Below are 243,758 nucleotides of genomic sequence, written 5' to 3' on the forward strand. Positions count from 1 at the left end.
TAGAAGGCAAAATTCTAAAATGTTAACGCTGTATGGAAAATTGGGAATAATATTTTTTTTAATTTTTTTAACATTTACTCATTTTTTGAGAGAGAGAGAGACAGAGCACAAGTGGGAGAGGGGAGAAAGAGAGGGAGACACAGAATCCGCAGCAAGCTTCAGGCTCTGAGATGTCAGCACAGAGCTCAACATGGGGCTGGAACTCAGGGACTGTGAGATCATGACCTGAGCCAAAGTCCGACACTTACTGGACTGAGCCACCTAGGAGCACCAGGAATAATTTTTGTTTACTTTACTCATCTATATTTCTGAAGTCTCTAAAAACTATTCGTTTTGGGTTTTTTTCCAGTTGTTTTTTAAGTCTTATATTATTATGCACTATACACAAAATGAACATTTTAAAATTCTGTTTGATTTGTTTTACCCTGAATACTTAGGTCTAAGTCAATGCAAATAGGAATTTTCATTGGCCCTGAAGTGGGACCGTTGAAACTCTTGGTTCAAAACATGTTACAAGTTCTGATACGTTTAAAACACACGACACGCAAGCATACATAGTATTTCTATTCTTGCTGTGGAAAGTTATTTTAATTGGCCACATAAGTTCAGCCTAAACCCCCCAAATTGACTCAGAAATTTGAGTTATAACTAGAATTGCATTAATACTGTATAAAACCTTTAAAACAAAGGTAGACTTCTATTATTAATTGACATTCTCTAGCAAACAATAATTGATGTCCCATCATAAATATGTAACATAATAATGGAAATTTTTTGCAAAGGTCTATAGAAGTTATGTGCTATGGGAGACTAATTTTTTTGACATTTTTTTTTTCGAAAAAATTTTTTTAATTTAACTTTTATTTTTGAGAGAGAGAGAGAGAGAGCAAGCATGAACGGAGGAAGGGCGGGGGGCGGGGGCGGACACGAAATCCAAAGCAGACTCCAGGACTCAGAGCTGTCAGCACAGAGCCTGATGCGGGGCTGGAACTCACCAACCATGAGATCATGACCTGAGCAGAAGTCTGACGCCCAACCGACTGAGCCACCCAGGTGGCCCAAGACATCTGTTCGTATTCTGATTAATCTTTCCTTTGTGCATCGTTACTCTTCTAGAGACTGAATAAATTTATAATTTATTATTCAGTTTAACTATTTTACTTGTAAGTTGATGAAATTCAAAAAAAAAATAAAGGAAAAAACTGTACTTACTTGATAATTAGTCAACATGACAAAATGTAAACATATGGTGATTTAAAATAATATTTTTTGACCTGTAATAAAATGCTTGGTAAGACTCTAAATAAAATAGAATTTCAGCTTTTAAAGGTCTTTGAACCAAATTATTAAAGTTAAAAAACTAATACTTATAAAAATGGAAAATAGAATATCTTAGATGTACAGAAATCAGGTACCCTCATCAGCTCATATTTGGAGTAAAAGCCTTTCTGGAGTAAATAAATAAATGAGAGCATTTTTTGCAATGTAATGCTATGATTCATTGACACAGAATATAATTTTGATTTACTATTTAGTCGCAGATGCAAAATGATCATATGATCAAGTTTTGCAAAATTTTTGTGTATATATGGGTGTGGGTATAAATATAGTCATCAGATCATTCTGCATAATGATATCAATGGTGAGTTTTATTTTATCCTCTTTATTAATTGTTTTTGAAGTAATTTTGCTATAATAAAAGTGATTTTTTATGTAAACATTTAGTCTAATTACATGGCAGTTTCATGCTGGAATCCTAGAACTCCTGATTCTCTCTTATATGCACCATAAGATTAACTCCCTAAGCAAACAGGGACAGTGAAATATTTATGGCCAATAATAATTTCCTATTATCAAATATCTTACTTAAAATAAGTTTATGCCTACAAGTGTCACCTGGTATTTATCTCTTTTATTTAGAGAGATCCTGAAAAAGCATGTATTATTTAGTAATATTTGGGTAAAATAGTCAATACAGAAGGCAAAAAAAATTTAAAAAATGTGTAAGTATTAGAAAGGAAGAGATAAGTATCAGTATTGCAGATATGTTTGCCTACCTTGAAAGCATACAAAAATAAACTGAAAAACTCTTGGAACTTATAATAGAGCTCAATAGATGGCTATCTACACATACTATAAAAATAGCTTTTTAAGTAGCCAGTCAGAAAGAGCCATAGCATCAAAACCTTGTATTCCACCATTTCCAATGAGTCTATAAGCTCTCTGATATCCTAAAATAAATAAATTTTCATTTGAAATAATGATATTTGACACATTGTTGACCAGTAAAATCTTTATTTAAATTGAAATCCTTTGACAAATATAAGGGAGAAATATTGATAGATAGATGATAGATCTAAAAGGACATCCATACAATCAGGCAGATATTAAGAGTGGATGTACTCTGGATCATGACATTGGGCATGATTTTTCACCTCACTGATTTTTAAACTTTTATTATGCTAGTAATGTGCCTTTCCTGCAAAGAAGTTATGTGATATAAAGTAGAAAATATTAGTCCACCCAGAGATTTTCTTTAGTATCGCCAAAATTAAATAGTAAATGGTACTAAAGGTAGAATAATCTCTATGGCAGGTAGCTAGCTGTACATCTAAGAAAGGCATAAGTAAATCAACACATACTTGTTGCCTTTTCTGAGATTGCAGTCCTTAATCTCCTATTCAACTGGGTGTGGATACATGATTGTGTTAATAACCACACTCGAAGGAGAAATGATGTGTACCACTTCCAAGACTGGCCCATACAAACCTCCGATGAATAATCTTCCCTCTCAACCCCACACTTCTGGATACGTTAATGACCCTGGTGACTTGGAACCCATGTGTTAAAAATGGTGGAGTAGCCATCAGTCAGATAGTTGTCTGTATAGAGAATGGTCAGCTATCATTATGAGTAATAGCACAGGACTATTTTATTTTATTTTATTTTATTTTATTTTATTTTATCCAGGACTATTAAATGAGAGAAAAAAAAAACTCTTTTTAAGGCAATCAAATTTTACTATTTATTCACAGTTAGCCTACTCAACCTTAACCCAACAAACTCTATCTCTCCCATCACCTACCTTTTCCTCTGGTCTTCTTTTTTTTCAAATTAAGACTACCTGTGGTATTATTCTACACTTTTTATTTATTTTTCAAAAAAAAAATACCTTCCTTCAGTACCTGGAGACTTATTCTAAAAGGTCTCAGCTGTAACATAGCTAACAGAAATTGTTCAGTTTATCGAGTAGCATTGTCCCTTCCCCCAGCTTCAAAGCTAGTAAACTATTTTTTCTATTCTTACTTTTTTATGCCTTTATTGCTTAACAAAAGAAGACTGAATGCTTGTTCTTAAGTTGACATATTTTGCTAAAACCTTCATTTGTAAATATTTCTTCTTTTTTCCCATTAGTATTTAGTTTTCCTGTAGAAAACATAAATCACTTATGTAATTTTTAATGAAAAACCGGGGGAAAGCTTTAAGTTAGGTTAGATATTTATCCTGCTGTTCACTATGAATTCAACCAAACTAAAGTTCAGGTACAGACAATTTTTGTCGTTCCAAATATGGCTTTAATTTCTCATCAAAATGGTGTGCACATGCCTGTCACAGTCACAAACATTGGCAGGACAGCATGCAGCCAGAGGATGCTCTCTTGCTTTCTAATTTCATTTTCAATTCTCTAGCATCGTCCAGAATTAGGAACTGAAAAGCTACGCCCTACTTCAAAACTTTCGATGTGTAACTACTGACACAGTGTCCCTGCCCATCGGGGCCAGATGCCCAGCTCTGATTTTCTAGTCCTTAAATTATTCAAGGTCCGTCTTTACTGTTACTTGCTCTATGGATGTTCTGATTCCTCTAACAGTGTACTCAATATCTTCGCTCATACAATTTCATTATCACTTGTATATGGTGCTTTCTAGACCAGATCTTTTAACAGAGGAATCTTAATCTCTTCTGTGCTCCTTAAACTCTAAGGTCCTTAAAGGCCAGGGACTGTGTCTCATTTGTCTTTATACTTGCTATACCTCTTAGCACAGTGGAATATATATATATATATATATATATATATATATATATATATATATATAATGTTCTCTGAATGTAATCAATTAATTTCCTTAAATTAGATTGAGTAAATATCCAACTTTAGTCATGATTTCTCCATCTAGCCTACCAGGGAAACTGTTTCTATGACATTTCCAGGTGATAGATGGCTTCCTTCCAAGAATAAGATACGGATGCTCGTGGCAAGTGTAGTGACCTCCTGGATGGAACAAATGGAAAGAAAGTTGTGTATAAATCACTAATAGGAACACCTTTAGAAAACAAAACAAGGGGAGCCTGGGTGACTCAGTTGGTGGAGCTTCCGACTTTGGCTCAGGTCATGATCTAGCAGCTTGTGAGTTCCAGCCCTGCGTCGGGCTCTGTGCTGATAGCTCAGAACCTGGAGCCTGTGTCTCCCTCTCTTTCTGCCCCTACCCCACTTGCATTCTGTCTGTCTCTCTCTCTCTCAAAAATAAATAAACATCAAAAAAAATTTAAAAAAATAAAGCAAAACAAAGCAAAAAACGAAAACCAAAAAACTTGAACAAAAGTTTTGGTGGCATAAAACCTGGGGTTTTTGGATTTAGCTATATTATTGATCAGTAGGATTGTTAAGAAGCCTAAATAGTTTTTTCAAACATTATGTCATTGGGAAATATATTCCAAGCTTCAAACACCTGTCTGAAACTGTATTTTTGAAATAAAATACACTGTTAGTAACCAACTTACCAAAGTAAAAAAAACAACTGGCACTGTCAATAGCATAATCCATGATCAATCCTAGAAGTGTATTCTCTGCAGTTCTCTTAATTTAGTTGATATACTGAGCTGTGTACAATGATAGATCTTTTTGAGATTTTATGATCCATCTTGAGTAGAAATTTTGTAGTGTTGTCAGATATAAGAGTTATGTATAGTCCACAAATATTTGTCATATCGTAGAAAGTTTAAGTTTAGGGACGAGGTGGTATATAACTTTCCTTGCTCTCTTTAATCTCACTGAGTTACTGTGGTTTGTTCTATGTTTCAAAAGCAACTATAACTGAAAAGGTAGTGCAATATTAGAATAACAGTGAAAATCCAGACAGAGTATTTTATAATCTGGATTTTGTTAGTCTATAATTTCCACCATAGACCTTTTTAAAAACAAAACCCAGCTTACAATATATTTTTATTTATAACTAACTTTCACTCCAACAAAAAGAATTTCTACATTTCACAAATTTAGAAGGATTTTCTTTTAAAAATTGCAATTAAATGTGTTATGTACATACAATGGAATACTTTTCATCCATAAAATGGAATGACGTTCTGATATGTGCTACAACATGGATGAAACTTGAAAACAATATGCTGAATGCAATAAGCCATACAACTATGTAAATATTCCATTTACATGAACTATCCAAAAGAGGCAAGTTAATAGAAACAGAAATATTAGAGGTGACCAGGAGCCAGGGAGGAGTCATGGGGAGTTAGTTACCGTGTAATGGTTACAGAATTTCTATTTAAATTGATGGAAGCATTTTGAAAATGGATAGTGATCATGGTTGTATAACCCTGTGAATCATTAATGCCACTGAATTGTACATTTAAAAAATGGTAAAATAGGGCTACCGGGGTGGTTCAGTTGGTTGAGAGTCTGTCTTCAGCTCAGGTCACGATCTCCCAGTTAGTGACTTGAGCCCCATTCGGGCTTACTGCTGTCAACCTGTCAGTGCAGAGCCCACTCCTGATCCTCTGTTCCCCTCTCTTTGCCCCTTCCCCACTTGAGCTCTCTCAAAAATAAACATTAACAAAAATGGTTGAAACTCTCTGCCCCTCCCTGGCTTGCACTCTGTCAAAAATAACCATTAATGGACACCTGGGTGGCTCAGTCGGCTCAGGTCATGACCTGGCAGTTCATGAGTTTGAGCTCTGTGTCGTTCCGTGCTGACAACTGGGAGCCTGTAGCCTGTTTCAGATTCTGTGTCTCCCTCTCTCTGCCCCTCCCCCCACTTGTGCTCTGTGTCTCTCAAAAATAGAAAAACGTTAAAATTTTTTTTAAAACACTAAGTAAAACAAACATTAAAAAATGGTTAAAACTCTGTCCCTCCTTCGCTTGTGTTCTCTCAAAAATAAACATTAAAAAAATGATCAAAATATAAAATTTTATGTGATATTTTTTACCACAATTTTTAAAAATCGCAATTTATGAACAGTGTCATGGCCAAAAAAAATCATAGCATTGACTTTTAGATCTGCGGCAACCCTGATATTTTTCACTTATTAAAATTTGTATTCCTGTTTGTGAATATAATCAAGAGTTGAGAATACTTCAAGGAGCCATATTACTAATTATTCTGGGGGAAAAAAAAACAAAAACCTCTAGACTTTGTGGAAATAAATGACTATGTCTTTGAAATCTACACTATAATTTTAAAAGTTCTTCCCAAATCTCAGATTTTGGAAACTGATGGAAGAATTATTAATTAAATAAATTAAGACTTTATTTGTAGGGAGTGGAATATGAATAACTTTGTTAAACTGTTAAAATATATTTTAAATATACACTGATATAAAAATAATAAGGACAGAACACTAATTTACAAAATAGAAAATATAAAAAGTAAAAAACCAAGGCAAGATACTAAATAAACAATCAGTAACATTCTACTTCTCTTAAATTAGTTTAGTGACATTTATCCAATACGTTTGTTTTGATTCCAAGAGAATTCTTTGAAATTATGCTGATAGATTTTTCATGACCATCAAGTAATGGAGATCACCAAGCAGAGTAGAGGTTGAAAAAAAGCAGTGCTTTCACTGTTATTTCTGTGGAGAAGGATGGATACATTTAGAATTGTTAAAATTGAATTGTGGAATTTAATTGTTTAGTTATCTGTTTGAAGCTTCAGCAAGGTTCACAGCCCTTGATCAACCAGTTTATTAGTGTGAGGGAAGGACTGAAGGTTTTGCATCACTTTTTATTTTTGAAAAAAGTATGATGCCCATGCACAGAGGTCATTCTTTTTCTCTTTGCAGGCTGCTTTGCAGCACTCATATGTATGTAGAAAATATTTCAAGTCCTATTTAGAGGTCAATTTTTTTCCATGAATCACATCACTCTGTTAGATAAGTTTAAACTATAATGTAAAAAATCAATGATTTTATAGTTTTTCCCACTAGTCCCAAAACTCCTTTCTCTCTTATCACTTAATATAATCAAATCTTTAACATTTTCTTGAATGGATTCAGATTTTAGCAATTGGCACAATCATTTGATTGAATGTCACCAATTTTTCCTTAAAAATCTATATATATATATATATATATATATATATATATATATATATATACACACACACACATACATATATATATATACACATACATATATACATATATATGTATGTGTGTACATTATAATATATATACATTATAATATATATATATCTCTACAGTGATATTTTCTTTTCTTTTTTTCACCAGAGAAAACTGCAAAATCATTTGAAAACTCCCACCATTTTGCATGAAGGACAGACTATTAGGCTTCTTTCATCACCTCCATTATTCTCTAAAGTATAAGAAATGGAATAGGGGTGCCTGGGTAGCTCAATCAGTTAGACATCTGACTCTTGGTTTCAGCTCAGGTCATGATCTCACAGTTTTTGAGTTCAAACCCCATGTTGGGCTCTGTGCTGGCAGCAAGGAGCCTGCTTGGCATTCTTTCTCCCTCTCCCTTTCTCTCTCTCTGCCCCTCCCCTGTTCATGCTCGCTCTCTCTCTCTCTCTCTCTCTCTCTCTCTTAAAATAAACAAACAAACAAACAAAAAGAAATAGAATAAACATCTCACTCTTTGGATAGAAATTGTGTGTTGATTTTGATAAGTTATATGATTCAGCAGGTATCTGGTATATGCTTTCTTTAATCTTTTTCATCTAAGACCTGGCTTCGTCATTGGAGAAGAATTGTTTCTGCCCATGTTTTTCTGCCAATCCCAACTAGGTCTAGCAGAGTTACGCACTCTTCATTATCCTTCATCTCTTCTTTTGACTTTTCATCCTTAATGTTAGCATCCCTTATATCCCACCTATACCAACAGCATTTCTTTGAAGAGTTAAGGTAAAAAGGGAAGAGAATTTGAAGGAGATAAGGTAACACAAAAGTTGACAAAAATATTTGATTTTAGAAGGTGAGAGAAAATTTAAAAACTATCTCCACTAAAACAGTTTTAAATTTTCACGCAAAAAACCTGAGAAGATAGTGCAGATTTCCAATACACAAAACACCCAGTTTCTACCATAATTAGTATGGTACATTTGTTATAATTAATGAGTCAATATTGATATATTACTATCAACTGAAGTCCATTGTTTATTCATATTTTCTTAGTTTTTACTTAATATCCTATGTTCCAGAATCTTATCCACAATACTACTGTCATATTTCCATAGTTTCTTTTTGTGACTATGACAATTTATATGAATTTTTCTGTTTTCAGTGACAGTGACTGTTTTGAATAATACTGGCCAGGTATTTTGTAAGATGCTTCTTTACTGGAATTTGTCTTATGTTTTTCTCATGGTTAGACTTGAGTATAGGTTTGAGATAGAAAGGTCACAGAGATAAAGTGTCATTTCCATCACATCATATCAAAGGTACAAACAATCAATATGATTTTTCTGTCAATGTTGACCTTGATCACCTGGCTGAAGTAGTGATTGCCAGATTTCTCCACTGTAAAGTTACTTTATTTTTTGCTTTTTTGTACTATTTATTGGAAGGCAGTCAAAAATCAGTCTACATAGGAATAAAGAGTTATTCCTCTCTGTGTTTGAGGGCAGAATGTCACATAAATTATTTGGAATTCTTCTGCATGAGTGATTTGTTTATATCCCCCATCTATTCAGTTATACATGTATATGTTTATACATATGTAAATGTGTATGTATATATGTAAATGTGGAATTAGTAGACACTATCTTAAGTAGGAAAATAAAACAAAAACAAAAACAAAAAAACTTCCTCTTCACTCTAGTAGAATAGACTGCAAAAGTGTCAGCCACTCACAGGTTTTCCAGATACTGTCAATGCTGTGTAAACAATTCTTTTGTTTTTAATGTTTGTTTATTTATTTTGATAGAGGGAGAGAGAGTGCAAGCAAGGGGAGGGGCAGAGAAAGAGGGAGAGGGAGAATGGCAAGCAGGCTGTGCATCTTCAGCGCAAAGCCCAATGCCTTCAGTGCAGAGCCCCATGCAGGGATTGGTCTCATGAACTGTGAGATCATGATTTGAGCCGAAATCAAGAGTCAGACCCTTGACCGACTGAGCCACCCAGGTGCCCTATCAACTCTTTTGAAGTGTTCCAAGTTTTTGGATGCATACCTGGCAGCTAATTCACTACTTCCCCCACCTCTTACCAAATATTTGTAAAGCCATTCTCATGGGAATTTTATAAAAAGTTAGAATAAGAGGGTGGTGGAGCCCTTTCCTGGACCACAGCGGCATTTGCAATTTCCCTGTAGTTTCCCTCCTGTATGACTCCCCAGGGGAAGATAAAAGTGTGAGGGGACAACATGCTTCATCTTGCTGTCCCTTTGATTATAAATTTCCCCAATAGCATCTGTTTTTGTGCTTACACTGGGTGGCATGCTAACATCTGCCTTTGTCTACTGCTTCACAAGAGTCTACAAGAGAAATTCATAATGTTGTTCTCCTTAAAATATTTATACCCCTTTTAAGCGCTACAGTTCTATTGGTGGCACATAACAACTAATTAGGTCATAAATTCACTAGTTACATTTTAGTGTACTCAATAAGATTTCAGAGAAACAAAATTCTCACCAGCAATACAATCACAAATCATATTTCAGAATGTTATTTTAAAGGAAGTGATTTTAATTTTTTACTGGTTATAATTGCATGCAATTTGAAAGGCACGCTCTTTGGACACTGGCACCAAGCTCTGGAGGTACACCAAATCTAGCCCTCAATATCTCATATACTGTGTGGGAAAGTGATCAATAATCCACCATTGAAAATCATCTATAAGATTCACAAAGTTAAGAAAAAGTAGAACTATATAAGCTATAGAAGGTTAGCGTTCTTTAAACACTAGTATAAAAATAAGTTGTCTAAAATTTGAATATAGGGGCGCCTGGGTGGCTCAGTCGGTTAAGCGTCCGACTTCAGCTCAGGTCACGATCTTACGGTCCGTGAGTTTGAGCCCCGCGTCGGGCTCTGGGCTGATGATGGCCCAGAGCCTGGAGCCTGCTTCCGATTCTGTGTCTCCCTCTCTCTCTGACCCTCCCCCGTTCATGCTCTGCCTCTCTCTGTCTCAAAAATAAATAAACGTTAAAAAAAAATTTTTTTTTAAATAAAAAATAAAAAAATAAAATTTGAATATTTACTGCAATAAATAATAATTATGTATTAGGTAATGTACAGTCTGTGCTACTTTAACTACGAGACCTGACAATACAGTTCGTCAAGCAAAATTGGAAGCTTAGTACTCTCTGTCATGTAACAGCCTCAGGTAGAAGTCGTATCAGAGTAGATCTGACGTATGATGTCATTCAGCTATACAGATTCCATCCTGGTGCTTCACCATGTCTTTGGTTAGTGTTTTTACCTACACAATTGCAGCAAAGTCATACCATAACTTCTGTGTGTTAGTCTGAACCAAGAGCAGAAAAAAGAAATGGATGGGTAGCAACTCCCTTTCTAAAGGTTGTAACCATTTGTAAGGTTGCGCACATCATTTCCCTTCACATTCCATGAGCCATAAGGTAGTCATATAGTTATATTTGGCTTGAAGAGAGGTTGTGAAGTAGTCTGTAGCTGGATGGACATAAGCTGAACCTAAATTTGGACATTTTTGTTACTGCAAAGAAGCAAAGTATTTAGCAATTGCAGATTGTTATCCTACTTTCTGTACCTAGAGAAGTAGTACAAAGGTCTTTTACATACATGCCTTCTTTTCTAAAAACATTTTAAATGTTTATTTGTTTTTGAGAGAGAGAGAGGAAGAGAGAGTGTGAATGGAGAAAGGGGCAGAGAGAGAGGGAGACACAGTATCTGAAGCAGGGTCCAGGCTCTGAGCTGTCAGCACAGAGCCCAACGTGCGGCCTGAACTCACGGACCACGAGATCATGAGCTGAGCCAAAGTTAGATTGAGCTCAGTCTTAACTGATTGAGCCACTTAGGCACCCCTAAAAGCCTCAACTCTTCTAACTAACCATTTTAAACAATAATTATATCTCACATAGTTACAATATACATGCTTCTACATTATGCAAGGAAATAGTGGTCAAAGTGAGCCTGAATAGATGAAACAGAATTTGAAGCAGGATCCAGGCTCTGCATAGTCAGCACAGAGCCTGACGCTGGGTTCAAACGCAGAGCTCAAACTCACGGACTGTGAGATCATGACCTGAGCTGAAGTCGGATGCTTAACGGACTGTGCCACGTAGGTGTCCCATACATACATGCCTTCTTTAAGTAAGAGGCCAATGACCAACTTTGCAAGAATGCAGGATATTAAACATTTAACCATGTTTTCCTTGTCTAATCCCAATAGCTTTCTTTAAGACATCTTTTCTTATTTCAAGATTTCCTTCCTAGTCCATGCTTCCTGAAGAAAAGTCAGCAAAAAGCTGGAAGCGTTTACCCTTCAGCCCAAATTGACCTTGAAGAAATGAAACCTACTAGTGTCTCACTCCCCAACTAACCTTCTCAGAGGTATTCCTAAGTCTAGTAAGCTGTTATGACCCAATGACGCTAACATTGTATTAACTCAACTACCACCTGGCATTCTGAATCCCACCATTTCTTACTCTCCACTGTTACAGTGCTATATCAGACTGTGATTGTCAATTACCAGGACCCCTGCAACTAGTTTCCCTGTTTCCATCTTTCCCCCTAAAATATCATTTTCCACATAGTAGCCAAATGATTATACATCAGATAATATTGCCATTCCATTTAAATTCTCCAGTGATATCCCATTCCAATTAAAATAACCCCCAAATTCTTTATCATGACCTACAAGATTCTCCATGTATTGGCCCCCAGCCTACCTCTTTAACCCCATCTCCTACACTCTGCTGAACAATTAGACTTCTTGTGTTAACTCTTTCCTTGGAAAGAAAATGATACAGATTACATTATGTCCTCTTCTCACGATGAAGATCCTCATTTATGTGTTGAAGATTGTGGTAACCCCAAGTTTAAACCTTGTAATAGACCTGTTTTTCACAATTGGAGCATTATTTAGCTATCCTCTGAAAAGAAATAGCATGAGGACACCAGCCTGGGTTTGAACTTTTAACTCTATAGTGACCAAGGAGTCATGTCTAGGTCCTTTCAGATAACCATGTCATAGAAAGTTACTTTGTTTTGTAGTTTTCCCCTCATATCTCTCTCCATCACTGGACTCCATTGACATTTGAATTATTTTTTAGTAAAGAAGTCAAACTGATATGCCAATATGGTGCAGAGGGGACGGATAGGAATTTGTGGTCTAATGTAATGAACTCAATCTCTTATGTCTCCAAAGGCAAAGTAAAACCTCAGTATGTAGACAATGGAGGATGTTCCAGTACAATGTGCCCTTTGTTACTAATGTAATAGCAATGAGTTGTTCCATAATGGTTGGTATTTTTTAAATGTCACATTGCTTTATTATTTTTATAAATAATTCCATGCCCCACTTACCAAGATTGACTTTAAAAATTCTGTATCAGTAATATTGTTGGGTTTGTCCCCCAGTTGTTTTGACTTGGGGCATGCAAGATCCCAGAAAATAGTACAGTGAGAAATTGGTGGTGGCAAGAAAGAAGTCACCTCCCACCTCAATCTCTGAAATCACTTTCCTCCACTCAGAACTTTCTTTGTACAATTCAATGGTACAAAGTTCCAAATGAAAAGACATGTATTTTCTCCCAGTGATTTATTTTTCCTGGGAAGGAAGTATATAATGGTTAATAATAATAGTATTTGGAATCAGACTGTCCCAAGATTTGAATTCTAGCACCAGAAAACTTATTAGCCAAGTGACCTAGGACCAGTTATTTAACTTTTTTTTTTTTTAATTTCAGTTTCCTCCTGTATAAACTGGAAAATAATAGTATTTATCTCCAGGTCAAATAGGATAAAATATTCAAAGACTGACTCAGAATTTTGCACAATTTAGGTACAGTTTAAGTGTTGTGATGAATATATCTGAAACCCAGAACAGAAAACCAACATTATCATGTTCCCCTCCCATATCCAAGGCAAAGGGGCTTTGCTAATTCCCTGGCTAGGTAGAAAACAAGTGTGGGAAGTAGGCTGCCATATTTGTAATGATTATATAAGTAGAAAAAAATAATGAAACTAGACTTTACTAAGTTATTCTGTATTATTTATTTACTATTAAGTAACCTTGCTGTACTAATCCCTCCCTCTGTTCTAATACTCTTTTTGCTGCCCCATTCCCAACTTTGTCCTCATCATCGAACATTTTTGCCCCTTTCTTCGGGTCAGACACACACTACCCCTCCCTAAAGGATATCGGTTCTAGTTCCTTCTTATATCTTACAAACTGTAATATTTGCTGCCTTGCACCATGTCTAGATGACATCTAGATGCAGTTCTTGCAGACTCTGCAGTGGAGACAAATCAAGTTGACTCGTATAAAAGGACTGACGGCTGCAATTCCAGATAAGTCTCTCTTCAGACACTGGGAAGAGCTGCAGCTAAATTACTTTAATGTAAATATGACTCAACGCTATTAAATCCATTTTATTTCTTGAAAATCAGACTATCTACTCTACACATGGTATATGTAGTTATGCCTTCATTATGTGACATAATGGGCCACTCAAATTGACTAAACTCTTACCTGTTCATCTGGACTAAAGGCACTGTGTTCATATAATTCTTTTCTAATCCAGTCACTTTTTTTTTTTTTTTACAATAGTTACAGTTTTATGGCAACACATCCTGAAAATAGCAATTTTACAAATAAAGTGTATGTGGGAAGGGACACCCGGGTGGCTCAGTTGGTTAAGCGTCCAACTTCGGCTCAGGTTGTGATCTCGCGGTCTGTGAGTTTGAGCCCTGTGTGGAGCTCTGTGCTGACAGCTCAAAGCCTGGAGCCTGTTTGGGATTGTGTGTCTCTCCCTCTGTTTCTGCCCCTCCCCCTCTCCTGCTCTGTCTCTCTTGCTCTCAAAAAGAAATAAAACATAAAAAAAATTTTTTTTAAAAGTGTATACAGGCACATATTGCACAGTCAAATTCCCCAAGTTTCTCTCCACTGAGATTGGCCTGAGGGTAAGGAGTGAGGGATTACAAATAATATATGAAAGCAAGAAGTTCAGAGAGATCTGTATTTTAAACCCCAACTCACCATTTACAAGTTATATGGCCTTAAGCATGGTTTAGTCTCTGTGAAACTCAGTTTCCCAACTCCAAAATCTGGCTACTAATATTTATTACTTAAGTTTAGATCCAAATAAAATATATACTCAGAGTAAGTTAGACTTCAAAATACCATTTTAATTTTGGTAATCCAGATCAGACAACACTGATTAAATTCTAAAGTCAATATTAGATACCTTATTACTCCCTCTCCATCCAGGCAAAGAAGTTGGGCACTTTTAGCATTTTCCATACAGAAGAGAGAAAGGACATGTGTCATGCGTAGGGCTTGAGAAGAGACTATATGCTATATGTGCTGGGCTCTTCTAGTTTTGCTACTCAGAAACACCTTTTTTTTTTTTAATGTTTTATTTATTTTTGAGAGAGACAGAGTGCAAGAGGGGGAGGGGCAGAGAGAGAGGGAGACACAGAATCTGAAGCAGATTCCCAGTTTGAGCTGTCAGCACAGAGCCTGAGGCAGGGTTTGAATTCAGCCATAAGATCATGACATGAGCCAAAGTTGGAGGCTTACTAGACTTAGCCATCCAGGTGCCCCAACTTTTTCTTTTTCCATGTGGAGAGATGAGTGAAAGGATAGGATGGAAGTGAGACCAGCAACATTCCCTCCAATGCTGTTCTCTCCGAGAAAGAGTAGATACTCAAGGGTAAAGAAAATTGTAAAGTGAAAGACAAGAATTACTCTCCAATGGCAACTTCATAGGATACTGGTAAAGATTAGAGAAGATAGTAAAAGTTAATCAGAGCACCAATAATATAAAAGAAGTTCAGTAAATTATAAATTGTTGTTACTATATTGTTGTGTTGTTGTTATAATACAGTCTGACCATGGGGCGTCTGGGTGGCTCAGTCGGTTGAGTTTCTGCTTGGACTCCCGTCATGATCTCCAGGTGTGGGACTTGAGCCATGAGGCTCTGTGCTGATAGCTCAGAGCCTGGAGCTTGCTTCGGATTCTATGTCTCCCTCTCTCTCTGTACCTCCCCTGTTCACACTCTCTCTCAAAAATAAATAAACATTAAATTTTTTTAATAAATAAATAAATAAAGTCTGACAAGACTGAAATGAAGTTGGCCAAGCATTTGCCTTAATGGGCATCTATTATTTCCCTAATGTAGGAAATCCAACCCTGACAATCTTTCCAAACGTATTATAATTCCTCCACTCCACTGTCATCCCTAGCTTCACATAACTTTAAAAGTTCATTGTCAAATTAGTCAATTTCTCATCTTCTAGAAGTGACATAATTCATTCTTCCAGGGTCCTCTTTTCCCATATTCTACAGAACTCAGCTACTCAAACACAGATTTAAATTAGACTTAGCCTTCATTTAATATAGAAGACATAAAATAAATATTCATAATTTATGAGGGGCCTTGGAGATAATATAATTTTATTGTATGATCTTTAATTTATGTACGCACTTTTCTTTTACAATAATAATATTTCTCAGACTCTAAAGGTAAACATTTATTGAAAACTATTTTCCCTGTGAATTTCTCATTTTACCTTGTCAAAAGCTTTTTTGGCTATTAATTTGAAATTATAATTAACATAAGGTCATTTTTATCTCCACCTGTCACTTCAACCCTCACCCCCACAAATATATGTTTATAAATGACAGTGTTTTTCTATAGCATTACTGTCAAGGATGTAGAGAAAGTAGATAATGCACAGAAAAAAAATGATTTATAATTTCAAGCACTAGTTTCAGAGCTGTAAAATGGTCTTTAAACTGCTCATTTTTTTGGCAGAATTATGTGATTAACTCTATCAACTACATGTGCATTGATTGTTTCATTCTGCAAATATTACAAGAGTATTTCCTCTGCTATTTATTAGAGATGAAGGCATTAAAATATGGCTAAAATTTGGTTTTTCCTCTGCAGCCTTCACAATCTCATAAGAGAAATGGCAACTTATTTATACTCCAAGGAAGGCAGTGGTTAGTAGTAAGAGTTGGGAACAAGTAGAATTGTTAGTTCTACCTTTGAAGACTGGGTAATATTTAAAGAGATGCTGTTGGAATTGGTAATTTCTATGGCTGCTAGTTCACTGTCTACTTTTGATTTCAGCATATTGGAACTTTGCCTTACTTATCTTTTCTGTGTTCCCATATTTACACCTATGGCTATGTGTTCGCTTTGAGCAATTCACAAAATAAATAAATAACCTCAGGACTCACAGTTTGGTTTTTTGAAAGCCTGAGATTTTATGAAGATTTTCAACAGTTCTACAAATGTTTCATTCAAACATATGTAAATGTATGTGTGTGTGTGCGTGTGTGTATAAAAAACTATAATAAGAAAAAACTTATCTCAATGTATTATATTAAATAAACACATTAACTTTTCAGGGAGGTTATTTTACATTTTTTTTTCAAACAGAAACTCTTTTGCTATCTCCATGTATCTATGTTTCAATTGGTTAGGAAAATTACATCACTGCCTGTTTTTTAATTAAGAACTGCTTTCAACAGTAAATAAGTAACTGCACTATTAGAATACAAACACCCCATTCTCTATAATATCAGACAAGATTCAGACTTAAATGTTTGTGATGGTATAAGAATTGCATAACTAACGTAAGCAAATTGGTATAATAGGTTATTTTAATGTTTATGGCCTAATTTTAATATGATAGCTAAGTATACATAAAAATACCCTTAAAAGTAGAGATGTTTGCTGGCTATTGGTTAGAAACTACAAATTGAGGGGGCCTGGGTGGCTCAGTCGATTAAAGGTCCCACTTCAGCTCAGGTCATGATTTCATGGTTCATGAATTGGGACTCTCTCTCCCTCTCTGCCCCACCTCCACTTGCTCACACACATTCTTTCTCTCTCAAAATAAATAAATATAACTTAAAAAAAGAAGCTACATATTGTTTTCTGATTAGAAACAGGATATTTCTAAACAACTGTGACTGTATGATAATTGTATTGATAGGGGTCAGCATAACAAAGTAATTTGAAATATATTAGACCCAACTAATTTTTTAAGTAATGGCTAACACACTCACTGTAGTGGCTTGTATTTATTAGAGCCATTCACCAAATAAAGTCAGCTGTCCTTTTGGAAAATGGTCATATGAAGCTTCTTTGTGCACTTGTCATTAGGTATAAGCATAGGATTTGGTTCAGCCAAACTACGTAAAAAGAAAGAATCTATGGGTCAGGGAGTTGGGAGCAGTACAGTAATGCAGAACAAAGACCACTCAAAATTTCCTCCTCCAAAAAAACAAAGAAAGCACAGTAAAAATTGCAAAAATCAACTTTTTTTTAGAACTTTAGAAATTAACTAAAGGCTTGCAACCATCAGGAGGAGCAGTCATTAAAGAACAAAAACGGTCTAACGTCTCTAAGAACAGTTTTGCCACATTTGAATACCTCCTATTCCAATTCTCTTCTCTCCAGCTTTGCGGTGGCCTTAAAACCAATACGTTGTAGCCATACTAGCTGCAAAAAGCAATAGCCTAGCAGCCACTGCAGGAGGTAAACTAGATATGAGCTCCACAAAGAATCCCATGCCCAGAAAATTTTTAATGATTGCATCCGTCTGACAGCTAGCTCAAAAAGTTCCAGTCAACAGAGATATTCTTTATTTGACCTGACTTGCACTCACACTAGCACAGTAGGAAGAATCTTCTCCCCCTAGTATTTGTCGAAAACAATCAGTGGTAACTGTTCAACATCAAGTCTGTCTGAGGCAATGATAAAATTTGGGGCAAGCAAGAAGTTGGATTAAAAAAGTTAAATGGAGATTAGGTGAATGAGATGTACAACAGAAATATTGTATAGTTTTTATATATTCATGGAGATCAAGAAGGATCTAAATGAACATAAATTAACATGAATTATATGATCTCTTGTAAAACATAATGCAAAAAAAAACAGAAAAAAAGAGGAAAATTTGTATGAATAAGAAATATAAATATTAAAGAAAATACAGACATAAGCAGGGGCCAATTTTACCCAACTCTTCTGGTGGCTGGGATATCACAGAATGCATGGTATTGGTGTCCAACGCCATTCAAACCTGGGAGATGGAACCACAATTTCCTCCTCCTGTTTCCTCCCCACTTCCCCCTTCCAAAGCCAGGTGTGAAACAGTGCAACACTATGTAGCTAGGAATTGCATGGTAATAAGGTTATCACCTCTCTTCCTGCCAATTACTTATTATACCATAGATAGATAGATAGATAGATATAGATACATACATACATACATACATACTTACATACAGCTATTTTTTTTTAGCAAAAGACAATGGCACAGCCACCAGAGAATGACCAACAGATGAAACAAAAAGAACTTATTCTTGTGAAAATGGTAATATCACCAACTGAAAAAAATATTTAATTCTCGTATGTACTGTCTACACCAAGATAAAGTATGCAATAATATCTGTGAAGCCAGAATAGTAGGTTATGTAACAAAAAAAAGTGGCTATGAATCAAGAAGAGGCAATTGTGCAAAAAAACTCAGAAATTTTGCAAGAACCAAATCGACTTGTAAATTAAAAATGGAATTATTAAAATAAATAACAATAACAAAAACCCCTCAATAGATAAGATAAATATAAAGACCATATTTATTTACATGGACAATTAATAAACTAGAAAATTAAGAAATAATTTCACATTTTTTAATGTTTTGTTTATTTTTGAGAGAGAGAGAGACAGAGCATGAGTGGGGGAGGGGCAGAGAGAGAGAGACACACAGAATCTGAAGCAGGCTCCAGGTTCTGAGCTGTTAGCACAGAACCCCACACAGGGTTTGAACCATCTAACCACAAGATCATGACCTGAGCTGAAGCTGGACGTTCAACCAACTGAACCACCCAAACACCCCAAGAAATCATTTCAAACGACAGCAAGGAAAAAAGAGAAAATACTTGAAAAGAAAAAAAAAATTTTTTAAAGTTCATTCATATGGTTCAAGATTTGTTGTTTTGGGATCTCACTACTATACAAGTTTGATTCACAGGATTTCGAAAAAGTTTTAATTCTGGATACAGAGTAGAAGCAGTAAGAAGAATATGTGCATTGGACGGAATCCAGAGAGATCAGGTGCAGTCTTCTGAGTCCTTCTATGTCTCAGTACAGGATGTGCTTTCTCCCTAACAGTGAACCATAGAAACCTATATGAAATATCTCTGCTCAAGAAAATCCTCTCAAATGTTCAGAGTCTGAGGCTTTTATGGGTCTTGTCTCACAGGCATATCCTGCTGATGAAATTTTGGGCTGATAGAGGGTTCACGGGGTCTGGAGCTGAAGTCCAAGAAAGAATTCTTGAGGACGTCTTTGGTGCAGAAAGGTGATTTTATTTAAGCAAGGGGACAGGACCCATGGGTAAGAAGAGCATTGGGGTCCTCATTATATACCCTCAGGTTGGGAGGGTGTCAGGGATAGAGTAAGTCTCTAAGGTATTTTGGAAGCAAGGTTTACAGGACCTTGAGGGGCTAGCTGTTGCTGGGGAAACACCATTTATCACCATTTAATCAAACCTCAGTCCGGAGGCCCCTCAGATGCATATCATGGGGCCAAAATCTTGGACCTTGATTGCCAGCATATATCCTGGGGGCAGTTGAGATAAAGGAAGTAGATTTACAGGATCCTCATGTTGGAGCAATGCTAAACCAAGGTTCTCTTTTGCCCCTAGCAAAGTGTCACCGTGGAGGCAGCTGAGCTCCTAGAAGGAGGTCACTCTGCCAGTTTCAAGGTCTTGTCAATGGGCTATAGGCAGTAAGGGAATTTAATTTTTCATTTGCCTTAGTTTCCCACATTACCATGGCAAGCACTTAAACCCCTTTCCTTTGTTATTGGGTAGCTGGGAGTGTTTGAAGAATATCACACATATTCCACTGGGATGGGGGTGAGGAGGGGTGTGTCAGCCTGTTTTTTGCCCTCAGCTTGCCTCATGCTCCCTCATCACTGCTAGTCAAACAATCATGGTAATGGAAACTCAGGACCTCAACAATGAAACTGGTGCACATTATCAATCTTGATTTTTGTGCCAAGCAATCCTGACAAGTTAGAATTGCACAATCCATTACTCTAGGTATGTAAAGAATATCTTTAATCATTAACATAAAGGACTTTCTGAGGGCCACATTCAAAGGAATTGTGAGTCAATCATGAAATCAGGCTCCAGGTTCCATGCTCCAGGATTGTGCAACCAAATATGCTATGTTAAGATTATGCTTTAGTTCTTCATATTTGTTTAATGGTTCAGAAGAATAAAATAGAAAAAATAAGAAACTATTTTAAACAAATTACTGGCAAGAATTCCCTAGACCCAGTTTTTAGATGGAAAAAGCCTACCTAAATGTCAAACAGTATAAAATACACAAATTACATTTCTGAGAACGACAAATATAAATAAATAAATTCTTAAAAGTAAAGAGTGAGAAAAAAAGACTGCTTAAAGATGAAGAAATAATAACATTAGACTTCCTACCAACAATATTGGAGAGAAAAAACCTATACACCAATGTCATTAACATTCTGAGGAAATGTAACAGTGAACCTGGAATTATAAATTATAAAAACTTGTTGAGTACCTGGGGGGCTCAGTCAGTTAAGCGTCTGACTCTTCAGCTCTGGTCATGATCCCAGGGTTGTGGGATCAAGCCCTGAATTCTGTTTAAGATTTTCTCTTTCCCTCCCTCTGCCCCTTCTGCTCCTGCTCTCTCTCTCTCTTTCTAAAATAAAATAGGTAAATAAATAAATAAATTATAATAACTTCTTTTTTCATAATTCAATAGCAAAAACAAAATAGATTTCTATTTTATCTTTGCTCTTGAATATATATATTTATATATTTAGAAAAAATATGTACTTAGAAAGTAGTACCAAAAGACTCTCTCAGTAAAGACTGAAAACAGTAATATGGTAAATAAAAAAATTTAAATGAATAAAGCTTACTGAAATTTGATAAATCATGATTAAAATATTTAGTATTGACTCAGAACTAAATTCCAAGACAGAAACATGAATGGAAGTGTTCTGGGCAGAAGTGAGATGGATTAATATGAGATGTCGAGCTAAGTAAGAGGATAGTCACATTTTTCTCTTTCTCAGGGGTAAGATATTGCCAATGATCAATTTTTGTGTTTGATATAACAATTAAATCTAAGATATTAATGTCAAAAATTCAAGATAACTACTAGAATGAAAATGAATTTTGGAATGAAAAGAAATATAAAACAAAAAGGAAAATAAATGTCAAACCAGTAAAAAATGGAATAAAAGTCAAATAATACAACAAGAAAAAATAGAAAAAGTCAATAACAAAAACAAAATATGATGGTCCAAAGAGAATATATCTAATCAGAGTAGAGTTAAAGTGATCTAATAAAAAGAATTTCCATACTATCTTACAAAAGATAGTTTTCATATATGTATGTGTGTGTGTATATGTCACTTATAAGATACCTGTGCAGCAAAAACTCTGAAAATTTGATATACACTGATTCAATAAGATATACTAGCCCAAAGCTAGCAAAAACAAAGCCTGTAACGATCTTAATGTTTTAAAGAGTAAAATTCAATAGGGAGAAAGAAGCTATAAAAAGACATAGAGGAACCATTTTGTTGCTGTTCCATGTTCATGAGAGACATTTCCCTGTATTTCTCTTTCCTGATGACCTCCTCTTTGACACTGGCAGCAGTGTTACAGGCTTTTAACATGAGTTTGGAAATATTTGTTCCTTCTCTATTGGCTGAAAAAGAATATGCAGCTGTGGTATTATTTTGTCCTTAAATAATAGGATTGACAAGGTAGCATCTGCTTTTGGTCTTTGAGTCTTTGTATAAATGTCTTAATTCTTAATTAAAAAATTATTAAATAAAAATTATTGAAGTATAATTAACATACAATGCTGTATTTCTTTCATTATTTATTAGTTTTATTACTAGTTTACTCTTAATTTTATTATTACTTATTATGTACAACACAATGATTCAACAATTCTATACATTACTCAGTGCTAACCATGAGCAGTGTACTCACCATCTGTAACCAAACAACATTATTCCAATTGTACTATGTTCCCTATGCAGTACTTTTCATCTCTGTGACTTCTTTATTTTGTAACTGGAAGTTTGCACCTGTTAATTCCCTTTGTCTATTTCGTTCATCCTCCCATCTACCTTCACTCTTGTCAATCAACAGTATCTTCTCTGTATTTAAGAGTATGATTTTTGCCTCTTTGTTATTTTTTCTTAAATTTGTATATGAGGTGAAATCATATGGTATTTTTTTTTTCTGTCTGACTTAACTTAGCATTATACCCCCTAGGTCCATCCATGTTGTTATAAACAGATCTCATTTTTTATGGCTAATATTTCATTATATATATATTTTTTCTTTATCCATTAATCTACTGAGGGGTACTTTGCTTCCTTCCATATCTTGGTTAGTATACATAACGCTGCAATAAACATAGGGGTGCATATATCTTTTCAAATTAATGTTTTTGATTTTTTTGGGTAAATACCTAATAGTGGAATTACTGGGTCATATGGTATTTCTGTTTTTAAGTTTTTGAAGAAACTCGATACTGTTTTTCACAGTGGCTGCACCAATTTACATTCCTACCAACAGTGCACAAGGGTTCCTTTTTCTCCACATCCTTGCTAACACTTGTTGTTTCTTGTCTTTTTTATTCTAGCCATTCTGATATGCGTAACGTGGTATCTTGTGGTTTTGATTTGCATTTCCTTGAGTATTAGTGATGCTGAGTATCTTTTTATGTGTCTGTTGGTCATCTGTATGTCTTTTTCAAAAAAAATGTTTATTCAGGCCCTCTGTCCAATTTTAATTGGATTATTTGTTTTCCTGGTAGTAGGTTGTATAAGTTCTTTATATATTTTGGATATTAACCCATTATCAGATATATCATTTGCAAATATTGTCTCCCATTCCATAAGTTGCCTTTTGTTTTTGTCAGTGGTTTCCTTCACTGTGCAAAAAGTGTGTGTATGTGTTTTAAAGTTTATTTATTTATTTTGAGAGAGAAAGCATGCAAACAGGGGAGGGGCAGAGAGAAAGGGAGAGAGAAAATCCCAAGCAGGCTCTGCACTGTCACCATGGAGTGGAATGCGGGGATCAAACTCGGGAACCGTGAGATCATTACCTGAACCAAAATCAAGAGTCGGACACTTAAACGACTGAGCCACCCAGGCTACCCCAAAAGCTTTTTATCTTGGTATAGTCCCAGTAGTTTATTTTTGCTTTTGTTACCTTGGCCTGAGGAGGTAGAACTAGAAAAATGTTTCTGTGACTGATGTCAAAGAAATTACTGCCCGTGTTTCATTCCAGGACTTTTATGGTTTCAGGTCTCACATTTAGATCTTTAATCCATTTTGAGTTTATTTCTGTGAATGGTGTAAGAAAGTGGCCCAGTTTCATTCTTTTGCATGTAGCTGTCCAGTTTTCCCAGCACCATTTGTTGAAGAGACTGGCTTTTCTCCATTGTATATTCTTGCCTCCTTTGTCATAGATTAATTGACCATATAAGCATAGATTTATTTCTATGTTCTCTAGTCTGTCCCATTGATCGATGTGTCTGGTTTTTTTGTTTTTTTGTTTGTTTGTGCCAGCACCATACCTTTTTGATTACTACAGCTTTGCAGTGTATCTTGAAATCTGGGATTGTGATACTTCCAGCTTTGTTCTTCTTTCTCAAGATTGCTTTGAGTAGTCAGAATCTTTTACAATTTTACACAAATTTTAGTATTATTTTGTCTAGTTCTATGAAAAATTCTGTGAGTATTTTGATAGGGATTGCATTAAATCTGTGGATTGCTTTGGGTAGTGTGGAGATTTTAACAATATTGGTTATTCCAATCCATATCTTTTCATTTATTTATTTAAAAAAATGTTTTAAATGTTTATTTATTTGTGCGTGTGTGAGAGAGAGATGGAGCATGAGCAGGGGAGGGACAGAGAGAGATGGAGACACAGAATCCAAAGACAGATCCAGGCTCTGAGCTGTCAGCACAGAACCCAAAGCAGGGCTCAAATTTACAAATGGTGAGATCATGACCTGAGCTGAAGTCAGAGGCTTCACTGACCAAGCCACCCAGGCGCCCCTTTTTTCATTGATTTAATCATCTTTAACTCCTTTACCAATGTTTTACAGGTTTCAGAATACAGGTCTTTCACCTCTTTGATTAAGTTTCTTCCTAGATATTTTATTCTTTTTGGTGCAACTATAAGACATGGAAGAATTTTAAATGCATATTACCAAGTGAAAGAAGCCAATCAAAAAAAGGCTACATAGGGGCGCCTGGGTGGCGCAGTCGGTTAAGCGTCCGACTTCAGCCAGGTCACGATCTCGCGGTCCGTGAGTTCGAGCCCCGCGTCAGGCTCTGGGCTGATGGCTCAGAGCCTGGAGCCTGTTTCCGCTTCTGTGTCTCCCTCTCTCTCTGCCCCTCCCCCGTTCATGCTCTGTCTCTCTCGGTCCCAAAAATAAATAAACGTTGAAAAAAAAAAAAAAAAAAAAGGCTACATATTGTGTGATTCCAACTATGAGCCATTCCAGAAAAGGCAAAACTATGAAGACAGTGAAAAAAAATCAGTGGTTGTCAAGGGCTAGCGGACGAGAAGGAATAAATAGATGGAGCAGAGAGGATTTTTAGGGCAGTGGAACTATTCTGTGTGATACTCTAATGGTGGGCATATGTCATGATACATTTGTCAAAACCCATAGAATACACAACACTGAGAGTGAACCCTAATGTAAACTACAGACTTTGGGTGATAATGAAGTATTCATGGGAAGTTCCTCTATTGGAACAAATGAACCATTCTGGTGCAGAATGTAGATAGTGGGGGAGATTGCATGTAAAGGGGACAAGGAATATAGGAAAATTCTCTGTACCTTCTGCTTAGTTTTGCTATGAATTGAAAACTGCTCTAAGAAATAAAGTCTACTAAAAGAGAGAAAATATACTCATATATTACTATATATTCAAATTTATTTTTAAATAGATAGTTTGCAGTGTGCTCAGAATTTGTAAATTGATTTTAATGTTTACCAGGATTTTAATAATTATGCAAAAAAAAAAAAGAATAGAGGCCCTAAATTAATTATGAAAACCTTGGAGAGAAGGGACAAAGATGAGAATACAACATTAATAAATTCACACAGAAATTGATTATTTAAGAAATGAAAATAAGAGCTATATTATTCTCACAAGCATAGTCATTTTTTAATATCTTATGAAAGCTGATAAACACAACAGATAACATTTATGAAGGGCTCACTGTACTCTAGCTTTTCTTGCTAAAGATTTTATATGCAGTAACTCTTTAAATCATTTGAAAAATTTCCACAAAGTGGCTACTGATGTTTTACGTCCATTGATAGGTGAGGAAAATGAGGTATGTTAGTAACTTTTCTAAAATAGAAAATTGCATACATTGTCTTCTTTTCATGTATTGCTAAGGTTTATTTGTTAATATTCTAACTAGGATTTTCCATCAATGCCTAAGTAAGATTAGCCTGTAAAAAGTATATGGTACAGGGGTGCCTGGGTGTCTCATTCTGTTGAGTATCCTTCAGCTCAGGTCATGATCTCGCAGTTAGTGACTTTGAGCCCCTCGTTGGGCTCTGTGCTGATAGCTCAGAGCCTGGGGCCTGCTTCTGATTCTGTGTCTCCCTCTATCTCTCTGCTCCTCCCCCACTCATGCTCTGTCTCTCCCTCTTTCAAAAAAATGAATAAAGATTAAAAAAAAATTTTAAAGGAGTATATGATACTTAATCTTTAATATCTTTATGCATTGCCTATACTTGTAAACTCTCATGAATTAAAAGTATTAAGATTCCTACTAATAGCAGGCTTCATGCTATCTTTTTGCCTGTATCATAATACCTGATGTAGTGAGATGTAGATGCTACCTGATGTAGATGCTATACTATTTGTACATGATAATCATAATTGTTTTGCATGCATAGGAAGGTGCCTGTTAATATAATCTTAAAATATCCTTCTTCATCTTGTTTAACATGTTTTGGTTCATAAGATACTTTGTCTCCAATTATGATTTCATTTCCTGCTTACTTTTTATATGCATTTGCCAGGTATATGTTTGTCTACCCTTTCAGTTTTCAAACATTCTGAGTTTTCTTGTTATGGATAGAAAACACAAAATTCTATTTTATTTTTGATCAAATCTAAAAGTCCCATTTTAGGGGCGCCTGGGTGGCGCAGTCGGTTAAGCGTCCGACTTCAGCCAGGTCACGATCTCGCGGCCCGTGAGTTCGAGCCCCGCGTCAGGCTCTGGGCTGATGGCTCAGAGCCTGGAGCCTGTTTCCGCTTCTGTGTCTCCCTCTCTCTCTGCCCCTCCCCCGTTCATGCTCTGTCTCTCTCTGTCCCAAAAATAAATAAACGTTGAAAAAAAAATAAAAAATAAAATAAAAGTCCCATTTTATCAAAAAGGAGAGAACTGTTTTTACTTTTATTATATGAAGTATATGATTCCTCTTGGTTCTGCCATACTGTTTTGTGTTGTGTTTTTATTTTTTAACTTTGTAAAATTTCTTCACTCTGGAGTCTATTTTACATATTCCTGTATGTGTATATTCTCAATATTTATGATTTTTATTTCATTCTTTATTACTTTTATAGTTATTCCTTTATAAATTAACTGCATTTCTTTATTTTTATAGAGTATATTTTTTAGTTTACTAAAATAAATAATAAAATTACTATTTCTTGTTCCTGTCTCCCTCCTCCACTATGTAATTTATTTATTATTATTTTGATTATAGTTTATCTTTGTGTTGTTAAATACGTTAGAGGACATGTTTAAGTGATTTCCTTTGACTCCTGGCCATTTAACAATCAATGCCTTCAAATATCATTTTCTTTTGCTCTTCTCACTTACACTTTGTTTAGATATATCATTTCTATATTGTCAGGGTCTATGAGATTTATATTCTATTATTTTGCTCTCATTCGCATATTCCACATTTCTGGTCAGTGATTAAATTCATTTAGTGCCCACAGTCAGTATCTGATCTAGGACATCTCTTCCATTTATCTCTTAGAAAGTTAAATTCCATTCTCTGTTCTGCAGACAGATTCATATGAACAATATTCCCTTAGTCCTTACATGTTCAAAACTGTGTGTACCTGTAATATTTGAAGGACTTCTTGGCTAAATAGAAAAAAACCCTTAGCTCTCACTTTATTTTCTTTGGTATCTGATGGGCTTTCCTCCACAGATATTGATCGACTCTATTCTGCTATGAATGTTGCAGTGAAGAATTCTGAAGCCACTCTCAATATTCTCCTTTATAAGTTACTGATTGTTTTTGCCTGTATGCCTGAAGGATTCTTTATTATATTTAAATTCTATATATTGTAGTAGGATATGTCTTGGTGGTAACAATTCTGGAGAAATTTTCTTAGTAATCATTGTGTCCTTTAAAAGTGAAATTGCATTTTTTTTAAGTAAGCTCCAGGCCCACATGGGGCTGGAACTCATGACTTGGAGATCAAGAGTCATATGTTCTACTGACTGAGCCAGCCAGGTACCCCTTAAAAAGAGAGAGAGAGAAGGAGAGAGAGAGACAGAGAGAGAGAGACAGAGAGAGAGAGAGAGAAAGAGACAAACCAGAAACCAGACTCTTAGCTATAGAGGACAAACTGAGGGTTGCCAGAGGGAAGATGGGTGGGGGGATGGGCCAAATGGGCGATGGACATTATGGAGGTCACTCGTGATAAACACTGGGTGTTATATGTAAGTGATTAATCACTAAATTCTACACCTGAAACTAGTATTACGCTGTATGTTAACTAGCTGGAATTTAAATAAGAAGTTGAAAAAGTAAAAAACTAACGAAATCACAAATCGTCTTTCATTTCGAGGATGTTGCTTTCTTTAATAATATATTTAAATATTTGTTCTGTTCTGTTACTTATTTTTCTTCTTCAGGATCTCTAACTATGTATGTGTTGCATTGTTTGCTAATCTGCTCCATCTTTCATATTCTCTCTAACCCTATTCATCTATTTCCAGTTCATCTTGCTAGCCTTTCTCGTTTCTGCACTCTTTCCCTTGCTGTATTTACCTCAGTGTGTATTTTACCTTGTAATTCTCCCATACTCACTCTTAATTTGTCATAAGATTTGCCAGCTTTGGGTCATCTGCTCCTATTATCTCCTCAACTATCCCCAGGTTCTCAAATTTGTGTCTTGTAGTTTTCATTCATAGAAGCAACTCCTTCATTGCGCCCTTATGAAAATTCATGGCAAAATGTTAGGACAGATTTTTCAACTTCTCCATGGCAACACTGTTATGGTATGTGTTCCTCAACAATTATTACATTTTGATGCTCCTCTGTAAGGTTTTTCCTATATTATTTTTGTACTGATAGTATGCCCATTCTTTTTTTTTATTACTCATCATTAACTGAGTTAAATTTTTCTCCTCTAATTTCCTTGGAAGAAAAGAGGTGAAAACAGCCATTTGAGATTTACAAATGTTCTGCTTCTTTGCTGATGAAGGGATAGAAGGCTTTTTGCAAACATTACTCCTCTGTTTAATCTGTGTGTAGCCCTACATTTCATTCCACAAGACATGCCCAAGAGGGTTCTTATCATCAGTCCCACTCACTCCAGTCCCCACACTGATTTCTGTAAATAAGATGCATACGTTTGGCAAGTCAAGATGAGCAATTTACGTTCAGAAAGCATACATTTCTTGAGCCTGTCTACACTTGACATGCTTCTTCCTTCCCTCCTTTTGCAGCTTATACTCAAGTTTTGGCTTCTCAATCCATTGTTGTCACCAGGGGAAAGAGCTTTTGCACTTCAGAGTGAAACTCTCACTTTCAGGAACAATATTTTTATCAATACTTTCTAAGATTATATAACACTGGGCCCACTGTCTGCTCTTCCTCTCCTTACTTCCTCTTCTCAAGTTCTGGTTGATCTCAGCAGTTTGGGCATCTTGTACAAACTCTTTGGAAACTGCAGATTATCTATCTCCTGATTTTGCTGAAATTAGAATTTTCAGATTTCTCTTTTTTTGTTTTAATTCTCCTTGTTGTTTTGGTATATTTTGCAGGAAGAGAACGGGAAAAATTGCTGATTATTGTCATCATCATCATTGTAAAATCTGTCCATGTATTCAGCAGTACTAACCACATGTATTACGTGGTACATATATGATTTTTCAGAAGTCTCCACAACCTCAAAGACATTTTTTTTCTTTTTTTCAACGTTTATTTATTTATTTTTTGGGACAGAGAGAGACAGAGCATGAACGGGGGAGGGGCAGAGAGAGAGGGAGACACAGAATCAGAAACAGGCTCCAGGCTCTGAGCCATCAGCCCAGAGCCCGACGCGGGGCTCGAACTCACGGACCGCGAGATCGTGACCTGGCTGAAGTCGGACGCTTAACCGACTGCGCCACCCAGGCGCCCCTCAAAGACATTTATTACTCTCCATTTCCCCCCACCAATAATAGCAAATGTTTATTTTTAAAAGTTACGGCTCATCAAAACTTTCACTGGCCTGAAAAAATTCTACTGTTGCCTTTTACTACAACAAATATTATTTTTTTCCGCTAATGCTTCTTTCTCTTTTTTCAACAACTGATGTAAGAACTGGCTACAAACAAAGCCAAATAATCTGTATTGCTTTATCCCCAATCTTGTTAATGCCTACAATTTAACTAATAAATATTTCTTCTTTGGGCTTGAAATTTATCATCATTATCATCATCATCATTATCATCATCACCAAAAACATCTTTCCTGGTGAAAAAGCACTTTTATTGGATCATTAGACTCTAAGCTTCAAAAGGCCATGGTTACCATCTTTCTTCATTGTGATATCCCCAGGGCCTAACATGGTGCCTGCCTACCAGGGGTGCTTACTAAATATATGTATTCAATAAATAGATTAATGATATTTCTTTTGCTAACCAGCATCTGGTAGTATATTGCAATAATTGCTCAAAGATAGGGTTTTCAATAGATCTGACTTCAGAAAATTGCAATGTAAGAATTTGTTGTCAACTAAGTAAATGCAAAGCATCAGTGTTTAAAGTGAAGCTTTTTATTTCATTTATTTATTTATTTGGCTTCCTTTGTTGTAAAGAAGAACACAGTGCAACAGTAATGCAAATGTAGAAGAGGAAAGACATATAAAAGGGGGAGAATGACATGATAGGGGTGAAAAGCAAGTTTTTACCCAGCGTGAGAATCTAAATTGAAATCCAAGTCCTCCAGCAGAAGAACTGGAAGACCATTCCATCTTTTATCACCTATTCTTGTCTCTGGTGGGCCAAGTGGTTAGGGATGAAGAGTTAAAAATTTGTCTTGCTGTGCTCTAAATGTCATCCCTTCTTTTTGCTTGGCTTTAAGGCATTTTTGTTTCCATGTTTTGTTTGTTTGTTTTTGTCTTTTTCCAACGTTAAAACAAGACTATACAGACACTGCTATTACAGTTTCATAATCAAGTATAGGAGGAAAATAACAAAAATTCTCAAAGATGAATTACCTTAGTGAAGGAAGGGTAAGGGATATCTTAAACAGGGATGAGAAAATGGAGATTAAATGTTTGGTAACCACTTCCTGCCCAAGTAGCCATGAGGATTTGAAAAATTTACTGCTTATGTCTGCAGTCTAGACACTACTGAGAAATGTTAAAGTCAAATGAGGTGCAGGCCCTCACCCACTATATTCTTCCTATGGTCTTCTTCAAAGAAGAATAGCATATGGTGAATTTGCATGGTGCAGTGCTGAACATCAGGAGACAGTAACACATGCCTTTCAAAGCTAAGGTATATCAGAAAAGTTTGATGTCTGCCGTTCCCTCAATGAGGAAGTGCTTCTCTCATTTGGATTATTAGGTAGATGTGAAACAAAATATTTTCACTAACAGATGTGTCTCACAGGAAAGATTCTAGAAAGTTGACAATATCCAAACCATCCAGCAATATGTTTCATACGGACATTGTTTTTTCTCATGTGAATGTATATGGGAAACGCTAGAGGTTTTTCATCATTTTAGGGTATGCCTTATTGCATTAAAAATGTGCCTTTGTACTCCATATACAATTGAGAGTATTGTAATATGGGTACATTTGTTATATAAGACACATTTATGTAAAATAAAGTGCCTGGTTTTCTTATACTACAGGGTAAGATGCTTTAGGCTTGTAAAAAATGACTCAACTAACCGAAAGACTACTAAAATTACACACACACACACACACACACACACACATTCTAAAACTCTCTTCAGTGTGCTCACGGGGAGTAATTCTATCACGTCAAATGTTATTTGAGGAGAGTTGTACTAGACTTTTCTCTAGTCATACCTTTTACACACATGATTTACTTTGCTCTCTGCCTACCCTCAACTATCACGTGAAGATTATGAAACAGAATTATGGTTCATGGAAATCAAGTCAACAATGTCCCAATTGTTTCATATTTACTAAATGTGTGGATTCACCCCTCTGAGCTTGTGAATATAAAAGGCGCTAAACACAGTATCTATTTTCATGCGAGTCTTTGTAGTTTGCGAATAAACAAGAATGATTCAGTCTAACAGAGCAAAGAAAATCTACAACAGGAAAGCGAGACCAACACGAGGAGAATTTGGGTAAAAACGAAAAGCTCTGCAGTAGAAAGATTGAGAAATATTTCCACTAAACATGCTAAGTCGTGTCCCGGTTTTTTAGGACACGTTTTTTTTAGGGGAAAGGGAGGAAAACCAAGACAGAAGATAATGGACTGCCCCCGTACCCCTTAACATTTACAACCTCCCTAAAAATGGAAAACATGATCCCAGGCAATCAGGTCATAAGACTTCTTTTCTTTCTTTCTTTCTTTCTTTCTTTCTTTCTTTCTTTCTTTCTTTCTTTCTTTCTTTCTTTCTTTCTTTCTTTCTTTCTTTCTTTCTTCTTTTTTAACCTCTTTAACGAGTCAACCCGGGCGGCAAACAAACACAGCCACCCTTAACCAGCCACAGCTCTAAGGAGCTGGCGACCGCTGCCTGCATTGAGCTCCCTGCCGGCACCTTCTGGTCGGACACCCTGTGCCAAGAAGCTCCCAGGAAGCGAACCGCAGTAGGGGCATGACACACATGTCATGGATGCACATGCGAGATCATAATCTGACCAGAACGGGGAGACAGCGAGAGCAAAGGCCCGCAGATCCCGGCGGGAGAGCCGCCGCAATGGAGCCGGCGGCGGTGTGTGCGCTCACAGGTGCTTCAGGCCGGTGGCGCGGGGAGCTGTCGCGGCCGCCTCTGGGGCTCAGCACTCTCACCAGCGCTCAGAAACCCCGGCTCCAGCCCAGCCTGGGTAACCCCCAGTCTGAGCTACTCGAGGAAGAGCCCAAGGAAAGGGCGCGAAGGGGGAAGGAGGGGAGGGGAGGTGGGGGCGGGGGAGGGAACCATCTCCTCATCTCGCATTTCTCTCCCCCGAGCTCTTCTGGTGGGAACCTTTGCTGAGCTCGTGCGCGCCTCCCGCCCCTCCTCCTCTCCACTCTGGGAGATCATCTCCTCTTCTCCCCTCGCTCGCCCCCCTCTCCCCTCTTTCCCTCCCTCCTTCTCTACCGCGTGCCTCCTCCCCTCCCCCTCGACTCCCTCCCCTCCGGCGGCAGCAGCAGTAGCCGCCGCTTCAGCGGAGCAGGAGATGGGCAGAGAGCGCGCGCCGCGCAGCAGCTCCGGATCCACAGCCCTCCCCGCCGGCAGCTCCCTGCGCCCCCGCCGCCGCTGTCGCCGCCCCGGCGTCCCCAGGCTCCAGTCCCGCGCCTAGGACAGCGCCGCCACCGCCACCCGGCCCTGCCTGCCGCCTGCGCTGCGCAGTCCTCGCGCGCGCCCGGATGGCGCTTCCCTCCCTGGACCGGTGAGTAGCCTGGAGAGCGCGGGGGTCGGGCGCCCGGGCTGGACGCCCAGAGAACACCCCTTGCTTTAGGAGGTACCACAAAACCACCTGCTGTGATTCCTCAACCTCGAGGCAGGGAGTCCAGGGAGGGCGCTGCTCCGCGGTCTCCGAGGGGCTGTTTGATTTCAACTCTACCTGCTGGCAACCTGAACCCCCTCTCCCTGCCGGGGACCGCTGCCGGCAGCTCGCGGTCCCGCCTCACCTTCCAGCTGCCGACCCCCCACACTAAGCCTTAGCGTTGGATGGCCCTGACCCTCCCCGTCACCCGACGCGGGGTCTTCTCTGCACTCAGGGTCCCCGCGTTTCCCTCTTCTGATTTCCCGCTTCTGTCAGCTGCTAAACGCCCCCGTCTGCCACCCTTCACCGGGTCTCGCGCCTGACAAAGCCTTCTCCTCAAAGTCCGCCTCTGACCCACCTTCTCTCCTTTTACAAAGCCTGCCTGGCTCGCGAGCCCCACTGTCCCGCCGTATTCCTTCGCAGAGCGAATGGTCCACCGGGTGATTTCTGACCTCATTCCCTCGACACGATGGTGCCTCTTTTCTGTCTGCTTTTCTGACAGTCACCTCCGGGAAACTGGCACAGTGCTGATCCTGGCTTGTGTACAGTTACTTTGTTTCTTAGCACCTGGGCTGTTTAGGGTCTGATCTGATCAAGCCTGAAAACAGAAAGACAAAAACCAAAATAAAACACACACACACACACACACACACACACACACAACCTTTTGCGACTAAACTTTTTTGTTATTGTTGTTTAAAAGAACACACCTATTTACGCTGCTCAAATTTGTTCTGTTCATTTTTAGAGGCTTCTTAGCTGACACGGGGAACGCCTCTATTGTACCTGTTCTCCCGGAACTGGTCTTAGTTCCAGGTTGAGAACCATGCACCTGACTGGGTGATGAATCTTCTTCAGCAACGACACTATCAGCAACTCTTGAGGATAAGGAGCTTTTCCTTGAAGGAGAGGAGAGTGGCACAAAACTCACCCTTTAAAACCTTTGACTTTGCAATAAGACAGAGCCCTTATTTTTCTTTAGGTTTAATGGCTGAGAGTGGGATATAGTGAGATCAGAAAACGTGTGCTGAAAAGCTCCTGCAGGATCTGAGCGCAGGTGTTGTGTACTATCTTCGAATCCAGTCTTTCTGTAGAAGTTTTCTTAGGGCAGCTGCCCTTTCTTCTGGAACCATGTTTAACGTTTTAGTATCTCTAGTTGGCTTGAAGGAAAACAGAGAGTTGTGTTCAATGAATGAGTATGAGGGAGATGAAGGATTTAAATACTAAAGTTCCCCATGTTTTGAAATCTTAAAAACAAAACTACTCGCACACAATTTATGATTCAGTTTTGCAAAGAAGTGATGAAAACATATTAACTTCAGCATATTTTACTCTATAGAACTGATGGTCATAGACCTTTGCGCCCTAATTCATGCAGACAAGAGTATTCAGAAATAAATGTCAGAAACTTTAAAAGGTGCCCCATTTGAGTGTGTGGTGTGTGAATATGAATTTCCTGGTAACGTGATCATTATTATTTTAACTGATTTTGGAGAAATAAAAATTAAATTGGCTTTCTTGCTCTTGTAGTTGATGCAGAGAGATGTTTCCTCACTTTAAACTAGCAAATCTCTGCCTACACAAGAAATAGAAGGGAAAAGTTGAGCAATTATTTAGAGAATTTGTCTAGTGAGGATTGCCTTAAAAGCTTCCCTTACCCAGTGTCAACATTTAAAAAAAAATTTGTTTTAACTCAAACTGTATCTGAGCCTTTATTTCTCTTTTTCTGTGACATGGGCAGAAATGCAGTGAGCAAGTCACTAACAAGCAATGCTTTTAAGTAATTGTGGAGAGCTGCATCTAAAGTCAGGAGGAGCTATGAGTAATGACTTTATTGTTGGTTTTCTAAATTTAGAAGTTTTGGTTGTTTAAACTTAATGCTCGACTAAGAAGAATATTCAAAAACAAGTTTTAAAACTTACAATTACTACAAATATGCACATGTGGTCATATGAAGTGGACAGATGGTAGATAAGTTATGAGCTGAATCAAAAGGTCATTTTTTTTTCCTTTTAATGCTTTTACCGTTTTATAACAGTGGATGCTTACTGTATGCAACGTGTCCAACAACATTGAATCTGTATTGGAAAAGATACACCCAATTGAATGAAAAGGAAAGCAAGGAGCAATGATGACTTTGATCAGTTATTGTCCAAAATTGTATAAATGATAAGTTCAAGTGATATATGCTAACATAATTCTAATTAATGTCAAATTCTAAACAATATCAGAAATGTCTCCACACACCTTTTGCGTGGATAAATGCTTATTTATATACATGCAATATTAAAATGGTCTCAGAATTGGCTATGAAAATGCAAGTAATTAATCTGCCATACATTCTGGCAGGAATTTCAGGAACTCTTGATTAACTGGAACTCAGGATCTGCCTAAATTTCAAGTCATTGTCATTTTTAATATTTTGCAAAACATCTAAATCTAACACTTGGGGAAACAAGGCATACCAATATTTGAATGGCACACCTTTCAATATTATTAAGTGTATCTTCTAGTGCTCACAATTATGTGCCACCTAGAGGATGGGATAGGTCTATAGTAAATGTTTACAATGGTAAAGAGAAATTTAAAAATTGGTATTAATAAATTTAAAACTGTGGAAATGATAGAGATTATTTCACCAATAGATTGTATTATTTGAATGCTCTATGTGAAACCATTTTTTGGCACATTTGTGTAGTGTGTGTGGGGTTGTGTTGAGGAAGAGAAAGCATGCAAGAAGGGAGAGAGAAAGGATAAAAATCTAAGGATACTTGTTTAAATTCTTTACTCAAGTAAAGGTAAGTAAATATAGGTTCTGTTATTTTGGTATTTGGGATAATAGCTTTATTCCAACTTGGATTTTAAGAAATGTTTCCTTAATTACAGCAATAACAATTCCTTTTTTTTTTTTTTTTTAATGAAGTGGCTCATCTATTTTATTCAGTAAAACCTGGGGATTATAGCCAAACTGTTTTATGTCAACTAATTGACCTAAATAATATTTTAGACAAATTTAAAAATAAAACCTTGAAATAAGGAAAACACAAATGTTCACACACCTAAAATTATATTAAATAAAGAGCCAAGTGCTTTCTTTAGTGTTCTATGAAGGATAGAAGATTCCATTGACGGATAACTACATAAAATATTTTTATAGCTTAATATATATCTCTTATATTTTTCTGTTTATATACCCATATATATTCAATTTTTATGGATTTTTGCATTTTTATTTATAATTCACAAGGATCTGCATATCACTAATGCCTCAAATTTTATGAATTCAAAATAATCCTCATATTTTACTTGTACATATCAAATTATTACATCAGTGTTTACATATGGCTGTTTTCCGTCTTTATTCCATAGGGGAAGGAATATTTAACCAAAAATTCTCAAACAACAAATAAGCAAAATGACTATTTCGAAACTAGCATGATGATTTAACCAGAGTTTAATAATGCTTTCAAAGTGACTCTCATAAGATCAATGAAACAATTGAAATTCTTGCAGAAAAGAAACATTTAGATTCTGTGATTTAACATGTGACTGTGTGAAATTCATTTTTATTCATGTAGCTGCAAAGAGAATGTTTGGTATTTTTAAGGGAAGGAAACACAGACTTTAGATATCAATTGGAGGATGTAGAGGGCACTCCATTCTCATCATTTTAGTATACCTTACCCAAGGTTTTTAAATAGTTAATAGGAACAGAATTAGAATCCAGGTCTCCTGACCCCATGCTGTAAATCTTTCTATAAAATAAAAATCAATTTTCCCTCTGATTTTATTTTAAGGTTATCAGGGAAAAATCAGTTTGAGTATTAAAGAACACTGAAAGTTGTGAAATGAAAGTCTGTGCTTCTTCAGGGAATGCCCAGTCCTGTGACCATCACAGTTGAAAGTAATATTTTTCTGCTCAGTCTTTTCCACCTTCAGGTTAAAGCTTGGGAAGTGTTTTGAAAATTTAACTGTTATTGGTTCACATAAAAACATTTTAACATTTTTGCTTAATTTTCATCATAAATTCTACACCCATAAGATTTCTTTAATTTCCTGGATACTTCCCTTTTAACTTTTAATACATAGTTCATTGAAAAATATTCCTAAAAACAGATTTTGGTTTCCCTAAGTAAAACAGGTGAAATAAACATGTAGTTTCATCTCTCCATATATTCAGTCTTTTTGTGATCACAGAGAAGGTTTATGTATCCGCACACAAACTTTTTGTGTTTGTTTTGTTATGTTTTGTTTTGTTTTGTTTTGTCACTCTAGCCTGTGAATAGTTCAGATGGTCAGGGAAGATAAATTTGTTTCACAAAGTTCCAAGCCTGCAACTGAAAATCCTAGCACTTTTATCTTTCTCGCCACTGATCAGACAGATGAGTGAAAATAAATGACTAAATCAATGGGAAACCATCATCATTACTGGGTAAAAGATAAACTTTCAAATGTATTCTTGGTGATGGTGCCTTATCGGTGCTGTCTCACCTAGGAAGAGCAACATGGTAATATAGATTGATTTCTCAATGACATTATATGGAAGAATACTGTGTTGTCTACGTGTGCCTGGGTTAATTGAAGTTCCAAGAATCTGTGATTTCGGACTGCTGTGTGTCTGGTTCAAAAGCTGAGGGGAGGGGCACCTGGGTTGCTCAGTCGGTTAAGCCTGCTCCAACTCTTGGTTCCAGCTCTGGTCATGATTTCAGGGTTCATGGGTTCGAGCCCCACACTGGGTTCTGTGCTGACAGTGTGGAGCCTGTTGGGGATTCTCTCTGTCTGTCTCTCACTCTCTCTCTCTGCCCCTCCTCAGCTCATGTGCACGTGCATTCTCTCTCTCTCAAAATAAACAAACTTAAAAAAAAAAGCTGAGGGGAAAGCCTTGTCTTAGAAAATGGCCTTCTTTAAACCAACTAAGACATGGATTTAACTGAAAAGAATGACTACATTTCTAAGGCTCCCATAACCTAATTTCTTTGGAATATAGTTCAGCCTCCACTTATTGAGGGCCTACTGCATGGGAAGAACTGAAGTCATAACTACAGACACAGGACGAATGTGATATAGGTCCTGCCCTCAATCAACTTACAGTATAACTGGAGAGACAGATAAGAACAAACAGAAAAAAGAGCGATAGGACACCAGCTAGCCTTAATCTACGATAGCCACCATGTTACTGAACAAGGATGTCCAAAGAAAAAAATCAAAAAGATTATACTTAGTCTTAATATGCCTTGCCAAAGTTGATGGAGGTTTGCCATGACTAAGTCTTGGCAAAAAAATAATCTATGTGTTTAAAAAAGCATATGTTTTCATTGCTTCCCATATTAATGTTAACTCTGACAAAGATGTTTGATACTTGCATATTATTAAGAACAAATATAGATGGTCCCATACTAATGAAGTCAATGGTTGATTCAGTCTTCATAGGTCAATGGGTAAGTTTTTAAAGGAAATGTAACTGAATATACACTTTTAACATAAGTCTGAAATGCCAAGTTTGTCTTTTAAGAAACCTAAATCTTCAAGGAAAATTCTATGGGAAATGTACAAAAGAGGAAAGAACTGGAGATAGTGATCAATATATGTAATATCTGTGCAACAATGAACATTTACAAACTGCTTTAGCAAAATATATTTAAATTTAAAGAGGTAATTTTAAGTTTCTGTATCCTATTTACTGTAATAATGAACATTTATTGAGCAGGTATGGCTGTGTGATAGAAAGGGACACAGGGCTGTTAGTGATAATGATGGCTTTGTGCTTTGACCTGTAGGAGACAACTGGCTGTTTCAATAGCTAATTCCTGCTGACTTTAGAGACCCATAAAAGGTCTGAGATTTTACTCTCTAAATTAAGCATGAATAATTGATACTAGAACTTGTTTTGGAGGGACTACATGAGGGCAGTCAATTTAACTTGTCCTATTTGTCCACATCAATAGCTGGCATTTGTCTGACCCACTGAATGGCTAAGCAATACTTACAGAAATAGGAATGGAAAAAACATCCAGAGGTGTTGACAGGTATTTACATGGAAAATTCAGAAACTGGGGCCATCCCTTGCTGTTTCTAATACATTTTTTTGCCAAGATTAAGGGGAATAGATCAAATCATAGATCAAATCATGGTCAGAGCTGTCTGGCGGGGGATGGCAGATTCAGCAGTGTTAAATTTAGGACCCTTGTAACAGTTTGGGAGAGCCATTTTTTCATGTAAAACAGAGATGCCACAGGAGCCAGGCAAGCTGGGAGCTTGAATATACTATTACCATTTCCATTTGATAAATGAGGTCTACAGAACCCTGTCTCACATTGTTAGTCATTGAGTGTGAGTTGACTCACCCCAAAATGATATGTTCCCTGCATGATAGGGAGGTGACCAGTCCAAAGCGCCGAGGGACACTTGCAAGTAGAGGCTGTCTGCCTTTTCCAGAGGCTTTTGTCAGCAGTATTGTTAGTCACAGAGGCCTGTATTTCACAGATTTATTAGGAATGTGGGACACCAAATGTAGAGACTATGCCACAGCTTACTTGACAACTTCCAACACAGAGTATGGGCTAGGACCTCAGTCAAAGGATGCCAATTTTTGGATTAGCTGATATGAAAGTCCAAGTAAAATATCCAAGTGAGTTACATACTGTCTCCAGTATCCACAGATTCTAGTAAGATGCTGGGCACCTTTTTTGTTGGTTGGAGTTGAATAGACTAGCGTTTTTTCTTTAACTGCCAGATGGATTAAATAATACAAATCCGCCCATATAGTCCCAAGAAACCTTATTTGATAAGCAGAGTCCTGAATTCTGTCAGGGTTTATCAGTCACTTTAATTTGTGTGTGTGTGTGTGTGTGTGTGTGTGTGTGTGTGTGTATGTGTGTGTGTATGAAAAAACCACAGTCAAGACATTGCTGATGGAAGCTTCTGACTTTGTCATAAACAGGATATCATTATGTAGTTAAAGTTTTGTGCAGCGGAGGGTAGAGGCATTCATACTGCCAACCTACTGATGGCAAATGGCTGAGGAATTCAGCTACCCCTGGAGATAACCTGTTGTAACTTGGGGAGTTACTGCCAATGTATATCCATGGTCATGACACATGAATATGAGTTTATTATTGTCCTTGGGGGCCAACAGGATACAAAAGAAGGCATTGACGCAGTCCAGTGTAGTATAGAAATTGTTTAGTCTGTGCAATGAATTCAGTTACATGAACAGTTAGGGATAATCCATTCTGAGCTTCCAGTTCTGTCTTTTTCATTATTCATATTGAGCTGTTCTGTTAAGATACTGCATCTTGTACTACCCATGTGGTCTTCAGGTGTGTAATCAGAGCTGTGATTTCCTTTTCTTGTCCTGGGATTTTATACTGGTTTTGTTGGTGGACCATCTGGGAAGAAACAGAAAGAAGACTAGAAAGTGATTTGCATGTTCTATTAACACTTCTCTACATGTGGCCTTACCCAACTGTAGTAATCTTCTCAGGCACTTTAATGGGCGATGAAATATAAGCATTTAACACATTAATTTTTACCATACAGTCAAAGGTAAAAACAACAAAATAGCACATTAAGTTGGCCCCAAAGTTTCTATTCACAAGGTCATGTTAGCTTTCCTTTTCCATTGAACTCTGCTTTAATGCCATTATCTAGATCTGACTATTCTATAGATCCAGGTAAGAAAGTGACTTGAGTATTCACATCCAACACATCTGTAAAAGTTTGATTCCCCCTTCTACTTGAAATTTCTAGCATACTCTGTTGGATATATATGTATCAGGTAGGGATAAGGATACCTTGACTTCTAATTATGTCTCACTTTATTTATTTATTTATTTATTTATTTATTTATTTATTTGTTTGTTTATTTAATTTTTGTTTGATTTATTTTTTTTTAATTTACATCCAAGTTAGTTAGCATATAGTGCAACAATGATTTCAGGAGTAGATTCCTTAATGCCCCTTACCCATTTAGCCCATCCCCCCTCCTGCAACCCCTCCAACAACCCCCTGTTTGTTCTCCATATTTGAGACTCTTTAATGTTTTTGTCTTCCTCCCTGTTTTTATATTATTTTTGCTTCTCCTCCTTTATGTTCATCTGTTTTGTATCCTAATACTCATATAAGTGAAGTCATATGATATTTGTATTTCTTTGACTCACTAATTTCACTTAGCATAAAACCCTCCAGTTCCATCCACATAGTTGCAAATGGCAAGATTTCATTCTTTTTGATTGTCGAGTAATACTGCATTGTATATATATATACCGCATTTTCTTTATCCATTCATCCATCGATGGACATTTGGGCTCTTTCCATACTTTGGCTATTGTTGATAGTGCTGCTATAAACACTGGGATGCATGTGTCCCTTTGAAACAGCACTCCTGTATCCCTTGGATAAATACCTAGTAGTGCAATTGCTGGGTCATAGGGTAGTTCTATTTTTAATTTATGTCTCACTCTAAATCATAGGTCAAAGTAGAGGGGCAGAGAGGAATCAGGGAACAGGAAAGGAGAGAGACTTCATGTGTATTTTCAGTTTCAAATGATGTGGCAATAGCTTATGGCATAACCAAATGAACTTTGAATATTTTTGGTCCATTCAATACTCTGTATGTGGGGGAGTAAGGCCCTTACAGCTGATATGAGGCCCTCAAGGCTGTGTGGCTGACCAACATCATCCATTTCAGCCTTGGAAATCCCTGGATTCAGAAACCATAACCACACAGAATTTTTTTGCTAGTCAATCTCTGACTCAGTCTTGGCTCACAGACTAGTGACCCTCTTTAAGGACTCCATATTAATTGGGGGAATTAGCTGCCCCATTGTCTAGAAAGCATCTCTAAACTTTTAATGGTTTTAACATTGGGGCTGGGTTTTAACATAAGGGAATGGCTTTCCTTAACAGTGGTGGAGACTTCAAGAATTTATCTTGATTTCTTTGGATCTCTTTCTAATTCTCTTTCTAATTCTTCATCAGAATTCTAAACTCAATCCAGGACAGTAAGAATTCAGATACTGGTCAAAGCCTCATTTATGGTTTCCCAAAGGAGTTTTTCTATCTTTGCAAAATCTCCCCAAGAAAGTTAAAACTCCCTTATAGCAACCAGCACTCCCTGTAAAACAAACAAACAAATAAACAACAACAACAAATAACTGAGTGATTTTACTGTTACTCCAAATGAATCTATTTAGCCTGATAGAATGAAGGAGAGGTATAGCCATAAGAGGTATAGCCATAAGAAGCCATGCCTTCTTCTTTCTCATGTGAACCAATGTTCTAATGATTCACTTGGGTTCTGTTATGGCATTCTCCCTTTCATACTTAATGTATGTGTTCATCCCTGAAATAGGAGGCAACTCTCTGCCTATCCAGTACAAATCTTAATCTTAATGTTAGTTGTAACTTGTGCCACAGATCAGAGGCTGGCCACCAGATTGGCAAGAAAGTCCTTCCACCTGGAGGAGAATTAACAACAGAACAGCATTTGGAATCTGTATTTTAACCTATTTCCTGTTACTTAGCTTACCCGACCTCCCTTATTCTTCTTGATTAACAAGCAAAAAAAGTGGAGGACCATTATTGCCCAGTTGATTATATAATTTACTACTGATTCCCACAGTCTTCCTTCAAATCCCATTAACGGACCTGCAAGGCCCTCATCCTTCCTTTTCAAGGAAAAAAAAGCCTTGTCTCTGTCAACATCCCATCCTTACTACCAAAATTATCAAAAACCCTGAAGAGTTTGAGATACTACTCTGCATTTAAACTGACCTGACAACCTGCCACAGATTCATGGATGCTGGCAGAAGACATTAGGGTCAGAGATAAAGGACAATTTATTATTCACAGCAATAGCAGTAGCAAGGGTTTCAGCATTTTTGCAATAGTTCCCTAAGCTCTAGTTTCCACAAGGCAACACCAAGGAGACCAGAGTTAAATATTTCAAGAAAGGGATCCTGAACTTAAGGAATGCAAAACCTTCATAATGGATAATAAGTATGTCTCTTTTTACTCTAGAAAGAGATACCAGTACTATCTTCTGAGGTTATTTGTTCTACAAACATCTTTTAAAAGAAGTTCGGGGTGGGGGCGCCTGGGTGGCGCAGTCGGTTAAGCGTCCGACTTCAGCCAGGTCACGATCTCGCGGTCTGTGAGTTCGAGCCCCGCGTCAGGCTCTGGGGTGATGGCTCAGAGCCTGGAGCCTGTTTCCGATTCTGTGTCTCCCTCTCTCTCTGCCCCTCCCCCGTTCATGCTCTGTCTCTCTCTGTCCCAAAAATAAATAAACGTTGAAAAAAAAAAAAAAAAAGAAGTTCAGGGGGTGCCTGTGTGGCTCATGAACAGCAGACTCTGGATTTTGGCTCAGGTCATGATCTCATGGTTTGTGAGATCGAGCCCCGTGTCAGACTCTGTGCTGAGCATGGAGCCTGCTTGGGATTCACTCTCTCCCTCTCTTTCTGCCCCACCCTCGCTCATGCTCTTTCTCTCTCTCAAAGATAAATAAATAAACATTAAAAAAAGTTCAGAACAAAAAGGAACCAGTGCTTCTTTCATAAGATGTGCAGAAATGTGATAGACCCATGGGAAATTGTCTCCTAACAATGACAGAAGATTTCAATAAGTGCTTGTTTTGATATGCTCTTTATCTATGGTATGATATATATTCATCCTTGCTACTTCCTAATGATCTAATGCTTTAAACATGTACAATCTGAGACTGGTGAATCTCTCACTAAGACAGAAATTAAGAAGGAAAATTTAAAGCAATATATTGTATTTCAAGTGCAACATTAGACTTCAATTAGTTGCTACTGAATATTTGGGTTATGGTCTATAGACTGTAGTTATATAATGGAGGACAGATTTAAAGATTGAGCATTTCTATGTAGGAATTTAAAACTTGAGTCCAAACCACAGGATATAAGAAATGTCTATTTTATGTAATTATAGTAGATTATAAATAAAAACCATTAAACAAAAATGGGGTATATGCATGTTTCCCACAGCCTTAATGTTCCTCCATTATTTTACAGTTTGAAGGGAGCTTAAACTTTTTCAAATAATCAGCAGAAAAAGGCTTATAGCTATTTTATTTTCCTTAATTGTAGACTGTTTCTTCAAGACTGAGCATAGCTATTATCTTCTCTAATATGCATCTCCCACAACCCACGCTGAGACACATGCCTTTCTCTGTGTTGGTGTAATGCCCAGGCTCATCTGTACCATATTATGACTTTACAACATCACACTGGCATGATATGTTTATATGTGTTTCCCCCCACTGATTTACTCTGAAGCTGCTTTCTTACTAATCTTCAAAAGCCTAGTGCCTTGTTCTCTGATTGATGCATGGTGGGCCAATATTTATGCAGGTGAACAAAAGGTAGCAATGCCGATTAACACTGAACTTATCTTTGGATTTTTTAGAAAATTGCCTCCCATAAGGAATAACCGAACCAAAGATATGCAGAATATTTGAGCTGGAATAATCTTTTAGAGTTCTGAATGGCCATTGGTTTGCTGATAGCCATGTTAAATATCCAAATTCTGATGCTTCTTCCTGTTTTGTGACATCCTGAAGCATTTACAATTATTTCATATTTAATGTGAAATCTTAAAATTTTATAGCTTGTATACTTTTAAAAATTGATGAGAGAATCATAAAAATACAATCCAAGCCCTTGTTCAATTATCAAAAGTTTTATCAAAAATTGATCAATTATCAAAAGTTTCAATTATCAAAATTATCAATATTATTGATTATATTATCTAGGACAGCTTTCTCTTTTAACCCTCAGTTAGAAATTTCAAAGCCTTTGACTTTTCCCCTTTATCAAAGTGTTAGACTAAGGATGAGCATACCTCCCTTTCACCTTTTGCCCTGATGCACAGGTGCTGTTTTCTTCATTTCTTTGTCATAGTGTTTTTTTTCCCCCTGGTGTTCAGACATCTGCTGCCCATGCATGCCAACCTTTGCGTTTTGTATCCCTGCCCCACATCGGCCACTATTGTTATAACCAGTGCTGCCAACTCTGAAATCTGGTGCATTTCTCCCCTGCCTTTTTCTCCAATTTTTCAATTTATTCTGCATCCTATTGCTTACTCATGTTCTAAAAACAAAACACATGAACAAAAGTCTTTCTCCAAGGGTCAGCCACCTTCTGTGCCATGAACTTGAAGAATCAGATGAAATGACGGGCTCTCTGGTTCTTGTTGTGTTTGCTGGTTGTTCATGGGCTAGCTGCAATTTCATTTCAATTCAAGGGCTGTGGTTTTCTGGTTTTGTTACCAGAGCCAATTTGAAAATTTAAGAATTCTAAATTCTGAATTTTGATTAACCAGATTTTTACTATTTTCTTCATACTAAACAGGTCTTTGGTGACCATTTTGTCTCTACAAATGTGCCATGCTACGTTAATGAGTACTTCAGAACCAATGAAATATATGTTATTTAGGAAGATAAAACGTTTGGACTGAAATAGATACAAGACAGATAAGGTTTTATGGGAAGATGGAAGGAAATGACTTTGGGTTGTTTGGAGCATGAGAGTGGCAAGCTTGAACAAACAAAGGAAAATGCAAATATATTGAACAATAGAAGAATTTGAAAACAATGTAGGGACAAAGCAGCAACGTATAGACTGATAAAAACAAATAATTGTCTATGTTATAATTAGGCTTCTATGGAAACAGTGCACTATATAGAGGAAAAGCATATATCTGTCTGTAATCAGACATAACTGGGTTTATATCTCCATCTGACTGTTTACTAGCTGAGACTGAAGTCAAATTTCTTAGTATCTCTACGAATCTTTTTCCCATTATGTAAAAATTTTGCATAATTATTGTGAATGTAGAATTAGATAATATGTAGAAATCCCTAAAACACTGGCACCATAAATTTTCATTCAGAAAGTAGTATGTTTTCTCCATACTTAATAATTTGAAAAGACATAATCATTTTAGTTTGTAACAGATGAAGTAAGTGTGCTTTCCAATTGTATAATTAACAAGTGACATTCATTCTTCCAGGCCACTAGGAGAATTTTGGATTTTTCAAAATAGTATATACTAATGCAAGAAGCAAGCAGCAGATAATGAGCACTGAAGAACTAATTAAAATCATACTTTTCATGACAATATTAAGTAGACACTTGAAAATAAATTTTGTACTATTATTAGGTTAGTATAGTGTAAAACTTTCCCCCAAGAATTAAAACTCAGGAAGTGAAAGATTCTTTTTCTACTTTGGCTGAACAAAGAAAGCTGAAAAGAGCATATATCCCGCCTGAACAATAAGAAAGACCCAGGTGAACTACAAACTCATAACTTTTCTTGAACCCATCAGAAAGCTGAGTTTATAATGCAAACAAATATCCAGAATTGCTAACCCATGGGTAAATTCCTCTATGTAGAAATGGGTCATGGGGACGGTGTCATATGTGGAAGAGAACAAAAGAATACCTGATCACCATACAAGTAGCTAAAAAGAAAGCAGCTACAATTTTAACAAACTGCTAAAGACTACATGGGGGTCGAATGACAATGTAGAACCTCTGTAATCCCTGACCCAAGGGAACTTTGAACTCACAAGTGCCTTCACATGGACCTCCATCAGGTGCTGCTAAGAAATACTAGAAGCGGGTAGAACATAAGATGGAGCTTCCCTCAGTAAAGTAGGTGCAGAGTAGAGGATTCATCACCACTGTAGGTAAGGCACAACATCCTACCCTCTCCAAACCCCCAGCTTCCATCCTAAGCAGTTCTAGAGGACGTTGAAGTCTTTAGTTCACCAAACAAGATAAGTTCAATGACCCGCAAACTAATGGGCTTAGCATAGAAGGGGCATTACCCATGTCCAGATATAAATAATTTTCATCAGTTTCGGTTGTTTTACACTTGATGTTTGGCATTGAATAAAAAATGACAGGCTATACAAAAATGCAAGGAAATAAGAACCCATGGTCAAAAGTCAAAACAATGGAGAAAGCCAGATTTAAAGATGACCCAGAGTTGGAATGATCAAATAGGGATTTTAATATGACTATAGTTAATGTGTGAAAGGGCCTAATGGAACAGATGAACAATACACATTAATAGAGAATTTCAGCAGAAAAGTGGAAACTATAGGAAAGATTCAAATGAAGATGCTGGAAATAAAAGGAAATGTTATCACAGATCACAGATTCCTTCAATGTGTTTATTAGTTGACTCAGTTTATCTCACAGAAAAAAAATCTGTAAACTTGAAGACAGGTCATTAAATATTAGACAAACTGAAAATAAAGTAAAAAAAAAAAAACAAAAACAGAAAAACAAAAACAGAGTCAAAAAGAGTAAAAGGAAAACAAAAATAAAAATATCAGAATAGAGAATCCAAGATTTCTGGGATAATATCCAAAATTCTACTATACATACAATTCTAGAAAAAGAGAGAGAGAGAGAGAGAGAGAACAAGCAAAAGAAATATTTGAAGACATAGAAGAAACTCTCTTTATAAACACAGGCAATGAACTAGATTTTTCCTGACATTTTTTTAAGAATAATGAAAGTCATGGAGCCCCTGGGTGGCTCAGTCAGTTGGGCGTCCGACTTTGGCTCAGGTCATGACCTCACGGTTCGTGGGTTTGAACCCCACATCAGGCTCTGTGCTGACAGCTTGGAGCCTGGAGCCTGCTTTGGATTCTGTCTCCCTCTTTCTCTCCCTCCCCTGCTCACACTATCTCTCTCTGTCTCTCAAAAATAAATAAATATAAGAATAATCAAAGTCATGAAATCACATATCCAAGAAGTCAAGAGAACTCCAAACAAGATAACTATACAAAGTCCACATATGTTAAAAAAAAAAAAAAAAAAAGGAAAGAAAGAAAAAAAAATGGTTTTTCATGTGGTACAAATAAAATACCAGACAGAGAGGTACCTGGGCGGCTCAGTCAGTTAAGCATCCAACTCTTGATTTCAGCTCAGGTCATGATTTCAAGGTCACAATATCGAGCCCTGAGAAATCAGATCATGACCTAAAGTTCGTGAGATCAAGCTCTCTGCTGGGTGTGGAGCTTGCTTAAGATTCTCTCTCTCTTTCTCTCTCTCCCCTCTCTCTCTGTCTCTCACTTTGCCTCTGCCTCTCTCCCTGACTCATGCTATCTCTCTCTAAAACAAACAAAAAAATACAAGACAAAAACATGGATCTACTTAAAAACATGAAAAACATCAGTAACGGTAAAAATAAAATTAAATATCAAGGATTTTAAAAAGTTTTAATTGCTCTAAAAGATAATTGACTATCTAAAACACAATAGAAACAATATATTTGGGGCTTTGTAACCCATCTAAAAGTAGAATATATGTTAATGATACCTCCAGAATTATACACAGTGTAATAATGTTTATTTCACTTATTTTGAATTCCTTGCCATTTGAACATTTGTACATGTATGTGAACAAATAACGTAGTTTGTGCAAATAGCATTTTACATCATTCCAAAGTGTTGATGCACATTATTTCCTTTGATCTTCATAATAAACTTACCTCCATGCAGAGTTAGGGTGACTGCCTTCTATGAATAAATTTAACAAATGGTGTATCCTTAGGTGGTACTACAGAGTATTTAAACCCTTATAACTTGAAAGGAAGTATAACTTTGGCCCCACTTCATCTAGTCTTCATTAAAAGCTTATTTATGTGAACTAGCATTTTTTGGAGAATTGACTGTTGCCTCAAGGTCCAAAATTTAGCTAATCCCAGTTGCCAAGCCCACAATGTAAATGAGTAATGTGGGTTTGGGTAAGACACAAGGTCATGGGGGAAGGTAGAGTAATGGAAGTGATGGGCATCCATGGATACAAAGGTGCTACTCAAAGCACGTTTTGTAGGCCAGATTGTTTTTCAAAGTGTTTCATACTGGACCCTGAGAAATGTAGAAAGTGAGAGGAAGCATTTAGAGAGTTTTATCACAAACTGGAAGTAATTTACGTCTGTTAAATTGAATAAAAGAAAATACAGGCTTGTATTTTTAAGTCTTTTTTAAGTTTCTTTTTTTCTAATAATTTATTTATAATTATATTTTTAAAAACTGATTAATGAAGAGGAGGATTTATAAAAAAAACAAAAACTGGTGCTTCACTGAAATTAGTTTGAGAAGCACTGTTCCCTAATGGAATAAAAAAGAATAGATAAATGCGATAGATCTGTGGCCAAACTTTGCCTGTCTTCCCAATTTCCAACCGTGACTTTAGATGTTGTAAATTTGAAACCTATACATCAGGAACGCATTGTTCTCACCTCTTGCAGACTTGATCTGACAGAACTATACTTTACCATTATGTTCTCAGTCTACATTGACCCTTATGGAACATATCAAATTTTTAAAAAGGATATTATTTTTTAAAATCCCATCATTAAGAAAAGAGGGGGGCACCTAGGTGGCTCAGTCAGTTGAGACTCCGACTTTGGCTCAGGTTACGTAATGATCTCACGGTCCCTGAGTTTGAGCCCCAAGTCCAGCTCACTGCTGTCTGAGCTTTGGATCCTCTGTCTCTCTCTCTCTGTTCCTCCCCCACCCTCAAAAATAAATAAAAAATATTAAAAAAATACAATACAATACAATACAATTCAGTTCGCTATATCATACAGGGTCATCTATGATGATCTGCAAGAGAAATATTTCTCACACTTTTTCAGAGAAGTCATGCTGATTTTATTACTGACCATATTGAATGAATAATTCTGTCTTTCAATGGTTTCTAGGAAGCTCAGAGTTAGATGTATATCCCTAATAACTGTAAAGAAGCTTCTGGTATATATTACTTAATTTATAAATGATCTTGCTTTACTTCATGTCTCTTACACTATTCTGTCAGTCATTTTTGTTCTCATAATGCACTTAAATTTGTAGCAAAGTAAGGTACAACTAGAAAGATGGTAAATAGTACAGAAAGACGGAAGAAGAATAAATTAATATACCCAGATATGCTTATATATTGTATATTAATATCTGAATAAATCTAAAATTCATTAGCTCTTCATTCTGTGAAAACTGTGTTGGAAATTTCAATGTTAAAAATAAACATAGTAAGAAGAAATGTACTCTAACTTTCTATATGTAAAAGCAGGCAATAAAATGTATCCATATTTCCTTCACTCCCAAGTGCCTGTTCTGAAACAGGTATGAAAACTGGGAGTCATTTCATTATTATCTCCATGTGCATGTGGCTTCACAATATTTCAGGTTCCTGGGTTAAGCTGGGCCTTGTCTGCAGGCAGGCTGTGTAACTGGAGAGATAACAGAATCCTACTGAGATAATATGCTTTTATTCCTAATGACAACCTGAGGAGTAGATGAACAGTACATATTTTTATAGTCATTGTAAGAAAACTTCAGGCCAGATTTGCATCCTGTTCAACTCAGCACGACAATGTTGTGATTCCAGAAAGAAGTTTCTATGCTGCTAACCAGGAAAAGAATCCAACTATTAAGAACAATTACCATGTGGTTTTTAGCTCTTCACATGGGGATTTGAAATTCTGTATAATTAATTATACCTTATGCAGATAAAAAGAAGTTTATAAAGCAAGCCACTCTGTCAGTGAGTGTATGAAAAATATTGAAAGTCCATTTATTATTAGAGGTTTCATAACCATTGCTAAACTTTGTTCTATATTTTTTAATATATTATGCTGAATTTCATGGAAGAAAGTGTAATCATAATACTTTTTAGCTTACCTGACCTCACCTTTCAGACTCATTGAAAACTTCTTGATCATTAATTAAAGCTGCTAAACAGTGAACTTCTATTGAAAAGAAGCATTTTTTCCGGCTGGTGAGACAGAGCCATCTCTAAAATGGAGTATAGCAATCCACAGATAGAATAAAAATTGCTTATAAAAGAAAATGACTCCTTATTCAATTGCTACGGCAGGATCCAGAAAACATACAAGTCACAATTAATAACCTAGCCTGGAAATTGTCCAAATCCCTGGAATACTATCCAAGGTCACCTTCTCTTCATCCTAAAATTTATTCTCTTGAAGCACACAAAAAGTTTATTGACATAAACCAGCCAGAATATATTAGAAAGTTTATTTTTTTAAACCAAACAATTTTATAGATGAGCTATCTACTTTCTCAAATTTATTTTTCTTCTGATATACCAAATATAAACACATATGTAGATACTCGAATACACAACATATATATGTACTTATATGAATACAAACTCAAATTACCAAACGTGTAAGTATATGTGCAAATATACTCACATGCAAATGCAATACACATGCATACACTTCTAAATATATTTACATACAAACGCACACTTGTGTAAATATATGCACAGATGCATAGACACGTATGCATGTCTGACTTACTTAAAAATTCTAAGTTCAGAAATGTCAAGTCCTAAATTTGCTTTAAAGACAAACACAAAGACTTTCAACTAGAGAGAGGAATGTTGAGGGCAAACGAGAATATGGAGCTCAATGAGCAGGGTAAATCTGATTTGTTTCTAGTATTTTTCCCGTATCTTCTTATTTCCATCCTAGTTCTTGATTCTTGTGTATTCTTCTTGTCCTTTAGCTCCTTCCTCAAGCACATCAGCCCTCACAATGGAACAGGACAAGGAGTAGAAGCAATCTCTACATCTACATGGGTATAGGTAGAAATATATCATTGTAACTGTTAAAAGTAATAGTAGAGTACATCATTATTATAACTCTTATTAAAAGATAATTGTATGCAATACTATGGTTAGGCACTATAAAACCCTATTACCCACTTACATAGTCTATGCTTTGCTTAGGAAATGATATCCAATATAAAATTAAATCTGCAGGGCAAAAAAAGTAGAAAAGATAAATAATAAATCAATTCCTAAATGGACTATAAAGTATAAGAACAGTGCATATTTTCTATCATTCACTTGAATTATTGTCTTTATTCAACAAACATCTATTAAATTAGCATGTGAATGTTTCAGTGCAAAATAAATGCCCTATACTAGCAAATGAATAAACTGACATAAATCAATTTGAGATGCAACAGAACAGATTGGCTCTTTATCGGACTCTTACTACTCACTGAGGCAATTGAGTTCTGTGGTTGGGAAACCATTATCTACACACTTTCACCATTGCCGCTCTCAACCCAAATTCTGTCTTGCACTGAACCCAGAATGCTTGTCTAATGGGTGCAAAGAAAGTTACCTAAACTCTTAAATAGAGATGAAAAAAAGAGAAATTAGCCTTCTTTTTCTTGCTTTTTCAACTTTTAAGAAAAATCTGTTTTGGCAGTGACTGCTCATTACTCAAGTAGCTTAGATAAAAGGAGATAAACAAATGACTTAAGTAAGAGGGCATAGACAATTGAACCACAGTTTTCTAAAAGTTCTGATAGGAGAGGAATGAATAATCATTGATGCAATTAGCTCACATGAGGTCATGGAGCTACTAAAAGAATCTTTATTGGAAATACAATGGTGAACCATCTTTTTAAATATATTATACACTTTCTGGAATACCAAGAGGCACTACTACTATAACACATTCAAGAGAGAGGGAGAGAGTGATATTGATTTAACTATGGAGCACGAATGAGTGACTATTATGGCATGACAAAAGATGCACGAACAATTTTAAAAACATCCTACGTTGTCCGCTGTTCTTTTTTTGCTCAGTAAATGTCATTCTGCATTTATGCATGAGATTCTTACTCTGTTCATCCATAGCTATCTCTTTTGTCACCCATAACCTTATTTTCTCTTTATTTGATTACTTCTTATCCCTTAATCCCTACATCTTCCATGCTTCTAATACATTTAGTTATTCCATTTTAAGAAATCATTTTGGAAATACGGGAGTTCAGAGTTTTGAAGACTAATATGGCATCTACCCAGGAGGACTTCAAAAATTATCTTAATTTTAGGTATATTAAATACAAAAGTTCAAGTCTGACATCTGCAAATGAATACTTATGGTTTTAAATTTCTTTCATATGTTTTGAACCAGAACATTTACACTTCAGAATAGAGATCCTATATTAGCACTAAATAGCTTAATATAAAACACTAATTTTCATCTTTAACATGTCCTTTTTAACTAATATGTGCTTTGGTTGTGAAAAATTTTGAGCAGATTCCCATGCTGTAAGAGTAACAAGTTATGGAGACTAAATGTATCTCTGCACTTTACTACTGTAATTAAATAAAACCTACAGCAATGTTAATCTGATACCTGAGTCTATCCATGGATTGTGTAATAATTATTATACTGCATATTATTAAGCATAAATGCTAAGTGGTTCACATAAGTGACTGCCATTAGAAATACTTTGACATCGGGGTGCCTGGGTGGCTCAGTCGGTTAAGCGCCCGACTTCAGCCAGGTCACGATCTCGCGGTCCGTGAGTTTGAGCCCCGCGTCGGGCTCTGGGCTGATGGCTCAGAGCCTGGAGCCTGTTTCCGATTCTGTGCCTCCCTCTCTCTCTGCCCCTCCCCCGTTCATGCTCTGTCTCTCTCTGTCCCAAAAATAAATAAACGTTGAAAAAAAAATTAAAAAAAAAAAAAAAGAAAGAAAAAAGAAATACTTTGACATAGCCAAACTAAGTTTTTGGTTTTTCTCTTCCCATTTTGTCAATGGGGCCATTAGTAGTGATAACTTCCCCAAATACCACGTATATTTAATCATGATTATCATTAACACAAACATCATAATGTAAAGAAATATTTCTTCCATGAATAAAACAAAATCCAGAGACTTAAGTTTCTTTTATTGAAAGACTCTTCAATTCATTCATGGATCTGAGTCCATGATTAAAACTCTTGGTGTGGTTTGTCTGTATTTGGAGACATCATGACAGAGACAAAAGAAAGCACCATTCTAATAATCATTTTTACCTTCCTTTCTGCTTTTATGTGAAATTTATTTATGTAATAAATAAACTTAATAGTTGTGCTTCTCAAACTTTAGTGTCCATATGAATCACCTAAAATGCAAATTCTTATGCAGTAGGTCTGGGCCAAGATCTGGGATTTTGTTTTTTAATTTATTTTTTTTTTTGAGGGAGAGAGAGCAAGAGAGAGGGAGAGGGAGCTAGCAAGGGAGGGAGGGGAAGAGAGAGAGGGAGACACAGGATCTGAGGCAGTGCTCCAGGCTCTGAGCTGTCAGCACAGAGCCCGACGCGGGACTCAAACCCGTGAACTGAAGGATCATGACCTGAGCTGAAGTTAGACGCTTAACCAACTGAGCCACCCAGGTGCCCCCAGGGTCTGGGATTTTTAACAAACTACCAGGTGAATTGCTACTCTCTGAACCACACTTTGAACAGCAAGGCTCTATGGAACACTAAAGGTAGAGACCATTTACTTCAATGTTTCATAACCAGGAGCCTATGAATCTCCTAAGCATTCATATACAGGTTTTAGGATTCCATAGGTTCCCAAGAAATCAAATGCAAGATTTTTTGTATATGTGGATAATTCATAATTATCCAATTATCCAATTCTTGGATTCTGCAAGAGGCTTATGACCTAATTAAGATAAGTTACCACTGATTTAATCTGCTCCATTTTTAAATGAATAAACTGAGTTCTAAGGAGCCTACATTATCTGGCTCACACAATTAGTTACAAATTTAGGACTTGCATCCAGGTCTCTGATGCCTACTCTGGGTCTTTTAATGGTACTAGATTTGTCTTTCAAGCTTTGATTACAGAGAAAGGAGGTTTAATAATTTCATTAAATGCATGAAATAACAAAGAACTAAAAAAATGAATATGAACATACTCTTGCAAATGAAGTGTTGGGTTTTTTTTAAATTCTTTTTCTAGGGAAAAGCATCTTGTCCTTCATCGGTGGAGAAACTGATAGTATCAATGATATTTAATGGCTTTGATATGGAAGAAGTTGGGGAATAGCAAATGCTGGCAGAAGGAGAGTAGAGACAACAAGGACAGAATTTAAAGATTAACTCCTCAAATTATCTCAATCTGGTTAAAAAACTATGAAAATGCTCAGTAATTAGCCTCTAGTGTGAAAATAGTCAATTATTGCATTTTCAAAAAGAAAACAAAAACTTTGAATCTTCTTTCCAAAGAAAGGTACTCACAAATGGTATTGTTTTCATTAGCCACTTGTGCCAAATTGTGAATACAGAGTGCAGAAGTACAGACTCTTAAAAGAATTGCCCCATGGGCGCCTGGGCAGCTCAGTTGGTTTAAGCCTCTGACGTGATTTCAGCTCATGTGTTGATCTCAGTTAATGGGATTGAGCCCTGTGTCAGGCATTGCACTGAAAGCATGGAGCCTGCTTAGGATTCTTCTCTCCCTCTGTCTCTTTGACCCTCCTCCATATGCTTTCTATCTAAATAAATAAATAAATAATAAATAAATAAATAAATAAATAAATAAATAAATAAAAGAATTACTCCAGTAATAGGTGAGGTGGATGAGACAGTAGTTTAATAATGTATTTACAATACCAGGGAAACCTGCATATCAATATTGGCCAAGACTTTAAGCTGGGATATGGTTTCAAGGGTATTAGAAGTTTCCAGATAGGATAGCTAATTAGAGTTTAATACAGACACTTGAAACACACAGATGAAACCTGCATCCACCCTAAGTGTGTGCTTCCTTGAACAGAGACCTGTGCTTCAGTGTCCAAAGGTCAAAAAGATATACAACATGACAATAGACACCCTCTGGTGAAAGCAGTGCAATATTTATAATCATGATGTTTTTAAGAAGGTATGGATTTCTACTTAATTTCCAATTATGGAATCAAATTAGAGGAGTAAAGATTTTCAGAGGAAAGATGCAAAAAGGTTGCAAATATTCTTCAGAGAGGATCCCCTGTCACATTTGAGTCAGATGAATTCACTGCTCTATTGAGATCTAAGACATGAGTAATATTAGAAAACCAAGGGCAACTCAGTCTTCTGTTAGCAGAATGTCTGGCTAATAAGTCAAACCACAAACCGCTTTTTATTCTACCTCTTTGCCATTGTGCACTTAAACTACAAAGTTAATTTGAAACAAAAAATTATTATAAGGTAAATATTAAGCAACTCCCTTTAAAACTGTTCTAAACAGTTAGTTTAAAGGTGTTTAAAAAATTCAGAAGAGGTTTGGCATTTCTGGAAAAGCAATTTTCTTCCAGAATAGTAGCTGGATAAAAATATGTCCAAGATGTTCCCCACCAGCTGCCAGAGATCTATTTAAAATGCAAATCTGACTAGGTCCAGTCTACTGTTCAACATTCATCAATGGCTTTTAATTGACCTCGGGATAGTGTTTGAACATCTTGAAATGACTTTGAAGCCATTCTTGATGTGTTGCTTGTTTGTGTCCCAAATCTTATTTTCTATTCAGTTCTTATTTTTAGCGTTAGTAATACTAACTTGAACGACCTCTTTTGCACCCATCTATATGAAAACCATCTCTTCTTTAGCTTATTCTTTCTTTGTGCATGGAGCACCCTTTTGGCTTGGTTAATTAACTCAAAATCCAGGTGTTACCTGTTTCAGGAAAACTTCCCCCATCACCAGTTTGGGATAATTGATCCTTACACCAATCTTCCCGTATCTCTACCTTCACAATTAGTGTATTACTCTAAAATTATGTTAGTGTGTTTCTTTGTACATTGTATAATCTCTAAGACAAGAAGTATGTTTTTCACCTTGCATCCCATCACTAAGCTTGGTGATGGGCACATGGTAGGTGCTCAAGACATGTCAGGTGTTTTTGTTTGTTCAGCTTTATTGAAGTGCAATTGACAATTAACATTGTAAGATATTTAAAGTGTACGTTGTGATGATTTGACAGACCTATACATTGTGAAAGAATTCTCTCAATCTAGTTAACACATCCATCGCCTCACATATTTATCCTTGTTGTTGTTGTTGTTGAGGACATTTAAGTTCTATTCTTTTAGCAATTTAAATTATATAATACAATGTTGTCAACTATAGTCACCATGTTTTAAATTGGGTCCTCAGACCTCATTTATCCTATAGCTAAATGTTTGTGCCCTTTAACTAACCTCTCCCTATTTCCCATACCCCTCTTACCCTGGCAACCACTTTGCTACTCTGTTTCTATGAGTTTTAGGGTTTTTTTTTCCTTTCAATTCACATGTAAGTAATACCGTGCAATATTTGTCTCTATGTTGATTATTTCACTAACCAGAATGCCCTTAAGGTCAATATATGTTGACTCAAATGCTGTGGTTTCCTTCCACTGTGTGTGTGCGATATGCATATAATATATATGAATATCGCATTTTCTTTTTCTGTTAATCCATTGATGGACACTTAAGTTATTTCCATATTTTGGCTATTGTGAATAATGCCTCAATGAACTTGGGAATGCAAATATCCTTTCAATATCCTGTTTTCATTTCATGTGGATAGATAGAGAAGTGGAATTGCTGGATAATATGGTAGCTTTTCATGCATTCAGTTTCTTGACCTTGACAAGTTTGTTGCCACTAAAGGGCCTGTGCATGTGATATTTTCTCTGTCTGGGTTCATCTTCATTTATCCAGGTCTTACTTCAAAATTACCCTCTCCTCACAGAGGCTCTCTCAATAACCATATCAAAAGGAGCCAAACTTCCTGCGCATCATTCTCAATCACAATATCCTGTTTAGTCATTTTCATATTACTTACACCATTTGAAAATTTCTCCATTGTTATCTGTCTACACTGCTAGAAGTAAAGCTCCAAGAAGACAGAGATCTTGTACTTTGCTATGTCTCTAATACAATCCAAACATGTAGCCAGTGATCAGTATTTGCAGACCTAAGGGAATGAATAATATATTTCCTTTACATATTGGGTTTTCTAATAAAATAGTCTGTACAAAGGTTTCTTGGATTAAAATAATGTGAGGATTTTTGTATAAAAAATCCAAAATACTTCTTGGATTTTTAAATTCAAATAATTTTTCTCTCACTTTCTCTTTCTTTTTGGTTGGTTGCTTTTCTTTTTAAATTTTTTTTTAATGTTTATTTATTTTTGAGACAGAGAGAGACAGAGCATGAACGGGGGAGGGTCAGAGAGAGGGAGACACAGAATCTGAAACAGGCTCCAGGCTCTGAGCTGTCAGCACAAAGCCCAAAGCGGGGCTCGAACTCACAGACCGCGAGATCATGACTTGAGCCGAAGTCGGCTGCTTAACCGACTGAGCCACCCAGGCACCCCGGTTGGTTGCTTTTTTGTTTTGTTTCCTTAGTTTCAAATATTTATCAAATTCCTATTACATGCCAGATACCAATAACTAATGCATCATACTATGTACTATGGTCTTAAATAAAATATTTTTAATTTCCAACTTGTGAATATTGTATGCGGTGTTGCTAGGCAGAGATTATAAATGCTTTGTCCTTTTACTCAAGTGTGTAACATAGTGTGAGTACATAATTGCTTAAATGGTCCATCTATTTAAGGTCCATTTAGGAGAACAAAACACAAAGTATTTGAGGCTCTGAAAAATTTCAACCAAGAAGGACAACAATAAATTCATTTATTTATCCATCAGCTCACTAGTGCAGTCATGTGGTCTAAATAGAGCATGGCCTGGCAGCTGGATTTCCACAAGTGAAAAGGCACAGCAGTGCAAAACATGGTGTGTCCCTGGAACTACAAGTGTTCAATATTCTTGGAGAATAAAGTTGGTAGTAAAAAGGAAAGGAAGTGGTAGGAGGTAAGGTGATACAGATAAAGGTCAGATCACAAAATACCTTTACTGACAGACAATTGAGCTTAAATTTTACTTTGTAAGTGATGGCCCCTACTATGTAGGATCCTGGGAAACAGCGAAGAGGTTTGGAGAGGGTAAGTCGAGATTCTGTAGTCTAAATTAATGAGATGAGGAGGGCAAAAATGGTGCAGTGAAGATGCAGGGGAGTCCATGTAAGAGTACCCATTTTGGAGGTAGTATTATTGGAAGCTGAAAGATACACAATGTGGAGATTGAGAGTCAGGGAGCAATCCAGGATGATTTCCTGTTTTGGGCATGGTGGTGACATTCAAAATGGTATTGGAAGGGGGTCAGGTTTGTTGGGGTTGATGTTACAGTATTTTTTTTCTTGAACTCTATCATTTTTTGTTTGTTTTTGTTACTGTATAAAAGTTGTAGTGGGAGAGTGAGAGAGGAAGAGAAATCAATCTATCAGAATTCTCAGATTTTGAACTAAAGTTCTTCTTCTTTGCCTGCCACTCACTGCCCCCTCTCCCACCATCAACTTCCAGTCCCTTAGCCTTTTGCTTCTGTCCTATATTTGGCCAGTCAGCCTCCTAATATATGCCTACACCTGTCTCCAGTTTTCAGTTCTCTGATCAATCTTGCAAAACACAGCTTTGTGAATGCTATTTATGTACTGGTATCTTCCTCGTCTAGTTGACGAGGGCATCAACTCCTTGAGAGCAGGGTTTATGTATACCATAAAGCAGGCCACCGAAGTGTCCTACATAAAATAGATATTTGATATATTGAATTCTTATTTAAGTGTACTCAAGCCACAAAAACCAGGGTGAAGAATTCTCTATCGCTCTTAGTTCTTCCCTACTGTGCTTTGTAGAATATATGATTTGTAATCTGTATGTAAATTGCATAAATCTTGTGTAAATAATTCAGACTTAAATATAATCTTGTTATTAGTCCCTCAATATAAACAGACATCTACTTATGTTAAGATAAATCTTTTCCATATGGTTTTACTTCCAAAGTCCTGTTTCTACATAGCAAAAGAATAGTAACCTGCAGAGGTATTGGCAATGTGGGGTGGGGAAAAAAGGACTGGACCAACTAACCCAGCAACTTGGCTGGCTCCATGATGGACTTCAGAGGTACATCTTTTAACTGCCTTGGACACTAGTTTTTTTCATTCACAAAAGCACATTTCTAAGGACATCTCTAGCTTCAAATTTCTCTTACTTATGTTTGTTTGTTTTTGAAACTCTATTTGGGGCAGAAAGAATCTATTGACACATTATAGTTACCGCTTCTACTTCTTACGAATCATCCTGGCAAGTCTCTTCTTGTCATGGCCTAACCCCATTGTGAAAAAATATTATTGAAGAATGGTATTTTCTCTGATATTATGTTTATATAGAAATAAAAAAATAGTGGCAATTACTATCTGGATAACTCAGAAAAAGAAAGGTTTACTAGAAACATCTATGTGATTAAAGCATAATTAATTTTGCTTGAAATTTTGCTTTACTTAGTTATCTTTGCCTAGGGACTACAGATTTATTTCATATTTTGATATCCTACCCCCAAAACAAAAAATAGTTGGCATTCAGAAGAAGACATGACAAATAGAATGACAAATATTTCTTAGGATGACAAATATTTACATGGTTGACGTCAGTTTTTTCTTTTTGTAATTGATTTTTTAAAAATATATTAAATATATTTCCTTAATTTCTAAAATAAAATAATAATTCTTAGAATGACAAATATTTACATGGTTGACGTCAGTTTGTAATTGGATTTTTTTGTAATTGGATTTCTAAAAAATATATTAAATATATTTCCTTAATTTCTAAAATAAAATAATAAAATAATAAAATAATACCTGGTGACATTACAGTCATTTCTACCATGACTGACTCTGCCTTCACACTGAGTTATTCTTTAAGTGTTAATCACCACAAATGTTTCAAACAGTTGAAAAATAAACAAAAACCAAAAATTTAACACTGAAATTATAAAGAGAACATAAGAATTATGAAAACTAGCAACATTTTATAAAAACACTTTATAGCTGAAAATCATTTTATAGTTCCACAGAGGATATAAATATATACATATATGTATTTGTATTTATATGTATGTGTGTGTATATACACACACACATATACTTTTTTAATACAGGAATAAAACTGTATGATATCAAGTGTTTTGTTTATTGTGTGTGTGCTTTTTTTTAAAGTTTATTCATTTAGAGAGAGAGAAAAAGAGAGAGAGAGAGAAAATATGCACACAAAGAGGGGAGGGGCAGAGAGACAAGGGAGAGAGAGAATCCTAAGCAGGCTGTACACTGTCAGCCTGATGAGGGGCCTGATCCCATGAACTGTGAGATCATGACCTCAGCCAATATCAAGAGCTGGACACTCAATTGACTAAGCCACACAGGCACCCCAAATACCAAGTGTTTTGTGGCAAGTTACGTGGTCAGCACATTTTTTTTCATGTTTTTGCATGAAATGCTCTGTTTGTCCTGAACATTATCATCAAATTATATCATTGCTGCTTTTCAAAAACCTGACTGCAGACTAGAGACCAATTTACAACTTAGTCATTCCCAGAGTCTGCTCACACTTGCCCTCACATGTCCCCAGGTTTGGCCTGATCAGGTAAGTCAAAACCATATGCAAGGTTGGGCCTGGAGGCACCAGGGCCTCCCACAGCCTCAGATGTGTGGCTGAAGTGGGAGCCAGGGAAAACATGCCTAGAGAGGCACTATCACAACTAGTAATTTTGGACCTGGAGCCAAGACAGCAGAAAACCTACCCTTAGATAGAACTATGGAACTCCCGGGCAGGTGTTAGGAACAATGTTGGCATCTGATAGCTTCTTATTTTAATTTATAGGTGGTAACAATTTTAAGACGGTTTCTTTAAAATTTTGCACTTTTTAATTTTTTCTTATTTCATTATGAAAAACATAGAAAATATGAAAGATTTTTACATATGTCCACTACCTAGGTTCTATAACTAGCGTTTATTACATTTGCTTTGTACTTAATATTCATCTACTTACCCTTCTATCCATCTATAAATTCATCTTCTTTTTGATGCAAAGTAAATTACAGACATCAGTACACCTCACTTGTACAATTTAGCATACATATTATAGACCCGAGTTTAATATCTGTTTATGTTTTTTTTTTCCCTTTGAGATATTTAATACGGATTTGAGAGATGGGTATTTTAGAGATGAATCAAATTTCAGTATAACAAGACCTTAAGCACTACTGTCAGTAAGAATAACAGTTGACATTTATTGAGTGCATATGTATGTGACAGATTCTGTACTAAAGACTTCAGACATGGGATACCTGGGTAGCTCAGTTGGTTAAATGTCTGACTTTGGCTCAGGTCATGATCTTGTGATCTGTGAGCTCGAGTTCTGCATTGGGCTGTGTGCTGACAGTGCAGAAAACCTGCTTGGAATTCTCTCTCTCGCCCTCTCTCTCTGCCCCCCCCACCCCCCCACCCCTGTGCACTGCTTGTGCTCTCTACCTCAAAATAAATTAATAAACTTGCAAAGAAGAGATTTCAGGTGTATTAACCCATTGAATTCTCCCATTTCATATTATGCCCATTTCATACATAAGGAAATGAGAGCCTGGAGCAGGTAATAATTAAAGCTTAATTTATTTAAGCTTCCTTCATGCAAATAAAATATGTACTCAGCATTTTAGAAGTCTCTATAATAGCAGTTATCAGACATCAGTCTCTGGACAAATGTGTTTCTTGACTAAGTTTTATGGGTATAGCAAAAAAAATACATTTAAAAAGTAATGACCTTTCATAAACCTAATTTGGAATAATTCATAGGATTGTCCTTTATTCTAAGATTATAATTCATGCTTGTTTGATGTCAAATGACATTGCTTTTAATAAATTATAATAACAACAGATGGCAGGTTTATTTCGGTTGGTTGGTTCTTTTTTTTAATTGTTTTATTATTCTTATTGGGGAGAAAATATCACTATTATTTTGTTTCAATATTTTCTGGGTCCACACAATTTCCAAGTCTGGGAACCCCTGATTTTTAGCACACCCAGATTAATAATGAAATCTTACAACATTAAACTTTTTGATTTAAGAAAATTAATAAAATTATAATTATTAGTTATTCCAGAGTAGAGTTGCTCTGAAGAGTAATGTTGCTTGACTAGCATATTGTCTTTTGGCATAACACGTGGAAAGAATACTCCCAGCATGCCTTTTTATAATCTCAGGTCTCTCAGGTTCCTATTCTGACACTTGGCTCTGTTATATCCAAGTGATTTTATTTTAAGATAATAAAATAATGAAGTTGCAAGAACATTTTTAAATGAAAAAGAGACTGGGGTGCCTGGGTAGCTCAGTCGGTTGAGCGTCCGACTTCGGCTTAGGTCATGATCTCATGGTTCATGAGTTTGAGCACCGCGTCAGGCTCTGTGCTGACAGCTCAGAGCCTGGAGCCTGCTTCAGATTCTGTGTCTCCATCTCTCTGCCCCTCCCCTGCTCACGCTTTATCTGTTTCTCTCTCAGAAATAAATAACCATTAAAAAAATTTTTTAAAAGAAAGAATATAATATTAAAAATAATATTAAGGGGCACCTGGGTGGCTCAGTCGGTTGAGCATCCGACTTCAGCTCAGGTCATGATCTCATGGTTTGTGAGTGCGAGACCCCCGTCAGGCTCTGTGCTGACAGCTTGGAGCCTAGAGCCTGCTTCGGATTCTATGTCTTTTCCTCTCTCTGCCCCTCCCCTGCTCATGCTCTGTCTTTCAATAATAAATAAATGTCAAAAAAACATTTTTTTAAAATAGTATTAAAAAAAGCCACTCTTGCTAATCTGATCAAGAATCACTAGTCTGTGTAGATTGAGGTTTCAATCACCTTGAGATAAATCTTATCTGCGACTCCATTTGGTTTTGTCTGCTTTAATGGCACTGTAGCTCAGGCTTGCACCTTTCAAAAGTAATGTTTGAATAATAATAATAATAATAATAATAATAATAATAATAAGGCAGTAATTTTATTTATATGAGTATATGGGGAAGAAGGAGGAACAAAAGTGCCATAGATGTCATAATTTAGATAATTTTTGTGCATGTCCCACATTCAACAGAGAATGAATCCATATGTGTACAAACAAAAGCCTTTGTTCTTGGTAATTTTTCCATTATCTACAATTTGCTCTAAATTGAAGGAATGATTTCTTGAGCAAAGACCAAGTTAAGGCAGCATGACCTAAATAATTGTTTGTAAAGCTGACTCTGATCCCTCATTGAATTTTCTGAATTTAGTCATTTAACTTTCCTTGGCACAAAGAGACAGACCTTTTTTAACAGGCCCATTTGCATTTACAATTACTCAGATTTGAATGGAGGTATTCCAAAAATCCATATCTTTTGAAAAGCTCAATCATGCCTGATAAACTAAAGTAAAAAACAAACAAAAATAAACAAACTTTATTTTCCAGCAATAAAGCTGAATGAAATATGTGATTTATTTCTTCTTATATTGTTTGACATTTGCATGTTTGACACAGAACCTCTCAACTAGCAAGTAAGTATTAATTGAAACTCTTGGAATTGGCCCTGGAATCTTGGTCAGTAATTTGTTCAGTTTACTTGCCCGACTTAAACACAGCTAAAACCACCTTATTTAGAACCACAATCTGTGCTAAGTCTTCATGATAAAAATTATTTATTTAGAAATAGTCTTTACAGTTCTCTAATTACTGTGTTAATGATTCATATGAATTTTAAGTAATACATTTACTATGCTAGGTATGAACGTACTATATCAATTAGGTATTTTAATTGAATAATAATGGTAATTTTAGTATAAGTAAATTTACCCTGTTTATTTTTAACATCAATTACTGCTGATAAGCACAGTCTTATATGTTCTGCCTGCATATGAATATTTCAAAATGCTTGATATGCCAGGTAACTAATTTCATTCGATAAATGAAGGCACAGTATGGGAAGCCCATGGAGGCACGAAGGGGTGAAATGGGCCAGGCTCACTGTGGGGGAGGATGTCAGGACTCAGGGACTTACACATGTGGCAGATAAGAGTCTTCAGTGCTATGAGATTGGCCAAACCACTTGACTGATCATAGGGGCAAACCAAGACGTGAAAATTGGAAAGCAAAGGCAATTCATGCTAGAACACAGTGGCTTGTGGACATGTCAGAGCAGGGGCTCAGTAGCCAGCAACAGTCACACCAAAAGAAAGAAAATGGGCACTAAGAAAAAGTAATAGCAAATGTCAAAAAGAGTAAGTTGAAGCTAAAAGGAATGTTTGGTGTGTGAGATAGAACTTGGCCTGACCCTCAGAGGCCCTTCAAGTTGTCTTTATTTTAGGTTGTTCCATGTGCAACCTATGTGTGGTTTCTGACATCATCATCCAATATATTCACTTTGTTGATTCCTAGATAGTTACATCTCCAATTACTTCAGTTTTGAGCATAATTGAGTTTTGAACCAGACACTGTACTGGGTATGGATATTGCCTAAAAATAAGTTGGGGCGGCTGGGTGGCTCAGTCGGCTGAGTGTCCGACTTCGGCTCAGGTCATGATCTCACGGTTCGTGAGTTCAAGCCCCATATTGGGCTCTGTGCAGACAGCTCAGAGCCTGGAGCCTGCTTTGGATTCTGTGTCTCCCTCTTTCTTTGCCCCTCCCCTGCTCATGCTCTGTCTCTCTCTCTCTGTTGGAATTTGACTGCTGGGACACAAAGCACCGGAGTTTTGGGGTATATCCAGGAATCCCGCATATGGTTGTAGTACTCCCTACAAGGTAATAGCTACTTAGCTGTGGGAAAAGTCGGACAGGGAGTGAAACCCAACCCGAAACTCACCTGTTAAGCTGTGTGGCCTGGTTACCCTGGCAAGGTTATTGCCATGCCACTGTCCTTCAGAAGAGACATCTTCTTTTGTAATCTGTCCATCCCACAGGGGCACCTTTCTTATAGTTTGCCCAAGATAGTTCAATGTGGGATAAGTGTCTCTAAAAGGAGAATGGCTACCTGAACCTCTCAAAGGCCACCTCTGATTTAAAATGCACCATGACCTGGAGTCTGATTTTCAGCTTTCTAAATACAAAAATCTAATCTTGCCAAAGAAATGAGAGTGGATCAGTGGGTCCAGCTTTTGCTTTTGTGCAGCTCACTCTTTCTTTGTATATATATATGTGGTTTCAGTATTCCAGCCCTGCCTCTCATTACATGTGTAACAGTATTCAGATGACTTGATAAGCTGTACAGCAGTGTCTTTTAAACTCTTCATCAAGACTATAGGATGGGGCGCGTGGGTGGCGCAGTCGGTTAAGTGTGCGACTTCAGCCAGGTCACGATCTCGGGGTCCGTGAGTTCGAGCCCCGCGTCAGGCTCTGGGCTGATGGCTCAGAGCCTGGAGCCTGTTTCCGATTCTGTGTCTCCCTCTCTCTCTGACCCTCCCCCGTTCATGCTCTGTCTCTCTCTGTCTCAAAAATAAATAAAAACGTTAAAAAAAAAAGACTATAGGAAAAAAATACATTTTACATCATGACCCATATATGCACATACGTGCACGTTCACGTATGCACATGTACCCATGCATGCACACACATAAATATCAGTTTATGAAAAATGTATTTTGAAATATGCCATGCACTCTGATTTTCTGTTTTGTTCTTTTCTGTTCTATTTCATTTTTAAAAAAGTGTTACAACTCGTCAAATTGATTTCAAGACCCACAAATTGGTCACAGACTATAGTCTGAAAAACGTTGATCTATAACTCCAAAAAGTTCAACTCTGTCTAAGGATTTTGCACTTGATGTTCCCTCTGCCTTAAATTCCTCAAGCAGAGATCTCTGCAGGAATGGCTTCTTTTTTTAAGTTTCTACTCAAATGTCACTGTTTCAAAGGAGCCTGTGTTTTTCACCAATGCAAAGATTTTTGATGCTGTGGACAATGATTCATTTATTTGTTAACTTGTTTATTTTATGCCCCTTACCTAACTCTCCATAAGAGAAGAGAGCACATTTTCTTCACTGCTATATCCTTACGAATCCTGGCATGGTGGCAAGTGATTAATGAATATATATGTTTTGTTTATTATACATGTACATCTGTCCCCAAGTTCCCAGGGATTATTTTGCAATAAGAATGCCATTTGGGGTCACCCTGGAAAGCATTACCCAAAGATCATTGCGTCCTCCTGTAAGGGCATGCTACATTATAAAAATTATCAAAATGAGGGAAATTAATAATGCATTTGACTTAAGTGGCATCAAAAAGAACGTATCTTTAACAATGCTTTACTTTCTCCAATGACTAGAAAATCTTTTATCTGAAACAGGAAGGACGCTCTTCCTCTTACTGTGCTTTAATGGCAAAGCCAAACTCTATTTGGTCTTTACTTTTCACAGAGAGAAGGATCCAGGTTTTTCATGGCCTGAATCTTGTATAGTTTGGGGGCCTTCTTTAAGAATAGAAAATGACAAATACAACATGTCCTTCCAATGCCACCCAGTAGAAAGAAAAATGCGTTGGAGAAATGGCAAGAATAGTAGTCTTAACGGATTGCAGTGGGAATATCTCACTTATGCAAATTTTACTGGAATGTATGATCCTCTCTCAGAGCTTTAGAAAGGGCATGTAAGTGAGGAGCCCAATGATGTTTAAGCGTCATTCACATCACACTATATCTACCTCTGCTTCTAGGTGTACGTTTAGTCACAAAATATATTTTCTACAGTAAAGTAAATTTTTTTACAATTTCCATTCACTGAATTGGTGATCACATCATGTTTTTTTTTTCCTGCATGAGACTATGAACATATTATTTTCATGAGAATTGTGGGTATTTCCCAAATGTCCCTTCATAGTCTTAAACCCCAAAATTTTGGTTTAGGCCCTGAGATAGCTATGGATTTTGTGATATTTAACTTCAGAAAGGAAATGTATTTTTCACTTAACAGGTGAGCAGCAGCCCTTTCTTCTCCTTCCCTGAAACCTCCACATCAATATGAAAGTAGAACAGGTCTATGATAGAAAATCACCATGGGTACTCTGTGAGTGGACTCAAGCCACACGCTAGGCATTAAGAAAGGAATCCTGAAATCTCTTAAGAGTCACTGGATAATTACGGAGGGTGCATTTGTTTTCTATTTGCATTTGCTGTAACAAATTGCCACAAATTTAGTGGCTTGAAGCAACAAAAATTTATTATATTAAAATTCTGTAAGTCAGAAGCCCAATGTCAGGCCTCCATGAGCTAAAATCAATGTGACAGCAGGGCTGTTTTCCTCTCTGGGATCTCCAGGGGAGATTCTGTTTGCTTGCCTTTTCCATCTTCCAGAGGCTGATTGCATCCCCTGACTCATGGTTTCCTTCCTCTATCTTCAGAATCAGCAACTTCGCATTTCTCTGTAGTAATATCTTCCTCTGACCACCACTGGGAAAAGTTTCTCCTTTTATAGACCCATATGAATACATTGGATCCACCCAATAACCCAAGATATCACTGATGTTATGGTCCTTACCATAATTGTATCTGAAAAGTCTCTTCTGCCAACCAGGTAACATATTCACAGGTTTTGAGAATTAGCAACTAGACATCTTTGCACATCTGCCTACCATAGTGGGTAAGTGGAATGACCAAAGTTTTCAAAAGATAAATACTACAAAAATGTGGCCATAAGCTTGGAAACCATTAAACAGCTGCCATCATTATTCAAAAAAGAAAAGACAAAGTCCTCAATGGAAGTGTTGGTAGTTTGAAAAGAAAGTTTTGCTGTATATATAGTTAGGAAGGATTGACAAAGGAGAGCCAGGGATAGAAAGGAGAAAAAAAGCTGCTCCAAGTATCTGACTTGGGTACAGGGATAAATGGTAGTTCCATTGGTGAAGATGGGGACTAGAAGAGAGAAGATTGTATGGTAAGTTCATATTGACAAACTGACCTAAGGTTGCTGTGATACTTGTGCTAAATACGGGTGAAGATGTGTATATTCCCATGGAACTAAAACTAAAAAAAAGATCTGTCCTGAGTATTCTAATAGCATATATTTTATTCATTCAATAAATATTTATGAACACTTCCGGAGTGCCTGACATGGGAAATAGGAAGAAGAATGAACAAATACAATTCAGTATTTGAATTGTATCAGTACTGATACAATTGAATCAGTATACCTGATTCAGTGTCCAGTTTTCCAGTGGGAATGATGCAGAAGCAGTAAAGCCGAGTGATGAAGAGCAGGGACCCTGAGTCAGATTGGCTGCGATTGAGCCCTGATACAGCTTCTTCCTGCTAGGGTCACCTTCAGCAAATTACTTAGTCTTAACTGTACTTCATCTTCCTTTCCTCTAAGATGGACATATTAATAAAAGTATCTTTTTTATAGTTTTGTTGTGAGTTAGTACATGTAAAATTCCTAGAACAGTGCTTGACATGTAGTAGCTTTCAAATAGGTATTGATTATAATTATGTAAAAGCAAGAAAGCAACTGTGGAAAGGATACTCTTGAAGTGAGAGTTTGGTCTAAACCATAAAGTAATGGACAATAAATTGAGTGGAGCATAAAGAGTCTCAGAAAATAATCTCTTCTTCACAAGTGTGTAGCCTTCTTGGTACTGTTCTCTAAAATCCTTAGTTCCCAGGCTTCTCTATTCTGAAGCATCTAAGAATTATACAAGCTAGTACTAACATTCAGTCTCCTGAGATGCCAGTTACCTATATACAAAACACATGCTACTCACTGATAAAATTCAGTATTTAAATTGTATAATAAAAACATTTATGCAAAATTTATATACCTCAGTCTAATAAAAGAGTTACATTTTAGTTCTTTCAGTAAGTCAGTAAACAGTTCCTTCTTATTTCTTTTACGTCTTATATGAGGTCATTCTGTTTCAAAGTCAACACCCAAGGGAAACTATCAGAAATGAATTTCAAAAGAAAGGGATTTTTAATATTTATCCATTTGTGACACAGTGGAAATAAACAGGAGATCTACCAGACTGTTGGCCCCAACTTTTTCAAGTTCTAGAGTGAGAAACATGAATTAGAAAATAGTTTTGAATTTTTTCTTTAATCTCTGCTACACTCACTTTTATTATTTCCTTTGGGTTATGAATTCCTTGAGTATCTCTCCTTTTTCAATTACAGTAAGGAGGGAACCATAGACTGGGATTATAATAAAATCTTGGGGAAAGGATGAAATTCTCAACATATTGATATAGCTAATGTAGACCGAACAGTTATTATGTATCAGGTACTGTATGGAAATACTATATGTCATTTACTCTTCATAATAATTCCACAAGGCAAATGTGATCTTTTATTTTTAAAATGAAGAAAGTGAGAAATAAAGTAATCTGCCTTGTGGAAGAAGCCAAGATATGAATCCAGGCTATACTTGAGATACTTTTTATTTTGTTTTATGATTATTTTATTTATTCATTTCTATCATGTTTATTAAGCACTTAATATATGCCAGGAAGTTTTGGATAATGATCTCTATTCTTATGAAATATTCAGTGATTTCCTTTGGTTCCTCTATGGTGAACAACAAAATTTCCAAAAATTTTTAGAAAAGGATTCGTGGTGCAATATTAACTTCATTGCTCCCACAGAACAATGACAGACTTGGGAAAATGCAGTGATAAAATTAAGTACCTACTAGGTATTCGGCACCTGTTAGAAGATTTTATCTTTATAACAAATATTGTTAGGCATTCCATTTACAGGAGAAACTGACACTCAAAGAGGTTAAGTAACTTATAGAACTAAAGAGTTGTAGAGGCAGAATTACCCAATATGTACAAAGACATATTTATCTCTGAAAATACTGAGAAAATGACCCTGGACTCAAATAAGGAAGGATATACAGCATACTCTATGCCTTCCTTAGTTCTTCTCAGTGTACATCAGCCTGGTAAAGGTTTTAGGAAACTACTGTAGTAATGAAACCTGTTTAATATTGTTGAAGTTATCCTGCCTAAACTAATATTGCCATCTAAGCTGGATAACAGCAAATGACACCATTTAATCCAAGCACTTCACATCCTGTTTAATCAGGGCCATCTACATAATTTGTGGGATCCAGTGCAAAATAAAAATGTGGAGGCTCTTGCTCTGAAAACAGGAAAAAAGTACCATTAAAAGCATTAAATATATTTTGCCCTTTTTCTGCATCCCTCTGTCAACATGTCATGTTTATTATTTGCTGTTCAATGTTGTTCTAAGTAAAGAAAATTAAAATTTTTAGTTATTAACATAAGTTTTACTATTCATCTTTATATTATGCAATGTCAGTCCTGATACAAGTTATCAGAACATTTAATTTGCATATAAAATCACGCAAAATTACAATTAATATTTCATAGCTCATACATTCATATATATTCCATTGTTAATAGAACAATGGAAGTTCTGTGAAAAACTATTTCAAGTGTTTTTATTTTACTTCTTGATATGTACACATTTGATCAACACTCTGCTTTCAGTTTACTCATGAATAAGAAAGAACTGAAAATGAAAGAAGCTATTAGATGCCCTATCTGTACCTTTTCTTTCATGTGTGGTATAAATGGTTGGCTGATACAGAAGAAAATATGATAGGGTTCCCTGGTTGTTTGTGTTTCTTATAATAACACTGGCTTCTGTCTGCATTCAAAGCATGGCCTTTTGGTGTTGTCAGTGCACTCTCTTCCCTTAGTCACACACATAACACTTTTACCTAGAATTCACTTGAGTTCGTTGTGCATTGTGGGCCCACCAGAATCCTGTGCTCATAACTTAGTAGGAACGTATATATGTAAACAGAACTACAAAGAATGTTGACCACACATGTTGCATGTATCACCTCTGCTTATATGCACTCTACCTTGTCACAATTAAAATTTAATTTCACTTAAAACACACAAGTTCAAAATCAAGTTATTACTAATTTCAAAGCAGCCACCACAAAGCATTAAACCAAGTATGGGGCCCTCTGAGCACAGAGTCCTGTGTAACCACACAGGTCAAAAGCCCATGCAGCTCTTCCAGTGTTTAACCCAACCCAATATGAGGTAAAATTCAATTTTTTTTAGATCATCAAAACACCATTTTCTATTTCTTATAGAGACAATGCTCTTTTTACCACCATTTCTCTCAATTAAAAGTGCAACCCGGGGGCACCTGGGTGGCTCAGTCGGTTGGGCATCCAACTTCAGCTCAGGTCATGATCTCACATCTCATGAGTTCAAGCCCTGTGTCAGGCTCTGTGCTGATAGCTCAGAGCCTGCTTTGGATTCTGTGCCTCCCTCTCTTTCTGCCCCTCCCCTGCTCGCACTCTCTCTCTTTCTCTCTCAGAAATAAATAAACATTAACAAAAACTTTTAAAAAATGCAACCATGTTCAGATTTGTGGTTTAGTGTTCTTAGTCATGAGCAACTACACTCTTCATTATCTAACCTGTGCTTTCAAGCTATCTTAATACGAAGAGTTCATCTTTCCCATCCATCACCAACTGATATTTTTGCAAAACACGAAACACTTACTTGAATATCCTAGTCATGTTAAGTTGCTCTAAAAGTATGTAAATGCCGGGGCCCCTGGGTGGCTCAGTCGGTTGGGTGCTCCACTTTGGCTCAGGTCAGGCTAGCATGGTTTGTGAGTTCGAGGCCCGTGTCGGGCTCTGTGCTGACAGCTCCGAGCCTGGAGCCTGCTTAGGATCTTGTGTCTCCTTCTCTGTCTGCCCCTCCTCCACTTGTGCTCTGTCTCTCTGTGTCTCTCAAAAATAAACATAAAAAAAAATTTTTAAGTATGTAAATGCCTATTCTCCCTCAACTTATCTCAATGGTGGTCTGTAACAAATAGTTTGTATACTGTACTACACTTTATGTAGTACTGATCTAAAGGAACTCATAATTGTATTTCAATTATGAAGATGATTGTTTCAGTAAGGAACTGATTCGAAATATTACCTCAGAGTCTTTTAATTCAATTATGAATGATAGAGAGACATATAACTGCCATGCTCTTTGATATTTCTAACCTGTGAAAGAGTAGTAAAGAATTTTTGAAGAATTTGACAGTCTAGAGACTTTTATGTGACTTATGTGAAATTCTCTTTTATAAACAATAAAATAATAGTAGAACTAATTAAATTTGCAAATAAGTATTATATATAAAACACATGATTTTTCCTTAGATTAGGAGTCTGACAGGGGAAAGGAAGCAGCCAGACCCACTCAATGTCTTTTAAAAAGTACTGTTGGCTTTCTTGAATCTTTTGAGAAGTGCAGTTGAGTTGGAAAGAGTTGCTGAAAAGAACTGGGAAGTCTGGCCACCTTTGTCATTCTTTTTCCCAACGATATTTATTCTCTGCAGACTTCCCGCTGGCTACTCCCTCCCTCTTTCACCTCTGAGCATTTTGGAAAACTTATCAAGGTTTGGCAATTACTGCTACTAAGCACAATTCCTTTTCCTCAACCCCCAATTGGTTAAATCAAGAAAGAAGCAAAAAGAAAGCTGGACAGCCGTATCTCTCGTGCTTCCCAACATGGCGAGGTCACTGCAGAAAGCAAAAGGGAACAGGAAGGAGAGAATCAGAGGATTTTCCAAATGGAACCAACATGACTTCATTATGACTACTTTAGCTGGCAAGTATCTAAAAGATGCTAGAGAGGTGATGGATTACTATTCCTAGCACTATACTTAAAATGAAAGGCTTTTGCCTTTTTAATACTTAAGATATTTTCTGAAACATCAAGAAAAAATCTCTAAAGAGGAAAATACTTATCAACTTTTCTTCATGAAGGTGGTGTGCAGAGAGGGATACATGGAGAAAAATTAGAAAGCAAGTTAATATTTAATAAGCTCAAAAAATAAAACTATAAAAATAGAGTCTTGAAAATAAACCTGTGTCTTTACTCAATCACCATCTAGGAAAGCACATCCCAAAGCTCAGCCTTCACCAAAAATTTACGAACAGTAATTTTTTCATTCTTTTGAAACCAGGCACCAAGTCAGATTAATTAGCAAGACTTTTTCTTGGTCTGTGGAAGATTAATTTCTACATGGATATAAAAGATATCAGAATGACTCAGAAGTTTATATCTCCATAAAATTAATTTATTTCATACTGTCTTCAGAATTCTAGATTTTGGAGATTTTACATGTCTAAGAAGCATTAAGACAGTGCATTTTTCCCCCAACCATTTGCTCATTTCAGTACTTCGGTAGTTTAGAAATTTTAAAGCTAAGTTGGACCTTGAACAACATTGTTTGAACTTTACATGTCCACTTGTGCACATACTTTTTTTGATAAATACAGTACAAGACTGTAAATGTATCTTCTCTTCTTTATGATTTTCTAATAGCATTTTCTTTTCTTTAGCTTTCTTCATTGTAAGAATGCAGTATATAACACATATACAAAACAATTTTTTGAGAGAGACAGAGAGAGAGAGAGAGAGAGAGAGCGCTCAAGTGCAGGGGAGAGAGGCAGAGGGAGAGAGGAAGAGAATCTAAGCAGGCTCATGGAGCTCAATCTCATGACCCTGAGATTATGACCTGAGCCAAAATTGAGAGAGTTAACTGACTGAGCCACTCAGGTTTCCCAAAATATCAAATATTTTTGATTGACTGTTTATGTTATTAATAAGGCTTCTAGTCAACACTAGGCTAGTAGTCTTTAAGTTTTTGGGGAGCCAAAAGTTAAAAACATAGATTTTTGACTACATGGAAGTCAGAGCCCCCAACCCACACATTGTTCATGAATCAACTGTATATCTAAATGTTGACTTGTGATTACATTAAATTTAAAAGAAAAAGTTTTTCTGTTCACTAATAAGAATGGAAACAGAAGAAATCCTGAACCACTTAAACTGAGGAATATAAATTTATTAATAGACACATTTAAGTAAATAGTCACTTCAGCACTAGCTAAAATATCACATGTTGCATATTTATTATCAATTTTGCAAGATTCTCTTGGAAAACCATTTAATATTTCATTGTATACCCCAATAGCAAAAAGTATACATGATATTTATTTATACCTAATAATAAATTATGCCTCCAGGGAAAGTGTCAAACTGTATTATTTGTGAACATACTATGATGTAAGATAGAGAATTAATAAATCAGATGAATCAGGTTTATTTCTAATTTTTAGATATGCCTAATACTGCTACCTAAAGCACAGGCTATCATAAGGGGTCACAATATAATGTTGTGGTGAGTGCAGTAGCCAGAAGATCAAATTGGGCTGTTTCAGGGTCCACTTCACCAAGTAATTATAGCTGTGAAGGCATTTTGGTCTAGAGGTCTTGTCCTTATTTTGAAGGAGGAGTGAACAAACTAATCCACTCATTTAGTCAACCAGTTCTTTACTAAGCTCTTACTCTGGGCTGAGTGTTATAACGCTCAGTGCTAGAGTTATAACAAATATGGAAGAGATGGATATGGGTCTTGGCCTTTATGAACCATACAGCCTAACAGCTACTTATAGTTTATCACATACTACATCAAGACCACATCTACATGCTAGTGTACAACTTGAGATGTGCCCTACAGAATTCACTCACTCATTCATTTATTTATTCAGTCAACAATCTTTGAGTAATATAATCTAAGCATCCTGCTAAATCTTCAGACTACAGAGATTTTTAAAAAATCCTTCTGCTCTTGAAGGACTTACAATCTAATGAAAACGAAGTAATAAAAAAACCCACAACTATCAACATTTAAAATAAAGGACGTATATAGCAATACAGTGAACAATGTAAAAAAATTAACAGGTGAATAAATTCACAAGTGAAGTACCTGGTGTACCTGAAGAAATTTACACTGGAATAGTGATATCGGTACATGGAAAATCACACCCACATGTTGCCTTTGGATCTTCTGCATGTTCCTATGTCTGAAAGAAGGAAAGGATAGTTTCTGTCTCGTAGGGCTTAAAAGTGAAGATTTCACGAGATAACAGAAAATGTGCTGGGAAGAGTACCTGACACATAGTAAATACTAAGTAAATATTAGTTATTATTTTAATTTTTATCTCTCTTGATTTTGTGTTTGTTTTCCTTTCCTTCATTAGATTTCAAGAGTTCTTTAAATTCTTTATACTTTGTCAAAAATTATGCTCCTTGTCTTATGGATTTAATTGATTGCTCTACGAATTGTGAGTGGTCTGCTTAGTGCAGTAATTAACTTATGTTCAATCTTATTTAATACTGAAAAGATGTAATGTTGCAAATTTACTTTGAATGTAGCCTTAGTCCTATCATAATTTTTATGTGTAGTATACTTACGCTCATTAATTTAAAAATAGATGTGATGATATTTTTCATTGTTTCTTTGACCCAGTAATTAAAGATAATGATTTAAATTTCTAGTAATGTCTGTTAAGAGTTTTACTTTTCTTTACTTTTTTCTGATTAAGGAAATATCCAATTCTAGGATACCTTAGTCAAAAATTATAGCATGTGCAATTTCTGTTTTTATAATTTATTTAGATTTTCCTTGTGTTGTGCCTGTTTTTGACTACATAGACAATAGATATTTAGAAAAAAAAAACCCTTATAGATCTATGGCACAAAGTTTTATATACAATGTTTATGTTTCTTTATACTTTTATTTGTCAACTTCAGATCAAAATATCAAAATGATAGTTGAAGTAAATATGTTGAGATCTTAAAAAATATGTTGAAATCTTGCATTTTAGTTCTGTTTATATTTGGTTTAAGTTCTATTTTTTAAAAGAATTTCTCTTTTCAATATGTGGGTCTCTGAGAGTTCTTGAAGTTTCATGTCTGTTATACCTTTATTATGTGTTGTTAGATAAAATAATTTGTGTATTCTTTAATGCTTTTTTGCCTTGGAACCTGTCTTGCCTGAGACTAAAACAATAATCAATCTGCTTTAAAATTCTCAAATATGGGGCGCCTAGGTGGCTTGGTCGGTTAAGCGTCCGACTTCGGCTCAGGTCATGATCTCACGGTCCGTGAGTTCGAGCCCCGTGTCGGGCTCTGTACTGACAGCTCAGAGCCTGGAGCCTGTTTCAGATTCTGTGTCTCCCTCTCTCTCTGCCCCTCCCCTGTTCATGCTCTGTCTCTCTCTGTCTCAAAAATAAATAAACATTTAAAAAAATAAAATAAAGTAAAATTCTCAAATACCTGCATATCCTTGCTTCCTATCGGAGGCAAGTGGGAAAGGATAAACAGAATTTAGTTAACCTCCAGGTCAAAGCCATATGTGTGAGATTTAGAAACTTTGCTTTTCTTTGTTAGGGGCATTAGAATAGCAGATAGAGAATCAGACCTGCAAACATGCATATCAGCTTTTAGTTTTCTTTTATTAATTGTTCATTTAACTTAGATGAATAGTTCTTAATCAATAAGAAGTGTGATTATAAGACCTCTTTTGCATGACTATCACTGATTGAATTCTGAGGGTATTAATACTAGAGAAGAAAACACAACCTAATGTAAGCAAATATAATTGATATCTGAAAACCTAAACTTTTCTTTTTTAAAATTTTTCTTAATCTTTATTTATTTTTGAGATACAGACAGAGTGAGAGCTGGGGAGGGGCAGAAAGAGAGGGAGACACAAAATCCAAAGCAGGCTCCAGGCTCTGAGCTGTCATCACAGAGCCCAAAGTGGGGCTTGAACTCACGAACCGTGAGATCATGACCTGAGCCAGAGTTGGACTGAGCTCGGTCTTACCCAAATAAGCCACCCAGGTGCCCCTAAAAACCTAAACTTTTCTAATTAACTATTTAATATAATAATTATATCTCACACAGTTACAATATACTTACTTCTAGATTATGTATGGAAATAGTGATAAAAGAGAGCTTGGATAAATGAGAAGAGCTGCATTTTAGCTTTTATTATCAGTCTCTTCTTTTTCTAATGTTTAAAAAGTTAGAAAAGTGGTAAACTATTTTAGTTTGTGTCCACCTCTTTCATCCATGTCTAATATTAGGAAGTGCTAAAGAGCAGTGAACCAGACCATTTTGGAAGACCGAGAAAGAAGCCTCAGTAAACCACATGTTCCACACCCAGTCTCTGAATAATAAAGAAGCAGAAAAAAAAATAAAAACTAAATTGCTAAAGCACTTATATTGCCACTCACTTCCAAGAAACTCGTCAACAGTAATACAGGGCAAAAGTTACATTTGTCGATTTTATAAAAATAGATTTGAAAAGGTCTACATCGTTCTTTTTCAAGTTCCTAAAGCTGGGTTGAAATTTCTTCCTTCCAAAGGCTAAATTGGGGACTTCTTTGCTACAGATTTTGCCATAGAAAGTTAACAGAAGTACAGGATGAAGAGTAGCATATACATGGACCACTGCTGTTGGACAAGGCTAAATATAAGCTGTCAAAAGATACAGCACCACTCTGGGTGTGTTCAGAAATCTATGAAGACTCCCTGGACCCGGCCTCCCATACCTCTCATGCTGTCTGTAAGAAAACTGTAATTACTGTGCATGCCATTAGACTCCAGGGGAGGATGTCTTTGGGAGAGAGAAGGAGAGAAATCAAAAGCTGCTTCTACAAATACTTATAATTAAATGCAAAAAAAAAAGTACGGGAAAGAATCTAAAGTAAAGGTTTCTACTTTCTATATAAGGGACCGCGTATAAGATAATTAGATAGGTTTCTTCTTTTCAATGAATAGAATTAACTGAAACGTAACTTCTTTTGGTTCATGTGCAGAGAAAATAATGTATTCCTTTGTGCAGTGGGGGTCTGTTCAAGATATGTCCAAGAAATTTAATGTGTTTATGCTCTAATAGAACATAACCTCGACATTTCCTAGTCCTAACTTTACCACTTACCAACAGTGGGGTCCAGGGTCAGACAGGACCAGAAGGAATTTAAGGTCCCAACTTATTCTAAAATCTCCCATGTCTCTTCTCTGAAAGCTTGTTTGTCTCTCCACATCCTCACTCCTACTCTTGTCTCCTGTCTGCTGCCACCTTCCTCCCCTGCATTCCCTCCCTCAATCCCCCTTCCTTTGTAAATCCAATTTAAGGTCTCCGTAGCAACCACTGCAGCCCCACCTGTGTGGCACCAGAGAGGGACAGAAATGGGAAGGGACAAAAGGGGGAGAAGCAGACAGGAGAACCCGAAGAGTGAAAACATACCACCCCTGTCAACCTCCCCATTCCCTGTCCCCTTTTCCACCTATAGAATCAAGAATAGGATGAAGAAATTGAAATGTTTCTCATCTGGACACAAACCAGCAGTCATGATGGCTCAAACTCTTAGTGAGAAAGATAAAGCAAAACATTTTTTTTTTTTTTTTTTACTTCTTTCTAATAGGTTCATGTCCTTCCTAGGATGAGACGGGCTAATAAATAGTGAGAGAGATGACACAAAAAATATTCATGAGGTCTGTATTTCTTTCAGGAACCTTTGAAAGTCTTACAATCTAGATGATATAAAACTAAATTTTGAAGTGACTGTTCAGGCTGTTTATATATACTAGATACATATACAGGATTTATTCTTTTTTGTTTCTCAGACTCACTAGAGTTCAGTCATCGAGTTCTATTCCACGCATGCGGATAAGCCTCCAACCTCTCCAAACATTTGAAGAATCTGTAAATTAAAGACATTTCAAAGGAATTCACATGATCTCATCTGGACTGCCGCTTGATCTTGTTGGCTATTCTCTAGCGTTCTTTTTAGAATGGATCAGTAGCCGAGGGGCTGTAACCGATCATCTTATTTCAGCACTGGAAACGTGAGGCACTTTGCACTGGGTTCAGTTCTATTCTGTTATGCTATTCCCGTTTGTCAGTAGGTAGAAACTTTTCCCATTCCCCAGAAGGCAGTACCTTCTGTGAATAGTTGCTTTAGACAAGCATTCATTGTTCAGAGGGTTTGAGTCCTCAACTGAGCAAAAGCTACGGCATTATAAAGATGCCAGTTTAAATTTTTTTTTTAAGCTTGAATTTTTGAAAGCTAGAAAGGAACCCTCACTGTTGAGGCAGCCGTGAAAGAAAACCTCTTTTCACAGCCCCTGAAACAAGTGGATGAAGAGAGTAAGAGTGAAAGTGCAAAGACTGGGAACCTGGCTTTTTTCCAAGAAAAAGAAAAAGCCACAGTTAGAAGAAGTAATTGAACACTTTGGAAATCCCTTTGAAGACCTAATGCAGTGGAACTTTTTTAAATGAATAAAAGCTAAATGCATAATAATTCCATGTAAGAAAATATAAATGAATGTTTGAAGTACTAAGTAATGAATTTATAAATGTTTAATGTAGTGAGACCAAGAAGCAGCACCCCTCGGTAATGTGTGTTTAGCATTAGCAATGTTGTTACTTGGAAGAGACAAATGAAAAACCTGGCAAAGTTTTACCTCTTGTTATTTTGTGTCTTGAATGCTTTGCCTGGTTCCCAGTGATATTAGCTGTATTGATCACTCTTATTCAGTAGAATTTTGTGCACTTTGCAAACTGAATTTTGAACATGGAGGGAAAAAGCAAAATAATTAGACTCAACTCTAAAAACGTTCCACTTCTTCATATTGTGGCTAATGATACATTAAACAATCTTATATGTTACTTACAATAACAGTAGCAGTAGTTACATTTACGTGGAAAGTGTAAGAATAGATTTTAGCTCTGTTAATAGAACACATACTATGAAATTTTGATATCTTGCAATATGCACTATTTCTTAATAAAAAGGTGTGGAAATCATCGACATTTGAAGAACTTTGATGCAAAAACACATGTGTGTCAGAAAACAGTAGAGGATGAGATCTAAAATGGCAAAAGCCTCAAATGTTTATCCTGCTGAAGGAGAATGTGTTTTCTGCTAAATGGGGTATAATATGTTGTGTTTGTAGTAGATAGATCAGGTGCAGGCAATCTTCTCTAAATATTCCGATGGTTTTGTGTGTGTGTGTGTGTGTGTGTGTGTGTGTGCCAACTTTCTCTAGACTCATTTCTCTACCTCCATCAGAAATGGCTCAATTTGCTGAAAGTCAGAGAATACTGTTAAACCCACCACCTGCACACATGCACACCTGTGCACGCACATACCCACAGGCTAACATCTTTCTACTTTGGAGCAATGTTTTCACTTTGGACCAGATGCTGCAGAGGAGTAACAGTCACTTAACAACATAGGTGTCTAAAGAGGAGGAATAATGGATATAGTGAAGTGTGACAAAATTCTGAATCAGAAAAAAATAACAGTGATAACAGAATCCTAGGATTGGAAGGGAGTTTAAAAACCATCTAAATCAACTATCCATCACATTACATTACCCTTCATTCACTCTGAGGCTCATTTCTAACTGGTGTTACCTTGGAAAACCACTGATTTTTGGTTCTTATTTTGCATTTTGTATGTGGATTGATTTCTTAGCCTGCCCCACAAGATCTCCTCTGTATGGAAAAATGTTACCTCTTTTTATTTTTTTTTCCAAAGTGTGAAAATAAAGCAACGAGACTGATTTTCTTTTGTGAGTCATATCCGATCTCTAAAAACAGTTCCTAAAATGGAGTTGCCAAAATATCCCACATCATGGCAGCATGGCTGGAGTAAGCTTATGAGGTAACTCTTCTAAAAGATATTTCAGTACTCATTTTATAATCTCATAGATCTCTGTAATCACATGATAAGCTTTAATACTAAACTTTAATACTCAAAGACATATGTGAAAACACATTGTGCTTATTGTTTGCGCAGAACAATAACATAATCTCTTTGTTAGGGATCTCATTTGGTGAAAGCAGGGTCTGACAAAATTTTATCTTGTTCTCACTCAGTTATCCAAACACAAGGAATGGTCCTGATCTGAATTAAAACTCTGTCTAGTGTCAAACTGAACAGATGCAAACCCACTTATGGAGGGCCTTTTCTTGGAAATGAACTCTTTAATTCAATAACTATCTAATCCAAAAATACTCCACAGAATATGAATACCTAGTTCAATTCATTTTACGTATTAAAGAATATTTTCATCAATAACATTTACATGCTCATTTACATTTAATTATACAACGTAAAACACTTACAACCATTAAATACACAAAGATTGTTTTGAATTAAGTGCTTCTAACATCATTAACGTTAGTATAATATTCAAAAAATTAGTTACATATTTAAGGAAACCCTTATTGTCTGTTCTTATTAAAGGTTATTTGGAACTTGTAGTATTATCTACAGTTATATATATTATATACAACTATATATATATATATATATCTACAGAAATATTACTAGATGGGCATTTATTACACCTAAATAACAGAATTCAATTAATAAAAAAAAAAGACCTTTATATCACTGAAACAGAGTTTAAAGTAAGTAAGTGTTGTCATTTTGTTTTGTTTTGCTTTGTTTTGGCAAATTTGTTATAAAAGTCCACAAATGTAGGCATGTAAGGACATATTCCAATGTATCTTATCTCTAACTGTTAGTAAACTTACAGTTCACTAGTAATCCTGTAGAATTTTGTCACAGAGCTATAGACATGGAGAAGACATGTGCTTTCGGTCTCATTTTAGAATTTACCTATTACGGTACGTGGATATTAATCTACTTTGTAATGGTGTTGTTGAAGTAGATGCTACAATATATTTTAGTAGATCATTCTAGTACTTAACCACATTTCCTGGTAAGAATGAATTTATCATCCATTGTTCTTAAAAGTCTCATGACACTTGGTAAAATCTATTCTCTCTGGGGATGAGTAAATCATGCCATATATTATATTAAAGATCATTAAGCCTTCGCTGCTCTAGATATTTTTAACTAGATATTCCTAGTTTCTTGTAGATCTAGTTTTACAAACTCTTCCACTGTTTATATTGTTTTTCATTTCATATTTGCCTTTACCAAAGAAGCATTGGCTTCTTATCTGATTAGAATCAACTTCTTCTTATCACCTTAGAATTATTCAAAGTCTCATGGAAATTCTTGATGCTTTATATATATGACTCTCTTATAATTTTATTTTGTAAAACTATCTTAAAATATGTGGTTCTGAGATCTTTTTCTCTCATGCTATGTAACTGCCAACCTATGCCTTGTGTTTCTGTTCCTCATTCTTATAGTATCTAGCCACTCTGCATGATTAGTGTTATTTATATTGTAATCCTCTCCTCTCAGATGCTTATGACTTAATCATATTTAATTATCAGCAAATTCAGGAAGCTCTCAGCTTCCCTTGTTTCATTAGAAGAACTTTCCCAGGATACTTCTTCTCAGGCAAATAAAAAGAAAAATGAACCAATCCCACTGTCGAGTTACAGAAAACAGAGGCACTATGGATTATCTAGTAAGCCGCAGATCATATTCTGTCTTACTTGATCTATACTCTGGAAGTTAAATTGATCTTAATCATCCCCATGGAAAGGCTGAGTTAATTTAATAATTTAACTTATAACTGTGCCACAATTATAATAGTGTTATGATAGTGTTCAAAGTGCCTTCAGTTAATTTATCTCTCTTAATACTGGGGAGGAAGGAATTAAAGTAGCTGCCCTATGATCCAATCACTCTCTGTGAAAGAGCAGAAATGAGGATACTGAGGGCAGGGATAGGGAGCAGGTAATTTGGTATAATCTTTTTAGAAAAATCTGAAAACTGGATATCTTAAATGAACCAATACTACTTACCAGGAAAAAATACCTGATGTGTGGAATGCTCTTAGCAAAGATATTCCTGGGATAGGATTATGACAATAAATCTGGAATTTGTGGATTTATGGAGAATGAGAAATACAGAGATTTGCTGGCTCTCTGTGGTATCAAATATAGATATTTCATAATTCAAATGCCCCACTACTGGGTGAGTCAAGGAAAGGTGATGAAGCATCACAGGGTTGCACACAGATGAAGTTATGGATCCAATGGGTCTACCAGGTGGGGAGCAATCAGTTTTACCTTTAGAAAGAGTGTTTGGATCACTTCTCAGCCTTTTGGCTAAGACCAAGTGAAGAAAGGGTATTTGGAGAAGGATCCTGCAAATGTCACCAATAATCTATGCACAAGATAGGCGCACTAAACTCCCTCAGCCAATTTCATTGAGGGTTAGACATGGAAAAAGTTAATGTAGATTCTGACTGGCAAATAACTCATGGGGAAAAACAATCTACATAATTAGGCCCAATTAAGAAATTATTTTCATTATTTCAGCTCACCAGAAAAGCCTCAGAATGAGACAGTGGTGTGACTTGAATGTTTAAGCTAGCAAACGTTTGGTTATGCTATCAAAGTTGCAGCATATCTGGATCCATTTACAATTTATAATGGCACAATTGTTGCCAAAGTTCACAGGAGATTTGGGTATAGAGATCCAGAAATACTGGATTTGAAGTGGAGCAGTCACTTCTCATTTTTGTTATTTCAGGTTATGCACTACTGGAGAAGTTGCTTGTCTGTACTGGCTGTTGATGACAGGGAACTCATCCTGCACCAAACTATTAATGTGATTGCCATGGCATTCAACCTCAAGTCTCATAGGTCTCTGGGAAGAGCTGACCACTGCCTCACCACCTGTCTGCTAGGGATGAGTGCTGAATGGAAGTCACAGAGAGCTTAGTACAGGGTCCTGTGGAAAGTGATGAATGTTTCCTTTGAGGATTGATCATCCTGTACTGACAATGTTCAAATAGGATGTGACATGCAAGTGCATGGGAAGGACAGCAATGATAAAATGAGAAGGCGGACGGCACCATTACAGCAAGGATCTTTTAGCAGTCATTTCACCTCCTATTGGAGAAGTCTCCCCCTTTGAGTCATTTTCTTTGGCTCCCAGCACACCCACTTATCTACATTCCAAAAAATACATATGTAAAAATAGTTCTTATGTATAAAAATATCTGGGTCTTGAATCACTTTGATTTATTTTCTATGATGCTTTCAGCTTATTTGTGACCAAGTTCCTACCAAAGCCATTCTTCATCTAGTTTTCACCTTAACACACACACACACACACACACACACACACACACACACACCTCTGTCCCCTGTTTTCTTCAGTCTGCATTAGATATTTCTGAAGCTGAATGGCTAGAATTTATGAAGAAATGTGGGTATAGAACAATATTTCTCAAAATATGTTCTTCGATTGGCTACATCACAATGCTCTAGATGTCAGAATCTCTTAGACTATAAAAATGTAGATTCTTTGGCCTCACCCCAGGTTTGGAGTAAGGATCAGGAAACCGGTATTTTTAGCAAGTGTCCCATGTAACTTCTAAGAAAAATGATCATTGACAGAACATTGGGTTCGGTGTTTATAAAAAATATTGCTATCACATGAGTATTTTTCCTTTCTTTTTATCTAAGTAGACTTGGGAAAGTTATAAAAATGTTCTGGGCTTTAGTTTCCTCATCTAAAAATAGAGCAATTAAGTTGGATAGTCATAGAGGACTAGTCCAGGTGTTCGTAGTACAATTCATCATCTAGTTGTTCAGAATAAATGTTTTAAAATGAACTATTGAGACAAAAAAAACTTACTCTTTTAGACAATTTGCCTTGCAATTATGTCATTTCTAGTGTCCTCTGGGAAGCTTCCTATAGCCACAAGAGCAGCAAAACATGGGGAAGGAAAAAATATGTTTAGTGAGGGGAATGCCAATGGTTACACATTCCTGGCAACTTGCTCAGTTCTCTAAGGAATTGGCAATGGTGGCTATTCCATCTAATAAAATAGGATGTGATCAGTATGTTAATGAGCAAAATATTGTTGTGCCTCATTGAGCTCCAAGTCTAAAAACTTTCTCAAAAATGTATATGCAATTAACAAAATTTTATTTAAAAAAATGTTGGTATTTGCTTTGCTTTCCATAACATTTCCCTGTGTGTATATGTTTATGTATGTAAATAATAGTAAAAAAAACTGCTATAGGTCTATTGTTCTTAATTTTAGTTATAAGCCACATGCCTAAAATAATTTATTTGAAAATTTGACCCTGTATGTCATAAATTACAAAATTGATGGAAAATCTTCAGTGAGAAGACTTAACAATTATGAGTTGCAAGATAACAGAAAGAAATAGAATGTTGTCATAAGATAATGGCCACTCACTGTGAGATAAATGTCAAGGCAAAGTCATGGCAAAGTCTGGCCATTTATCAAAAGTAAACATTGAAGAAAAGTAGGATACATTTATCAAGAAACTGTTCTAGTCCAAAAATTTTATTTTTCTCATCCTAGCTGATGTATGATTTAGATGCTGTCATTTCACCTGCCAGATGTTTGTGCAGCTAAATGACTTGGGTCACTGCTGCCTTATTTAGAGTTATATAACCTTGATTTTTGAGTGATGATTTTGTGTAGTCCAATAAATATCTTATAGTAAGAAAATAATTAAGAAAGTTGATTGATTTGGCTTAGTTTTAGCTTCTTTTTTCTTTCTACTTAGAATTTTTTATGTCTTCATCTATTACTTAAAAGTGATTTAGTAAGGTTCACATTAAAATGCATGTTCAGTAGATCAGTAGCCTAGAAATTCAAATGAAAGGCTAGAACTGAGGAGAATTATACTCAAAATTATTTGGATATAGGTATAAATTCTAACAAGTATAGTGATTGCTTCTACACCTCTTATCCTTGACATGTGTGGCCTATTGAACCACAGTATCATTTGATACTGACAGCTTTATTGTCAACCGTAACCATAGTCATCTGTACCCATCACCACTCCTAAATTACTGTAAAAAGAGGCCACCATTTTTCTAATTTAACATGTTCTTCTACATTCCAGCCATGATGGTGAATTTGGAATCTCCTTAACTTCTTTAAACAATAAGACCCATAGACCAGCTTCATCAAATGGAAAGCAAGTGCCCACTAATTAGTAAGCTGAGAAAATATGGAGAAATCTTTGTATAACTAATACAAGTTTAAGTATATATCGGGCACCAAGGTAGCTCAGTCGGTTAAGTGTCTGACTCTTGGTTTCAGCTCAGGTCATGATTTCATGGTTTGTGAGTTCAAGCCCCACCTTGGGCTCTGCACTGACCATGCAGAGCCTGCTTGATATTCTCTCTCTGACCTTCCCTGCTCACACCCTCTTGTCTCTCAAAATAAATGAATATACCTTAAATAATTTAGAAAAAGCAAGTATAGCATAAGTATATATACTTTATTTCCAGAACTACTTTATTATGGCATTACTTAGAGTATAGACATGGTAAAGATATTCCTCTTCTACCCTGTAAGTATTCAAGGCAGCTGAGTATAAGTTTCAGAATCTTGCCAATTCCTGCGTCTTGCACACTCATCCTCTTTCAGTTGTATGAGAGGCTGATCTGGTTAATGAACATCATGGACCTTAAAATATAGGTACCTAAGGCTTTTAAGTCCTTCCTTCATTGCATCCTTCCTTCATTCATCTGTTCAACCAAACTTACTGAAGAATGACCATATGTGGTCACTGTATAGAATGCACATGTATGTGTGCACACACACATATGCACATGTATGTATACATTTAGGCAAGGACAAGTAATTCAGTACAATTGTGAGCATATGTTTGGGGTAGGTTGAGGAGAAAGTGGGAAATGTCTTGAAATAGAAAACAACTTTAGAATTTAAAAGACCTCTGTACTTCGCCAAGATGTTTGAATTTTATCCTGCAGTAAACAAAAAGTTATGGAAAGACTTTAAACATAAGAATGATGGGATCATGCCTGACCATATTAAAGGCATCATGGAAGGAATAAAATATTAGAGATGGTAAGTCTTTGGCACACTTTAAGAGTTGGTGGTTGCTTGAAAAAACAAAGGAATAGTAGAGGTGATGAGAAGGGGATTGACTAAATATATATAAGAGACCAAATTGACAGGTCTTGGTAAGTTATTTAGTGATAAAATAGGAAGGAATGATTCAGGGGAAACTCGGATGTTTTTAGCTTGGAAGCATAGAATTGTGATTAAAAACAAAACAAAAACAAACAAAAAAATTAAAAAACACACTTTGTAGTGAGAGTTTAAAACTGGTTTTACTCCTTTTTATTTTATTGATGTGACCTTGGGTAATGTGCTCAAACTCTTTGTGCCTAATTTTTTTTTTCACTTGTAAAACAGGTATACTATTTTTACCTCATCAGATTATTGTGAGGATTAATGAATGAAGGCATATTATTATTATTATCATTTTAATTATATCACTAGTATTACGTGTTACATCATTATTATCACTACCATGATACCATAACCCAAAATAAAGAATTCCAAACAGATATGATTTTGAAGAAAAGATAATGTATCCCATTTTGGATGATCAAACCTTTTATTTAAAGATCTAAGTTAGAAAAGACAAATAGGCCATTAGAAACGCATTTCTAGAAAGAGGTGATAGCTGGCATATAAATTTGGAAGTCAGCCACATACAGGTCACATTTGAGATTATGAAATAGCTTGGATTGCCCAAAGGGAAAATATTTTAAAAATAAGGGAAGGGGAGAATCATGAAAAACAAATCAACCTTCATGGAAATACTACATTTGAGCAATGGGTAGTTGACCCATCATTGTAGCCTGAAGATCAGAGATACAGTGGAAGAATGTGGAAAGATGAGTGAGATAATCAAATATATAGGACCTCCCCCCCACAAAAAAAGATGAAGAAACCTGAAGTATGCTCATTGGAATTCAACAAATGATTTTTGTGAATGAAGTGATTCACTAGTTTGAGAAGTCACTGGTGGCATAGCAAGCTATTTCCATCTGTTCCTATCACATTGCTTGGCATGTGAATACTCAAAATAAATATTAGAGTAAAAAAAGTAATTTAGGCAATATTAAGTATGCAGTTTATATTTTAGTAGGCTAAGTTATTAGGAGAGAAATGAAGAAAGTTATGCTTTGGTAAAATTATAATTGTAGACAGATTTTTCTATTAAAGTGAATTATGTGCTATGTAAATTTGCCCCATATTATTATTCACTATTATTGTAAGAGTATATGAGTTAGCAAATTTTGTTCATGGGCTGAGGAAAGAAGACACTCATATTATGAAGAACCTATGGAGGAAAAAAAATGTAAATTTTTTGTGTCAAATAAACTATGTGGATACAAGCATGTTAAAAAACCAACTGTACACAAGTAATAATCAATTAGAAATTACAGTAAAAAAGTGACTTCATTTACAGGAACAAATGTGAAGTACAGGATCACTAAGAATGACTTTAACAAGGAATAAACGATACCTACAATATTTTGCTTGGCTTAGTGGAATAAGTGAATAAACAAATTCTTGAATGGGAAGATTGGAAAAAATTATTTACTATAAGATTTGTTTATATATTTAACTTAATTTCAATCAAAATCTCAATAGGATACCTTTAGGCAATTGAAAAATCTCTCCTAAAATTTGTATATGCAAACAACCTTTGGTAAAGTAATTTGGAGAAAGATGAGTAAATAGCTAGACAGAACAAAGTATTAAAGCACATTAAAAATAATTGAAACTCAGTATTCAATTAAATAAAATAAATCTCAATGAGCACAATTCATAATAAATTATAAATTATTCATTAATTTAGAATCATAATAGCTAATGAAATAAAGAATATTTAACTTCATTAATGTTGAAAGATATACAAATAAAGAGTACAATGAGAAATATTCTTTTCCTTTTTTGATTAACTGATATATGAGGAGCACTTATCTTATTATATTTGACAAAAATAATAATATGCTTTATTGTTTATATTCTTTGTCCTTGTAATTATATTTCTATGAAGCTATTTAAGGAATTTTAAAATATTTATTTATTTTTTTTTTTAATTTTTTTTTCAACGTTTATTTATTTTTGGGACAGAGAGAGACAGAGCATGAACGGGGGAGGGGCAGAGAGAGAGGGAGACACAGAATCGGAAACAGGCTCCAGGCTCTGAGCCATCAGCCCAGAGCCTGACGCGGGGCTCGAACTCACGGACCGCGAGATCGTGACCTGGCTGAAGTCGGACGCTTAACCGACTGCGCCACCCAGGCGCCCCATGGAATTTTAAAATATTTAAAAAAGACATTTCTTTAAATATACAGTACCTATTGAAACATTATTTGTAATAGCAAAACACTGGAAGAAATCTAAACGCCCTACTTAACAAGAAAAGTTAATTATGGCAATCCATGTCATCTAATATTATACAGGCATTAAAATTCTAATTAACATGGGAAATAATTATTATAAAATTTTGAGTAAAAAGCTAGATTCAAAAATATATAAGCAATTTTATTTAAAAGGATATATGTAATATATAATGGATATTCTTTCATCCATTTTGGGGGGGACAGGGGGCCTGATTTATGCATTGCTTTGCTAAGGATACAGTAATCCAAATAGAAAAATTGAAGTGTATGTATTTAGAGGCTTATCAGAAATCTATTAGCCTGCACTCTTAAATTCAGTACATCTGTTTAATACTATTCTCCAGACTAAAATAAATATATTGACAAAATTAATTGACAAAAATGATATTAAAAATGTCAGCCAATTAAAGTAAATAGAACAAAAATTCTTTGAAATATGATTGCATTTTATGAACCAATTTAAAGTAAATAAGATTTTTGAAAGGTTGTAGAGGAGTTTCCAGAATCAGAGCAAGGGGTCATATTCTGACAGTTGATGAGTCTGCAGTAGGAACTGCAGGTTAGAGGTGTTAGTCTAGAACAGGTACTAGAACAGCATCTTTAAATGAGGATGTATGTGGACCTGTGTCTGGGAGCAAATTACCTCAGGTGGGATATGTTCTAGTGGTCTGGCAAGAGATCAGGTGCTTTGGGAGATGGGAATTATGGGGACAATGAGGATGAAAAACATGAAGTGAATTTAAGCATTCCAGGCAATTCTCACACATTTGCCCAAATATCGTGATTATTAATTTTCTACCACTTTTCTTCAATCAAATGAAAGATCACAGGAAAATAATCTGGAAGGGAAAAAAAAGGTTTGGTGTGTGGAAATCAAGTTATGGAGAAAATGAAGTGTAGTAGTCATTTTACTGAAGAGTAAGAATAAAGAGCAATGAGCTATAATTTCAGACACATGGAAAGCTTTAGCAGTTTAACCACTGCTACACAAACAAACTTGAGCAAGACTCACAGTTGTTCTAAACTTTAGTTTCCTCAACTGTAAAATAAGCAATTTGTTTTCAAATTATCACTAAGGTCCTTCCCATTCTTAAATTTCTGTGATCATAATTCCAATAACAGCCACTTCACAGTTACAGCAATAATAACAATTTCAAGTACAAAATACTCTCTATGCATTATTCTCTTTAATCATTGTAATGACTTTAGAAAGCAGCTTCTATTAGCTTCATTTTTAATGAGAAACTAGGGTTTTGGAGAGGTTAATTAATTTGCCCAAGGTCACATAGCTGAAATTGGCAGAGTAAAGATTCAAACCCAGCTGACTTCAAATTCCAAACTCAGACATATTACACAACACTTCCTCTTTATTTTCAATATATCTTTTCTAAGAAACCAGAGCTATTTGCAAGCATGTGAGATGTGCATTAAATTCACTTGACAATATAGAAAGTTGTGTCTTATGGCTGTTAGATGTGCAGCATCTAGTGGATAGTCTTATAGATATATCTTTGTTGAATATATTAAAAGATAAGAACTTTTTCTTCATGTACCCTAATATTGGTGTCTTTAGATAAATGAAGATGATGTTGAAAATCAGTGATCCATTTGCAATTTGCTCTAAGCTTGGAACACACTTCAACATGGTATTAACATAGTCATTTCTAGAATGTCTTTGCCATAATTTGTCATAAAAGGACCACAGTTTTTTCTCTGAGTAATGAAATTCATTGGTTAATTCATTAGTGGGGAAGCTAAGGTTTTTCTGAAACTCTTATTTCGCACTATATTTTAATTAAAATATTTGACTATAAGTATGAAATGCACAAATGTAGCTACATAAAGTACTACAAAAAAGTTACTCTGAATTTGACTAAACCTGGAAAACAGATACTTGTAGTATGTTGAGCAGAACATACTTATACACCACACATGAACCTCTGTTTGGCAGGCACATTGACCAGACATAGGTAGGCACTGGGATTACAAAGGCAAATCATAGGTAGGCTCTTCCTACTCTTAAAAGTCCATCAGTCTAGTTGGAGAGACACAAAATTCAACAGTTAGAAAAGACAAATGCTATAACTTGTAACATAAACACAGGGAACAGCACATCATTTCTACCTAGACATGGTGGAAGGACAGAAATCGGGAGGCATTTCACGGATGAAATTTGTATTGCTCCTTGAAGAAGCATGGGGCAGAGGGAGGACAGTATTAATGATGTACATACAAGTCAAATAAAAACCTAATGGCCTGTGCATGTGTGGTATTCGATGTAAGAAATGAAGGTCTGAATATAAAGAGTGAGGTTGGGTTAGAGAAATGGGTTGAGCTTCATCAATTAATCTAGCTATTAGTTAAAATTTTTGCACACTATAAGAAACAGATACTGGAAAGGACAGTGGAACCACAAATATTAAAGTGGGCATGCTGAGGAAGAAGTGCTAATTGGGGATCAGAGCTGATGCTTTCCGGAATCGATCCTCCTTATATTAATTATCTCTCCAGTGTTACTCTCTTTGTGACCTTGAACAATTCTAATGCAGTGCTGGCACAACTCCTATCATCTGTAGGGGCAGACAATGAAACTAACTCATTCATTCCCAACCTGGGCCCTCAAAGGTAGTGACAGAGTTCTTCAAACTAAAGTAAAATTCCTTGATTTTTAGTATTAAAAAAAAAAGTATACATTGCAACCTGCTCACTGCTTTTTAATTATTTTTTAATGTTTATTTATTTTTGTGAGAGGGAGAGAGACAGACACAGAGACAGAGCATGAGCGGGGGAGGGGCAAAGAGAGAAGGAGACACAGGATCCAAAGCAGGCTCCAGGCTCCAAGCTGGCAGCACAGAGCCCGACGCAGGTCTCAAATTCAGGAACTGTGAGATCATGATCTCAGCTGCATCGGACTTTCAACCGACAGAGCCACCCAGTCACTGCTTTTAAATCCTACAAAATTTAGGATCTGCAATTAAAACAATGAAAGAATCCTTACTTGTGTAAACACTGCAAAACATTTGCCCAGATGGTTTCTAGAGTCCCTTTCAGCTTTGAAAAGTTACTATTCTATTATCTCAGTGAATATTTGCAGTAGTTGTTTTTTTACACAAAATTTATAATGCATCAAACAATATTCACACTGTCCCCAGCCCTGGCAGCTGCACAGGGGCCATTAGCATTGCAGTTTGCATAAAATGTGATGATATCTGTTTTCTTTAGTATGTTAAAATACAAACAGCGATTAAAATCAGCCATTTCTTGGAAGGAAGGCAAATGATATAATGAAAAACTGAGTTGTGAACATGGATTTCTTGAAAATGCTTAGCTTATTGATATCTAATTTGAGTCAGATTTTTGTTCAATTATAAGTCTCTTGGAAGAAACTAAAATTAGCCTTCTGACCTGTCACTTTTCTTCTATGTAAAAGGGATTGGATCATAATTGCTCTCACCTCGTATTTCATGGAGATTTCCTTAAAAAAAATTTCAGGAAGAACCTCCTCTTCTTTTGATATTGGAGGTCAAAACCGAGGTATTGGAAAAAAATGTGGTCATTGGCGCCTGGGTGGCTCAGTCGATTGGGCATCTGACTTCGGCTCAGGTCATGAACTCTGGCTCATGACTTCGAGCCTGGCATCCGGCTCTGTGCTGACAGCTCATAGCCCAAAGCCTGCTTCGTATTCTGTGTTCCCTCTGTCTCTGTTCCAACCCCGCTTGCACACTGTCTCTGTCTCTCTCTGTGTCTCTAAAAAATAAATAAAGATTAAAAAAAATTGGGGCTTCTGGGTGGCTCAGTCGGTAAGCGTCAGACTTCAGCCCAGGTCATGATCTCATGGTTGGTGAGTTCAAGCCCTGCATCAGGCTCTGTGCTGACAGCTCAGAGCCTGGAGCCTGCTTCTGATTCTGTGTCTCCCTCTCTCTCTGCTTCTCCCCCACTCACACTCTGTCTCTCTCTCAAAAATAAATAAATATTAAAAAAAAACAAATTTGGTCACCATCATAACCATATTTTTTAGAAGCAAATTATTATTTACTACTAAAAATTTGCTCATGTAATTAGATCAAATATTGCAACTGTATAAGATATGATCAATGTAATTAGATTTTTGTTTTAGACAGTGTATATATATATATAAAATATGTATGTATAAAATATGTTTATATAATATATATGTATATATATAATTTGCCTTATTAAGAAGCTTCAGCTACTAGCAAAAAGCTACTACACCACATAAATCAAAAATACAAGAAAAACATTGGACTGTATCAGGAGCCAGGTTTGAAACTAATGATGGTGAAAATTTTAAACAGTGGGGAAATAATCAAGAATGCGTATTCTTACATACACAAGTAACAAATAACAAAGTCATTGACCAGGAATTGATGCAAAGAACTTGAGAAAGCATAGAATCCTCAAATTTTAACTTATTCTTTCATATCTAGCATTTAGGAGGAAAATGATGGAAATTCTGTGCTTCAGAAATGAATCCTGCTCTTCTGATAAATAAATATGTGAGTTTTAGTTCTTGCAGAAGAAGGTTTGGCAAATATGAAAACTCAAGTCACATATAATTTTCATTTTCTTAACTTTTAGTAATTTATTCATTTCATTATATTTTGAAAGAATTAATGGGTCACATATTGTCAAGAATAGAATATTCTTGTAATATGAACATATAAATGAATCTAATGGAAATTGAAACACATTTTAAACCTGTAGACTGTTCAAACTGCCAATCGTATCGTCTGTTGCTTCATCAGTTGAATATTAATGTCAGTTAGCTGATTCCTTGAATTTCATTTTAATGTAAGTCCACTGACTGATTTGACAGTAGCTTAATGAAAGATCCCTATAGGATTCTGGCATTTAATTTGTACATTAAGTTCATTAAAAGAATGACATTCCTTTTCTCCTCCTACATGTTTTGCAGTAGGCATTAACAAATATTTATGGCCCCAAATACCCTGTTGTTAGAGCGACCTTTGTTCTTCCACCTCTTAAAACATAACAGAAAAGGATACTTACACAAGCTATGCTATCCACACTGCGTCACTGGCCGGTTATTTAGTGTAAATAATGAAATGTCTGGGCAAGTGGTCTGAATTGAGCTGTGACTCAGGACAGCCAGTTTTGTGGAAGATAACACTTCCATGGAATTCAGAAACAGCCCAGACTTTCGGTGACTTTCATCAGGAGCAGATATCAAATAAAGAATGCTTGCGCTTTCTACACCAAGTGGTATTGTTTTTAAATCGATGATGAGATTCCAGTAAATATGGGGGACTATTTTGGGGGGAGGTGTGGCCCAAAGGAGGAAAAATTAACAACAGTTATTAAAATATCTTTACAAAATGTCAAGGATGGCAGTTTCACTTAATACAGTGTATTACTGGTAATCTGGAAATTACCTGAGGGCTTTCAAGTGACTGCTGAATTAATTTATTCCTACCCTGTGAATATAAATTAGGCTTTCTTCATCCAAGGAGGCAAATATGGACATACTTTTTGAATTTTCACCTAAAATTGTTTTTTTTTTTTTAGTTAGGCCCATTAAAAGGATGAACAGTAGAGCGTTATGAAAGCAGAGCGTTACTATGAAAGCTTTCCTAAACCGAAATGGTGTAAATCAAAGAAGCAATTACTCTTCCATAAAAGCAAAAATCCAGGGTGCCTCGTTCATGCTGTCTCTCTCTCAAAAATAAACATTTTTAAAAAACTTAAAAAAATAAAAAATAAAAATAAATACATAAAACAAAAATCCTCTTTAGATTCCTTTCGGTTAGTGAAAACAGATACTAATATAGGTCTTTCATAAAAGCAAAGTGGCATAAAAGCGAACTTTTGGATAGTGGCGGGGGAGGGGGGGAGGGGAGACCTTAATTTAACATTTCTTTATTTGAGATAGAACTAGCAAACTGATCTTAGGTCTTTTATTCAAATATTTAACTCTTGAGACTGACATACGTACTTGACATTGGCCTCATAAGTATAAAATAAGTGCCTTAAACTACTGACAACATATTATACTGTTTGACATGTAAAAATATAAACACTTAACTCCCAATAACATGAAAATTTAGAATGGGCATGTTATAATGTTGTTTTGTGTTTGTGTTATTATTTCCCCTGGGAAAGCTGAAGTGCCTCTAATAGTAATTTTTAGTTCTCAAAGCTACCACATGAAGTGCTCAGCAGCAAATATTGTTGACCTTGCTTCACAAATTGGAACACCTTGTGAGGCTTATATTCATATAAACAAATAGAACATAATAAGAAAAGCTTAATTATTAGTTCAGTAATGTTTCTCTTCATTTGTACTTTATTAATTTGTAAAATTTTGATCCAAGCAATATACTAACAAAGTTTAAAACCATTGAATAGTACAAGTCTTGTAAAGAAAAACTGTAATTCCTTTCCAAGTCCCCGTCTTTCCCCAGATTGGCACTCCAGAGACATAATACACACAAATATACAATACCATACATAGTTCTGCTACAATTTTCGGGGCTGCCTGGGTGGCCCAGTCTGTTAAGTGTCCTACTTTGGCTCAGGTCATGATCTTCCGGTTCATGGGTTCGAGCTCTGTATAGGGCTGTATGCTGATGCTTGGATCCTGGAGCCTGCTTCAGATTCTGTGTGTCCCTCTCTCTCTGCCCCTCCCCTGCTCACATTCTGTCTCTATCTCTTTCTCAAAAATAAACATTTTTTAAACTGTCAATTTTCTTATGTTGCAATGAATTAATCAATGTTTATGCTAATTTTTGATTTTGTGTTATGGTAAATGAGATCAGGATTCTGACAACTGCATACGCACACACACACACACACACACACACACACACACAAGTTCCTTTGATCTAACCTCCTAATATTACAAACTTTATTTATTGTAAACTTTCCTTCTAGAGTTGTCTACCTTTTTTTCCCCTTTAAACCCAACTAATACTTTGACTGGTTGTGGAATTCCCTGTTGACAGTCATTTCCTCTCATATTTTAGTGTCTGTTGACACCCAGTGTTTATTGTTGAGAATTCAGAAGCTGTTCCTTTTTTCTGTTTCCTTTTATGGGTTCTGCTCCACACCTCATTTGTAGTCTTGATTGTTTACTCTTTATCCCTGGAGTTCTGAAATTTCAAGACAATGCATACTGGTATGAATGTATTTTTTTTTCCTTTTTTTCTTATAGTTTATTTATTTTGAGAGAGAGAGAAAGAGAAAGAGAGAGAGAGTGGGAAAAGGGCAGAGAGAGAGGAAGCCCAGAGAGGAAGCTCTGCCAGCGCAGAGCCCGATGTGGGGCTCAATCCCACCAATAATGAGATCATGACCTGAGGGTTTCAATCCCACCAATAATGATATCAAGAATCAGATGCTTAACCAACTGAGCCACCCAGGCGTCCCGGTGTGAATTTCTTTATAATAGTATTGTCTTAGGGATTCAATACACATTTGCAATCATGCCTTTAGTTACTTTCTTGTTGTTTTTAAAAATAATTTTAAAAGTATTTCCTTTTGGGGGCTCCTGGGTAGCTCAGTTGCTTAAGTGTCCTGCTCTTGATTTTGGCTCAGGTCATGATCTCACTACTCATGAGATCATGCCCCACATTGGGCTCTGTGCTGACAGCATGGAGCCTGCTTGGGATTCTCTCTCTCCACCTCTGCCCTTCTCCCACTGGTGCGCATGCACGCATGTGCACGCTCTCTCTCTCTCTCTCTCTCTCTCTCTCTCTTTCTCTCTCAAGATATATAAACTTAAAAAAAAGGTTATGTTTAAACAATTATTTCCTTTTTGTTCTATTTCTGGAATGCTTTTGAATCAATCTTGGACCTTCAGAATTGACTCTAAATTTTTTCTCATTCTAATTTTTTTTCTTTCATTTTAACTCTTTATTCTGGGAGATTTCTGCAACTTTGTTTTCCAAAATTTCTATTGGAATTTTAGTTTTGGAAATATTTTCAAGAATGTTTTCTTGCTCTTTGGCTGTTCTGGCTTGATAATACTCTGTTTTTGTTTTGTAGATACATCTTCCTTAATAACTCTGATATATTCACCATAATTTTTCTCCCATGATCCTTTTCCCATATGCTTGCTTTGTTCTCTTTCTTTCATATTAGAAGCTAACCAGATATCCCATGATCCTTAGTTATGCATTAATATTTGAAAGTAAGGCTGAGCAGAGAATATTGAAGTTCTTAGTGTATAGATAGAATTTGTTCTATGAGTATTGAAGGAGTTGGTCTTTTCATTGAAACACATCAATATTTAGATTCTGTTCCCTGTGCTTAACTTTTCAGCTTCGGAAAAGAAGACCCTTCAATCTATATCCATGTGTCTGGAGATCTGGGATCAAAGGGTCCCACCATTATGTTTTCAGACCCCTCAACTGCATCCCTCTACTTAACCCTGATCCTTACCTCATTTCCTCAACTGTTTTGTTAGTTTTTGTTTCCATGTTCAGAGCCATTGTGGTTTTATTTCTCTTGAAAATAGACATTTGGTTTGTTTTCCCTGTTGGTAGCCACATTGTTTTTAAAAGTGGAGGAACGGGACTAGAAAACATTAAATCTATGTACATTCTTTCAAGTGACCCTCTATTTTTAATAACTTCAAATTTGCAGAATATCCTGTACCTTCAAATACTGAGCTTTCCAGGTACCATAGATAGGAGTTTCTCATCATTCCTTCTATGTTCAGGCATTTAGATGGAGACTTCCTCGATGAAGTTGACTCAGTTACTACTCTTCCATTTGTCTTCTGGTTTCTCCTAAAATTGTTGAAATCTCTTGGCTGCTGATAATCTTCTCTGTTTCCCATTCTCTTTGAGTATTTAAAAGTTTCTATTCCTTTGTTGTTATTTTGGTGAGGCTAATGGAAGAAGAGAAAGCAAGTACCTGAGATCAATCCACCATTTTAATAGAATATTACTTTATTGATTTTCCAGATAATGGCACCATCAGTTTGCCTTCTAATATACAGACAAATGTTGCTAACAGTCCATTTCTAATGTAAAAATATGACTTCAGTCAGAAAAAGGAAGATAACCAGAACTGGAATTTTAGTTCCTAACCTGTGTGAAGGGACTAAGAACTGTCCTACAATAAGAAGTCACTGTGGGGCTCCTGGATGGCTCAGTTAGTTAAACATCTGACTTTGGCTCAGGTCATGATCTCACAGTTCATGAGTTCAAGCCCCATGTTGGGCTCTGTGCTGACAGCTCTGTGTCTCCATCTCTCTCTGCCCCTCCTCTGCTTGCGCTCTGTCTCAAAAATAAAAATAAAACATTAAAAAAAATTTTTAAATAAGAAGTCACTATGGAAAAAAAAAAAAACAGTTCCTGTGGAAGTCCATCCACATAAAGGGAATGACAATGATGTATTTGAATGTTTTAGGAAAACTAGTTGCTAAATTTAGTGAACGCTGAGAAAATGAAAGGCCACTGTGGGAAAACAAAAATGGATCCAGCTATAAAAAATGTAGAAACAATTATGATTTTCACCAAAAAGAAAGCCCTCAGCTTTACAACAATGTATCTGTCAAAGCTAATATTGTACTTTAGGAATTAGAATAAACCCAGGCTATTAAATATCAAAAGAAACACAAATTTGCATGTATTTATGCCCTTAAATTGTTTTTAGAATCATATTTAAACAAATCCTGATGAATAAAATATTCATGGAACAAATATTTTACATTTTATTTATGCTGGTTGCTGTGATTTGTCAGTAGTTCTCACAAATAGAGCTTAATTGTACTTCTAAAACAAAAGCCAGAAATTATGACATAATAATGTTTGAAAAATGGTTATTTATGAGAAAATATTTAAGTGTAGTTATGTATAACTTCTTTAATATTCAGCGATAATCTAGGACTCATTTTACATAAGACTCTTACATAAGAGTAGTGAGGAGATCAATAAAATAAAATTTTCAGGTGCATTTTTCCATGCCTAAAGCAATTTAGTGAAAGAAAACTGGGCTGAAGTGAAGCAAAAATGAACAAAAAAATCTCTTTGCTTATTTATTAAACACACACACACACACACACACACACATATATACTTTGCTTATTCTAATAAATTATTGCAAATAAATCACTGTGCTGAGAAAATTATGATTGCCCCAAAAAAGGTATTCAAATGTTCTAGTGACTATTAAAATAAACATATCTCATATAATCAACCTTGAATAGTTGAAGAACCATAGCTTGGCCATGCATCATCTTCCTTTAAAATCCACTCTCTTCCCTGAAGATTGTATCTAGTCCTATTGTTTAATATGAATGCCATTCATATGTCTTTCTTAGTATCACCAGCCCCAACAAATATCCTTGTCTCAAAAATGGTATGTCCAGGGGCGCCTGGGTGGTGCAGTCGGTTAAGCGTCCGACTTCAGCCAGGTCATGATCTCGCGGTCCTTGAGTTCGAGCCCCGCGTCAGGCTCTGGGCTGATGGCTCAGAGCCTGGAGCCTGTTTCCGATTCTGTGTCTCCCTCTCTCTCTGCCCCTCCCCCGTTCATGCTCTGTCTCTCTCTGTCCCAAAAATAAATAAACGTTGAAAAAAAAAAATTAAAAAAAAAAAATGGTATGTCCAGATGAGAAATAGTACTTCAATGCTAAACATGTTCCTCATTTAAATACCAGCAGAAATATATACTGTTTTTTCAAGCCCCAAGTCTGGGATTCTTTCTTGATACTAGATTTCCACTAATTTTGTACCTGCAACCCATCATAAAGTCTTACCAACAGTAACACCAAAATATACATCAAATCTGTTCATTCTCTCCATCCTCATTGCTAAAATCCTAATCAAACTACAGTCATTTATTTTTATTTTCTTTTAGTATCTGTGGAATGTTTCATAAAAGAAATACATAAACTGTATAGGTAAAGTTTAAGAAATATTTTTCCAATTAGCATCCAATTTCAGAAATAGAACAACAACAATTGAATACCTTGAATGCCCTCACTGATCAATTTGTCCTCTGTCCCACAGGTAACCACCATCCTAAATCATATGCTTATAATTTCTTGTTTTTCAAAAAATTTCCTTTCTGTATATTCACTCTAGATAATACATTGAGTTTTGTTTTTGATCTTTTCATAAAGGAGTATGGTATATATTCTTCTGCAATTTGCTTTCTCTCAATATCTTTTTTGTGAGATTTGACTGTATTGCTGTGTATATTTGTAGTTCATACACTTTTACTGCTTTACACTAGGCAATTGTTTTAGTATCACACAACTCATTTATTGATTATAATTTGTGTAAAGTTTTGGATGGTGTCCAAGTTTTTCTTGATGTCTTACTGTTGTTTTTTATTAAAAACAATACTGCTACATTATTGTAATAAATTTGTTATGAGTACATGTTGGGATTGCTCCAAAGTACATATGGAGAGTGTAGGAACTAAGTCCTGAGGTTTTCAAATATTCAAATGCAATAGATTAAACAAAACTGTTTTTTTTTTTTTAAGTTTACTCATTTTTTGAGAGACAGAGAGAGGGCAAATGGGGGAGGGGCAGAGATAGAGGGAGATAACAGAATCCACAGCAGGCTCCAGGCTCTGAGCTGTCCGCACAGAGCCCAACACAGGGCTTGAACTCAGGCACCATGAGATCATTACCTCAGTCAAAGTTGCACACTTAACCCACTGAGTCATCCAGGGTCGTTATTAACTCTAATTTTTTTTTTTATTTCTGCCCATCTGAAGAGTATAAGGCATGTAAGAAGCTATCTCTTTGTGACTTAATAATTTGCATTTTGCTGATTGCTAATGTGGTTGAACATCTTTCTTATATTTATGACCATTCATGTTTCTTTTTCTCTAAAATGCATATTTGATCATTTAAGCATTCTCTATTGTGGTTGATTGCCTTGTAATTATTGATTTGTAGAAATTTTATATTTATAATTTGTCAAATATAATTATAAATATTTTCTTTCTGTTCAGGTCATGTCCTTTTGCTATTTTTATGCTATCTTCTGATAATAAATTATTTTAATTAGCTCAAACATCAGCATTTTTCTTTGGTATTTTGATTTATTGATCTTCTTTCAGAGAACATTTCCAAACTTTGAGTCTTACGGATATTCTTTTATATAGTATTCAAAACTTTTAAAGTTTTGCCATCCACATTTAAATATCTAATATCTCTTAAGTTTTGTGAATGGCATGTGTAGGGATTTAATTTTCTTTTTCCTTTTGAACAGATATGCAGGGTTGCAACACCATTCCTTATTAGCCTGTTCTTTCCCAGTGACTGTTAACATAACAATTAAATCTCTATACATGTGTGGATCTATTTTTAGATTATTTTCTTCTATCGGCTACTTCTATCCCAAATACCACACTGCCTTAATTATATAGCTAAAGTTTCATAATAATATGTCTTGATGTTTTGTATAGCAAGTTTTTTTACCTGATGCTTCTTCTAGAGAGTCTTGACTACTATAGTCCCTTTATTTTTTTTATATACATTTTAAATAGGTTTTGATTTTCTTAAAAATACTTGAAGTTTAAAGAAAATTATATTGACTCTCTAACCCAGTTTTGGGAAGATTGCATCTTTAAATACACTGAGCCTTCTCATTCAAAAACATGGTATACCTCTCCATTTATTTAGGATTTCTTTCATGTCTTTTAATAAAGTTTTATAATTTTCTGCAAAAGAACTTCTATATATTTTACTTACCTACTTATTTTTGTTTGTTTGTTTGTTTGTTTGTTTGTTTGTTTTTAGATACTTTATGTTCTTGATTGCATTAACAAGGAGGAGGTTTTTTAGGTGTTTTTTTTTTTTTTTTTTTTTTTTTTTTTCTGGTTATCTAGTCTACCAAAGTGTTAGAAATAAGAGTTCTTCTAAAATTGCTTAACTGGTTTCAATGTTTCCACTTTTGTCCCCTTACTGTTCATTCTTCTCACTTACCACATTCTGAAATTTTTCTATTTATTTTTTGATGTATTTGTTACCTGTCTATTCTCACCAGAACACAGCTCTCTGAGAGGAGAAACTTTGTCTTTTCTGATCAATATTGTATCACCAGTGTCTAAAATAAAGTGGACAGTTTAAAAATTGTTGAAGAACTTGATGTGAGTCACATACATTGTTAATATTTCAGAATGCATAAGTCCACACAAGGGCTTTGCCTTTCTCATAAATAAGTAGATTGCTGTGGCTATTATCATAGGGTAGGCCAAAATCACAAAATTACAAACCAAAAAATAATTTTTTTCTTCTGTTTTTTAAACTTTACCCATTGAGAGAGAGGGAGGGGAGGGGCAGAGAGAGAGAGAGAATCCCAAGCAGGCTCCATGCTATCAGCACAGAGTCAGACACAGAGCCAGATGCGGGGCTCAAATCCATGAATGCTGAGATCATGACCTGAACTGAAACCAAAAGTCGGCCACTTAACCGACTGAGTTATCCAGGCGGCCCCAAAGATCATATTTATGAGTAGCAGGTAGCAGGTAATATAAAAGAAACTGATGACCATTTATTTATTCTCTTCTTTTTTCTGGATGCGTTCACTTAGAGTAGACCTTTGAACATACGGCAGCCTAATAGTGTTGATCACAGATCACCTCGTTCTGCTTTTCATCCAGGGTTCCAGTCCCTCTCTTGCATCTTTGTGGAATGGCCACAGACTTCCACTTTAATTGTATCAGAGTTCTTTATATTGAGCTAAATTCTATTTCTCTTGAGTCACCATCATTGATCTGAGCCCTGACCACCAGATCTTCAAAAAACAAATTTGACTTCTTTTGACAAGATAACTTTTCAAGTATTTTAAAAGTTAGGTAGCGTACTAATTTTTCTCTCATTTAGCCTAAACATTTTTTACTTTCATGCATGCATTCTTTCAGCTACTATTTCTGGAGTGTCTAGCATGTGATAAGCATAGCAAAGATGATAATAGTTTAAGAAAACATTGCTTCTCACATGCCATTATATAACTCCCAAAATTAAGCTCTAACCTTTCAAGATGTACTTGTCAATTTAATAGATATGTGGTGGAATCTTTGGGCTTCTTAATTCTACTTATAATGATGGGATTGTTTTCCCATAAAAAATGCATAGCGACCTTGAAAATGTTTTAAATGAGACACTAAAGTGTTTAATAACACTAAAAATTACCATATAGAAGATCATATCTTCCCATTTTCTTTTAACATCCAAAATAAGTTTGGGTTGATTTTCCAGAGAATTCTGTCAAAAAAAAGTCCTAAATTTCCTGGAAAGACCATCTGGTATATTTCAGAAGTGTTATGTATTTTTTAAACATAGACTTAGCTCTCTGATGAAAAGGAAAGAGTTTTTGGATAAAGAACTAAAACCAAAAAATGTATTGCGTTTCAGTCTTGAATTTTGCCCCTAATCATCCAGTTGAAAAATGCTTATCTAAACTTCCCAGAGTTTATCAGTACACTTATCAAAGCTTGACCCTAGCTGGATTTTAAGCTGAGTAGTAATTTTTTAGGATGCAAAGTTCATTGTATTATACACACATTTGGGACTGACTGCCCTAATACTCAACTTTAAACAAACTAGACACTTAACAGATACAAACACATATCCCATAGAAATTAGACTAAGCTGGGGTGCCTGAGTGGCTCATTTGGTTAAAGCACCCAACTCTTGACTTTGGCTCAGGTTATGATCTCACAATTTGTGAGTTCAAGCCCCTCATGGAGCCCGGCATGGAGCCCTGTTCTGACAGAGCCTGCTTGGGATTCTCTCTCTTTCCCTCTCTCTTGGCCCTTCCTGCTCTCTCTCTTTCCCTCTCTCTCTCTCAAAATTAATAAATAAATTAAAAAAAAGAAATTAGACTAAGCTGACTAGTAGTAGAAAAGTCATAAAACTTACACACTCAGTGGAGAGGATTTGGGTTTGTAATTCATAGAAATTACCTTAGAAGCCCCAGATTCTGATTACATTACTCATACTTATCACCACATTATGGTCCTCAGTATCTGCATTGTTCTGATCACTGATCCCTATTTGTTTCTTCCCACTCCCCATAGATACTCACTCTAATCCTTGATATATGCCGTGCATCTCTGGTTATATATGTGTTCTTGCAAAATATATAGTTTTGTGTGTGTGCATATTTTTAAATTAACTTACACAAAGATATGATATATTATGATGTATAGTATAATATTTTGTTCAGTTCCTTTTTTACTAAAAAGATCTACCCAGGTAGTGGAATGTATGTAAAGATTTCCTTTGTTTGGCTATTTGAAAAGACTCATCAGACTCCACAGAGCACATTCATCTAAGACTTTCATTTAAATGCAATATATACAAGTACAATCACAGAAAGAGAATGCAGGAAAGCACCAGAGGTCCCAGAGACATCCCACGTGCATGGCACATTATCTGGAAAGCTTGAAATAGAAGATCCCGGGGAAGCCATTTTATGTCCCTTTGATGATTAATTGTTTTGTTTGTTGTTGTTGTTTTTGTTGTTATTGTTGTTTTTAGAACCAGGAGCAACTCTCACCAAACACCAAATCTACCTGCACCTTGATCTCAGACTTTCAGCCCCCAGAATCATGAGAAATAAATTTCTGTTGTTCATAAGCGCATCCAGTCTATGGTTTTCTATTATAGCAGCCCATACTGAATAAGACAGAAGTTGGTACCAGAAATGTGGTGCTGCTGTAACAAATGTATTAAAATATGGAAGTGGCTTTTGAACTGGGTAATGGGTAGTTTTGAGGAATATGCTAAGAAAAGCCTATATTGTCATGAACAATTAAGAGTAATTCTGATTTGGACACATACACAAACCAGGCATATCAAACCCCAGTAGACTAGTTGCAACCATCAGTGAAGAAACTGATCCTGAAGGTCTCCAATACATCATAAATCCCATTACCCTATCTTGACCAAGAGTAAAAACCAGACACCCTGATGCTCCTGAAATAGTTTTCCAGTACAGCTATAAATATATTCTACCTTCACAATATATATTTAGTGTAGTGTTTCTAATTGTTTGATAGAATTTCATGGCTTTCAGTCTTTAAGTGTTTTTTTAGTTATTCCCCTAGAGACGGACATCCAGGTTGTCTTCAGTTTCCAGCTATTATGAACAGCACAGTGATGGTTGATATTCATACATATCCTCTTGTAGACCTGTATGAGTTTCCCTGAGAAACTCAAGTGTTGAATACTTGGCCATTACTAGGGCAATCCTATAACTTACTGTTTGTACTGAATTTACTTTGAGAGTGTAAGAAGGCATTATTAAAAATTATTAAATGCAGCATGAAGCAGAACTTAGGCAAACCAGGGTATGTAGTCTTCTGAATCTTAGGTTGTATGCATACACTTAATATGGCTTCTTCTCCAGAGAAGACAAAAGATGCCTTTTATAGACCAATACTTAGTATTTTCAAATTTCTAATCTTGTGATTTGACATGTTCAGTGTTCCTTTCATTTTTATTTATCTCCACATATTTGTTACCTTCCCTTCTGTTAATTTGGATTCACAGCTTTTATTTTTTTTTCCATTATAAACATGCATTGGGTGTCAGATTTAGACTTAGGAATTCTTTTTCCTCAGTTGTCACCTATTAACTTTGTCTTTAAGCAGAAATCCTTAATTTTGATATAGACAATCAATTAGTTATTTTTTTTTCTGATACAGACAATCAATTTATTAGTTTATTACCTTTGGTTGTACTATATGTAATTTGTTTAAGAAGTCCCCCATCTTAAGGTCACAAAGATATACTCCTGTATTTTCTTCCATTGGCTACTTGGTTTTGCCTTTCATAATTAGGAAATATAATCCATTTGAACTTTGATTTTGGAGTTAGCATAAACTCGGAACCCAATTTATCTTTTACGAAAAGCTCAGTCTGACCACAGAGTACTTGACTTTGTTTCTAACCTTTAATCCAAACTAAGAAATATTGATCTATTCAGAACCGTTGCATTTTCTCAGTTAATCCTTCCCTCTAGTTGGCCTCCCTTTTTTAGCCCTCACACTAAAAGAACAAACTCTCTGCACTCAGGTATTACAAGGCACGTGGTAGCAGCAGGACCCTGTTGTCACAGAGTATAGGTTTCCTGCAAGTCAGGAGCATGCAGCCTGCCAATTTTTGATTAGCACCTGCGCCTTCCATATAACTGGCAGAGAGACACATGCCTTCTCAACACATGGTGATCAGAAAGGAGCCAAACAATTATGCATGTGGGTGAAGATCAATTCTTAGCTTTTGTTCTTCCTGTCATACCAATTTTTTCAAAATTCAACCCTGGTTTCTTTGATGGAGAAAAATGCCACTCTTAGAGACTCAGAAACTAAAGTTGATGTTTTGCCTCCTTTTGGATTATTTGCATGTATTTTGTTGTCTATTTTATCTTGGCTTTTTAGTTTTTTGCTTTTTAGCTTGCTGCTTAATTCTTTATAGAGGTTAAAATTAAAGAAAATTATTTTTTATTTACCTATGTATTTGTTACTTTTGATATTTTTCATACGTTGGTATAGCTTCAAGTTTTCATCTGGGATCACTTTTTTTTTTTCTGCTGAAAGACTTCCTTTAACGTATCTTGCAATAAAGATATGTTAATGGTGAGGGTTTAGCTTTTATATCTCTTAGAAAATATCTTGTCTTTATTTTTCAAATATAGTTTTTCTAAGTAATGGATTCTGGTTTTTAGTGCTTTAAAGAATTTCTCCAATGTTGTTGGGTTTTCGTGTTTCAGATGAGAAATCTGCTATAATTCTTATTTTTATTCTTTCACTTTTGGTGCCAAAAGGTGATTTTATTAAAGCACAGGAACTGGACCCATGGGCAGGAAGAGCTGCCTTATTTTTATTCTTGATACTTAATAATGTCTGTTTCTTTGTTTTAAAACCTTCTCATTTCATTTCTAAGAATTATCATTGTAACGTACCTTGATACAGTTTCCTTCATATTTTTTGTACTTGGAATTCATTGGACTTCTTGGTTCTCTAGATTTTATAGATTTCATTACATCTCAAAAATTTTCATTCATATCTCTTCAACATTTTTTTCTGTATTTCCCTCCTTTTGGGACTCCTACTGCATGTATATTAGATGGCTTAAAGTTTCTCAGAGCCTCTGATGGCTTATTCATTTTTCTCTCTTTGCATTCTATGCTGAAGAGTTGCTATTGTTATATCTTCAGTTCCACTCATCTGTCTTCTGCAGTATTGGATCTGTGGTTTATTTCATTTAGTGCATTTTTTTTTTCATCTCAGAAACTGGAGTTCTATCTCTAGAAGTCAGATGTGAGTCTTTTAAAAAAAATCTTCCATGTTTCTAACATGCTCAGTTATTTCCTTATCTTTTTTTAAAAAAATGAGACATCTTACTTTCTTGCTTCCTTGCGTTTTTTGTTATTTTTTATTGGCAGTCATGTGCTATAAATTTTTACTTTGTTGGGTACTGAATATTTTGTCTATAAATATTGTTGAGCTTTATTCTGGAGCACATCTAAGTTACTGGAAAACTGTTTCACTTTTCCCTTTTGAGGTTTGCTTTCATGTCTCTTTGTTAGATGAGAGTAGAACAGCTTTTATTCAAGGACTAATTTTGTTCCCAGTTTTGTTTTTGTTTTTGTCAATGTTTATTTTTAAGAGCGAGAGACAGAGCACAGGCAGGGGAGGGCAGAGAGAGAGGGGGACACAGAATCTGAAGGAGGCTCCAGGCTCCAAACTGTCAGCACAGAGCCCAATGTGGGCCTCGAACTCACAAACCATGAAATCATGACCTGAACTGAAATCAGACACTTAACCGACTGAACCGCCCAGGTGCCCCCTAATGCTTTTTTGAATAATCTTCACAATGCCCCATGATTTATGAGATTTTTTTCATACTGTCTAGTGAAACACAAACTATTTGTGGCCATATATGAGATTGTTCCCTCTCTTCTTTTTGGGTGATCCCCCCCGCCGCCCACCATGGAGACTTTGCTCATACACATTTCATGATTAGTAGTTAACTGAGAGAGTCGTCTACATATTTCCAGATATTTGCTATGGAATTCTTTCCTTTCACATAATCTTCCCAGAGAACTCTAACCTATTGGCCTCCCTGAACTCCTAACTGTCTCCTTAACTCTGGAAAACCACCATGCTCTGCCTGGGTTCCCCCTCCTTGTGCTACAACCTGCAACCTTTCACCTAGCAGGAATCTGGAGGAAGTTATAGTACTTGCTGTCTTCCCCTCTTTCAGGGATCACTGTCTTTTCTTGGCTGATACCTAATGTCTAAACTGTTGTTTGATGTATTTCTTCCTCCTTCTTTTTGCTGTTGTTGTTTCAGTCTAGAAGATTAATCTAGTCCATATTCCTGCATTTAGGCCAAAAGTACAATGATGATCCGGGTTTTTAATAGCAGAAACAAGGTCTTATCTTAAAGCAAGATGGGAAGCTGACCTGAGCTTGCAGTATATTATCAGGAGGCACAAATGTCTTTCTATCCAATAACTTGTATCAAATTAATACCTTGCCAGTACAGAGATGTAACCAGGGGGATATGTACATTCACAATATAGAGCTCATCATTTTAACCAAGTGACAAGACATAGCTTTGCCAATTAAAGACAACCTAGCATTATTTGACTCCTGGTACGATGCAACAAGAAGTGTGGAGCATTATCTATGTTTTGCCATTAATGTTTAACTCTGAGAAATTCAACACAGAATTTGGGATATTTTATGAAATAAGTTACCATATTCTCTTCAAAAAATTCAATTTTGTGAAATAAAGCAAAGAAATAAAGAACCCAAAAGTCAGTGGGATAATTCTAGGTTAAAGAAGACTAAACAGGCATAATACCTGATAGCAATGCATGAAGATTGATTATATTCTAGCTCAAAAAAATCAGTTTTAAATACAGTTTGGACACAATCAAAAAAACTTTATATATGATATAAGCCATAGCTTATGACATGCAATTATTATAACCTTTTTGAGGTATGATAATGGCATTATTGTCATGTTAGGGAATGCTTTTTTTCTTAAGATATTTATTCTGAAGTATTTAGCTGAGAAGTGACATGATATCTCCAATATGCTTTTATGTAGTTAAGGAGCAAGAGAGTGAAAGACAGGAGAGAGAATGAAGAGAACAGATGAGAAAATTGAAAGAGAAAGGAAAGAAATATTGCAAAATGTAGGGGTGCCTGAGTGGCTCAGTTGGTTAAGTGTCCGACTTTGGCTCAGGTCATGATCTCACGGTTCATGGGTTCGAGCCCCGCATCAGGCTCTGGGCTGACAGCTCAGAGCCTGGAGCCTGCTTCAGATTCTGTGTGTCTCTCTCTCTCTGCCCCTCCCCCACTTGCGCGCTCTCATTCTTTGTCTCTTTCTCTCTGTCAAAAATAAATAAAAACATTAAAAAAAATTTTAAAAATACATGGCAAAATGTGAATCAATGAATCTAGATGAAGGGTGTGCAAATGTTCTTCATAACAATGCTTCAATATTTCTATTGATTTGAGAATTCTCCAAATAAAAAGTTTGTACAGGGAGGGACAATACCAAAATAAGATGCTTTTATAAGCAAGTTTCATTAAATCTTTAAGAATTTTTGAGGAAGAAAATACTTTGTGAAATAAAGTTTCTGTACTAATTTTATAAGGTGAGTATAACCTGGGACCTAAATCAGATCAAGACAGTTTGAAAAAATGCAAATTTTAGTCTACTACTATAAATTCGAATACAGAAGTGATATTTGATAAGATATCAAATTATAACCAGTAGTTCAATAAAAAAATTATACATTATGGCTAGGTACATTTATCCTAAAAATGTAATGATATTTTAACAGTAAAAAACTGATCAACACATTTCCCAAATTAACAGATCAAAATAAAATCTGCAGTCATCTAATAGACTCCAAAATATTCTTACAATGTGGTTCTAAATGGTGGAAAAAATGAATGAACTAGATGTGCATACATCTTCCTGGAAATAATAATGAAACATATTGTTGAAGATGCCAGTGAAGTTACATTTGATACCTCACAGGTGAAATTTAAAAATGAACAACACTATATCATGTTTCTGTCTACATATATTTAAAACAAAAGTATAAAAATATGAATGTTGAGAGTATATCCCACACTTGTGATAATCCAATGGCTTCTCATCACCTGAAGATGAATACCAAAATCTTTACTATAGATCCTAAAGCTCTTCATGATCTTATTTCTGCCAACATTTCAACAGTTGTCAAATATTACACTTGTGCTGGGTCTGTATGCTCCAGCCTTGCCTGGCTGGCTTCTTTCACACACTTGAATGTGTCACCCTACAACTCACTATAGGGTCTTTGCACGCTGTTTCTCCCTTTGGACATGTTCTTACCTCTCTTCTTACATAATTTCATCTCTTATCCCATTCCTCATTTATTCGGAAGACACATTTTACTCTTCTATTTTATCCTTGTAGTATTCCATACAATCCCTTCCATCTGGGGCACTAGATCAGTCATTTCTCATTTATTTATGAGGTTGTATGATTAATATCTGCCCTCTCGTTAGGCTTTTAACCTCTTCCACATAAAATCAGAGACCACACTTGTTTTCTAACCAATGTATCCCCAGAACTTCCTACGATTCTTGCACATTACAGGTGTTTACCAAGTATTTAGTAAATTGGTGAGTGAATTGACAAAGATCTCCTTTCATAAAATTTGCTTATTGGGCTGTAACACCTTTGGATCATTTTTCTTTCTGTGGATTATTGTATGCTCTCATTTATCCTTCCCATGTAACTAATACATTTAAATGCAGTTTGGGTGTCTCACCTAGATGAGAGGGAATGGGTGCTATGGTTGACAACACATCTAGAACTATGGGGATTGAATGGATCGTGTTCCAGGAAAGTAGGAGGGATATTCCAATCTTGGCAATAAACACATAAATATATGTTAAGAAACTGCATAGCAGAGTTAATAAGTTTTGTATTACAAATTAGGATATATAACAGAAAAGATCTCTGCAACAAAAACTAACACTGAAATTTGCCTTTCTTTATATTTATGTTATTTATGAGCACATAATTATCACTCTTCCTAAGGGAAAAAGTGAAAGGGGCTTGAAAGATATTAAGTGGTTAAGGAGCCACAAAAAGTGAGTTTCCAAACTCACTGGAGCTTTTAACAGCTTTTAGCAGCTGTTTAATGGAGAGCAAATAAAAACATTATGGCAGCTCTTTTCAACACTTTTGTTCTTTCAATTTAACAAACATTTATTGAGTATCATGTATGTGTAAGCCATGGAACATGCACTGTGAGGCACATGATAAATAGAAAACAAACTCTGCTTTCAGAGAACTTTCCATGTGGAGGGAATAGACTTTGCCAACATGCTACAGTGCAAGGCAGAAGCCAGTATCATGGAACCACTATACCAAGCATAGTACCATCGACTTCCATGGATCAAGCCTATTTGATGGTACCAGGGACTTAACACACATTATCTTAATCTGTGTAACAGTCTTTCAGAGGAAGATACACATTAGCATTCCAGGGTTTACAAATGAATAAACTAAAGGACAGAAGAGTTAAAAATCCCACTATGGTTACATGGTCACAGAGCCAGAATTAAAACCCAGATCTGTATGACCCCTAAGCCCTGGTTTGCTGCACTGCAAGCCAAGTATATAAGTTTTGGTGAACCTAATGAGCCTGTAAAACAGTATGCCTTTCTACTCTAAGCCCATGTTCCCTCACATTTGATGCTGTTCTGTGAAAGATCCCAAGGTCAAATAACCTTTGGAAATGCTGTGTGTCACGTACTTAAAAAGCTCTGAGAAACTTTTTAGAAAAGAAGCCCTGCTTTTTTCATCACTTAACTCAGCACTTCCCGGAAGGTATTTGAACAGGGAATTCTTTTTTTATGTAACACATCATGAGAAACTGTTTCAGATGAGAAGGAGATATAAAGCCTCTTTTTAATTCTAATACTGATCTGTGTTTCAGGTGACACTCCATGCCTTTTATCACCCCATGTTTCTGCTGAGACTGTTCTCTGCCTGAAACACCCATGTTCTTTTTGTGGTATGTGGTGAATTCTTATTTATACATTAGTTCCACTGTCAGGTCATCTGTCAACTCCTCTGTTAACCCTTCACCCACATGCATACATGTGTGTGCACACACACAGACACCCACATACATACAGAATAAACACTAAAAGCTATATTGTAACAAAAGAATGTTAAAGAGCGTCTTTAATGAGCATTTACTGTATAAAAACTGGTTCAACACATCACAAATTATTATTTATTATTATTATTTGTTATACCTTTCATTCCCCTTTAGCTCACAATTATTATTTATTATTATTATATGTTATACCTTTCATTTCCCTTTAGCTTACATCATCATTTCTCTGAACCTCCTTACAGAAAACTCCTCTAGAAAGATGTCTACACTGCCTGATTGTGACTCTTTTCCTCTCTCTCTTCCTTGAACACAACTCAACTAGGCTTGTCCCATCATTTGCCATAGTTGTTGTGTCTTGTGTACCAACAGCTGCTACGCTGATAAATCCAGGCAAAGATTCAGTCCTCGTTTTACTTGAATTATCAGCAGCATTTGACAAAGTTGATTCCTCTTCACAAATTCAAACCTTCCGTCTCTTGTCATCCAGGACACTGTGCATTTCTGATTTTCCTTGTGCATCACTGGCAACTTTTTGTCATCTCCTTTATTGGTTCTCCTCATCTCCATAGCCTCTAAGTGTTCACCTGCTCTGGCTTTTAGCAGTCCTTCCATTGGTGAGTCCATGTTGAGTATTGTGGCTAAGAACACAGCTCTTTGGGCCCAACTCTCTTTGAATCCCAGCTCAACTACTTTTAATGTTAGATGTGTACATTTAGCTAACAATCAATCAAATCTCACTTCAGGTACCTCATCCATAAAAATTGGGATTATAACAGTACCTATCCCATAGAATTGTTGGAGCATTAAATGAGTTAATATCTGTAAAAGTGCTTAGAATGATACCTGGCACTCTATATGTTTACTGATATTATCAATTCTCTAATGACTCATAAAATATATCTCGCCTAGACTTCTGCCACACATTTGTGGATAATGCATCCAACTACTTACATAATGCCTGCACTTGAAAGTCTAAGACACATCTCAAATTTGTTATGTATGAAATGGAAAATCTTATCACCCTTAACCCTGGGCTAACTCAGTAAATGGCAACTACATCCAGCTGCAAAGGCTAAAAGACTTGGAGGCATTCTTGGGTCCTTTCCTTCTCTCAGATCATCTATCCGGGTGTCAGATCGAGATTCTTCTGCCTTCCAGTTATCTAGAATCTTATCATTTCTCACCACAACCATTCTAACCCTTGGTCCAAGGTCCCAGGTTCCCTCACCTGAAGTATTACACTAGCTTCCCAACTCATCTCTCAGCTTCTGTCCTTGCTACCCCGTGGACTATCTTCAAAATAGCAAAACAGTTATTTTAAAATATAAATCAGACCATGTCACTCCTTTGCCCATAGCCTTCTGAGACTTCCTACCTTACTAATGAAAATCTCTAATCCTTACAATGTTTTGACAATTTCTCTAATCTGCCCCCACCCACTCTCTGAAACTCTCTATCTCATCTACAGTCTCCACGTGTTCACTTCCACTCTCTCTGCTCTAGCCTCCTCCTAGGTCTTCCAGCAACTCAAGCATGCTCCTTTTTCAGGGTCTCTGAACTTGCTGTCTCTTCTACCTGGAGTATTCTCTTCCCAGCCACCTACACGGTTGTGCCCCTCATTCCTTCTGATCCTTTGTCAATTTCCACCTTCTCCAGACCTTCTTTAACTATTACAACTCCACTCCACTTCAGTCCTCTTTTCTGTTTGATTTTCCTACCTAGAATTTAAGACAATATGGCACACTATAGCTTTTACTCATTTGTTTCTTTATTATTCATTTCCTCCCTCTAGTTTATAAGCTCAGTGAGGGGACACATTTTACTTCGTTTGTTCATTGCATATCCACAGTGCATAGCACACCATATGGTATGTAATAGGCATTTAACAAATATTTATAGAATAAGTGGCTTCCCCCTTCCCCAGGATAGTTGAAGAAAATAAGACTCATAGAGGTAATCTGCTCAGAGCATCCAAAATTTGCTTAAGACATCCGAGGTCAAACCACAGAGGTACAGGTTGCAGTCAACCAATATATAACTTACAGAGGATAATAGGTATATGATCGTGTATTACATACTCTTCATCCTTAGTAGAAGGGGACTTCCTTGAGAACAGGAACAGTTTTAGTCATCTTTATAACCTGGTACCGAATACCTTGTTGGGATGATACAAGCCCTGATGTGATCATAGGAGCAGCTCCTTAGCTCAAGATGGCCAACTGTGTGCCTCTGTTTTAACTCTGCTTTCAGTGGCATATATCGGTCGCTTGGAATTGGCCTTAGTGGAAGTATTTACACTGTGGAAATCACCATGCACTACATATTGGATCTCTTTCCCCAGAGGGTTGGTTGTTAAACATTTATCTGCATATCACTATATAAAAGACAGTTTAAAAAGATGTTTGGTGCATGAGGGAATGAATTAGTGAGTAAAATTCATAGGGGAGAGATTATAGGCCAAGGCATCTTTTAGTTCATTTGTGATATACAGGAAGTGAGAAGAAAGTGAAAGCTGACAATAAATAACTTTCAATGAACATTACAAAATAAACACAATAAAACTTAAAATCCTTAAGATAGAATATAATTCAATTTCCTATTCTATGAGAGAATTTTATATAAATCAACTACCAAAAATAAAACATTCCAATGAAAGGTAATCTTAGGAAATTAGCTAAAGCTCTACTTCTTCCTTCTGGAATAAAAGAAAATAAAATTCATATTTCTCCCCAATTATATATCTTACATAATTATTCCCATTTTGTATCTCATCACGTGCATCTGTGACTCTTTCATTGGACAAATGTTTCCTAAATATTTTTCAGCCACCATTCGTTTTAAGATAATCACCTCCATAAAAAAAATGTAATGACATATAAAGTTGTTCATACAACTTCCGGTCTGTTCATGCAACGGACCTTCAAAGTACTGTCCATAGGCCCTGAGTTAAAGAATAGACATACTGTGCTAGAGTGAGGGGCTCTTGGGAGCCAGGTATTTGTTGAAATCATTCCCTATTTTCAGCATGTGTCTGGAACACTGACACTTTAAAATAGAAAATACAGGAGCACCTGGGTGACTCAGTCAGTTAAGCATCTGACTTCGCCTCATGTTCCTGAGTTTGAGCCCCGCATAGGGCTCTGTGCTGACAGTTCAGAGCCTGGAGCCTGTTTCAGATTCTTTGTCTCCCTCCCTCTCTCTGCCCCTCTCCCACTCATGCTCTATCTCTCTCTCTCTCTCTCAAAAATAAATAATTTTTTTAATTTAAAATAGAAAACACAGAAAAAAAATAAGACTTCTAGATTGACTGGATGGATAGAATGGTAATCAGTTATTTCAGATACCCATTACTGCCCCTGAGATCTCTTTTCCAAAACACCTTTCATTTTGTTTACCATTTATTTATAAAGCATGATTTTCAAAACCTATAATTTTTTAGATCACAGCTCTCTGATAATTTTCAACTTTGTACCATTTGTAATACCAAACTGAATGCTCTTTATTTGTAATAGACAGGGTTAAGCTGTTGCCTTTTTTCCCCTTTGGAATACATAGTTCTACTACACTTCAAGTTTTCATTAATGTTCCAGGCAACATTGGCATCACCCATGCGTCACAATGATCTCTTATTTAGCTAAAATTCTAGATCTTGGTCACCTGAAGATCTATTAAGCTAAAGTCATTACATTTCTCTACTTCCTCAGTGGATTTTACACCTAACTCTATCTTTTTACTATTTCATTCCCTTGTCAGTTTCAACCCACTGTTCTTGTCTGTGAAATTCTTTGTGAAATCAATTATGTGACATAGTACCTTGAGCCCCGCATTTAAAATCATATCCAAATTTTATAACTATGTCAAATAATATCATGTCATCAAATAGTTGATTTAAAAACAATACAAAGACGGGAACCTGGGTGGCTCAATCTGTTAAGCGTTGGACTCTTGGTTTCAACTCAGGTCATGATCTCAGGTTTTGTGAGTTCAAGCCCTGCATTGGGTTCTGCACTGACAGCTGCAGAACCTGCTTGGGATTCTCCCCCTTTCTCTGTCTTGGCCCCTCCCCCAACTTGCACTCTACATTTCTCTCTCTGTCAAAATAAATAAACATTAAAAAAAATTTTTAAGGGCACCTGTGTGGCTCAGCAGTTGAGCATCCGGCTTCAACTCAGATCATGATCTCACAGTTCATGGGTTTGAGCCCTGTGCTGGGCTCTGTGCTGATGGTTTGGAGCCTGAGTTGGATTCTCCGCCTCCCCCTCTCTCTCTGCTGCTTCCCTACTCATGTGCTCTTGCTCACTCTCAGAAATAGATAAATAAACATTTAAAAATATTTTTAAATGATGTAAAGAAAGATTCAATGAAAGAAACCAGAGGCATCCTACAATTGGACATGGAGATATTAACCAGTATTATTTGGTAGGAAGGATTTATCAGCTAAAAGCTCAACAGACTGCACAATAACACTATCCACATATACTCATCTCAACCACAAAGATGTTAGGAATTATTTCAAATGCTTTGTTGAAATCTAGATAATCCAGATGAGGCAGCACATAATCTGTGAAATCTTTCCCTGAGATTCAATTATACATCAATACTTTGTGTTCCCATGAAATTTCATGCATGTCCCTATCAGAGTCCTTACCACAATATGCCAAATCTCCATTCGGACCTGTCTTCCCAAGTATTGTGAAGTCCTCAGAGAGTGAGTCTTCCTTTATGCTTCCTTTGTGTCTACATTCGCAGAATGTCTCATTGTGCATAGTAGTTATTCAGTAAATATTTGTCAAACTGTTGAGTTAATAATAGAGATATTCTCATATGTTACCTCAGGATGTAGAGTCTTATATAAAGTTTGCAGTTTTCTCTGAGCTTATTCTAGGATGCAAATCACCAAAAATAATTCACAACAATTCATGGGAATAGATGAGCCAGTTCACCTCTTTGTGCCTCACTTAGAACACTCTTACTATTTTAAATTCATGTGCATATGGAATATGTGACTTGGTTTTATTACGGAAAGATAATTTCATCCTTTTAAAGCTAAAACTGTATGTGCTATTACGGTTATTTCTCTTTTCTTTCTCTTATACTGCATCTTTTGTATTTCTTTTTAAAATGTCAAAAACAGCATCTCATTAACACCTCTCAGAGAACAGTTGCCAATGTTTCCATTCATAGACTTGATACTTGGAGTGCCTCCTTCCAAATCATAAGAAAATGATAAAATGCAATAAAATCACAATGTTTCTGAATATTTATGCACTCAGGTATATAAAATTTACACTGAAATTTCTGTTCTTTGCCTGATACTAATCCATTTATTTAAGTATTTGGAGAATAAAATGCCCTTATCATATGGTTACCTTTTGATATGCAGACACAGATCTATTTTTTCCAAAGCCAATTTATATAAAATATACAAAGATAAAATATCCAGCATTCCTGCATGCACGTTTAGTAATTAGTATCAACTACAGACTGGAAAACTCAATGGAGGGAAAACAAAGTGACCTTGTACTTTATGTGTAATCTTTATTAATTGAACTCTAAGCTAGCCCTTGAGATTTTTATGCAGTCTGCAGCAGAAAGGTCAGTGGAATACCAGTAAATCCTCTTATATTTATTAGTTCATTCTGCAAATGCTAAAGTGGAGTGAAAGTTGATTCAATTCATTTGTAATCCAATACCAAAAGGGGAAAAGTGATTTTTAACTCATCCACTAACATATACATGGAAAAATAACATTCCCAAGGAAAATCATGGAATGTTTTTAATAGCAAAGGGCACATAAGAGCTTGACCATGTTTGTAATTTCTTACCATCTTATAAAATTTCTGCAGGAGCACCTGGCTGGCTCAGTTAAAAGAGCATGTGACTCCAAATCTCTGGGTCATGAGTTTGAGCCCACATAGGATGTAGAGATTACTTAAAGTAAATAAACTATTAAAATAATTTAAAAACTTTTTAATAGTATTTTTATAAGGAAATTATAATTTCAGCACAGAGCCCAGTGCAGAGCTCAATCTCATGAACCGTGAGATTGTATCAAAGCCGAAAATCAAGAGCCAGGCGCTTAACAACTGAGCCACTCAGGTGCCCCATGGTTAAGGTGCTTTTATAGGCTCCACGAATACAACATAAATAATATAGCCAATGCCCTAAAAAATCAAAATCTAATGGAAAAGAAAATATTGAGAACTCAGTTACTAAAATACAAGGTAAAGTAAGGGAAATACTTTGACATTGATGTGAATTAATGCATAGAGGCTTCAATTATGAAATTTTATAAAATGAGAAAGATTTGAGTTGTGCATTGGAGGATTAGCATAACTTCACAAGTTTTAAAGGATATTCTAAGCCAAAGAAAAAATATGTGCAAGAGCTCTGAAAATATCTAAAGATATAACATAATTGACAAATGAAATACAGCGCTGTTTGACTGCAAGAGAGCAAGTAGTCATGATAGTTAAGCCCAGAAATGAAGATGGGAGTTAAAATTTGTAGGTTTTTCTTTCCATGCTAAATTGTTTGGATTTTAGCTTCTAGGCAGTAAGGAACTACTGAAAATTTTTGAAGTGTGGAATGGCATGAGTTAAACCTGAGTGTCTGTCAGTGTTTTAAAACGTTTTCGTTGGTGACAACACGGAAGGTGTAAAAACTGTAATTGCCCTGGTCTGAGTGAAGGAGTTCTTGGTTGTGGTAATGGAACTGGACTTGACAGGAGGGGAAAGCTTTATTAAAGTTAGAATTAGGACTTGGTGTTTGGATGAAAGTGAAAGTTAAGGAAAATAAAGATGGCATTGGGGTTGCTACTCAGTATTAATTGTTTATAATCACAGCCAATTATGCATTCTTAAATATAACTAAATATTTCATATCTAATTTAATTTTAATTGGAGTATTCTTAATCCTGAACATTTTTAAGTTTATAAATCTCTAAATAATCTTTTCCGGTTCATGCATATATGTATGTATGTGTTTTATTTTACCAAAAGACTTTCAAGAATAGTTTTTCAGAGGAAATGAAAAAATTAAATTATAAAAGTTAAGAACAAAAAACATACATTTCATTACATGACCAATCATTTCATTAAGGAGATCACAGTTTTTCTCCTTGACTTGAGGAGTAGAGGAACAGTCTTTATCCTTCCCCATTCTGCTTTACTACCTGGTTAGTGTCATCAGGAATTCATCTTTTTAGAGTATGATGAATAAAGAAATGCATGCATATAAAAACATATTGATGTAATTAAAAGTTATTTCCGTTCATTTGATATGGTGTATGTGTATGAGTGTGTGTGAGTGCATGTGTGGGTGGCGAATACCTCAAGAGGTAATTGAAGAGCATTTCAGTAAAACACAATGTAACACCCCTGATTTATTCAATTACATGCAGATAACAGCTTCCTAATATTACATCTATTCATAGAAGTAGGTAATGGTGTTCTTGCAAAGATCATTCCTTATTTCTTGAAAATGATGTATGCTAGTGAGCAGTTTAAAGGATGAAATACATCATAATCATATTCATTAGGATGCCAAAATAAGAACGATATATTAGAAAAACTTTGTGTATATATAAAGCACTAAATTCATCTACTTAAAAAAAAACTAATTATCAAGTCATAACCATTAAACAGAATAAACTGATAAGATGTTATCTTATTACCGGGGTAATTTTCTGATACTCATGTGTTTTTTCTTTTATGCAAATCCTAGAACCTATCATTGCTTTGGGTTATTTGTAGCCAGTAAGATTTTCATGGCCAGGTGCTTCTCTTCAAGAAGAGTTATAAATTCTTTCTCTCAAATGGTCCATGAGTCTACCTTTGAGACATGCTTTGCTACAATACAGTCATCTTTAATTTAGAGTTGTATATGTGAACAGCCCTAAATTTATGACTTGGTTTATAATTACATGTGACTCGCTGAATTTGACTTAAATTTTATACATGTAGTTTGGTGTGATACCCACATCTAATAGCATATAGAATTTATGTGCTTTCCACCATTATGCCAAATTTGAAGGAAAAACATCTCCCAATTACACTAGAGAGAATAGTTTAAGCTTATATTCCTCCCACACATCCAGCTACACTGTAATATTTTATACACCATACAAGCCAATAGAAATTACATATTGAATTACACTTGGAGGAACTGACAAAAGGTTGGAATGACTAGGATATAATGGAAGAGACCAAGAGAGTAGTAGGCAGGGTCTAGACCCCCTTTTGCTCCCCTAAGCTTTTGGGCTGTTGGAAAATAACAAGAGGAGACACATAGGCTACCTGCTTTCAGCAGTGTATGTTTAAGAGGTATATGTGTGTACATATGCACACACGTATATACACACACACATATATGTATTTTTTAAGATAATTCACTTCTTCCTCTCTGCCCTTAATTTCCATTTCCCAAGTGAAAAGAATTATCAAGATTTAATCACTGTAGCATCCCACCATTACCCCCAAATAACTCCTTACCCAAATCAAAGTTAAATCTATGAAGGAAGTGTTAACTTCCCAGGACTGCTGTAACAAATCACCACAACCAGATAGCTTAAAACAATAGAAATCATTCTCTCAAAATTCGTGAGGTTACAAGTCCAAAATCAACGTATGGGCAGGGGCCAGGCTCCCTCCAAAGCCTCCAGGAAGTATCCTTCCTTGCCTTTTCCAGTTTCTGGAAGTTGCCAGCAATCCTGGATGTTCCTTGGTTTGTCTCTGCCTTCACATGGCCTTCTTCCTCGTGTGCTTCTGTGTCTCCAAAGTCTTCTCTTCTTATAAGAACATAAGTCATTGGACTTAGGCCCCATCCTCATCCAGTGTGACTCTGTCTTAACTTCATCTCACCTCCAAAGACTTTCTTCCCAAATAAAGTTCCATTCACAAGGGGCACCTGGGTGGCTCCGTCAGTTAGGCATCTGACTCTTGATTTCAGTTTAGGTCATCATCTCACGGTTCATGAGTTCAAGCCCCACATCTGGCTCTGCTCTGGTAGCGGGCAGCCTGCTTGGGATACTCTGTCTCCCTCTCTCTCTGTGCTCTTCCCCTGCTTGTTCTTTCTCTTTTTCTCAAAAATAAATAAGTAAATGTAAAATCATAATGATAAAGTCCCGTTCACAGATACTGAGAGTTAAAACTTGGAATAGATCTTTTTGGGGACACAATTCCATCCACAGTAGGGGAAGCTAATATTGGGTAGTTGTTTAGAAAGACTGCCCAGTCCATATGATTACATCAATTTATATCAAAGTCAGAATAACTCTAGGGTTTGCATTTTTAAAGAAGGGCTTTGTAACAAAAGTGTATCAATAATGAATAGACTCGTAAGATCAAGACATTCATGGCACTTGCTTCCTGAGCTTCCAGTGAAGACTTTATACTTCATTTTAACTTCTTCATGTTATTATGGATTTAGATTTCATAATGGAAGATATGAAGGACATTCATGAAAAAATTTTGGCAACATAAAACTACACAAATGTAAAATATTTGAGGAGGCCTGGATTTCTTTTCTTCTAAAATACTTCCTAAGTGAATGAAAAAAAAAAGAATAGAAACAAAGGAAAAGAGTCTTTGCAAAGTTTAAATTTTTTCTTAGTGCTTATTTTTGAGAGAGACAGAGACAGAGCGTGAGCAGTGGTGAAACAGAGAGAGAGGGAGACACAGAATCCGTGAGTGAGTATGCATCCACAATCATGGGACACTTGTCCCTGAGTGGGGTAAGGACAGGAGAATGTGACAACTTTATTTAGGCCATTAAAATCCTGAAGTTAACATTTTAAAATTATTCAAAAGCAAGTGAATTCATTTTAAGACAAAATGTTTTGTCTTATATACAAACTGCTTTTCAGAGTACAACTTTGTTGTAAAATTGGCCCATACTCTGAACAATAAATATATATTCTTTTTTAAATAGCTTGGCTTATTCATAAATTATATGCGATCAATACACAGCTCCAATCATTGTATTTAATGTAGCAATTGCAGCTAAAATTGGAATGGATTTTTTTTCCTCAGAATAGTATTTGTTTGACAATCAAAATTTAATAAGAAATTCTGATATTAAAAATCATTCATCAGTTTTAACACAACTTTAGAAGAGAGGGAATACATTACTCTAAATTAAGTTGCCATGGTATAAAATACCCATTTACATTTTTTTAGGATTAGCATTTCTTCTTTGTTGATTACAAAAAGAAGTATTATGCTAAACTTCATTATTTTGATTATTGATATCCCAAGAGATTTTGGTCTGAATTAAAAGGCTACAGTTTAAATTTTATAATTAAAATTTATAGTGAAACATTTATTTTTCATGCAATTAATTTATACTCAAGAAAAAAATTTAATATTTATTTAAGTAATCATGAGTTTCCATAGTGCCTTTTAGTCAACTGTTTTGAACACTCTGAACTGACATAACTGTGACTCTCTACAGTGTGATTCCCCAAACATATGCAACAAATTCTCCTGGGAAGCAGAGAGCTTGTTATATGTGGAAATTCTGTTCCCTAACCTAAACCTCTTTATCAACATCTCTAAGAAGATAATTCATGAATCTGTTTTGAATAAGCCATCCAGATTATTCTTATGCTTATTAATGTTTGAGAAGCCAGAATTAAAGAGGACAGACCAGTGGACTCTAACCTTTTCAATACTGGTGTTCTTTAGGCTTTGCAATACACTGGGAGAACCTGTTCAGTGGCTGTCAACTTCTTTCAGAGGAAGTCATCCAAGGGACATAAGAGAGAAAGCATGAACCACATCCCAATGCCCCCAGAGTTCTGGGAGCCTAGCCAAAGACAGCAGGCAGCATGCTTGGAGCCCAAAAGAAATATTCACAGATTTCTCTTCCCTTCCTCCCTTTTTTTCTCTCTCCTGCTCCTTCTCTTCCATTTTCGTTCCCTCCTTTAGTTCTTTCCTTCTGTCTTCTCAATGCCTTCTCCAATTTTGTCAGAATCGGGAGGAGGAGGGTGTCCAGAGTAAAAAGACAGCTTATCAAAAACCCTCCCTTATCCCATCTCCCTCAATCTCACTGAACATCCTTACAACATGTGGTTATAAAGAAAAGTGTCCATTTTTTGTTATTCCCATAGGCAAGAAAAGAGAAAGAAGAAAGAAAGAAAGAAAGAAAGAAAGAAAGAAAGAAAGAAAGAAAGAAAGAAAGAAAGAAAGAAAATAACCACTGTCACTAACCATCTGTTCCTGGCGTGTATCCCATCTTTGGTCCCAGTGAGGCATCTCCTTCTGGATGAGTGTGACTGAGGATGGATATAAGTGTCATGCAATCTTTATTCTTGACTTTAATTCTTATCTCCCATTTCCAGATTCTTCTTCCAAGGAGGGTTTTAACAGGTAGGATCAGAAATCAAAACACCATCTGAACAACCAGGAAGTGCACTTACTTTTTGGGAGGGGCCACTGGAGCTCAGCCCAGTGCTCATCCTGTCCCTCACAAGCCCCTGGGCTACCGACTGGCCTGTCTTTCCTTGGCCTGTCACATCACAAATCAGGGTTTATCTCTCATTGACTTAATTACCTGAAGAGCTCCCTCTCCCCCACCAGAGCTAGAGAAGTGAAGAGATGGAGTGCTTAAATGTTATTGACTCAATTTAAAGATAGGAAAAATGAAACCAGTTTAAGACCCATATCTCAGTGAAATTAAAAAACAAACAAACAAAAAAAGATTCATTCTGGTCTAAACCAGAAGGTGGCAAATATGGTCCATGGGCCAAATCTGACCTGCTGCTAGTTTTTGCAAATAAGAGTTTATTGGAACACAGCCACAGCCATTTGTTTTTCTTTTATTTATCTGCTTTCACACTAGAATGTAATTGAGGAATTGTGACAGAAACTGTATAAAAGATGAGTACTATAGAAATCCTTGACTTTACCTTTGGACTGTAACGCCTTAAGTATTTACCATCTGCTTCTTCAGTGCACAGTTTGCTAATCCCTGGTCTACATCAAAACATTCATCATTTATTTGTCCAATTTCTTAAAGCAAAGTATTCAAATTAAGTTCCATAAAAAGATTCCCCATAGCAATAAAAAATCTGAATAGACCAATTACTAGTAAGGAGATTAAATCAGTAATCCACAATTTCCCAATAAAGAAAAAAACCAGGACCAGATGGCTTCACTGGTAAATTTTACCAACCATTTAAAGAAAAATTAATACCAATCCTTCTCAAACTCTTTCCAAAAAATCAAAGAAAAGGGAACACTCCCAAACTCATTTTACAATGCCAGCATTATCCTCATACCAACCTAGAAAAGCACACTACTAGCAAGGAAACTTAGGCCAAGGTCCCTGATGAATATAGATGCCAAAATTCTCAATAAAATACTAGGAGCCTGAATTCAGCAGCACATTAATAGGATCATTCAACATGATCAAGTGGGACTTATCTTTGGAATGCAAGGATGATTCAACCTACATAAATCAATCAAGGTGATTCACCACAGTAACAGAATGAAAGAAAAGACTCATGATCACCTCAATAAACGCAGAAAAAACATTTGACAAAATTCTGCAGTCATTTATGATAAAAACTCAACAAATTAGTCATAGAAAGAATGTATTTCAACATAATAAATTCCATATATGGTAAGCCCACAGCTAACATCATACTCAATGGTAAAATGTTAAAGCTTTTCCTCTAAGATCTGGAACATGGCAAGGACACCCACTCTCACTACTCCAATTCAGCATGGTACTGGGAAGTCTTAGCAAGAACAATCAGGCAGAAAAAAAAAAAGAGAAAGAAAGAAAAGATATCAGAATTAGAAAGGAAGAAGTGAAATTGTCTTTCTTTTTATTTTGCAGATCACATGATTTTATAAATAGAAAATTCTAAGGACAACCAAACAACTGTTAGATCTAATTAGTGAATTCAGTAGAGTTGTAGGATACAAAATTAACATACAAAAATCAGTAGCATTTCCATAAACTAACAATAAATTTCCAAAAAAATAATATATAAAATCCATTTGCAATAGCATAAAAAACATTAAAATACTTAGGAATGAATTTTACCAAGAAAGTCAAAGACCTATACACTTAAAACTACAAAACATTGGTGAAAGAAATCAAAGACTTAAATAAATGGAAAGGTATCTTGTGTTCATGGATTGGAAGAATTAATATTGTTAAAATGCCAATAATACAAAAAGTCATCTATACATTCAATAAAATCCCTACTAAATATCCCAATACCTTTTTTTTTTTACAGAAGCAGAAAAAAACACTCCTAAAATATATATGGAGCCACGAAAGACCCTAAATAGCCAAAGATATCCTGAAAAAGAACAAAGAAGGAAACATTACACTTCTTGATTTCAGTCTATACTATAAAGCTGTAGTAATCAAAACAGTATGATACTAACATAAAAACAAACCAATAGAGCAGAATTGAGAGCCCAGAAGTAAACCAAAGCATATATGGTCAACTAATATTTGATAATGGAACCAAGAATACTCAATGGAGAAGAGACAGTCTCTTCAATAAATGGTGCTGGGATAATTGGACATTCCCATGCAAAGAACTGAACCCTTTTATTACACCACTGGCAAAAATACCTTGAAATTACTCAGCCATTAAAAACAAGAATGAAATCTTACCTTTAGCAATGACATGAATGGAACTAGAGTAGTATGCTAACTGAAATTAGTCAGAGAAAGACAAATACGATTTCACTCATATGTTGAATTAAAGAGACAAAACAAAGAAACAAAGAGTAGGGGGAGAAAGAGAGGCAAACCAAGAAATGGATCCTTAACTATAAAGAATAAACTAATGGTTACCAGAAGGGAAGTGGGTGGGGAGTTGGGTTAAATAGGTGATGGGGATTAAGGAGTGCACTTCTTGTGATGAGCACTGAGTGATGTATGGAAATGTTGTATCACTATATTGTACACCTGAAACTAAGATTACATGTATGGTAACTAACTGGAATTTAAATAAAATTTTAAAGAACTTGAAATGAATTAAAGACTTAAATGTCATGTCTGAAACTATGAAACTCCTAGAAGAGAAAATAGGAATAAAGGTCCTTGACATGAGTCTTGGAAATGATCTTTTGGATATGACACTTAAAGCACAAAAAAGTAAACAAATGGACTACATCAAGCTAAAAACCTTCTATATAGCAAAAGAAACTGTCAACAAAGTGAAAAGCAACCTATGGAATGGGGGAAAATATTTGTAAACCGCATATATCATAAGGGGTTAATATCCAAAATATGTAAGACCTTATACAACTCAATATGAAAAAAATAACCCAATTAAAAATCGGCAAAGGACTGAACAGACATTTTCCAGAGAAGATCTATGAAAGATCAACAGATACATGAAAAGATGCTCAACATCATTAGTCATTAGGGAAATGCAAATTAAAACCACAATGAGATATCACCTTACACCTGTTAGAACGGCCATCATCAAAAAGACAAGAGGTAAGTGCTGGCGTGGATGTGGAGAAAAGGGAACCCTGTACACTGCTGGTGGGATTGCAAACTGGTACAGCCACTATGGAAGACAATATGGATGATCTTCAAAATATTAAAAATGGAACTACCATAGGACTTAAGAATTCCACTTCTGGGAATATATCCAAAGGATGTAAAAACATATCTGCATCCTTATGTTCATAGCAGCATTATTTACAATAGCTAAGATGTGAAAACAACCTAAGCGCTCATGATCGGATATAGATGAAGAAGAAGTAGAAGTAGAAGTTGTGAGCCATAAATATTCAGCCATTAAAAATAAAGAAATCCTACCATTTGCAACAACATGAATGAATCTTGAAGGCTTTATACCAAGTAAAATAAGTCAGGTAGAGAAAGACAAATACTGTATGAACGATCTCACTTACACGTTAAATCTAAACAAAACCAAACAAAAACAAACACAGAAAAAGAGATCAGACTTTGGGTATCAGAGGCAGAGGGTGGGGGTCGGGTGAATGGGAGGAAAGTGGTCAAAAGGTACAAAGTTCCGGGGTGTCTGGGTGGCTCAGTTGGTTAGGCAGCCCACCTCGGCTTAGGTCATGATCTCATGGGTTCAAGCCCCGCATCAGGCTCTGTGCTGACAGCTCAGAGCATGGAGCCTGCTTCGGATTCTGTGTCACCCTCTCTCTCTGCCCCTCCCCCTGCCTCAAAAATAAATAATAAACATTCAAAATGTTTCAAAAGGTACAAACTTCCAGTTATAAGATAAATAAGTCATTGGATGTAAAGTATAGCATAGGGAATAGACTCAATAATATTGTAATAAATTTGTAAAGTGACAGCAGCTAAACCTTTCATGGTGAGCATTTCGTAATGTATATAAATGTCAAATCACGGTGTTGTACACCTGAAACTAATATGCCATTGTATGTCAAGTATACTTCAATTTAAAAAAGAAAAGAAAAATCAACACTAAGGATGTACAGTACAATGTGATGACTGTCGCTAACATTGCTGTAAGAGTTCTCATCAGAAGGAATTTGATTTTCCTTTCTTCTTTCTTTTTAAATTGTATCTATATGATAAGATAAATGTTAGCTGAACCTATTATGGTAATAATTTCACAACAGAAGCAAATGAAATCATCGTGATGTACATCTTAAACTTAAACAGTGATGTGTGTTAATTATTTCTCAATAAAATTGGGGGGGGGAAAGATTCCCCATACACATGTTAAAACATAGTACATTCTTCTCACACAAAGCAACATAAGATAACTATAAATATGTAAGGAATAACTGCCTTAAAAATTCCAATAAAGCAGAACAGCATCTATCCATAGTAGGGCCTCAATACATTTGGTTAAATAAATAAATCTTTAAAAAATGTATGTGCATTCTGCACTGTAGTGATGATATATATTTATTTTAGACTAAATTTCTTTTCCCCAAACCTTTGAGTAAAATGAATGTTCTGGGAAGAATGCCCAATGTGATCTACAGTACTGCTTCAAGCCCCAGGTGGGAGACGCTCAATCGTTTGCCCTGAAGGGTTTGGCGGGTTTTAAGAGAGCAAAGCAACCCTCCCTCCCTCAAAAAGCGTATGTTTAAAATATTCTATGGATAAAATAGATGTATAAACTATGGCCTAATTTCATGCATCTTCTATTGTAGCAGTTACTAACCTGTATCTAAGCGTAAGTATATTTTAAGTCCTGAAGACGCTGATGTTTTGTAACGGTCCTAAGTGCTATTAATCCCTGTCTCCTATGGCAGCTCAGGAAGTAGAAGAGTCTGCAACACTCTGGGCTACCTCTCTCTTCCTCCCCCCTAATCCTGTATTGTGCAGTTCACACAGATGTACATCATCCTCCCAGAAGGAGTAAGGGTCAGGGCAGATCATCCAAGCCCGCTTGGATAAGAGGGAAGGGAAGAAGAGGAAAGCCTAACCTGGGAAAGAATTCAGACCATGAAAATAATCAAGGAGTTACAATAGCAAGCACAAAGCATATACCTCTCCTGTAACCACTTTTTTTTTTCCAGTTTCTGCACATATATGGACGAAGGAAGGTGACCATTCAACCATCTAACCATACAGTAAATTTGCCCCGTGGTAAAATGCTCAAGAAACATCATTTCCCTTCTTTTTCCCTTTCCTCCTCACTTGTTCTGGGCTTTTAATTTCAGGATGCTTATTTCCATTTCTATCTAATATAAAGAACAAACCAACGTTTTGCATTGTGAGGAAAAGTATTCCTTTTCCCTGTAAATTATGCAAAAAAAGAGAATCATTTATGGTTAAACTATCCCATGTTGATCTCAAGAGGCAGAACTGTGTGGCCAAGAGTGGAGCTGTGGAATCGGTCTGGTTGTGTTGCAGTCTAATGGCACCATTGACAAGCTGGGTGACCTTGGACAAATTGTTTAACCTTTCTGGGCTTCATATTCCCCTTCTCTAAAACTGGAGTAATATTTCATAGCCTTGTTGATAGAATGAGATTATGCATATAAAACCTTAAAACTATGTCTGGTATATAGTGAGCACTCTTTTATGACTAGGTGGTAATATTATTAATGTTAATGAGGTTCAAGCATGAGATCCTCCAATGGCTGGCCCTTGCTTTCTTCTGCTATGTCCTGCGTGTGTTTCATCACACTGCCTATCTCTCTGCTCTGCTGAAGCCAGATTACTTTTTCATCCCAAACTATATTATCTCTGTATTCCTTATCTGTGTTCATACAGCACAGCCTCGTCATCATTCAACATGCACTTTACACAACCTATTTTCTATCAAGCTTCAGCCAAGTAAAATTGCATGCTGCTACATTTGTGCCCCTAGCCAGACATTTAGTACAAATTTCTTCATTTCTCTTTCTTTCCTTCCTCCTCTTGACCAGGAGCTCTTCAAGGACAGAAGAGTATTTGGGCCATGCTTTTAGCCATAGCACCTAGCAGCTGTTATATATAACACATTTTTTAAATGTATGTTGAATTAAAAAGGGCTTAAGGACCCAGACTAGTAATTCTGAAGTCGTAAAATTCCATTTAAAGTATAGCCACAGGAATTGGCTCGGTGACCTCTTCTGGAAGCAAATCTTACTTATTACTATAAACTGCATGAAGGGATTGTCTTTATTTGTTCAAAATTCAATGTCCTTTAATCACATTTGTTGAATTGAATTAAGGAATTTACTCTTATCAATGAAATTCAATTTGGGATATATCTGAGATGTTTCTAACATCATTCAGAGTCCTTGAGAGTTTTCTTCCTTCTAAGAAAAGTAATGCTCCATTTGTCTATTTCCCATTCTTTCATTTATAAGAACAATATAGTGATTTTCTTAATAATTTATACTATCTTTAGTCAATTGGTTCAACAATATATTTGTTCATTATATAAAACAGATGTCTCCATATTTTTGCCTTTTGGTAAATTTTACCCAAATTAACTGAAGTATCTTTCATAAATATCTATGGAACTTCTATTTTTCAAGTTGATCCTTTGCAAAACAACAATAACAAAAATGGCTTACCCTATAGTGATGACTTAAAAAATGCATCTGTGTTTGTGAAATGGTGAAATTAATAGATAGGATTTATACTTACTTCAAATATATCCCGAATCCAAACACTTCTCTGCATTACCGTTGCCATTAAATTTCTAACCACCATCATCTCTCAACTCAACCGCTACAGTTACCTTTAGAGTGGCTGCTGCTTCTGGGCTCGCCTCTCTACTAAATGTTTTACAGAACATATGAAATGATGTTTGAAAATTTTAATCAGATCATGCTAGTCCCTTGGTCAAAACCTTCCTATCTCCACTGTACCATGAATAAAGACTGGACTCCTTACAATGGTCAGTGAGACCCATCATCGCCTGGCTGCTATCTGCCTCTCAACCCTTACTCCCCCACCAACCCCCACTCCCGACACTACTGTGCCCTGGATTACTACACCACAGGCACCCTGGGATGTTTTTCTTCCCTCTTTGCACATGCTGTGCTTGTTCCTTTCCTGGCCCTTTGTACCTCGTATCCCCTCTCCTTACAATGCTCAGTCCTGAAGATGGGGCCGAGTCCTTACCATTGCTCAGATGTAACCTCCTTCATGAAGCTTCCCCTCCCTGATTGCCTCTGCTCAAGATGACAATTCAGACCCATTGCTGTGGACCACTCTGCTGCTGACATCTCTCACTGTCAGCTAGTTCTCAGCATCATGTGCCAAACGGCCCTGTTAATTCAGTCTGCGCCAGATCTTGGCGTTCGGGTCCACCAGTCTTTGCTGTTACATACATTCCTACTTCTCTCTTCAGACTGACGCTTGGTTAAAGCAGAAGACCACAAAAACCTCTGTGGCTAGTCATTTTGCTCCCAGCAAGCCCATTTTGTTCTCAACGCATTATCCATGACACAAATAACCTAGGGAGATTTTAGGATTATCAACTGGGCCTGTTCCAGCCTTAGGACTCTCGTGACGCTACCGGGTCACCACATGTTGGCATGGGATTACTAAGCACAGCAATCTCTTCCTAAAAGCATAAGCAAAAACGCTGAGTGTTCCTTCAACTAGGAGTTCCTAAAGCTACTCCGCTGAGAGGTTTGGCCTCAAGAAGCTGGGAGGAGAAAACACAAGCCTTGGCAGGCACTTTCCCCATTCACGATGCTCTGTTTTCTCTCCATGTCTTGTGCCTTTGCCGCATGTGCACCACGAAGCCTTTTTCACTGTGATTTCAAACACCTTTACATATAATTATATGCAAACATAGTCATTTATGCTTGCTGACAAACATCAAGATGAAAAGTAAAAATAAATGAATCATTTTGTTTCATGCTTAAGTTACCAAACCTCTGGATCTCAGCAAGACTTCCAATAGTAGACTAATCCACAAAGTCTAGTCTTTATATATACAAGAGAATTAAAGGTATTTGGAAAACTTTTCTTTCTCAAGACTGCCTGGCTTTAAGCCATATGTCAAAATAATCTTTTAAATGACAGAAAGTGAGGGTCCCATCCTCCCTCCACCCCACATCAGGCAGATGCCTTGACTGCCTTAGGAAGAAAAACAAGTATATAGGAAAGCAAAAGAAGAAAATGCCATATCATCATTTGACTGGCTTAGACAGAAATGTAGAGAATGGAAGAGAATAATTGCTTCCTTACATGTAATGCAAAAAAAGAGTATAAAGACAACTTCTTTAGATAAAACTTTATCAACAAAAATAATAACTCCATAACTTAAGTGTTATTTATTCAGCTAAGTAAATTATAGCCATGATTTAGTAAATATACACATGCCTACACACACATAGACACACACACACACACACACACACACACAAATCAGAGTTGCCAAACAGATAAAGGAACCCAGGCCACTTGCTGGCTCTCATTATTTGCTCTCATTCTAGATAGGAGTCTAAATGTTTGATTTTTCTGACTTACCTGAAAAAATCATTTTGCAAATATCAAGTAAGATTTGGATGGTAAAAACGAAGCAAGAATCACATTTCATGTTCAGACAAAAATCATAAAAAAAAAATTGCACAGATGCTCTAATATCATAACAGTCTGGAACCAGTTGAGATAGGTATGAATGAGCCTTCTCTATTTTTCTTAATTTATTAAATATGTTGATCTTTTATGTCCAGATTTATAAGCAACACATTACACATGTTGTATGTAATAATTTGTGTTTGTCATTTTGCTCGTTTACCAGTTCTAAGCCCAAGTTATATATGGTTTCAACATAGAAATTTGATTTTACAAAACATTTCATTACTTTTTTTTTTTCAAATTGAGAGTCAATTTGAAATTATTGGAGAGAGGCAGAGAGAGTGGGAGTCACAGAATCTGAAGCGGGCTCCAGGCTCTGAGCTGTCAGCACAGAGCCAGACGCAGGGCTAGAACTCATGAACTGCAAGATCATGACCTGAGCTGAAGTCATGCTTAACCAACTGAGCCACCCAGGTGCCCCAACAAAATTATCTTTTAAACAGTGTCCAGGAGGGGCATCTGGGTGGCTCAGTCAGTTGAGTGTCTGATTTCAACTTAGGTCATGATCTCATATCGGTGTGTTTGAGCTCCACATAGGGCTCTGTGCTGACAGCTCAGAGCCTGGAGCCTGCTTTGGATTCTATGACTCCCTCTTTCTCTGCCCCTACTCTGCTCATGCTCTGTCTGTCTCTGTCTCTCAAAAAATAAAATAAAACGTTAAAAATAATTTTTAAACAGTGTCCCGGAAACCATGTGCAAGTGAAGACTTTTTTGAGTACACATTTTTAAGTCAGGTCTAGATTTGACCCCAGCTATACTTTCCAGCTTCTTATACAGATGATTTGTTTGAAATATCAAAACCTTGTAGAATGAGGATAATAAAACCCACTTTAAAATATTGCTGTGATGGTTAAATGTCAATCAAACACACCTAAAAAACCTTCAACAGCTGCTGCAAAATATTGGCAAGCTATACATCTACTATGTTTTATGTCTTTTAGAAAGAATAATTAGTTAAGATTGTAAAGACAAGACAAATGCCAGATCTGGACTCCATATTTTTATTATCTTTAATGTGTTTGAATCCAAGTGTAAATAAGCAAGGAGGTGGAATACTAAATTAGGAGAAAAGAGTATTTTTTATTAAGTATAAGCCAAGGTTATATATAATCTAGAAAGATATATGGCTGAATTTTGCTTTAAACTCTACTGACCTTGGGGGAAAAATGGGTTAGGAGTTTGAGGAACATACAATGGGGCTGATGTATGTGTGTGCATGTGTGTGTGTGTACATGTGGGTATACGTACTGAGTACAAAATTCCTAACCACCACTCTTAGTATCTTCTAAGCATGAGAGGTTTACTGAGTATGTTCTATAGCAAAAAGACATTTTTGACAGGGAATACATTCATATAACCCAATTTGAGGAGGCACTATCTTAAAGAGAAAACTAAATTCGGTTTTTATTTTACTTTAAATTATTCCATAGTTCAACTATATTTGTTCTCAGCTGGGGTCATGTCATGGGTCAGTTCCCCACTTTGTATTAAATAGAATATTTATGGGGCGCCTGGGTGGCTCAGTCGGTTGAGCGTCCAACTTCAGCTCAGGTCATGATCTCACAGTCCGTGAGTTCGAGCCCCGCGTTGGGCTCTGTGCTGACAGCTCGGAGCCTGGAGCCCGTTTCAGATTCTGTGTCTCCCTCTCTCTCTGCCCCTCCCCTGTTCATGCTCTGTCTCAGAAATAAATAAACGTTAAAAGAAATTTTAATAAATAAATAAATATAATCTTTATTCATTATAGAATAAATAATTCAATCAGGTTTGAAAACATTTGCCTGTATTTATAGCCCATCAGGTTTGTCGGCAAGCATCTTTGTTCATTTGAGCTGTTGTAATAGAGGACCATAGACTGGGTGGCTGATAAACAACAGAAATTTATTTCGCACAGTTGCAGAGACTGGGAAGTCCAGGACTGTGATGCTGGCAGTTGAGTGTTTGGTAAGGGCTTCCTAGTTCACAGACGTCCATATTTTCACTGTGTCCTCGCATGATGGAGAGGACTCGGGCACTGTCTGGGTCCTCTTTATAAAGGCGCTAATCCTGTTTACCTCCCAATACCATCATCTTGGGCATTAGGATCTCAGCATATGAATTTGGGGGTCAGACAGATACAAAATTTCAGACCATACCAGCTGGCAAACATCAACATGAAGATTTAAGACATTTGGACAGATCATCTCATTATTTTGGTGTTTAGTTTGTTAAGCATCCAGATAATTATAGACAACCAGATGATTCAGTAACCTTTTGTCTTATTTTTTTTGTTTTTGATTTTCTGTACTATGAATACCATTTATTCTGTAGGTGGAAAACATAAAAAATAGAGACCATGAAATATATTTGGTTAACAAGATATGTTATTTCCTTAGAGTTTCAAACGTACCATTCATTCTTTTTAATAATATTTCTCTTATTGTATATTCAAATGACTTGCACAATTCAATAGCATTTTTCTAAAACTTAAATGAAATAATAAATTTATGTAAGCAAAGGGCACAGCAATATATAGAGAAAGATCTATGTGTGTGAAGTATGTGATTTTTTTAGTGTTCTTTTGGTTATTTAACTACATGTATAGTACAACCAGCACATTTAACTAACATACTTTTTTTCTTTCTTTGTTTCCCAACAGGCTTAGAATGTAATAATTCAAGAATTTTATAATACAGTTGAGTAGCTTAACAACTGTTTATGTGCTTCCCATGGTATGTTCTCCATATGGTAAGTATATGTTTAATTTGATGCTGGCTTGATTGTGACAGAAATATGTTCAGTTAGAAGTTATAGGTAACCTAGGATTATTTCAGAATTATTATAAGTTAAAACCCATCCAAAGTATAGAATAGTTGTAGAAGTTTATCTTATATGTAGAGATATTCTATAAATTTAGATTTAACATTGTATCAAAGTTAATTTTAATATAATTGTCTATCATGGTAGAATAATATGCCTTTGAGGTTTAGTTTTATTTTTAATAAATATTATACTTAATATCCCCAATATTTCTATACTATTCTTTAGTGTTCTGTGATTTTTTAAAATATTAGACTTGCAGAATTTTATGCTAAAGTATTAAAATTTCCTGAATTGTCTTTTTAAAATTATGATATGTAATATCATTTCAAGGTCAGGTCAATTTCTTTCTATATTAGTTATCTTTTCAAAAAATGGTTTTAGGTTTGGCAACATAATACCTACACCACTAAATCACTTGTGTGTGTGTATGTGTGTATACAATTTCTTTAATAAGCTACATAAAAAGGGAGAATAAAACTAGTCTTTGCTTGGTAAAGGGAACTCTTACTATTAATTTCTCATTGCTGAAAAGTAAAGAGGGGAATGAAAGGCTGGGAGACTATGCTGTTTTCGAGTTAAGTACTAAGCTGAAAGTACTAACTCACAGGGAAGGAAAAGAGGCAGCCCACTACCTTTTCCTCACAAAAAAAATGAGCCATGGGGCACCTGTGTGGCTCACCTGGTTGAGTGTCAGAGTCTTGATTTTGGCTCAAGTCATGATATCTCAGTTTGTGGGATCCAGCCCCATGTGGGTCTCTCCGTTGATGGCACAGAGCCTGCCTGGGATTCTTTCTCTCCTTGCTCTCTGCCCCTACCCCTGCTTGCACACACTTGTGCTCTCTCCCTCTCTCTCTCTCTCTCTCTCTCTCTCTCTCTCTCTCTCTCAAAATAAACTTTAAAAAAACGGGGGAAAAAAAAAAAAGAAAGAAAAGCCATGAACTAGCCCCATTCATAATCAGAAGTGTTCCCAAAACTTATGGCATGGTTAGGCCATCAGGAGATTCTGTTCCTTAACAACACCTGATACTGTCAGACCTGTGATACTCATCCTAAACCTTACTCTCCATTCTCCTGGCCATTTCCTTGCTGAAGCCCCTGTCTGAGCATCTAACATCTATCACATGTGATTTGGAACTTAGTGAGGCTGATCTTTCCCTACAAAAGCAGGAGGATGAGGTGGGACTGATTATACTGTGAGGGCTGGAATAATTGTGGGTAGGTTATTAGCATGCCATTTCAGAGCACTGAATGCTTTTTGACACAAAATATAATTTAATATACAATATGTGATTCTAAAGCAGTGTCATCTAATAAAAATATAATGTGAGGCAAAGATGTAATTTAAATTTTTCTTGTGGCCACATTTTTGAAAAGTAAGAGAAGCAAGTAAAATGGATTTTAATAATATATTATATTAACCCTCTATATTCAAAATATAACCTTCAACATGTGATTAATGTAAAAAAATATTGTGACCTTTTACATCCTTTTTTTTTTCCATACTAAGTCTTTGAAATCCTTTGTGTACTTAAAGCACATATCAGTTGGGATACTACATTTTATTGGGCATACTTGATCTGTATTTATATTTCATATAATTTACAGTTGAAAAGTAGATCCACAAAGCCCAGTTGTCCCACACATACTCAAAGCATTCCAATAACTAAATTGAGTATCCATTTTTAAATTTAAATTAACCAAAATTAAAAGTTATTTCCTCAGTCACACTAGTCACATTTCAAGTAATCAATAGACCCATGTGGCTAATAGCTACCATGTTGGACAACTCTTTTCCAGAGAAATGTGGACATAATGCCATAATTCTGCTACCTAATGAATTTTGTAGGTTTATCTCAGAGCACACCAATGAAGCCTATAACTTTAAGTTTTTAATGAGAAAACCAAAAGTCAAATTCTACCAAGAAAAAGTCAAATTCTCTGACCAAGAATGAAATTTTAGCCAGTCTCATCTGATCCATGAGAGATTATAGATAAGAAAATATACAAGGTCTAAACCTTGAAGTTGTAATGCACATTGGAATTTGTTTGGTTTAAATTTGCTTCAGTATAAATGCTCTGTTGTAACTGAAGGAATTACCTGATCACAGCCCTTTTCATTACAATGAGTGATTAAAAAGCAAAGAGTAAAATAATTGTTTTTTTAAATGGCTCTATGAAATATACTGTTAAAAGAAAGAAAATATAAACTTCAGACCTATAAATCACATGTCTGATGAAGGATTTGTATTCACAAATTATAAGGAACCCTTTTTAAAACTTACCAAAAAGACAACCAACAACTCAGTTTAAAAATGGGTAAAGATGGGGGCGCCTGGGTGGCTCAGTCGGTTAAGCGTCCGACTTCAGCCAGGTCACGATCTCGCGGTCCGTGAGTTCGAGCCCCGCGTGGGGCTCTGGGCTGATGGCTTGGAGCCTGGAGCCTGTTTCCGATTCTGTGTCTCCCTCTCTCTCTGCCCCTCCCCCGTTCATGCTCTGTCTCTCTCTGTCCCAAAAATAAATAAACGTTGAAAAAAAATAAAAAAAAAATGGGTAAAGATGAATTTGCCAAAAAGATGTATGGGAAGATGTTCAACATCATTAGTCATTAGGGAGATGCAAATTAAAACCACAATTAGATACTACTAGACACCTATTATAATGGATAAAAAATTTTAAAAATCTGACAATACTAAATGCTGGTGACCATGCAAGAACTGCAGGGATTCTCATTCATTGCTGGTAGGAGTTCAAAATGGTGCCAACACTTTGGAAAATTGTGTGCCAGATTTTTGTAAAGTCAAATATACACTTAACCATATGATTCAGTAATCCATTCCTAGATATTTACCCAAGTGAATTGAAATTTTATTTTACACAAAACGCTATATGTAAATATTTAGAGCAACTTTATCTGTAATTGCTAAGACATCAAAATAACCAAAATGTTCTTCCGTTGGTGAATGGATGAACAAATTATAGTATGTCTGTGCAATGAAATACTACTGAACTATAAAAAAGAAAGAATTTTTTAAAGAAATGTTGATTTATGCAATATGAATGTTAAATGTATTTTGTTAGGTGAAAGAAGACAGACCCAAATGACTGAATATTGTATGATTCCATGTGTATGAAATACTAGGAAAAGCTAAATATAGAAACAGGATACAGATCAGTGGTTGCCAAGGTTTACAGATATGGGAGAGCTGACAATAGAGTGATAGTGTGAGGAAATTTGGGGAGTGCTAGAACTGTTCTGCATGGTACTGCAATTCTGGATAAATGATTGTGCGTTCATCAAAACCTATAGGACTGTACAACACAGAGGAAGCTATACAGCATGCAAATTTAAAATAAGAAAATAAATAGGATATTGAAATATCCCAAGATGGAGTACAGACGGTGACATATGAATCTAACCAAATTACAAATTAAGACATAACCTCTTTTTCCATGGGGAAAAAGGATCTAGCCTCAGTAACTTGGGGGAACAGTCTTTTGACAGGACAAGCACTAAAATGAGTAATGTTAAAGAGAAAATAACTATATATAGACATTGTATACTATTTGATAGTTCTCCCCCCACAAGAGTACAGGTTAGTAATTATGTAACTACTTCACATGCATATTAGGGTGGAACACATGAATAAATAAATAGTTGACAATGGAAGCTAGGGTTTTCATTGTCAGTGAAAGAAGTTACAAATAAGCAAAGGGAATTAGCTACAATTAACTTTATAGTGCTAGGTTAGAGACAGATCTATCAACATGAACTCATTTTCACTTTAATATACCTGCAGATAGATATAAAAATAAACATGGTGGGGTGCCTGGGTGGCTCGGTCGGTTAAGCGTCCGACTTCAGCTCAGGTCATGATCTCACAGTCCATGAGCTCAAGCCCCGCGTCGGGCTCTGTGCTGACAGCTCAGAGCTGGAGCCTGTTTCAGATTCAGTGTCTCCCTCTCTCTCTGCCCCTCCCCTGTTCATGCTCTGTCTCTCTCTGTCTCAAAAATAAATAAACGTTAAAAAAATTAAAAAAATAAACGTGGATATATGTGCATACATGGGTATACATACTTAATATTTATTAGCTCTACTTACTGAAAAGTTTTAACACCATAGTAGCAATGAGCATACCTCATGCCCAGAGTTTAGTTACTAAATACCATTCTCCAATAAAAACAAAACCCAAGGCCCTAAGAGATATGGCAGGAAAAATACAACATAAGACTGAAGTATCTTCTAGTGCCAAAGTGTGAAAAAGTGGCCAAAAAAAAATTACTGGGGCATGTCAAAGGACACAGGAGCTAACCAGAAAGAGTTCCCAGTGATCAAAACTGAAACACTTTGAGCAATAGAATGATTATATTAAGCTATAACCTAATGAACAAAATAAATGTTAATGAATTCACACTGATGCAAATGAGCACAAGGTATTGTATGGAAACCAATCTGATAATCAATTTCATATTTAAAAAATAATAAAAATAAAATTAAAATAAAAAAATAAAAAATGAATAGAAAGATAAATGAGAAGGGAAGAATCTTCCTTATAGAAAAATTCCAAATAATATATATTGCCCACCCACCTACGAGGAAGTGAAGTTTAACTCCTCTTTCCCCTCCCATGAAGGTAGTCTTTATGCCCCAGAGAGCATGGAAATGTGGGAAAAGTTAATTTTCCCATGGAAAAATGTGGCAGATACTACCTTCATCAAGTGATCAAGGATAACATCTCCAAGATAAGTTATGTCGACCCCATGTACCCTGGTGTGATGTGATGAGTACGCTTGATTTCTGTGATATTCTTTCCCCAAACCCAGAGCTCCACTGTAATCTTGAGAAAATATGACACAAAGTCAAATTGAGGCATGTACAAAAAAATACTTTACCACATTCTCCAAAAGTTTCAAGATCATGAAAGACTCAGAAACACAGCTAAAGAAATGAGAGAGACATTATGACTCAGTGCAACGTGGTAGCCTTGATTTGATCTTGAAACAGAAAAGAGGCATTAGTGGAAATATTGGTGAAATCTGAATAAAACCTGTAGCCTAATTAATATTATTTTGCCAATGTTCTTAGCTTTGACAAATGTACTATGATTGTGTTGATAGTGGGACAAGCTGGGTGAAGGAATCTCTACACATCCTGGCAACTTTTCTATAAATTATTATGTTATTTATAGATATATTTATATGTCTATAAACTATTATAAAGATCTTTGAAAATGAATTGTAAGCTTTTAATACTTGCTTGGTGATAGGGGTGCTTGGGTTGCTCAGTTGGTTAAGCATCCTGCTCTTGGTTTCAGCTCGGATCATAATCTCACAGTTTCGTGGGTTCGAGCTCCACATGGGGCTCTGCGCTGACAGTGTGGAGCCTACTTGGGACGTTTTCTCTCCTTCTCTCTCTGCCCCTCCCCCACTCACACTGTCTCTGTCTCTCTCAAAATAAATAAACAAACTTAACAAAAATACTTGGTCAATGATACATCTACTTTTAGAAAGATTCTTCTCATATATAATATAATCATTTCTACCCCCACAATAAGTATATTTTGCCATTTTTGTCTGTCTATTCTGAGTTACTAAGAACCTCTGCTCTTTATTTGTCATAAAAATGTTCTTCATTACTTAAAATTTGAGAATTATAAGAGCTCTTCACATATATTTGCATTTTTAACAATTCCTGTTGCTTAAACCATCCAAAATTATGGTTGTTTAAATTTGTAATGCTTTAATTAAATTTAATTAAAATTAAATTGAGCCATTTGGTGACATATTATTTGGCAAAACAGCTTTGCTTGTCACAGAGGCACAGCAACCTGACAATCATTATGACCAGCTGTAGTTTTTATTACATAAATGAATATATGTTCAGATACAAAAAAAATCAATAAATGGTCAAAATAACTGTAATGCCTTTTTGAAATTGGCATAGTGAAGGTTATGTGTACTTTATCTAACATAATGATATTACATTACAAGGCCAAAATCCCCTCAGACTTCTTTAAGAGTTTAAAGGTTTCTTTGTTCACATAGACATTTCAGCCTTACAGGGAGCATACAAAGTAGGAAATTCAAATAACATTCTTTAGTTACAAACAAGAAAAGAAGACCCTTCCAGGTTAAGTGACTTGCCTAGAAGCAGACAGCTAGTGAAGGGCTGAGCATCTATGTAGAACACACCTTGATTAACTCTTAATTCTTGACCTTTACACCACATCATGAAGTCCACACTGTATGCAACTGTTCTTGTTACATTCTTGTTTTTCTTAACTTCCAGAGATAACCAAGGTCTTTCCCTTAATTTAAAATAAATGTTAACAAATTGTACACCACTAAAAAAATGTATTGTTTACATGTAAAGCAAAAAAAAATTTTTTTCACTTGAATATCTATTTTCTGTGAACTTCAAAATCCTACCTAGATTACTGGATTGGAAGCCAATGTGGCCACCTTGTGTGCATTATACACCAGTATGCTTTCACTTTAAGGAAATCTAATGAATGGAGACAAAGAAAAGTCACAAAACACATAAACTGAGAAGTGATTTTTTTATTATAAACTTATCATTTGCCTCACGAAAGCATTTATCATGTCTTTTCTTAGATAACAATCTTCCCTGGTACAGTGTCGTTAGATTTATACATAGTGTTTCAGGAGAAATAGATTTCGTTTTATAAAGCAAAGCAGACCTACCCTTGGAAATTGTGATCCTTGCCTTCAGGGCTTGTATCACTATGCCTGGTGGCTGAAGTTTTTCTAAAAGTGATCTCATAATCCATAGGCAGTTTTAATATGGAAAAAATTTACAGCATACTCTCACTTGTCAATAAATCAAGCTTTCTCCCTATTGCTTTCCAATCACAATGCCAGCTTCTAAGGGAACTTTTTTTATTAGGTAATTTGAAAATACTTTATTAGGCTATTTGAAAAGCTCTTGAATATGAGAGGATGAGAAACAATAAAAGATACATCAATAGAAAAAAAAAATCCTATACCTTCAAATAATAGTATAGTACATACAGAAGACACAGGCAAAATCAATCTGACCCATCCTATGTGTAAATCCCATTTCGCATCTGATATAATACATAAATAAACATTGAAAATATTTCAATGCTTAGAGCTGTCGCTACTTTCTTTTTTCTAATCTAAACCCCTTCCACCCCTTCTGCCATAGTAAAAGCCTATTGCATGTTTGCTTTTTTGTTGTTGTTGTTCAAGAAGTTATTCAGAAAAGTTATTTTTTTATAAGACCTCTTTCTTTTGTACTAAAACTTCCTACTGTACTGCTCGGTGAATAATGGGTGCTTAAAAATATTTGCAGTATTGAATTTCTAAATAGAATACCATTGAGCACACTTTTCAGTTAAGGAAAGTAGGCTTATGATGTCAGGTAATTTCAGGAGTAATGGGATAGTATCAGTGGAACCATAAGTGTGATATGCTCCAAAGGCCTGGTGTTTGTGTTGACCATCCTAAATACGGACATCTATATGATTCTGCATCTCAGATTCTACCTCCTACAAAGAATTGTAGGTAGAGTGTAGACAGATAGTTGGATACATGCATGGAAGGAGGAAGATGGATGGATGGAAAGACAGACAACCTGTTTTTCTGTTGTGGCTCCCTGATATCTCCCATTCCATGGATAATGTTTTATCCAAATGTGGAAAATGTGTTTAAAGGAATCGAGAAACATAGTAGGTGATAAAGAATTCCACAGGTTCTTGCATCATCATCATCATCATCATCATCATCATAGTAATTTGGGGAAAATTGAGGATACAATACTTATACCTTCTGTGTCCAGGAGAACTTATTGTTTTATTCGGTTACCCCCCAAAAAGTCAATTTACTTTTACTTTGATTAGCAGGGTCAAATCAATGCCAGTGGAAGACTGTACCTATAATAATTGCTGTTTTATGCATTTTTTTTTCTTTTTTTTCCCCCTTTAATGACTTATCTTTATTTTGAATATGCAGATATAAGCATTTCTAAGACTATACTTCAAACTATATGCTCTGGGGAAAGAATTAGTAGACAACAATGTCTGGAAGGTCTGAATTTATTATTGTCAAATTGGTCTTAAATTTTTATTTTTAGTGACTATGATTTCCCTGTAGCTACACTATAAACAGAAAACACTTCACAGTAAACCAGCTCCTCTAGGAAAAAAATACTGTGGTGTGAATATTTATGTCAGTAAGTACTTGGAATAAGTAGAAAAAGATAAACACATCCTAAACTTTTACTTAAAACCATGCACATTAGCCCTGAGATTTCTAGCTACCTTATAAAATAAATGATCATTCTATAGATTTTTAAGTCAATTTTAATTGTTTTCAACTACCTCTATTTTGGTTTTCTTTCTTGTTCAGTTTATCTCCTTATTAAAAAAATCAATCTTTATTTTCATTTTGTATGTCTCAGCACTTCTTTTAAATTCATATTATATTTGAACTTGAAACACAGTAGGATGTTAAGTTAAACTTTTTGACTTTAATGTCATTTACATTCCCCCCAAGTTGAATATAGTGATCTCTCCATTCTTATGTTGGAATATCATCTATCTCAAAATAAATCTCTGTGTTGCTAACGGGTGAAATCTGGCATATGCTCCCTTGGTTTTATGGATGCATGATATCAGATCTCCATTATGTGCAGTGCAGAAGTTGGAGATGTAGAGCTGTCTTCCATGACAAAGTGAGGGAAATTTATCAGTAAATCTTCAGGGAGGAGAGGATGAGTGATGTGTTGGATGGCCCGAAGAATTTTAGGAAAGTGATGATCTGTGTTCAATATTAACTTGTATACTCTGTTATAGTATAACAGTTCTCCATCTAAAACTTCAGAAATATCTGCTAACTATGCCTCTGTGAAGTGTCAGGGGAAAATTAAGAGACTGAGTTCACATCTAGGTTAAAGTAGAGGGAAGGGAACATTTACGGCAGATAAGACATGGGTAGAACATTTTAATTTCCAGGGTTGGAACTGAGAGCAGTAAATAATCAGGAGTTCATAAGACCCTTGGAATTCTCAGAAATCTTTTGGGACGTTGGAATTCCCATAGAATATGGGATAGGTTGGCTAGGAACTTTCAATATAGAGACCACACGTTATACCTTGGTTACTTTTGTTATTACATAAATATTAAAGCAACATTTAAAAAACTCAGTAAAAATGTGTTTTACCCAGAATTCAATCACCACCCCATAGTTATTTGTTCATGTTTCCTTTTATTCCCAATTCACATGTACACATAATTTTATATCATATAATTAGAATTTTCTATTTTGATTTTGGGCTCAATCCCAAATTCTAAACACTTTAACATACATATTCATTATTTTATAGGTATCCTTATAATGACTATTTACTTAACCCTTTTCTTGTCTTTGATATTTGGGCATTCATATATACAAACAAAGCTCCAGTATAAATATTTAACAAATACTTTTGTCCTTATTTTGGATCATTTTCCCTGCAGAGGCTGTAGAATTCTGGCTTAAGGGTCAGTCTCTAGATATTGAGAGTATAATTAGGTATGTGACTGTGGAAAAAGTTTTTGAACTTTCTAAACCTTGTTTTCATCAAAGGCAAAAGGAAATAAAATAGGATTTTCATTGTAGGATTGTTGAAAGCATTAAAGTGCAAAAATGCATAACAAAGATTATGCAGTGTCTGGGAAAATTTCTAGAAATTAAATTATTGAGGCTAAGGACATATTACCTATATTCTTCCCAAAGGTTTTGCATAAATTTTTAACTTCCAGAGTATTCAGATGCCAAGAGAATGAAAACCAGCCCTTAATATCTCAAATAAAAAAACATAATGCTGAATCTATTGCTGACTTAAGGAAAGACGAACTGTACTGATCAGGCAAAGGCTCTCAGAGCAGAGGAGGCTGATGATATTATTCAAGGTGGGGACAAAGTAGAATTAGGTGATTGGCAGACTTCCAGAGGAATTAGTGTATTGATGTTATTTGTAGGAACACAGTTTCTTAGGTAAGAATGTCATTGATTAAACTGACTTTCATAAGTGTATTCTTCAGTGAGTCTTTTTCTGAACCACTGACTTTCAAAATTTAGGACTATTACTAACTGGTTGATCTGTAAGTGTGTGTTGACCAAGTTATATAGCCATTAATTGATCAATTTTGTGTACAATCAGTACAGGTGTTTTTTGGAACTGTCAGTAATGATAAAACCAGTCCTGATAGTCAGTTGCTACCGTTGCTGCAGAAAAATCGGCCATTTTTTAGAAGTGTAGGAGCATTTTATTCTCAAGCTATATTTGAAACAACCATATGAGAAAAAACTTTCAGAAGGAAAATGATGAAGGTTGCCAAGAAATACTGTCTGTAAGGAAGACCAGGAAATAACTACAAGTTTGCTCTTAATGCAGTCTTTGGATTGACAAGTACGATACAAGGATCAAACAGTGAAATAAACGTGGAAAGTTAGCATCCATTGAAAAGACGTCTGAAACCAGATGGAAATTATGTAAGTTAATAATGTTGTCAAAGGAAATGACTTCCCATTTCACTATCAAGAAATCATAAAATTTTACATTTTGGTGGGGTTATAAATGTTACCTTTTAAAACTTTTTAGATCAAAGAGATGCTTTTCTCTAAATTTATACTTACCTACAGTATCTGATCCTTGTTTTGTTTTTGTTTTTTTGTTTTTTTGTTTTTTGGTTTCTGCATCATTTTTGTCTGCTCTTTAATATAAATTGTGCTTTTGCTACTATTTCATTGTGGAATGGCTTCCATTTCCTCCCAGAGAGATGTCCCTGCCAATTCTAAAATCCTTTTTTGGCTCTCATCTTCCTAAATTTCTTCCTCCTCCATTGTTAACAGTTATGAACACTTTTTTCTTTTTATTTTTAATGATGTTCAAACTCTGAAATATTGGCTTCTCTTGTTTCTGCTGCCACTCTTTCTGTTCTATCATGCAAAACTAGATCTCCTCCTCTCTTCTTTCAGCCAAACCTTCCAAAAAGATCTAAGACCTATTATTTTTTTCTCTCTCTCTCTCTCTCCCTCTCTCTATCTTTCTCTCTCTCTCTCTCTCTGTCTCTTTTCTCCCCCCCCCCCCACCCCTTTCTCTCTCTTTTGAGAAGTATCTTAGTACAGGCACAGGTTAACTCATTGCAGATGATGCCTGTATCTTCCATTTTGTCACTGTTCTACAACCCATTCCTACACCATCAGTAGATGACTCACTCCAGTTGGTTATGACTCACTCCATAACCAACACAGGATGGTTATGATGCTGTAGCAAAATTATGTATAGGAAGCACCTAGCACACTATCTCTCCCCAGGAGGAATACTTAAATAAGGTATCCTCTTATTTGTGTTTATTTCTTACCATTTACTGCATTGACTTTTCCTCAAAATTGTGTAACCAAAAGACCCATGAGACCCAGTGTCAAAATCCCAGCATCTTTGTTATAAAGATATTAGGTAATTTATATAGTTTTATTCATTTAGGAATAGTGTGGTTCTTTCTCTATCTTAACTTCATCGAAAGGATGACAAATTGAAGTGTGATAATGGTTTACAAAAGTACTTATAAGTATTATAAGAACAATAACTGTTAGAAATTTTTTTTTTATTTTGGCAACACAAGACGTTGTGTTGACCCTTAATATAGTGTGAGCTCAATTTTTTATAATAATCTACCAAAGAACTAACATTTTTTCTAATATTTATGTGAGGGAGGTGCAGCTGAGAATGATGAAGTCATTGGGCCAAAGGTACATATTTAAGAGGTAGCAGAGCTGGAACTGATGTTCTCTGAACATTCAACCGCATCCTCAGAGCCCTGTGCAAGTGCAGAGGGTCACAGTTGCATTCGATCAGTTTCCTTTACTAAAATGTTCCTTGGTCATTACTTGAATTGTGTTCCATCACTGCCAAGCACCCTTTAAAGGCTCCCATTAATTCTTCTAAAGGCATTTTAGAGTTAGATTCTACTATTTGAGGTTTATTTGAGGTTACAGCTGCTTTGTTTCTCATGTCATTAATTTGTACTTCTCTTTGTAATCTCACTGCTGAGTTCTCTACTAAGTGTTATAGGATATTGAAGGGAAAGGAAGGAATGGGAAGGGAAGGGAAAGGAAGGGAAGGGCAAGGCAGGGAAGGGAAGGGAAGGGAGGAAGAGAAAGAAAGAAGAAAGAAAGAAAGAAAGAAAGAAAGAAAGAAAGAAAGAAAGAAAGAAAGAAGAAAGAAAGAAAAGAAAGAGAAAAACAGAAAGAAAGAAAGGAGATGAAGGAGGGAAGGAAGGAAAGGAGAGAAGGAAGGAACGAACGAAGGAACGAAGGAAGGAGAGAAGGAGGGAAGGAAGGAAGAAAAAACATACAGAGATGTGCTACCTCTTAGGTATGTAAGATTTTCAGAGCAAAGGCTGACCTGAGCTCATTTTCCTTCCTACTCCATGCTGTTGTCTGGGTAGACTGTCCCCTTCTACTCCGAATACTGCTTAAGACTCTCTCATGTCTCTTCTCCAGGTACAGATTAAAACTGCTCTGCAAACTTTGGATATTATTTTTTGCTTGTCTACTAGTCTGAGGTTTTGAAAGTGTTCACTCAAATAAGCAGAAAATATTTATATGTATACCACCCTTATGCGATTCTATAGATTCGGGACATCTTGAAAATTATCAATTACATGCGGTGAGTTAGGCTTCTGTGCATTTCAAAGCTAAGAGCCTCTGTTTCCAACTAGGAAATTGAGTGTGGTCTCTGTATACATACATTCATAATTCCAATCTGCACTTGAATTTATGTTATTTACTATTATAAACATGTTTATTTGATCTAAATGAATTGCATGGTGGCAGAAGCAATGCCTTCTCTGCATTCTTCAACTTTTTGTTGGAACATGGCCAGGCAGTGAATGAGAAATATAAATTGGTGGTTAAAATACAAAAGAACAATCATCTGTAATAATATTAAATAATTGAACAGAGAATTTAGATCTAAGGGTCAATGCTTATTAACCTAAATAATAATTCATAAAACTATTTTTATGAATAGTTTCAGATTTGTATTTAGCCTGATGGGTAATAATTTCCCTTGCTAGGAACTATTTTTTCTTTAAGTAATTGTAAAAGATTTCTTAAGACAAATTTAAAATCAATATATTTAAAAGTAGTAAGCTCAACTACATAATTATAAAAAGCTTTAGTATAAAAACAGACATTACAAACAAAGTAAATGCTTTTTTATTTTAAAAACTTGGGAGATTATATTTGCAAAAATTATATTAGACAAAAACCTAATTTTGTAAAATGTAAAGTGTCTACAAATTAATTGATTTTAATTAAATTACAAGAAGAAACAACACAATAAAAGGGGACAAATAAAGTATGAATAATAAAAGAAGAAATAAAATGATTCACAAATAAATGAAGTCCAACTTACTAAATAATAAGCAAGCATGCAATTTTTATCCTTTAATGAGATACATTTTCATTGGTATAATTTTAAATGGTTCACATATCCACTGTCAATCAATAGAAGAAGGCTAAAATATATAATGGTATATGCCAATCAATACTAAGCAACCATTGAAAATAATTTAGTAAATATATAAAGATAGAATAAAGTATCAAAACTACTCAGGATAAAAGGCAAAGCTTAGAAAAAAATAAGCGTAATGACTTCAATTACCTAGAAAAAGTGTGTGTATGTATGAATGCAAATATATATATATGTGTGTATATATATACATATATACATATGTACATGTATACATATATACATATACATATATATGTATACATGTATATATATACATGTATACCTATATATATATACCATGTATACCTATATATATACCTATATATATATATACACGTATACCTATATATATATACCATGTATATATATGTATATATATATACATGTATACCTATATACGTATACATATATACATATATATACATATATATATAAGTATATATATATATATATATATATACTTAATGAAAAAATTCTAGAAGGATATATGTGAAACCGAGATGAAAGTGATTATCTCTGGGAGAGAAGAAAGGGTTGAAAGAGCGGAAAAATTAGGGACGCCTGGGTGGCTCAGTCGGTTAAGCGTCCGAGTTCGGCTCAGGTCATGATCTCACAGTCTGTGAGTTGGAGGCCCCGTTGGGCTCGTGCTGACAGCTCAGAGCCTGCTTCAGATTCTGTGTCTCCCTCTCTCTCTCACCCTCCCCTATTCAAGCTCTGTCTCTCCTTCTCAAAACTAAATAAACATTAAAAAAAAAAAAAAAAGAGTGGAAAATTTAGACTGGGTATTAATGTTTACTCTGTATATTCCTGAATTGTTTAAATTTTAATAACAAAAATATATTATTATAATACTTAACATACTTTTTATAAATTAGGCACATAAGGATATTACATAATAAAATGTTTTCAGAAATAATTTATTTGAGCAGTATCAGTTCATTAACAATAGTATTCTCAAGAGTTGATATTTTTAAATATTTCTCTTTTTTCATAATTAAGCCTTTGTTATGTATTTTTCTTTATCATACTGGTAGGTCTTAGCTTTACCTGGAATCACGTATTTTCAGTAAATTAGAATCATTTGGGAAAAAAAAATCAGGACCTCCTCAAAAACACCAGACCGTAGGCTGGGAGAGGTGGAGAATCTCAATTTGCATGTTTGTTGGAAGGCCAATTTCTGACCTTTGTATTTGAAAAATATTTTTTTTTATTTGACAGAGAAGGGAAAACATTAAAATTTGATCTTCTCTGCTAGGAGAAAAATTCGTGTTGGATAATTTTATAAAAATATTGCAAGAGACTTAATCTGTCTCCATGTAGTTACAGCACTTGTATTAAAGAAGAGGGAAGGAAAGTAACACCTGGTGTGAATGCAAAGGTCTTTGTAGAAATGTGCAGCATACACTGCTAATTATATGTCCTCCCTATCATCCACCTTGAATGGCTTAGTAATTTCTGAGTCTCCACAGGTTGCTTGAAAAAACTTAATAGACCTCTATCATTTTGTGAAAATGCCTCTCAAAAGGGTAGAAATGGAGATTTCCTAGTTCTGAATGGGTCTAAGTGAAACTTTCAGACACTTCAATTGTTGCTAATATAAAACCTGGTTTTACATATTCTTTGTCAAAGCGTACAGAAATAATTCTTTTTTTCATAAGGGTAATGCATTAAAATATTTTTTTTTCTTCTACACGATTTTAACTGAACTCCTTATGCATGTTTTCATACTTAGAGTTAGGATAGAACAGTTTTTCATTATCCTTCTGACTCCTTCAAAACTCTCTTATGTAGAGTCAGAGGAAACTCTTGGAACTTTGTCTTTCTTCCCCTCGTGACAATGTAAACTTGTTGCTTTGCTACTCTGCACCCATTTCTGGACTATTTTAGAGGTTCTTTGAAGTTTAACCTTTTTTTCCCCAACTCTTTTCAGGGAATTGATATAGCATAGTGATTATTTCTGCTTGTAAAACTGAGTGAATAATAGCACCAACCTCATTGTGCTGATTTGAAAATTAAATGAGATGATGTGATGATGCACATTAGTGCAAGGCTCAGTTCTAGATTGAGCCCTTGATAAATATGAGCTGCTACTGTTAATTTTTTGTTGTGAATTCCAATTTTCCCTTTTATTCTAAAAATATCACTATACACTACTAAACTTTGCTCCTTTTCTAACTTAAATTTTATATTGCTGCAATGACATACCAACCACCTGTGTGAAGAAAAGTGAACAAAACAAAGCAAAACAAAACAAAAATAGAGCATATCATGACTATTTCCAAAAGTTCAGCTACCCAGCATTTTACAAACAACACTTGGAAGGATGGCTTGATTTTGCTCATTTCAATGTCTTTTTTTCTTTCCTTCTTTCCTATACTTACATTTTAAGTGGTTGCTAGCAATAACCAATAATGTTGTACAGAGTACAAGTGTGGTGATGTCATACTCGTCCAAACACACACACACACACCCTTTTGTTTCATATCACTGATGAGCTTAATCCTAATTCTTTAATAGAAAGGAGCAACCTGGCATTTGCTTCAAATTCCTGGAGGAGAAAGCTCTATCAAGACAGCTTATTTCTCATTCTACTGCTTGTTGACCTTTTACGAAGAACGTGGTTCTTTAGTAACCTCAAGATGCCCAGGGAATCTCAGTTTTCACTCCCTGATTCCTCTGGGAGCCACTCTTGCAAATCCCCCCAAAAAATCAAGATTGAGAAAAGGTTTCCCATTACTTTGCAGATATTACAGAAACCAAAGGTTTCTCCAGTGTTTCTACAAAGTTTCTCTTTCTCTTCCACTCTATTACATGGGAAGTTTCTCACCTGTTCCCAGACAAGGAAACTGTTTCCCTAATATATGAAGGGGAATCGGGGATCTAAAATTTACTAATTGCCTGCAACATGTCAGTAAATTGCAGGAATTATTTTTAACTATCATCACAGTCCTATGAAGACAGTGTTACAGTCTCCATTTCTCATCTGAATGAGCTGCAGAAGGGTTAGAGATTTGCCTAAGTCCCAACATGAAATGAGCAGAAGCATATGATGCCATATATCAATTAACTGTATTTCCCTCCTGATCCCCTACAAAATCCCCTAATTCTCCATGATATATTGTGGTTTTCCACCCTAACATTTACATCATTTGATGTTGAAACAAATATGAAAAGTTTTTTTTGTTTTTATGTTATTTGCTATATATTTTCTTATAAGTACTAATAATTTATTTAAGGTAGGAACTCTCCCTGTTTGCTAAACATGTTCCTTTTTTAATGTTTACTCACTTTTTGAGAAAGAGACAGCATGTGAATGGGGGAGGGGCAGAGAGGGAGACACAGAATCTGAAGCAGGCTCCAGGCTCTGAGCTGTCAGCCCAGAGAGCCTGATGTGGAGCTCAAACTCATGAACTGTGAGATTATGACCTGAGCCGAAGTTGGCCACTTAATCGACTGAGCCACCCAGGGGCCCCAATATGTTCTTTTTTTAATACTCAAGATCATTCAGGGAAATTGAGTAAAAATAAAGTTTGCGATAATTTAACAGACCTGCTGTTTCTTTCCTAACAAGCATTTATAAGATGATCCCAAAAATAAGTGAAATGTCGGTTCTTTTGCCTGATATAGAATGTGACCTTCTTCAGTTTCAGCTGCGTGTTACAGTCTAGTGTTCGTGTGTAGGTGTGCATTCCACAGCAGAACCATGGTTCAGATTATAGATTAGATTATAGAAAATAGATAATGGAGGAGAATATTTTTAATATCCTCACCAAAATGTCAAAAATTATTCCTGGAATGGTACTAAAGAGGAAGGGGTGACAGTTGGAGGCTTGCCCGCATTCTGCCAGACACTTTTTGTTAGCTAGTTATGTTAATTCAACTTTGTTTTGTCATGTTCTGCTTTTGGTGATTTAGACACATTCTTTTTTTGGACATATTTATTTTTGATATGGGAAAATACTTTATAGTATGTTTTGAGATACTTTAATAGAATTGCATGTATCAGTTCCTATAAGCTCGCTCAAAAATTTTGTGAAGCAGTCATCCTGAGTAAAGTCCTATTTATAGATTTTTATTCTAAAAATGCAAGAAAAATAAGCAAAAAGCATATTATTTTGTCTAGTTCAGACAACTTTTCTTTCTTTAATATTCCTGCATATATGTGGACAGTATGGACCATTTGTGTGCATATGCATTGTGTGTTGTGGGTCACGGTCAGAAACTTTAAATGCCATTGCCCAAAACAATGGAACTGGAGAGGTAGAACTCTTAAGAAACATTTCCCACATTCAGACCCTAATTCTTTGCTTAAAACACTATCTTCATTTCCCTGGTGCTCTACTTAAATAACTATGAAACCAACTAGAAGAAGAATGTAAGGATAAAGTAAAACTTTGAAAAGGAAAACGTTAATGAAATCATTGCAAACACTTGAGTAATCAATTAGTTTTTTTTAAATAATTACAAACATCTCTTAAAATTCGGTTAATAAATAGGTAAAGCAGACCAGTAAGGTTCAGACCTCAGCACTACAATTTGTTGGTTGAGGAACCCTGGACAAAGTTATTTTATCACAGTAGGCTACATAAACTCATCTATGAAATTAGGCTAAAACTACTCTGTATCTTCTCAGATAGTAAACAGATTTAAGCTGTGTAATACATATTGGGCTTAGTACCTCACATGTAATACATTTCCAGCAACTTTTAACAGTTAGTTTTATAGCTCTACAGAAGACATTACAAAGTACTAATTTACAAACTGACCAGAAATTGTTTTGTTTTATATAGTTTTGTATGCTTGTATAGGTTATACCTTATTAAAATTATTTGCAAAATCAGCAGTGTCTCAAATAAAAACTAATTTTTTTTGCTTGATCTTTGAAGAGATATTATTATTTGTAAAGTCCTATGGTTCTATGTTGGATAGCTATAATTTTACTTTACTTAATTTTTACTGTAGAATCTAATAAAAACTAAGAGTGATTTTTATAATGATTTCAGAGAGATATGTTTAAGAACTTCCTTTTTCATGACTCCTAAATAGAGAAGCCCCCCAAAATATGAGATTGACAAGTTTTTAAAAATATATCAGACACAGGGGAGTCTGGGTGGCTCAGTCTGTTGAGTGTCCGACTTCTGCTCAGGTCATGATCTCTCGGTTCATGAGTTTGAGCCCCACCTTGGGCTCTGTGCTGACAGTTCAGAGCCTGGAGCCTGTTTTGGATTCTGTGTCTCCCTCTCTCTATCTGCCCCTCCCGCACTCATGCTCTGTCTCTCTCTCAAAAATAAATAGCAATATTTTTAAAAAATTAAAAAATATATCAGACGTAAGTTTTGGAGAGAGTTGAAAGAGAAGTAAAGAGAGGAGCTATCAACGGAGAAAGAGGAAAATGCATTTTAAAATACAACATTTTTCTAATTATAAAATTAGCAAATGTTCATTATAAAACTGCATGCAGTTAATACCAAAAGATAAAAATGAATATTAGGAGGTATAAGTTTTAAAGGTATATTCAATGCTGCATATTTACAGCAAAAGCTAATAGCTTTTTGTTGTTGTCAGTGGGATTTCATTATACATAGAGTTTTATAAGTTTCTTTTGTCTTATGACAGTATCTTGGATATTTTTTATGTCAACAAATATAAGTCAGTGGTATTACATAGTATTCTATTCTTTCTATATAGTATTCTATTCTTTGTTTTGATCATAATTTTTAACCCCTTATTCAAAAACATTTATTTTTTATCAAATATTTAGTGCCAACAACACTTTGTCCTTGTATGAAACTCCCTGCATCCTTCTCTAAAATACTTCTCTTCTAGGTCTCTGATATAGCCACCAATTATTTGAATAACAGCTATGTGACAATCACAGTAAGAGTATTTTATATCTCTAAAATATATATATTTTATATCTCTAAAATATATATATTTATATCTCTAAAATATATATAAACATATATACAATATATATGTTATTTCATATAATTATTACAATAACCCTGTGAGATAGGTACCAGCATTATTGTCATTTTACCAAACAGGGCAATGAGGATTAATATAGCCAAAGAACTTGACAGAAGTCTACATAAAGCTAGATTCATAACCAATACAAATTGGTTCCAAAACCCATGTGTGTAACCATTGCACTTTACTACCTCTTTCCCATGGTATATACATCTTAACTTTTATTAGAATTTCCTAATTTCTTTCTGGAAATTTTAAAATAATTTTTGATGAATAATCAGAATTCTATTTTGTAGGACAACTGCAATTCATTTGTCCCTAATCTCCAATGCATTGTCCATTATGGAATCTTGTCAAATATCTGCATGACACATTCAAATTTCACAGCATTTTCAAAAGGGACAAATCGTGCAATTGCTGAAGAGTTTGTAAAACCAGGGGCAAAGTTAAGAACTAATATGTTGCTTAGAAAGAAATAAGAACAAGTTATCGGCAAAATTACTTTGTCAGATGACTTTACTAAATGTCACACAGTATGAATTCCAGACAATGTCAGAAAGAAATTATTGTCTGATTATTCTAGCTGACAGTTTTATGTGCAGTTACACAAAACTTCAGATGTGTGTAGTGTAATCAAATGTTAGCATGTGGATGGTTCATACATATGAAGGACATTTTGTTCACTGAAAGTTTGTGCTAGTAGAGAAGCGATATTTTTCTAGTTACTGCCTATTATTCTTTGGAAAAATATTGTAGCCTCAGACAACATTCTACTGGGATTAGAGATGAATAAGCTCTTCCCCTGTGCTCCAGGGGAAGGTATTAATAGGCAAATGGCCAGAGGCTGCACCTTAATGCCAATACTTAAATTGCTTCAGGCCAGGGACCAGTTGGCCAGCTGATCTATTAATTCTGACCACGGTTCAGCATCAAAGGAAGTAATGGGCATTGGAAATATGAAAAGTTTATGGACACTAACTATACCATGTAAAGATATGAACACAAATGTAAAACTCTACTTTTCTGTTTGACAGTATACTGGTTGTTGAAAGGAAAGGTACTTAGGAAATGAGGGTGAAGAAATAAACATTTCTTCCCAGGACCAATACTGCCATTTCTGTGGTTTCAAGTGATGTTCTCAGCATATCTCAATGATACATTCAGTGTCTAGGATAGACAAAACCAATTATTCATTGACAGAAACATGGCTTCTCTAAGATAGCAATAATAGGATCCCTTAAGACTAAAAGAAAGTCATGCATGACACCTGATCACTTATAGACTGACTTTTTCTAATACTTGATGATTTTCCTTATCTCTTAGTTGCCTGAGGAATACATTGATGGGATATCATTGGGCATATTTAAAAATCCCATCCATATGCTGCATTAGATCATGAAGAAATCATTTCAGAGTAAAATATCACCAAAGAGTAAATTAGAAAGTCATTTACCCTTGACTTCCAAATAGTTGAATGACTTGAATCATTTAACCTTTTAGCTTTAAGCATGATATGTTGACTTAACATCTGATGAAGCACCAGAAGTTAGATTCAGTGAGAAATACCTCAGTATTTAAAACTGTTTAACAAAGCCTCTGAATGCTTGTTGTAAATCTTAATAGATATAATTGGAAGTTTAAATTAAATTTTACTGAGAAACAAAATGCATTAGAACCTATTTATCCTTGAGTCAGATATAAACAGCATCATCTTCTTGCCATCATGAAATGATTGCATAATATTTTATCATATTTTATCTTTATATTTTAATTTAGATAAACATTTTAATATACCTAAAATTGGCAATCATTTTGCATACTAAGTATCCATTAAGTGGTCTGCAGATGCTGAAAGATTGATGTCATGCTTAGGAATATCTCCATCACAGCCCTTGTACATTATCCTAATACTTTTTATGTTCAGAAGAGAGCAAATTTTACTCCAAAGAAATATAAGGAATCACTTAAGCATTGTGAAGACGTGTCAGTAGAAGGTTGGGGACATTCGGGGTTTTAACACAATGGGAAAAAAGAAATAAGTATGATCATACTTTCAAATCAACAATTGTTCTCATATTTTACAATGACTTAATATGACTTATGAATATAAAATTTTAATATGACATGAATCAGACTTGATCTTTACAGCACACTGAAAAAATAGAATGGTATATGGGCACAAGGAAACTTAAGACAGAGTTTATAAACCTTTGACATTTATCTTTTCCATATGCATCAGGCCAAAATTTAGATTCATGGCCATCTCAGATCAATCAGCAAATATTTATCAAGAACTTACTAATTCAGAGCATATTGTAAGGTGCTGCAAGGATGGGCCCCATGAGATGTGACTTTTTTCCTCAGAGATGTGGTAGTTTTATCTTCCTCTTTCTCCTGTTCTAAATTTCTCTTTTCACATATGCTTTCATCTGGGTGGGGGTGGGGGGGGGTGGAGGTGGCGGGTATACGGATCTTAATATATCCCATAATAGTTAGACCATTTGTCAAACAACATGGAGTTTTTGGCCAATTGAATTCCTCAAGAAAAGCAATCCCAGAGTCCTTTGCTTTCCCTAACATTCAATCAAACTTGTTCTATTCAAAATGTAAAGGGATTCTAATATCATTCTCCAAAAAAATGGAACCAGCGCTCTTTGAAGGAATGGCTGACTGCAGGGCTGAGGCAAGGAATACACAGAATGAGCCTGAAGGATCTCATTTGCCACAAGTAAGAAACTGTTCAAAAAATAAATAAATAAAAGGATGGTTGCTTATCAAAGGAACCAACTTTAAGAGCTCGTAATGGCCAATTCTGAGTAAAGTAAAATGGAACAATTTTATTAACAAAGTTAATTAATACTGTACAATTACAATGTAACCCAGTATATAAAATGAATATCCACTAGTGCATACTTCTGTGAATAAATGATTGAATAAATAAATGAGAGAGAAAAGACAGATCTCCCATACAGAAAAATTCCAAATAATTTGTGTAAATATTCTGTCCTCGAGGAGAGGGAGCCTAATGCCCAGCTCCTTAAATGTGAGCTGGATGTAATGACTTCCTCCCAAATCCTGCAGTATGAAAATGGAGAACATGAGGAACTTTACAGTGTTGAAACCTGATAAACACTACTTCATCCAGGTGAGAAATGATATCAACATTGGTAAGTCATGCTGATAGCGTGTATCCTTGGTATAATGTGATAAAAATGGCGCTTCTTCTCTCTCTTTGGTCTTCCTCCCCAAATCCCATAACCTCAGTCTATACAGGAGAATAATACCCACAAATTCAAACTGAGGAGTATTCTACAAGCTATCTGACCAATACTTCTCATTACTTTAAGGTCATTAAAAATAAGGAAAGTTTAAAGAAACTGTCATAGGCAATGAATTGCACTTAAGGGAACATGATAATATAATATCCTGGTATCCTGGATGAGCTCTTGGAACAGAAAAAGAACATTGGATAAAAATCAAGGAAATTTGAATGAAATATTATGTTTAGTGAATAATAATATATCAGTATTGATTCAACAGATATGACAAATGAATCATGGTAATATAAAACATTAACAATAGGGGAAACTGGATTTGGAGTATAGAAAAATCCTCTGTCCTATATTTGCAACATGACTGTAAGTGTAAAAATATCCTGAAATTAAAAGTTTGTTAAAAGATTGTATATCACAGGCCACCTGAAGCCATAATCTGAGAAGATCCATGGAGCATCCCAGGCATAACTAAAAAAGGAAAGCGGGTTTGTATGTGCTCATAACTGCTCATCTGTTGAACTATTAGACTGCCCTTTCTACTTTCTGTTGATGGATATTCTACATACCTGTCTACATTCTTATTGCCTCCTTCAATAATAAACAACTACTAAAAGGCACAGACCTTATCAATTTTGAATCAGTCCTGCCATCTCTTAATAAAAAAAAAAAAAAAAATGGGCAGAGGCACCTGAGATTCTCTCTCTCTCTCTCTCTCTCACACACACACACACAAAATAATTAAATAAACACTATTTAAAAAATAGGACATGGGGCGCCTGGGTGGCGTAGTCGGTTAAGCGTCCGACTTCAGCCAGGTCACGATCTCGCGGTCCGTGAGTTCGAGCCCCGCGTCGGGCTCTGGGCTGATGGCTCAGAGCCTGGAGCCTGTTTCCGATTCTGTGTCTCCCTCTCTCTCTGCCCCTCCCCCGTTCATGCTCTGTCTCTCTCTGTCCCAAAAATAAATAAACGTTGAAAAAAAAAAAAAATTTAAAAAAAAAAAAAAATAGGACAGCAACAGATTTCCAGTAGAAAGTTAGGTATTACTACCTTTAGGGAAAATGGCTTTGAGAGAAAGAAAGGAGTATTTAAGATCTTTAAATGAAAGAGGCAGGATAATCTCAACAAAGGTGAGGTTTTACTTTATTTTTATTCTTTATTCTTCCTTTTATGTGCTTCTATCATTTTCATTTGTTGCCTTATAAAAATAGATCTGAATGCTGACAATGAAAAATGATAGCTTCCAAAGAAAGCTATGCAAAGAGATATTCTTGTGTAACAGAACTGAAGTACCTATGTAATCTTTTAAAAAAAAAAAAACTCTAATTTGACAAGGAAAGTAAAATTTGAAATGCCACTTCCTAATGCCAAAAATAAAAAAAAAAAAAGAGCAAAAACTGTTAGCACAGATGGTTAGCAACAAGGTTGAGGACATAGTTAACAGGCTAAAATTGTATTGGTGTATAGTCTGTCAGCAACACAAAAGCAATCAGGACGGAGTTGGCTTCATTAACAAGGCACCCTTTCACTTCCTTTCTATCTACCTCTTATATCACTTGTCATTGTAACATACAGAGATTTTTAAGGGTCTACAAATGAATTCTACTAATCAAAAAACCCTATGCTTTCTGCAGTATGCATTATCTATTTTTTTCAATTTTTAAAAAAAATTTTAGTGTTTATTTATTTATTTATTTATTGAGAGAGAGAGCAAGAGGGGGAGGGGCAGAGAGAGAGGGAGACGCAGAATCCAAAGCAGGCTCCAGGCTCTGAGCTGTCAGCAAAGAGCCCAATGCAGGGCTTGAACCCACAAACTGTGAGATCGTGACCTGAGCCAAAGTCTGACACTCAACCAACTGAGCCACCTAGGCACCCCATGTATTGTCTCTTTTAAAGTAGAAGTTTCTCTTTCAGGAGTACTTAAACACAGTTTGAAGTGTGCAGGTAAAATTTCAAAGAGAAAGTGTCACAATAATTAGACACCATTAGAGCAAAGGTCGTTTTTTTCAGAAAAGTTCATTAACCAGTTATTGATTGCCTTCAGTGTGGAAAATACAAACCTCAATTTAATCTCCATGTTTTCATTTAATTGCCTACTGACTAGAAATTAACATTATATGTGCTAGACAACAAGTCTTTTGCTTTCTTAGCTATTTTCATCACTGAGAATGTTCATATTCTTCCATTTTAGTGTTCAGGTATCTAAAGTATGCCATGCATTATATACCTAAAATCTTGACAGAAATGCAGTTACATTTGAAAGGTAAAAGAAATAATGTTTTATATCCTATATTGACTTTAGAATTGAGTAATAATTAAAATAAAACATTTCAATTTTATACAATATCAATTTTTCTTTGCCAAATCTAGACAAATATAGGTTTACTATATTTCTTTGATTAGAATTAAAGAGACTTTTCAAATTATCCCGAAAGTGTTATGTTTGTGACAGGTTCTCTATAACGAAACATGGAAGCTGTGCTTTAATGATTAGTTTATTTTGAAGTGTCTTTTCTTATTGGTTCTTATACTTTAAAAACATTGATCCTGATGGTAAGATCTACATGAATATATATAGGCTAGTAGATCATATTCCCAAATATTGGAAAAGTTCTAGTTCTAAGAAATTATTAACTATTCTATGAAAAAAGAAAAAGTGTTCTATAATCAAATAAGTTTCAGAAAAGTTGCCTACCATAGTCTCCTCTGTTTCTTTTCATTAGCATATGAAAGGTGCTGGTAAATCCTGTAGAAAGAATGTCTGCCAAAAATATTTTGAGAGCAGTAGAAATAAGACAGCAGAAGCAAACAGCTTCCAAATTATGAAGAATCTTTTATGCCTTGCTGAAAAGTTTGGAACTTTTCCAAATTTTATTTTTAAAATGACCACTATGGCAATAATATGAAAGATGAATAGGGACCTATTTAGAAAACCTCTTCAAATCAAAACAAAAGATAAAACTGAACAAAAATAGTTACAATCATACTGGAAAGAAGTAGAAAGATTAAAAATATATTAGAGAGAAATGGCAGGATGTGAAGATTGGCTGAATGTCAGGGATTTGAATTCAAGAGTGACTCAAGTTTATGGTTTTGGTGTTTGGTGGTTGTTGGAGACACTTACTAACATCAGGCACATAAATGGAGCATCAGAATCCAATGAGATAAAGTGGAAAAAATGTTTTCACATATGTTGAGTTTGAGGTACCTGTAGAAAATCAAGGAAGACATTCCTAGTGTATGGTTGGATAAAGAACCATGGAATTCAAGAAAAGAGGCTTAGGCTATGGGCATATACTAGCAAATCGGTGGCATAGTCATGGAAATGAATGAAGGCACTCAGAGACAATAGAATGTGAAATCTAGAGAGCACAATGGGAACAAAGAACAGTTCAATGACTAAGTAGACTACAGGTGGAAAGACAGGAGTGAGCAGGATCAGGGAACCTAGATGTATACAGAGGATCAAAAGAGAGAGAGTATGAGTTCTTTATATATTTTTAATATTAACCCCTTACTAGATAGATGATTTGCAAATATTTTCTCCTGTTCGTTAGGTTGCCTTTTCATTTTGTTGATGGTTTTCTTTACTATGCAGAAGCTTTTTAGTTCGATGTGGTTCCACTGGTTTACTTTTGCTTTTGTTGCCTATGCTTTTGATATCAGATCCAAAAAATCATCTCCAAGACCAGTGTCAAGGAGCTTACCACCTGTTTCTTTTAGGAGTTTTATGGATCAAGTATTACATTCAAGTATTTGTTCTGTTTTGTCTTTTTTTTAAATTTTTTTAATGTTTATTTATTTTAGAGACAGAGAGACAGAGCACAAGTGGGGGAGGGGCAGAGAGAGCCAGAGACAGAATCTGAAGCAGGCTGCAGGCTCTGAGCTGTCAGCACAGAGCCCTTCATGAGACTCAAACCCAGGAGCCATGAGATCATGACCTGAGTCGAAGTCGGACACTTAACTGACTGAGCCACCCAGGTGCCCCTGTTCTGTTTTGTCTTAACTTTTGTGTATGGGGTATGATAGTGGTCCAGTTTCATCCATGCATGTAACATGTCCAGTTTTCCAAGCACCATTTATTGAAGAGACTATAGTTTCCCCATTGTATATTCTTATCTCCTTAGTCCTCAATTGATCATATATGTGTGGGTTATTTCTGGGCTCCCTATTCTTTACCACCAGTCTAGATATCTGTTTTTATGCCCATACCATACTGTTTTAATTAGAGTTTTGTAATATAGTTGAAATCAAGATGCATGGTACCTCCAGTCTTGTTATTCTTACTCAAGATTGGTTTAGCTTTTTGGAGTCTTCTATGGTTCCATACAAATTTTAGAATTGTTTTTTTTTTTTTCTATTTCTGTGAAAAATGTCATCGGGAACTTGATAGGGATTGCACTGAATTTGTAGATTGCTTTGGATAGTATGGGCATTTTCACAATATTTCTTCCAATTCATGAACATGAAATATCTTTCTATTTATTTATGTCTTGAATGTTTTACAGTTTTTTTTATAGTTTCAGTGTACAGGTCTTTTAAAATTGATTATAGTGATGATTTCCCAACTGTAAGTGTGTTTAAAAACCATGGGGTGGTGCACTTTAAAGGAGAGAACCAAATGGTATATAAATAATATAAAAAAAACCTACTATGTTTAAACATCTCTGGATGTCTTAATTGGGGGTTATCAGTGAACTCAATGGGAGGAGTTCCGGTAGTGGTTGGAGTTGAAGTTAAATTGAAGAGGAAAAAGGAATAACTAAGATGAGGAAGTAAGTAACAAACTTCACCTCCCCTTTCAAGACATTATGACAAGGGATATAGGATAGTGCTAGAAAGGAAAAAGGTTCATTTTTTTTAAGTTTTTTATTTAAATTCTAATCAGTTAACATGTAGTGTAATATTAGTGTCAGGTGTACAATAGAGCAATTCAGCACTAGAATTGCAACACCTGGTGCTAATCCCAACAAATTCACCACTTAATCCCCATCACCTCTCTAACCCCTCCCCCACCCACCTCTCCTCTGCAGCCATCAGTTTGTTCTCTATAGTTGAGAGTCTGTTTTTTGGTTTGCTTCTCTCTCTTTCTTACCTTTGCTTATTTGTTTTGTTTCTTGAATTCCACATATGAGTGAAATCATATGGTATTTGTCTTTGTCTAACTGACTTATTTCATTTAGCATAATACTCTCCAGCTTCATCCATGTCATTACAAATGGCAAGATTTCATTCTTTTTTTAAGGCAGAATAATATTCCATTGTACATATATACCACATCTTCTTCATCCATTCATCAGTTGATGGACATTTGGGCTGTTTTCATAATTGTAGATAATGCTGCTCTAAACATCAGGGTGCATGTATCCCTTTGAATTAGTATTTTTTTTTTTTGTATTCTTTGGGTAAATCCCTAATAGTGCAACATAGTAGTAAAAAAACAATCTAATTAAAAAAATGGGCCAAGGATCTGAATAGACATTTTTGCATGGAAGACATACAGATGGCCAACAGATACATGAAAAGGTGTTTAACATCACTAATCATCAGGGAAATGCAAATCAAAACCACAGTGAGATATCACCCCATACCTGTTAGAATGGCTGTTATCAAATGGCAAGAAATGACAAGTGTTGGTGAGGATGTGCAGAAAAGGGAACCCTTGTGCACTGTTGATGGGAATGTAAATTGGTGCAGCCATATTGAAAATAATATGGAGGTTTCCCCAAAAATTAAAAATAGAATGGCCATATGATCCAGTAGTTCCACTTCTGGGTATTTATCTGAAGGAAGCAAAAATACTAACTTGAAAAGACATCTGTGCCCCATGTTCATTGCAGCATTATTTACAATAACCAAGATGTGGAAGCAACCTAAGTGTCCACTTACGGATGAATGCATAAAGAAAATGTGTGTGTGTAGATAGATATAGATATAGATAGATAGATATAGAGATACAGATATGATGTATACACACACTGTATATATACACAATGGAACATTATTCAGCTATAAACAAGGAGGAAATTCTACCATTTGCAATAATATGGATGAACCTTGAGTGAATTATGCTAGGTAAAAAAAGTCAGAGAAAGAAAAATACCATATGATATCATTTACATGTGGAACTTAACACCCACCCCCCAGCCCCAAAAACCCTGAACTCATAGATACAAAGAACAGATTGGAGGCTACTAGAGATGGGGGTGGATGGTGGGCAAAATGGGTGAAGGTGATCAAAAGGTGCAAACTTATAAAATAAGTCCTGGGGATGTATTGTACAGTATGGTGACTATGGTTAATAATGTTGTATTGTACATTTGAAAGTTAATGAGTAGATCTTAAAAGTATTCCTCACTGAAAAAAAAATAGTATTACTATGGAGTCACCTGGGTGGCTCAGTCAGTTAAGCATCTGACTCTAGAGATTTCAGCTCAGGTCATGATCTCACGGTTTGTGGAAGCAAGACCCATGTTGGGCTCTGTGCTAACATCACAGAGCCTGCTTGGGATTCTCTCTCTCCTCTATCTCTACCCCTCTCCTACTCTCTCTCTCTGTCCCAAAAGTAAATAAGCACTAATATTTTTTCATAAAAATTTAAAAAAAAATAGTATTACTATGTGAGGTGATAAATACTAGCTACTTATTGTGGTGATCATTTTGCAATATATACATATATTTAATCATCAGTATGCCTGAAGCCAACATGTTATATGTCAGTTATATCTCAATTAATCTTTTTTAATATAAGAAATAGAGGGAGTAATTTTCAATATGACAGAAAAATTCAAGTAAGATATATATGAAATAATGTGCTTTGGATTTAGTATTGAATCAATTGTTACTAATCATGACCAGCACAATTTCAGTGAAACAGCAAGACAAAAACCAGATGAAAGATTAGGTGGGAGCTGTGAAAGTAGAGATGGTAAATATAAGTAATTTTTTACTTTGATGAGAAGGAGATTAATATGATCATGAATAACAGAGACATAAGTAGAGAATATTATTTTCTTATTTATTTTATATTTAAGGTGAGAGAGATCCAGTAAAGAGGAAAAACACTGATAATATAAGCAAAGGGATAGTTGATTAATTCAAATTGTTAAGGAAGCCAGAAGTGATGGGGTCTGGAGGAAAGTATCTTTCCCAATGACTGAAGGAAACATGGTAATGATGAACATACCTGCAGATAACTTGGTAACTTTAAATGAGGAATATTGAGGGATTTCCCATTTTCTGCATTTTATATTCTGTTTGAAGTAGAAGGCAATCGCTTCTGCTGTGAAGAGAGGATTAAATCACAGAGGCTTTAGGAAAGTTCTGAAAGTTATGAAAGAGCCACTCTGAGGAATGGATGAGCTAGGGATTTTTTTGTCAAGTTGTTGAGGGCCCAGTTTAGTTAGGAACAATGAATTCATATGGACACCAGGCCATTTAGTTGCTTGATTTTCTCAGTAGTCCAAATGCCGGAAATGAGAGAAAGTTGGATTGACCCAGGATCAGGGTGTAAGGGAGTTGAAAGTTTTAGTGACATAATGTCAAGGTAAGAGAATGCAGTAAATAGAAGAGGATGCCAAAGCAATTAGAAAGTTTATAGATCAAGTAAATTCAATAACATGTACAGTGGAAGTCATGAACTGAGAAAGAAGGCAGTATAAGATTTCAGAAGTAAAGCTATAGGTCATAGTCAGTCACCATGAGAATGATGGTTGACAGAGCATCCAGATTGGGGTCATTGGAGATGATGTGGTTAAGCAACCAAGTGGTCATAATGTTGGATGTGTTATCTATATAAACACTGCAATTACCCTCAGGCCAGAATTTTTTTAAACAAAAAAGCTGAAAGTCAAACACCAAAGAATTGAAGGATTGTTGGAAACAAATAGGAAGCAGGAAAATAAGAGATAAAAGAAAAAAAAATGAAAGTCACCTACCTGGAGAGTCAGAGCATCAAGTTTATAAAAAAGAATGTATCCAAAGTAGAGGATAAAATGTAGAGGGATAGTAAGGAGACAGGACTCTGAGGCTGATGGAGTGCAGGAGAGAGAGCAGTCTCAAGCAAGAGCCAGGACACTAAGGCAAAAAAGCAAAGGGTGTCAGAGGACACCGAGGACAAACATGGGTTTGAGTCAAGAGAAGGGAAGGCAGGGTAGCAAAGCAGTGTCAGGGTGAAAGGAAAAATAAGGGTGAAATTTTTCAGGGGCTTGTATTTTATGTAGTGATCCTGAATGGTGGGGACAGGAAGCATGGTGAAATACCTCTCTGAATTTTCAGAGAGAGCTCTAGAATTGTGCTACAGGCTGAGAACCCAGGAAATCTGGGGAATTTGACAGTGGTAGACCAGTCCTTGACATACTACTTCCTCTCTAGATCCTGGTTGTCTTCTCTGAGATATAGCTGGCTATGACTTGGTTACTTTTATTATAAACCATAACCTCCTTATCCCTGTCTGCTGGACATACCTCTCCCAATTCTAATCTTATCCCTCCTTCACTTTACATTCCACTCCTTCTGTAGGGATTAATTAGTCCAAACACATCTAACTAATATATCTTTATCTGTAAAAGGACATTTTAATGGCAGGGGTAAGGCAAACAGCTTATGCACATGGGTATTCTGCTCATAAACTTGCCTAAGAAGCTATAAAATCCTTTAAAAAATAGTGATTTCAGAGATGAAACTGAGTATAGGATGATGGCACAGAAAAATCTATCCTGGTAGAATTTTCTAGTCCTAAGGCAAGTTTCTAGTTCCTAAATTCATTTGTACAGCTTTTTCTTATATTAACAAGTGATATCAAAGGCAAGATTAATCTGTGATAGAAGTATTTAAATTATCTTCCTTCTGGCCATAAATAGAGAAAAAATGATCAAGTTATAAATAAGAGCAATGACCAGTAAAAGCTGGACTATGTCAGCGTCCAATCTAAAGTAGTCTGAGAGATAAAGCAGGCTGCACTTTGCCAAAGTGAACAAAAGACCAAATCCCCAGAAAATCTATAAGAAAGGAAAATAATCAAGGTCAAAACAGACTTGAATTAGGAGCTACTTAAAGGTTCATCTTTAATGAACATAATACGACCAAATGAATCTGATCCTAAATCAGAAATTGTCTTATTACAGAAAAAAAATAGCTACCAGAAGGATCAAGATACATTATTTTGCTTGGGCATCCTCAGAAATCTCATTAAAATACACATACTATGTGTGGGGAATAATATTTACATATTAGCACTCTATCACTGTGTATTGTGCTAATATGGGTTTCTCATTATTGCTATTATTTTCTTCTTAAACTAATTTTTACCTAAGAAAGAGCATAGCTATGGGGAGAATATATAGTATCATCAAGTTATCATAATAATAAACTTAAAATCATAGCAACATATGATTTTAAAGAATATTTTCACATAGATTAAGTTATATGACCTCACAGACGTTCTGTGATTTTGACAAAGTGGTATTTTGCCTGAATTTCAGAAAGAGGGAAATTGAATATAGTCAAGTTTTGGGTCCTTTCCTAAATGGCATAAACAGTCAATGTCACAGCTAGAAATGACACTAAGAGTATGTTAACCCCAAAGACTTTGTATGTACTACATCGCCTCCTGATCTAATTTCATGCATTTTTTGTAATTGCATGACCTTGGTCAAGTTCCTCAGCATCTGTACACCTAAGTTACATGCCTAGAAAATGCAAGTGCTAAAGGCCATTTATTTGGCAAGTTAGTTATGAGGATGTAATGACATACTGAATGTAACTGCTCAACTCAGTCCTGACGAACACAGAAGCCTTCACAAATGTTACCTTTGCTAGTATTTCATTCACCTATACAATGGGAGAGAATTTCAGAGAAGTTGAGAGATTTCTTTACAGGCGTTATTCAGTCAGCATTCACTGAGTGGATAGTATTTGCCAGGCACTGTGTGAGCTACTGGAAAAACAAGAACATAAAGATCTAGCTTCTTGCCTCAAGTTGTTTCTTGCCCAAGGAAGGAGAGTACACATGCAAACTAATACTTGGCAAATGTATTTCACTTGTTAAGATAGAAACAGTGGAGAGTGGATAGTGTAGGCATCAAGCAAGGAGTGGTCAGGAAAGGTCTGGAGGTTTAGGGAATGTTACCTACAACATTCTCCAGATGGAGAGAAGAAAATGAGAAAAGGCCATGTAACAGGAACTGCTTCAGTGTACTTACAAAACTGTAAGCATTTAGGTATGGCCAGAGAGTAAGGATGATACCCCAATAAGTTGAAAATTAATGGTTAGACAAGGAGATCAGTCATGTAGTTCTTACTTTCCTTCCTTCTTCCCTCCCTCTTTTTCTTTCTCTCTTCCTTCCTTCATTTCCGTCCCTGTTCCCCTTCCCTCCCTCCTGCTCTGCCTATCTTCTCTCTTGCTTTTGAGTACACCCTTTCCCCAAGCCTCAACTCGCCACCCTCAGACATATCATATCCTTAGGGTATGTCTGTGCTGAGCGCAGGGCCATTCGCCAACTGTCAGACAGTATTTGTTCAATAAGATTATTTTAAAATATAAAGATATGAATCTGGTGAGTGGATTGAAATTTTAGACAAGATGGCTGAGCCATGTGTCTTTTGGATCAAGAAGATAAGTGAGAATCACATTGCCTTGTTAAAAACTAGCAAGGGGCCATATGACAGAGGGCAATGAAAGGGCAGTGAAATAACTTAAGCAGATTCCCCCTCCCCACTCAACTCCACCCATCTGCTTTGCTTTTTGCTAGTTGGCAACAGTGAATTCTGGTTTTGCACCTGTCTCAGAAAGCTCCAACTTACTGAGGGTAGAGGTAAGGCTTTCCAGATAAATAGTGAACTGTACCCCTTAATCAGTGTGCTCTTCCTGTCTAAGTTGGGTGTGCTGTTTACCTCTAACCCCTTCAATACTCTCACCTGGCTGTGTTATCACACAAAGGCACATACACACACTCATTAACAGCAACCTGTATTATCTGTCACTCTCATTTTTGTGGAAAGTGAGTTTCTAAATCCTCTTTCTTCCTTAGTGATATTTTTTTCCCAATTAGTTGAACGAATGATGATATTTGTTTGCAGCTTCCAGTGTTGCCTATAAAGAACACCAGTTATTCATTTAAGGAAATTGCTTGATCAATGCTATGTAGGTCTATTATATCTTTTTTTTTTTCTGCTGAGAGGAGAAAAGAGTGATATGCCAGATTGAAACAACTGGAAAAACAGATTGCTGAATTAGAAGTGAAGATATAATTAGATGCACCCTCCAATAATTGGTTAGAATTGGAAGCATTTAAGTCTGTACATAATCAAATATTGCCTGAAAATGTTACAGCATCCTTATTTTATGCTAAATAGATTTTTATGGAAGGGCAATAAAGGAGGAAATCTGCCTGCTAATTTGATTAAAAACACAATGGATCTCTGTTATTTCAGCTATTAAGACTCCAAATAGGAAGAGGTTGATTAGAAAAGAAGAAATTAATTTCATATTTGAGATCTATTATCAAACATTGCATATTTTAAAGTGGAATTATTCATAGCAATTGGTGTATTTTCATAATTACTCTCAGAAAAGAAGAGACATATTCCTAGCTTCTCTTTAAAATTAAAAAAATCTAAAGACATTATAGCACTCTATCATTAGTATTTATGGAAGAAATGAGGTAGTTTATTAACCACATAAACCCATTGTACAGAAAATACAACAGAGATTAAAATAATTCCACTTGCAAAGTCCATCTGTAGAATCCCATGATTTAGGACAATACCCATTTTCTGCTTATACTATTTATAATGTTTTTTATTATGTCATAGCTATTAGTGGACACATGTTTTTGGCTTCTTATGTATTCATTCATTAAGCAGATATTTACTGAGCACCTAGAGTGTGGTAGGCAGTGTTTCAGGCACATAGTAGGGAGTGTAGAAGACAAAATTTCCCAAGATCAAAGATTTTGTAATCTATTTGAAAATGGACAATATAAAAAATTAATAACTGCAATATATAGTATGTTGGGTAGCAATAAATCCTAGAGAAGGTAAATATGTAAGAAAATATGAGGTATGGAGATGGGTTTAATTTTAGAGAAGGTTGTCAAAGAAAACCTGTGGGGAGTTTTGACTCAGGATTAGAATGAAGTGAAGGAGCTGTCCTTGTGGATATCAGAGATAGCGTCTAAGCAGATGTGCAAAAGCCCTGAGGCAGACTTTCCAGAGCAACAGTGAGAAAGCGTGTGTTGAAAAAGCACATGGGGGAGGTGGCAACAATGGGAAAGGGGTGAGAGGTGCCTACTCTGTTAAATTTTAGAGATTACCAGCTCACCATAAGGATTTGATTTTCTTTTCATTTTTCTTTACATTTATTTAATTTTGATAGACAGAGACAGAGCGTGACTGGGGGAGGGGCAGAGAGAGAGGGAGACACAGAATCCAAAGCAGGCTCCAGGCTCTGAGCTGTCAGCACAGAGCCTGATGCGGGCCTCGAACCCATGATCTGTGAGATCATGACGTGAGCAAAGTTGGACGCTCAACCCACTCAGGTGCCCCAGGATTTGACTTCTAATTGGAGTGGCATAGTAAAATTGCTGATTTTGAGCAGCAGAGAAATAATTTGCCTTATTTCATTAGATGTGAGTTTATAAATGGCAGGGGCTGCTGTAGACCATGCAGCTCTGTACCCTTATCTAAGTGGCCTAACGTGGTGCCTCTTATATAGGTTTCAGAAATATGTTTTAAAAAAACATGATTCCCAAGACCATTCCAATTTCCCTTTTTAAAATGTACCCTATCATTCTACTGGTTTGTAGACAACTCAAGATACTTTTAATCTGCTCTATTATTTAGTGTGCAGTCAACACTGGAAAGTGTTGGTGAGGCTGGTTACCTTTTATATACCAAATGTAAAAGGTGCTTCTAATTTAAACACAGAAATGACACACTTGCAAACTGTAAAGGAAAACATGAGGGGCCATATCTTTATAATCTAGTTTCAATATCTATACTTCCTAAGAAGAGGCTAATTTGATGAAAATAAAAGAACATTTTCTTGATGCATAAGGTATATAGTAAATATTCTTTGCTTTTCCTCTTTTGGAACTACATTTAAACAGGAATAAATTAATTCTGTAATGCCACTTTGTTGCAGAAAGAAGCTAAAGGGATATCTTTATATTTCTATTTTATGTATCTTCTCATTCTTTTCCATGTTACTATAAAAGAGCATTACTACTTGGTGAAAGGATTTTTTTATTATTATTATTATAAAATGATAAAATGAATTTTAAATTTATTTCAAAAAATGCATTCAGGAGCCAGCTAAATATGCTCATGGGTCCGTTCCAGCCACTTTTATTGCTATTAATTGACAAGCCCTATTGTACAACACTAAATTTGGAACTAAAATTTCTCTATCTTTGGATAGCTGTAATTTAATCAGGCTTGCTTTAGCTCTCTCATTATTTCATAATGAAATATAAAATATCTTACAAGCAAATGCCTCTCTTCCAGAAATTAAATAGAGAGCAAAGAATTCACAGGCCAAAGAGTAACAATCAGTACAAACACAATTACCTTCTCACGTAGGAGATAAAGCAACTCTCCTTTTTTTTTTTTATCCAGTAAGATAAGTGGCACAATCTTTTCTCTCATTTGTACAAGTACCTATTATCCTCATTTTTATTGTAAAGCAAAAGAAAAGAATAAGTAATGTCAACTGTGTGATATAGAAATACTAGAAATACAGAAATACTAAAATGTCAGTGCATTTTCTGAGAAAAAACTAAGTTTCAGGAGGCAGATAATTACTGATCTTAAACCTAAAGGCAGAAGTAAGACTTCTTCATAGATCTAAAAGTAATACGGACATTTGACACTGGTAGCACCCAGAGTGAAGATTTCTTCTCTCTCCATCCTTCACGTGCTAATTGAAATGAGCAAGACCCCAGGGGGGTGGTCAAACAATCATCTCCCATGGAGTGCTAAAGCATCACTTGATGAATGCTGGCCATGATGGATTCAGGCTTGCATAACTAATCTGCAGGAATTCTTTGAAGATATCACAGCCATTTCAGATAAAAGATATTTAGGGGCTGAGATATAGTTAATATTTTAGGGGGAAAAAGTACATTTGATATGGTTTCACATCAGAGATAAAGGTAAAAGCACCACTGAACATGGGATAAAGAGCACCGAAGGGAAAATTAGTTTTAGAGACAACTACAAAGACAATCCTTCAAAGAAACATTTATGTTGGGAAGAAAAAGTGTTGAAGCTGAGCAGCACATGTGCAATTAATCGAAGGCTAATCCTTCATTAAAAATCATGTTTAACTCACCATAGACCTCACAAAGTTGATGAGAACTAGAATTCTTTCTAACTGCTTTTCATAGTAGGCTGATCAATCACCAGGTTAGAAGTGTGAAAATTCAGGTTCTAGTCACTGTAAATTACTAACTGATGGGGGGCAATTAACCACTCTAGGTCTCAGATTCTTCTATAGAGAATGAGAAATTAGGGTTGGATAGATCACCAAGTCCTTCCTGTCTCCAAAGTTATTTGATTGTAAGAGTGCCATAGAGTTCTGGAGATTTTGGAGGATAGAAGCCAGTCAACAACCACCATCAAAACCCAAGTAATCAAAACATGAATAAATAATCATCAAAAAGTTCCAGCATTGAGTCGGATAAAGTATGAGTGCTCTATAGTGCATCAAAAACAGACTCAGACTGCTGGATTTTTCAAATCATTTTGCTTTCAGTAAAAATGACATGGCATAATCAATCAAGCTATGGAAATGTGCTGTGAAGTCTACTTGTTTTGGGGTTCTTTTTTTTAAGTTTATTTTTTTTTTGAGACAGAGTGCAGGCACATGTGGAGGAGGGACAGAGAGAGAGAGAGAGAGAGAGAGAGAGAGAGAGAATCCCAAGCAGGCTTTGCAATGTCAGCACAGAGCCCTATGAGGGTCTCGAACTCACAAACAGTGAGTTCATGACCTGAGCCAAAACCAAGTCGGATGCTTAACCAGCTGAGCCACCCAGACACCCCTTATTCTGTGGTTCTTGATAACTTCATTGACCCTCTGAGGACAGTTAAATATTCCTGAGGCTGGAGAAACTTTGGGAAAGCTCAGTTGATAAGTTTGTATAGCCCAAGATACATCTTGCTCCAATTATGTATTTTGCAATAGGGTTGAGGAAACATTAAGATAAGAAAAAAGAAAACACTCTAGTGGTATATATAAGTGAATGTTTAAACAAATCTGATGTCTTTGTTCTGACTCTTTGCACACAAATCCCAACAAAATGTTCTCTAACTGCTTCTTTGTGACTGTGGCTTAAAACTTGGGCTGTTGGATTTTGAGCTACTTGAGCAACTAGATTGCTTTCATTATGATAATTCTCTGTGATCATCTAACACAGTCAGTACTCTATGTATTTTGTTAAACTGAATTAATTCTGCCACCACCAGAGTGCATTTGTTTTAATGAGGAACATGCTTACTAATTTAGATGACATGTAATATAGCATTTAAGACAGACAATAAAAGTATTGAAAACCACAATGGAACATTTTGAGAGTAAAAGTACAATATTGACTTAAAAATTATTCCATGATGCCTTCAACTCAAAATGGTTAAATATTTTAAAGCTTAGAACAAACGCCTTCTCGGTATAACTGTTCTTGAAAAAGTACTCTCCTTTCACTAAGAAGGCAGACATTCAATCGCCTCAAATCAGGTCTGTAGTATCAACATCAAGCAAAACTTATTCACAGTCATCAGCAGAACCAAGAATAAACCTTACTGAAATATGGACATGGCTAGGAAAAAAAACACAGCTGTGAGTCCCATCAAAAGCAAATCTTTTGAGGCGCCTGGGTGGCTCAGTCGGTTAAGAGTCCAACTTCGGCTCAGGTCATGATCTCGCAGCTCGTGAGTTCGAGCCCCCGCACCGGGTTCTGTACTGACAGCTCGGAGCCTGGAGCCTGCTTTGGATTCTGTGTCTCCCTCTCTCTCTGCCCCTAACCCACTCACATTCTGTCTCTGTCTCTCTCAAAAATAAATAAACATTAAAAAAAAAATTTTAAGCAAACCTTTCTTTGCCTGAATTTTTAATAATTATACTTATAGAGTGAAAGATCATTTCTGTTCACCTGGACCTTGTTCTTTTGTGGAGAGATAAGACGTATCCAATAATTACCATGAGACAGGATAGAAAATGGTACAAATTAGAGACTTGCAGATAAAATACCATGAAAATTCAGTAGATGCAATCAGGGACCAAGAAGTCATTGTAAAGAAAGTAGTATTTTTTGCAGGCCTGGATTTTTAAAGTGTGGGAATTGGGGCTGGAGGTCAGGACGATTCAGCATTCCAAAAAGAACAATGTGAAGAAAAGCTGGCGGTGAGGGACGTGTGAGGCATGGACCGGGTTTCGAACTGAGCCTCAGAGTGTGTGAAATAGGGCAGTGGCGTTAGAGGGCGTAGTACCTTGGATGCCTGACCTGGACTACAGTCACCACATTGGATGAGGCAAGGAGGATTTTGAGAAGGGGAATGACAGAGCAGGAGATTTATTCTGGCAGCTGCATGTAAACTGGATTGAAAGAACTCTACAGCACAGCAGAAGCACCTAATCCACGAGCCACCGACGATCAACCTGCTTTCTACCTGCAGCAGCAGCACACTATAGAAAGGCTGACCACTTCTTTCCGGAATACCCCAGGTCTGTGAACAACTACAACCTCTCTGTGCTTGAGCGGTGTGGAGCTGGCCTGGCAACAATAATGATAATAAAAGGCACACGTAATTCCGTAGGATTGGGGGTAGAGATAAGATAACATTCTAGCAACTTCCACTTCGTTCCTGTTTCAGGTTTTGAAATTTTATAATATTTCATTCATCTTGAGTTTTGAGCTATGCCACTGATAGCACTTATTAATTATCGTTACCATTGTGGCTACAAAAAGGAAAGGTGTGATTCTGTAATTTAGATTTTCAGATACCAAAGAGAATGCTAATTAATATTTTGGATGTAGGATTACCTAAGATAGCACACTTGGTAACAGCAAGAAGATGTTTTAACCTGAAGTCATTTGGAGGCTAAAATAGATGTTAAATTTAGACTAAAGGAAAAGGAAGAAAGCCCTGCTTTCCTTGGGGCTTAACTGCTCTGAATAAACTTGATAGCGAGCTATCCTTAGGGTAACTTTTACTTCACGATGAGTCTCATTTCATGGGTCAGGCCATTGTGGAATATTTATTAGCAGAAATTTTTCCCCACCCCCCAAAGTATATTGCAATGTCTGAAGAAGATAGTCTCATTTTAACAGAAAGAGAAGAAAATCTATCAAAGAGAATGTGAGAAATTACACTTTACTTTCTTGTCTTTGCTGCCTAAGGTGAAGTGAAATTGTCTGGTATCAGATCAACTGCAGACATACTTTAAGGGGACTAGCATTCCTTAAAGATTTTATCCGGTAAAGACATCAGTCTTGCCTTCCTACTTGAGGCACTGCACTGTAAATGGCCCCATAGCACATCTGCAGCTAGTTCACTTGACAAAGTTATGCAGAACAAAACTCCCCTACATTCTCAAGAGACCTGCTACACAAAGCTGTGAACAGAATTTAGTTATACACAGATTCACTATCCCCTTCTCTCATGAGCTTTGAGTTCCAACTAGGATATTTTGGACCTAAGGAATAATGTACCCTTTTATTTCTCCAGGAAGCAACCATCTAATACAATGGTGTTACATAATCAAGAGCTCACTGTGAGCTTGGAAACTATTTTTAATCACCAGTACCTGCTTCTCATCATAAAAGGATATCTCCAGCTCCATAATTTGAGGCAGAAGACAATGGCAATCTTGAAAAAAATATATAAGTATCAAATTAGGGATGAAATTGAGAAGCATTCAAACACAGATCAGAGGGCACTCCTATTCACAGGCCCACCTGAGGCCAGAGTCAATGGAAGACATTTTAGAGATATATTTAGTGCCATCAGAACTGTTCCCATCTTTACTTAGGGTGAGATCAGCATTATGTTTTGAGAAACCATGGGGAGGGAGTCTGTCTTTTGAAGTCTGATTCTGTGCTTGGGCATTGGCCCTTCTAAGGGTCATCTCTTCCTCTGTCATGGTTTTGATTATTACACACTGCATACGCTGGTGATACCCAAGTCTGAAAATTCAGCCCAGACCTGATCCCTGAGGTTCAGATTTGAATAGTGACCTAGATTTACCCATGGAAGTCCCTTCCACAGGCATCTGGTAGCCCTGTGGCACTCCTCACAGAGAGTTTAAGTGCTTGCTTCACTCCCTGTCTCTCTCATTGGGTCAAAAGCCAGGGGAGGGGGCGGGGGTATTAGCAGGGAGGGGGGTAGTAGGGCTATGTCTGTTTTGTTCATCTTTGGAGGCCTAGGTCCTGTTCCATACCAGCTATTCAGTAAGTATTGCTTGAATAAATGAGTCCATGGAGTGAGAGTGAATAATTTTGCATAATTATACTTCCATAAACTATCCTAATGCAATCTTCCATCTAGCCACTAACGTTTAAGGTGAAGGGACTGCATTGAGACTTATCTATGTGCTGATCTACTTAGGGTCACAGGACCCTAAGTCACTAGGTACTGTCTTTTTAGACAATGATTTGCTGTGTTTTGCTTATGAATGTTCTGCCAAGTACAAACAATTTAATATCACTGCCCCTTCAGTTGATAGAGTTGTAAGTGGAGAATTATTGCCTTTCAGAAGAATGTTGCTAAAAATGCGTTAAAAGCAACACCTGAAGAGCATGAATATGAAAAGTGTTTTCATTCCTGCATGTGAGGTTCAGTGAAAGGTGAGCTTTTCCTCCCAGAATATAGGCAAACTTCATCTGGGTATCTTCTGGGCAAACCATAGAAATCTAGTTAGAAACAGCCCTAGGGGCATCTGGGTGGCTCAGTATGTTAAGCGTCTGTCTTTGGCTCAGGTCATGATCTCATAGTTCATGAATTCAAGCCCAACATCGGGCTCTGGGCTGACAGGTCAGAGCCTGGAGTCTGCTTTGGGTTCTAGGTCTCCCTCTCTCTCTGCCCTTCCCCTGCTCATGCTCTGTCTATCTCTCTCTCAAAAATAAATAAATATTTTAAAAAAAGAAGAAACAGCACTAGAAAGGCCTGGAAATTTTAGGTATTATAGAGGGATTCATTCTTCTCATTAATGAAGAAAGTAGAGTACCTTAAATCAAGCCCATCATTTTTTCCCAACTATGAAATGGTATCAAACTGGAGTACTTACAAAAGTATTTAACTGTATTATATATTTGAAAGTTGCTAACAGAGTATGTCTTGAAACTTCTCACCACACACACACACACACACAAATTATCACTACGTGAGTTGATGGATGTGTCAACTAACTTCTCCGGTAAGCGTTGTACACCTTAAGCTTGCATAGTGTTACGCTTCAGTTATATCCCAGTAAAGCTGGGGGCAAGGCATTAAACTGTTGTGTGTAATTGGTGGGATAAGTTTTCAAGAATCTAAATTCTGTAAATACATGTAAACAATTTTTGGACAAATCAGACCATCTGAGAGTTGATTCCTCTCAACTCATCCAGGATGTGCTCTGTGCCCTGTTCCCTGTGCCCTGTGAGAGCTCACTGCTTCCTCCCTTTCTACTTCGGCTCCTTTAAATTGCAGCGGGACATTAGGCATTACTGATGCCTTGCGGTCATCTATACTTTTGGGGAACCGGAAAAACTGATGTATCATTTTTTTAAATAAGTGTGTAGGAATCCCTATAAGTAGACAATGTGAGAGTTATGAATACTTTCCATATACCTCTTTATAAGTATGAAATTAAGAAATATCCTGAAAAGTAAAAGAAATCAAATTAAACTAAGAAAGTACAAAGTCACATGAATTAAACTAAGAAAGTACAAAGTCACATGATTTCCATTAGAAGGTTGTCTGTATCTTGACAATGACCATCTCTACAAAGATCTTCACTGCAAAGGTCTTCGCTCAAACAAGAAAGAAATAGTAACTTGTGAAATGACAATATAGGAAATACTTCCTAACTCCTGAGGGCTCTCATTTATCGCTATGCCTTGAATCTCGCTTTTCTAGAGTTTCTTTGCTTTTAAATTATGAGCGCAAGAATCACTACTGTCATTTAAAAAAATAGAATGTCTTTATTTTTATGTGCTATAGAATTTAATTTCATGCTTTCAGAAATATTTCTTTTGCTGGTAATGGCCAGCAGCCAATCTCGATCCTAGAAGAAATGATTGAATTTTTAATTTTCCTGGAGGGGGGACTACTACATGCATCTTTTGTTTCTGGATTTGATTATCAGACTGTATGTTTCTACTTCATTAACTTTATTTCATAACTAGTTAGTTTTCAATGTGACTAATGAGAGAAAGTGAAATAGATGGTTTCAATCCAATGGTTAACCTCGTTTGACACAATATTTGCTTTTATATATGATGATGTACTTGATATTACTCTCTAAATCAGAAATCAAAGTACTTTATAGTTATTACCTTACTAATATTCATCATGCTTCTTGGAATTGGATATTAGTATGAATGAAAGAAATATAGGGGGAGAAGGAATGAAATCATTTTCCCAAATGTTGATTCACTACTGATTCTAGATATTAGTTCTAGAACCCTTAATTGTCTATATAGCCACAATTATCTGGCCAAATTTTACTTTTTAAAATTATAGTTTTTCTTGGATTACAATTTTCTTTTATTTTAGAGAGAAACAGAGACAGAGATCATGAGTGGGGGTCGGGGGGGGGAGAGGGAGACAGAGACAGAGACAGAGAGAGGGAGAATCTCAAGCAGGCTCCACACTCAGTGCAGAGCCCATAAGGGGCTCAGTCCAATAACCCTGGGGTCACGACCTGAGCTGAAATGCAGAGTCAGATGCTCAACCAATTGAGTCACCCAGGCACCCCCAACAATATTCTTTTAAAGGCAAACAAATGGTACTTGGCTTGTTAGTTGGAAGCTGGAAGGTATATTAGTAAATACTGTTTTGGTTGTAAACAACAGAATTTTAAAAAGTAACAGTAAAAGGAATTTATTAGCTTACATAATTTAGGAGTCCAGAGGTGAGGGACTTACGGTACAGTCTGATCAAATCTAATTCAGTTTCCTTACAATTCTATTAGTTCTTTTTTCTTCCAAGAAAAGCTTCATTCTTAGACTTACATTCCCCCGTTATCACAAAATAGCTACTTGTAGCTGTATCATTTTCACACAGTACATTGTCCAGTTAGAAAGAGAATTTCCCTTTTCCCAGCAATCAAAAATGCTGCACTTCATTCTGCTTGGACCAAATTAGTTGATGTGTCCATTTCTGAACCAGTCACTGTAAGTGAACAAGTCCTGGAAGACAGAAGTTGGACTGGACAGGACCTCATGGAACTTCTCTACTGAACTCTGTTGGTCTTCCAAAGTGCTTGCTGCTGCGCAATATGGAGTGGGTGTAGTTCATGCTGAGGAGGCATTAAGAGTCCCAGTGCCTACCCATACTTTCTTAACATTTTTTAGGCTGTTCTTTAAAGCACAAAAGCATTCTCTTTGTTGTATAAAAACACGGTGCGCAATCATCTGAGTAAAGGCTGTCTCCATTCTATAGCAGTTATGGTTTACTTTCCCATACAAATTGTTCTTTTTTAAATGTTCTTAGCAAGTTTATAAAGTTTCTGAAGCCTAATTTCTAGATTTCTTGGAAATCTAGAAAGTTAGTAATTGGGAGTTAGGAGGGAGAAATGATTCGGTTGTCAAATGATTTATTATGAAAGCAGCCTTCCTTATCTTTTGGGGAGAGAATTTGTTATGACCTGAATTATGTTTCCCCCAAATGTATACATTGATAATTTTTTTTAACGTTTATTTATTATTGAGAGACAGACACAGAATGCGAGCAGGGGAGGGGTAGAGAGAGGGGGAGACACAGAATCTGAAGCAGGCTCCAAGCTCTGAGCTGTCAGCACAGAGCCCAACGCCGGGGTCAAACTCACAAACTGCGAGATCATGACCTGAGCCAAAGTCGGTCTTCTAACCAACTGAGCCACCCAGGCGCCCCCCAAATGTATACACTGAAGTCCCAGTAATTATATTTTCTAGTACCTCAGATATAACCATGTTTGGACGTAAGGTCCTTAAAGAGGTGATTAAGTTAAAATGAGGCTACTAAGGTGTGGCTCTAATCCAATGTGACTAGTGTCCTCATAAAAAGGCAAAAAAGGGCATCTGGCTGGCTCAGTCAGTAGAGCATGTAACTCCTGATCTCAGGGTTATAAATTTAAGCCCCCACATTGGGTGTAGAGATGACTTAAAAATAAAATCTTAACAAGAAAAACAAGAAGGAGGAGGAGGAGGAAGATGGAGAAGGAAAAGAGACAACAAGGACACCCACAAATGAATGATCATGTGAAGAGGCAGCAAGAATGTGGCCATCTGCAAGCCAAGGAGAGATCCTTCAGGAGACTCCAACCCTCCCAGCACCTTAATTCTGGACTTCCGGCTGCTCGAACTGTGATAAAATAAATTTCTGTTGTTTAAGCCATCAAGTCTTAGCATTTTGTCATGGCAACCTTAGCAAAGTAATACAGAAGAGTTGTTTGCTTTTTGTACTATTAAATATCTAATTGTTGGAACAATTAATTTATAGGTTTTTGGATTTTTTGTTTGTTTGTTTTTAATATGCCTTTGTCAGGTGCATTCTAACTACTTCTGACCTAAGATTTTCTCCTGAAGCTAGTCCTGGTTACTATTTATTCATTCATTTATTTATTTATTTTGGATATAGCTGTATCCCTTTGGAGACCACAAAGCCAAAATGTCTGTTCCAGCCTTTTAATTTAGGGTTTCCTGGTTGCAATGAGAGCTGATTTCACAAAAGGTAATAATTACTTGGTTGCTATTCAAAGGATACTTCTCCTCCTTGGTGAGTCTGGTGTTTCTCTTCATTAGCAAAATAGGTAACGTTACTAAAAAGTTTTTTAATTTTTACACTGGCCCAGGACTGGTAGTTTTCCTTCCAACATGCAACACTTTGAGGATCAAATCTATGAGACACCGTACCTATCACAATGACATCTTTCTAATTTCATTTTTATTAGCTCAGCTTTTCCCCCTGGAGCCTTGGGAATATTCTTATTTGCCTTCGTTGTTGTTGTTGTTTGTTTGTTTTAAGCACTATAGATCTTTTCATTTCGTCATACCATAAGCCCCGTTCTTACGAAATATAAATATAGTATCTCCTTTTCACTGTGGCTTCGATTTGGACCTTGAGTGTGTGAATTGTGTGACTGCCTGTAACAAAAGAAATCAAATACGTTGCCATTAAATAAAATTATGGCAGGAAATGTTCGTTTGAAACGTTCTCTTTTTTCCTTCACTTCCCATTAAAGTTGAGTTGGTTTGTTGTTTTAGAAAACAAAGAGAAAAATAAAAGGCAAAGTTTCTGCCTAGAACCTTGTCCCTAAAGAAACAACATTAACTATACCTAGCCCTAGAGAAAGACATTGTGAAATCATAGGTAGCTGAGAAGGTTAAATAAGTTCTGGTTATTTCTATTTGTTCTTTGATTCTATATATTATCAATACCTTCACCTTCATTTCCTCATGTAATTGTGAAATGGGTGTGACAATTCTTCTGTCCACAGTACCTCAGAAGGGTGTCACCAAAATCACTGAAAAATCACAGAGGACCTTGAGCTCCTCAAACTTTTTTTAAAAAATGTTAAATGAGGCAAAATGTAAGGTGTGTGGAACTTTTCATCATCTTTATTCTCAAATGTTCATTTATTTATTTTTGAGAGAGAGAGAGAGCCTGAGAGGGGCAGAGAGCAACAGAGAGAGAGAGAGAGAGAGAGAGAGAGAGAGAATCGCAAGCAGGCTATGAGCTTTCATCCTGATGCGGGGCTCTATCCCACCAACTGCGAGACCATGACCTGAGCTGAAATCAAGAGCCAGATGCTTAACCCACTGAGCCACCCAGGCACTCCTGATAATCTTTCTATTATTTGGATGAATTTCTTTTTGTGTTTTTCCCTTAAAAGAGCTTGCCTAATAAAACTATTTGGGGAATGTACACTGATACAGAGGGAACAATTCTGGATTTGGGGATGTTTATGTTAATTATAAGGAAAGCTCTAGTTTATAATCTATTCTAGACTATCAACGACACTTTAAAAATCAACCAGGATTTTAGTAACTCTTTAAATGAAACAAAAACAATGTAGAAAGGTCTAAACATTTAAATCTCAGAAATTCCAGTGAGGATTGTAAAGCTAATTTAACTAAGGATTTCAAAATATTATATAACCTATTTTTATATACATATTTCCCAAAACAGGAAACTGATCCATTTCTCTGGCAAAACTACTCAGTCCTGAAATTATACTTTGAATCAATAACATATTACTATAGAACAACCCTGCCTTGAATTTTTTTCTTTTGATTATCCAAAGATCACTTGTCCTCAGAATTTGCTACTGTCTTCTCTTTGGAGACAAGCTTACTAGAGAAATACAGAGATTTTTCTATAAGGATCTGATGTAAATGAAAGGAATGTATTTACAGAAAATATAATATCCAATGCTATTTATTTTTCCTCTCTAAATCTGAAATTTCATTATGTTAATTACATTATCCAGTCTTTAAGTAATAGGACAAACATTTTTTTTAGAAAAAAGTTGGGCATGGCCTCAACAATGGACTTTTAAACTGTACTTTTGCAATCCGCTGTTTGAAGATTATATGATTAGTGTTTACCATAACTTTCACAATGCTATTTGACTTAACTTTATACTTCATGTGTCTTGCTTTTAAATAAATAAATAAAGGGACACACTCTTGCTGACTGTATTTTTAATATATATTTTCAAAACAGGGTGAAATCTTAATGGCCTTTAATCATCCTCATATCATAATGGACATACTGGAGAGAAGGATTTTCTCCACTGTATAGATGTATGAAATTGTACCAGTAAGCACTGTATAATGTAAGTTAAACTTTCTGTGTTATAGATATCAAATATTAATTTATTTGAATCCATGCCCTGGCAAGGGGAGTTACTAACTTCTCAGGTGGAAACAGTTTGCAACAGGGCAAAGGAGATTGTTCTCTAATTCCCTAATCACTCTTTGTGTGACTCTAGGCACCAGCCCTCAGACAGGAACTTGCTCTGTTTTTTGTTGATCAAATATTCTGGGGAGATGTAAAGAATCTCTCACCATTTCTGCTGTTTCCATGACATTAGTTTTGCTGGTTCATCATCACCCCAAATGTCCATGACTTCATTCTGTACTATCAGTGACTAAAATTCAAGTTCTCTCTCCCTTATCCTGTATCAGCCATCAAGGCTTGAATGCTCAGAACTTCAGCATCATTTGTAAATTTAGTTTTAAGCATCTGCTCATAGAATATCTCTGTGTCCCTGGCTTTGCACTCTGAACGAAGATGTACGAACCCTTAAGTTGAGCCAAAGGGGGAAAACATAATTAAAAGCAACTCTCATCTCTAAAACTCCCTTCCAAAAATCAGAGAATAGAGTAAGACGTAAACAATTAGAATCTAAGTTATTAAGATGGCTTGTATAAGACCAAATGCATTGGTGGACCTATATAGATGATTTAAAACTGTATAATTTGTAGAAATGTCTCCCAAAACAGGTTTGCAGAGCCACAGTAATTACACTGACTAAATCTGTCTAACTTGTTCTCTTTTACTGGTATAAAGTCTCCCATGGTATTTCACATTACTCTGTACTTTAAACTATCTTCTCCTGCAGCTAGGATCCAGATTCTATCATCTTTCCATAATCTTAATCCTTAGCATAGTACTTTAATTTAGAACCTAAGAGGAAGCCAGTATCTGTTGAATGAATGAATGTGTTAGTTTCATAAGTGAGTCTTGTATCAATAAGATTTCAAACACACCTATTATTTTAAACTTAGAATTAATGCACAGTCTTGTTGAATTGCATCGCTAATTCGTTCTTCCTTAGTGATCAAGTTATGCATATTTTTGATATTACCTCAGCTACTACTTTATGTTCACTGGTTTATATTTTATATTCACTGATTATTTATATTCACTATTTTATATTCACTGATTAATCCTTGGGTACATATTTTTCACTGGTTTAAATATATGTTATAAAAAATGAATTAGGCTGAACATGAGATAAAATTAAGGAAAGACAGAATCATCTGGACACTTCATAGTTACCTACACATTTTCTGATTCATCTTTAAAAAATACTGCCATGCCCTGTGTTTCCAATTTAAGATATAGATCTAAGCTTAAAATGATGTGGACACCACTAATTTAAGTTTTCAGCATACTGAATTAAAATTGGGAATTCTGGAATCTGTGCCAATGATGGGATTGTAGTTCTATGAAGAGCTAGAGTTAGGAGTGGGGAGGTACTTTGAATGAATTTCTGGAGGTCACTCCTTTAAGCAACAAGGTATTTGTGCTGATGAAAGATACTACAGTTATGCTATCTGTGTTTTCAGAATGAATTGCTTTAATTTCCATCACTGACCATGTTTCCAGTTGAATGAGAAAGGCTTTGTGTACCTGATTTGGGTAACAGACACCTGGATCAACCCAGTAACATAATTGGTAAAAGTGGTTGGAATAATATATATGAAATATTTTTAAAAGCTATGAAATGTTATAAACTCTCAACACATTATTTATTAGATTGTTCGTATATAATGATAAAAGTTTGTCCAACTTGATGATTCACTGAATTGTTCCAGATCAATCCAAAAGAGTGGGAAAAAAAACTAGTAATATACATTGATGATTTTCAGTAATATCATCATCATATGTAGTTAGATCTTAATTATCTATGGAAATGGATTTTGGTAATAGCATGGGGAAATGAAAATACAGATCTTTCTATAAATGTGCTTGCATTATGAATACCATCTTACTGGTGATTTTTATTCACTGAATGTGGCAGAAATTATAATGATGATGAGAAAGTGATGATGATCATGAGTGTGATGTGTGTGCATGTGCATTAGAGAAGGGGAGAGAAAAAGAGAGAAATAAAGAAAGGAAAGAAGGAAAGGAAGGAAAGAAGGAAGGAAGGAAGGAAGGAAGGAGAAAAAAGAAATATTGAATATTCTGCTCCTCAATTATGATTATGTAAAGGCAAATTATAATTACAGATAACTATAATTATAATAGATACAGATAACTATAACTATAATACAGATAATTATAATTACAAAATCCATATATTTCTGTAGGGTAAATTAAGAAGAATACCATCCTTCAGTAAAGGAAAATCTGGATTGAGTTAATTTTGTAACACCAGTGTAGAAACAATGGCACAAGAAAGACCAAGTTCAAAGAAGAAGCTTTATAGCTATAGCTATAGATATAGAGGTTTAGATAGATATGGATATAGGTACAGATAGATCTATATCTAGAATAGATATATATAGATATGGATCTGGATACAGATACAGACATGGGCATACACATAGACATAGGCTGAACTTAATTTATTTGGGAAGAATAACAAATAGTTTCAGTGTTGGAGGTGGCTGCCTGAATGTGGATCTGAATACTCATGGACCATACAAATATTTATAGGATCTAAAGACAGTTTCACACATTTAGCTATAGTATGAATTCACATTTTCTGTGAAATAAAAATCACACTGTGTAGACCTGCAGTACCTGTAATTATGTGTTACTAATAGAGTGAATACCAGATATCTCTAAGAAAGTGTGCCTACTCCCCATGCCTTTTATCATGGGATATGAAGGACAGACATTCCATTCCAAGAATTTGTGCTAAAAGATTTTCTGAGTCCCTTACTGCTCCCAACAACCAACCTAAACACATCAAATGAGTTCTTAATTTCAGACAGTATATTTTCAGTTCAACCAAATGTTCATTTGGTTCTTTTTATACATTTCAGTTATTGAAATTCTGTATCTTTTCATCTAGTTTGTCCTTTTTTTTAAAATCATAAAAGTGACCGTTTTCTTGACACCCAAGAATCCCAATATTCTCCAGGCTTTTCTTAATACTTGATTTGAACAGAATCCCAGGTACAAGCAACATTTAAAGATTGTACATTAACGTTCTGGGGTGCCTGGGTGGATCAGTTGGTTAAGCGTCTGACTTCAGCTCAGGTCATGATCTCGTGGTTTGTGAATTCGAGACCTGCATTGGGGTCTGTGCTGACAGCTCAGAGCCTGGAGTCTGCTTCAGATTCTGTGTCTCCCTCTCTCTCCTCCTCCCCGGCTCTCTCTCTCTCTCTCTCTCTCTCTCTCTCTCTCTCTCTCTCAAAAATAAATAGATATGAAACTTTTTTTTAAAGATTGTACATTAACGTTCCAAATTTTTGTATGTTGTCTGCATGATGTGTTTATTTCCCACGAAATTTCTTTTGTAATAGATTTGTATATTCTCAGTCACATCCCGATCTACAGGCTGAACAATGAGGTCATATAGCCGGATGGTGAGATATCACTAAGGAATAGCACATTTTCTTCGGGGCAAACTCACCGGTTGATGCAGCAAAAGAATGGCCATGCCCAATTGAAATAAGAGCGTTCTACTAACAGAATATTTTCTTTGGGGCACAAATAATTGGCAATACCAGTTAGAAAGTGATACTTGTATTCCAGAGCATTTACTTGTGTCCACTACACCTCAGGTGAAATGTGCCAAACATCCAGGATGATGAAATATTTTCAGTCAATAAATATTTTGGTTTTGTTTGTTTGTTTGTTTGAAGGCAAACAGAAGGGTTTGCATATTCAAGAAGTCAAACAATTCTTCTGCTTCAACTTACAAATGATTCACAAATCTTTGCTAGGAATAGAATGTTTAAAGACTTTTCCCCCACTAGATTTTTTGTCATCTTAACTACTCGTCAGGGACACTGTATTTAGAAGTGAAGTCTGTCTAAGAAGCTCTAATATAATTTTGTATTATCATGATTGGCCACTGGTTTCTTAGCTGGTGCACCCAACCATCTAAGGGGAGTCTCAATGTAGAATACGAAAGCCATCATGACCCACCAGAATAGGCCCATGTTTATTTGGTTATTAAAATCTTTGGCAAAAATTCTGACAGTACCCAAAGATTAGAGTACCCTTCTATTAGATCACTGGGAAAGAAAATTTGGAAACCTGTAGCATCTCTGAAGAGTCTACTGCATTGCAGGCCCTGAGGTGGCGACAGAAGAGGCTGGGTGCTTGATAAATCCTAGTGTCACTGGAGCCATGCTACAGTGCTGCATGCAGCCTGGGAATCAGTCGTAAGGGCAGCCTTACTTAGCACAGCCATCTGAAGGCAGTGATCTCCTCTGAGGCAAGTCATGTAACAGGACGCATTTTGCTTATTTCACCAAATATTTTCAGGGCCTGTTCTTTCTTTCCTATAATTGTATCTATTGGTGAAGGCTAAATGCCACATTTTTTTTTTCATTTTTTTCCTTATTCTTTATCTTATGATTGTTCTCTCTTGGTTCTTCTCACTGAGGAGATTGTTGTAACCAGTTATTAAAAGCACCATTTTTCTTTTTATTTGGGAAACTGTTCATTGATGTCACATTGTGAACATTATTTGGGGCATCCACCCTTCTGTTTCTCAATTATGTGCATAATCTCTTATGAACTGATGGCTGTTTTTATTATTCCCTCCTCACCACCACCGTGACTCTTCTCTGATGCTGATGCCACTCGGGATTTGTGCAATTATCTAGAAAATGCATTGCATGTACCTGAGCTACCATCACATATGAAATACTATGATTCGAGCATGAAGAACATGTATAAAATCTGTTCATAATCTGCTGTACGCACAGCTTGGTTTGGGGCAGAAAGTATGTTTAGAAACTTGCAATGATGATTGCCCTTAGATAAGGGCAATCTAAGCTTGATTTTTAAGCTTAGATTTTCAAGCTTTAATATACATACAAATCACCTGGGTGTTTTGCTAATGATGAAAATTCTGATTCATTAGTTCTGGAAGTGGCCTGAGATTCTGTATTTTTTTTTTTAATTTTTTTTTTAACGTTTATTTATTTTTGGGACAGAGAGAGACAGAGCATGAACGGGGGAGGGGCAGAGAGAGAGGGAGACACAGAATCAGAAACAGGCTCCAGGCTCTGAGCCATCAGCCCAGAGCCCGACGCGGGGCTCAAACTCAGGGACCGCGAGATCGTGACCTGGCTGAAGTCGGACGCTTAACCGACTACGCCACCCAGGCGCCCCGAGATTCTGTATTTTTAACAAGCTCCAAAGCAAAGCAATACTGCTAGTCCAAAACCCATACTTTGAGAAGCCAGAGGCAAGGGCTGTACTATTCAATACAGCAGCCACTACCCACAGGTGGGTATTTATGGCTGTTCAAATCAATTATATTCTTATTGATTTTCTACCTGCTTGATCTATCAATTACTGAAACAAGAGTGTTGAAGTCTCCAGCTATCAGTGTGGATTAGTCTAGCTCTCCCAATAGTTCTATTAGTTATTGCCTCATGTATTTTGATAAATTATTGTTAGGTGTTTACATGTTAAGAATTGTTATACATGTTACTTGAAGAATGGACCACTTCATCATGGTATAATATTCATCTTTATCTATGATAACTTGCCTTATTCTGAAGTATGCTGTGTCTGAAATGAAGATAGCTACTCCAGCCTTCATGAAATACTGTTAGCATGGCATGTCTTTTCTCTCATCCCTTTATTTTTAAGCTACCTGAGTCTTTATATTTAAAAGTACATTCGGGGTGCTGGGTGGTTAAGTCTGTTAAGCTTCCAACTTCAATTCAGTTCAGGCTGTCTGTGGTCAGCCACATCAGGCACTCTGCTGTCAGCAGGGAGCCTGCTTCATGTGGGTCCTGTCTCCCTCTCTCTCTGCTCCTTCCCCCTCTCAAAAATAAATATTTAAAAATAAAAATGAAAGTAAAATTATGTAAGCAATATATTATTGGTCTAATTTTTTACTGTATTTTTACTGGTGTATATAGAACACTCATGTTTAAAATTATTATTGATACAGCTGTATTAATATATACCTCATGTGAAACTGTTTTCTATTTCTTACACTAGTTCTTTGTTTATTTTTCTTTCCCTCCTTTTCTGCCTTCTGTGGTTTTCATTGAACATTTACATTTTATTTTGTCTCTTTTCTTAGCATATCAGTTACACTTCTTTTAAAAAAATGTCAGTGGTTGTTCTAGAGTTTGCAACATACACTTTAAACTAATCTAAATCCACTTTCAAATACCACCATATCACTTCATGTGAAGTAGTGAAGATAGTTTTTAAGAGACTTTCCAATCCCTGCCTTCTATCCATTGTAACACAGTTGCCCTCAATTTCACTTATCCATATGCTAAAATCACCCATGCATTGTTATTGTTATTATTATTTTAAGTAGTTATTTTCTAGATTAAGAATAAAAAACAGGGGCGCCTGGGTGGCGCAGTCGGTTAAGCGTCCGGCTTCAACCAGGTCACGATCTCGCGGTCTGTGAGTTCGAGCCCCGCGTTGGGCTCTGGGCTGATGGCTCAGAGCCTGGAGCCTGTTTCTGATTCTGTGTCTCCCTCTCTCTCTGCCCCTCCCCCGTTCATGCTCTGTCTCTCTCTGTCCCAAAAATAAATAAACGTTGAAAAAAAAATTTTTTTTAAAAGAATAAAAAACAGACTTTATTTTTCATTCATCCATTCCTTCTCTAACACTCTTCTTTTCCTTATGCAGATCCAAGTTTCTGACACCATTTTCCTTAACCCTGAAAACACTTTTCACATTTCCTGGAGGACAAGTCTGTTGGCCAAGAATTCCCTTGGTTTTTGTTTGGCTGAGAAAGTCTTTATTTCTCAATCACTTTAAAGGATAAATTCTCCAGATACAGAATTCTAGGGTGGTGACAGTTTTTAATACTAAATATTTCATTCCACTCTCTTCATGCTTGCATGGTTTCTGATTTTAAAAAATCCACTATAATTTTCTTTCTTGTTTCTTTAGAGATAGGTGTTTTTGGTTTTTTTTATTCTCCTCAGGCTTCTTTCAAGATTTTTATCTTTATCTTTAGTTTTCCGCAATTTGGAAATGATATGCATGGGTATAAAATTACTGTTTCCTTCCTGTGCATGTCCAGTCTCTTGATGAGTCCATCGAAGGCATAATTCATTTCTGTGACACTGGTTTTGAATCCTGTTGATTCTATCTTAGAGCTTTTTTTTTTTTTTTTGCTTAAATTACCAATCTGTTCTTGCATGTTACTTATTTTTTCCATAGAGCCCTTAACATATTAATCATAGTTATGTTAAATTCTCAGTCTGGTTATTCCAAAATCTGTATCATATATATTTGAGTCTGGTTCTGATGCTTATTAAAAAATAAGAGGGGCGTCTGGGTGGCTCAGTGGGTTAAGCATCAGACTTCGGCTCAGATCATGATCTCATGGTTTGTGGGTTCAAGTCCCGCATCTGCTCTGCGCTATCAGTTAAGAGCCTGGAGCCTGCTTCGAGTTCTGTGTCTCCCTCTCTCTCTGCCCCCTCCCCCACTCTCACTCTGTCTCTCAAAAAATGAATAAATGTTAAAAAATTTAAGAAAATTTTAAAAAAATTCTAAACAAGAGAAATAAAATAAGAGAAATTCTTCAGGATGTATTTTTGTTGCATTTTAGCATACATTATAATTTTTGGTTGAAAACTAGGAACGAGGTATCCGTTAATAAGAGCTGAGGCAGATGCGTTTAGTGTGAAATTTCATGTTAGTCTGGCTGGAGTTGGGCTGTATTTAATGATCTAGCTGTACATACCAGAGGCTTCACATTCTGTTAGTGCCCTTGTTTTGACTCCACTGTAATCTTTGTGTTCCACTTTCTCTTAGACATTTTCTTTTAGAGTTCCCTGAGAACCTTTCCTTGTATGGAGCCTGCATCTTATAGCTCTTTGAGGTGCAGACCACTGCTAACATATCGGTGTCTTGTTGGCAAGATGGTAAGGTGTGAGTGGTGGGAAAGTGTTCTGTAACCTTATGATTAAATCTCTGTCTTTCAATGGGCTTATGTCTCTGGACTGTGACTTTCATGAGTCTTTCTTAGCTTTTTATTTCTTCTTAGTTCATATAAGAAAGTTAGAGCAGTCTGGAATTTGAGAAATATATTTTCTTCCCGATCATATAAGGCTCTGGTAAAGTCTTTTCTTTTGGAGAGAAGGTCTTTGTTACAGAGACTGTTCTAAGTATATTTCTTAATGATTATTTCCCCCTTCCCTTACTGGAATCAGGAGAGGGATCCTGGCTCTTCACGGTGAGAATTGGTGGGGTTTATGGAGGGAAAGCCTAAGACAATACAGAGGTCCACCAATACTACAGCCCTCACAAGTTCTGCAATCAGGCTAGTCCACACTCAGCATCAGATGTTCATGAAAGTTACCATCTAAATGTTCCTACCAGCCTATGGCTCCAGCAGCTTCTGTTCCAGGTAAGGAGATTGTGGCTACAATTCTCAAGATTCATCTGTCTCTCTGGATTTGGGGGTAGCAGTTTACCCCATGACCTCAGTTCTTCTATAAGTACAAAAAAGTCATTGATTTCCAGTTGTTCAGCTTTCTCCTTCTTTTAAAGACAGTAGTGACAACGTCCAAGTTCTTTACATGTTGTAGCTGTAACTGGAATTTTCACATGTGACTACTTAAATTTAAATGTAAACTAAAGTTAAATAAAATCTAAAATTCTGTTTCTCAGTTACACTAGCCATATTTCAAGTACTCAATAACCATGTGTGGCTAGTGTCTACCATATGGGACCGTATAGATATAGAACATTTCCACCATCACAGTTCTGTTAGACAGAGATGGGCTGGACAAAATCTCTAAAGAAATCTCATGAGACAACTAGAATCACAAGACAAAATGGGTCAGTATAAAATAAAATATTTTAGGATGAGATTGTAAATCTTTGTCTCGGGTTCACCTTGAATAATCACTAAATGATGATAAAAGATAACTAAAGAGTTGACCAATTATAGTCTATGTCAATCAAGATAAGAAGTGATCTCTACTTAATTCTAGTAAGGAGACTGACGTCAAAAATCTGAATTGAGACATACCCTAACACATAAAAAGACACACCCTGATTAAAAGATATCTATATTTCCATATAGAGCTAAAACCCAACTTGCATTTTCTGCAAGTGACTGTCACCCATGGATTTAAAACTGTCTTCATGTTATTTTGTATATTTTACCTGTCAGAAACTTTAATTAGCTAAAATTTGAGATTTGGCTTGTGATTTTGAATGTATAAAAAATGCACTCAAGAATATATGGTAATTAATTTCAAAAATAAAAAAGTAAAAAAAAGAGGTAACAGAGAGAGAAAGCATACAATAATTCTTGCTTTGGAAACAATGAAAAAAAGAAAATGACACCTTTCATACTTTTCATTTTAAAGAATGTCATGTAAGTGACAGGCTTAATGGATCATACCTTTGAAGTAATTATACTGCCAGGGCAGTTAAATATGATAATGTAACATTAGACTAAGGAAGCATAGTAATATTGGCATATTCTATACATTGTAAGTTCAAAAATTATCTTACTGCATAATACAGTAGTTTAAAATATCTTCTATTTTTCCAGAATAATGTTACATCTGACTTTTAAAAAAATACTAGCATGCTGTTCTGAGTACTCAGAGGAGCCATAATCATTCACTTTTAACAACAAGGTTAAAATTAAAGGTTTAACATTTTGCTTTTAATTTCTGCTTTATCGGTGAATAAGAACAATTAGCCCTGGAATGCCACTGGCTGAAAAAAATTAAATATTCTTGTACTGTTGTGTTTTTTTTAATGTGATATTTGAGCTAGTACCAGATACCTAATAAGTATATGTCACACCATATAATTCATGATGTTTATTCTTTCTGCTTAAATATTTTCATTAGTGAGCCTGAAAAAAAGTTCCTGAAGATGTAAAATGGTTATTTTAAATTTGAGAGAGCCAACATAATTAAGTATTTAAGGACTACTCTAGAGCTGAAAGTTATTGGATGTGATCCTTAATTCCTAATAAACAACTGTGAATTCTCTAGTTTTTAAAATTGAGATAATAATGGAGATTTTGAAAGTTCTTAAATCAAATGCTTAAGGCAATTGATGCCAAATATATATAGGAGTCAGTAAAGCCAGAAATGAACAAGGATGTGAAGAAGGAAACAAATTAGGTCAAAGACTTTATCTAAGTAAAATGAAGAATGTGTTCGAAAAGTCTACACTATTCCCGTGTGTTTTTCCTTTACTCACATTACTACCACACTCACACTTCTGACAACAGATGTCTGGGGGGTTTTCCCCATACCAAACAATTCTTTGTGATACCAGCTTAACACAATTCTGATACTGGCTTCCTAGAGAAGGTGTCAGATCCCACTGCTTATGGGTTCAGTCCTACAAGATTTCTCCCATCCCATTTCAGATGCCAATCCCAAGTAGTAGGTCCCCCAGATTATCCTGGAGGTTGGTTGGTGGTTCCCATGGCCTCCCACTCCTTGGGTGTGATTGTTTGCTAGAACAGCTCACAAAATTCAAGGAAACACTTACTCGTGTTTACCAGCTTATTATATAATAAAGGATATGATAAAGAATGCAGGGGCGCCTGGGTGGCTTAGTCGGCTGAGCATCCGACTTTGGCTCAGGTCATGATCTCGTGGTTCGTGAGTTCAAGGCCACATCGGGCTCTGTGCTGACAGCTCAGGGCCTGGAGCCTGCTTCGGATTCTGTGTCTCCCTCTGTCTCTGCTCCTCCCTTGCTCACACTCGGTCTCTCTCTCAAAAATAAAGATTTAAAAAAAAAGAATGCAGATGAACAGCCACATGAAGAAATGCATTGGTCAAGGTAGATAGAAAAATGCACAGAGCCTCCATGTTCTCTCCGAGTACACTGCTCTCTCAACACCTGCATGTGTTCACCCACTTGGAAGCTCCCCAAACTCTGTACCTTTGGAGTGTTTATAAAGGCTGCATCACATAAGCATTGTGGTATTTAAATGGTGTCTCTCCCCCTAAAGTGTGAGGTAGTGATCTGGTGAAAGCCAATGGCGGGAGAGGTGAAACTATTCTCCTGAGGCACCTCATTAGAACAAAATATACAAAAGATATACCAATCACCTAGGAAATTCCAAAGGATTTAGAAGCTCTGTGGCAGGAACTACAGTCAAAGACAAATCATTAGAACAAAAGGTGTTCATAGTGTTCTTATCACTTAAGAAATTACAAGAGTTCTAGGGGTTCTATGCCAGGAACTGTGGCAGACAGATAGATATAGATATGGATATAGATATAAATATATTCTATTCTATTATTTCACAGGAAGCCAGTGGAAGGCTTTAAGCTGAAGAGTGAAATGATCTGGCTTACAATTTAAACACTCTGGCTTCTGGGAGACTGTAAGAGGCATAAAAATATAAGCAGGAAGAAGCTATTTTAATATTCCAGAAGAAAAATGACAATGACTTCATTTAAAAGTATCCTTGAAAATGGAAAGAAGTAGCCAATTACATATGTAAGTTAGAGACAGAGCCAGAATTTCCTGATGAATTGGATATATGTGTGAGAGAAAAGAGTGCAGTCTCTCAAATAGCCCAAGGTTGTAGCTTGAGCAACTAAAAGAATGAGGTTACCATCAAAGAAGATGGGAAAGGCAACTGATGGAACAGGATTGGTGGAAGATCAAGATTTCATTTTTTAATGTTTATTTATTTATTGAAGTGGGGGGATAGAGGGGGAAGCAGAGGGAGAGAGAGAATCCCAAGCAATCTCCATGCTGTCAGTGCAGAGCCCAATGCAGGGCTCCATCTCGTGAACTGTGAGATCATGACCTGAGCTGAAATCAAGTCGAGGCTTAACTGGCTGAGCCACTCAGGGTCCCCACATCAAGATTTCATTTTTAAACATAATGCATTTGAGATATCTATGGGATATCCAAATGGAAAGATCAGGTAGGCAGTTTGAAATAGTCTAGAGTTCAGAGGTGAGGTCTGGTATAGATATATACATTTAGTAATTTTACATATATTTGTGGAACAAAACAACTTATGAAAACCAGGTACTAAGCTCTGGGACACTTGAATCTTGAGTGCTTAATAAAAATGGGTGTAGCCAAGAAAGGAGCAGAGAATAAATGGCTAGAAGGAAACCTAGAGGAATGTAGTATTTTAATCCAAGAGTAGAAAGTTTTTGCTGGAGGGAGAAAGCAATTGATCATAAGTAAACTAAAAGTAAGATGAAGACAGAGAATTCATCGTTGGGTTTAGCAGATTGGAGAAGAATTTCATGAAGTAGTAGGGAAAATGCCTGAGTGGAATATATTTAATAGAAATAAATACAAGCAGAAGCAGTGAAGAAAATGAACATATAGAAAACTAGTTTGGAGAATATTACTGTGGAATACAAAAATGGAAAAGTAGTTGGCAGGGAAGCAGAGTCAAGAGAAGTTTGTTTGGTTGCTTGTTTTAAGATGGGAAACCTCTTTGCATTGTGATGGAAATATGTATATCCAATGGAATATTACCCAGCCATCAAAAAAGAATGAAATCTTGCCATTCTTAATGACATGGATGGAGCTAGAGTGTATTACACTAAGTGAAATAAGTCAATGAGAGAAAGACAAATACCATATGATTTCACCCATTTGTGGAATTTAAGAAACAAAACAGATGAACACAGGGAAAGAAAAAAAAGAGAGAGAGGGAAGGAAATCATGACCGACTCTTCACTATAGTGAACAAATTGAGGGTTGATGGAGGGAGGGGGACAGGGAAAGGGCTAAATGTGTGATAGGTATTAAGGAGGGCATTTGTGATGAGCACTGGGTGTTATGTAAGTGTGATGAGCACTGGGTGTTATGACAATGCACTGAAATCTATTTCTGAAACCACTATTACACTGTATGTTAACTAACATACACTGTATGTTAACTATTGAAATAAAAACTTGAAATAAATTAAAAAAAGAATTCAAACAAACAAAAAATAGTAAAGCTCATTATGGCAACAGGCAAGAAGGATACAAGGGTGTAGATGCTCCAAAGTCTGAATAGAAGGTGATAGAAACCTGGTGACTTTCACTTTTATACATATGGTGTTTCATTTAATCCTAACAGTTCTTTGGGGTGGATGCTCTTGTTTTCCATGCCTTACAGATGAGAAATCCAACTCTTAGAGTCTAAGTAACTTGTCCAGGATCATACTGTTCATAAATGGTACCTGATTTTATTTCAGAGCCATTGGTCTTGACCACCATGCTATGTTGCCTCACATGATTGTTGGTAGGACACTTCTGGTCAGAATGATTGTTCATAGTTTTAAAGATGTGACCTGTGAGCTCTTTATTATGGGGAAATTAGTACCGAGACTTAGGAAGTTTTCAAGTTGTGACAAGTTCTCAAAGGGTCAGTCTGCAGGGTTTTTTAATTCATAAAGTGTCTTATTTAGTGGCACTTTTAAGAACATCACATATCATGATAGTTTCATCTCTAATAAAGATCATCAATAATAGATGCTCCATAAATATGCAAATATTTATGCTACAGATATTACAGGAAACAATACAAAGTGCATTCTTCACAAAGTTCACCTTTTATTTAGAGGAAATGGATAATAAACAAGTAAGCAAATTAATAAATAAGATGGTAGTCACTTCTCTGAAGTAAATAAGTAGGAAAATATGAGAAAGAGTCCCTGGGGAAGAGGGTACTACTTTCGACAGTGCCAATGTAGTTCCCTTTGTAAAGGTGGTATCTCAATTGTGATCTGAAGAATGAGAAGCAACTCCTCTGAAAAATGGAGAACATTCTAGGAAGTACAAAGCTGTGAGGAAGACAATAACTTGACACATTTAAGAAATAGTAAGAACAGTGTAGCTGGAATGTAGAGTGAAAGTGATATTGGTGGGAAATAAGGGTGGGAAAACTGAGAGTGGCCAAATCTTACACCTATGATAAAAAGTTTGGATTTTTTTTCTTTTTTAAAATGAGGGCATTGGCAATCCACTGAAATGTTTTGAGAGAGAGGGATGATTTGATGTATGTGGTCATTAAGCTTGTTGCTCTTAAGAATAAAAATTACCTTTTACTTTGGCCCTCACACAAAGGCTGCCTACTTTTACACAGACTTGTATTAAAAAGGATGATTCTAGGCAGAACCAATATTTTTCTCATTGAGGGTTGAAACTTCTCCAGATACTTGGTTAAAATAGATGGCTAAGGCACCAGAATTTCCTCCTATATACTATAGAAACAGTTATTTGAATCTGAAAAATTTTCAAAACGTTCACCATCAGTCCATATACCAAAACAAAATACCTTTCTAGAGTGCCTTCACTACACAACACATGTTATAGCCAAAAAACTTGCCATTCTTCTGTCAGTCTCCTAGAAATGGCCACTGAGAGGGAAGTGTGTGCAGAGCTGTATTGGGGAGTGCTTGGGAACATCTATACAGGAGTGAGGGAAGCAATATTGGATGAAAGAAGATGGGGATCTGCCATACAACCCTTACAGGGGCCTCATGTGAGCCTAAGGAGGCCTGGAGATGGGATGGCCCTTCAGAGGGCCTACCTTGGCAAGGGATCTGGGTCTTTGCACTCACCCCTTTAAAACACAGTGATGTAGGAGCAAATTTGGGGGAGGCCCTTAGCTACAGAGGGACTCAGCTGTGAGGTGCCAACAGCCAACAGGCCCAGCATTTAGGGAAATGAGTGAGTGCCAAAGTCCTAAAGGAAAGAGCTGAGTTGTCACACAGTGTTTATTACGGTGACCACCAAGTAGTGAGTAACTGATGGGTAAGTTAGTATTGCCCGTGGAAATTTTGATGAATGTATAGGAAATATGACCACGTCAATTCTAACTTCAAATTAAGCTACGCTGATGGTTTTAGTTGCATTTCAAATTCACCCCCAGTTACGTATGGTAATATAATTCCATTATCAAGGATAGGGTTATTTAAGGATTCAGTGAAATAGTATGAATAAAGTACTCAACAGAATGGCCACATAGTAAGTACTCAATACATGCAAGCTAAGTTAAATAAAGCGAACAAAATCATAGCTCTTAGAAAGTTACAATTTGATTTTTATCTCTCAAATTTTTATTTACTAAAAAAAGTGCATAATCATTTTAAATTTAGATAGTTTATTTCTCTCTTTAGATATCTTCTAATTGAAGAACTATTCTGAAATGAGCAGGCATTATAAATGGAACTTTTTTTCTCTCATATTCAAATCTCCTTTTTAATGCTGTGTGTTTACCAAATTTTTCTCCTTCATTCTTTAAAAAAATATATATGATTTTAACTGATTTGGGGAAATTCTAATTAACAGTTTTTATTGTGTTGGGAAAGAGAAATTAATTTCTTATGGTAAAGATGAGTGAGAGGTTACGTTCTTTCTGCCAGCCAAATGAATTTGGAATAAAGTTGAGTGAGTGATTTTTTTCATTAGCCTGTGAAAAGGCTATTTATTTCTACATGTAATTATAAAACAAGTAATTCTGACTTAATGAAATAAAACCAACCCTGAAAACAAATAGGACTCATTTGCAGTTTCAACTAAATTAGATACTGAAAAATGCTTGCATTCTGATGTGTTTGAAATGTCTAATGAAATTACAAACATAATATTTCAAAGAACAAGGATAAAAACTTTGATCAGAGAAGGAAATATATGTGCATAAATAACATCTCAAGAAGCTCAAAGTCACTTTGCCATTTTAAGCCTTCTCTTATTTATAAGTCAATGACATGAAATAATGCAGGAAAATGAGTTTCCACCCAAATCTTACTAAGAGGCTAAGTTTCACAGGAATAACTGTAAGTAGTTTACAATGTGCACAGTAGGTCAAATTGATATTGTGATTCATGAGTTAAATGTTTTATTTGATAAATGTAGAAACCCAAGATTGCCTCTGGCAGAAGTTTAAAATAGGTTATAAATCCGATTTAATGTTAACAGCAGGGATTTATAACAATCATAAACTGAAAACAACCCACGTTTTAATATGTTCGGATCATGAACTACATTGTATCAAAACCAAACTGTCCTTTTTTTTCCTTTAAAAAAGAATAGCCAAAGAACTAGTAAAAAGAAGTTAAAATGGAGCAAAATCTCTTTCTTACACACACACAAACCTATACAGATATGCTATCAAATAGGAATAACGTAAGAAAATAATAACACTGTCACTTAGAATCATTGCTTTATATGTTGTACATAATGGCTTTCCTATGGTTTCTGCTGCAAGTTAATAAAAGTCCATAAAGTATGTAATAATGACAAAGAGCTACTGTCCTGGGATTAGAAGGAAATAAATTTTTCTAGCTCTCCATTCAGACAACACGTTTGAAACCCGGGAGGATGGGACATTTGGGGATTGTGCTCTGAGTCAAGTAGAAACTCAGAGACAATTCTAGTTCTCTGTAAAACTCTCTCGCTTTCTTTAAGTTACCCATGGCCTTCATTTAGCATATAGATCAATTAACAGACTACTGTTTGGGGGACAATACATGGTTCGCTCCACTCATCCTGCTTTTTTCCTTCTTTCCCTAAATCCCCATTGTTTTAGTTTCAGTCCTTCTGAAAGTAGACCCTGAGACAACGACTTGACTACCAATAATTTTGAGGAACATCTCAATCCTAAGAAACAGAAGCAAAGAACAGGACAAGTGACAGGGGAAAGGTATAGAAGCTTTATCTCAGGATGCATTATCAAGTTGGCCACCAAACAGGTGACTGGCACTCAAGCCCATGGCACATTCTGAAGAGTCTTATGAAATGTGTCAGAGCTGTTTGCCTAGGGGATGTGAGACAAAAGCATTTGTCCATCAGATCCTATCCCCATTTGGACAAAGCTTACTCCTCAGATATTAACTGCCCAGCACTTCTGAATGCTTTACAGGTTCCTAAGAATATTCCACATTCAATGTGTCAGAGAAGTTTTTAGGCAATAAGTGGTTGGTATGCTACCCAAGGAAAGGAACTAGTGGGTTGCATCTGCCAGTGCTGGTGAAGGGCTGCATGGAGATGATCACCAACTGCAGCAGAGGCAGGAGTGTGTGGCAGGACTCAGAGCTTGGTGAGGTGGGGCACTAGAGTGGTCTGAGACACCCATCTTCTTTCATGGTGTCTAGACCCTTTTAAGTTCCACATTTAGGGCTCATTCTTGTTGCCATTCCCTGTATCTCAATGTGATTTTATCTCAGTTGCATGACCCTTATATTTCTGGATCCGGATAAAAACAAAATAGGAATATCTTTAACACTAAATACTTTAAATATCTAAATAGCAGGCTTAAAGAGGGTCCATGCAGCAAAATTTTGCCCTCTATCTTATTCAAGGGCTCTCGTCAACTCAAGGGATGCCTATTCTTGGTTTTCCTCCATTCAGCTCAACCCTTAAATTAAGCAAGGAACCTGAAATTCCACCATGAGATCCTTCCCTGAAACACCTAGCAGAATAAAGAATTTTTCTAATACTTAGGACCATTTTGGGTTGAATATCATTTGACAATTCTAAAGGAAGAAAATATCTCCTCAAGTCATCAGTGTGAGCTAACTGGAATGAACGATTTCCTTTAACGTTTTCTTGGGGACTCTGCCATTTACCATCATATGCATTTTTATGTGTATTTTTTTACTGCCAAAATGTTTGTTCCTGATTGTGTGTGGGTCTGAAAACAATTTTAAATCATTATTTGGTTTCTATATTTGGGAAATGACACTACATCACTGAGACATGTTCAATTTATTTTTTAATGTTTATTTTTGAGAGAGAGAGATTGAGAGAGCACATTGGAGGGGCAGAGAAAGAGAAAGGATCCTAAGCAAGGGCTTGATGCTTGGCTTGAATCCATGAACCATGAGATTATGACCTGAGCCAAAATCAAGAGTTGGCCGATTAACTGACTGAGCCACCCAGCTACCCCTAGGCATGTTCAGTTTATTAACTCTTCAACCCCTGTCATCTTTTGCCCTCTTTCTTGAAAATTAGAGTCTCAACAGTGTGGGTTTCTGCATAGTAGTATCAGTGTTTAGAGAGTGCTACCAAAGTCAACAATAAAGAGACAACATATGTTACTGGGAAAAAACAAAACAAAACTGGAAAGTCATTGGAAGTTTCAAGCTAAGAACTGACAACTAGCAGTTAAGAATCAGACTTAACTTCTTAAAGCAAGGATTAATTGTCTAAAATACATTGCTAAATGTGCCCAATCTGAGAAGCTTCAATTACTTTGCTTTTATTTAACATACTTTTGTCAATATTAAGCAAGGTACTGTGGTTATTACTCCGGAAGCATTCCTCTTTTCTTTTCATAAAAACTTTTAAGAGGTAGAAAATTAAGGGAAAAATCACAATTCCATTGTCAACTGGCAAGTCTTCAACAAGCCTCAACATTCTTTATTTATTTTTTATTTTTATATTTTGAGAGAGAAAGAGCACATGTGTGTGAATGTGAGCAAGGGAGGGGCTGAGGGAGAGGGCAAGAGAGAATCTTAAGCAGGCTCCACACCCAGCCAATGCTGGACTCAATCCCACAACCCTGGGAACATGTAAAGAGATTTTGGCTCTTTACATTTAACCTGAGCCAAAATCAAGACTTGGATGCTCTACCAACTGAGCCACCCAGGCACCCCCAACAAGGCTCAAAATTCTTATTTTGGCAGTATCATTTGTCCATAGGATTGTCACTATAGGAGACAAAATAAATAAAGGGACACAATTCTCATTATTGAGGAAATAACTCTGTGCTCTATAAAGATACAAGAGCCTTGCACAAACATTTACATACTCTATCATTGGTGTGAAGTTTCCTAGTACCACTGAAATATTAAAAAGAAATGTAAGAGCTGGAGTCAAAATAGATGATTTTATGGAATTGGAAGAAGACTTATAGAAAATGGGATATTTGAATTTAGATTGATGGAGAGGGGCAGGAAATTCATTCATTGTGAGGAATAATACATGCACAGTTTCACAAAGCACACAGCATTCTGTCCAGCCACAATGACATTTTTCTATTTCCTTTAGTTTCTCTATGCTGCTTTTTCTCCAGATCATTGAGGAGCCAGCTCCCGCTTGCCATTCAAGTCTCCCCTTAAATATCATTTGATTTACGTAGGCACTAGTCACTCTGTAGTACTGTATTTTATTTTCCTCAAACAACTTGCCTTAACTGTATTATTTACTTGTCTATTCTATTGTCTGCCATCCCCCACTAAAAAGTTAACTGCATGAGAGAATAGAATTTGCCTATCTTCTTTAGCTATTTTATCAGTAGCAACTTGAACAACGCTCATAATGAGGTAACAGATCATAGGTATTGAATGAATTGATTAGTCAACCACATATAACCACATATAATCTTGCCTCTCTTAGTGTGAGATGGGATTTGGGCTGTCCTTCTCTCAAAGTCTTTGTGTTCACCAGAGGTTTCCTTGACTATGTTCTTGCTTCATTTAAAATCTATTCAATGAAAACAAAAGAAAAAAAATTGATGAATATTTTATGTGATAAAATACTTTTGTATCTGTCTAGTTAAGTTGTGAGTTTGTCAAGATGGAACACCTGGTCTTTTATATTTACAAGATGATAATTTACCATGTAAATCTTACAGATTTTCTTTTGTTTTCTTTAATACCATTTAATGAGAGCTATCATTTTATGGCATTGCTAAGAGTTTTAAGTTTTTAAATAAATGTGATTGCTGCATTGTTGTCATTAAAAGTGTCTTTTAAGAAATAATTTGCATAACAAAATAGTTAATAATTTATTTGTTTGGATTGTTGTTTAGTTTTTCTAAAGAGAAAATTGGGATTTTATTCTGTGAATCAAGGAGAACACAAGAAGACTTTATTAGGGCTTCTGAAATGAGGGATTGCCTCCACTGGTTGAGACAGAAAGTATGAAATCCTATGGCCCAGTAAATCTCTCACTTGCTTTTGAAGTCATAGACCACCACTTGCCCCACTTTAATGGTGAGCAAGCAACACATTAGGGATTGAAGTAAAAGAGATGTGATTGGATTAATACAAACTCTTCAGCACCCCAAGAAACAACTCAAATTAGTCTCCTAACAATCACAGCTCTGAAGATAAAGAGCAGCACATTATTATGTAGAGATGTTAGAGAAACTTAGATTATTATTAAAGAAAGAGTAGCAGAGGGTTGTTAATAACTGGTTTCAAGAATATAAAAAGTTCTGTAAAAAGGTTGACCAGATGTTTTCCATCTACATGGAGACAGAATCAAATTAAATGGTTGCAAATTACAACAAGAAAGATGTAAATTATACCTAAAAAAACTTATCCACTGGGGAAGGCTATTGAAATAGAACAGTTATCTTTCACCAGTTCGGTATAAAATTACTTGGGAGTCAGAGGTTAAACAAGATAGTTATCTGCCAGGGTTTTTCTCCCAGCATGAAATAGACACAAGGATCCCCAAATAAAAAAAGGTGACTGCTACCACAATAACAAGATATACACATTATAATCTTACTCTTCCCCCTTTTATCATTATGCCTTTATTTGAAACCAGGGAGGAACATGATAAAGTAAACATGGGAAGCACAGCTAGATTAAAGTGGTTGAAAAAGATGGAAATGAATGGGGAAGTTAAGAAGAATTCACAGAAAATGATTTGTGAATAATAGGAAACCTAAGGATTTTCATTCATGCCCAGTTCTGACGTCCTGAACAAATTATCTAGAAAACATCCCAAATAAAAGCTTCCTGAAACTGAATACAAACCATTTTAGACACATGCTCTATTTTTCTTTCTTTCTTTCTTTCTTTCTTTCTTTCTTTCTTTCTTTCTTTTTCTTTCTTTCTCTCTCTTTCTCTCTCTCTCTCTCTCTCTCTTTCTTTTGTTCTTTCTTTCTTTCTCCCTCCCTTCCTCCCTTCCTTCCTTCCTCCCTTCCTCCCTTTCCTTCCTTATAAGGGTTTAAAGTGTTCAGCGCTCCCAGAAGGATAGTTGAATCAAATATTTCAGGTTATACTAAATACTTCAGTGGAGGGGCACCTGGGTGGCTCAGTTGGTTGAGCGTCTGACTTCGGCTCAGGCCATGATCTTGCAGTTCGTGAGTTCGAGCCCCGCGTCAGGCTCTATGCTGACAGCTCAAAGCCTGGAGTGTGCTTCAGATTCTGTGTCCCCTTCTCTCTCTGCCCCACCCCTGCTTGTGCTCTGTCTCTCTCTGTCTTCCAAAAATGAACACACATAAAACAAAAATTAAAAGAGTAATACTTAAGTTGACACATTAGTTGTGTTGCCATGCCTTAACAATTAGGAGTTAACTAGATTGCAGGACTCTCTTCTTAAAACTGGACTTTGAGAAAATGTCTCAACAACATCTCAAGACTTTTTCTTTCAGGGACTATTTAAAGCTGAAGGCATGCTCTTTTGGCTCCCACTTCCCTAAGGCTATAGTGTAAGAGATAAATCTTGGAGCTCATCAACAAGAAAAAATGGTGCCTCTCTGGGACCATGGCCTTTTCACCTTGCCAGCTAGTACATTCAGCTCTGCCTTTATTAAGTAAAGGTGAGGAACTGTATTTTCATTTCGTCTCTGCCCCATTCCCATCTTCTGTCTCAACTAAATACATTCCCAAGATTATGTTGCCTGCTAAAAATTATATAAGAAATATGGTCACTCTGAAAGAAGCAGAGAAAAATTAATATACATTCAGTCATCAAACATTGTACCAGTTCTGTGGCTAGCAGTGATAGTTCTTTACATACAGATGTCTTGGGCATGCCATTTCATGTAGATTTAACAAGCAGTAAAGAGAAAATGCAGAGTTTGTTCCTTAAAACTACTCTGGCTTTCTACCTAAGCCATCAAATGTTAAGAAATGTAAATACATAAATGCACGCTATGTTCTAAAACAAGTTCTACCTGATGCTTTAGAGCAGGAAATTGCAAACTTTCTGGAGCAGGCCAGATGTAAGTATTTTAGGCTTTGTGAGCCATAGGGTCTCTGCTGCTGCTACTCAACCCCGTCATTGTAGCACAAAAGTGGCTATAGACGATGCATAAATGGATTGGTATGTCTGTAAAATTTTATTTACAAAAGCAAGCTTTGGCTAGATGTGGCCACTGGGTATATCATTTGATAACCCTTGACTGAAACAGTCCCTTTTGGTTCTTTCTTTCTTTCTTTCTTTCTTTCTTTATTATTGTCTCAGGTATTCTCTCCTTACACCTGCTTTTCTCAAAATCTCTGAGAAAGCCCGAGAGAAAGAGGGAAGCATCTTCCAGTGTGGCATCTTCCAATCACCGAGCCATGCCTCTTGTCTACCTGCTTCTGACTTGCTCTTCTGGTTTAAGTTTGAGGGTAGCATAACTGTGATCTGGGGCTTCCCAGTAAGGACATTTAGTGGTGCTGCCTGGCTGCCCTGGGTTCCCCCCAGCTTCTTTGGTGCCGTGACCTTGCAGGGGTCTGGCAAGGCTGCCATGCAGTCTCAGGCCAAGCAGTCCACCTTGCAGCTCCACAGAGCCACCTCACTGTATCATGACATTCCCCTCTGGCAATTCTCCCAGCCACAGTTTCATCTACCCACACCATATGTGAGCCAAGGGCAGCTTGGGGAAACTCCCTCAAAATCTGAAGTGTCTTACTACACTTGGCCATACTGACTTGGATGGCTCTTGTGGTTTTTAAGAGGTCTCCCTGCTTTCCTCTGTGTTTAATATTACACTTAATTATCTGGCACTCCCTACTTAAGCCAGAGTTCAGAGGCCTCCCCTCAAACTTAAACCTAGAAAACATCCCGAAAAGGGATGTTAAAAGGGAATAAAGGCATTTGAAAATCTCTCCAAATAGTAACTGGACTTGCACCGTGTACTACATGTCAGAAGCTGAAAATCACATTCTCCTTTCCCTTTTTATTTCTTCTCCAATATATCCTAAGTCATTCCATTTTGCCCCAAGATAGGTAGACGGGCCAGCCTATGACAAAGGTCATGCACTGAGAAAATTCAGACAAGAAAATGTGTACATCGTTTTCAAACGATTAGTCTATTATATATTCCCTGATATTTCTTCACAACAATCCATTTAGGTAGGTGTTGTTATTCCGGTTTAGAGATGAAAAAACTAAGGTTCAGAGAACATTGTAAAGCTTGTGCAGCTACTGCACAATCGAACAGGAGGACCACCTGGGTCTCTGGCCCCACACCCAGTTATTCCACTGCCATCCCTGGGAGATGCAGGAAGCTCATTGCGAAGAGCGAGGGTCTGAACTCTGGCCCTAAATCCACCAAATGCCAGTTTGGACCATTTTAACAAATTCAAGAATTCTCACCCTTTGCATAAAATCATTGGAAGTCAATGAGATGATGATACTAACTGCTCTTTTTCAAGTCCTGTCTGTGTGGCAGGCAGTTTCTAAACACTTGTATTATCTCCTTTAATTTTCAAAACAATCCTATAAGGTAAGCATTAAAATTATTCTTATCTTATGGACAGTGTATAATAAAGTCCTCCGCATAGAATCTGGCACATCATGAATGCTCCATAATACTAGTTATTTTCTTAATTATTACTCTTCTCTTAGAACCATACCCACCAATAGCATTTATACAGAAATCTTTACCCAGAGCAGGAGCAATTCTTGATCGGGAGCCTTTGTCTGCTTACAGTGTGGGAGCAGGGTGAGGGATCCTCCCATTTTTAAAGGGACTAAAATAGTATCAGACTTAACAACAAACTTCTGTGTCCTCCTACACTGCCATTTGGCTTGGGTCCCCTTGCTGCTCAACCTCCCTGGGTTCAGGCAGCTGGGACACAATGGCAGAGGCCTGAAGAAGGCAGTAAAAGAACGTGTACCAGGATGGCTGAGGGAAGCTGTTGGTTCCATTCAATATCCAAGGCTTCTCTTTTCTTTTTTCTTTTTAAAAAATTTTTAAGTTTATTTATTTATATTGAGAGAGAGACAGAGACAGCGTGAGCAGAGAAGAGATAGAGAGACAGGGAGAGAGAGAGAATCCCAAGCAGGTTCCACATTGTCAGCACAGAGCCCGACGTGGGGCTCAAACTCACGAACTGTGAGATCATGACCTGAGCTGAAATCAAGAGTCAGATGCTCAGCCAATGGAGCCACCCAGACGCCCCAAGACTTCTCTTTTTAATTTTCATTTCTATTTGAGTTATTTTAATTTTAATCCACTTGATGATTTGATTTTGGACCATTTTTCATTTTGAATTCTTACCATCACAACTTCCCCATATCATGAAGAGAAGAGACATTGCCTTATGGACAGTCTTGAACCAGAAGTCAAAATTTGTGGTTTGAAGTTCCTGTGTCACTAAATATGTACTATTAGTGATAATTTAACCTCTACGTATCTATTTCGTAACTCTATCAAGCTATGAAATGAGACTGTCAGATTAGATTATCACAAAGTTGCCTCCCAGCTTAAAATTGTTCCTTAATTATTTTCTATTGCCTTCAACACAAATGCTCACAAATCTCTTCATCATTAGTCAGTGTACGCCTTGCAAATATTTCCATTGTCAACCACCTGACAATCATTAATTAAGAAGACTCTAACTCTAGGCCTTGAATAATGCCATCATTTTTAGAAATAATTGTTTATGAGTCTCAATTCCTTATTCAATTTATTATTTAATTCAAATATAAATGGAAGGAATATGAACTATAATATCTAAGAGTTTCCTAGCCCTATCAGGATGTTAATTATTTAATATAATAAACAGTGAAAGAGCATCAATCTCCCTTCTCCCTGCTTCTCAAAACAGATGACTTGGTTTTTGAACTGTTCCTATTTTGTTTCACATTAACATCTATTGTTAGCAATTCATAGAATCACGTTTAAATACTATATTGTGGAACTTAGGATCTAACAGGAGAGGAACACAAGCAAACCACCCTTAATCTCATTATAATAGAAATGCCATGTTAGAGAGATGCACAGCGACTATGGGAGCAGAGAAAGTCTTTCTTATTAAGATAATATATTGTAAAGTATTCATTATTCGATAGGATTGTTATCTTATTTTGCTACTAGTTTTTTTGGCTTGTGAGTTCTTTAAGGGAGCTTAAATATATTCATTGTAATATCCATTTATAACACTGTGTCATATAAACATAAGAACTTTAATTAACAAGCATTTATTGTGTACAAAATTTTGGGTTAGTTATTTTGTTAACTGTAGAAAAAAATGGAATTTTAATACACAAGAACAATGAAAATTAAGAAAATGAAAATGACAAAAAATCACTCGCTCCCAAAGAGAACACCTGAAAAAAATGTTTTCACAAATTGAAGGTCGAAGAGGGGCAAAGCACATCACAGAAAATGAGTTTCTTAATCTCATGAAGCCAGATTTGCCTATTGAGCATACAGCTTATGACAAAATAATTGTCCAGTAATTACTCTAAAAGATGGAACAAAATCAAATTAAAATGGAGCAAATTGCCTTTTGCATTTTGGCCAAAGACAAATAGTGACACATTCATGCTGCAAAATACCACTTTGTTTTTTCTGAGAGGTGACCACTTGCTCAGTGGTTAAGTGACTAGATTACTCCAGGCAAAATCTCTTACAATTCTGTCTCTCAGAGGAAATGCAAAGTTCATTACTGCTACTGCTACAGGTGGCCATTTCATATTCAGCAGTTAAGAAGTATACTTCTGGAGCCATATGCATGTATGTGTAGCAAATATCACAGCCCCTGATTATTGAATGCTTGCTATACACCGGGGACTGTTCCAGGTGATTTACATGTATCAATTAATTTTACATGCACAAATCTGGCAGGTAGGTATTCTGATTTTTTAGATGAATAACTAAGACACTGGGAAAGTTTGAAAATGTTGCCCAAAAGTTTCATAGAGAGCCACAGGTAGATCCTGGATTGAAAACTAGGCACTCGGTGTCCAGAGCAGGTGTTTTCAGTCACAGAACAATGTGCCATGTGCCCCACGTAGTCCAGAAGCCAGTTAATGGTCCTCTTTTTCGTATTTTTTAAAGCTACAGCCTTGCACTTAATTCACATAGCATCAAATTGAAAAACAAGTTTGAGTCAGATGAACACATCATGAGTAAATCAGTTGCCACCTTTATAATTAGGTACTTTTAAATTAGAAAAAGACAAATAGATGATGAGAAGATCTGCCTGTGGCTCAGATCCCAAAGGGAAAACATTCAGGATTTGTTTCTCCACTTTTCATGCCCAGAAAAAAAGATATGGTCATTATATTTAGAGATAATCAGTCCTATTATCATATACACACAGGTAACTGAATGGTGAGTTCATTCAGGAAGAGGAATATGGCTTTTTGTTGAAATAATCAGCCTATGTGAGGGGGGAAAAGATATTCTACACAAAATAGCAAGGGACAATAAAACATGAAATGCCTCAGAAAAAAATAAATGTGTGAGACACAACCAACTTTTACTCTGGGATATGAACAACTTTAATACAATGACATAGTAGTACACTTTCATTTAGAAGAATAAATACTTTTGGTGTGCCATTGTTTCCAATACTTTAAGTAAACATAAATGAAATATTTCTTCAAAGTACTAATCAGATTTTTTAAGGATGGACTTGACAAAAATAATTCTAATGTTATCTGGAAGAATAAGTGATATACAATTGAAGAAAATAATTATAAGGGGGGAAACTAATACAAACAATTTAAAACATGCTATAACATGACAATCAACAGACAGATGAATGGGATGGAATAGCTACCCTTGAAATAAACTCATACCTGATCTGAAATTGTTGTAGAAATAAACCATTGTAAAAGAATGTGCAAAGGAAAGGTTATGCAATAAATATTGTTGGGAATAATTGGCTGGGTATTTGAAAAATATATTCAGTTGTTCCTTACCATGTATCAAGTATGAAGATAATCCCCAAATAATTATAGAGTGTAATACAAAACCAACTGCAATTAGAACCTAGAATAATATATTGATTTGAATGAGCTTTAGTTATGAAATACTTTCTAAGTATAAATACAAAAAGAAGCAAAGGTAGAAAGAGATATATACTGAAGTGCATACAATTTAATTTGAGTGCACAAAACTGGAGGAAATTTAATAACCTTGTATCATTAATAATGCCAAAGGAAAATCAAAGTACCACTTATCAAAAACTTTGAAATATGAAATTTAAAAGATACTGTCATTGGTAAGTATCATAAAAGTTCTTCCAATTTAACAAGTTACATGGTAAAAGTAATTTGGAAAATAGACAAATTCACAATCCATTTTCAAAAAGTATAAATAGTCAACGAGTATGATCTTACGTCATAGTCATCAGAGAAAAGTGAATTAAATGAAAACTTAACAAATTATATATTCCTTATCAAATGCAAAATATTCACACATACCTCAAAAGATAATACTCAGTATGTCTAAATTCTGACTAGGGGAGCTCTTTACTTTTTTAAGGAAAGAAATGTGCTCTTATATCTTTTTAAAGGATGTGTAGCTTTGAAATTGTTCATGCTCTTTTATCCAGTTTTCCCCTGTCTCAAAACCAATCCTAAGGAGATAATCAGAAATATAGTCATAGATTTACTGTATAAGTTGCATATTGTAATATTTTTATTATGAAAAAAGCAAAAATAGTATTTATGACCAACAGTAAGTGACTGGTGAGTAATTTAACAGTATATTCATATGGTGAAAGGTTATCCAGCCATTAAAAATCAAGTTTTTTTTGGTGATACAAGCAAATTCTCACAACTTAAAGTTAAGTAAAAGAAAAAAAATGCAGGAGAAAAATTATTCAAATGTATTAGTTCTCACTATTGTTTGAAAACATAGCATACACTTGATAATTGAAACTAGATAGGTGAATAATTAACTAAATAGATCTCTACAATAAAGACTAGAAAGACACACAAAATATTATTTCTGTGAGTTGCTTTATAGACTGCTTCTGTTTATCATGTTTGTGTATTTTCAAAATTGTATAGCAAACATTAAGTTAATGCAAAGAATCAGACTGTCATGTGAAACTCATTTCTATTAGAGATTGTTCCTAGTATCAAACTTTACCAATATTTTAAGGATGCAGTCATAAGCCAGGGAGAAGTCTGAAATATCCTACTAATTTCCATAAACCCTCCTTTTTGCATCATACCTGGTCTCTGGTCCAAAATAATAGAAGTCCCCAATGTCAGCTCACACAGTAGGGAGTATTTAAATTTTAAAATATCTATTTTATACATAAAAGTCTTATAGTTTATTTGACACTCTCCAGGGAACCATGCCTCATAAATCCATCCAAGTTTAGGTTCATTTACAATAAGCAATCCTAAACCAAGAACATCTTCTTCAAAGTATTTCATAGATAAGAGTTCTCCCTTCCAGCAAATATGATTAGTCTGTTGGCTTGGAGGTCAAGTTATCATGTTTACAGAGACATTGAACCAGGTCACCTGCCTTCTTAACCACCCAATCCCCAGGAACATCTTCTTGGTAATCAGGAGGGATCACAGGCTAGCTGCTTTAACAGCTTCCTCTCCAACATTGCTTTGACAGTAAAAATTTTTCTTTTTTTTTAATGTTTATTTATTTTTGAGAGAGAGAGAAAGAGATAGAGTGTGAGCAGAGGAGGGGCAGAGAGAGAGGGAGACACAGATCGGAAGCAAGATCCAGGTTCTGAGCTGTCAGCACAGAGCCCAGTGTGGGGCTGGAACCCACAAACTGTGAGATCATGACCTGAGCTGAAGTCAGACACTGAACCTACTGAACCACCCTGTTCAATAAAACTTTTTCAAAAGAGAGAAATTTAAAAAAAAGAAAAAAAAAAAGAAAAGAAAAAGAAAAAAAAGTCAGTGTTTACTATGAATTGGAGGAAAACAAAAGCAATATCAGTGACAACAGTTAGTGGTTCATTACAATAACCCAGGAAATAAGTGAAGCAGGCCCAAACAATGAAGTAACAGTAGATGGAGAAAGCGAATGAGATTTCATAACTAGCACATTTGCAATGATTAGGTGCAATAATTGACTGGATGTTGGATAACAGAGTTGAAGGAATGAATAATGACTTCCAGTTGGAGGCTTAGGCTTAGATAGGTATATGAATAGGTAGGTATATGAATAGATAGGTATATGAATGATGCATCTATTTGTAGAGATAGCTGAGCAGTGTTTGAGAGGGTGGAGGTTCTTTAGTAGAAGACAAAAGAACTGTGATTATATTTAAATTCTAATGGAAAACAACCATTAAGATAGAGAAATTGAAGATTACAAAAAAATCAGAGATAATGAATGGAATGAGGTCACTTGACTTATTTAGGTTCCAGATAATGAGGAAGAATCAGCCTTGGATGAGAGAACAGTTGCCTTTTCCAATGTGGTGGGAGGAGAGAAGGGTGTTCTCTGTTGATGTATTTCCTTTTCGTTTTCGCTATTATGTTTATCGAGCATGGTGCTTTCTTCTGTATTCAACAGCTTGGTAAACTGAATATTCAAAAGATTATTTAATTGGAATGAAATTAGAATAGGAATGTTAGTTAACCCTTGAGGAGACTTATTCAGGCTATGGAGAAATAAGCCAGTGAGGCCAGTGATACAGTGATATAGTATATATACTATATACTATATGATATATATCACTATATGATATAGTGATATAGTAAAAAACCTCCCCCCACCTCCAAGGATGGGAGTACTTGTATCTCAAATTTGAGGGTCTTTCACTCTTGCAATTTTTTACTTCTAAATTCCTCCTATCTTTCTTCTAATAATATCATCTTTGTTGAGTATCTTAATCAGTTCATTTTCAGATTACTCCCTTGCAGGTTGATTAAACCTGCTTCTTTCTTACAGACCTCTTTAGCCACACTTTTATCGTGTTGTTTCTTAAGCTGTTAATTTCTTCGTGGTTTATCCTTTCTATTTTAGTTCTTACTGGCCTATTCTCTTATTATAGATTTAACTTGAAGTTTCAGAAGCTCCTCATTAACTACAGTGATGTGTTATTTAATCCCAGTAAAGCTGGTGCTAATTAGTTCCACATGAGTTCAAAAGATGATCAGCCTGTAAAATTTGGTCTGATCCAGAAACTGTTGTCATGGCAATGCCCCATCTAATATAGTGTTTACCTCTATAGGTAGATAGGTTCTTTTGTTATGGCAACCTTCTTCTTAGTATCTGTTAACATCCTTTGGTGTGCACGATGGTGTGTTGTTTTTGTTTTCATTTTCGTTTTTGTAACTGAAAAAGCGAGAATTTTATGTTGGAGAAAGCGTGTAGGAAACAGCCAAGGAACATAAAGCAGTTTGTTTCCCGTTTTACTTCCTTGCCTTGTAAACTGGACTAAAGCCTCTTTTGGTAGCAGAGGACCAGAAATTAAGGGAAATGTTCTGAGAGAGACTGTGTGAGTGTGTCAACATAGTCAAAGCTGCTGGAGTCAGTGACAGATTTTGATTCAGATAGCCAGTCTTCCAAGTGCAACAGGAACCCAGATACCCTGACACTCAGAGAGTTAGAGGACAGGGGACAGTTGGGTTTGAGATTCTAGGCTCACACATATTATGGTAGGAGCAGAAGCGAGGCTGCATTGGAGTACCTGGGTGACTGAGTCGGTTGAGCTTCTGCCTTCAGCTCAGATCATGATCTCGCTGCTCATGAGTTCGAGCCCCGCAATGGCCTCTATGCTGATAGTTCGCAGCTTGGAGCCTGGAGCCTGCTTCAGATTCTGTCTCTGCCTCTCTGCCCCTCCCCTGCTCATGCTCTCCCTCTGTCTCTCTCAAATATAAATAAACATTTAAAAAATGTAAGAAAAGGGGCGCCTGGGTGGCGCAGTCAGTTAAGCATCTGACTTCAGCCAGGTCACGATCTCACGGTCCGTGAGTTCGAGCCCCGCGTCGGGCTCTGGGCTGATGGCTCAGAGCCTGGAGCCTGTTTCCGATTCTGTGTCTCCCTCTCTCTCTGCCCCTCCCCCGTTCATGCTCTGTCTCTCTCTGACCCAAAAATAAATAAACGTTGAAAAAAAAAATTAAAAAAAAATGTAAGAAAAAAAGAAGTGAGGTTGCATCAATTGGATTCTCAGACTAGTGGTGGCCAAATGAGCAAGAAGGACAAACCCAGGGCAGAAGGGGACTACGGAGGCCAGACAGGTTTGTCTCCATATGAAACTCCCTCCCAGTCTTTTACACAACTGAGAGACACCTTGAAGAGATTATTGGTAGTAAGACTGATGAAAGTCAAACAATCATAATATGGTCATTAAAAGCACATGACCTAATGCAGTAGTCTGGTGGGATACAGGGAATTTGGAATGTAAATCTTACAGAAAAGGAATTCTTTATTCCATTTTAAATAATGGATGGTTAAAATAAATGCTTGTAAATCCTTTAAAGTATATTAAACAATGACATTGTGTGCACAAACTATAGGATATAAGTGAAATTTTTATTGGAATATTTTTTTAATTTTTATTGAATTTTATTAAATTATTTGAATTTGTATTGAAAGATTCTCTACCTTTATTGTTTTTGGCCACCTGGCTTTTTGAGGTTAGTTGATTTTCAAAGCTGACTAATCAAAGCAGCACATAAGGAATTCACTTGAAAGAGATTGCAGCTATGAGGAATACACTATCAGAGAGGCCTTGGATTACCAATTACAAATGTGTCAATAATTCTTTGTATCTCTGGAATTGTTTTATAACTAGACTAATAATAAAACAAAGTTAGACTCCTCCCCTGATCCAATTCACCCTTCTGCATTCTCTTGGGGACAGGAGGAGAACTATCTAAGACTTCTGGTTTTCTGTTTCTGGCCATTGTTTTCCAGAATAAGAGTAGAGATGAAGTGTTGGTGATCTAGTTTGTTCTAATGAACAATGACTTCAGAGCAATACATGTAATAAAATAAATTTTAAATCCCATAATTCATAGAATTCTTTTCAATTATAAGCTGGAATTCTCAATTCTCAACATGTGTTTTTAGAGTTTTGGAGTCAAGCCACCACTACTGTCCATATCTTGATTTATTATCTACTGTGCGATAGGAGACAAATAGAGGTGCATCAGCTTCCTGGTCTATAAAATGAATATAATTATAGTGTGTATTTTATCTTGTCATTATGGATCTGAAAGAATTAATATTTGTTAAGTGCTTAGAACCATGTTTGGCATATAGAAAGTGATATGTATTTATTTTTTTATTTTATTAAAAAATTTTAATGTTTATTTATTTTGAGAGAGGGAGAGACAGAGCACGAGCAGGGGAGGGACACAGAGAGAGGGAGACACAGAATCCAAAGCAGGCTCCAGGCTCTGAGCTGTGAGCACAGAACCCAATGCAGAGCTCGAATTCACAGACTGTGAGATCATGACCTGAGCCAAAGTCAGATGCTCAACTGACTGAGCCACTGAGACGCCCTGATACGTATTTTTTTTTAATGAAGAAAAACAAATATGCTTTTCCTGAAAATAAAGTGATAAAAATCTATATGAATGTCTTAGCCTGGTGCCTGGAACATTACAAGTGTTCAGTAATTGTTAACAATTTGGTCACTCAAAAAACATTGAAAACAAAGGTATATCAGGTTTGACTAGGCACTAGGGATTGAATACTGAAGAAAAACACCCATTGTCTGTTGTATGAGCCTAGTTACAGTCAAACAGAGACAATAACACCAATCAAGTACACAAATATAGGTACACCTGCTATTGTGGTCAGTGCTTTGCAAAAGTGACACATGGGACGATGAGACATGTACTTGGCTTTTGGTTTACTATGGGGATCGGTGTTGGGAGGTCCTCAGGAATCCTTCAACATAAAACTGCCAGGGGAGCTGAGGGATGAAAAGTGAAAAGGAGGAAATCAACAAAGAGAGAAGAGAAGCTGTTCCAGGGAGTGGGAGGAGCTGGTGCAGCGAGTGTCCCCATCTGTTCACGAGGGCCAACGGTGGCCATGGAGGGAGTGCAGAAGGGAGCCTGGGTTGGAACAGAGGCAGGTTTCCCATCACCCAGGACTGTTTAAGCTACAGTTAGACACTTTTGCTTTATCTTAAAAGTAATTGTAATTCATTGAAGGACCTGAAACAATGTGATCTGTGGTTTGAAAAGATGACTCGACTAAGGGATTCTCAAACCTTAGTGTACTTTAGAAATCACTTAGAGGGCTTTTTAGAATAGATTGCTGGACCTCACCCCAGTTTCTGATTCCTTATATCTGGGGTCAGGTGGGAGAATTGCCTTCCCTACAAGATCCCAGGTGATGTAGATGCTGTTGCCACTGGTCTGGGGACCACGCTTTCACAAACATTGCTCTACTGCATTGTGAATAAATTGAACTCATCAAAATTGAGTGCCAGATGTACTGCTGAAAAGCAATGTCAGCAGTCTAAACAGGAGGTGATAGATTTTGGACCTAGGGAATTAGAAAGAAGTCAACTAATCTAAGGAATAATTAGGAGACATCATTGGTACTGGGTAGGGTAAACATTTAAAAGACAGGGAGATGTAAGGAAAAATCTACTGGGTTAATCACTCTACTTTGTCATCTGTAAGGAAAAAAGTCTCATCTTCAGAGTTGGGAACGCATAGTAATCTATCAGCCCAAAATGAGAGTTTGGGATTTTTGTAAAGGCTCTCTTGACCTTCACTGGCTGGCTGTTTTGGGATAAACCTGACAATAATCATAGCACTGGTGCTGCCAGCCAAATTATAAAAGACCATTGGCCCCAAGGAACACCAGAAATCATGTTCTGGGAAAATGCCAGCAAACACCGTTGGCCCTGTCTATGGTATTCCCTCTGGGAAGGTACCACGTGAGCCAAGTGATGCTTGGGCTCAGTGTCAGATCTGATTGCTTTAGCTGCAGCAAAAGCAGGTAAATAGAGCTTCTAAGATGAATAAAGACAGTGACTGAGAACTAGTGATTACAAGTAGAAAGAGAAGAGAGCAGATAAAAGATCAAACTAAAAAAGGTTCATCCCTGAATTGGAAAGAAATTTCAAAGAGAGTGAATGTAGAAACCACTCAAGATGAAGAAATTTGCAATGCCGGAAAAATGGCAGTTGGCCAAACAAATGTGTAAAACAGAAATGAAAGGGGGCGAAAAGAGAGACATTTTTGAGCATTTTGGAGTAATATCCCTAAAGATGAAAACACTGCAGAAATAAGTCAGGGAATCCTAGTATGCGCTAGAGTGCATTCTGAGGAATATTCAGAAAAAGCATTGGGACCAAAATCTGGCATATTTTGGTGGTAGCTTTTCCAGTGTTTGGAGGAAATAAAAGAGTCTCACCCATGGAAATACCAGAGATAATATCCAAAGGTCTTTGAGAAAGGTTCACAAACACAAATTTGATAGCATTCCAGAGATCATCAACCTGTGTCTTCTTGCCAAAAAGTAAATGGCATCTCTCCCAAAGACAGGAGGCATTTGGCTCAGATTCTAATGGGGGAAATTGTGGGAACTCAGAGCAGGAATGCCCATGAGAAAGGTTCAGCGGAATGTGAAGTGTCAAAGGAATCTTTGAAAGTGAAGTGATGAATATATAAAGTTTTACAGTGCTTCGAGGCAGAATATAATCTGGTATATAGTATAGAAAGTATGAGACATTTTTATTCTTGTAAAGGATCTTAGCCTAAAAGTCATAGGAAGCAATAAAAGCAAAATAAAACAATAACGAAAACAACTCCCAAAAATAAAACCGTGCAATTTAAATGATAAACATTCAGTGTAGTATTCAGAAGACTTTTGCAGAATCCATATGAGTATCAGGACACTAAACCCCATGATGATTATGTGGAGAACAAATTGTCTTTGAGCCTGACCAAACAGGTCAGTAATAGCCCAATTAGATACCACAATACCTTAATTCTGGGTGGGGTCTATGGCTTAACATAAAGTGAAGAGATATGTTTGATGTTTTAAGAATTTATATATAGTTTTTTTAATCCAAATAATTATGGACATATTTTAAAAGAATCAAGTAATATACTTCATGTCCTGCAGGAATTAAAAAAAGAGGAGAGAAGATAATTAGTTGGGGTTTTGTTGGCTTGCTTGCTTGCTTTGGTTTTGTTGCAGTTATTTGTTTGGATTTGTTTCAAGCACTGAAAAAAATTATAATAAACATACACAAAGAGGAAATTATTGCAAGTTTATGGAGTAGCTCTTAGAGCTAAAGGAATGCCAGAAGAAGGAAGCCCAGGAAGGCGGCACCCCAAGTAGCAACTTGGAGGCAATTAGTAGACTTTACTTAATTGTCTTGTAAGGAAACCCCACTGTGATTAATCAGCCCCAAGATTTTTCCCTCCTGACCCTTCCTTTCAAGTTTCAAAGTCCCAGAAAAAGAGTTTGAATGATCTGGATCCTCTGCTCAACATTGGCTAGGAAAGGGGGAAATATCACTCTCTGTAGTCCCAAAGATTGCACACAGGAGAGGAGAGGTAATATCCCAGGAGGAAATAAGGGCCAGAAGAAGGGAGGCGATCCAGACAGTGAGAAAATGTAAACAGGAAAATAACTCTGCCTATACTTGTACAGCTTCTCAAATCATGTTAAAAGAAACTCACAAGAAATTTTAAAATAGTAGTAATTATTTTCATTTTCATATATCTGCTATAGAATCCTTTAATTATAATATGCTTATAGAGTAATCTTTTGTATAAAGGGTGATACCATGAACAAGTGAAAGACCCTGTTTATAAAATTCTTATATATTTATCCAGATGTTATTAATAATGAGTTATGTTTTAAACTTAGAGGAAATTCTGCATGTGTATGTGTGTGTGTGCATGTGTGTGTGTGTGTGTGTGTGTGTGTGTGGTTCGAAATGGTAATAATTTGGGGCTCCTGGGTGGCTCAGTAGATTCGGCTTCAGACTCTTGGTTTCGGCTCAGGTCATGATCTCACAATTCATGAGTTTGAGTCCCACGTCTGACAGCAGGAGCCTGCTTGGGATTCTTTCTCTCACCCTTTCTTTCAAAATAAATAAATAAACTTTAAAAAAGAAAAGAAGTGCTAATAATTTACATAGAAATAAGAAGGGATCTATGATTCCAAAAGAATTTCGGCTAAGGTAAGAGCTCGGATTCTTGACTATAACAGAGAGTAATAATATAATAGCAAACACTTACATAGTGCTTTTCCTGGTCCAGGCATTATCAGAAGCACTTTACAAATTTTATTTTATTTAAAAGGGAATAAGTCACAATCGGTGACAATTTTTTTCCTTTAACTATTTCTAACTTTATCCACTGATTTTTTTAATGATTCATTTCTTGTCTTTGGGGCTGGTCTGGCTTGATCTGAAGATCCTTAAGTGGATCCAGAGTTCTGTTCCTTTACACATTTTTGCCAAGGATGAAAAGTTTTACTGTATCAGGAATCATTTAATTATGCACCCACACAACAAATAGGGAATATGTGATTGTCAAACATATTGACTCAAGAACTCCTAAGGGCATGAGGGAAATTCTCTTCCAATCCCACATGCCTGCTAGTGTGAGCCAGAGAGGTGGGTTGAAGAATTAGGGGGTGGCTGCAATGTAGGAATAAATCCCAAGTGGCAAGTGACAAACCCAACTGTTCTGTCTTTTAAGTTTTAGGTAGGTATTGAATTCGATTTTAAATATACACTTGTTTCTTTCCATTTGAAATAAGGATTCAACACACACACACACACACACACACACACACACCAAAAAAAAAAAAAAAACTACTATTTCTTGAAGAAGGCTCCTGTTCTCTTTGGTTCACATTTCTCTCCCAATACCTTGAAGTATATTTATGACTTGAGAATCAAACTTGAACCTTTTCTATTCCAAGCTCTCTTCCATTCTTTATCACTCAGTAGAGCATTCCTACAAATGTGAATGAAGGTAGTTTCATGATGGAAAACAGAATCATAGGCACACCAAGTCCCATCAAGTTGCACTTTTACCAAAGATTGTGTTAATTTTTTAATGCCAATGCCTTTAAATTATATTCTTCAATAGTACGGGGACTATTAAAAAAAATTGAAAAGTTTTAACTACATGATTTATTGTTATAATTTGCTTAATGCTATAAATGTATTGGTATCTCAGGTGAGAGCAAAAGTAACACTGCTGTGGGTGCTTTAAAAATAGGTTGTATCGATTAGCAGTTCAAGATGTGTTGGGATCCAACTGAATTTTAGTTATGAGGAGTAGGTGAAAAGGTTCCTGTCAAGGAGATGTCAGTATGGTTCCAAGAGGCAAACTTTTCTGACAGTTTCTGTACAAAGCAGGGGTCACTAAATAACTGCCCCTACTATTCAGTAATTGACCCCGACAGCAATGAAAAGTTGAGGTGAGAGGTATGCAGAGAGTTAACAAGAAGAACCTCAATACAAAAGGTCCAGGAAGCAGAACACAGAAAGGCACACAGTGAAAGGAACATTGTTTCTGCCTAGTGACCAATTTTTTTCTTCTCATTTGGCCAAGAAAAGAGTCATGGGAATTAAAGAGTACTAGATAGATGCCAACTTTGACACGTGATGAAGAGAAGCAAAACTGAGAGATTTTGCTCATTTAGTGGTAAAATACCTGTATGTAACTGTAATGGTAATTATTCTCTAAAGGTTTACTTGTTAAACGCACAAAGACAGCAACTGAGTATATATTTCTTCAGTCACACTTGGTTCATTTTTGTTTATCTAGTTACTAAGAATTTTATCTTGCACATAGTAGGGACTCAGAAATCCACCCATTTGTTCATGCAACATATACAGCACTTATTAAACACCTACTACATTCTGCTGTTGAGGATACAACAGTGAAGAAACAAAGTCTTTCATAGAGTTTACTTTCTGGTATAGTCAAGATAATTACATTCTCTTGCTGCAACCTGAAGAATCAGTAATCATAAAATGTAGTGATCATGCCCCCAACAGGAACCAGATGGCCTGGGTTGTTTGACAGTGTGCTCGGCCACATATGAACTGGGTGACCCTGAGCAAGTTTCTTAACCATTAGAGGACTCAGTTTCTTTATCAATAAAATGGGATTACAGTGAGGATAAGTGTGTATATGTATGTATGTTAACGTCAGTGCTAAGATCAATCTTTGACACTAAGTTTCATATAAGTGTCAGGTTTCTTGTTAAGGGAAATTGCTCTAAATTTAATGCATAGATAAGTACTCCTCAATTATGGAGTAAAAGATAGAGGCCAGAGAAGTCAAGACAATGAAACTTGAGGTGCTAAGTGCATCTCAACAGACTACTGATGTTTGTATTATTCAAAGAAGATTGTAGAAGGCAAGAAATAGCAGAACGCAATGGTTAAGCCAGTTAGTCATATCTCTGGCCCTCAGTTTTCTCATCTGTGAAGAGGTGATAAAAGACCTTCTTGCTAGAGATTCTATGAAGATTAAAGGAAATGATGTGTGCAAAGTGCTTGGCACAAGGCCTAGCTGAGAGTGAGCATTTATTAAATGGAGACTATTAAAGTTGTAACCTTATCATAATGAATTGATATCACTTATGCAGTTTTTGCCAATGCATTTCGATTCAGAAAGCATTTAAGGAAACTTTCAATGAGAACATTTCTAAACACCATTAAACATTGGTGCCATAGGAGGAAAAAAAAACCTAATTGCTGAGTCCAATCATGGATATTAAAGGTTAGTATTACTCCATTAAAGAGGAGATCCTTCTTCCAGTAAATTTTCTCAGTCTGTAGATCCCAAGATCTAGAAAAAATTCAAAGATTGTCCAAATATTTAAATTTATAAAGTGGGATAAAATGTACATGAACCTACAAAAACCTATTCTTGAATTGTGTCATAATATATTTTTAATAATCTTTATTGCAAAATGTTTGTATTTTTACATCTGTGTTCATAAATGAAATACTTTTTTTAACTTTTTATATTTTCTTTTGGTAATAGGGTAATAATTGGCTTCATATAATGAGTTAAGCTTCTTTGCTTATTTTTCTGTTTATTAGATTTTTTTTAATAAATGACAGTAGTATTCTCTAGTCATTGAAATGTTGATATCACTCCTACAAATCATCTAGGTCTGCTGTTTGTTTTCAGTTACCATTTATCAATTCCACTTTTCTAACTGCTATTTGTTTAATAAGAATTTCTTATTAAAATTGGCATTTTTCTTATTTTTGTATTTGTGTAGATATATAACCATTTCATCAGTTTTTCAAATTCATGAATGTAAAATTACTCAATATAGTCATTTCTTATTGTTTTATGTTACATCAAGAATCATTTACTCTTTTTGATATTTAAAATGAACTTCTTAAAAAATATAAAATAAATTTAATTTCTTTTTTCTTAATTGTTCTTGCCTGGGGTTCATCTTAGTATTTTTTCCAGTTTTATTGAGTTATAATTGACATACAATGCTTTATGAGTTTAAGGTATACAACATAATAATTTGATATATGTAGATATTGCAAAACTATTACTACAATGAGTTTACTTAACATTCATCACCTCACATAGTTAATGTGATGTTAGTAATCACCTCAAATTTCTGCTCTCAATTTTAATTTCAATCCCTATCTTAATTTTTTACTTCTTATTTATTTAGCTTTGGATCATTTTTCTTTGTCCACTTTATTCAGTTGACCAATTTATTAATTTCCCCAAAACTGTGCAAACCTGGTAATTTCCTTTAAAGTAGTATTTTAAGTACATTCCACAAAATTTGACATGTAGTACCATGTCATTTAGTTATAAAGAGTTGAGATTTCATTCATATTCCTTTCTGGTTATCTCTTTAACTCAGGGGTTAATTAATAGTTTCTGGGGGCACCTGGGTAGTTCAGTCCATTGAGCATCCAACTCTTGATTTTGGCTCAAGTCGTGTTCTCAGTCCTGAGTCTGAGCCCTGCATTGGGCTCCATGTTGAGCTTGGAGCCTGCTTGGGATTCTCTCTCTTTCCCTCTCTCTGCCCTTCCCCCATTCATGTTCTTTCTCACCAAATAAATAAAACATTTATAAGTCAGTCAGAGAAAAGACAGATATCATATGTTTTCACTCATGTGGAATTTGAGAAACACAAGGGAAGGAAAAATAAGATAATACAGAGGGAGGCAAACCATAGGAGACTTTTAAATACAGAGAACAAACTGAGGGTTGATGGAGGGTAAGTTGGTGGGGGAATGGGTTAAGTAGGGTGGTGACAGGCATTGTGGAGGGAACTTTTTGGGATGAGCACTGGGTGTCACATGGAAGAGATGAATTACTGGGTTCTATTCCTGAAGCCATGACAACACTGTAACTTGAATTTAAATTAAAAAAAAAAAAAAGGTACAGATTTCCTGGGGATGTCAGGTATAGCATGGTGACTATAGTAAATAATACTGTATCATATATTTGAAAGTTGCTAAAAGAGTAGATCTTAAAAGTTCTCAACACAAGAAAAAAAGGTATATATATGTGGGATATATGTGGTGCTCATTTCATTGTACAGTTGACCTTAAACAATGCAGAAGTTACGGGTGTTGAAAATCCACATAAAATTTTTGACTCCCCAAAAGCTTAACTACTAATAGCCTGCAGTTGACTATAAGCCTTACTGATAACATAAATAGTTGACTAACACATATTTTGTATGTTATATGTATTATATACTGTATTTTTACAATAAAGTAAGTTAGAGGGAAAAAATATTATTAAGAAAATCACAAGGAAGAGAAAAATGCACTTACAGTACTGTAAAAAAATCTGCATAGAAGTGAACTTGTGCAATTCAAACCTGTGTGGTTTAAGGGTCAACTGTATATTATTATGTTGTACACCTGGAATTAATATAATATTATATGTTAATTATACCTCAAAAATGAAACCAAACAAAAAACAAATCCAAGTATATGCTATTTATAAGAAATATACCTAAAGCAACAAATTTTTAAATGACAAAAATAATACATAAAAATAAACATTTAAAAATAGTTTCTGGGGGCGCCTGGGTGGCTCAGTCAGTTAAGCAACTGACTTCGGCTCAGGTCATGATCTCACGGTTCGTGGGTTCAAGCCCCGCATCGGGCTCTGTGCTGACAGCTCGGAGCCTGGAGCCTGCTTCAGATTCTGTGTCTCCCTCTCTCTCGGCCCCTCCCCCACTTGTGCTCTGTCTCTCTCTCTCTCTCTCAAAAATAAATAAAATGTAAAAAAAAAATTTTTTTAAATAAATAAATAAATAAAATAAAAATAGTTTCTGGACATAGTTGGTAGACACTTATTTTCCTTTTGTTATTGACTGGATAGCTAACTTTGATGGTAAGTCTCAGTCTTTGATTCCAAAATTTGTCCTAAGAGTGCTCCAGAGTACAATATCCAGAATCTTTGGATGCACAAAATCAAGCTTTACTACATAGCAAATGTCATATGCTTTCAAAAAAAGCCATATAAAAAAAAATGTGATTTTTTAAATGTTCACATAAATTTAGGTAATTAAATAAAGAACAATTTCTCCCTTTTTTTCTGGAAGGAAACATCTAGTGTTTCTTTTTTTTTTCCCCCAGTATTGTTACTTATTCCTTCCATAAGAAAAGCCTCTAATTAATCAAACAAACTATAATTTCTAACCAATTTTTACTTCTAATTAAACAAAAATCAAGAACAAACAAAAAAGTAAAATCCCACACCCATGAAAGGCATAATCAAAGCAGACTTCAATACTTGTCAACTATTTGGGAAAAGCAGTAAAATTTATTGTACTAAAGGAGAGGTTACCCTTTAATGAACCCCAAATTTAGAGAACTTATGTAGCATTCCCATGACTAAAAATAAATAAATATAAATAAGGGAAGAGATACATATATTACTAAAAATTCGAGTCTATTCTATTTAATTGGGAGTATTTTGGCAGAAACTCTAATAAACATGATGACTGACAGTGTGGCTTGGGACTACAAAAAGCAGCTTTTTACCAAAGTTAAATTTCAACTGGTTTTACAATCACATTTAGTCTGGGAGCTTAGGATAAGGACTTAGGGTGATCTCACTGTATAGTCTGTGATTTTATGAAATATTTTAATTCAAACATTTGAGCTATAGTTTAGAGTACCTGTAACATTTTTAAAAAACCACAGAATGTTAATTTTGGACAACTTTTATGAAAGTAAAAATCCTTAAAAAATTCTAAAGCCATAGAAAATCAGTCTGGATGTATTTTAATTGTGGAGAAAAAATAATAGGATTTTAAACTATCAAATCTATTTCTTTCCTATGAACACAGTATATATCTTTTTCCTTGAAACAATTTTGAAGCCAGTCAACACCCAAATATAAAAATATTATTCCTATCTCAATTGAAAATTTAATGAATCAATAATATTATCTTAGCCAACAACATGGTAAACTGCATTATGACAGATACATAAAATTGATACGGAAATCATCTAAAAGCTTTGAAATATTGGAACTGAAGGCTTTCTGCATTTATAAATCAATGACTTTTGTGTGAGACGGACTAAGCTATTTAAAACACTGTAGTATCTTAAAATCTGTAACAAAAGGGAAAAACTACTAACACTAGTTTTTATTTTTTTTATTTTTTTAATATAATTTATTGTCAAATTGGCTTACATACAACACTCAGTGCTCATCCCAACAAGTGCTCTCCTCAATGCCCATCACCCAATACTAGTTTTTAAAACTCACAAGTTAGGGGCACCTGGGTGGCTCATTGATTAAGCATCCGACTTCATCTCAGCTCATGATCTCACGGTCTGTGAGTTCGAGCCCAGTGTAGGGCTCTGTGCTGACAGCTCAGAGCCTGGAGCCTGCTGCAGATTCTGTGTCTCCCTGTCTCTCTGCCCCTACCCTGCTTTCACTCTGTCTCTCTCTTGAAAATAAATAAACATTAAAAATTTTTTTAAAAAACCTCACAAGTTCTAATAATACAAATCAAATTTGTCACTTTGCTGATTTTTAATTTATACCTACAATATAAATTACAACTACGTACAGCATTACAATACCATCTAAAGGAAAACAGTGATGTATAAAATATTTATGATAAATAGAATTATTGCATTAGGGTCTTTTCTTAAAAACCAAAGTCATCAAATCCATTAATGTCATATTAAACATAAACAATTCCAGTTCAAATTAGAGGAAATGTATACCAATACCAGCTTCTGCCAACAAAAATAAAGAAAGCCCTCCAGTTTGTCTGATTTAAGTCAGATAATCATGGAAACAAAAGAATATTTAAAATTATTTATTTTGTCATTACGCATAGCAAAGGAAAGCATCACAGACTTCTTTCCTACCATAAAACTATTTACACCCATTTACTTAAAATTTTTTAATGTTTATTTATTTTGGAGAGAGACAGACAGAATGCGAGCGGGGAAGGGGCAGAGAGCGATAGACACAGAATCTAAAGTAGGCTCCAGGCTTTGAGCTGTCAGCATGGAGCCCAATACGGCGCTCAAATTCATGAAACGCGAGATCATGACCTGAGCCGAAGTCGGCCGCTTAACCCACTGAGCCATCCAGGCACCCCTACACCCATTTATTTAGTTAGAAACACTAGCTAGAAGAGGTACTGGTGTATTCCATTTGTAATATTTTCTCTACAGCAAACAATTGCCTTACACTTGGAGCATGTTGAAAAAACTATTGCCTCAGGGGTCTTTTTCTTTCCTTTGAGTCTCAATCACTGAGATCTCGAGGTACTCTGAGAGAATCCTGGTGTCCTAGATGGTCTGATGAATGCATTAAAATCAAACACTGTGTTTTTGTACTCTTGAAAATACTCTTAAATCCCTCGAAATGTTGCTTGAGTTGTGGAGCTCATATTTCTCCTCCTGGCACTATGACATGTGAAGAGCACTTGTTATGAAAGCTTCGCACCAATTTTGTATTGTTCCTTCTTCATCAGCCACTGTGCCTCCTTTTCCATTTTCTTCCTTTATTTTCTCTGTCTGCCATCTTGTGCTGCCTCAGAACTTCTTCCGCTTGCCAGGCTGCATCTTCTTCTCCTTCCCATGCGTTGGTATTTTCCTGCCAGGTATCCAAGTTGCCTAATTCAGGAGACTGACGAATAAAAGGCACATATTGTGTAGGTGTAAATCTACTAAAGAAACCTGTGCTACCATCTGGGAGGCCAAAATGTAATGGTTCTCTCTTCTTAATAATGATTCTGCGTTTTCCTTATAGTTGGTGTCATGTCTTGAAAATAGTCAGGTTCCAGTTGTTCCACAGTATTTTGTTATGTCATCACATCCCCATTCCCTCCTTCAATCTACACTTGTGGGTGTATCTTCATCCCAGGACGTCCACTCCTCAACATCTGTCTGTTTAGGAACCGACGAATAATCAACTGCAGTTGGCAAAGTTATTTGGTCTCCACTTAACTTCCGTCTACTGCCAGATCCGCATGTTAATCTCTTTAGGAATGAAAATAGTGTTGTCGGGCAAGTGCAAACTTTAAATAACTGAAACTGTGTGATAGCCATGGTGGGAATCAAAACCTGCCCCTCCCCCTCCCCCTCCCCAGGAGAGGCTCCCAGCTGCCCTGGTGCCAGGCATGCACACAAGGCCACATCTAATGTTTCTAAACTAGTTTTGATCAAGATTTCAAAATATTTTAGTGAATCTGAAATCGTTAGGCCACATTATTTTGGTGAGAAGAATAATGAGCTTCCGAGGATCAGTAAGAATTTGATCAAAAGACAGTTTTGTAAACATATTACATATCTTATCTTTGTGTTCATATTCATAAGACGTGAATGTCAAAGAGGAAAAACCTTAAAGATTCTTGTATTTAAAAAAGTTTTCAAAAAGCTTTGATTCATCTTTTTAGTTTCAATCTACTATGATTCACAAGATCAATGCTGTTCTCCGTGGAATATATTTTGAGAATCCATTTATCTTTATTAACTAATGACATTTTAATGCTAAAAAAGAAAAAACCAAAAAGCTTGTTTTAATGACCCAATACCATGTAAGTGAGAATGCCTAGTAGATCCTGGGTGTACTAACAGATTACTAAAAGTAAACAGGAAAAATGGTAAGAAAAAGTAAACATTTAAAGTTAAACAAGAAGTTTTAATTTATCAAATTTTTGTTGTCAGTGTACTTAAATAAAAGACAAAACGAAACAAAGTAAAAAAGCGGATATCAAACCAAAAGTTGCTATTTTTTACAGGATGACTTGTGACTCACTTCGGACAGTGAAGGTAACATGCCAAGAATTCCATCTGAACTACAAAGTTGTATCACAAACTCTAAAAGCACACTAGTGAATAAGTGATTATATTAACTAGGGAATGTTCACAAATCTGATGTGGTGTCAAAGTACTAAAGATTTTAGTCATACCTTCAGTGGTGACAGTCTTTGTTATGTCATTTTTGTAGACGCAAATAAAAATATAACAGGTAAGGATGGCATTGAAAAAGATGTAACTCAGCTTGAAGATATGCTGGTACTTTTATAACAAATTCTGATTTATTATTTTTAGAGTTCAGGGGAAACTTCCTTTTAAAAGCAGTTTCTTGGCTTAACAAAAGCTCTAATTCTCTCAATGGTTTAATAACACTGAAAAAGGAAAAGGCAATTGATTTTGTGATTAAGTGTATTTTGAGATGTACCCCTTGTTGATCTCCAATTATGGTTAACATTTTGTCACTACCCCTCCCTATCTTTCTCTTTCTGTTTCACAGAAAAAATTATGACATCAGCATCCAAAGGAATTCTCCGCCCATTTTTAATTGTCTGCATTATCCTGGGTTGTTTCATGGCATGTCTGCTCATTTACATCAAGCCCACCAACAGCTGGATCTTCAGTCCAATGGAGTCAGCCAGCTCAGTGCTAAAAATGAAAAACTTCTTCTCCACCAAAACTGATTATTTTAATGAAACTACTATCCTGATTTGGGTGTGGCCATTTGGGCAGACCTTTGACCTTACATCTTGCCAAACAATGTTCAACATCCAAGGATGCCATCTTACCACAGACCGTTCCCTATACAACAAATCTCATGCGGTTCTGATCCATCACCGAGACATCAGTTGGGATCTGACTAACTTACCTCAGCAGGCTAGGCCACCCTTCCAGAAATGGATTTGGATGAATTTGGAATCACCAACCCACACGCCCCAAAAGAGTGGCATTGAGCACCTGTTCAACTTGACTCTGACTTACCGCCGTGACTCAGATATCCAAGTGCCTTATGGCTTCTTGACGGTGAGCACAAACCCCTTCGTGTTTGAAGTGCCGAGCAAAGAGAAGTTAGTGTGCTGGGTTGTAAGTAACTGGAATCCTGAGCATGCGAGGGTCAAGTATTACAATGAGCTGAGCAAAAGCATTGAAATCCATACATACGGGCAAGCATTTGGAGAGTATGTGAATGATAAAAATTTGATTCCTACCATATCTACTTGCAAATTTTATCTGTCTTTTGAAAACTCAATCCACAAAGATTACATCACAGAAAAGCTCTACAATGCTTTTCTAGCCGGCTCTGTCCCTGTTGTTCTGGGGCCGTCTAGGGAAAATTATGAGAATTATATTCCAGCAGATTCATTCATTCATGTGGAAGATTATAACTCTCCCAGTGAGCTCGCAAAATATCTGAAAGAAGTTGACAAAAACAATAAGTTATACCTTAGTTACTTTAACTGGAGGAAGGATTTCACAGTAAACCTTCCACGATTTTGGGAATCACATGCATGCTTGGCTTGTGATCATGTGAAAAGGCATCAAGAATATAAATCTGTGGGTAATTTAGAGAAATGGTTTTGGAATTAAAGTTTTCCATCATTTGCACACTTGGAGAAATTATTTTGATGAGCTATCATCCAAGTTTTGAGGATAAGAAGAGAGACAACATTCTGCTTTTGTGTCACAATTTATTTTTATCACTCTCTCTTGGGTAACATGTATATTTTGATGGAGATTTTTGAGAGCTCAGCATTAGCAATCACTCCCTTTGGTTTTAAAGTATCCTGTATATACCTAATTATGTGCACTGAAAGTTAATTTATTCTTTGCTACCATTTGTAAACATTGTTTTCCACATTTTGGTAGTTGTTTGTAATGTAAGTTTGTGATATGATTGTTGTTTCTACATTGGTCAGCTGTTTAATCTATTTGGGAAATGAAGATGCACACTTAAAATATGAAATATTTTCACTAAATATCATAATTTCTAGTTCCAACTTTGCATAATGTAACAAAGGAAAAGCATTGGTAATTGAGTTCTAACCTCTTTGACTTTGAAGTGAACAAAGTGTATAACTGCCTCTATTTGATCTATTTTTTACCTGTTTACCACATTTTTTGTGAAGGAAAAATTATTCATATAATGAATAAGAAAGAGACTGAAGCAGAACTGTTTTATTCAGGAAACTAGTAGACTTCTCATTTATTTTCATTAAGCTGTCTTGCAAATGCAGCTACCTGTTCTCATGATCTTAAGTTAAATTATTCAAGTATTTTTACATATCCAATTTGGGGGGACTTCTAGAACCTGGGAAATAATCCTGACAACACTTAAGAATATCTAAGACAGTTCTCTTCCCAGTCCTAACACTCGTTATTATAATAAAGCAAACAATTTCCCCAAATAACAAAGGAAAAGGATGTGTACAGATAAAAATCATATTTATACATGGTACATTTATGTACAATTTTGAATAACATATCAATTTACCATATTTGTTCCCTAGCCCCAATATTTAAAAGTTTCTATTTGCCATACAGACAGTCACATAGAAAAACATTTCAGAGGTTTGTCCTATCATTTAAAATAACTTAGATAAAATTATCATTAAGTTGTAAATGTAAGATGTTAAACATAATAAAAGGGGGGAATCTATAGAAAATACAATGCTAACATGGAGTAAGATCTCAATGCATATTTATTGAATGAATCAATGATTGTCATTGAAAGTCATGAGAAATTTTTGTTTCCATGGAGTAACAGTTCTAGCCTAGAAATATTAACTGGAGATGATGTTTTATATTTCATTTTAGTAATTATTCATATACAGCATACATGACCATGGCTATGAGGGCTTTACAGAACCAAAATAAATGTTTCATTACTCTAAGTTTTTGGAAAAATTCATCCCTGAATCTCCAGTTGCTATACAGCATTTTTCCTCTGTAAGGTTAAGGACTGGATATAAGCAGAAATTATTAGTAGGTGAGAAAAGATGGGATGTTAAGGAAAGCATTTCCCAAAAGACTCTTTAATGACTCTATTCCATTCAGGCCAAAAACCCAACAAAAGAATTGGGATGTTCTGATGACATCCATTTGGATCTAATTCTAATTGTCCTGCTACATGTCAACATTAGCAGTTGAACACAAATCCACAATCTTCTACATCAAATGAAAGTCAGATAGAGGTTGGGGCGCCTGGGTGGCTCAGTCGGTTGAGTGTCCGACTTCAGCTCAGGTCATGATCTCACGGTCCGTGAGTTCGAGCCCCGCGTCGGGTTCTGGGCTGATGGCCCAGAGCCTGGAGCCTGCTTCCGATTCTGTGTCTCCCTCTCTCTCTGCTCCTCCCCTGTTCATGCTGTCTCTCTCTGTCTCAAAAATAAATAAACGTTAAAAAAAATTTAAAAAAAAAGAAAGTCAGATAGAGGCAAACTTCAGTTCAGTAAGTACTCCAGACTCCCTTGTGTACGAATGGGCTCTCTGGAACACTAGAAGGATTGGAACAGAGGAAGATTCCTGCATTAGATGGAGAAATGTTTGATCCTCAAGTTCATTTCTTACCCATGTTGAACAGGTCTTTTGTGTCAGGCAACACCCTAACCAGAGATAAAGATGAGCAAGGTACTATCACTGCCCTATAGGAGCTTACAATTCAGTGGAGAGATACACAGAAGCTTTCTTTGAGCCTATGTTTATGCACATACTACTCTCAATGGAGTTGATTTGAGTCACTGCTGATTTAATGAAAATGAGGTAGCAAATTTCCCCAGTTGCTTAGGGATTTGACGTATTTCTGAGCTGCAAACTTTGTTTACTCATTTGATCCAGTTTTGCTTCCCTCCATATTATCTCTTCTAACCACACTGCATCAAGAAATAGTATGTTTGTGTGGATGCCCTCTTACATAAGAACAGATCTCCACCCACATTTATTTCATCATGTTAAAACAGTCTAATTCATATATTTACACTTACTTTGTTATCTTTTGGGCCTGTAAAAAGCATAGGGATCTAAACAGGATGCCTGGCTAACAAGTTTAGCAAGCATCTGCTTCTTCAAAAGCAGAAATGCATTCATCGTCATGACAACCCATCTTTGTTATGGTGGGTGCTCATGATTTCAAAGAACTGATAAACCTGAACACATCGCCTCTCTTGTCAACTTGAACTTGGTCTCTTTTGTAGACTGTCTATGATCACCTGTTGATAATGTGATCCAAGCCAAGGTAATAACACCAAGTGACTAACTGGCACATCTGTCTGTTGAAAACCTGTTACCGACTCCCAGAAGTTTAACTTTTCTTAATTTGAAGTGCCAAAATGAACGAGTCAACTTACCCCATCCGTTATGGGCCCATTTATCCATAGGTTTTAGGGCTAGATGGCATTATAGCAATGTTTACACGCCAATTCCTTTATTCTACTTATGAGTAAATCAGATCCAGAGATAATATTTATGAAAGAAACATGTTCACACACACCTATCACACACACACACACACACACACACACACACACACAGCTACTGCCATGGCCAAGATTGGAATGTAAAGGTGCTGTATCTTTTAATTCTATATTCTTTTCTTCGAATTCTCACCTAACAAAAGAAGTATGTTGCAACTCCTAAAAATGTGAATGCCTTATTGGTATAAGTAGGGCCTGTGGAATGGTATACTCTATGTGGAAGCACTTTGACTTTTGAAAAAGTACACAGTAAATAAGATAACAAACTTGTTAGCATTCTTTCTGTCTTAAATATTTTAGGAGTTGTGCTTGGACAGAAGGAAATGGGCTTTCACCACATGTTAAGTGAAATGCAACCCTCACGATGGTATATGGTTCTCAGACACTTTTTAAATAAATCCTGTGGATTGTAACTCTTTTAAAGGATATCTCATGGTGAAAGATATTGATTCAACAAAATTAACTTGCCATTGGTTATAGAAACAAATAATTATGCCAGAGGATAAACTGTGGATATAAAAAGAGAATAAACCATTTAAAAAGTTTTATTCCAAAATATCAAAAATCTGTTACTTTCAATGGTCTGAATATTTAAATGTTAATTATTGTAAGACTTACTGGTAAGAATATATAAATAGTAATCATTATAGGTATTTGCAGTAAGAATGTATAATGAATTCTTCATACCCAGCAGTATTATACTGAATTAGTATTATACTGAATTAGTCTGAAAAAAGACATGACAGTCATATTCTATGACAGCCATAAATTTTACAATATGAAACAGCAACAGGAAAAAAAAGTTATCCTAGTGGGAAACCAATATCAGCTAAAATTTGTGCATGTACTACATAAGTCCTGATAATCCTAGAATGTGCAGAAATGTTTTCTGTTGTGAGGGCTTAGAAAGCTTAGAGCACTTGAGGTGTGAAGTGACAGAATATTTAAGAATTATTTGCTGTGGCTTTACATTCTTGCCTCCAATTGGAGGTTAAATATGGAAAGAATAGGAAACTATACTATTAATATCTTTTTACATGCCTATTTTCAAACTAGATTCCATGAGTCTTAAGGTAATCACCTAGAAAATGTCTTTGCATGAAGTAATATTACCAAAACAAGATTTGGGTCCTTTCATTATGACTTTGTGCTTAACCATATCTTTGAGTTCTCTTGAACTCTGATCTCATTTAGAGGAACTTCTTAATGAATTAATTCCAACCAAACTGTTAGATATGCAAACTTCAGGATCTAAAAGATAAGCACAGTGCCTAAAACAGAGGAGGCAAATATTTGTTCAATGAATAAGGAAATTGTTTTGGGGGTCATGCAGAATTTTTTTACGTGTGATAACAGTTCCAGCTTATTGACATCAGTTAGACGTTGTATATGATATTTATTTCATTGTTCAGTTTACTGCTTAGATGCAAAGGAAGGCTTTATTCCTTCCAATCTTATTGCATTCTAGCACCCCAAAAGAAGTAACATCTCAAGAAAGATTTAAAAGGATTGGAAACATGTTAACATTATATTCAAATGTTAATGCCAACTGTTTCTAATAGGAAAGACACCTGGTATTTGAGGAGAATGTAAATGCAAGCCCTGTGAAGGGCATGTATTGATTACCAAACTATGCACGGAGAGAAATCCAGTTTCCTTCCTCCCTAACTGCACTCGTTTGTATTGCAAACATCAGTCAATTCAGATGATATTCTTTTCGGGTTGTCTCTCATCTAAGATTTTGTAGCATTTTGCAAATGGGCAAGCTCAACTACTATCCAAAGTGGTCTCCCTCTCAGTAATTCATGTTGAATACATCCATATAAACATTATACACAGCAGGTAACAGAACAAAAATGAGAGAGAGCCTACTAAACCAGAAATATGAATAATGCTACACTGGGTTATAGGTTCAACAAACTATAGTTTTGAGAAAGCCACCTAACTTTTCTGGACCTTGTTGTTTGCCAAGTTCCTTCTGGCACAGTTATTCTCTCATCTAAGATCTAAACTGATATATGCATATGTTTGCAAATGAAATTCCAATGACCATATAATTTTTTGGAAGTAAATGTTTCAAACGGATTTCCCTCTTATTTCTCTAAATAGGCATTTAAAGTATAAAATTGATTATCTAAACTAATATATGGAAAAACTTAATCCAATGCTTGGAATATAGAAAGTGCTCAATTAACTAAACTTCTTCCTTTAACTAACTTCCTTTAACTAACTTCCTTTCAACTAACTTTCCCTTCCTGTAACTAACTTCCCCCTACCTCATCTTTTGCAATTCATGTACTCACTACCCACTAAGACCTTAACTGCCCATAGAAAAGCAACCATATAACGAGCATTATTTTAAAATATTATAGATTTTTCTATATCACCCACATTCTTATTACAATAATCTAAAACTTTTTTCAATGCAAAAATTTCAGGGAGGCAGAGGAAGGCACATTGCAAATCCCCAGATGACAATAAAACAGGGAGCAGATATTTGAGGAAGCCAGATTGACTATATCTAAACAATTTAGTTACTCTTAACTCATAGTTACTATATATTTTTCATTTGATCTACTTTGAAAATATTGTAAAAAATAATTTAAAAAGAACCTGTCCAATTCCAGCTGCCTTTTCAGTGTTACTGAAAAGCCTGGTTCCTGGGTCAACAGACCTAGAATCACCAGAGGTTATTTATGAACAATACTGATTCCTTGATCTTGCTCATGTAATTGGAATCTCTTTAAATAAGTTAAAAAAAATAGCATGCTTTTGATCCTTTTCCTAAGTTATTCTGCTCCGTGCTATAGTTTATAAGCCATCCTAAGCCAGTCAGCAGTCAGCATTTCTCAACACACCTATGTCACTGGAACTTCTTGGATCAGTTGCATAAGAATCATTTTGAAAAGTATAAATAATATACAGTTTCTGATTATCTGGTCTGAGATGGGAGCTGGAATCTGTATTTTCAAAATATCCCCAGATAGTTCTGATACGCTGCTGTCAGGTTTCAGGCCTGTGTGTTAGCCACCTGTAAAACGGAATGTATTCTTTTGCTTAACCGATACAAGCTAATGTCTTTTTAAAATTCACCTGCAATGTTAACGTCCTTTTTAAATTCACCTAGAATTTTCCCGAGTATGTCAGTGGAGTGTTTTCTCAACTTCAAGAGCCAAGACATTCTATATGCCTCATCATTTCATACATGAGCATGGTACTGACTAATCCCTTGACTTGGGACAGGTTATCTACAGTCTCCAAATCTTCTAAGTTGTGGGTGGTTCATTCACAGCAGTATTTCTCAAGCCTAGATGCACATGTGGATCACCTGGAGAGGATTTAAAATTGTGGATGCCAGATCTTCAGAGATCTGATCTGATCGGTTGGAAATGGGACCCAGAGACAAACAATTGTAAACGCTCCGTAGATGATACTAATGTGGGGCCATCTCTGGAAACCATCAGTCTGCACAAAAGACCTGCTCAATCTTGTCCTGGAGAAATTATTAGGAAAAGCAAAGTATATATACCTGGAGAGCATATCTCTCTTTCTCTTTTTAGGTTCTAAATGCATGTTTGAATTTGTAACATGAAAAATTGGACTGCCCAATTACTAGGATCCTTTACAACCATAAAATTTTATTCTTCTTTGACCTGCTAAGGAGCTGTATATGTTTAAGAGAATTTGTTTTCAGTGTCCCAAAGTCTTTGTTTGATGGGTAGAAAAGTAATTTGCAACTGGCATATAACAATGAGCTATCTGTATCACATGGATTTTTGATGACCCAGATTTACAACTGAATCCCAGCTCTGCCTGTATACAGGCACTAACTGTATACAACTAACTGTATACAAATTATGTGACTCCTGTAAGCCTCAGATTTTGCATCTGTAAAGTGGAGGTAGCATATTCCTGATGCATATTTTTGTGAGGACAAATGAAATAACACTTAAGTGAAGAGAAAATATGTTCAATGAGTATCATTTATTATAATAAAAGATCATTGTGGGGAACTCCAAACTGTCTCCACAATTTCAGTTCCCAAACTGAAGACATTAATTAAGCAGACAGCTTATAAGAATCGCTGCAAATTTAAGTAAGCCGAAGGAACAACCTTCAGGATAACAGAAACAAATAAATACAGTGTGGAAGCATGCATTCACATCTTCTGTAATTGCTAAGTACTGGAAGGGGTGTGGGGAGCTGGCCTTGGTAGCACACAGGCATTATTTGCATCACTACACACATGCTCCATTTCTTAAAATAATTGGATCTCCAGCAGGCTTAATTTCCCCTCACTGTTATGAACAATCCGTAAGTTAACAGTTAATATAGCTTATTATTAGTTGGCATAGCTCATGTCACAGAATGGGGTAGCAGGAAGATTCTCAGAGGTGATTGGCTGGTAAGGAAAGAGGCCCAGAAATATTCAACAACCTGAGTTCCTCCACATCAGCTTGGCCACAGAGCCAGTTAATGACATAAGTTAGAAACAGAATCAGGTCCTCATCTACTTTTCCTAAAGTTAAAAAAAATTCTAAAAGTTACTTTAAAAATGTTAGAGTATAAATTCAATAAACAGGAATGTATTTGTTTAGTGGTGCAGAAATAAAAATAATTCCTAGCCAGACTGTAAGACTACTCTAATTGCTAATTGCATAATAAAATTTTGACATGACTAATCTCAGCTGTTCATTTGCACAATTTCTAAGTTATACTGTAATAAAACAAAAAAGTAACTTAAGGAATTTTTTATATGTTTGTGTGAAAAAAATGAATAACATTCAAAATAGTAGTTTTAAGTAGTTCATAATCATCTCACTTTAAAGAACATTAGAAACATTTATTTCAGACACATTAGAAAATTTCAAAAATTACTTTTCTGAGTTATCTGGCAACCAAATTATTGAATTTCTTGTATACACAAAGAATGTTAAATTAGAGCTTGCTGGAATTTCATTAGGAGAAACAAATATACATTTTATCTGAGAAGTTTTCAGAGTGATTTTTTTTTTGGAGAAGTATGTTAACTATGCTGACTCTTACACACGAGGCTGCATTCCATTTTGATTAATGAAGGTGCGGGAGATAGAAAATCAGTCTCCACAGATACGGTACCCAGACTAACTTAACAACCCCACACTACTCATTGTGCAAGAAATATGTTCCAGAATTACAACAGTGCATCCCCCATCTTGGACTGGCCTCATTAGCCACCTTCAGTCCCTCAGATGAGACAATCCTGAAGATGTCTTCCTCGTCCAAGGCCAGATTGCCAGAAGAGAGTTTACTATCATCTGGGATGGGATATGTGTCTCCAGGGACTGTAATGAGAGCAGGCCTTCCAAATACTGGCTTTCTTCTTTAAGAGCCTTAAACAGACCAAGAATATCTCATTCTATGTAAAGGCAGGAGCTGTCTCCTTTTTAGATAATAGATGACCTATCTTGGATATCTTATATATTATTTAAAAATAATGAATCAAAGGACAAAGACTATCATACTTGAGAGCAGGAGTTGATTTACGGGGGGAAAAAACATCATTTAGCTCATAGATGCTTTACATTCAAAACAATGAGAGCTCTTGTGCTGGAAGATGAACAGGCTATATAGCATTGGAAATGGAGATAGAAAAAAGTAGTGAAAACAATGACATCTTTATTACTCTTAAATAAAAATTTAAATCTCTTGAGCTATCAGCATGATGGCAGCCTTCAAAATCAGTATATTTATTCACGTGGACCTTTTCCCCTCCCTCTTTTTTATTTCTTCTTTTTTTTTAACTTAAGATTGGATTTGGTAGGAGATAGGGTTAATGGAGTAATTGTGACAAAATAAAAATAACATTTTTATAAATCATATGTGAGATGAAGGTAAAAAGTAATGTTTGCTGGTGGGAATGCAATAATTTGAGAGAAATTATTGAGATTAATCATTGGAATAATGCAGTTTATTCTGAATCTAAAACAACCTAAAAACAATCTAAAAACCTAATAGAGGTTTTTAAAGGGAAAAAGTAAAGAGTTAACAAGTCTCAATGTAGATTCAAGTTCACAAAGCTGCAGAAAGGAAGAAAAGAGTAGTAAACCAAGGATTCGAACCCAAGCTCCAGGTGGCACAATCCATCGCATAATCCACTAGCTTTGGGGGGGGGGGGGTCACTGACATCTCATGTGTCAACAGTGTGGTAGACTTTACATTACAGTCACTTCATAAATCTTGATTTCTTGATTAGACATTCTGGTTTAGTTAGCCTGGCACGGAGCATGGGCTGCCATATACTCTTCTAGAATTTTCCTTCTTTCCTCCTTGCTCTCTTCCATATGGTCATGTCACTGCTCTGGGAGCCATAAGAAAGAAAAGAAAATAGTTACCAGGCAATTTCCTTAGGAACTCTAATTAAATGGTTGCTAAAAAAAATGCAGTGGAGTTTTGCAAATAAAGAGTGGGGACTTTACATACTTTCTCTTCTCTCATTTCCTCAAGAACACACATACACACACATATGCCTATGCTTCTTCTGTGTAGTTCAAGTGTAACTTTGAATAAAACAATGTACACTCGAGTAAAGAAGGTCAAAACTATCATGGTGAAATAAAATGTGCCAATTCTAGCCAATATGTGAATTGTAAGGGTCAGTAATCCATAAACCATTTGGGTGATAATTGTATGTTTTCTTAATGTAATGTGATTTTGCACTATTGTATTGTCATATTTAAGTGGACTCTTAAAAATATTCTGAAACCTAAATGCCAAATGTACAGTTTATAGGTTCATGTTATTTCTGATAAGGATTTAATTGCATTGTGCTAATAGTTGTTTAACGCTATTAACTTTCTGTATGTGTATTATTGCAATGCAGACCCCATAGGGTTGTTGTAAGCACACTAATTAGTCATCTGAATTTTTATAGATAAAATCACACATTGATCAGAAACCACTTTTCTACTTATTTTTTTGTAGAGTATTTTTCCACACTTGAAAAGACATGATTATTTTATATCAAACATCAGCTTTTCTTTAAAATCTTATTTTAGTAGCCAGTGCATGTTTGAAATAAAATGTGTTAGGAATTATATGAAGATATTAAGGTTGTGTTATATTAGGTGAAAAAATGCATGCCATTAGTGAATCATGCAACTTTAGAGAGGCATTTACACTGCCAGCTCATACATTGGCTTCATCTCAATCTGTGTGCATGATTCACATCCTTTCAAAAATTCTTTTTAAACTTGAGTAAAGTGAAAATGTTAGTGCTAATGAGCCAATAGACAATGCTGCTTTGCTTTTTTTCTAACTTAGCAGCATAATGGGGTAAAATCCCCCCCCTCCCCAATTTTCTTCTTGGAGTCTCTCGTTGGCAATAAAATACAACAAATAAAATCATTTGTTGGCAAATGACACAATTTACTGCATAGCAATTTACCATTATAAAAGCATGAAGATGTGAAAAATATCTCAATCAGTTCCATACTATGAACACAATATTCTGGCAGCTTTTTCTACAATCAAGAATAGTGTGTCTTTTGTTTTTTTACACTGCCAAAATCAGTACTACTGCCAGGGGTGGTCGGGGGGTATGGTGGGAGGTGTGGGAATGCTAAACACTTGAGGCCAGGTCTGTACAACATCAAGTTGGGCAATGATGTAGAACATCCAGGCAGTGTGAACAGCCAGTGTGCTTGGCAGAAGAGGGGAAAAAATCTTTTTCTCAGTAACTTGGGTTTTAAGAAAAAAAAAATAGAGATTCTACAGAAAATACGAATTTTGCTGAATAACACCAAGCCTCCACATGCTGATCATTTGCAGTAGTCTTTGGGAACAGAAATTACTCCATTCAGTGAAGTTTTGTTTATGTTTTTGTTTCTGTTTTGTGTTCTTTTTCAGAAAATATACTTGTGCTTTTGAAAGGGCTTAATTCCAAACAGATAATATATGTGGACCAATGACCACTTCCCAAATGAAATTAGTTATTCATCATAATATAGTAAGACTAGAACATAGCACTAGGAGACTTAAAACACCAATATAAGCATTTATACTATTGGAAGGTAATTTTGTTGCCATGTGATTAAAACAGTGGGGATCCTATTTATACGTTTATTTATTTATTTATTTACACAAGTTTGGTTCATTCAAGTTCAACTGGAACAGCTTCAGTGAAGTTACTATAACAGTAAGAAAAGTTGAAACTCAGGCAACTGATCCTTGCTATAGCCTGGAGAAAATCATTAATCCAAATGTTGAGTAGTCAGTGCTGGCAGTGTGGAGGCCAACTTCACTGACCACGATGTTATATGTGTATGGCATTCAACGAACATTGCTCTGGGCTCTTAGTTTGCTACACATTGTTCCCTTCATTGATTCAACTTGTAAATAACATAACATGTTATGGCAGCTAAGCAAATATTTTAATAAGCCATGCAAAGCAAAATGCCATAGGAAATCTGTATATTCAGCTAGTTGAAGAACTTGTGTTTTCCACAAATTAAAATGGAGATGTCATTTGAAATTTCCTTCCCTTAAAAATGCCATCGTAATGTGGATTATGGCCCATTGATGTCTTTCTGGGTTTATATAAATATATGGTATGATTGCTATTGTTATAATTTTTTGAAATTATGTTCAGCAATTAATAGTGACTTCAATGATCCATGCTAAGATCCCAAGGCAGAAATAAATGTATAAAGGGTTTGAGCCTGTATGTGTAAGAAAAATTCTCTTTCTTCAATCATATTTCCTATATTCAATGTAAGTACTTCACTGATTTACCACTGGAGTTATTCCTTGGATGTGTAAATAATGATGTTCTATTCAGGCTTAATGAATTCCTGTACTGTGAATATTTAAAATAAAAGAATTCAATTTAAATGTGCAATAGTTAGTGCTGGTTATTTATGATGCTTCCATTCAAAATCATTCACTCGAGAAGATTCATTTTGACTCACATGCAAATCTGGATCCCCTGTATATATTGAATTAAAACTTAAAAACAATATATTTGACAGATTATACATTTATTACAAATACTAAATCAAAAAATGACAGTCAGTGTAACATAAACTATTGTACACTGGCTTGTTTCCTTAATTTTGCATTGTTTCAGTGGATTTGGGGCTGAACTTGGATCCATTGATTTGGGTTTCTGTGTGGGAAACAGAAGAATCTATCCAACTCTTCGTTCTGCCTTGATCCAAGCTTGGAAGGACTCACCTTGCATATCCTCTGATTGCTTTTATTCAAGTATATGGAATCAACAATTACAAACAGCCTATCATCACAAGTTATGTATCCATTTTGAACTTCTCTCTTCAGCCATATGCCTCTGACTTCCAGTTGTCTGTTGTCATCTCACTTCCTACAGACCCATGGCCTTCGATAGCCCACAATGAAAGGATTTTAACACCCACTTCCCCTCTTAATCTTTCACTCACTTAATGGTACTATTACAAATTATGTTGTCCAAATCAAAAATTTAGAAGTGATTCTTGATTCTTTCTCTTCCTTTTCCCCACATGTACTTGATCATGAACTATCTCTTACATACATCTTCTTTCTTCTAGTCCACTGCTCTTGCCCCATTCATTGCACTGTGGTCTTCAACATTTCCTACCTGGCTTAAAGCGATAATTTCTTGAAGGCTTGAAAATCATCTCTCCACACTGCCAGTATGAGAAAAACAAATAAAAGGCAATAGGAAGACAGAATTCAGCTATAGTGTTGATTAGCCAGTCATTTTTTCAAAAAGTTATGCACTTTTTAGGATCTTTCCTTGATTTCTCATTGTTTTCAGGACATATTCCTCAATTGGTAGGAAGTTTCATACTTTTTTAATATTTGGCTTTTACCAATTTTTCTAAGCTTTTCCCTTGGAATGCTCTGTCATGTTTGCTCTTCTGTGATAGTTCCCACACCATCCAGAGCCCAGGCTGTTTTTCTGGCCAATGAACTCTTAGCATCCTTAAGATTACACTCAAAGGTCACATCCACTGTGATGCAAAATATATTTCGTATTTAAAATATATTTCAGAAGTTTCAAAGACAAGTTTCGAGACAGCAGGTAAAGTGGTCAGCATTTTTATGGAAGAAGTGAGTTGTGAAATAATCCTTGAAGAAA

General features: G+C 35.9%; 1 protein-coding gene and 1 pseudogene across 5 annotated transcripts; one reads left to right on the plus strand and one right to left on the minus strand.

The window, feature by feature from the left end:
* The first annotated feature begins 32,856 nt into the window (after nt 1-32,856).
* Nucleotides 32,857-233,774, plus strand: FUT9 (fucosyltransferase 9). 5 transcript variants are annotated; one of them, XM_045499064.1, is made up of 6 exons: nt 32,857-33,332; nt 113,189-113,266; nt 136,035-136,123; nt 183,890-184,001; nt 229,675-232,366; nt 232,606-233,774. In XM_045499064.1, exon 5 carries the CDS (start codon nt 229,683-229,685, stop codon nt 230,760-230,762), a length of 1,080 nt encoding a protein of 359 aa, XP_045355020.1. In that variant the 5' UTR covers nt 32,857-33,332; nt 113,189-113,266; nt 136,035-136,123; nt 183,890-184,001; nt 229,675-229,682; the 3' UTR covers nt 230,763-232,366; nt 232,606-233,774. The 5 variants fall into 5 exon arrangements, with proteins under 5 accessions (XP_045355020.1, XP_045355018.1, XP_045355021.1 ...); XM_045499062.1 differs by lacking the exon at nt 183,890-184,001; XM_045499065.1 differs by lacking the exon at nt 183,890-184,001 and having other exon boundaries at nt 136,035-136,107.
* On the minus strand, nt 227,513-229,091 carry LOC123608744 (annotated as a pseudogene).
* Nucleotides 233,775-243,758: the final 9,984 nt, after the last annotated feature.

Source organism: Leopardus geoffroyi, chromosome B2, assembly GCF_018350155.1.
Source record: "Leopardus geoffroyi isolate Oge1 chromosome B2, O.geoffroyi_Oge1_pat1.0, whole genome shotgun sequence".
In the NCBI taxonomy this organism is placed as follows: domain Eukaryota; kingdom Metazoa; phylum Chordata; class Mammalia; order Carnivora; family Felidae; genus Leopardus; species Leopardus geoffroyi.

Bases quoted from the DNA above. Each gene is read 5' to 3' on its own strand.
- FUT9 (XM_045499061.1), top strand. From the start codon at position 203,954: ATGAAATCCTATGGCCCAGTAAATCTCTCACTTGCTTTTGAAGTCATA. The intron at 204,027-229,674 runs GTGAGCAAGCAA...TCTGTTTCACAG, and splicing joins CCACTTGCCCCACTTTAATG to AAAAAATTATGACATCAGCA.